Consider the following 288,358-nt stretch of genomic DNA (forward strand, 5'->3'; position numbering starts at 1 on the left):
AAATGTGAGTAAAAAAAAAAAACGTAGGGACTTACACAGAATGTAGCAAAAGACATGACAAGGACATATGAGGAAGATGGACAGTAGACAGACATGAGACAATAGGGAGAGAGGATCCTGCCCCTGAGAGCTTACATTCTAGAAGGAGCGGAGGTGAGAGACAGTAGGGGACAGTAGGGGCAGCTGGAATAAATTTGATATGGCGGATAAAGGAAGAGGAGGTTAGATAGGCAAAAATGAAGAGGTGAGTTTTGAGGGAGCAGTTTAAGGATTGTAGATTGAGGAAGAATGGGTGGGATGAGCTAAGGAGATCCAATGGTGGGGGACAGAATGGGAGAAGTCTAGGAGGTGGGAGTGTGAGGAAGTAATGAGAGTGGAGGACAGGCGTGGGATCAAGGCATAGTGTAGTAACCAGGTGTACCTAAAAACAAGGTCAGAGATGTATGGAGATGTGTTGGTGAGGATACTGTGTGGTAGAGGAGCTTGAACTTAATGCTGGAACAAATAGTGAGTCAGTGAAGGGATTCATAGAGAGAATCAGCAGAAGAGGAGCGACGAAAGGAGAAGATGATCCTACCCGCAGCATTCTGGATGGATCAACGGGGGGATGGGAGTCAGGAAGGCCATAGAATAAGAGATTGCAGTAGTAAACACAAAATATGATGAGTGAATGGACCAAGGTTTTGGATACTTCCTGAGAGAGGAAGGGATGGATTTTAGTATTGTTACGGAGGAGGAGGCGGCAGGCTATAGTAAAGGACTGCAAATGAGAAGAGCTGACTGCAAGGCAGTAGGCATGAAGGTCGGGATGTTATCAACTGGGAGGGATAAGAATGTTGTCAGGGGGAAAGATAATGAGCTCGGATTTGGAGATGTTGAGTATCGGCAGGGCTGCCAAGAAGAATTCAGGGCCCGGGTACAACAAATTCATGGGGCCCCCCTCATAGTGAAGTAAGCCCCAAAATTTTTTTGCGCCGCCTTACGGCGGCGCAAAAAAAATTAGGTATATGGTCATATATTCAGGGGCGTGGCTAGCCAAACGGCAGTGCAAAATTTTTGGGAGGTGTGGTCATGCATTTGGGGGCGTGGCAAACGTGCCATTGGGGCGTGGCTAACATAAAAACCACTAGGCTCTCAATTCGCCGGAGCGTCACATATGTTCAAGCACTCCTGACTTTCAGGACATCTACCACCACAGGGTAGTATACAAACAATGCAGTGTGTACACAAACAGTTCAGTCTTGGCCTACACCTTACATTGGACACAACATTCACCAAAAATTGGTATTGTCCCTACTAGAATCACAACATTTCACACACTGTGCTGCTCTCTCCTACCTGTTCTTCTCACTTTCTCCACCTGTGGCTGCTGCTTTCTTTAGTTGTGGCTTGTCCGGATCCAGAAATGTTGAAGGACCTATTTTGAAAAAAAAATGGCTACATTTAGAAAATTACAGCCAGCCCCAGCGTTAAATCAATAGCACCCACGATTAATAATTAGCCCCAACATTAAAATAATACTATTCACATTTAATAAATAAACCTATATCCCTTCCTGCAAACAGCCCCAGCAATACCTATTTCCCGCAACCATCACTGCCATTAAATAATTCATAGTCACATTTAATAAATAGACCTCATTCTCCCTAAACTCACCCCAAGATTCAATAGCCCCCAAACCACCCCATCTTAAATTAATAGTCCCTACTATTAAATTGCCTCACCATCACCCTACAAACAAAATAGCGCCCATTAATTAGCTGCCACCTACCTCACACACACTACATTGCAACAAGCCCCCTGTGCCATTACACACACAATACTGTGCCCCTTCATCACAACTACACTGTACCCCCTTATGCTCACACTGCGACCTCCATGCTGCTTTTCCCCCTTCTTTTTTACTTTGTGCCTCTCTCCCACTTTTTTTCCTCCTCTGTTCCTTTCTCCCACTTTTTTTCCCCTCCTCTGTTCCTCTTTCCCCAATTTTTTTTTTATTCCCCTGTGGCTCTCTCCTTTTTTTCCCTCCTCTGTTCCTCTCTCCCACTTTTTTTCCCCTCCTCTGTTCCTCTTTCCCCAATTTTTTTTTTATTCCTCTGTGGCTCTCTCCTTTTTTTCCTCCTCTGTTCCTCTCTCCCACTTTTTTTTTTATTCCCCTGTGGCTCTCTCCTTTTTTTCCCTCCTCTGTTCCTCTCTCCCACTTTTTTTCCCCTCCTCTGTTCCTCTTTCCCCAATTTTTTTTTTATTCCTCTGTGGCTCTCTCCTTTTTTTCCTCCTCTGTTTCTCTGTCCCCTTTCTTTATAGTACTGTCCCTCCCTGTTTTCCTCCCCTTGCCTCTCCGTTTCTTTACTTACCTTTTGTCAACTTCTTTCTTTTCTTTTCTGCTCTTCTGTCTCCCCTTCTGTCTTCTTTCTTCCTGCTGGCTGCGGCGCTCCTCACTGACTGACAGGCGTGACTTGATGACGTCACGCCCGGCAGTCAGTGTGAATGGAGGAGAGGAGGGACACGGCGCCGCGCGATCACGTGAGTATTTATTTTATTTTATTTTTTTTAATTTATTCTTCCTCCCAGCTCCCAAGACCCCCCCCCCCCCCCCGCGGGAAAAAAAAAAAAAAAGTTTAAAAAAAAGCGCAAGACAGAAAAATTAAAAAAAAAAAAATTAATTAGCAGCGGGGGCCCGGCCCGGGCCCCCTGGCATGGCCGGGCCCGGGTAAACTGTACCCGCTCCCCCCCCCTCTCGGCGGCCCTGAGTATCGGATTGTCATTGTCTCAGCTATTCAACTACAGGTCATTGTAGTATGGATGCCACAGGGTCAAAGCTCAAAGCAAGTCATGTGAAAGCAAAGGAGGAGAAGTAGGAGGAAGATGTCACAGTGCACAGACAGACACAAAACACATTGGCTGCCAAACACAGATACAGTCAGTTTGCTACACAGGCTCAGACTGTCAACACATCATATGATAGCAGAGGGGGAGAAGATCTCACAGTGCATAGTTCAAATAGAGGTCAGAGTGGTATTCCAAAGCCTCTCTGCTCATTACATAATGTACCATTTGACTGTGGTTGTCTGGTAACCAATACACTACACAGAATTATGAATTATTACTAGCAGACTGAAGGAAAAATAGCAAACAAACATTGTAATTATCAACATTCTTCTTATAGCCTGCCCTGGTGATTTATGTTTTTTCAAGGGATTGCTGTTGCATTTTAACGAAAAAAATATCTTCTATGTGGGATTGCTGCTTTAATAAAGAAAATACTGGCTTTTCCTGTGAGCAAAAAATTGCCAAATGCGTGGTCCTGACATACTTAATTATTTAATAGGACTAGTATTGTTACCCCAAATATTTGAGTAGCAGAAATAAAATATTATCATATGCCAAGAGAGAATTTTAGGTCTGGTTCCTTTGAATAAATTGACCTAATAATAGAACCCCAACCACGTTTAGCCGTTATGTGAGAGTAACTGTAACCTGGAATGAATTACACACACACCATACTCTAAGACGCGATGGAACGCACAGGCTGGAAGTCATGTGGAACACAGACTAGGTAGCTCTGTGGAACGCACAGTTTGCAAAGTCGGGTGGAACACACAGCTAGGAAGTCGGATGGAACTCACGCCAGGTGGAACGCACAGTCAAATGGAACACAAGCCAGATGGGTGAAACGCACGACCCGGAAAGTCCAACGTTACTTTTAACCCGGATGTAAGTGCAATAATGAAGCATTAAGCTTAGTGGACCGCAAAACCAGGAACTAAATTGATTAAAATAGCTTCCTATTCCGGTGTGTAAGGATTTAGGTGATAGAAACAAGAGGTTTTCACGGTAAGTGTTAATTTAATATGCTGTTCATGTTAAATACACATTATACAGGACATAGGGAACTGTTTGCAGGCTATGTAAGAGAAATATTATTTGTTGTCCTATCATTCATATTAAATCCTTTATACAAAGAACAGAGTTAATCCCACACACATTATTGCACACCATATGCACATTATACTCCGTAGAGATAATGTTATCCCCACAGCAAAATGTCAGATACCTTATTTCACCCAGATTACTTATGTCCATACTAGGTTATAATTTAAGTAAAAAGGTTAAATATATTATTCTTTACTTATAAAGTGACAACATATATCATACAGTGCTTACAATCTATGATGAGTGGGGAACAATTGATACCTGAGGTAGCAGAATTATAATTGGAGGTGCTGGGGAAAGGTGTGTGGTTATTGTAAGGCAGAAGCATTGTCAGCCACCAATATGACAGCAGCCAGTGACGACTGACATTTCTGGGCAGAAATCAGTGGTGTGGTACTGCTGGAATGAGGAGATACAGAGGAAGGTGGAGACATGAAAGATGAACCAGTCACTGTAGAAATGTCAAGACACTCATGATTGCCCTTCACTGTTTATCTCTTCCTCTTTTGGGTCTAAAAGAAGGCACTTTCTGCCGGCTCTGAGTATCTGTGTGTAGCCCGGTGTGTTTTTCTTTCGCTTTATACTCATTGCCGGAAATACACGTGTTCCCTATGTATGGCGGTAAGTGCTAAAGTGCAGCCATCACTAACTGCCAGCTACTATGACTATCATCATTATCACCATTTATTTATGTAGCGCCACTGATTCCGCAGCGCTATGCACCTACAATACTCAATGACGTGGGGACACAGTGTGGCACACACTTGCACACTGGACCACACAGAATGTGCACAGCAAAATCATCATCATCGTTTATTTATATAGCGCCACTGATTCCGCAGCGCTGTACAGAGAACTCGCTCACATCAGTCCCTGCCCCATTGGGGCTTACAGTCTAAATTCCCTGACATAGACAGACACACACACATACACACACACACACACACACACACACACACTAGGACACTAGGGTCAATTTGTTAGCAGCCAATTAACCTACTAGTATGTTTTTGAAATGTGGGAGGAAACCCACGCAAACACGGGGAGAACATACAAACTCCTCACAGATAAGGCCATGGTCGGGAATTGAACTCATGACCCCAGTGCTGTGAGGCAGAAGTGCTAACCACTTGGCGTGCTGCCCTATACAGTATTTATTGTTTTTACATTTAGGCATGGCTATGTACGTTTTCCCATATACGTCTAATTCATAGGCTGCCAAATGCAGCCCCAGGAAAAACAAAACCACTGAATGAAAACAATTGTAGATCCTTTATATGTGGCCTGATGATCCCCACATTGCAAAGTATCAGAACTCACTGATTATACTGATATTATTTAGACGTGTATGCATATATTGCCATAACTTCTGTATTCTAAAAATACTCCCTTATTGTAATAGTGTGACAGGATATCTGTACACATTCAAGGTTCTTTTAAGGGTTTTTAGGACTTTTGGCTCCACAGCCAGTCAGACAGACAGAGATTTGTAGTTAACAGCTTGTTTATGATTATAAATAAAAGTTCAAATGTACAAGAAAAGAACTATGGTAGCAAAGTGGCTAGCATTGCACAGTCATATCACCACCGCCACTAACTCCCTCTGTGTAGTGTTTGTATGTTCTCCAAAAACATACTGGTAGATTAATGGGCTTCTGATAAAATGGACCTGTGTGTCTATGTGTTAGGGAATTTAGATTGTAAGCTCCAGTGGGGCAGGGTCTGACGTGGATGGTTATATATTTTCTGTACAGCGCTGTGTAATATGATCGGCGCTATATAAATAAATGATAGTAAAGTAATAAATATTACACAGCATATGAGGCATAGCAACACCCTTCACCTTCTGTTCCCCGGTTAGTCCGTATTCAGCGCACACAGCTGAGACATGATGAAACATTTGTTAAGGGATAGTTCTGACACAGATGTCCAATCTGCCAATGATAATGCTATACTGAGTTAAGGTCTAAATGGCATGGCAATACTTCCAATCCTTTAGATATAGTTAATAAATGCAAGTGTTATTCTATTGGTAACAATTCCTGAACATAACTCTATTGGTTTGTGCAAATACAAACACTGCATTATTACCATTTATTTATATAGCGCCACTAATTCTGCAGCGCTGTACAGAGAACTCGCTCACTTCAGTCGCTGCCACATTTGGGCTTACAGTCTAAATTCACTAACACAGACAGACAGATAGACACTCAGACTAGGGTCAATTTGTTAGCAGCCAATTAACCTACCAGTATGTTGTTGGAGTGTGGGAGGAAACCGGAGCACCCGAAGGAAACCCACAGAAACACAGGGAGAACATGCAAACTCCACACTGATGGCCATGATCGGGAATTGAACTCATGACCCCAGTGCTGTGAGGCAGAAGTGCTAACCACTGAGCCACCCTGCTGCCAGTGCATGTGTAATATGTCATATTTTATGTAGGTAGTATTTTGTGCAACTTGTAAACATATGTGACCACAAGTATACTAAAAATAACATTTCACGTTTCTACAGTCTCAGAGTCCCAAATGACTCAACATGCTATCCTCTCTCAGTGATGTGTGCACTGACCTTTACTATGTAGAAACTAGTCTGTGTGCAAGCTACTCAGACACTGGTCACTCCTCCCACACTCTACAAAGCAACTAGACCACACTCTTTGCTGGACCTATAGTGTAACTCTCAATTCTCATCTTATATTGACCTTCACAAGTATTCCTATGGAGGCTAAAGGAAAAAAGCCAGTGCACTACAAGGGATTAGAAGTGAGCCTCTTATATAGAGTTTAGCTATATAATCCCACTGATTGTGGTTATCATGGCATTCTTTGTTTTTTATTTAAATACATAATAAGAATTTTATTTAGAAAAATAGAAAGAATTGCATCCAGTAATCAGAATTAGGGGAATTGTACTGTTTATTTGATAAATACAAAACAATAAAGACATTTCCAGGACACAAATCATTACAATCTAGTAAATGTTGACACCAAGCTCTCTGTTTCGGAATCACCTTATTTTATATACGTGGGGCAGCACGGTGGCATAGTGGTTAGCACTTCTGCCTCACAGCACTGGGGTCATGAGTTCAATTCCCGACCATGGCCTTATCTGTGAGGAGTTTGTATGTTCTCCCCGTGTTTGCGTGGGTTTCCTCCGGGTGCTCCGGTTTCCTCCCACACTCCAAAAAACAAACTGGTAGGTTAATTGGCTGCTAACAAATTGACCCTAGTCTGTGTGTGCCTCTCTCTCTGTCTGTGTGTGTATGTTAGGGAATTTAGACTGTAAGCTCCAATGGGGCAGGGACTGATGTGATTGAGTTCTCTGTACAATTGTATCTCTATCATTTATTTATATAGCGCCACTAATTCCGCAGCGGAATTAGTGGCGCTATATAAATAAATGATGATGATGATGATGATGATATACAGTATATACACACCAACACACTGGGAACCCATCACCTCATTGGTGGCTTTAGGTTGTTGTCAAGGCCTAGTTCACAGCTCAGCTCACCAGTTTAGAAGGCAATGTATAGTATTTATACACTAACCAGTCACTTTTCACCACAATGTGGTGAACTATTCTTCCTGCACAGGCAGTGATAAGCTTTACCATAAAGCAAGACAGTAGTAGTTCTCTAGAGGACATACATACTTTAGAAACTTTATTTTTTACTTTTGGTACTGCTTATTAATCATAAAGATTCTCTCTTGAACAACACCACCTCTGACTGTTTACACATCCTTTTATGCAGGTGATCTCAGAAGCTGTTCATTCCACCAGGACCATAGCTCGGTCTCAAGATGGACAAGGACAGGAGTCACATGAGTAAGCAGATATTAAATATCACCCTGGAGATCATCTACCTGCTGACTGGAGAGGTGAGGGGTTCTGGGAATGTCGCAACAAAATTCATTGTACTTGTCATGTCTCTCGCTTTGTAGTGATATTCCTTAGTTTCTCTCTCATTACACAGGATTACACAGTAGTGGGGAAGAAGTCCGGTGAACATGTGACACCCAGCAGCCGTCCCCATGTATCAGGAGGATTGAGCAGGACCCAGAGCCCCATCACAGAACCTCCACCTCACTCACTGATTCATGAGAGAAACAATGACCAGAGGATTCTAGAACTCACCAACAAGATCATTCAGCTGCTGACTGGAGAGGTGACTGCTGGGAATGGGACATTATACAGTAACACCAGGGGATGTGTCTGGGTGATGACTGTATCATTGTGTGTGTCAGGTTCCTATAAGGTGTCAGGATGTCACTGTCTATTTCTCCATGGAGGAGTGGGAGTATGTAGAAGGACACAAGGATCTCTACAAGGATGTTGCAGTGGAGAAACAGCAACCTGTCATATCACTGGGTAAGAGTAAACATTAATCAGTTATAAAGGAGAGAGGGGTATTGAGGCCAGTTCGATACACACATGTTCTTATAAATTCTATATAAAAATGTATTAAGTGACCGTGTGTGCTTCCTACAGTTAGATCCAGTAAGCAAAATAAACCAGAGAGATGTCCCAGTCCTCTTTATTCAATGGATTTCACAGAGGAAGATCACAATATCCTACAAGATTGTAATGAGGAACATCACCAATCCTACAACAAGAAACATGCTGAGGTATTATGTATACATTGTGATTAGTGTTTAACCTCAGTTTTCATTAGTAATCTACCTTTTGACATTTTGGCCTCTTGAAATACTATTGCATACACCGTTGTCCCGCTATTTGCCTGCAGTGCTCATGATATTCTGACGAAACTCCGGACGATATATGTGTTTGTCAAGTTAACTTCTAGAAGGCAACTTTTATTTTAGATTTATTGGTCATTAAATGATTTCAAATATACAGAAGAATAAGGCTCTGAACAGTAACAGTAAAATAAACATAATTCTTTTCATACACATTTTCTCTCTAAGATATTGCATTCATACAGTTATACATGCATATGTGTGTATTGAATGACTGTGTCTAAGCATTCTAATGTAGAAGCAGATATGCTGTGTGTGATATATACACTTGTTATATTTTGCAGTAACTCAACCTTTAAATTAATTCTGTAAAGGTCAGGAGTTACTGATCCGTATTGTTATGTGTGACACTTAGGATGAAGAGTTAAATATTTGGCCATCTGATATTATGCCTCTAGTCAAAGGAGAAGGGACCTACGTGATGAGTAAACAGCAGTGTCTGGATATGGAAGCTCCAATAGATATAAGCACAGGTGAGTAATAATGACTAGATACATTGTCGTTGTTGAGGGACTGCACCAATCTCTTATCATACACCGTCTTCTGTCACTACAAAGTAATGCGGTAAAAGTATCTGCAAACAAATGCAACTGTTCACCAGTTGTAGGAGAGTAGTCACTGCCACCATCACACTTGCTTCTGGGTGGTGTGTAGCTGCTTTGGAATCTCTTTTCTGGTGACTGTGGCTGGTTCCTCCTGATCTCTTTCTTTGGATCAGGAATGCAGGGTAGCAGGCAGAAGGTTGACTCAGGTTGCTGCATTCGACACGGGAATGCTGGGGGACAAATCAGTGAAAACTCTTATCTGTAGGTCACAGGATTTCAGCAGTTATTATCAATCTTACAGAAATAGAGCAGGATCTGTAGTGTTTATTGTGCAACAGTAGCTCTTAAAAGAACTGTTACAGATCACTAATAGGTAGTGATGAAACACATACAGATAGATAGCTACTGATGGAAAAACATGTGTTTTTTTATATAGAGCCAAAAGCCGTTTCCGTCTTAGTCAAAAAAAAAAAGCACTATAAATACCCCAGGTGAAAATGGCTTTTAGTGGGCATGTTAGAGAATCTAGTGGTACCTAAAAAACCCACCTAGGAATATTTTAACAACAAGTAAAGCCACATATATAACAATACACCATCATCATACAATGATATATAGCCAACTTTACATTACTTTCTGAGAATGGATGTCAGGCGGTTTAAACTTTATTTCCCAGCTCTCCCCATAGTTCATAACTTAAATATCAATTTGTGGTTAAGTGATCATTTAACAGGCACTGGGATTAAAAACAAATGTTCATGAGACTGATCTAATTGGTCTGTATATTTTTAAAGACTTTTTTTTTTTGTTTTGTTCGGGAACAATTCTTCCATTATCACTATTTGGTCAAGCTCATAAATCTACTCTAAGGTGGAAATAGGTCTGATCTGCAAGTTTGTTGGTTAATAACTCAGGCAGCGGTGACAAGATGCTGATGTGCACTCTATAACATTTAGCTGTAGAGTACTTTCTTGTGTGTTCAGTCTGCTCGCAGCACCTGTTTCCCCAGTTTTGAACTGTATGGAGAACAGAACTACCTACAGCCCACCAGATTGTCACAACAATGAATTTGTTGAAGTCTAACTTCCCGATTTGTGTGTTTTTTTGTTAGTGAGAACACGTCTGTATGTCACACTATTGCATATGCACGTACATAGTAATTTAAGAATTAACTCCAGCTAATTTATTTTGGCCATCGTCTTTACATTTTAAAACATTGAGCCTGCATAGTGCTGTATTCAGTCACAGTGTGTGTTTTCTACAGATGAATCCAGTATCGATGGCACACCAGAGAAATGCCCCAGTCCTCTTTATGCAGATGCTTATACATTGAAGGAAAAATCCTACAAAAGACATAATGAGGTAATGTATCCTCACAACATCAGTCAGTAATGTATGTCCATTATTTTCTTGTATTTCCAAGTAAGGATTTTTGGTGTTTTGTGTCACTATTTACATATGTCATGAGCAAAATGGAATAGTTGTAGTGGTGCAATACTCAGCCATGGATAAAACCTTCTAGACCTCCAATCCTATCCCATGTTTGAATTGGTTTATGTGACTTTCAATCAATTGTTACCTAATTATTTATAATCCTAGTCAAAAACATCTCGAGTCATGTCTGAAAAGAGGCATTTCCATGTTTAGTGCTTCCGCCCAGTCAACTAAAGCAAATTAATAAAATGTAATACAAAATGCAATTTAGTAGATCTGCAGCAGCATCCAGTTGTTTACTGTAGACTGTTCTGTTTTTCACTGCTGCTGTCGATTCACAAGTGTATTTAGAGTGCAGCTTTCAGCTCCCTCTGGCCACTGGCCTACCTGTAGACCAAGACATTGGGCTCTACGGTGTCGAAGTCGTATAATTGGATGAACGAAAGTCAATTGATATTGTTTTATCGTGCGATTGCGATCAGTACACCACGTAACACGCGGCACGGCGCGATCACACGATAAAATACGCACGCATACACTCGCACTCTCACATTCAGTTATTTATATATTTCATATTTATAATGGTTCCATTCCACAGTGAGTGTGAGCAGATGGTATTTAGTTTATAGTTATATATATTGAGGTTATATGTACACTTTAGTGATATTTAAGGTTCATTCGCAGTTGTCCGGTTCATTCACCGAAGGGATCGCACATTGCATACTCTAGTTAGCGATGTTAGGGAATAAATGTTTAACATGTTACTGACTGTGTATTGTGAATAGATTAGCTTAAACTAGTTTCTGGGCGGGAGAATCATCTGGAATGTTGACCCTCACCCTTGGAGGGGGTTGTTTGAACTGGCCTATGACCTGTTTACACTGGACCCTCCTGAAGCCTGGACCTATAGAAGCCACGTCATCTGTATTGTTTTCTCTGTAGCACTGGGTGTATATATACAAGATCCCTGGGACCAGCTAGCCCAGTAATCTCTGACCACAGTCTTCTGGACTGAAGTACTGTAGCTGGTACCAGCTGAGCGCAGCGAATGCGCGGCGGTATGTATGTATCTTTGGTATCGGCTGTACTGTATTATAATTATGTATTGAATTGCTAAAACTTTTGCATCTGCTAAATAAATTGTTTGTGCTTTGGAAACACAAGAAATCTCTTAGACAATGCTTATTGGAAAACGATAAAATTACTTTAATAACAGGAAACCATTCAAGCCCTGCTCTACTCTGGCATAAGGTTCCTAGTTCCAGAAGGCCATATGGGTTTGGTATTTTACTGCTATCTTTTCTTGGTACAGAAGCCAGATGGGTTCTTCAGACCCATCCTCAACATGTTCCAATCTGGGAGGGACACCAGTGCCTCCTCAGATTTGTTATACAGTCCCAGCATTAGCAATTTCATGTCCAGAAGATGACCTAAACTTTGGAATCACACAGTTGTATAATCAGCTACAAAAATATCTAAGCTGGTACATCCCGTTCTCTTTTTGAGGATGTTTTTTCACACCAACCAAAAGAGAATATAATTTGGACACTGGGATAATTCAACCTATGGGGGACACTGGGGTATGGAGTGCAGTGACAGGGATTGGGCACTTTAAATTTATTGGCTAAAGCTCCTACCCCTCTATACTCTGTGTACTTTAGCTTTTTTTGTAGGGTCTACCTGAGCTGGGCACATTTCTGTTCTCTGGCAGCCAGATCTAAGACGTTCTCCAAAGGTGTGCCTTCGCTACTTCGGTAATTGATGGGTGGCATCTTCAACAGAGGTCACCCATTCGCCATTTGGGACTGACTATTGGTAACCACAGACACCAGCCTTCCAGGCTGGGGGCTGTCACACTTCAGTACCATTTTCAGGGCCTTTGGACTCTAGAGGAGTCGAAGCTCCCGATAAAAATGTGGAGACTGATGTCTGTGCACATCTGCAATGAGGTGTTAGGCAAGATGATCTCCACATTCAAAGCGGTACAGTCTGTAATTTTCCATTCCAGGGAGCAACGGATCGAACCTTTCGTAACTCCTGATAAATGTACTTAGCGTGAGCTCCAATTACCTTGGAAGATCTTGTCCTGTCCTGGAAGGAAGGACGGTAAATGTCACAGTAGGCAAAGGAAGGCCAAGGGGGCTTTCCTTTGGATAGCAGCCATCCCTAGGTGCTGGGTCCCTTGGGGTGAGGTGATATCGGCACCACCTCCCTGGTGTGACTTCCCAATTAGTCACAGTCACCAGAAAGGACACAGCGACCATCTAGGGAGCAACCAGATGCAGCATCTCCTCCACATCCATCTTATCACCTGAGTGGTGAATTTATTAAATTACTGGTTTTCTATGGGCTTTTCCTGTATCTTTTACAACTCCACATCCTCCTGGACTGTGTAACAGTCCTCTTTCTTTTTTTTTTAATACTCTGTCTGGGAAGGGGGGTACATCCAGGACCAAGCCTGAAGGGGGGGCAGTAGGGACAGATTTTTGACTGTAATTCAAAAGTGCGTTGCAACCATCTTGGGTGGATGCCCTGTGCGGGGCATGTCAGGTGGAGGACTAGTAGCCCATCCCATGCCGCCTGTGAGTGTGCCCACCATGGTGGTGGAGCCAGCCTGGGTTAAGTCTCTTTCCCAGACTATTTCAGTGCAGCTATAGCTCGCCGCACACCCTAGGGAGCAGACCAGAGATGTTCCCTCCTCTGCCCCTCCCACAACAGTCTCAGGGGCGTAATATCCTCACTTTAGCCACTCTCCCCAGACCTTTTGGGGTTTGCCCTTACAATGCCTGACTGAGCAGGCTTGGGCTTAGGGCATGGCAAGGTCAATGCTGGTCTCCGGACTTTGGAAGGGTCTGAGTCAAGGATTTCTTCCTAGGAGGCAGGAGAAGTGGTGGAAGGCTCTGATGCTGAGGTTTTCTTGTGTCCTAACAAGGTTACCTACCAAAAGCAGGAAGTGAATGATTTAGTGTGTGCCCTCAGGTAGACACTAGAGATTAAGGACAGCGAACAATTTGAGATTCTAGACCATTCACTGTACAAGATGAAAAATGTTGAGTTTCCTTTCCCTCATCTGCTCAGTTGGAGGACCTGCTTAGCAAAGTGTGAGCTAGACCTCACTGTAGATTTCAGGTTACATATCTTGCCATATCTCCCTAGCGAGGATACAGAAAAATGGCAATCCCCACCTAATGCTCTAAACTCACCACAATTCTGATTCCAGTCACTGCTACATTATGAGATAGCACAGATAGGCCACACTTAAATACATTTACATGGTGACAAGGGCTTCCCTTAGACATAGCTTAGCTTCTGCTTGGATTAAAACAGTGGAGAAGTGGTTGGAGCAATTGGAGGGGAGTCTGCAATCTGAAAGAACAAACACCAGATTTGCTGATATTGTGGAGATAACCATGAGGCTTTGGAATATCTAGGGGGAGTCACCATTGGCAGTCTCGCCAATCATGGGAGGCTGAGAACCCTGGAGTCATACTGTTGGATCCCAAACTAGATAATAATAATAATAATTTTCCAGGCCACAGGGGAAAACTGTTATTTTCTCCTGTTGATTATCTTGGGCCTAAGGACCCTTCGTTTCTCTCCTTTAGTCCCTGTGGGAAGGCAAGGGGTCAGTTTTCCACTCTTCATAGAGGGATGCAAAATTTGGGAAAAGATAAGCATGGGGCCCTAGACAATACAGCAACCCCTCCGGAATCTTAGTGGTTCATTCTTGTAAATGAATCTGTCGACAGTGTTACCAGACATGGTCAATTCCCACTCTCCCTTTAGAAAGCGATCCTATCACCTAGCTGTTGTTCCCTCACACCAGCTCTTCAATACTATAATGTTAATGAAATGAGCAGATCCAGGCACAGACTTTCATGTTATATGACATTTTGGAGTCATTTACATTTTTTTCAAGGTGATTTGGTGTTCTGGGCATCCTCTCTAGCTATATACCTTATACTGTATTTTCTTGACTGTAAAGGAATACCACTATTCCCTCTTCTAGATGTGTTATCCTTCAAGCAGCCTCTCAAAATTGTTTAAAGGTCTTTTAAAAAAAACAACCTTTTTTCCACCGCTGGTTCGGCGCTCAGGGCAGCCTTTGCAGCAGGCCCACTAAAAGAGCTACTGTCTCTTGGGTTCAATGTGGACCTAGCCGATCGCCGGCACTGTCTTTGCAGAACTTTCTCTAGTTACGGTTGGCCATATTTAGCAGAAGGTGACGGTCTGTTCAGAGCATGATTTTGTCCACAAAGATTGTAAGGAGTTAAATCAGGAGGTGGCTTTAGATACCCCAGTACCAAGATGACCGTGCTCCTTTGTTGGGACCTCATTGTTTGATGTTGGCATTCAGACTTCCCATAGCCAAGCACTGGGGTCACCCTGCATCTATATGAGGGTCAAGGGAGGACTGGAGACAGCCCCTCCAGTAAGTGATTGCTAATTCGGTGGATGTCTGTGTGTATGTTAGGGAATTTAGTCTGTAAGCTCCAATGGGTCAGAGACTGATATGAGTTCTCTGTACAGCACAATATAAATAGCTGCTACTGATTATCACAGGTATACTAGGTAACACAAATCATAAACGTACTAGCTATAAAAAGGGCCTGTACCCGTAAAAAAAAGTATCTTGCTCTGACTGCACAGGCTAAGAGTTATTGCTCCTGTTATGCTGGTTATGTTCGTTGGAAAGAACACTTGGATGTGACTTCAAAGCTCTCTTTGTCTCTCTTGTGTGCCTAACAAAAGTGGGGTGATATCACTCTTTGTCACTGCCTTGCTGGCAAAGGAGTGAAGGTGCCGAGGGTCAGCACTACAGTAGAAGTGGATATAGCTCTTTAGCGATAGGTATGCACTGGCCGGTGAACACCCCTAGCCTTGATCCATGAAAGTGCTAGTCTTTTACAGTGTGTTGTACTGTTGTGTTACAATAATTGTGTATTTACTGAAAACTTGCCTAGGAGACTGTGCTCAGTCACTTCTTACTAGTTGGTATAGTAAAAGAGTAAACATAAACCTGGTATCCTTACATGCTTTGTATTTAAAACCCGGTAGCCAGTCCTTGGGCATCGAAAGGGACTTGTTTAAAGGATACTTCTGCACTGTTGAGTTATTTTTCTGCGAGGGAAAGGCCAGTAATGTTAGTTTTGTTTTTTTTCTCTATCCCATGGGGACACTGCAGTATAGAATGTGAGGCAAGTGGGCTCTTTTGAAATCCCCCCCCCCCCCTAAAAACTCAACATCCTACCCCTTTATACCCGATTGACTGCTAGTGTTGCTTCAGATTTTCTAGAGTGCCTGCAGGAGCAGGGCGCTTCTACTTCCAACCGTTTGTTTATTTATTGCATTTTTTACTTTCAATAATCCAGTGAGGGCTATTCTCCAGCGCTGGCACACAGTTTGGGCAGAAGAGGTACCATGGACAGTAACTCTGACTGGAATTGCTGTAGGTCTAGAATGGGTCCCCCGTGCCAGAAAGTGCCATTGCGCCCTGGGAGCGAAACTACACCCTGCACCAGTGAGATAAGTGGTGCGGATCCCCAGCGATGGTCGGCCCAGCAGGGGCCTATATGGGAGCAGTGCCTTCCGAATGCCACAGGGGAAGCTGGGGATGGACAGAGGGAGAGAACTGATAGTGACTTCCGCCCATGGTAGCCCCACACTTAGCATAGGGATTCAGAGGGGAGTCTCTATAGACGGTAGCCTCCTCTGGAGAGGTGCCATCAGAGCACCTCCTCCTTTGTTGGCTTCCCACTCCAAAAATCAAGCAGCAGCTCCTGCTGTTTCTGCCTGTATTTTTCCCTTTTCCTGACCTGTGTCTTGCAGATCCACATCCCCCATTGGGTTGTACACTGCAGCTATTTCTCTCTGTTTCTTTCCTCATCCACACTATGTCTGGGAAGGGGGGAGCTGTGGCAAAAGTTTTTACTTGTTCCATATGCCAAGCCATCTTACCTTTTTGCCCAGTCTAGGGCAGATGCCCTATGCACTGCATGTGAAGCAGAGGACCAGAGGCCACACTCTTCTGTGGGGGCCCTAATGATATGGTAGAACCAGCCTGGGCAAAATCTTTGGCCCTGGCTATTTTCGAAGCTCTCACATCTTGTTGCAAGTTCCAGGGAGCGGAGCAGGGATCCTCACTCAGGAGCCATGGGGAGTGACCATCAGTCCCACTCTGGAACAGTCTAAACACCAGGGGAGTGGTTGGGACTTATCTCCTCCTGTTCAGCAACTCTTTTCTTTTGCCTTATGTGTCTGACCACTTATTACTCTCCTTCATCATTCAGGAGTATTTTATATCCAGTTTGGCCTTACCTCCAAACAGTTTATTTACTGATTATTAATGCAGATATCCAGAGTGCAGAAATGTTTTTGTTTTTTTTTTATTTGACCTTTCGAGGGCTACTGGATGCTATCTCCTGCCCTGTTCCGGGTTAATCAAAGGAGCCTGGATTCCTTACTGCAATCTCTGCATCTTGTCCAAGCTGAACGATTGCAACACATTCCTTCTGCGGAAATGATTCCTGAAACAGAGAACAATAGTGGGTTGAGAACCACTAGGGGGAGGGTGGTATCATGGATGCCAGTGTAATGATCAACCGTGTGGAAGAGAGATCCAGGAGGACAAAGAGGTCATTAGCAATTTCTTTTTAGCTCAGTTTCTGAGTTTCAATTAAAGGTGACACAATCAATTTTATGTAAACAAGATGCTGGATGGGATAGCAGATAGGAGTAGGTGGTGATGTTTGGAATGTTATGTGTAAACACCTGATTTTGAAGTCGTAGGCAACATTCCGTTTGGACTGGGGGAGAAAACTGGAGCACCTGGAAAAATCCCACATGTATAAAGGAAGAGCATTCAATCTCTATGCGGCTAGCAGCCTGGTTAGAATAGAACTTGAGACCAATGTGCCACTCATCATCATTCGCTTCTTCATTAATTTAGTAGTGACCAAATAAAAAAAACGCAACAGCAATCGTAGTATGCTCCTCAATATATAGATTTTGTATGTAGATTCCGTAATCCATCATACGGGCACTGGTCTATCGTTTCAAACATTATAGTCCAAGATAAGTATTCTAGAACATTTACCCCAATATGAACATAAAAGTGATCATTTTAACTTACCATTTACAAAAAGATATTTGTTAAATTGAACTAATTTGGCCACCCCACAAGTAAGCGGTATGTTTCTAAACCTACTTTCATGTCGGACGTATGTTTATTGTTTGTGGATTCCTTGCTTAAAGAAATATTGTTAAACCAATCCGTAGAAACACAATAGTTTTGGGAATTCCATTAATTATATTTAGGAAAGTGTATTGATCATCAGGGAATTATTAATAAACCAAGGCCACTTTGTCACTGACAATAGAACTGAAGGCTAGCATTTCACAGTTTGGTTCCTGCTCACATGAAATAAAAACAAACCATTTTCTCAAGTTTTTTCTTTTTTTTTCCTGTAAGACTGAGTTAGCCGTCATTGGGCTAGATGAGCAGCATCCTAAGTGTTTTCAGAATTGACGTATCTTAATATTTAGTCTATCGGTGTTTAAGATCTGGTTAGTTAAGTATACCCCAGTGAATTCAAGCTGATAGAATCCCAGTTACCTTGTCAAACATTTACACATACTTAGAAGACACGTTCTTGTACTTCAGGTATGTGAAACTAAAGTGGACAGAGTCTAAAATGGATCGATTAGGAATAAGATTTCTTCTACCTCCAAGTGTCAAAGATATGGTTGTCTGCACACCAGGAAGCAAGACAAGAAGAATGAACATTCCAAATATGTCTCTGTGTGAGGGTCCACAATTATAGACTGAAGAGTGCAAACGTCTCGTTCAGTTTATGGTAACAAGATGGTACAGCATTGGACTGGGTCATGTCCAATTGGATAGTGAATCTGTCGCTCAGACCTGGGAGTTTTTTGGTTCTGAGCATATGAGTGTGAGGATATCGGGTCAATGTTAAGCTCTTCTATCTTGCCATCTGGCTGGTTTGCCCGGTGGCAGCCATATGTCAGTCTGGCATACACAGTACCTTTATTGGGTTCTGAATCACTTTGACGCCTTAAAGCACAAACATGCTTTATTGTAAAGCACACACTCAGAAGTTACTGCTCCTCTATGAAACAATTACCAGGGGGTTCACTGCACAAAGTAACCTCTAAACAACTGTATTCTAGAAGGAACTATACTCCCTGTCAGTGCACACAGTGATGACCTGGGCGTTGAGAAAAACTTTCTGTTCCTCTACCAATGAGGTAGGGACCATCCAATTTTGTCCTGCCTTCTGCACATGCATAGAGACAAAGTCCAAAAAGGTTTATATCCAACGATCCAAGGGATGATCCACAACTGGTGTGACAGGACCCCTAACCCCTAGGCAGCACTGCCCCGAGTAGAAGACTCCTAATGGCAGGGCAATTCCGTATTTTAATCCCTGGTCTGGTTCCCACTGTGGTATGGTTTCAGCAGGGCATGGGTTTAGATAATGATCATTTACCAGATCACCTGCACATGCTCAGAGGGGCTGTCACCTGGCCTCCACCCGTTACCTATAGTTCCTATAAAGAACATGTTTGGGAATCTATCGGTGCTTAAAAAACCCACCTAAAGACATTTTAAGAACTGTGTAATCATCATGAGATTTTACATGCATTTTAATCACAATAAAATTTCCGCTGAACTACTGACGTGGGGGATGCCTGGCGGATCTGTATTTTTTCAAATAGCCTGGCTTCCTGGTTGGCTTTCCTTATCTAGAGCTTCACTGACACCAGACCCCAGTGAGGAGTTCTAGAAACCATGTTTCATATACTTTTAAGTAAAATATTTTAAAACTCCTTTTTGATGCTAAAGAAATTCTGATTTTATGTGTTATTTAGGAGGAAAATCTGAACATTGTCATAATTGATATTGAGGAGGAAGATGAAACCTACATGAGGAGTAGTCAGCAGTGTAAGGTGGAGGCAGTTCACAAAGCTATCCGCACAGGTGGGTAATAGACACTAAATATAGACGATTCATATGTTAGATTCCTCGTTTTGTACATTGATGGTGAAAAACTAGTTGTACTCTACAACTTTCCTTTCTGTAATCTTAGAGTTTGTTGCTTAGGATGTTTTCACAGTAGCATTATGCAGCATTTGCTGACAACAACAAAAACATGCTATGGGAGTATATAGTGAAGATGCTAACAGGGCAGTTTACATGTGAGTAAAGAAAGTGACTCGAATGTGATGGACTTTATCATAGACATGTGTGACGGTACCCGGGTTTAATGTAACCCACTGTGCCGCATTGCTGGCCTACCTGGTACCTATCCAAGGCTCAAAATCACCCAGGCAAATATCCAAAATATAATAAATAGGTTTATTTAACAAAATTGTAGCACCAAACAGCAATGAACATGTTTAAATAATAACCTGCAACACATAACACTACATTCTGGCTTGGACACCATATATGGTATAAAACACCTCCAGTATCCTAGTCACTCTCAGGGACTGCTGTCTATCCATCCTCCCTCTCCTTTGAGGCTGCCAGCAAGGCAGTGGTCCTGAGTCACTGTCGCTCCCTTTTGGAGGACACACAGCTCCCCAAGACCTGGAGAGGTAGATCAGGGCAAAGGCAGTACTCCAGGGACTGTTCCTTTCCTGTCAGGGGCAGAGATCTAGATCAACGCCAGCCTGACTTCAACTATCACTCGGTAGTGAAGGCCAATTTGCTGTTCTCTGGAGCTCCAGAGAACAGGCAGAAATGACCTCGGGATTTTCAGGACCTGCCTAATTGGTCCTTTTTCACAGATAGCAGATGATTTTCTCTTGATACAATTAGGGACAGGTATTGTTCTATGGCTACACAGCAGAGTGTTTAAACAGGAGAGATCACAATCCAAACACATTACATTTAACTACACAATGTAGTATTCTGTAATTAAACATAGAGCTCTATCTGTGGACTTTTTCCCTATCTTAACACACAAGATCCCCTGGTGTGATGTACTGAATTTATACAGAAGTGGTGGACAATAATCCTTTTGCCTATGATGAAACAATGGACTAGTCTGCAAGATAAGAAAACCATGCTGCCAGTCATTTTAACTACTTACGAATAGAATATACAGTGGGTGAAATAAGTATTGAACACATCAACATTTTTCTCAGTAAATATGTATTTAATGTGGCTATTACTATTTACACCAAATGTCAGCAACAACCCTCGCAATCCACACATGCAAAGAAATCTAACCGGAGATGTCCATAAATTAAGTTTTGTGTAATAATGTGAAATGACTCAGGGAAAACGTATTGAACACATGAAGAAAGGGAGGTGCAAAAAGGCATGGAAAGCCAAGACACCAGCTGAAATCTTTCAGTAATTAGAAAGCAATCCTGCCAGCTGGGTCAGCCAGAACTAATGGCCTATAAAAAGGTGTCTCATTACGAAGGTGTCACACAAGAAACATCTCATGATGGGTAAAAGCAAAGAGCTCTCTCAAGACCTTCGCTACCTTATTGTTGCAAAACATACTGATGCCATTGGTTACTGAAGGATCTCTAAAACGCTGAATGTTCCAGTGAGCACTGTTGGGGCCATAATCCCGAAGTGGAAAGAACATAATTCCACCATAATCCGGCCACGACCAGGTGCATCTTGCGAGATTTCTGACAGAAGAGTTAAAAAAATATTATCAGAAGAGTTGTCAATTCCAGATCTTTCTGAAGCTCTCAACAAGTGGTCCTTGGACAATTGTTTCAAAGAAAACAATAAGTAATGCACTCAACCGCCACGGCCTGTATACACGCTCACCACGCTAAACTCCTTTGCTGAAGAAAAAACATGTTGAAGCTCGTTTAAAGTTTGCTGCACAACATTTGGACAAGTCTGTGAAACACTGGGAGAATGTAGTGTGGTCAGATGAGAGCAAAATTAAACTCTTTGGATGCCATAACACACACCATGTTTGGAGGAGAAATGGCGCTGCACATCACCCCAAAAACATCATACCAACAGTGAAGTTTGGAGGTAGCAACATCATGGTGTGGGGCTGTTTTTTTGCACACGGTACTGGCAGACTGCATATGATTGAAGGAAGGATGAATGGAAAAATGTACAGAGATATTCTTGATAAAAATCTGCTGCCATCTACCAGGATGCTAAAGATGAAATGAGGGTGACATGTCCGCAAGACAATGATCCTAAACACACAGCCAAGGACACTCAGTTGGTTTCAGAGAAAGTAAATAAAGTTGTTCGAATAGCCCAGCCAATCACCTGGCTTGAATCCAATTGACAATCTATGGAAATAACTAAAGATCAGAGTTCATAGATGAAGCCCACAGAACCTTCAAGATTTGAAGACTATTTGCGTTGAAGAATGGGGCAAAATCACACCTGAGCAATGTATGCGACTAGTTTCTCCATACAGGAGGCATCTTGAAGCTGTTATTACCAACAAAGTCTTTTGTACAAAGTATTAAATAAATTTCAGGAAGCGTGTTCAATACTTTTTCCCTGTGTCATTTCACATTATTACACAAAACTTAAATTATGGACATCTATTAATTGATTTCTTTGCATGTGTGGATTGCAAGGGTTGTTGCTGGCATTTGGTGTAAATTTCATTACAATAGCCACATTAAATATATATTTACTGAGAAAAATGTTGCTGTATACAGCGGGTGAAATAAGTATTGAGCACACATTTAAATATGATTGATAAATATAGGAAACTAGAGGGCTAGAAAAAGTATATGTTTGTATAGTTCACAATTTGTGAGAAAAGAGGTGCAGACTGGTTGAGGGGATTTTCATATCTTGTTTCATCACAACATGACTATCTTTATTCCAGTAATAGATGTTCTTAGGTAATTTTCCCCTCAAGTCATAGTTATTTTAACATATGGAGTAATTTATTTCCACAGATGTTGAAAACAATGGACATTCATCTGGAATCCACCATTTTCCTACTTTATCTTCAGATTATCAAGTGAAACACAATGACATTTACCAGAGTTGTCATACAACTAGTAATTTTAACTCCGATGTGGACTCATTTGATCAAAACATCGATTTTAATAACTACCACATAAAATATGGGAAATATTTTAGAGACACAGGCCCCGGACCAAAAGTGCAGACGTACACGGAAGGTAAACGGCACATATGCACAGAATGTGGGAAGTGTTTTACGCGAAACTCTGATCTTGTTATACATAAGAGATCGCATCAAGGAAAGATTCCGTTTGTCTGCTCTATATGTGGGAAATGTTTTACCAGTAATTCCCATCTTTTAATACACCTGAGACTTCACGCGGGAGAGAAACCTTTTGCCTGCTTAGAATGTGGAAAAAGTTTCAAAAGTAATTCTCATCTTGTGACACATCAGAGAATCCACAGAGGGGAGAAGCCATTCATCTGTTCAGAGTGCGGGAAAAGCTTTAATGACAAGTCGAATTTTGGCAGGCACAAGCGAATTCATACCGGTGAAAAACCCTTTATGTGCAACGAGTGTGGGAAAGGTTTTAACCGCAAAGCGAATCTATTAATACATGAGAGAACTCACACTGGAGAAAAGCCTTTTTCGTGTACTGAATGCGGGAAGTGCTACACCAGCAAAGCGGAACTTGTCAGACATAAGGTTTTTCACACAGGAGGGAAGCAGTTTGCCTGTTCTGAGTGCGAGGAAAAATTTAATGACAAGTCGAGTCTCATTATACATCAGATGATCCACAAAGGTGAGAAACTATATTCATGTTCGGAGTGTGGGAAATGTTTTGCCAATAACTCCCTACTAGTGACGCATGAGCGGATTCACAAAGGAGAGAAACCATTTGTTTGTGCTGAATGCGGGAAAAGCTTCAACGACAAGTCGAATTTCATAAGACACAAGAGAATTCACACCGGAGAGAAACCCTTTGCCTGTTTTGAGTGTGGCAAAGTGTTTAATCGGAAGGCCAATCTTTTACTACATCAAAGAACTCACACAGGAGAGAAGCCATTTTCTTGCTTGTACTGTGGGAAATGTTTTAGCAGTAACTCGGGTCTTGTGGTACATCAGAGACTTCACACTGAATAACATTTAATTTTGCACGAAAAAAATTCTTTGTGAAATTCATAGCTCTCCATACTATCCAATAGAACAGAAGGCTTGTTACATCCTGGACCAGTGATTGAAGGAAGGCCATGGGGATCAAAGGTGAAGGCTTGGGGTGCCCATCGCTCTCTTGGACCGTCTACACAAGGGTTCACCTGCTCAGAGGGTACAAGTTAAGCCGGGCCATGTTGGTGCTTTTACTATATAGTGTGGAAACCTTTGTGTGCAACATCCGTTTTATTTTAAGAATACTAGAACCCAAACCCTTGAGATATGTATGACAGAACTCATCTCCAAATAAAAACTGAGGGCCTGATTCATTAAGGAACTTAAATTAAGAAGTTTCTTATTTCAGTCTCCTGGACAAAACCATGTTACAATGCAAGGGATGCAAATTAGTATTCTGTTTTGCACATAAGTTAAATACTGACTGTTTTTTCATGTAGCACACACATATCAACTTTCAATTTCAGTGTAGAAATAAGCTATCTAGTATTTGTGTGCTACATGAAAAAACAGTCAGTATTTAACTTATGTGCAAAACAGAATACTAATTTGACCCCTTACGTTGTAACATGGTTTTGCCCAGGAGACTGAAATAAGAAGTTTCTCAAGTTAAGATCCTTAATGAATCAGGCCCCAAATCTTTAAAGGGGAAATGGACCCCATATTTAAGCAGTGTTTACATTTTCTTTATTTTTCTACAACTTTATCCAAATGTATTGCCATAAACTACCCTGCATAGATGTATCTGTATATTTACCTTCCTTCAACAGAAATTTTTGCTACCGAATTTAACTACACAGGCGACAATGACGCAGGGCTTTTATTGGTAAAATACTTGCTTGACTTTGCCAAGTAATACCAGTATAATAACACATAACAGGGAAAGGAATATTACTGTTTTACTCAGCAAGAAGTATCAAATGATGTTACTCTAAATATTGTATAGGATTAGCTGGCTTGAAATACATTGATGAACATTGTTCTACAGGTAGCTATGTAGAAAAGAAGGCGTTGTCAATATCAACCAATCAGGTTCTTGCTGTAATTTTTCTAGTACAGTAAAGAACATTAAATCAAATGCTTATTTGCCATGTGTAACACCCCATTTTCTTTAGTTACCCATGTAACTATATTAAAGGGCCACTAGCCGCAAACATTCTTTCTTATTTGAGTTGCTCAGGACTGTAAATTTGAAAATCGTCTTTTTTTTTTTTATATATAGTCTTTTCAGTTCTGTGGGAGACCGTTTCTTTACAAACTAGGCAGCCGTAAGAAATCCCTTCCCTTCTCCCCTCTCATCCTCCTCCCCTCTAAACAATTGTCTAGTAAGAAAATTAATTACGTCTATCTGCAGGTGCAAAGGGTAGTGGTGGAATCCTTTGCACGTCAGAAGATCTTATCTGGACAGACAAGAACTACGGTGGTGCTTAGGCTTAACTACAGACACTGCCACATAGGGCTCGATTCATTAAGGAACGCAAAACGAACATATAGTGCTGTTTTTGTTTTTTCGTTTTTTTTTTTTAAATGCACGTAAACTGGCCATACGCATGTCTGTATTCAACAAGGAGCGGATGTACGGATACATCTGTGGAATACAGGTCTAGGTGTGCGCTGCTCTAACAGACAATACACTGCAGGATACGTCCAATACATATGTGGAATATAAAGTTCCAAAAGAACACACAAAGAAAAATAATAGTTATTAATGACAAAACCTAAAAATAATTTTTGGAGGATTGTTTTCCAAATTTTTTCCTCCATAATATACCATATGATGTTATGAATGTCTACTATACATAAAATGCATTTTTGCAGTTGCTCCTGATTGAAAGCGGATATCCTAGCATGTATATGTGACCAGCATCACTAGCTATCAGCACTTAAAGAAAAACACATACTTTTGAGATGCCCAAAGCTGGAATCGAACACTGCTGCGTGTGCTTGGCACGCCGTTATTGACTACCGCCCATGAAATCGTAGGCTATAGAACGGGTCCTTTGTGCTAGAAGATTAGTTGGATCTTGCTGCGGTTCTGGCGATGAACGGAGCGATTTTATAAAAAATACGGCACGTATATGCATTTACGTTCCTTAATGAATTTTAGGTGTATTTACTAAACTGCGGGTTTGAAAAAATGGAATGTTCCCATTAGCAACCAATCAGATACTAGCTGTCATTTTGTAGAATGCACTAATAAATGATAAGAGCAGGCGGCATGGTGGCTTAGTGGTTAGCACTTCTGCCTCATAGCACTGGGTTCATAAGTTCAATTCCTGACCATGGCCTTATCTGTGAGGAGTTTGTATGTTCTCCCCGTGTTTGCGTGGGTTTCCTCCGGGCGCTCCGGTTTCTTCCCACAATCCAAAAACAGCAGTCAAATAACCTACTAGTATAACAAATTTACGTGTGTGTGTGTGTGTTAGGGAATTTAGACTGTAAGCCCCAATGGGGCAGGGACTGATGCAAATTCTCTGTACAGTGCTGCGGAATTAGTGGCGCTTTATAAATAATGATGATTGGTTGCTATAGGCAACATCTCCACTTTTTCACACCCACAGTTTAGTAAATATACCCCTTAATGTCTTTACAGATGTATTTCTTTATAAATCCATTAGCTATATCATATGGAAACCATTTTAAAATGGGCTTAGTGTGCCTCTAATAAATGTCACAAAGTATATAGACAAATCTAAAAATTAAAAATAAATATGAGCTGTCCTTTTTTGGAGTTTAGTTATCCTCCTTGTTTAGCAAGTTTTTGCAATTCCTGCCTTGAATAGAGCCCCCTCTCGTGTGTTAAAGTGTTATTTTGTTCAATTCCTAGTAGTAGAACACAAATTAAACGTGCTGATTGATACTGCGGTCTGGCACAGAACCAGTGAGATGAAGGGCTCCCCATTACCATGGAAACCAGCAGTGTAACTGTGCTGGATATCAGCTTAGCCTTCAATATTTCATGAGTATTTACAGCAAAATAAGTTTGGTGTAAAGGACAGAACTCTGCTTATGCAAGTCAGACTTACAAGGCAGTTTACCAATAATTTCATTTCTACACCCTACAAATGCATAGAATAGAATATCAACCTATATCAGTTTAAGCATGATTCTTATAAGTATATTCCTTTAAAATACTAGACATGACATATATTAGGTTCAGTTTGCATTGCTGTGTTATTTAAGATAAATTTTGCATTACGTAATAATGTGACAAATAAAAGCTTTTTTTTTTTATGAAACTTGGTTAAATATAGTTTATTATTATACCTAATATGCTGTGATTTGTCCTGTCATAACGCATCGTTGTGCCTTTCACAATTCAATCATTATTACTTTAAAAAGAAGTGACTGTAGCTGGATCACTTATAAATTATTGTATAAATTTATTTAAATTAATGGCGCAGGGCGCCAATTTATGTAATTGCAAATGTACTGATTTTTTTTTTTAATATGGTGGTGTATTTTGGTATAAGAAATGTATTTATTTCTGAGACAGTGCCAGGGGACGAAATTGGATTTGTGTAACTTTTCTAAAGGAAGCCTCATGCTAATTTAATTATTTTCATGTAAAGTGGCCAACATGTCTTTTTTAGCCTGAAAGCACAGCAGGGAGTAGTTACCTGTTATTCTCCCTTTGTAAAGTGAGAGGAAATGTCTGAACAATGTGTTTTAGGATATCACAGATCAGTGTACATTTTGTTAAGTATAAATTGCATTTAAAATCCAAGTTTAAAGAACATTTCACATTCTGCTGTTGATCTTTGAAATAAACATTTGACTTTTTGAGCCGTGGTCGGAAACGGGGGCTGTTTTACCCCCTGTCAGGCTGAGTCCAAAACTTTATAAAAAGCCAGCACCGTTTGTCCATGTATCACTATACTATCTGTACTGCTGGAGAGCACTAGTACCTTAAACTAGTGTATGTAACGGTCCTTATTAGGACACTTAAGCTAATAACTATGCCTCCCTGTTCACTTGTCATACCCATACTCTCACCTTGCCCAACTTCACGCTCCTGTCCCCGCACTCCCCCGCGCACCGCTAACCTTGCCAACCTTATCCCCATCTCCCCTCCCTCCCTTTCTCCTGTGCCCTCTGGAATGCTAGATCCATCCGCAACAAACTCCCCTCTATCCATGACCTCTTCTTATCTAACTCTCTTAACCTTCTTGCCATTACCGAAACCTGGCTCACTGATTCCGACACGGACTCCCCTGCCGCTCTCTCCTATGGCGGCCTCTCCTTCACCCACTCCGCCAGACCTGGAGACCGCCCAGGTGGTGGAGTGGGCATTCTCCTATCCTCCACCTGTACTTTCAGATTCATTCCTCCTGAACCCTCCCTCTCCTTCTCCTCTTTTGAATTCCACTCTATCCGTCTCTTCTACCCCATCCATCTCCGCGTCTCTGTCATATACCGTCCCCCTGGGCCCTCCTCCCTTTTCCTTGACAACTTTGCTGCCTGGCTCCCACACCACCTCTCCTCTGACATCCCCTCCATTATCCTCGGCGACTTCAATATCCCTATTGACAACCCCACCGACCCTGCTTCCGTCAAACTCCTCGCCCTTTCTTCCTCACTTGGCCTCTCCCAATGGACCTCTTCTTCTACCCACTGCCTTGGTCACTCCCTTGACCTTGTCTTCTCCCACCATTGCAGTCTGTCCGACTTCTCTATCTCCCCCTTTCCACTCTCGGACCACCATCTCCTCTCATTCTCTCTCTCCTCTACTCCTGAACCCCTCCCCCCACCCAAATCTACCCAGTCCAGGCGCAATCTCGACACCCTTGATCCTGCTATTCTATCCTCTTCTCTCGAAACTCTCCTCTCTCCCCTTTCCACCCTGTCCTGCCCTAATCAGGTGGCCTCCCTCTATAACCAAACCCTCTCCTCCGCCCTTGATGCGGTCGCCCCTGCCCAGCCCATTCGCCTTCGCTGCTCCAATCCCCAACCCTGGCACTCCAAACTTACCCGCTTCCTCCAAAAATGCTCTCGTACTGCCGAACGCCACTGGAGAAAATCTCGCTCCCTGGCTGATTTCCTCCACTTCAAGTTTATCCTCTCCTAAAGCTCTGCCCTCTCGCTCGCTAAGAAATCCTTCTTTAAATCCCTCATCTCCTCCCAGTCCTCCAACCCCTGCCGCCTCTTCGCTACCTTTAACACTCTCCTGTCTCCCCCCCTCCCTTCCTCCTTATCTGCCACTGACTTCACCACCTTTTTCTCCTCTAAAATCGCGGCCATCAGACTTGAAATCTCCTCCTCCACCCACTCTTCCGCCACCCCCCCTCTCGCCCTTCCTCCCCCCTCCACTCTCCCCCCCTCTCCCCCCAGCCACCAACTCCTTACCCCCCACCTCGGGTGAGGAAGTCCACTCTCTCATTTCTTCTCCCCCCCCCCTCCTTCTACCTGCCCCCAGGACCCCTTCCCTTCTCACCTTCTTCGCTCCCTTTCCGCCTCCACCTGCTCCCACCTCGCTCACCTCTTTAATCTGTCCTTCTCCACCGGCATCTTCCCCTCCGCCTTTAAACATGCTCTCGTCTCACCCATTCTCAATAAACCCAACCTTGACCCCACCTCACTCTCTAATTATCGCCCCATTTCCCTTCTCCCATTTGCCTCCAAAATACACGAGAGACTTGTCTGCAACCGTCTCTCCACCTACCTCTCTGAACACTCCCTCCTTGACCCTCTCCAATCAGGCTTCCGCCCCCTCCATTCCACTGAAACTGCCCTGGCTCAAGTTATGAACAATCTCCTCTCGGCTAAAGCCCTGGGCCACTACTCCCTCCTGATTTTCCTCAACCTCTCAGGGGCCTTTGACACCGTTGACCACCCCCTCCTGCTTCACACCCTTCAGTCCATTGGCCTCTCCGGTACCGTCCTCTCCTGGTTCACCTCTTACCTTGCCGACCGTTCCTTCTTTGTTTCCACGTCTGGTTCTCTCTCCCCATCTCCAGTCGGGGTCCCTCAGGGCTCTGTCCTTGGACCCTTACTATTCTCACTATACACCTCTTCTCTGGGTGCACTCATCAGCTCCTTCGGCCTCAAGTACCACCTTTATGCTGATGACACTCAACTCTACCTTTCCTCTCCTGATCTCTCTCCCTCCCTTCTCTCCAGGGTATCCGCATGCCTCTCTGCCATCTCCTCCTGAATGTCCTCTAGATTTCTTAAACTCAATCTTGCTAAAACTGAACTCATTGTCTTTCCTCCCTCTCGTACCTCCTTCCCCTCTGACCTCTCTATCAATGTTGACAACTCATCTATCTCCCCAACTCCGCTGCCTAGGTGTCATCCTCGACTCCTCTCTCTCCTTTGCCCCTCACATTCACTCTCTCGCCAAATCCTGCCGTTTCCAGCTTCGCAACATTGCCCGCATTCGGCCCTTTCTCTCCCAGGATGCCACCAAATCTCTCGTCCACTCTCTGATCATCTCCCGCTTGGACTACTGCAACCTTCTCCTTATCGGCCTCCCCCTCTCTAATCTCGCTCCCCTTAGATCTGTACTTAACGCCGCTGCTAGGCTTATTTTCCTCTCTCGCAGTTCCACCTCTGTCTCCCCCCTCTACCAAGCCCTTCACTGGCTCCCCTTCCCCTACAGAATCCTTTTCAAGCTCCTCACTCTGACTTACAAGGCCCTCGCCAACTCCACTGCTTCCTACATCTCTAGCCTTATCTCTATTCACACTCCCTCCCGCCCACTGCGATCGTCCAATGATCGTCGCCTCTCTTCCCCTCTGATTACCTCCTCTCACGCACGTATCCAAGACTTCTCCTGCGCCGCTCCCCTCCATTGGAACAAGCTCCCCCGCTCCATCAGAACTTTCCCTAATCTGTCCTCTTTCAAACGAACATTAAAAACCCACCTTTTCCTTAATGCCTTCTAGTCTCATGCCTAAACTCCCACCGGTTGGCTACCTCTCTTTCTCATCCCTTCTTCCCTTCTCCCCCTTCCTCGACTCCTTCTCCGTTTCTCCCATCTCTCCGTCTCATCCATGTGTCTGTCTGTCTTCCCCTCCCTTTAGATTGTTCGCTCCTTTTAGCGGGGCTCTCCTACCTCCTGTTTCCATCACTTTTAACTGCGCTCTCCAGCTACTCTGCTCACCTCCTCTCGGTCCCTCTGCCCTCTGTCTCCTCTCGCTTCTCTCCGCTCCCCTCAGTGACTCTCAACCTGTCATCTGTGCCTACCCTCTTGGGCCATAGTTACCTGCCTATACTCACTTTTCCCCTCCCTCCCTCTCTTTCATGCTGTGCCTGAGCCCCCAGAGTTATAGTGCTTACTGTTACTTGTACTGTGCTGTTTCACCTTGTACTGTGCCATTGTTTGTCCCTGTACGGCGCTACGGATACTTTGTGGCGCCCTATAAATAAAAATGAATAATAATAATAATAATAAAACATCACTGCTTCAAGATCCTGTTTAGACGCCTACTTACCTGCGTCAATTCCTGTGACCTACAGATTAGCCCAATCTAACTCGTTATCCGTCTGTTCTAAGGTTGGGACCCAAAATTCCAGTACCAACGCTCTGCCTGCTGCCTTGCAGCTCAGGCAAGTGGGATAGGTCAGGGGGAACCATCCACAGCAACCCTCATCTGAAGCCAAGAGGTCAGGGGTGCTAGCCTAGGTGCCCAGCGTGGGGGGTACACTAGCAGCAAAAGTTACCCAGAAGGAACCGGTTCAAGGTGCCGACACAGACACCTAGTGGTGACAGCAGGCCCCTTCTACTGTGGTTGGAGGGGCGCAATTTGGGATAAAAAAAGGGGACGGTGGTAAGGCAAGCCCAAATGGTCCACAGCAACACAACAGCCAGGGTGGCATAGGAGTTCTATCCTGTCACAGTGACGTTATGCCAACAGGCTGGATTGCTTATTGATGTACTTGCACTCCGCCTCTTACAAAACACAGCCAAAATGCATTCAAATGAATTTCCACCTTCATATATTTAAAAGGGATTATCCAATAGGCAGAGATGGACCATGTGTGCGGTGAGCCACTCGCGTACACATGGGTGCAAAGCATTCTGGGAGTGTTAGGTTGGACTTTATAAGCCCAAGTCCAGCGCTCTGCTAACTCTTTCTGATTGGCCTTTGGGCGATGAAAGACCCCTGCTTTCTCTGTGTTTGCACTTGCACCTCTATGGAAATTTAAGATACTATCCTGGTATACTTGTTATATATTATCTGGATATTCTACCTTGCTGTACAATGAGATGAAAAGCTGATTAACATACATAGACAGAGAAGATAAAGAAGAAAGAGGAAAGGACATAACATAAAGTAAAACAAACACACAAGTAAGAGTAGAGTTAATGGGAAGGTGTTGTCTGTTGTGTTGGATGTTATATATATATATATATATATATATATATATATACACACACACAATCTGCATTGTGATTGTGGGTTATTTATAACCAGCATATGTGTGAGTACAGTATTGAGACAGGAGCTTTCAAAAAAAAACCACACACACCCTGGGGTATAGTTACTAAACTGCGGGTTTGAAAAAGTGGAGATGTTGCCTATAGCAACCAAGCAGATTCTAGCTGTCATTTTGTAGAATGCACTAAATAAATGATAACTAGAATCTGATTGGTTGCTATAGGCAAACATCTCCACTTTTTCAAACCCCCAGTTTAGTAAATATACCCCCTGAGTAAATTGAATTCTGCCACAATCAAGACAAGTGCAGCCTATTACATAGGTGTCCTAATAGCCAGCTTGTGCCCCAGCTGGAAGCCTGACTAGGCATCCACAAGACCATAACCTTGTTAATCTCATCTCCAGTGATTAGGTCTTCTCAGGAAATCCATTGTGTAATCTGGTATCTTCTGACAGCAGGGCGGGCTGCTTCAGGGGGTCTGAAAGAGACATGGGCAGTACCTTAGGTATGCTCTAGTGCCTGCAACATAAGAGCCAATAATAAGGTAACCTGGGGAAGGATGATTCACCCCTGACAGACCAGGTCTGAAAGAAGGAAACCAGAGACCAGGTAAAAAGTGGTTTCTGGAGAATGGAGACAGACTTGGTGATTATGAAGCCGGATGTCAGGACTAGTGAGGGGGTTACGGCTTCCACTAGACTGACTGTAGAATCGGAGGCTACAGTAAAGGACTGCAAGTGATAGGCTGAATGGAGCCTGGCTGATTTGGTTCAGGACTCTTTGCCGATAACCCCTGTTGAATCTATTTCAGATCGTTCACCTGTAAGTGTCAGTCTATCAGTTATGAGCTCATCAGCTGGAGAGAATGAAATAAACTGCATGGTTTGAGTGTACAATAAACTCTGCTTTATTAGTTGCAAGTCCCTATCTATATAGCAAAAATCACGTATTACAGAAAACTACGCCCCCAAAAGGTTTTAACCACTCATGCTCCCTTTACACAGATGTTAATACATTCTCTCATTATCACACAGGAAAACTCCCCAGCGGGGGTTGGCTTATCTCCTGTCGGCTATGTCCAAGGTTATAAGCATAGCCTTGCAAATAATGAATTACTCCTACAAAACAGGTGCATCTAATTGTCTTCAAGCTATAACAGAACAAAATGGCAATAAGGCAACAATATGGCGTCAGCTTAGCAAAATAACATTTCTCACCCCGAATACACTCTCCGACTGCTGGCCTGGGTAAATAGCCTGTGGGTGTGATTGGCAACTTCTCTCTCCAGAAACTGTACATATTGGCATTGGATATTGCTATATGATTGTAACAACGCTGGTTTTAAAGGTGTCTGAGTGGGTTGCTTAGACACTGCTAGAATCTGTCACTTGAGCTAATCCAACTGAGGGTCATTGGGGTACCCAGCCGAATAGAGGTACAGGTGGTGCGGACCACTGGTTTAAGACTATGCGGGTCTTCCTCCATTAGCAATTGGCCATTCCTGAGCATATAATCACCTGTAAAGTCTGTAGTGGGTTAAATAAACGCATGGCTCAAAATGACCAGATACCAAGGTGGTCATGCTCTTTTGTATGCGTAACTGGGTATTGTATTAACCTTGTGAGAAAGGGAGTGCTAGGCAGTCGTGACCTTTATTAACATTGTCTAGGTAACACCTTTTATCCCAGGGTTGGATATTATTGGAGCGATAAAAAAAATCTGGAAAGACGCAGTGTAACTAACATAAGAAAAAGTGCGGAAAGCATGAAAATAATACAGGTTAAGTATAGTAAACAGCAAGTATACTACATTAATTCCCTATGTTTAGTTGTATAAAATAACTCCATAGACAGGTAAATATAAGCATACATGTTTTCAAATACAAATGACCACAACACATATCTTAATCCACCCCCTCCCCTCCATACCATCAGCAATACAGATTGTTTGGAAGGAAAGCAGGATAAGGGGATTTGGTTCAAAATTAGGGGCAGTACCTCCAAAAACAAAAAGGATAGATCCTGTAGATGTAAATGGAGGTAGAAGACGAATGGATCCATAATTCCTATTCAAAATTATGAATAGCTTTCTGATGATCAACCACAATACTAATCCTATATTTGCACTATGACTATTTTAGATAATTTCAATAGAATTAAAATCTCCACAAGCTGGAGATTGTTAGTACATGTGATTTGGTAAGTAGAACATAATAAATACGATCCCACCCCCTAATTATAATCCGAATTACTGTGTCCCCAGTTGGTGTGAACGTCTCAGTAGCCAATGATCGGAGACGCCGGTGTAATAAGAAGTCACCTGCACTATGAGTCCCGATTTTGTTATCTTACACAGTAACAAGAAGCCGACCGATACCTGGGGGACAATACTGCACCAACCGTAAGTAACATGACACGGAACCTGAACCTAGTATGAGGAAACACAGCATGGAACGCAGGTCCCGGATGTGACACCGAATATAGAATGTGGACAATGGTTTCACTCCTCGATATCCGGTCTGTAGCTCTCCCGTTCTGTGCTGGGTATAGCCCTATGATCAACACTAATCCTTCCCCATGCAGGTGAGATATGAGATCACCCCCTCCCCCACAATATATAAGTATATTATACTTATTTGAAATATATTGCATTATTATTGCATCCCCTTCATTCTTATTGTTTACATATCCTATCCTCAACACTAACATTATACTGAGATTGTTGTATTCCAACACTCACATTATTCTCAGAGATTGTGGTCTCCCCATCATTAACATTATGCTCAGATTATTGTATCCCCATCACTCATTCAATGTTTGTTGTATCCCACTTACTCGCATTATACACAGAGATTACTGTATCCTAATAACTCACATTATAGAGAGGGTGGGTGATTTTATTCCCATCATTTATATAGCACCATCATATTATTTAATTATTCACATTAGTCGTTGTCTAATTGTATATTACAGTCTAAATTCGCAAATAAACATACACTCAAGTCCATAGATTGTCAGCAGTATGTTATTGGACTGTGGGAGGAAACCACACAAACACTGAATAACACAGGAACCCCATACAGATAGGCACAATATTTTATTTAACAATAACCCTCACCTATAAAACCCTTTTTAACGTCTCACCATCCTACATCTCTGAACTTGTCAAGAAATACTCCCCCCTACTCACCCACTATGTTCTGTGATGTAGCATCACATGACTATCCTGCCTTCAGGACATTTCCTGTGCTGCTCCCCACATTTGGAAGTCAATGCTCCATTCGACCAGTCTTGTCCACAACCTCGAAATTTTGCAAAGCTCCCTCAAAACTCACCTATTCCCACTTAGCTACCCCATCCCATCATAAGATAATTCCTTCCTCACACTCCACCTGCCCCTTCTTCTTCTTTCCCCCCACTCCCATTATCTCCATTTTTCTATCCCACCCCATTCTAAACAACTCCCTCTTTCTCCACCTACCCCTTCCTTCTCTCCGCCTCTATCCATTTACTTCTTTACTCTTGAATGTTAACTCTCACAAGTTTGGCCCTCTCCTCCCGTGATCTCCTCCTCCTCTTTGTAAGGTTTCCTGTGTTCTAGTTGTGTCTTCTTATGTAGTTTTATCTCTTATATTGCTTTTTACCGATTCTATTATTTCTCTTGCTCCTTACTTATCTGTATTTTGTGCTGTTTATTTTTTGTTAATTGCGCAGCGCTGCGAATTGTATGGTGCCATAAAATAATACGATTAGGAGGATGATATTGAATAGCCGTTACAATATAATCACCACGTTGGAACACTCTGCAGAACATAACGCTACTGCACAAAGTGACACACACATTACATACGATAAATCCACATTATACCATTCACATTAAGGATCTGATTTGTGTGTGTGTAGTAAAGTTTGGCATCAGGGCCATCTTAACACCTCCGTGTTGTGCTCGCAGTGAATGTCGGGCAACATTCAGTGCGAGCACAACACGGAAGAGGGGACCAGGGAGGGAGCCGGATCGTCACCAGGTGACCGCAAAAGGTAAGTTTTTTTTGTTTGTTTTTTTTTTTTCTACAGGATTTTTTTTTTTTTCATTGCCTTGGGCCCCCTTTTCCCCTGGGTCACCGGGCACCTGCCCATCGTGCCCAGTCGGAAAGACGGCCATGTAGGGCATGCACAAGTAAGTGCAGGACACCCACTTGAGATGCAGGCTAGTTATACTTCTCCAGATACATTTCTTAGGCGGTGTATCATTGGCTTCCTAAGCCTTTGACAACATCGGCACATGTACTTAACCCATCTCTTTTTTTAAATAGTTAAGATATTTAAAAAAAAAATAAAAAAAAAATACATTGGTCCTCCTCCACCACCAAAATACATTTTTCAGCGCCAAAGCTGGGATAGAACGAACATGGGTTGCCCCTGTAAAAGCGGCTTTGCCAGGCTGGGCGGGTCACACTATAGCGGGCAGACCCACAGTGTGTGGTTGTCCTGTCATAATATAAAACCCACTTCTACCTGGACAGCACAGGGCCAAATTCTGTAGAAGAATTGGTCGCACACCTACCCCCTGGCACTTCTTATTAAGTACTGTTGTGGAACTACAGACCCTAACAAGCCCTGGCAGCCACTGACTGCTCGGCCATGCTGGTATTTGTAGAATGGTCGTATTAAATCCATACTTGCCCACTCTCCTGGGATGTCTGAGAGACTCCCGTATTCTGGGTAGGTCTGCCGGACTACCGGAAGGGCAGGGCATTCTCTCACACCCTGCCCACTGCCTGTGAAGTGTGGGGAGGATAGGGGCCTCCATGATGTGAATCCTGTTATTTTGGGCCCATCCTGGCAGAAAATGACGATGGCCAGAATGACGCAATTGGTTTCGCTCCATCCTCACACTTCAACTCTCCCTCCTTGATCTACCGGAGGGGATGTGTAAAAAGTTGGCCAGTATGATTAAATCTACATTATACCCAGTATAAATTATTTGGGGCATATTCAATAACGTTTCCGGTCCGCGGGATCGCGCCGGAACGGGCCGCAAAATTAATCCACGGTACCGCAATAACGTGGATTTTTGTTCGCACCCCATAGGGATGTGTACGAAAATCCGCATTATTGCAGTACCGTATTACTGCCAATACTGCGCATGTTCCGCGGTAACGCGTGTTAACGCGGACCGGAAACGTTATTGAATATGCCCCTTTGATTCCTGTCGTTCAGTCAATATTGTGCAAAATAGAGATTCTTATTCATGTAATTCAAAATAAATCCATGTTCTACAGAGAAGAGATGGTTTTGTTCCCTTCACTCACATTAAATCCACAGTGTAGAGATTAATTTATCGTAGATCTAAAGCCACATTATACTGTGCAGAGCTGATTTTATTTGAATCCTTCAGATTAAACCATAATATATAGGTAAGAGGTTATTTTATTCTCATCAGAGTTTTTTTTCCTCATCATTCACAATATATGGAGCAGAGATTATTTCATTTTTGTCATTCACATTACATCCACATTATACCTGCAAGAAATTATTTACATTCATCTTGTTTTTATATATATTTTTTTCTTAGTTGGCTATTTTGGTAATGAGAGAAGTATTCCGTTCAGATGATTTTCATGGGAGTTACGTTATTAATATGTTAATTAACTTTATAACTACCTTCCCCCATCCAAAAGAAAAAATTGCAGTGGTAAGGGATTTTTTTTAATAAGTATATGCTAAAATAAATTCTGAATACCTCCCTTTGTTAAATTAGTGAAATAAAGCGAACTATTTAGCACGGTGGCTCAGTGGTTAGCACTTCTGCCTCACAGCACTGGGGTCATGAGTTCGATTCCCGACCATGGCCTTATCTGTGTGGAGTTTGTATGTTCTCCCCGTGCTTGCGTGGGTTTCCTCCGGGTGCTCCGGTTTCCTCCCACATTCCAAAAACATACTAGTAGGTTAATTGGCTGCTATCAAAGTCACCCTAGTGTGTGTGTGTGTGTTAGGGAATTTAGACTGTAAACTCCAATGGGGCAGGGACTGATGTGAATGAGTTCTCTGTACAGCGCTGCGGAATTAGTAGCGCTATATAAATAGCTGATGATGATAATTTATCAAAGTAAGTATGTTGGGGGTTAATGGCCTAAGCGGCATACACTTTGCTTTTGCTTGTCTTGTTAAGCTGTGAGTTTGTTTGTTTTTTTTCTCCTTACTGCTGAGGACTCAAAGTAATTGTTTAAGATGAGCAATAGAACGATTAAGTAGTTTAGCGATAGAATGTAGTGAGCCGCTCTGTTTCTTATTTATATAGAATATATCTACATTATGGTTCCATATTCCTCAGTACAATATATTTTTATCTGTAGGGTCCTTCTGTCATCCAGTCATCCCACAAGAATCGGAGTTCATTTGTAACATCTGTAGGATGGACAAGGACAGGAGTCTCATGGCTGAGAGGATATTAAATCTCACCCTGGAGATCATCTACCTGCTGACTGGAGAGGTGAGGGATTCTGGGAGTGTCTTATTTTACTTAACTCACTAGAGCAACAGCTCTTTACAGTATTGGCCTTCTCCATGCACAGAATTACACAATTGTGATAAAAGAGTCCAGGGAGCATGTGACACCCAGCTGCAGCCACCATGTGTCCGAAGGACGGAGCAGGACCCAGAGCCCCATCACAGAACCTCCACCCCACTCACTGGTACATGAGAGAAACAATGACCAGAGGATTCTAGAACTCACCAACAAGATCATTCAGCTGCTGACTGGAGAGGTGACTGCTGGGAATGGGACATTATACAGTAACACCAGGGGATGTGTCTGGGTGATGACTGTATCATTGTGTGTGTCAGGTTCCTATAAGGTGTCAGGATGTCACTGTCTATTTCTCCATGGAGGAGTGGGAGTATTTAGAGGGACACAAGGATCTGTACAAGGACGTCATGATGGAGAATCACCGGCCGTCCAGACCTCCTGGTAAGAGGAAGTTTGTATCACTTGTTTTCTATATTTATGTGATGGGATTGGCTTCAAAGGTGATGCCTTCAGCGATCGCACATCCCCTTCCCAAGTCGCAACCTCAAGGGGAGCTTCTCTTGGCCGAGGCTACCTATACTGAAGTCCCTCTTCCGTCTGGTGGTCTGGTCTTCCATCTTCCTTTCACTCCTTTACCTTTTGAAATTTTGTATGTCTGACTTTTCCTAGAGCCCTATTTGCTCATTTTCTCGCTCAGAATGAGTCGCTTTTCTCCAATCTGTTTTACAAAGGAGCCTTAATCACTCCCGATAGACGAGTCCCCTCCTTGATGGAACCGTTGGGTACTTTTGGAGCTGGTGACGTCCCCTGACTGGTCGTCATTTCTGGGAAGTGGTAACTGACCTCTAGTGTACAAGGGTCTGGTTATTGTAGGTTTAGCAGTTGGTGAAAAGCTGGACTAGAAGTAGTCATGTGTCCATAGTTCAGTTTGTGGTGGGTAGAGCTGAAACAGTTGATACTGGATTCTGGTATCTTACTACGGACATGGCCAAAAATATTGTCCTCCCATAATGCACCATTTCTTACAGAAAATTGTTGAAGGGAAAAAAAGTGTTTATCAGATAGATATAGATAGATATTCGTTTGTAGTAGAATAAGAGATTAAAATGCATAAAAATGTAACTTATTCCACACAGACTAAATTAAATGGGCTGAAGAAAAAGTATTAATAACTTTTAGAAATAGTTAGAAGTAATTAGAATTCAAGCAGGAGATTCTCCTTCACTTTGAAACTCAACTCTGTGGTGAGTAGCAGATAGATGCCTGCAATATATACATCAACCATTAAAGGAGCATGAATAGAGAAAAGAACTCCCATAGCGTCGCTGTGTGTACTGCAATGATCATGAAGACAGGATAGCCAGAGAACTGTCTGAGGAGATCAGACAGAAGGTTGTAGCCATACATGGACAACACCAAGGTTACAAATCAATCTCCAGCGTTCTTGATGTTCCTGTTTTCACCATATGTAATGTTCTTAGAAAGTTTCCACCTTATGTTTAGAGGACATTGGGAGTTAGGCTACTTGAGAAAAGTTCAGGGCTGCCAATTTTTTGTCCTCTTAATACTTGCTTTTATAATTTTTTTTCCTGCCTCAAATTTTTCCTCTTTTTGTAGCTCATCACTTAGGCCCTGTGGCTCCAATGATTGCGTTTTGCTGATTTGTAGATGGCTTTTTAGCTGTGATTTTATTTTTTATTTTTTTCCATTCAGCAACTTCATATTTACTCTTCTTTAGTTCCTCCTTTCCCAGTGTAATATTACACAGCTCCTCATCCAGTCTCATGTGCTGTTTAGTCAGTTTTCCTGTGATTGTCTGCAGTCTTTCCATCTTAATTTTACTCTTATTTTAAACCTTCATTTCTCTCTAATGATTTTCTACAAGTGCAGGTTTCCTTGTTCTACATGTAGCTGCTATCGAAGACTTTCATCCCCTCGACAAGTTTACTTAGAGTCTCAATATTTCCGACATTTTTCTTTTCTTGCTCCAGTCGCTAAAATTTTAAGTTACGGCTCTGATTAAAGAGGTTGAGTAATGTTAGCACCAGAGGAAACATTGTTTCCCCAAAAAAAACTTGGCTGCTATTTAGGGCAATGCCTCATTGTTTGGCCCCTCTGACTGGCTGAAGAGGGAACATCTGCGTTACAAGGAACATGTAGTGTGTATTCAGCCACTAATGAAGAAGGTGGTAAGTGACCTTCCTGCTCACTGGTCATTGTGATCACTCTGTCTCTCCAGGGACAGGACGCTCACCCGTCATTTATTCATCTGTCTCACAACTCCTGTAGGACAGACAACAGCCTCACACTGGGCCTTCTCCTTAGTGAGCTGCCTGACCCCCATTTCGAGCGGTTTCTGGGTGAGCTGACGCACAGGCTGAGGGATCAGTTGTAAACTCCGATAACTTAGCCTGTAACCATCACAAATATATATTGTAATATATTTTTCTTAGCAAATGTTTATGTTGGTTAGAACGAAGATCTGAGAATTAGGTGATGAGGTCACTTATGAGAACATTCTGTGCTAATACCAGCAGGTCACTAATAAAATCTTCTGATAAATCCTAAATAAACAAGGTATTCAGTCACTTTGTGTGTGTCTCCTATAGATGGATCCAGTGACAGAAATACACCAGAGAGATGTCCCAGTCCTCTTAATTCACAGCATTGTACAGAGGAAGATTTCAAACCAGACAAGCACATTAAGGTATATATGGAATAGATCACTTTTGTACCCCTAACTTTCTATATTTGATTTGGTTTTTATACATTTAAGGGTAAAGTGTGTTGAAGCAATTGGTAGTACAGATCCTTAAATCATAAATGGGATTGGAATTGGGGGAAGGGGGGATTAATGGGGTGAGAGAATCATATAAGCAAAAGGTGAAATGGGACACTGCATTATGACACCTGCCTGTGATACAACAATGTTCAATAGCAAGCTCCAATATTAAATCTGACACATGGTCATCTAATAAAATGATTGCCAGTATTTGGCCTGAGGATGTTTGGACAACCCACCAAAACACTGCTGTTGATTTTACAATAAATGATAGCATTTAAATATCTATAGTGCATAACCCTTTGATACTTCTGATAGCCAGGTAACAAACCCTATATTTATTTGCACCCGCTCTACTGCTCTGGGGTCTTTCAATGTTTGAGTGTCACCAATTTGTAAACCAATAGATCTGTCTGAGATTAAATTAGTGAGGAGTATAACCACTAATTACCCTTCATAGTCTGGTAGTATAGGGAGCATTATTCTATGTAGCTATGGTCCCACTCGCCCTAGCTTTAGCGCTTTTTAAGCCATAAAGAATGTCCCTAACTTCGCAGGGATGACCTTTCCCTGACTGATCTTTGGCCTACTGTCTGTCATTCCTACACTGCCTTCAAGAATGAGTTTGTTTGTTTTTTAGGAAGAAGGTTTGAATATTGTGATAGTTGATATCGATCCAGAGAGTGAGGAGGAAGAAGAGATGTATGTGAAGGTTAAGGAGGAGGAAGTTCCTGTAGATATCAACACCGGTGAGAAATAAACACGAAATACAGAAAATAACATTCACTTGTTCAGTTACAATGTCTTATTCTACACTCTCATCTGTGCGTGGAAAGTGCCCAGTGGGGAAGTCAGGAGCCATTAGACTCCTGTTCTCCTCCTCACATCATATCACTGTGTTACCAGACAAGAGATCTGACCAGTCTCCTCCACACACTCTCTGGTGTTTCTCATACATCAGGAGCCATCAGCCCCTATTAGACTCCTGTTCTCCTCCTCACATCATGTCACTGTGTGTTACCAGACAAGAGATCTGACCAGTCTCCTCCACACACTCTCTGGTGTTTCTCATACATCAGGAGCCATCAGCCCCTATTAGACTCCTGTTCTCCTCCTCACATCATATCACTGTGTTACCAGACAAGAGATCTGACCAGTCTCCTCCACACACTCTCTGGTGTTTCTCATACATCAGGAGCCATCAGCCCCTATTAGACTCCTGTTCTCCTCCTCACATCATGTCACTGTGTGTTACCAGACAAGAGATCTGACCAGTCTCCTCCACACACTCTGGTGTTTCTCATACATCAGGAGACATCAGCCCCTATTAGACTCCTGTTCTCCTCCTCACATCATATCACTGTGTTACCAGACAAGAGATCTGACCAGTCTTCTCCACACACTCTGGTGTTTCTCATACATCAGGAGACATCAGCCCCTATTAGACCCCTGTTCTCCTCCTCACATCATGTCACTGTGTGTAACCAGACAAGAGATCTGACCAGTCTTCTCCACACACTCTCTGGTGTTTCTCATACATCAGGAGACATCAGCTCCTATTAGACCCCTGTTCTCCTCCTCACATCATGTCACTGTGTGTTACCAGACAAGAGATCTGACCAGTCTCCTCCACACACTCTCTGGTGTATCTCATATATCAGGAGACATCAGCCCCTATTAGACTCCTGTTCTCCTCCTCACATCATGTCACTGTGTGTAACCAGACAAGAGATCTGATCAGTCTCCCCCACACACTCTCTGGTGTTTCTCATACATCAGGAGACATCAGCCCCTATTAGACTCCTGTTCTCCTCCTCACATCATATCACTGTGTGTTACCAGACAAGAGATCTGACCAGTCTCCTCCACACACTCTCTGGTGTTTCTCATACATCAGGAGACATCAGCCCCTATTAGACTCATGTTCTCCTCCTCACATCATATCACTGTGTGTTACCAGACAAGAGATCTGACCAGTCTCCTCCACACACTCTCTGGTGTATCTCATACATCAGGAGACATCAGCCCCTATTAGACCCCTGTTCTCCTCCTCACATCATGTCACTGTGTTACCAGACAAGAGATCTGACCAGTCTCCTCCACACACTCTCTGGTGTTTCTCATACATCAGGAGACATCAGCCCCTATTAGATTCCTGTTCTCCTCCTCACATCATGTCACTGTGTGTTACCAGACAAGAGATCTGACCAGTCTCCTCCACACACTCTCTGGTGTTTCTCCTACATCAGGAGACATCAGCCCCTATTAGACTCCTGTTCTCCTCCTCACATCATATCACTGTGTGTTACCAGACAAGAGATCTGACCAATCTAACAAATCGGGAGAAAACTTCTGTAGTGTGTACTCCGCCTAAGAGATATAAAGCAATGTATTTAAATGTTAAAAGGGTCAGAAGGACATATACTGTGTACATTGTCTGAGCCCCCAATAAGATTTGAAGAAACTATCTATATTTTACCTGTACATAGAAAAAACCTCTTCACTGACACATCTTATTTCTTCTTGCTTTCCAGGCTTTAAGGAAAATGTCCAAACAAATGTTTCCAAGGCAGATATGTCATCTGATCCTGGGGCTTATCAAAAAAATGACAAAGGTGAAAAACACTGGTTATGTTCTGAATGTGGAAGATGTTTTACCAAGAGCTCAGATCTTATTGCACATCAACAAGTCCACACAAAAGAGAAACTATTTTCATGTTCTGATTGTGGGAAATCTTTTACATGCAGATATAATCTTCAGATACATCAGACAATTCATACAGGAGAGAAACTGTTCTCATGTACCCAGTGTGATAAATGTTTTAGATTAAAAGCAGAGCTCATTGTACATGAGAGAATTCACACAGGAGAGAAACCATTTTCATGTTCTCACTGTGGGAAATGTTTTAGCCAGAAAGCAAATCTTCTTACACATGAGCGAGTCCACACCGGAGAAAAACAGTTTGCGTGTTCTGATTGTGGAAAAGGTTTTACACGGAAAACAAATCTTCTTCTACATCAGAGAATGCACACAGGAGAGAAACCATTTTCATGTGATAAATGTGGTAAAAGTTACAGAGTGAAAAAAGACTTTATTTTGCACCAAAGAAGTCACACAGGAGAAAAACCGTATTCTTGTCCTGACTGTGGGAAATGTTTTGTCCGTAAAGCAAATGTACTTGTACATCACAAAATTCATACAGGAGAAAAACCTTTTTCATGTGATGAATGTGGAAAATGTTTCAGAATGAAATCAGAATTTGATATACATCAGAGAATCCACACAGGTGAAAAGCCATTTTCCTGTTCTGAATGTGGGAAATGTTTTCGATTGAAATCCAATCTAGTTCTGCATCAAAGAACTCACACAGGTGAAAAACCATTTTCATGTACTGAATGTGGAAAATGTTTTACACAGAGAGCAAGTCTTATCGCACATAAGCGGATTCATTCAGGAGAGAGAGAGTTTGCATGTTCTGAATGTGGGAAATGTTTTACTATAAACGCACATCTCATTAGACACCAGAAAATTCACACAGGAGAAAAACCATTTTCATGCTCTGAATGTGGGAAATGTTTTATAATGAAATCAGACTTTGTGGCACATATGAGAATACACACAGGAGAGAAACCATTTTCATGTATTGATTGTGGGAAAAGCTTTAGAGTGAAATTAGACTTTGTTCGACATCAAAGAGTTCACACAGGTGAGAAACCGTATTCATGCAATGAATGCGGTAAAAGTTTTACTACTAACGCAAATCTTGCCAGACATCAGAGAACTCACACAGTCGAAAAGCCCTGTTGATGTTCTGAATATAAACAATTCTTTACGTCTGTTTTTCATATTCTGGGATGCGCTCAGATATTCTGCTGCCTAAGAGTGCTACAAAATGCTGCCATTATCAGTCAACATACAATTTGTATTAAAAGTACACTACAAATTAAAGCTATTGATACTGTTATGTGCGGTATGACTGTTATAACCTTTTGATTAGTTTCCTTTCAATTGATTTTGCATCGCCTGAAAAAAAAAATTGCCTCAGTTTGCCCTTGTTTGTATTCTCGTACTCATGAAATCTCATAATGTATCCTATGAAATGGACTTTTGCACAAAGAAAATAAATCGGGATACAGACTGAGATTGGTTTGTGATGTGTACCTGATCATACCTCTGCCTTTTTTATGTATTGTCACCTTTAATAAAAATTCCTGTAAGTTCTATTTATATAATTAAACAAATGTTTCTTAATAATAAACCTATATTGCATAATATATTCAAGCAAGAAACCTTTTTTTTCTATAGTAGAAATAAATACTTGATAGTGTGAAATCCCCTTTTTAGTTATTACCCTCCATTTGCAGATCGGATGATTCACAAATTATTTTCAAGTGCTGCTTTTTTGTTTCTGGGAAAAATTAAATATATTAAAGTTTGTTTGTAACCTGTGTTTGTGAGCTGGGGATTCAGCCGAGATTTCTCTAGTGAGTGAAAACTATAGTCGTCTCAGTAAGCCAATTGGAGGTCATGAATGGTAAAAATAAAAAAAACATGGACATCTCCATTCATGATTACTTAGTGTTGTCAATAAAGCTCTATAGATTCCCCGAGAAACATTTTGAAATTGTTTTTAATCTGCTGCTACATTACTGTATGGGCAATCTGATTAAGTGACCCTCTGTCTGAGCATTGGAGGCTGAAACTACCTCTTTTGACCATAGTGACAAGGGGCCTGATTCCTTAAGGATCTTAACTTGAGAAACTTCTTATTTCAGTCTCCTGGACAAAACCATGTTACAATGCAAGGGGTGCAAATTAGTATTCTGTTTTGCACATAAGTTAAATACTGACAGTTTTTTCATGTAGCACATAAATATCAACTTTCAATTTCATTGTACAAATAAGCTATCAAGTATTTGTGTGCTACATGAAAAAAGCAGTCAGTATTTAACTTATGTGCAAAACAGAATGCTAATTTGCACCCCTTGCATTGTAACATGGTTTTGTCCAGAAGACTGAAATAAGAAGTTTCTCAAGTTAAGATCTTTAATGAATCAGGCCCAAGGAAACTAAACGAAATAAGAAAACATAGATGGATTCATTGTACCAGTCCCATGCACTCTGGTCTGGAAGATTGGTTCAGAAGGCATCTGAATTTGGAGCATAGAATTACAAATAGTATTTTCCTTGCACTGCAGCATGTGGAATTCACGTGACTTCAATTCCCAGATTTCTCTCTGATGGGTAAGTGGTTGCTAGAGCTGAACACTAAAGGGGAACCTCACCTTGATATACAACTGTCTCCCAGGCAGCTATGTTTGTTTATGATAAAGTTATGTTTATGTTTTATGTTTCCTTTATGTTTGTGTTGATAAAGTTATTCATCTCTCCCATACACACATGGAAACACCTTTATTTGAACCTATTAAAATAATATTTGCAGTTCACTTATGTGCGAAATATAAAAAATATTGGAAAAGGTATTCAGTAGTGTCAAATAATGTCTGTGAAGATAGCTAATTGGATATAGGAAAGTGGAGCCATGTGATTCTTCATACAAGTACTTGGCTGAATAACCAGCATTAATGAATCAAAATTAATTAATACAATGTCACATGGATCAGGGAGAATATATGGTAAGGAAATTCAAAACTTCCAAGTATCTAAAAGAGAGCTTTTATTCTAGGTTAGGGAGAGTACTTAAAATAGGAATGACATGAAACCGTATGTGTATCAAAACTTAAATGGTCTGGCTGTTTATTTGTAGGAGCTGATAAATTGCTGGTTGTTGATACACAAAAATAAGTTTTCTGTTCAAAATATGCTGGTAAATGAAATTACAAAAAAAAGCAATATGGGTAAGTTATTTCATAATCATGGCTTATACCATGTACGTCCAGGGAATGTACTCAATGGATAGATTTAACAGTGCTGGTAGCATTCCACAATAGTTAATACAGTCTCATAGATATAAGTAAAGTAAAAATATAACGACTGTGTTGGTAGGTTTGCCACGGACCATTGATAATAAACACATTTGTAGCAATGGGGACTGTTGTTCATACTATTGTGAATGGAACAAATGGTGGCTGAATCTGTTCCTAAGAGATACATGAGTAAATCAGACCTTGTAGTTCCTGTATAAACTGCTGCCGGAGGAGTAATAATTACAGCATCTGGCAGAGACTTGTGTAGCCTTGAGACTACATTGGCAGGCTTCTTCCGAGAGAGGTATTTTCCTCTGAGATAATGCCTATGGCTATCAGTCTTCTCGATTTCTACACTCTACAACCCGATATGCCTGCTAGCAGTTGGCGCATCAGGTCATAGAGGCGTGGAGTCTAACACACGCCCAGTGTCCACCAGGGACCTCCACAAGGAGTTTTGGTCTTAGCTGTATGCGTTGTGCAGGTCGCGGCCCTCAGGAGTTGGTCGCTAGCGAGCTAGCTGGAATTACAGATAAAGCATAGTGGACTAGCCGGGTCGGTACCAGGTGATCCTAATGAAGCCAGAGACGTGAAGCAGAAGAATTGTCGGGGTAGCTGAGGTCAAGTCAGAAGTCCAAACAAAACTAGATTGTGAGACAAAGAATGGTCAGGAACAAGCAAGTCAGCAACAGGAATTCCAATATAAAGGAATCGGAGTTGCAGGCACCGTCAGGAAGGAGGAAAAGACCAAGGAGTGACCCAATACTCTGGCACTGGATCATTGCCTCAAATAGGCTGTACTAAGGTATTTCTGGTGGTCAGTGACATCACACTGACCACAATATATCCTTTAAAAGTTGCATCCCATTGCCTAGCAACGGGCCGTGCGCCACCAGGAGAAGTCGCCTGTTGGGCCGATTGGAGGGTCACGCTTGATATTCCACTTGTGGAAGTATCCGTGGACTTTGTCACGTTGTGGACCTGCCACATGTGCAGCTGTCCAGTACGACCAATAAACAGCGACTATAGCTCCTTTTAGATAGGGTTGTATGCTAGGTTTGGTGCAGTGACCCACTGTTATTTGTTCATGTAAATTGCTATAATCATGTCTTGTGTTTACCTAGGTAATTCCATTCCCACTTAGGGTGCCAGGCTGATTTTGGCAAAACAGCCGGCAATGCAAAAGACTTAAAATGGTGTGCAGGAGAAGAGTTTGACCAACAATTTTGAAAGCAGCAGAGAGATCCAGGAGGATGAGTATAAAGAAGTGATGATCAGACTTTGCTGTAAGTAGATCATTGATCACTATTGAGAAGGCAGTCTCATCATCATCATCATCATCATCATCATCTTCATTTATTTATATAGCGCCACTGATTCCGCAGCGCTGTACAGAGAACTCATTCACATCAGTCCCTGCCCCATTGGAGCTTACAGTCTAAATTCCCTAATATAGACACACACTCACACACAGACAGACAGACAGAGAGACTAGGGTCTATTTTGATAGCTGCCAATTAACCTACCAGTATGTTTTTGGAGTGTGGGAGGAAACCGGAGTACCCGGAGGAAACCCACGCAAACACGGGGAGAACATACAAACTCCACACAGATAAGGCCATGGTCAGGAATCGAACTCATGACCCCAGTGCTGTGAGGCAGAAGTGCTAACCACTAGGCCACTGTGCCCTCCTCAGTGGAATGTTGGGGGTGGAAGCCCAATTGCAGAGCTGAGAGGGGAGTGAGAGAGGCAGTTGTACACAGGTTGCTCAAATAGTTTGGAGGCAAAGGGTAGTGTCATGACGGGCACTCACCTGAAGCCTGCGTGACGTGTGTGTGACAAAGGTTTAATCAAAAACAAGCACCTGGTCTGTATAAAATTATTAAATCCTTCCCGATGTATGCTGCACACTAGCTTTGCCATACCAATTATGCCAACACCAAAGTTTTTTGTGAAGAGCTGACACTCTTACTCAGGAAACCTTTGGTCCTGCCTTAAAACAAATCTATCACAATTGACTTTAATCAGAGTTGCTATAACCCACAATGTTCTCCCCTTTTTCAACTATGTCGCGTTATGACCAAACTTGCATGAATTCATACGAACACAGACACTTGAACTTATTAAGTGTAATTTAATATGGAAAATACATCCACAATGCTTAAGATAAAACAATCAAATTACATAGAAAGGTATAATGCAATGGTTTCTTGTACAATAAAAAGGATAAACACAGAATTTATAAAACACATGTATGTTTGGGGATCAAGTTTTGACTCCCTAAAAGTGAACAATTTCTTAGTTGCACTACGGTTTTAAAAAGTGCTGGAGAGCTCACATATTTGCAGTTTTGTATGCCTAGAAATTAACTTGGACATGACAGGTAGGATAGAAACAGGGCTGTAGCTGGAGAAAGAGGCTGGGTCGAGAGATGGTTTCTTTTGGTGAGATAAGTGTGTGTTTAAAGGAGAATGGAAATGTGTCAGTGGAGATACCTCTCTCTCGTGTTCTCTCAGACTGAACACCAGAATGGGGAAGAAATTTGATATAAGTGACTGATGGTGGAGTGATTATTGGTGTCAGATGGGGTGGTTTAAGTACAGCACAGGCTCCACAGTCACCTGTTCTCAGTCCAATAGAGCACCTTTGGGATGTAGTGGAACAGGAGATTCACTGCTGGAATCAATCTGCATCAACTGTGTGATGCTATCATGCCAACATGGACCAGAATCTCTAAGGACTATTTCCAGTACCTTCTTGGATTCATGCCACAGAATTCAGGCTGTTTTGAAAGTGTACCTAATAAAGTGAGCATGGAGTCTATATATATGTGTGTAGTAGGTATTAAATTATCACTGGACGCTATTCTGCTGATATCACGTAGCTCATGCAATACTGCCGTGAGAGTTGGGTACCAGGAATTTCATAATAAATGTTAAGCCCGTCTGGGACCCTTTCTCATCAAAAAAAGCAAAAATTCCATATATTTCTTGAATTATTCCATGTGCCTGATGAATTATTATTATACCAGTATAAATACTGTATATATAGCCATAAGAGACTAATCCAATCTGTCCCATTCTACAATAACTACCTTGGGCGCACCTTTGTCTAAGATGCGCTAGTTACCAGTCCTTCCCTTTGAAAGTACAAGGGTGACACCTGAAGTGCCAGTCAACTCCCAGCCATTGAACAGGTGACATGACAACAACAGGTAAATCCAGGAAGGAGCCACAAATTGACAGAACTTCATGTGATTATGCCCCTTTATTACTCTTAGTTCAGAACCATTGTGTGCGCCCCTTATCTTCAAATTTGCTGAGCTACTACCAACTGGGAGTTCAGAGACAGGTGGGCAGAGACATGGAAATAGGGGCATCCAATTGGGATAGCTCACCACATGGGTACAGGAACTGGTATAACAGGAGCATGGGGTTCAACAGAGGGACTTGGAGGCAGGACTCGCTAGGGATTACTGTTTCTGCTGAATCTAGAAGCAAGAAAAAGAGACAAGTGTGTCAGGTAGCTCTAAGCTCTACTGCAAAAGCGCTATTAGTCCTTTAGCTGGTGTGTGCGCCCACCAAAAGTGAGATGACATCTGGGCAGGACCACTGCCTTGTTGGCAGTATATGTATGATAGACCTAGGATCCATCAGACTGCCCCTGACTCAGATACATACAATTAATTTATTATTCATTATAAGTGCTAACCATTAGGTGAATATATGAGTATGGGAGCTCAGGCTTATTTAGCAGCATTAGACTTAGGCAGAGGTTTTACAGAGCTTCAAAACAGGAACACTCTTTCCTTCTGATAGATCAATTTCAGACTGGACTATTATGCCTTATAAAGAACATAGCCCTGACCAGTTATGTGAGGAAGGAGTTAAGCCATCAGACTCCATGAGGACTTAGTCCTTACATGTGGCAGATATCCGGCCTGCCACATGGGTGACAACTCGCCAGAAAAGATTTAAAATAAAAATCTACAATTGTTTGTGTGATTTGGGATTTTCAGGTTTGGTCTGATAATAAACGTCCATAGGCTCGGGTGAGCTGTCCACGATGAACAGGGTCATGATGTGACCAGAGCATTTGTCGAATACATGCTGTTGACAGGTTCTGTATGGCATAGGACTAAATTAGTGAATCCTACTGTAGGAAATGTGATGCCGAGATAAATGGTTGCTCTTTCTTGTCAGGGTGGACAATGTGCAATTTGTCAATTACCTATAAGCTATGTGTGATGAAAAGAAGAGTTAGCACTGGCCTCTAATTAGGTGTCTTGTTTCACAAAGATAACGGATTATTGCCACTATACCTTGTACCCCTTTATGTTCCCCAGAACCCCAAGTTCACAGAGAAGTGGGTACTGACATGTTCAAAGAAAGATTAACTTGGGTTAACATTGGCATGATCTTGGAACAGTCTAACAGAAGTCGTAACCCCTAATCAGCCTTTCCCGTAGTAGAACACAAAACCCAACTGAACAACTGACCTTCTCTCTCTATCTCTTAAGCTGGGTACACACTACACTGTTTTCCTCCAATAATCGGCTCAATCAGCCGACATACGACCGCTCGTTCAAAAGTCGGGTCAGTGTGTACAGTTACACGATGGTCGAAAGTCTGCCCAAATGGACGATTGTCGCCTCATTTGGTTGGTCGTACCGTTTAATATTTTCGTTCCAATCTCGATTCCGCTGTGTAGTGTGTATAAACTTCTGACCGATCCACAACAGTGAGTACGAAATTACAGTCATTGCTCACGACAACATGGCTGTAAAAAGTCGCTAAAGGGACGTCCGCTCTTCCCTTTATCGTCCTAAACAAGGCTAGTGTGTATGCAGTCCATGGACCGAGCGATCGGAACATCGATCGCATGTAAAATCGCTCGGCATAAAAAGTTGGTCAAAATTTCTGTAGTGTGTACCCAGCTTTAGCCTGCACTGGTCCCCATTGTGGGGTGGCCTTGATGTGGTTGGTTTCAAATAAGGCTTTCCTGCTGGATTAGGTCACTGCATATAGGGAGTCCACTCTGCTTCCGCCTCGGGTTGCTGGTGGCACCCTGCGGACATGGTCTCCAGGTAGTCTAGCTTAATTCAGTGGAGAACAAAGGGCGCCTATTTGTCAGGCAAATATTAATATGAACTGGATAAGGTGTCTATCCCAACCCTCAGTTAACCGTTGAGTGTCTTCATGACCAAAAGTGGTCCAATAGCTGACCAGCACAACATGGCTGACAGCTCACTAATGTGCTCCAAGTGACCTGATAACATCAAGTGAAAATGGTTTTCTTAAGGGAAAAAGATAGGGAATCTAGCAGTAACTAAGGACAAGTAAAGACATTTAAGAACAAGTAGAACACCCTGCTTCCCAGCAACACACACACACACACACACACACACACAGTCCTACAATACATAGCAATTAATATATCTAATTATATACACCAATGAGGACCAACGAGTAATAAACTGCATGCTTGGCTTCCAGCCTTCAAGGGGGGTGCACATAGGAAAGGAGAGAGAGTACAGTACAAGGGAGGTCACATGACGTGGAAGTGGGCTGCCCCCGTTCTGATTAGATTGGGAGCAGCCAGCTGAGGGTCCACTGGATTCCCACTGCTGATATACATATTAATTAATGCAATACAGGTGAGAGAGCAGATGCCAAGCAGGATGAACCATTATTTATGATGTGTGACACACTGCTCTCACCACATTCCTCCCCCTCCTTAAACCCAGTCAGAGTCTAGTTGTCCTGCAGTTGGGCAAGCAGTGACGTCCTGGCCTGGTGGAGTGCGTGGAGGGAGATCTGTCTATTCCTGTAAAAGTTCATCAGCTTTCCCATGATCTCAGTCCACTTTGTGGAAGATGACAAAGTTGTAATCTTGTAAAGCCAGGCTCCACCTTATCAACCATATTGTCTCCTGTAGCCCTATGCAGTGAGCTGAGGGGGATTATGGTCGGTCACCACTGAAAAATCTCTTTTAGTGTCCATACTATGACAAGACACTCCTTCTTGATGAAGGCAAATGCCAGCTCTCAGTCCACCAATTTCTGAGAGACAAGCCACTGGGTGCTCCCGTCCATACTGCCCTACCTGACTCAGCACTGACCCTAACCCACAACCTGATGCATCAGTTTACACAATGAACTGCCAGCGGAGTGGCATGTGGGGAGGTTGATGGGCAGGTAAGGAGCATCTGGTGAGGTCTAATGGCATTTAAGGGGCACGTGGTGAGATTTGGTGGCATGTGGAAGGCTGATGATCATGTAAGGGACATGTGGGGACATCTGATGGCTTGCAAGGTGCATGTGGCGCGGTCTAATGGCATGTAATGGGCATATGTGTTGGTCTGATGGAATGTATGAAGAATGTTGGTAGATCTGATGGCATGTGGGGAGGCCGATAGGCATGTGGGAATATCTGATGGACGTTTCTGGGGCATGTTGAGAGGTCTGATGACATGAGGGAAGAAAGATGTGCATGTAAGGGGCATGTGGGGAGATCTGATGGGAATGTAAAGAGGTCAGAGGGGCATTTTAAGAGTTCTGAGTGATTGTGGATGCAATAGCAGCGTAAGTTACTATGAAGAGACTATTATTAGCCCTTTAAACCCTCCTCTGCTGGACACAGTAGCGAGGTAAGAGCAGTGCAGAGCTGTGCTGATATGATGATTATTCTGAACATTTTGGATATTTTATGTTTTGCTTAGCAAGATATTGTAAATGATGTTACATTTTCAATGTGTGTGTATAGTATGTATGTGCATGTTTATACTGGGTGTATATATATATATATATATATATATATATATATATATATATATATATATATGTACACACATATAAAAGGTAAAGTTGACTATTTTGTACCTATACATTTTGGCTCTTGGTCCATGACTGGTTGGCCACCCCTGGTGTAGTAGCTCATCAACATAGGTAGGGATAAGCATCTGTCATGGACAACTTGCTAAGCTGATGGTAGTCCATACAGAAATGGGTGGTGTGTTCCTTCTTGGACACCAGCACCATGCTCGCTGCCCAGGGGCTGCATGACGGCACAATTACCAACATTTCCAGTATCTAATCCCTCTGCTTCTTGACCATGATAAGGACCTCTGGGCTCATCTGATGTGCAGGTTTATAAATGGGCTGAGCCTCCCCTGTGTCAGCATGGTGGACCACTAGATAATTGCACCCAGGCTTGCTGGTAAATTGTGATGGTTAACCCTCCAAGACCTACACCATATCCATGCTCTGCTTCTCCTCAGGCTGTATCTCTTCCATGTCCGAATAGGATTAGTAAGGGCCCACTATATTCACAGCCATTCACTGGAAGGGCTCACCTAATCCCTGGGGTGAAAGTTTGCTCATAAAAACATCAATAATTATAAATCAATCCCTCCCTCATAATTAACTGCACAATAAAAAGGCTGCTACAGATTCACTGTGCTTACCCAGTGAGTCACTAAGTGCCCGACCTTCATTGAGCCTGGAGTACAGGTATTGGACCTTTATTATATAATGACATTTGTATTAAAAGTAAACAAAGATTAAGCTCATCCCTCTTGTCAAAAAGAACACTGGTTGCACTTCAACTTTGTTTCTTAAATTATGTAATGTTGATGCTTTGTTAATATTCTCAATTGTGGTTGCATTGTATATTTGTTCCCAAAACAGCCTAATCTAACCTGTGTGGTCCCATTCTGCAATAACTGTACTGGGCGCAAGTTTACATCAGACCCACTAGTAATCAGCCCACAAGTTTAAGCTGAGCGGTTAGTCTTAACCAGAAGCCAGAAAAAGATAGCAGTGAGTTGATTCCTGGAGGAAACCACAATCCGCCACTTTGCTCTTCTTGGTTAAGAACCACTGTTTGTGTCCATTTTGTCCCCACTTCACTGAGCCCCAACCAACATGGGGTCCAGTAAGAGAGACTCAGCCCTTAATCAAACACATGAAAACAAGGAAACCAATCTGGGTCGCTAGCCACCATCTATACCCAGAGCACACCAGCATGGGAACTGAAGGGACAGATCAAGAGGGAGCTGGATGCAGGACTGCTGGGGAGCAAGGTTCCTGCTGGATTGTCGAGGACATGAAAGCAAGAAGGAGCAAGTGTGTTGTGTTGCTCTCAGTTCTATTGCAAGAACTCTATAGGGCTTTACATTGATGTGCGCCCGTCTAAAGCAGAGTGACACCTAGGCTGGATCGCTGCCTTGCTGGCAGTATAAGGATGATCGAGCGGAGAACCATCAGACTACCAGATTCCAGTATGGCTGGGTTGGCTTGTTCAGCATGTAATTTGTTGTGATGTTTCACCCATTGTTATTAGATTCCAATATTATAGTTCAATTAATCTGTTAAAAGTGCTATAAATCTTGTCATAAATGTCAAATAAAAACAGTATTTTTTTACCAACATATTTGCCTGGGTATGAAATACTTCAATGGACTGAGCATTACTTGGTCCATAAACAACGATGAAGCACAGCCCATAATTGCAGATTTGGTGTGGGGTTGTCCCCAGGTACACAATCCATCTGTTAGCATCGATAATTAACCTACAGTCAAGCCCTGGTATACTGAAAAGCCTAATACTTTTGGGCTTTAATAAAAACTATGACCTTATCCAAGCACCAACCTCCTAGATAAATTCAGCAACCTCACCTATTTTCCCCATACACCCAAATTATCCGAAGAGGATGCAATATTGGGTAATGGCTCGGACAACACAAGTACATACCCACTGTATATAAAGAAAGAGGACGCACATTGCTAACTTTAAGCATTTATTCACAAATACACAGAATACATAAAACAAATGAAAAACAGAAATAAAATTACTATTAACCCCTTAATGACTGGGTGTATTTTGTCCTTCAATCTATTTCCATGCAGTTGACATGCGGTGGGTTCACAGGGAATAACATTTTCTCTATCCAAGAGCAAATTTCATGATTTTTGTTCAGGACACACTCTGTTTTAGTATCATATTGAAATCAATAGAATTTTTGTTTCACTGCAACGTACAAGTTCAGGAACATAGGCTGCAGATCAGCCACAACATTAAAACCACCTGCCTAATATCGTGTAGGCCTCCCTTGTGGTGCCAAAACAGCTCTCACCCATCGAGGTTCGGACCTCTGAAGGTGTCCTGTGGTATCAGACACCAAAATGTTAGCAGCAAATCCTTTAAGTCCTGTAAGTTGCGAGGTGGGGCCTCCATGGCTCAGACTTGTTTTTTCAGCATATCCGACAGATACTCAATTAGATTGAGATCTGGGGAATTTGGAGGACAAATCAACACCTTCAACTCTTTGTCATGTTCCTCAAACCATTCGTGAACAGTTTATGCCGTGTAGCATGACACATTATCTTACTGAAGGAGGCCACTGCCATCAGGGAATACCATTGCCATGAATGGGGAGTGCTTGGTCTGCAACAACGGTAGGCGAGTTCAATTCCCGACCATGGCCTTATCTGTGAGGAGTTTGTATGTTCTCCCCGTGTTTGCGTGGGTTTCCTCCGGGTGCTCCGGTTTCCTCCCATACTCCAAAAACATACTGATAGGTTAATTGGCTGCTAACAAAATTGACCCATCTCTGTCTGTGTGTTTGTGTGTTAAGGAATTTAGACCGTAAGCTCCAATGGGGGAGGGACTGATGTGAATGAGTTCTCTGTACAGCGCTGCGGAATTAGTGGCGATATATAAATAAATGGTGATGATGATGATAGGTGGCCTTCGGAGGTAGACAGGGGTCAGCATGGGCACTGTGTGTTTCCCCATATGCAGCAAGCTGGGATCACACTTTTCTATCATAGCCAGCACTGACTTTTTCAGCAGTTTGTGCTACAGAAGGACTTCTGTGAGATTGGAACAGAAGGGCTAGCCTTCACTCCCGCATCAATGACCCTTGGGCATCCATAACCCTGCTGCCGGTTCACCGGTTGTCCTTGTCCCTACATTTGGTAGGTACTAACCACTGCATACGGAACGCCCCATAATACCTGCCGTTTTGGAGATGCTCTGACTCAGTTGTCTAGCCATCACAATTTGGCCCTTGTCAAAGTTAGTCTGATCCTTTGTAAAGCGTTACGGAATTTGCTGGCGCTATATAAATAAATGATGATGATCCTTACGCTTGCCCATTTTTCCTGCTTCCAACACATCAACTTCTAGAACTGACTCTTCCCTTGCTGCCTAATAAATCCCACCCCACCCCTTGACAGGTTCCATTGTAACAAGATAATCAATGTTATTTACTTCACTTGTCATTGGTTTTAGTGGTGTGGCTGATTGGTGTGTGTGTATATATTTAGATCCAATGTAAACTGTATCCAATAGTAATTGGCAAGCAAGCTCCTATTAGATCCAGTGTGGCTGTATCTATTGATACCAGCTGGCAGGGAAGACCTGATTGAGCTCTCTATTGCATTTTTATAACCTGCAAAACACTAGTAAGATGTCCTAATGACATCACAATGTGACGTTACAGGATTCCTCTCTCTAATGCAGAAGTGTTGCGCACTCCACATTAGAAACATACAGAGCCCAATTCATGTTCGGACGCAAGTTTGTTTGCGAGCTGTATCGTGCATGAAATAAATACCTTACGGCACTGCATGCAATTCATATCCGAATGCAAATGACACTTCTGTCCGACTTTCAAGTCATAGGCTAAGTACAGTAAGGGCGTGCGGAGGGATTGTCAACGCAGCCCGGCCGATTCAAGTCCTGGGTGTCTCTTAAGTACGCTTGGTTTCAGACATATCATTTGCACCAGCTACAGGGCAGATGTAAGTGCTGAGCGATAGCGATGACTTCCAAACAAAGAGTATGCCGTGACAAAGTTTGCAAAAGTACATGTACGTGTGCCACTAAAAGCACAGGACATGTGTATGCAAGTAAGATAAACTAGAAACAGGCATGTATGTATAGTACACACTGGGCCTGATTCATTAAGGAAAGAAGAGAAAAAAAAAAAATGAGAAACTTTTAACTTTATAATCCAGATTCATACCTGAACGTATCTGGAGATCCGCTTGGATTTGAATATGGTCATAACTACGCGCATGTTCTGTGGTCTCTTTTACACCGCAAAATGCGTGCAAGTAGTGTTATGATTTGAAATCAGGCCCACAGTGTTTCAGTATGCAGCACTCTAGCAGGTGAGGAGGAATCTTGCTCTCCATAAACAACATAATATACCGACCATGCCCCCAGACTGTCATTTTATAATTTATTATTGTTTATATAGCACCGATCATATTACACAGCACTGTACAGAGGATATGTAATCATTCGCATCAGTCTCAATGGAGCATATAATCTAAATACATACACACACTGGGGTCCTTTTGTCAGAAGCCATGATCAGAATTGAACCCTTGACCCCAGCGCTGTGAAGCTGCAATGGTAACCCCTGTGGCATCATATTGTCTCTCAGTCATAGTACAACAAAAACAAAAAGCAATGGCGAACCTGTATCATTTTTGCTAAAAAGTACATTTTACACAAATGTATACATTATTTTAGGTATGAAAATTAGCACCGAGCTGCTACTCTATCAGTTTCACTTTACAGATGACACTTTAAAATGATAATTGTCTTTTCTATATACATCTAAAATAATAGTACCCAACTCTGTATTTATTTTCTAGTCAGAGGGAATTGTGGATGAACGTGCGTAATATACGAGACTCCCATAATCTGTTTTTGGGGTCCCCCGATTGTCAGACATACAATATTTCGTATTGTTAACTGCCACTTTTTAGGTCCCAGAACTATGGCACACGGACATAGCTAGGGCCCTAGCTTAAAATTATTTGTTCCAAAAAATAATTTTATAATGTGCTATATAAAAGGGATCATTTACTAAAATTCATAATAGTATATTTTATCTATTCAACCTATTAGAAGTGTCCTTTTCGGATATCAACAGTGATTGGTTAATACATTGTTTTGCTACAAAAAGGATATCTTTCTGAATGGCAATCTGTGAAAATTCAGGCAACAACTATATTAACATTTTCCCTTTTTCATGAATCCTTTCACGATGTTTATCAAGACTTCCTTTTCTGGTGAAGAACTTGCCACACTCCATACATAGAAACGGTTTCTCTTCTGTGTGAATTACTTTGTGTTTAGCGAGATTAGATTGGTTGGCAAAACCCTTCCCACATTCAGAGCATATGTAGGGTTTCTCTCCTGTGTGAATTATTTTATGCGATATAAGATTGGATTGGTTGGCAAATGATTTTCCACATTCGGCACACATAAACGGTTTCTCTCCTGTGTGAAGTATTAAATGTGCATTAAGACCAGACTTGCTAGAGAAAAACTTCCCGCAATCGGAACATGAAAAAGGCTTCTCTCCTGTATGGATTCTCAGATGCTTAACAAGAGCTGGATTATTGCTAAAACATTTCCCACAAGCTGGACATACGACTGGCTTATCTCCCGAGTGAATTTTCTCATGCGTTTTCAGATTGAATTTACTGGCAAACAGTTTCCCACATTCAGAGCAGGAAAAAGGCTTCTCACCTGTGTGAACCCTTTGATGACTAACAAGACTTGGTTTGTAGGTGAAACATTTCCCACATACTGTGCACGTATATGGTTTCTCCCCTGAGTGAGATCTCTGATGCTTTGTGAGATAGGAGTAGAGGCTAAAACTTTTTCCACATTCAGTACAGATAAACTCTTTTTCTCCTATAAGCTGATCATATTCTTCGGAGATCTTGTTGCAGTCTGTTCCATGGCTTATGGCTCTGGATGTCGTTGCCGAACGAACTTTTCTACCTCTATTAAAATTCACTTCATAACCTGGAGAAAGAAAAAAGTCAAATATTATCCTGCATGATTACCGTTAAAAACAAATATTAGACCGAAGCCATCATTTTAAATGGTCACTAATAAATCTAGCGAGTCACTGGCTTTATTTTGAGGTGAAATGGTTTCTTTGTGTAAGCTCCAGATATTCACCATACACCTTAATTGTTCTATTCCTGGTTTTAAAGGTCTCTATTTAGTGACCTTGTTTAAAGTAACAGGTACTCAAACTGGTCACGCTACATTGTATTAACATTAGTTGCTCTTTTCTATGTTCTTGGACCTTGATTGCCGCTACTAAAGTTGGGTACACACTACCGAAAGTTTCTCCCGATTCCATATCTTTAACGATTTTACCAATAACAAAGTCCCGATGAGCATGCGGATTCATGTGTACACACTTACATGATTTACCTTCAGATCGGTGCTCTTCATCTGTCATAACCATCTGCTGAGAAGATCGTGACTCTGTACACGCTGTGCAGAATTGGAACACCATTGTTCCATTGTTCATAGTGATTGTTAGTTGGTTTATCAAATCAAACGATACAATAAAACATGATGGTGGGAGCGTATACACTAATATCGGACCTAACAGTCGCTTATCGCGTGAAAAACCTGTAGTGTGTACCCAGCTCTAGATGGCTCAGTGTAGGAAAGCTACGGGCACTCTATAAAAACACCAATCTCATATACCAGCTGGTACCATCTTCCTCTGATGCCTACATTGACTAGGTCACATATTGAATATGGGGTAAAGAGTGTTCAGAGGTTGTGAACCTCATTTCTAAGGGGACTGGATAGGTCAAATTGTAAAGAGAGATTAGAACAACTAGGTTTGTTTATTTTGGGGAAAAAGTTGCCTTAGAGGTGACCTATTTAATATTTATATTACACTCCAAGAGGAAAGATACTGTCACACTTATTCTTGGTAATAAATACAGACCAGGAAACCATGTGGTGAACTCACCAATGTCGATTTCCTCCTCCTTTACCTCATGTTCAGCAGTCATATGCATGGTATCCTCACCCTCTGTCTGTGACGTAGTATCATCTGTCCCCACTATCAGACATTCCACCTAGATGTCACACAGAATAATAGCGTTACTATGTCCCAATAGTGTTTAACAACCATATTAGAGATTGCCTAGTAAGTCCATCCGTCTACCTGGTCATTGTGTCTGTAATCTTCTTCAGAACAATCTGAATAAAGGGGACTCTGACATCTCTCTGGTGAATGTCTGGAGCCATCTGTAGGAGACACACACTGACTGAATACACTGTTACACAGGATTTATATCAGTGAGCTGCCGGTATCCCCCTTTCACGAGTGTTCCCTGCTCCTGGTCCTCACTATTACCTTAGTATTTACACTGGGTGTGTACAGCGACTCTGAAAGGACAGTGACCGGCCTGGAAGTATATGGGACTCTCTTCTGTATTTAGTGTTTATTACTCACCTGTGCTGGTATCTGTAGGAATCTCCTCCGTACACTGTTGCTCACCCAACCTGCTCATCGCCTCTTTCTCCACATATTCAACTTTAATATCGATCAGGTTTCCAACCTTAACAGCCCAGAAACCAATTAATAAAACAAAACACTTTTTTAGTAGTTTGGACTTGGTGAACTACGTTCATATAGTGTAGCTGCACACTGGTATTTCAGGCTAAGACTCCATTCCATCTACCTGGTAATCTGGTGAGACATGGAGAACTTCCTCTGTACCATCCTGTGAATAACTATTACTGGGACATCTCTCTGGGGTATTTCTGTTACTGGATCCACCTGTAGGAAACACAACACACACACACAGGGTGACTGAATACATTATTTATATAGGACTAATCAGAGAATGTGTATAATGATGACCTGCACAGGTTTCTACATGGACTTTCTCTTATTCGGTGTCCTCATGGTCACTCACATTAAGCCCTGACAGTCTCTCACTCCTCCTGATCATCTCAGGATTTTCACTGTCACAGACTGGGCAGCACAGTGGCCTCGTGGTTAGCACTTCTGCCCCACAGCACTGGGGTCATGAGTGCCGAAATTGAACCTTCAGAGAAGAAGCCCCTTCTCCAAGCCTTCCAAAGAAAATTAAGTACTTGTGGCATGCTAGAGACTCGATTTACAGATTTATGTTTCCACCAAAGGATGAACTTTTTCCAAATTCTGTAATAATTATCTATAAATTTTCCTTTTTTTGGCTCAATTTCAATTCTATCAAGGAGAGGATTTGGGTGAAAAACTGCTCTCTGTTCCAGAAGCCTCTCCCACGCTAGTGCAAACCATGGGCAATGAAGCCAAGAAGGAAGAACGGCTATTAACTCTCCTGTTTCTCTCCTGGTTTTCCTCATAGTATGTGGGATCAGAGGAAAAGGAGGAAATATATACCCTAGACAAGTGTTTCTTAAACCTGGTCCTCAGTGCATGGTTTCCATATCTCCTTGCTTTAGCACATGTGTATTTTTTTGTAACCAAAGACTTCACCATCCAGTTCAATAATCATTTGAATTGTGCAGTAAGTTTAATAGGTTCCTCCCTGGTTTGAGGAATACAGTCCACACAAATACCCCTTCATATTCAACAGTTAGGTTCTTTATCACAAGCTCTACAAACCCGATTATGTGTTTTGTTGCCTCCTTTCTTTTACAGGTTCTGAAGTGTACTAAAGAGAAAAGAGGTAACTATTCTAGAAGGGGCTTACCTAGGACAGGTGCCCATTAGCTTTTTCAGGGCAGGCTCCAGATCCATAATTGAAGGCGAAAATGATTTTCACAGCGATGCACAAATGTAGAAGCTGCACTGAGTCACCAGCTGTATGGCTCCATGCCGACCCATGTTTAGAACTAACCCGGAAATGTTAGAACTAACCCGGAAATGATGGCAGACAGCAGTGTGCCATCTCCTCATGACGCAATGATCTCATCTCTCTCTATAATCCTCTGTCTCATAGAGAGGGAGTTGTATACCCCCACGTTTGCTGCATATGACAGCAACTAGAGGTCCAGGGAGCTAACCCTGTGCCAGTTACCATTCCTGCCAGTGTGACAGCAGGACCCACCCAGATCCATTCCAGGATCATCTAGGTAAGCCCACAAAATAAAATAACAAATATAATAACACAAATAAACCTCTCTACTTTCATCACTGCCTCCTGAGTTGAAGAGACAGACAAAAAAAGGATAGCTAAGGAAGGAGTTGTCAAGCTATATACATTCTGAAGGTGTTTCTTTTTTCAGTCTCTGCTCAGCTGATCAAAGAGTTAACCCTTTCATTTGGCTGCCAGGGAGTCCGAGGGAGAAACAATGTTTTACACAACAGTCTTATTCTTTTTAAAACTTCACCCATGTTGATTTGAGAATTGATCTGTGTTACAATGTCCATAACGTATTTTGGTTAATGATTCATTGCCATTTCCCGAAAAATAAAAGGCAACAGGTCCACTGTAATCCACCTGGTAAAATACAGGCTCATGGAGATCCAGCAGACTAAAGCTTATCTTCTGTATCCTCTGAATGTCCCTGTAACTAAATGGTGGACAGATCCCGGCGAATCCTGTTGCACAACTCAAAAGTCAAGTCCCAAGATACGGTTTAATTTGACAACACTCATACAGGTGGCACAATCAGACAAGATCTGCCCATTCATCTCTCTGGATAAGTAGCCAGACCCTCCGTCATCGGTCATTTCGGTCACATTCAGCGATCAACACCTCTCCTTTGTTTAAGCTAAAATGCTCAGGCTTCTCAAATAAACTCTGTACGGGGCTGGCCAGCTACTAAATGGTACAGTCAACAGTAAGGCATGGGCATAACACATTCCCAAAAGTAGAATGTTGGGCGGTATGAATAGGTGGTCGCATTTTAGGGAAAAGTGAGAGTAGTCAGTTATATTCCACATTCACTAAACAGGTGAGCAGCAAACTAAATATGAGCACACCTCACAACAGTACAGTTTTAGCACGACGGTCTCCACTTTTCAATCCCAAAAAAGGAATGTTGCCTACCGGCAAGGGGACATTTTTGGAGGGGGCAGGAATTACAGACGTGGCTTGGGCGGATCGGAGACATTTTATATGGTCACACTTGTCTTTTCACATGTTCTAAGACATGAAGCTGAAGCTTAATCAACAACAAACCACATTTGGTATAGAGGGTGGCAACAACTATTATAGGCCAGCAAAAAAGCTTAGAGTGTTAGATCATAGAACACTCAGACACAGAATATCCACAACATTCCACTGCTTATCAACCACCTATTGGGCAGATATCTCTCCCATAATAGTTTACGAGATTACTGACCTGTGTTAATATCCAATGTTCTTTCCTCCTCCTTATACTGCAGCTCTTCACTCTCACAAGCGTCTTCCTCCTGAAACTCTGATTTCACTTTAACCTTCACAAGTCTCAGATTGTCAACCTAAACATCATGCACAACAATGACATCAATGTATATTGCTAATCACTTCAATTGCTGCAATATTAGAAGCCACACAACAATGACATTATATTAATAGAGATATTCAATGGTGGCCATAACAAAACAAATGGTTTGATCACATCGCAATTTATTAAATGGACAATTAACAAGGCAATATTCTCATGGCGTTTGGAAGTAGATAAAACACATATAATGAGTCATTAAAATGAGCACATACCATATAATGTATAAGTATACGCTAAATAATAATGCTGATGAATAATAGATTAGTGATATCTACACGACAATGTCAATGGTCATTTAAACAGAAAACTCACTTAGTGGGATTGTAGTAATTAGCTGTACCGATAAATCACGCTCACTGCAGTGATGGCAAGGAGTGACAGTGGCTCACTGTCCAAGCAGTTAAATGGAGATCTCCCGCTACTGAGAGAAAAGTCTGGCCTCTGATGAAGGTCAGGACTGACTCCAGCCACACTATTTATCACTGAACCTATCAGAGCTGGGATTCAGTTGCGCCCTGCTGAAAGGAGGGATCATCTTGTATTCCAATAGTGGCTGAACCAGAGGTCATCTGCAGTCCCCTTGAGCAGATTACGTCTGTTAAACCGGCCACTTCTCAGTTGTCATAAGAGGCGCAGGAACCGCTGGTGAAGACCATGTCAAAGATAGGACTGGTGGAAAACATACCTACATATTTCCCCGTCATCTCAAACATCTCAAAAATTGTTCATACTGTTGTTAATAAATCCCCAGTTTTATTTTGGGATCACGATGGGATCATCTGCTACAGGAGCGTTCACTTTGGAGGACTATCTAGGCCTGTTCATTACTTTTAATTTATCTCCTTAAACAATCCCTTTGATGTATATTATGTACAATGACACATTATGTTATTACTGAAATATTTAAAACATTTGTGATAATGTTATGTCTTTCACATGTTATAAGAAAGCTTACTACAGATCTAACATTTGGTGCTGCTGCTCTGGATGGATGGTGCTACTTGATGGGTTGGAACTGGCTGAAGGCCACCAACTGCTCTAAACCAATTTCCACACCACAGCAGGCTCAGACTGGGCTGCCGGGGAGTCGGCGAAATAATCCTCATAAGACTCTGCTGAGGGGTGAGAGGAGCATGTGCTGAGCACTGATTGGAGGAGCCCATCACATGCTCCTCTGACCGTGGAGATCAGCAGCAGCCTCATGGGCTGTGCCTTTTCTTCTCTGCCTGGCCGGGTGACTGAGGCTTCTTGTGAGTACAGTGCTGCTCCCAGTCTGCTGGGTCTCTCCATCCCGGCACCTCTTCCTCCCTGCTCCCAGCACACATTCTCCCAGTCTGATACTCCACTGTAATTAAACACTCTGCTTTTTCAAATGTGACACAAATGGTCCAGGATCAGGTTTGGTTGGACTGAAATTAATGACCAATGGGCTTTTCTGCCCTAATTAAAGCCCACCTAAACCTAACCTGTCCTAGTAAAAGGTCTATTCAACACTATTGAAGTATCTTTCCACGTAGAGTATCTTTCCACATAAGGTTACACACTTGCGCAGAAGTGGGAGCAGGCGCTGTCTGTACAATTTCGTCCCCAAACACACCTGAAGAGGAACGTGCATTCCTCTAATGAAATGAACTGGGAAAAATATTGTTTTTTGGGATTTTCTCAGATGTGTAGTGTCTCAATATATACAATTTTCATGAGTCACTCAAAACTGTAAGCTCTTGTAGCAGATAATCCCAAAATTAAACTTTGGGGATCTATTAACAACAATATGATCAATTTTTTATATGTTTTTCAAAAAAAAATAAAAAAAAAATGGCTTTTTGAGAAAATCAAAATTTGGATTTTGAAAATGTCAGATTTTTAATTTTCATTGAAACATACCACTGTGTTATCTATCATATGAAAGCCCATAAAGAGAGGTTTAAAATGGGACCTTGCCCAACTCTATCTCTCTCAATCAGGTGAGCTACAAATGCAATTTTAAAAAACATTAAAAGCAAGTTTTTCGCTAAAAAAGTGCAACATTAAAAGGTGTATAGCTTAAAAACCAGTGCACATATCCGCTTTAGATTTGGGGGTTTTCTTTACACCCATGACAGCATTTACTATACCAAATTTAATTGAAACTAGAGAATGTAAGGTAGAATTTTTTCTAAAATTGTGTTGATTTGATGTGATATGACCCTGAACAGGAGAAAAACAAAATAAAACACACGCACACCTTATTGTATTTCTGATGCATTTTGTTATCATTTCGGAGACCATCCAGTGAGTAAAGAGGACGGGAACATCTCTCTGGTGTATTTCTGTTACAGGAGCCATCTGTAGGACACATACAATGTTGATATAGTATTTATTACATTGGGTGTATATTCATGACATGCGCTTATCTATTCTCCCTAGCGCCTTCATGATCCCTCACACTTCATTTTGACCTCCTCTAATTGCCCCTTATCGCAGGAGTTGCACCGTCAGTCTGTCCAGGACACTGTGTGTACAGAATGGTTCTCATTGACAGTAATCATTTGGGCTTCTGGATATAATAAAATCGTTTACTTAGGCTTTTATCAGAGGAACGTGCAGGTGTGCGCATGGGCTGTTCTCCCTATAGCTTGACCACCGAACAGGCCAATCTGTGGCCAACATGGGCAGATGCCATCCTTCGGTGGGTCCAGTAACTTTATGTTACCTACTGATCAACAACATCACCCAAAAACAACTTACACCATCAGGATTTCCTGTTCACACCCACCACATTCTAAACGGATTTTCTTAAAGAATCCAGAGCTATACAAGGGTCATTGTTTTGGGTTCACAAAGTAAAACGTAGCAAGCTTCACACCTTGCTCCATCTAGGGCAGCCTTATTGCATTTATATATGCAGAAATATTTACTGAAGAAATATCATTGCAATTATTAGTACTATAAGAGAGTACAACACTGTTCATAGGACATCTGCACCAATCTACATTAAATGAATAAACTGTACCTCTTTCATAAAGTAAAATTGAGTGACATGCTAAGAACAGCATGGAGAAAACACGGATTACCAATAGAAGGACATAAACACTGGGCAAAAGTCCATCAACATTCCGCAACTGGGACAGATTTATACTAGAGACCTCAGACCTCTTCAGAGAAGCTCTAATCCCCCTTGTTTAACTAGGAACTCAACCCCACTTATGTCCCTTCTTCCCATCTCTTGGGCATCACGGTGGCTAAGTGGTTAGCACTTCTGCCTCACAGCACTGGGGTCAGGAGTTCAATTCCTGACCATGGCCTTATCTGTGTGGAGTTTGTATGTTCTCCCTGTGTTTGTGCGGGTTTCCTCCGGGTGCTCCGGTTTCCTCCCACATTCCAAAAACATACTGGTAGGGTAATTGGCTGCTATCAAATTAACCCTAGTTTCTCTCTCTCTGTCTGTGTGTGTTAGGGAATTTAGACTGTAAGCTCCAATGGGGCAGGGACTGATGTGAGTGAGTTCTCTGTACAGCGCTGCGGAATTATTGGCGCTATATAAATAAATGGTGATGGTGATGATGATGATGATGATCTCTACCGCCATTTACACCTGTTCCTCACAGCACAGTTGGACCCATGAAGAACACATGATTATGTCTTTACCATCATTCCCCACATTTGACGTAGATTATAAAATGTTGCGCCAGAGCACCTCACCTTGTCTTTCTGTATTATATGTGGACTCCTTTATAGTTTCTTGGAAGGAGACGTTAGGAGTGTGTTCTACATATATCATGTGCCCAAATGTCATCCTTTGTATTACGTGCATGAGCTCAGAAGTAAACTGTTCAGCGGCTGCTGTTCCGAATCTATCCAAACGGTCACAATGTTTATCCAAAACTAAGTACCCCACAACTGGCACCGAGGATAAAACCGAACTCCACATTGTGTCATACAGGTCCAGAGCACAGCCAGGACACGAGAGTTAAAACAGCCATTACTTGTGAACTGTGAATACAGCATTAACATTAGACCATTCAGTGTCTAATGTAATTTCAATGGTGCCTCATAGTTACAACAAAAATGGCATAAAAGTAGGACACGCAAAACCTCTTTTAAAAAGAGAATATGTCGTTTTCAACGTGGGCAGACCTCACACGACGCCAGCCTCTGTTGCTTTAAAGATAAACATACAAATTACATCATCATCTTCACCATTTATTTATATAGCGCCACTAATTCCGCAGCGCTGTACAGAGAACTCATTCACGGGACCTGTCGGGACCCCGCAGGTTAAGTGTTTAAACACTTAACTCGACATTGCTGATTTAAATTAACCTTCACAGAGGTCGCAGTAACGTGAAAGTGTAGTGCCGGAGAGCTGTCCATTCGGAATAATTTGCTGACCGCATGCTGGTGCGATCGGAGATCTGTAGTGTCGGTTTTGCAGCAAGTCTGTTTATATTGAAATTGTCTTTCGGTCAATTCGAATTTTATTTTTAAGCCTCCAGTGTGTCAGAACTTTCAGCATTGTTAAAGCGACTAATTCAATTTTCCCCCATAGAATGAAACATTTAAGAAACTTTGGAAAATAAATGCATCCAAATTAGAATGACAAAACACTTGATATATACACATACATACAATCAATATTTACTCTCTCCCTCCTTCATCTTTCTTTCAAGGTCTGCATGCATATCTAAGAGAGGAAAATAAGCCTCATATAAAATAAACAGAACCATACAATTCTGCCTAAATTGAAGGAACTCTAATCCTATAGTGTTGTATTATTTCCCTTTGTATTTGCTCAAATAAATATTAAGAGAAGAGTGTATAACATATTCTTGTTATAGGACTTACAACGCTGCAGTGTTAATCTGTTACCTCTTCCCCATAAATCTTTTATCCCCTAATAATTACAGTACATTCAATGCAAAAGTAACGTGCGATACTGACGTATTGAAAGACAAATGATCAGTGTAATTCACTTTATTAGCACTAACATGAAACTGTGCAATACATTAGTGATAATTATATTGTGCGAAAATCATAAACCCAAAATTATACACCCATAAAAACACTATGGGGTTCATTCATTTAAGAGACGCATACTGAGCGCAACGTGCGCTTGCTTTAAAACGTGCGAAAGTCGGGTAAATGTACGCCCGAATTCAACAAGAAGCAGATGTGAGGCGCTCCCATTTCCTCCCACACTCCAAAAACATACTAGTAGGTTAATTGGTTGCTTTCAAATTGACCCTAGTCTCTGTCTATGTGTCTGTTAGGGAATTTAGGCTGTAAGCTCCAATGGGGCAGGGACTGATGTGAGCGAGTTCTCTGTACAGCGCTGCGGAATTAGTGGCGCCATATAAATAAATGATGATGATGTGTGGTGATGAATACGTGTGTAGGTCTGCTGTGCTCTACTAGGCAAGACACTGCAGAATATATCTACTATATAAATGCCTAGTGGCGTGTGTGAAAAAAAAAAAACCAAGCTGCAGTGCCACCTGCTGGGCAGAGTTATAAACTGACCTATATATTTCTTGAAGGAGAAGTGACAGTTGGGAGTGGTTGGTGGTTGCCGGGGGTGACAGTGGGGAGTTTTTAACACCTTAAGTAGCTTGATGAAGGATGTGGCGATGAAGATGAAGGATGAGGTGATGGAGAAAAATGATGAGGTGGTGACATGTGGACTAAACCACGTTAAAAAAGGGCGCTTGCGTCTGGAAGTAACGCTCTTCCCCTGAGGAGGCCTGGGCTAGGCCCAAATGCATGACAAGAACCTTTTTAACACCTTAAGTAGCTTGATTTGACTAGAATGCATGAGTATCATGCACGGGTTAACTTGTCCAATATATATGTGTACTAGAAACTCTCAAAAGAGTGCACAAAAAACTCAAAGAAAAATCTATTCAATTAATGTTCTATGTTAATGCCAAAATATTAAAATATAAAGAGAAGTTTTGTTTTTTCCATGAAATACATTTTTATGATGTTATGAATATCTACTGTATATAAAAAAATAAAATAAATTTTAGTATGCACACTGGGCCGGCATCACTAGTAACCGGCATTTAGACCTGGAGCTGGAGCAAGAGATACGGCTGAGAAACAAGTCATTATGAGATACCCAGAGCTTGAATCGGACTACGCTGTATGCGCTGCAGATAGCCACGCCTTTCTGTACTGACTACGACCACCAATCCCCACCTCGTTCCCTCCCTGAAACCATTGGCTGTAATAAATGTCCTTTGTGCGTGAAGGTGAATTAGACATTACGGCATTCTGTGGTGTAGGGCTCAGTTCTGCGCACGCGCAGATTGACTTTGGGGATTGTAAGCACAAAATCACTGTTTACGTCCCTTAATGATTCAGACCCTATTAGTGTAGCAATAGCACCTGAAGAGTAATGGCCTCTTGTGGATACATTATTTCTATCAATTTACAACTTAACCTGCTGTTCATAACCACTTTCTCTGGTTCAGTCTCTATGAGTTCATAACATTTATAAAATATACATGCCAACTCCCCCTGTCAAATGAGAAGCCCCGCCCCCACTATAAAATGCTGAAATTCAAGGCATTGTATAGCGGGGGCGGGGCTTAATGATGCGATAAAGCCCTGCCCACGCCATTCAATGCCGTGAATTTTGGCGAATCTGGAAGGTTTGCCTACTCTTTCGGGAGGACTCCCAGAAATTCGGGAGCCTTCCGGGGATTCTGGGAGAGTAGGCAAGTGTGATGTAAAGTGGTATATATTGTTAATTAAACAGACTCTCCAACCTAAATCAGTTTTGTTGTGTACTTTCTGTTTACGACAAAAGTAACAACAAGTCTCTCACTTGCTGCCATCTGGTGGTTTATAGGCCTTATTTCTGGCAGAGTCTCTCACATAACACAGTGGCTATGCTTGCTATACTGGAACTAGCATTGTACACTTACATTTCACATAGAAATCCAACCTAGGCTGGAAATAATACGTCATCTACAATGGTTTATTAGCAAGGACATTTATAAGGTGTTACTAATAATTCTCTACCCCAATGGTGTTTGTAAGGACCTAGAGTTTTCACACAAGATAAATATCAACAACTGAGTGAACAATTTCATGTTTCCAAATGACACGGATGTTTTACTTCTGTTATTCGTATGATTCACATTGGTACATTACCAACAACTGTGTGCTGAGGATACCCCCTTACCCAGTGATTCCTGGTGGTCTTCCATCATCGTTGTCTCAGTGCTGGAGGAATCTCTGCACATAGCAGAAGAAAATAATATATAGTGAGAAGCGTATCACCGTAATGTGAGAAAAAAAAGTAAAACTCAATAATGTGCATGAAACAGAAATGAAAAAACAGCAGCGTCCTATGTCTCTAGTAACACACAATGCTGCTAGGTGACAAAGATTCGAATGTGTTTCCCTAACTCTACAACGTATTGGTGATAAGCAGAGAAATACGATGTTCTGTGTAATAAATGTAGCTCATCGGTGTATGGTTTACAGTCCATATAAAGAAATAATAACGTGATCATTTTGTCCGTGAAGCAGAAAGAACACTTTGTAAAGAGTCCGTATACCACATAGGCGCCAGCTTTATATATCAGCCACTTGAAACACTGGAAGTCCAACCAGGGGGTAAATGTATCAAGCTGAGAGTTTTCCGGCAGGTTTGAAAAACCAATCAGATTCTAGCTATCATTTATTTAGTACATTCTACAAAATGACAGCTAGAATGTGATTGGTTGCTATAGGCAACATCTCCACTTTTCAAACCCGCCGGAAAACTCTCAGCTTGATACATTTACCCCCAGATGTAATAGGACCAAAAATCCGCTTAAGAACCAACAAGCAAGTTAAGTGATTAGGGGCCCACTAGTACTAATATTCTCTGTCCAATATCCAGTAGATATACACTGGACATAGAATAGGATATCTGAAACTCACAACTCATATTAACAGCCAGTGGCCACTACACTGTCTCACCCCTACTTCGCAGATTCCGAATAGCACAGTCATAGATGAAGCTTCCTGGTTAATAGATGTACATGAATCTACCCTAGAGGTCAGCAGAAGTGTCCATCAGTATAAAATCACCTGACCCGTTTCACTATAAATCTGACACACCTTCTGGGGTATGTATACTAATTACTTAATTATCAGCAACACGAAAAGCAAAACACAAACCGATTGTAACATTACATCAAAGTTTATTACCTCTATTTAGATTATGGACCAATTCAAAAATATATAAAAGGTAATAGACTTATATGCCAAATAACAAAATTGTCCCATATAAAGATCAATTGTCAGCTGACAATCAACTAAAAACATGCAAACCAATTGTAAACATTATAGCAAACCATAACATATTCACTTTCTCTATGGAAGAATAGCAATCTTTATTACCATATTCAATCTTTAGAGCAAATACAGATATGGACACTTTATAACGGATATCAGGGTACTTTATTATAATGATAAATCGCTAAGAGTAACCACAATAGTAAGTTACTATTACCTCACCATCAATCCAAGACAAAAACAGAGACACATTCTCCTTGTCCCAAGCAGACTAATGAAACATCATTCTGCATCGCTAACTAGGGAGACATGAACAGCTTGATTCAGCAATATAGCACTGTAATGTCTGCCCCTTTCAGATCTCTAAAACAGAGGAGGGTGGAAGATGCAGGGAGCAGGACTAGCGTCATTTGCATTGCACACTCACCTGTGCTAATGGTCACCTGCAGGTAACCATTAGCATCAGTCATCCTGCATGACAATGTCTACATAAAATGATCAAGAAAGTTGTACTTATATGTGTTAGAGACTTCCCTGTCTCCACTACTTCTTCCCTGGACTGACACCTGACTCCCCTCTGCCTGATCTCTCAGCACTGTCTCCACTACTTCTTCCCTGGACTGACACCTGACTCCCCTCTGACTGGTCTCTCAGCACTGTCATCACTACTCCTTCCCTGCACTCTCACCTGACTCCCCTCTGCCTGGTCTCCCAGCACTGTCACCACTACTCCTTCCCTGCACCCTCACCTGACTCCCCTCTGCCTGGTCTCCCAGCACTGTCACCACTACTCCTTCCCTGCACTCTCACCTGACTCCCCTCTACCTGGTCTCCCAGCACTGTCTCCACTACTCCTTCCCTGCACTCTCACCTGACTCCCCTCTGCCTGGTCTCCCAGCACTGTCACCACTACTCCTTCCCTGCACTCTCACCTGACTCCCCTCTGCCTGGTTTCCCAGCACTGTCACTACTACTCCTTCCCTGCACTCTCACCTGACTCCCCTCTGCCTGGTCTCCCAGCACTGTCACCACTACTCCTTCCCTGCACTCTCACCTGACTCCCCTCTGCCTGGTCTCCCAGCACTGTCACCACTACTCCTTCCCTGCACTCTCACCTGACTCCCCTCTACCTGGTCTCCCAGCACTGTCTCCACTACTCCTTCCCTGCACTCTCACCTGACTCCCCTCTGCCTGGTCTCCCAGCACTGTCACCACTACTCCTTCCCTGCACTCTCACCTGACTCCCCTCTGCCTGGTCTCCCAGCACTGTCTCCACTACTCCTTCCCTGCACTCCCACCATGTATCTGGGCCACCACTAGTACTGCACTGGTCCCCCCATGCACACACAGCTGATACAAGTGACATCTCACCCTCCTCTGCCAGGAGTGACCACTATCTCCGCTTACTCTGCTAAAGAGTCTGTCGGCTTCATTATGATGTCATCAATGGCTTACTATGAGTAAAGGATTATGGGAAACGTAGTTTGTTCTGTTTTATAGTTTCAACACTAGAGGAAAATGTAACAACAATTCCTTATACAGAGGTGTCTAAAGGCGACCGGCATTTTATTAAAGGAGAATGACAAGGACGCATAATATGGTTTCACAGATGTATGAACTGTATATATCCGTCCCCTGCATCCCTCTCCTCCCTCCATCCTCACTACCAGGGTACAGACACATGTCTATGGTGCTTCTAGAACTTCTACAACTAACATAAGACCGGGATTCAGGTCCAGAAAGCAAGTAACCTAAGGACCCCCTTCCATCTGATTTTTTTTCCTATTGCTACTTCTATATTTCCACTTCAACCACTGCATATATAATGATATGTATCCCATATACAGATCATCTTGATAGAATGTATAGAAGGGTTATATATTGCATAGTAATGTGCAGGGGCTTGAAAATAATGTTCCTACTGAAAAGTAGGAATCTGTTTCATGCCATGTGCGGAGGTGGTTTTGAAGGTTTGGTTGGATCAGGGGTGGGGGCAGCTAATCTGGATGCCTCAGTGGTGGGAGGTATGGTAAATACAATACCTGCCTAATGCCTACCAGGATGACTGCCCTCAGGGATGCGCCTTATCTTGCAGTGGTGCAGAGCCACTTGCAGCCCAGGATTATTTCTCCACAATGTAACAGAATATGTTCTGTTGCTATGTCCTGAGGAGCAGGACACATCCAGCTCTGTATTATACAAGGCAGCCTCAGAGAGCCATTCATTGCACTCAGTACCACTGGATCATTAATTCACATGAGCACAGACTTGCAGCCAGGTCTGTTTAGTCAGGCTGACAATGACAGTAAGTATGGGGGGTGGGATTCTCATATGACAATGTCACAGATACTCCGGGTATCCCAGGGTGTATGGTCCATTTTCTTCTTTTCAGCTATAATTAGTAATACAGCTCTGACAGTGTCTCCCTCCAAAAAGTCTGTGTTACTTGCTTCTGCTATATAAAAGAGCTGTATCTCTTATCCCCTAGAGGCTGGGGTGCTTTTCTGGCTGGTTTAATTATATATATATATATATATATATATATATATATATATTTACACTAATATTGATCACATGTAGTCCCAACAAACTCCTGACCACCACGTACAAGGCTCTCTCCCAGTCTACTGCCCGTTATATCTCTAACCTCCTCTCTACTCACACTCCTGCCTGCTCCCTGCGCTCGGCCAATGACCGCCGCCTCTCCTCCACTCTTATCACCTCTTCCCACTCCAGAATTAAAGACTTCTCCCGTGCAGCCCCCCCGCACTGGAATGACCTCCCTCCCTCCCTCGCTCTATCTATCTCTCTCCTAATCTGTGCACTTAAAACTCACCTGTTCCTCAAAACCTACCAACCTTCCACCTAACCCCCTCATCTTCTCTACTCATTCTCAACTCTCCCCCCCCCCCCCCCATGCCCATGCTACAACTGGCTTCCCTTGTGCTTGTTCTGTTTACCCTCCCTTAGGATGTAAGCTCGCATGAGCAGGGCCCTCTTGTCTCCATACCTGTTCTTCTGCTCCGTCTTTGTTGCATTAGCCTGCCTGGAGTTTCTGAAGTATTAGTATTTTTTGTTTATTGTTCTGTACTGTTTCACCCTGTATAGTCTACTGTTTGTACGGCGCCGCGGAAATCTTGTGGTGCCTAACAAATGTCAATAATAATAATCAGAGAAAGAAAGGGGGGGGGGGTGAACCAATCCGCTCCAAGGTAAGGACAAGATCAGGAAGTTATAATATTTTCTCCCTTGGTCATTTAATGTTTGTATGTTTGTATACTTTCAAAAATAACTGTATTTATGTTCTGCAATCATTACCACTCAATACCTAGATTCCTGGACCATGGCTGCGGTCTTATATCAGAGGATCACATAACATCTTGAGTCAGGCAAGTTCCTGCCCAAATGCTGGACGTAAAACATTTAGAATGCACTTGTCTTGCAATACTCTTACATTTATTCACAAATACACACATTGCATAATACAAATAAAAGCACAATAAAGAAAAACACATTTTCTAGGTATGATGGTTAGCATCAGACTTCAAACCCACCACAGCAGTCAACTACAAGTTCATGGATAAGACCACTTTCCTTTCAATCTTAATTAACATCAGATATGGACTATAAATATTGCTACATAACTAAAAGGTATTGCTTAACTTATAATTGTCTCAAATATATATTTATATATATACATATATTGTATATCGGAAATTGAACTCCCCACTAGATTTCATTGGGTACTGTAGGGTTTAGGTTATCATAAACTGATGAATATTGTTGCAAAAATCCTTTATGTTTGTAAAAATAATAGGCAGAAATGATGCTTTACTTAATTAATTTTTTTATAGTTACAAACATGCTTATATACCCTTCGATATGGAGGAACTCCATACCAAAACGTACATTAGTATAATTTCAGCTATTTCAAATGTTGATATGCAAAATCTAAAATCCCCCCAACTAATATTTGTAATTTTTTCCCCCACATGATCAGTGATGTATTAATAAGTTGTTTCCTAATGATCAGAGTGTTTCTCTGAATTTGATTCTGTAGTAAAACTTATAAGTAATAATATTTTCAAAATTCTAATTTTTTTTTATGAATTCTTTCATAATGTTTTGCAAGACCATCCTTTCTGGAGAAAACATTACCACATTCAATGCATACAAACGGTTTATATTCTGTGTGAGTTAATTTGTGTTTAGCAAGATTAGATTGGTTAGCAAAACCCTTCCCACATTCAGGGCATACGTAGGGCTTCTGTCCTGTGTGAATTATTCTGTGTGAAATAAGATTGGATTGATTAGCAAAGGATTTTCCACATTCAACACACATATATGGTCTCTCTCCCGTGTGAATTACCTGGTGCGCGTTAAGACAGGACCTACTAGCAAATACTTTCCCACAATCGGTACATGAAAAAGGTTTCTCTCCTGTGTGGATTCTCAGATGTTTAACAAGAGCTGGGTTATTGCTAAAACATCTCCCACATGCTGGACATTCTACTGGTTTCTCTCCGGTATGAACTTTCTCATGTGCTTTGAGATTAAATTTACTGACAAACAGTTTCCCACATTCAGAGCAGGAAAACGGTTTCTCCCCTGTGTGAACCCTGTGATGAGTAACAAGACTTGGTTTGTAGGCAAAACATTTCCCACATACTGTGCACGTATATGGTTTCTCCCCTGAGTGAGATCTCTGATGCTTTGTGAGAGAAGAGTAAAGGCTAAAACCTTTTCCACACTCGGTGCAGATAAATTGTTTTTCTGCCGTCACAATCTGCCCGTATTCGTCTATCTCGCAGCTGCGGACTGTGGACGTTGTTGCTGAAAGAAATACATTTTGGCTGAAATCGTTTACTTCATAACCTGGAGAGAGAAAGGGAAAACATTAGTGTGTTATTGTGTTACCACTGGTACAGTAATTGTTTATTTTGTGTTAGCACCATATATCTTGTACATGTAGATCTGTGTATGTACACGATAAAGCATGCTCCAGAAATAATTTTACGTACACAGACAGGAACCTTTTCAATCTTTAATGGACCACTGTGAACATTTCTAAACGCATATTCCAAATTAGGGATACAAGGCACAGATGCGGTATAGACGCAGCAGAACTTCTGATATTGTCCACTGTGCAGGTTTCAGAACCTAGGAGCATCTCAGCCCTTGGATTCCCCTAGGGGTAGACGCAAACTTTTTGCAGGCCGATGGCAGCCATGTCAGATAGGGGAGAGCTGGTCTGCTTACACTCATTAATAGATCAGACATACTAGTGATATATTGCTAGGTGGCATATCAAGTTTAATTCATGATCAATCGCTTCATAGATGAGGCTGGAGAGGGGTAAATGTGCACTCTGTGGCACACTTGATGTTGGAATCAAATTGAGATTTCCCTTCAGGGAGTGGGTTTTTATTTTTGCATAAAAAACATGCGGATCAGCACATAGCAAATAATTGACGTTAATGTCCTTCACCAACCCAGTAATGAAGCAGCTGTAGATTCAGTGGAATCTATGTATTAATGCAGATAAAGCCCCAGTGCTGGAGCTGAACACAAAATATAATATTGAGTTATGACATATACCTGGGCTGAGAATAGACAACTGGATTTTACCGTGCGCGCCATCGCTCTGTCTGTGCGCACCGCACGCTGGACGGCCTTTAATGCAGCCAAGAGGTAAAGAGTTGAAATGTGCTGCTCCTCCATATTTGCCTTAGTGTATAAACTCCAGTATTCTCTCAGTGTTATACACTTAGGTAGCAATTATATACATATGTAGTATCTTTTACGCAGAAAATGTAAAACAAACAATAAAAAAAGTAAAATATATCTTCACTAGGAGAAGAAAGGAGAAAATAAATATGTACTGTGCAATACATATGTCTTAAACCACAGACATTCCTCCCCAAACACATTCTTGGGTGTAGATTTATAACTAGTACATTTTAATACATTCTAGAACAGTGGTGGGCAACAAGAGAGCCTGCAAGTCTTCACGTCCCCAGCTGTTTTATTGTCAGACCGGTTTGTTAGATCTTGTACAACCGGTTTAAAATGCTTGAAAGGTGTCTCTTTCTTTGATTAAATGTTTGTACATTATTGCTGAGATTAAGGGTAAAGTGCGGACCTTGAAAGTCTGCCACACAGAAAAACAGGGGGGGAATGCTGTATAGTCCATAATTGTTCCTAATGAATATTTATATAAACTCACAGTTTATACAAGTAGAATTTAGTGGTGTTAATATGTTCACTCTGTGGCATAATATGATTTGGGGGCACTATTGTGGCATAATATGATCTAGGGGCACAACTGTATGGCATAATATGATTTGTGGGCTCTGCTGGCTTAATATCAATTGGGGGCACGTACTCAGGCACGAGGGAAGTGGGAGAGTGTTAATATAATGTGGGAGGTAGGCTATTAATTTAATGCTGGAGTTTAGGTGGGGGCTAATTATTTAATTAGTGCCATTTTATTTGTGGGGTGATGTGGGTCACTTTAATTTAATATGGGGGCCTAGCAATTTAAGAAGGGGTGATTGGACCTTTAATTTAACGCAGGGGTGGTTTGGGGGCTATTGATTGAAAGTTGGGCTGTTTGGTGAAAAAAATGTCTAAATAATTCATATTCACATTTAATAAATAATGGCAGTGATGGTTATGGGAAATAGCATTTATGTTTAAGAAATATACCTATTTAATTTATTGCTGGGGTTGTTTGGAGGCAGAGAAGTAGATTTATTTATTAAATGTGAATAGTAGTATTTTAATGTTGAGGCTGGAGGGAAGCCTAATTATAAAACATGGGTTGTACTGATTAAACACCAGGGCTGGTTGGAGTTTTATAAATTACATGTACCCATTTTTTTCTTCTAAATAGGGCCTCCAACATTCCAGGATCAAGACAAGCAGCAACTAAAGACACAAGCAGCCAAAGGTGGTGTAAATGACAAGGACAGGTAGGAGAGAGCAAGACTGTCTGCCAACTGTCCCGAATTTTGGTGACTGTCTCGTTTAATGAGATTTGGTCCGACTACAGAGACAGTTGGGAGGTATGTCCCACTTCACACTGTACTGCTTGTGAAGGCAGAGCTGTGTGCAACCAATGTATTGCACACAGTATTGCTTGTGTATTTGTCTAACATATGTCTAAAATGATAACCATGTTACATAATAGGGACCCCCTGTCTTAAATACCCCGGGCCCCCTGAGCGTTAATCCAGCTCTGGTTAGCAGGAGGGAGCTGCTCCCAGTGCCTGGATAGTACACAGCTTGCAGAGCAAGCCGAGGAGCTCTAGGTCTCACAAGATTTGGTAATCTCGTGAGACTAAGAGCTTCCCTGCTCACTCTACAGCAGTGTTTGTCAACTCCAGTCCTCAGGACCCCTAACAGTGCCTGCTTTCCAGGTAACAAGGGAAATAATTATACCACCTGTGGATCTGTTACAATGTGTCAGTCAGTAATGAATACACCTGTGCTTAAGCAAGGAGATATGGAAAACATGCACTGTTAGGGGTCCTGAGGAGTTGAGAAACACTGCTCTACAGGAAGTTCCCACCCTTATGGATGTCAGCAGCACCAGAAGCATAGATAAGTACAGTGGGCTGGGGGTGCCATAATGTGCCTGGGGGGATGGCGTGATGTGGCTGGGAGGGCGTGATAAATGTAATGTTTTGTTATAATGTATGTATCAATGCCCCATGTTGGCCACACCCACAACACAATGTGGTCACGCCCTTTACGGCGTCAGCGCTGCGCGGCGGCACATGGTTTCTTTCTTGCTGAAATTAAGGTGGGCCTGTGTACTTTAAATGCCAGGACTGATTTTAGTCCCAGTCCGGCCCTGCTTAATATTAAAAGGTGTAATCCCCTCTAGACTGAGCTGTTTCTTTAACATAAACATAGGGGGAGATTCAACTGCCAGCGATGTCCCACATGGACATTGCCATGTAGAAATTTCTGCTCCTTTTGGTGCAAGGAAAAATTAGCTGACATTTGTGTCAAATCTCCACCGCAAGGTGTCTCACAGACGTTCCAGAGGCACCTGGCAGCTTATTGGATTCAACCTATTAAGTGGTTCCATTGTCATTAGGGTTGTGATTTAAGCTACCAATATTGAATTAAAACTTGCCAAGTGTCACCTTGGCAACCACAGTCACATGACAGGTTAAACTCCCCTGGGACTAAACAGGAACCAAAAGTTTCCAGGAGGGAGACTTGTTTTCTTTGCAGTGTCAGCCAAGTAAATCACCCTCACAAAGTTATTTTGCAAAGAGAACACTGGAGTTATAGGATCATCCCGGCTCAATATTTCAGAATTGTGTATTACTAAACTGAATAATATACATGAAATAAGTAATCTGTGTAGATCATTAACCATGTCTACCAAGCTAGGTTTCACTCCCCCTGCAGCATGTTTCCATGTTAGGAAGGAGGTACTTCTCTAACTTAGGAGGCAGAGTTTGACTGACATGTTTTCAGACTTGCTGTGCAGAAATACACAGTGTGAATTGGCTGAATCATACATAGGAAAAAGGATTTCATAGCAATTCAGTGTCAGCTATTTGACCTATGTAGATCCGATCAGGACACTGTCCTAAAGATGTGCGGGGAGCTTCAGCTGTCTGTAATGGGGGTGCGGTGGTGACATTCCCCTGCAGCTCTGTTAAAAAAATGTTAGGTTAACACTGACCAATGTATTTTACATTCATGAAAATGTAGGGGTGTAAACTCCCTTTCCCCCAGCTAGCAGATGTTCATGGACCCTGCCTTAGGAGAAATCCTCAACACTACTTTTTTATGAAATTTCGCCTTAAGGAAGGTACACTCAAAGCGTCCATGGTGTGCCAAGTTTGAGCCATGCTCATTCCCTAGCTGAGCGCAACTCAGTTGAGAAGTCAAAAACAATGAATTGCCCATTACTGTACATTTTTCTATGGTCATCGCCAATTACAGGGTTCTCTGGACACATCTCTAGGCGACAAATCATCCTATTCGACTTCCAATCTGAATGCAGTTCAAAGTCAGAGATGCTTCTAGAAAATATTAATTCCTAGGATCTGGTTTGCAGCAGCCATGATTGGCTCTAGTGCACCAGAGCTCCAGGAGACATGACATTTGCTCATCTATATTTTTCAACACTCTAGTGGAGTTTTATATAGACACTATTCCAGCAGACAGTATTGTATACTGGTCCTTCCATGTAGCTTGAGAACTGGTTCATAACAACTAGCTATGATCTTCCTTACCCCTACGATGTCCCTAATTACGGCGGCGAATTCCTCTTATGGAACTGCATGGAGACTTATTTCTGAGGTAACCTCCTATTTCACTAAATGCTTTCAAATCCTTATTGATCCAGACATGGGCTGTACTGTACAATCTGAGGGGGCTCCCTGACTTCTGGCACTCCTCCACATCATTGTGGACATGTAATAGGTGCAGGAGCCAATGCCCTGCCAAAAACACTAGCGGTGGCCCTGGAAATCTGTCTGCAAAAAAGGGGGCATGGTAATGGTATTGCATAACTTCTGGTCGGTATATTTGTATATTTACTAGGAAGAATTGATGAACACTCACTCCTTTAACCATTCTTTAAAAGGGGTTTTAAGCCTTGATGTGAGTTTTTTGGCTTGTATCTCCCTAATTTACCATTATATTGAATAACCAGTAGAAGGACATACTAATCTTTCTATAGAAATAACACCTTAAAAATGATGATGAGTATTTTTACTCCAGAGCAAAAAAAAAAATGTAGTGCAACCAATGGTGACAGTATTAAAACTAGTAGTAATAATGGAGAATCATACTTCTCCATATACTGCTTCACCGCAGTTTTATCCTATGCACACGCCTTTAAAAGAAAACATTTTCCTGTGTTTGGGAACAAGAAAATATTCAGAAGATGGGAAGCAATGGAAGCAGGAGATGAATATGGTTTGGTAAGTCCTAATTCCCTTGATGGTTGATATTTAGTTTTTTCTTATTAGTTTGTACCCGGTGGTTTTTGTTTGTTCTTTTGAGAAGAGAAAATCATCAATGAGGTTGTAATCAGTAGCCCGAATGCACATATTTGGAGTGAAGTCACAAACGGTGTTCACAATGTATGTTTTTAACTCCATACTAACATATCTGGTTGTGTTAGGGTGTACAGGGCAGGGGGTGGGGATGTTTGTTAGCTTTATGTGCGTTAGTGCATCACATCTACTCGCATTGTTTCTATGCTGCTTTATCAGTAAGCTTCTTGGGTGCTTGTGGGTCCTTCTTATTCTAGGGCATATAGGGGGACTGCTCACTCTGCTCACACTTAATTAGTTAGACCACTCACAATGGTACCAGAACGATCTGTGACCTAAGACCTTCTTGTTGTATCATGGAATGTTAGAGGGTTCAATAATAAAATAAAGTGCTCACTGGTGTTTAGGTATGTTAGGCAAGAAGATCCTGATATTGTATGTTTTCTGGAGACACTTCTGGAGGTCAGATTCTCCCACCTATCCTATTTGCTTTGGTCATTCAGTCTCTTCCCTGTTTAATGCGCTGAAATTGACCTCCTGCTTTAAATATTTAGGTATATGGGTCTCTAATAATGTATGTGAACATGTGCCACTGAACATTCAATGCCAAATTGATTTTCACAAATCTAAAATTACATGTGGCAGAGACCACCTTTTTCAGTGCCATCGAGGATAAATCTTCTCTTACAACAGGCACCAGTTTTCCTACCCTCCTCTGTTTCATAAAAATGACCAGTTAATTTCTTCCTTGGTATGTGGCGGGGAATGGGAAAAAATAAAATTAAGTGGTTCACGTAAATCAAGTCATTCCGGTGGTTTTGCCTTGCCAAACCTTAAACTCTACTATTATGCATCCCAAATGGCTCATTTCAAATTTTGAGTGTCAGACCCAGCTTACAATGATCTGCATTGGAATTTATTGCAGCATCTGTCACACTTCCCTGCAGATCTTATTGTCTGGGGTTTGCCCCAGGCTTTGGCCCTCCTCCCCATACAAGCTGTACAAATTTGAGATGCTGTATGTGACCTGCTACATGGTGAAGGTGTGGATCCCTGTGCTCTTCTTTGGGGGCTTACTACATTTATGGAACTAAAATCACCGACTGGGAGTTCTGATAGACAATGGGGATAATTCTTAGTAGCGCCCATTGCTCGACCACCTCTGAAATTCCAGCAAATTCAGATATACATTCTACACAGGGTGCACCTTACGCCCTGTAGATTAGCTAAATTCAGACGTGACCCGACTACTCACTGTCCGAAATGTGGGGACCCCCCTGTGGCTCATTCTGGTATCTCCGATGGCACTGCCCTAGGATGTAGCGCTTTGATCTCGAGTCATTAACTGCATTAAAAAACCTGGTGTGACGGTAGTTATACTCCTCTGGCACATAACTTTCTGGCTTGCAGTTGGAGGATATGTTAAATAGATGGACAGGACAATATATAATAAATGAGTTTATGTTGGCCAACGTCTGCCTAGCCAGATTATGGATGGCTCCTGCTAGTCTTCAAGTACGCGATTGGATTCAATTACTTAATGATACGGAGGGTCATGAACAATTTGTCTAAACTAGTAGGAAATGACCCTTGAAGAATGAAAAGATTTGGGGGCACTGTCTAGACTCCCCTTCTGCCTTACATTCATGAGACCCTCTCATGAATGGGTCACCCCTTGATTTCCCTGACCTCAGTCTTCTCACTTCCTATATAATCATTATTATATGTAAATGTATCCCTGCATCATGCATATCGCTGTAGTCATGTTACCAATGGGTGCATGCTATTCTATAGTATGGCTATATCTTATATGTTACGTGACGCTTGTTAGTTAGCTGTTCTAACTACTTGTGTTGAAAAACATTTTGAAAAATAAAGATCACTGGATTTATAAAGATAAATTATCTATATATCATTATATAGTCATTTTTAAGATAGCAACAGTCAAAACTGGCACTCATGTTTCTGCAAATTCAACATGAAAACGTGTAATGTAGTGTTAAGCAGATCAGTCATTTTTGTGTTCACTTCATATAATACTACATTTTTTTTTTCTTCCTATAAATCTCTATCTAGCTTCGCAGAAGTAGTCTGCAGCGTTTGTGGATTTGGCTATAACACAAGGTCAAAACATGCTGTGAATTTGGCTGGAATCTAATAATGTACATATATCCATCTGACTTTGGTAAAACCACAAATTAAACCAATTTTGTTTTCTTTCTAAAATATTTCTATAGACATTATGGAAATATTCAAAATGTAAATGCAATCCAGGCTCTATTATCTGAGCCGCTAAATAGAGCATTTTAATTATACAAGAATTGGTTGCCAGACAAATCATCTGCATTTACGTTAGTTATTGCCTACCATATATAAATGCTATTTGTATTCTTGTGCACTCTGGTGTGGGAAAATACAGTTACGTTTTATAGTAGACATGGACTATGACAGAACGAATCTGTGTGTACACACCTGTGCCGATATCCACAGGAATCTCCTCCTCCTTTATCTGCAGGTCAGTGGCCTCATAGATCTCTTCCGTTCCGTCCGTCTGTGTTGTAGCATCGTCTGTCCCACATTCTGAAGATTCTGGCTAAATGTCACACCAAACACATTCATTTAACTCTACTGATTGAATGTTAATAAAAGTTTGAAAACAGAATTTTTGAATTTACTGTCAAATTATTTTGTCGTTCATTGGGGAGGACAATGGACAATGGTTTTAAATCCTGCCTCCAGGAGATTGGACACCAAGGGCCGTACTCCAAGGTATGGCCCCAAGAAGTCAGTTCAAACCAACGAATAGGTCGGAGGAACACACAGAGGACACCAACAAGTTAGAGAGCAACCTACTGACTAGAGAAGAAAGCATCCAACCCACACACAGTATATATGCGGGTGGGAAAAATTCCCATACATCCTCCAACAGGAAATGGAAATTTAATTGCAAGTACAAAAATCCAGGTTTCTCATGTGTTACACTATGGGACACAGGACACTATGATGCCCCAAAGCAGTCCACCTAAAAAATAATAATAAAAAAAGGAAAAAAAAAAGTGGGAAAAAGTTACAAAAAACAAAACCAGGACTGAAGTTGAGTGGACATTTGCTGATTCCACCAAATAATCTTTTAAAAGATGTGTGTGGAGGATCACATTGCTGCAAATGTTCAAAAGAGGCCAGATACTGGAAGGTCCAGTACATGCTCACTACTGTGGCAGAGAGGGACGTGACCCAGAGGGGGGGTCCTTGGCCATGAGAGAATACAACATGCTGGTGTATCGACTGAGAGATGACCTACACACCATGGAAATCAAGACGACAGGACAAAGTCTAGGATTGAAAAGAGTAAAAACTTCTGATCAAAGCTGTAGTGGGGACAAGACTTCAAATCATGTAATACATCCAAAGAATGAAAAGTCACCTCCTCCAGGAAGGGAGGGAAAGTGGTAAAAGGAAGACAGCACAATGTCCATGTTGAAGGAAGACACCGTGAACTGGAAACAAGCACCTTGCATGAAAGCGCTGCCAATTCGTAAACACTACAATGAAGATAAATTTCCACTTCAGAAGATCAATCAAAGTATCTATTAAGGGTCCTACAGAGCCATGAGGACTAGGTTTAAGCCTGTCTAAACCTGGAGCTTTAGGGAATGGAGACTCAGCCCTTAATCCAGCCCTGACTGCAGGAAGTCCAGGTCTCGTGGAATGGAAGAAGCTATAGGGAAATCACATTCCCTTATAGTTTTAGTTGTATACCCAGGCAGACATTTTTATCATCCAGAGCACAGGCTGGATGAGTTAAGTCACATGCAGTAAGTTGGGATGCAGGAGCTCTGAGGTCCATGCACTTTATCTCAGCCTGAAGCTACCACTATACCCTAAGACTGCCCACCTCTCGAGTATTCCTGGAAGCATGGCCACAAGAGAAGAGAAATACCAGTAATCCCAATAACAAGCTAAAACTCTGAGGTTGTCTGAAGACACCATCAACTCTATCTCAGGGGCTCCTTACTTGGATGTAAGCTGAACAAACATCTGCATGGAAAGCCTATTTATCCGGGACACCATCTTTGTAAAACATTCTGATACAACGACAGCTCCTGTGAGAACTTCACAAACCGACTGCGCAGGTCCTGGGCTGCAAACCGAAGGAGCGGCTGGTGTGAGACACAGGTGGGGATGAGGAAGTGAGTGTCCCAGGTATCTACAGTCAATGGTGGAGACAAGCGCCCCCTGTGTCATGAAAACCCCCATGTAGTCCCCAAGTGTAGCAAGGGGCTCTTATACCAGAGGGACCAAAAGAAGTGATGGAAAAAACCTGCCTAGTGGTAGAGACACAAATTCTATGCTGTAGCTTTGAAGATCCATCCTGGTCCAGATGTTGCTGGTGTATTTTATGAACATCTCGTGAGTCTGGTGTAAGGAACCGAGACGGGAGCGAGGAAAGAGTCATGTCGAGGAGACTGTTTCTCAGTAGACATCCATTCTCCTGTAGTGATATCCATGCTCGTTATTAGTGGAAAACCATAGCGGACTTCTTCTGTCATTTAATTGCCCAGACACTTATGGCACACAATCTGAGTCGGAGTAGGAGGCTGTTAGCCCTTTCTCTTACAGAAAAACTAAGAAAGAGGAGCTTCCGTCGAAGTGATTAACACAGAGTGAATTTCTTCCTTGTCGGAGTGGAGATGTATATCCCCCTCCCCAAGAACAGACTGGTAAGAATATTAATTTGAACATATTCTATTGTCTGTTATAAGGTATGACTAACTATATTGATACACATCTGTAATGACGTATAACACAAGGCACAGCCACAATGGGTCCTTTCTTCACATAACTAGGGAAGTGCAGCCAAAACCCAAATCCTACAAATCAGAGAGGGACGGTAATGCGCACATGGGTAAGGAATGCGCAGTGAAAAACGAAAATTATAGGCTGGGCCTAGTCATGTTCTAAGGATACAAAGGAGAAGAATGACACATGGAATCAGGCCTAGGGTACGGCCAGCAGGATGAGGAGTCCAACCCTCTTGAGGCAGGGTGTATACCCACCATGCTTTGTCATACTCCCAAAGTAACATAAGAGAAATTCCTAATTATGCCGTAACAGAATGTGATCTACCTGATCATCCTGTGAGATAAGCTGATCTTCCCCAATGCGGTCCTGTACATAATGGGGTGTGGGAGATAGTTCTGGTGTATTTCTGATGCTGGATCCATCTGTAGAAAAAACACAGAGAAGTTAACGGAATAGCTTTTCATTATTTGCAAACTCGCCTATTTGTCCGCCTTGTGGACCCAAATCCCGATTATGGGATTAAAAATGTGTAGAGTACAAGTCCTTTTCTGTGGGAGCAATACCAGTGTCCCCAAGGTCCCACTAAATAATCCTTCTTCAGCCCATGATCATATAAATCTGCAGTTTTTGCTTCCTGGTGCCTATCTAGGTACATTCATGCATCCAGCGAGGACCGCTCCGATCCATCCAACTCATCCCATCAAGACATACAAACTTCTGCAAGCGCCTGCATACACTGGGGAAATCGGTGTCTGTTGCTTAAAATTGACTGAATGACTCAAAAGGCGCAAATTGCACATGCACCGTAGTAGCAGCATATTCTACACTTTGGAAAACGATCCTTAGTAACGGAGTATGTTGTTTATATAAATATTTTAAGAGAGCCATAGGTCTTACCAGGGACCTGAACACAGGAAGGACGATTTTAAGAAAGGTTTCCTAAACACACCCCCTGCACCCCGCCAATACAATAACAGCCCATTGTAGTTAACTGTGACCATGCATCTCCATCCGTTCTTTAGCACAATGAGAAGTTCCCTGTGCGATTTATTTATTTTTTAAAATAATATTTCATTTGTAAGATAATCAGATCTGCAAAGTCAACTGCAGATTGGCTTCATGCACTTCAAGTGTCTTTAGTCACCAATTGCCAAGCGAATGGCTATAACTGATCTATAAACCTGCATCTGGGGTACACAATAAGCAATAGCATCTTTAAAAAATATAAATATTTTCTGTGTCAGTAATAAGTTCTCCTGGATAACTTATTTCTTCTACATATCCATTAACAACTTACCCTGCTGTTCATAATCACTTCCTTCTGTCCAGTTCCTCTTGGCTCTCCTTATCTGTCCATACAAAGTTTCTTATTGATATAGGTAGGACATGTGTGCCAAGTGGTGTATACAGCTGATTATATTGATGGGTATATAAGTGTGAGAGAGGTAATAGAGTTCTCAGTATGTCTAGTACAGGGATAAAATTGATTAGATCTAAGCATGTGTCCACCTTATAGTTAACAGACGAACAGGGCCTGAGGCAGAGTGGAAAAATGGCCATATATACTTCAAACAAAACGTGCACGCACAAATGGCGTATTAACGCCCTTATGTTGAGCGGCAAACATCTCGAGGTGCTTCTAGCCCCGCATCAGCCGCACATGTGCAGTCATCATCATCAGCATGTATTTGCACCTCCCCTGTAGCAGGTGCAAAAGATACACCCTGTAACTGGCGTATATAACTGTACTTGGCCTACGTTGGAGCATCCTGTCCCTCATCTCCATTCATAAAGCAGCCAAGTGCCAGATAAGTCTGCATTAACCCATGTGCATCCAATGTCTTTGTGGACCTGCAGAGTGTGAATTTACACTAGGCAACCTGGCCGGCGGTCAACTCTGCATCAGGCCCATTGGGTTTATTTTGCAAGCAAGACTCTACTTTTTGTTGATTATATAAGGTCTGTAGTAGAGTATCTTACAGGTACCTGACATAGGAACCTGTATGCATCCCCTCCTCATGATGATGGGTTGGTTTTCTTCATTTCAGGTACACGATGGATACATTCTCAAGTAGAGTGTATGTAACCAATGGTTTTAGGTAGGAAGATCATTTTAATTTTAAATTAGTTCGTGTGGGTCTATTTTACAAATATCCACAAAATGTGGCCATATCTTATCTGCCGACATTACAGTCCTGATGGTGGTCTTGCTGTTGGTACAGATACTATATATAAGTTGTGTACTATTTAGTGGCAGGCTGAGAGCATGTGCCTTACACCAAGCAGAGAAGCCCTGGAGCACTGTGCTTGGGCTGACACCCAGCTCCTGGTTGAATAACTAGGGGCTTGATTCATTAAGGATCTTAACTTAAGAAACTTATTATTTCAGTCTCCTGGACAAAACCATGTTACAATGACAGGGGTGCAAATTAGTATTCTGTTTTACACATAAGTTAAATACTGACTGTTTTTTCATGTAGCACACAAATATCAACTTTAAATTTCAGTGTACAAATAAGCTATCAAGTATTTGTGTGCTACATGAAAAAACAGTCAGTATTTAACCTATGTGCAAAACAGAATACTAATTTGCACCCCTGTCATTGTAACATGGTTTTGTCCAGGAGACTGAAATAATAAGTTTCTTAAGTTAAGATCCTTAATGAATCAGGCTCAGGAGAGGGGTGGGCATTTTAACGTGCTCTAGACAGACCTCCTCTTACTATGGGGTAACAGTATTTTCCCAGCAGGGCACAATGGCAGGCCAGGGGGACAGCAGTAGGTCATTTATGACAGTGGGTGATTACTGGTCCACTAATACATCTTATTGTGATTCCTCCTGCTCCGTTTTGTTTTCTTCTCAGGAGCCCACATTATACTTGTGCTATTGCTAACTGTGTACCCATAATATGCTTGTGTGCTGTATGTTTGCCAGCTTGAGCCGTGAAGCAGCAAAGTAATCCATACAATCAATGAGATCTACAGAAAACATTGAAGATGTGGCAGCTCATGGTTAGGTGACCTGGTGCCGAGATTGTTCACGTCACTTAAGAGTTCTGATGCTCCTATAATACAGCTCGGACTGTGACCTTTGTGACTTCTAGTAATGCTTATAATTCACACTAAAACATTACCCAATATCTGATGAAATCATCTCTTACCTGGTGAATCCTGGTGATCCTCTATCTTTATGTCCTTATGATCCAAGTATTTGATCTTAAGCGGTTTCTGCAGATAGCAAATGATAATACATTAAAGAATGTGTCACCATGAGAAAGAGAAGAAAAAATAATGAAAGAAAGATGGAATGAAAAGCAATAAAATACAGAGAAAAATTGACTCTACAGAAAAGGTCGGAAAAAAATGGGGCTTTTATATTCACGTTATATCCTTTTATTGGGAGTCCAATGGGGGACATTGGAACAACTGGGCATAGAGTGCAGTGATACGAACTTGGGCACTTTTAAAATTACCTTAAAAAACTCAAGCTCCTTCCCCTCTATACCCTCGAAGCCTTTTGGAAACTTCAGTATTTTTCAACAAACAAAGCACCTCCTTCCTTATGGCGGACAATGAAACAACTGAGGACATCCCAAAGCTGTCACTAAGGGAGGGTACGTTCAGAACCCGCAGAGCGCACTAACTTATGTCCAAAACTGGAAACTTTGGAGTAAAAAATGTTGAATCGGTAGAATTTACTGAAACTGTGTAATGAAGACCAGGTGGCCTCCCAACACAGCAGCAATGTAAGCCTGGTGAATTACCAAAGTAATCCATCTGGCAATGGTCTGCTTAGAGGCCGACCAGCCGCTCCTGTGGACCTCATAGAGGGCCAAGAAGCCATTAATCCTACGCACTTCATGGGTCTTATGGACAGAAGCCTTTGAGGCCCTCACTACATTCAAAGAGTGAAGAGAGTTCAAAAGGACAGCCATGTTTTTATGAAAGATGAGGAAAGGAGACTCACAAGACAGAGCCCATAGCCCTGAAAGACTGCTAGCTGGGAGAGGGAGATAGACAAGATTAACGTAGTCTTCCAGGTAAGGAACTTTAACTCCATAGAAGCCAATGGCTGAAAAGGAGGGTGTTGAAATGCTGTTAGCACAAAGTTAAGATGCCAAGGAGCTACTGGGGGGGGGGGGGGGGGGGGTTGGTGATGAATGGAGGCTGCACATGCAGTAAGAACGTCTGGAGTTCTGGCAAAAGTGCTCTGAAAGAAAACCAATAGGCACCTGTCCCTTCAAGGATCTGAGTCTCAAGCTTCCATATAGACCCTCCTGCTCGAAGAGAAGTAAACGGAACAAATGGAAAAAAAAAAGAAAAAAAGAAGTAGTAGGAAACCTTTAGAAGGTAGTTAAAGGGTTGTTGGTTCAATAACCACACTTATGTGATGGTTAATGTAATCTTCATTATTATATGCAACAGAACCATCTGAGGTGGAGATAAATCTGTTTTTGGCATTACAGCCCCTCCTTCAGATGTGTTAAATTACAAAGTGAATTATTTTCTCCTTATAGGGTCACTAGGTGAAAACAAGCAGAGGGGTATACATCTGTTGTACTGTGCTATCTTTGTTGATTGCACGCTATATGGCAATAAATTAACAATGCTTACTTGAAGTCTGGACATTCTATTTCTTTCTCAACCCCTTCCATATACATCAGGCGATGTACCTCTTCCAGGCCCTGCGATAATTGTTGGCAGAACTGGCTTTCTAGCCTTGAGTATGGTCCAATCATGCAGTCTGGGAAATCCTTGACCTTAAGAATCATAGCTTCAACAGCCATGCCGTTAAAGCCAACGGTGGTAAACTCTGGCGCAGAAAAGGACCCCGATGTAGAAAATCTGGTCTTAGAAGCAGATGCCAACTACACCTGTGGATCCCTTGTCCTGGAGCCATAGCGCTCCATCTTCTGGTTTAAATGAGCTGCCATCATGTCAATAGCTGGATGACAGCACCTGGCCACCAGCTGCTGCAAGGGTGAAGTAACCATTTGAAGGGCCTTTCTGCTGAGGAAGTCAGCTTCCCTGTCTCTAACACCGGAATTACCACCACTGTGATAGTCGAATGCTTTGCTCTGCCAAATGCATGATTCTGCTGATCTCTCTCTTGGTGTCTCCCTGATGATTGAGATATGCCTCCACCCAGGCATGGTCCGGATGTTTACGGCACTTCCTCACAGGAATGGGCTAGCTCTGCCCAGGGCACTTAAAACCGCTTTAAGCTCTAGCACATTTATCTGGAGCTTTGACTACTCCAAAGTCCCTGAAAATAGTACTAAACGGTGACTGTCCCACAGCCTTAAAGGCTGACATACATGGTCACTAGTCTCTAGTACCAAAATAGCGAATGAAGTCCTGTTATGTTTGTTGCTCCTCAACCAACAAAGGATCGATTGGCGCATCCTTGGAGACAGTTTAAGGCACTGACTAGAGTTGAAGATGAGACTTGTCAGATCAAACTCATTTTGAAATGGAACACTTCCTCAAGTGGAACCTTACAGACTGCGCCAAGTCGAAGTTGGAGACCGTCTTGCCAAGCACTTTCCTTAAGAAGTGAACAGACACCAGTCTGCGAGCCAAGAGGGACTTCACAAATACCTGTAGAGAGAGATTCTTGTCCTCCAGAAAGAACACTCTCCGAGTTGGGTGTCAAACGGCAGATCAAAGAAAACCATCCACTGGGAATAAATCAGATTGGATTTCTTGATCTGAGGTTATTCTTTTTAGAATAACACATTCCAAGAACTTGAATTGAATGAACATTGATTTGAACTTATTGAATTGTCTGTTGTAAGGTATAACTAACTACTACACAACCAACCATATACTGCTTAAGAGGCTGGAACCCCAACACTCCTATATGGCAACATTACGTCCTATTTACATAACCATGGAAGGGCAGCCAAACCCAAATACTACAAATCAGACAGGGAAGGTAACGTGCACAGGGCACCTGAGTGAGGAGTGTAAAATGCCATTTACAGGCTAGGCCTAGAGCCACCTTCCAAGGATACAAAGGAAAGAAATGACATCCTGGAATTGTGCCTAGGGTGTGCCCAGCAGGAGGAAGAGCTTGTCATTTTGTGTCTCCAACCTGCTTGAGGCATGGTTTTTACCCTCCGTCATTTGTTCCCCTCCAATGTAACACGTGAGAAATTCCTAGTTATGCCGCAACACTATTCCACCTACCTGACTATCGTGTGAGGTGCTCTGATCTTCCTCCTTACACTCCACTGAATAATGGGGACTGGGTGATCTCACTTGTGTATTTCTGTTGCTGGATCCATCTGTAGAAAACACACAGAGTACTTAATGAATAGCTTTCCATTATGCACAATCACTCATATTTATCTGCCTTAAGCGTACAGATGCACACCCACATCCCGAGTATGGGAACTGCCACCAGAGAATCAATCTGGGGCTATGTCTGCGGGATTGCTGGTAAAACTGTCGGTGTGTACGGTGGAACAAGCGTAAAGATGACTACAAGGTCTTCTGGTCCAGTCACATTCAAACATCAATATCAGCTTATATACACCGGGCACACAAATTATATCCCTTGTTTCACAGGACTCTGAATATTCAGAAAATACCATTTGCTTATATGTGTTGTTGTTTTTCTAACCACCAAGAAATACTTTAAAATTATATTTTTTTTGGTACGGTCTTGAATTAAATGCATAAAAGGTGTATTAATAATACAGCAAGCCCAACAAGGCATTTCATTTTTAACTATACAATATATTACATTAAATGAGGGCACCTTAGAGCTGATTGAAGCCAGGATGAGGGAGATCTCGGCATTATCATCAGACAATAACAAGGGGGCTCCTCTTGTCATTATATAATACAGCTCGCCCCGTGGCCTTTGAGGCCTCTAGTAAGCTTAGAATTCAGACTAGAACATTATCCGATATGTTCTAATGATCACTTACCTGGTGTTTCCTGGTCACCCTCCATCTTAATGTGCTGCATCTGCTCCAAGTATCTGACCGCAAGTGGCCTCTGCAGACAGAAAACCATAATAAATTATAGAATGTGTCACTGTAGTGAGCAAGATAAAAGAAAAAGTATTTCATAAATGAAAGAAGAAAGCAGAGAAATAAACAAAAGCCGTTACCTGCTAATTTTCTTTACTCCAAGGACTCCATGGCAGATACAACTAATGGGTTATCTCCTACTCAGCTGAGCACAGACAGGGGATTAGACACCTGAGCCTATATAATGTAGCTCTACGTGTTCCCCTGTATCTTTGAGCCATAGCCATAGCTAGCGATGTACCCAAGCAATACAACATTGGGTGGGTTGAAGAATAAGTGACACCATGCAAAAATTTAATTATTTATTATTCACAAGCCTGAAGGAACCGCCTTCCAAACTGAGCTTCGGTGACTGGTGTCACGTCCACCATACAATGTTTTGTAATGGTGTGGATTGTGCACTATCCAGTGCCTTCACTAGTGCCACATTATTATTATTATTAATTTTTATTTATAGGGCAAGGTGTCCGTGGCGCCGTACAGGGACAAAACGAATTACAATACAAGGCGAGACAGCACAGTACAGTAAACAGTAAGCACAGTAACTCAGTAGGCTCAATGCACAGCTAGAGAGGGCAGGGAAAGGGGGAGGGAGGATCGGCAAACAACGGAGCCCAAGAAGGAGGGCGCGGAAGACAGTGAGACCCCCAGAGGGGACGGGGGGGGGGAGGGTCCTCGAGGAGGAGGGCAAAGTAGCTGGAGAGCAGAGTTAGAAGTGGTGGAAACAGGAGGAGAGATGGCCCTGCTCAGAGGGGCGTACAATCTAAGGGGAGGGGTGGACAGACAGAGAGACGTAGGGGAGAGAGGGAGAATAGGGGGACAGGGGCGGGGAAGGGGAAAGAAGGAGGAGAGGCAGCAGAAAAGGTAGGGAGTTAAGTGGGAGACTGAAAGGCGATACATATGCCCCTCAAACTCAAGGACTTGTCACTGTTCTTGTTGAATGTATAATCTGAAGACCCTTCCCCTTCTATGCCCGTCTGATGATCTACTAGATCTATCCTGCAAGGGTATCTTGCTGGGACATCCCCCAGTCGTGTGTCAGGCGATAAAACAGGGAGCTGATCAGATTTCATAAGCTTCTTTGTTCTCTGCAGATATATGGATATGGCTCTCACTACATCTAATGTATGTAGATGTTTCTCCTCTTCATTATCAGCTTGTGAGCAAGATGCTTGTAATGTCATTTCATGATCTGTATGAAAATCAGACATTACATCAGGCATAAAAGATTTGTCTTTAACATTACTTTATTTGGAAACACAAGAAAATTGGGTCCTTACACCAATGGATGCATTTCTCCTAGCAGAAGTAATCGCCACCAGGAATAGTACTTCAAAAGTGACCAACATGAGAGGAGCTTCTTCCAAAGCTTCAGAGGGACTTGCTATAAGGTCCCAAGGTGCAATACACGGCTGAATTATTTTTGCTTGGAAGGAGCATATTATTAATCCTTCCAACGGTAACCTTGTATCCAAAAGAAAGCTTAGTGATGAAACCTGAACTTTTAGAGTTTTAAGAGCTAAACCCTTGTCCAGGTCGTCTTGTCAACAATCCAATACTTGGCGTCATTGGACAAACAGAGCTTGATGGAACTGGTTTTCTTTTCTCTCTTGAAAGAAGACTTCTATTACTTGCTTAGAGACCTTTGCTCCTGAGCAACGTCCGCTGAATTTCTATTTCATCAAAGAGTGGACTTAAGATGTAACACTGGTCACCGGGATAGGAGATCTGGACGTAATGGCAGAGACCACGGTGGCTCTAGAAGCATTTCCCAGGCAATTGCAAAACATGATCATTGAGGCCAGAAAGGGATAATTGACATCGCCTGTACTAATTCCTTCTTGATCTGTCTCATGATTCTTGGGATGAGACAAAACGGAGTTTGTAGCCTAGATGAAATTTCCAGGGTCTTGTTGGAGCATCTATCCCCTCTGCTCTGGGATCTTTGAGGCGAGTGGAAATAAAAAAATAAAATAAAAAATAAAATAGATTCAGTTTAATATTTTGACCAGGCACCATCAAATCTATTTGTGGTGGGCCAAACCTTTGTGTCTGTAGCTGAAAAACCTTCTTGTTCATTCTCCTGGGCAAATCGGATAACGGCTGAGATGTTGCCACTATGTTGTTTTGTCGGCTACATGAAGAAAGGGATCTTATGATGTCTTCTGCTCACATCATGATTGGTGCCATTTCATGATAACTGAACCTCTGGTACTGCCCTGTCTGTCCGGTTGTCTGAGAATACTTTGAGATGTGCATGGTAAAGAAGTTAAAAATGCATAATCGCTGCTCTGATTCTAGAATATTTATTCTGCAGGTTATTTATTCTCGACGCCATGTTCCATCTCCAAGATCAAATGCCCCCCCCCCCAGCCTTTGTGCTGAATACGGTGCTAGAATGAGAAATTCTGGGACTGATAAAGATGTCACTTGGATCCTCTTTATAGTATGAATCCACCGTCTGAGAAATTCTAAGACTGAATCTGTTCATTTGATTGCTTGATCTAGAGATTCTTGCCTGTATCCCAACGTTTGAGTAATTCTAGTTGTAGGATTCTCCTGTGCCACCTTGGTATAATTCTATTGTGGATGTAAACATCCTTAGAGGACAGAGATAATCTCTTACTGAAGGATCTTGTAGATTCAGAATGCAATAAATCAGATGTTCTATCTTGTCCATTCTCTCCTTTGAAATAGTCACTTTGTCTTCAGCTGTGTCTATATAAAGAAGTAGGAACTGTAATTGTTGTGATGGAATTAGATGACTTTGCTGATTATCCATCCATGATTCTGCAAAAAAAAAGTGATCACCTTGTTTGTTCTTCTTTGGGAAATATCTTCTGATCTTCCTACGACGAGATGTTGTCCAGGTAGGGCCAGACCAGTATCCCCTGCATTACTGAGAGTGATAACAGAGACCAAAACCTGAGACACTGATGGTGTTGGGGTGCTCGCTGGGATATGTAGATAGGCATCTTGTAAGTCTCTGGATGTTAGAAAATGTCTTACCTCTACTGCTTTTATAATGGTCTCCATTGAAAAGTACTTTACTTGAATATATTTGTCCAATACTGTCCTGATGTTTCTTGACTGCTTGTGTACCCGCAAAAGTCTTCTCCAACTGGCCACCACTAGTGAAGTCACATTTACCCACACGTGTCTGATTAATGGTTGTATTTGAAATCTGTCTGAATTCTATTATGTAACCAGTGACAACAATGTCTTTTACCCACTGATCCTGGGTAGTTGGGAGTCCACCTCTGTAAATACAGTCATTGGGATAAATCTTCTCTCTCTGCCCTCATAACAACAAAAGGACTGCTTAGGCACAGTAGTTCCCAGATGATACATTGTGACTTTTCTGAATTCTTGGCAAGATCACATCAGTCTTGTAGTAAATGGAGTAATTTACCTCCTGTCCCTTTTTTGATCATCGAAACTAATTTATCTCCAAACAACAAAGAACCTTCAAAGGGAAGCATGACCAATTTATTCTTTCAACATGGATCAGCCACCCCGGGTCACAACCAAAGAGCTCTTCTAGCCATAATTGATTAATCTTTATGTCACTCTATCTAAGGTAGTTTCCATACTTTAAACAAGGTTTCCATCCAAACTCTAAAGGCTCTAGAAAGAGAAGCTGCTAGTAACCCAGACATAATTGCAGTTTCTGGTGAAATATGCAATCTCTTAAAGCACTGATCAATCCTCCTCTCCAGAGTTCCTTAAGGGACCTCCATCCTCCAATGGAATGGTAGTTTTTGTTGGATCATAAATCTGCTCCATTATCTGAATAAGGATACATCCTTTCAAGGTTCAATGTCTTTCTGGATGTTCCCATTCCTTTTTAATAAGATCTGTAATAACCATATGTACAAAAAATACTCCATGTTTATGTGGACTCTCCTCCAGGAAACCATCCTGTAAAGTTGCTGTAGTTTGCACATCTTGAATTCCCACTATCTTATTAATTCTATTTAATGGTACTTCAATTGTCTAGATCATCCTTCTCTAATCCTTTATTTAACTTCGCTTTTCTACGCATACTACGTATACATATTCTTTAATATAAAAAATATTTTTTACACCCATACGGGTACTATAAAAATATATAAAAAACAGCCTTAAACTCTCGCTTACTACAAAGATTAATCTGCAAAGTCCACACTAATGGGACTTACCTAGGCTCCACGGTTTGCAGCTTCTTTGGGGCAGGCTTCTGATCCATCCTCCTTATGGTTACATTGAAATGGACTGCAGCCGCAGATTTGAAATTGATGCCTCTTTACTGTGGTGTCTAAACCAAAAATCGTTATCTGATGATTCTCATGGCGTGTCAATTGCTTCTAAACTGCAGCTTGGGCTTCATAGCTGGCATCACAAGCTCCCACTTCACCCCGGTCAATGGAGACTACAATAGTCCAAGATGAGCCACACCTTGCTCTGGGTAGCAACTGAATGCGGCGCAATCCTAAACCCTTCAGGTAAGTCCACACACTACAACATAATAAACACCATTCTTATACTGACACACTAACTCTGCAAGACTGAGAGGATAAAAAAAAGACAGATGAAGATGAAGAGTCACATTATATAGCATCAGGTGTTTACCTCCCTGTCTACGCTCAATTGAGTAGGTGGGTTTACCCATTAGTTATGGTTGCCAAGGAGTCCAAAGAGGAATAATACAGTTCTCTGTATGGGTTATACAGAAGAGGTAGAAAACAAACAGTGTGCTCTCTGAAGATCATTGCAGACATACACTTCATAATATTTTATAAACCTCTATTTTCAATACTCCTCTCCGTACAAAACCACCTGACACTACCTGGTCTCCCAGCACTGTCTCCACTACTCCTTCCCTGCACTCTCACCTGACTCCCCTCTGCCTGGTCTCCCAGGACTGTCACCACTACTCCTTCCCTGCACTCTCACCTGACTCCCCTCTGCCTGGTCTCCATTACTCCTTCCCTGCACCCTCACCTGACTCCCCTCTGCCTGGTCTCCCAGCACTGTCTCCACTACTCCTTCCCTGCACTCTCACCTGACTCCCCTCTGCCTGGTCTCCCAGGACTGTCACCACTACTCCTTCCCTGCACTCTCACCTGACTCCCCTCTGCCTGGTCTCCCAGGACTGTCACCACTACTCCTTCCCTGCACTCTCACCTGACTCCCCTCTGCCTGGTCTCCCAGCACTGTCACCACTACTCCTTCCCTGCACTCTCACCTGACTCCCCTCTGCCTGGTCTCCCAGCACTGTCACCACTACTCCTTCCCTGCACTCTCACCTGACTCCCCTCTGCCTGGTCTCCCAGCACGGTCACCACTACTCCTTCCCTGCTCTCTCACCTGACTCCCCTCTGCCTGGTCTCCCAGCACTGTCTCCACTACTCCTTCCCTGCACTCTCACCTGACTCCCCTCTGGCTGGTCTCCCAGCACTGTCACCACTACTCCTTCCCTGCACTCTCACCTGACTCCTCTCTGCCTGGTCTCCCAGCACTGTCACCACTACTCCTTCCCTGCACCCTCACCTGACTCCCCTCTGCCTGGTCTCCCAGCACTGTCACCACTACTCCATCCCTGCACTCTCACCTGACTCCCCTCTGCCTGGTCTCCTAGCAATGTCACCACTACTCCTTCCCTGCACTCTCACCTGACTCCCCTCTACCTGGTCTCCCCACACTGTCACCACTACTCCTTCCCTGCACTCTCACCTGACTCCCCTCTGCCTGGTCCTCCAGCACTGTCACCACTACTCCTTCCCTGCACTCTCACCTGACTCCCCTCTGCCTGGTCTCCCAGCACTGTCACCACTACTCCTTCCCTGCACTCTCACCTGACTCCCCTCTGCCTGGTCTCCCAGCACTGTCACCACTACTCCTTCCCTGCACCCTCACCTGACTCCTCTCTGCCTGGTCTCCCAGCACTGTCACCACTACTCCTTCCCTGCACCCTCACCTGACTCCCCTCTGCCTGGTCTCCACTACTCCTTCCCTGCACTCTCACCTGACTCCCCTCTGCCTGGTCTCCCAGCACTGTCACCACTACTCCTTCCCTGCACTCTCACCTGACTCCTCTCTGCCTGGTCTCCCAGCACTGTCTCCACTACTCCTTCCCTGCACTCTCACCTGACTCCCCTCTGCCTGGTCTCCCAGCACTGTCACCACTACTCCTTCCCTGCACTCTCACCTGACTCCCCTCTGCCTGGTCTCCCAGCACTGTCACCACTACTCCTTCCCTGCACTCTCACCTGACTCCCCTCTGTCTGGTCTCCGAGCACTGTCACCACTACTCCTTCCCTGCACTCTCACCTGACTCCCCTCTGCCTGGTCTCCCAGCACTGTCTCCACTACTCCTTCCCTGCACTCTCACCTGACTCCCCTCTGCCTGGTCTCCCAGCACTGTCACCACTACTCCTTCCCTGCACTCTCACCTGACTCCCCTCTGCCTGGTCTCCCAGCACTGTCACCACTACTCCTTCCCTGCACTCTCACCTGACTCCTCTCTGCCTGGTCTCCCAGCACTGTCTCCACTACTCCTTCCCTGCACTCTCACCTGACTCCCCTCTGCCTGGTCTCCCAGCACTGTCACCACTACTCCTTCCCTGCACTCTCACCTGACTCCCCTCTGCCTGGTCTCCCAGCACTGTCACCACTACTCCTTCCCTGCACTCTCACCTGACTCCCCTCTGCCTGGTCTCCCATCACGGTCTCCATCCAGCAGCGTCTCCTGTACCTGGGGTCCCAGCACACCCGGATGATCCCTCCGCAGCCGCTGGCAGTGAGTACAGAATACACCTCACCCCTCTCTGCCAGCAGTGCGTCAGGAAACCACGAAGGAAAGAGTCGGTTACATTAGGATGTCACTTCCTATAGGTGAATGATGACGGGAATTGTAGTTTTTACTGTTTTCGTCTGCACTTTGCGGTTTCAAACACTAGAGGGAAGTGCTTGTATTTGCTTTACAAAGGGTTAATGTGTTGGACATTTTCTTGAAGCCCAGGACTGAAGGAGACTACAAAGGACACATAAAATGGCTCTGGCAATGAAGACAATGGCTGCAGGTTCTCTGATTCAGTAACAACAACTAAAGTGTTTTCTTATAAGTTATCGATAAATGTAGGGAATAGAGTTAATGTTGTAGCCTTTATTGGCATATAGAGCAGATTTCAGTTGCAAGTTTAATTCATTCTACTCAAGCATGCACTAGTATACTAGCTGGCATGCCTGATGGTTATACACAGTATCATGATTAGTCTAACACAAATTGAAACTATTGACAGATCTGACATCTTTTCACAGTGTGACACCATAACATACCTGCTAAGTATCCTTCCTGTTTACTAAATCACCTGTTAGCTTTACATACAAATGATCCCTCTATTGCAGTGTTTCCCAAACTTTTGCAGTTCGCTGCACCCTTAGAGTCTCCATAATTTTTTCAAGGCACCCCTCCAAAATAATTACCGAGCAGTCCCATTTTATAAGTAGCTGGGTCAAAAAATGTTATAAGTATTTAGGTCAGGACAGAAGTACTTATTTAGTTGTATGCAAAAATACACATAAATCCAAGGGAAAATAATATTTTTATATATTTTTTTCAATTATATTTCTGTCAAAGAATAATTTACAGCTAACTCACTCTGTGCCCCCTCTGCATCTCCACACTCTGTGCCCCCTCTGCATCCACACTCTCTGTGCCCCCTCTGCATCCACACACTCTGTGCCCCCTCTGCATCCACACACTCTGTGCCCCCTCTGCATCCACACACTCTGTGCCCCCTCTGCATCCACACACTCTGTGCCCCCTCTGCATCCACACTCTCTGTGCCCCCTCTGCATCCACACCCTCTGTGCCCCCTCTGCATCCACACACTCTGTGCCCCCTCTGCATCCACACAATCTGTGCCCCCTCTGCATCCACACTCTCTGTGCCCCCCGCCGTATTGGTAATTTTTTTTTTGTCTCTTTTTATCCTCTTTCTGTCCACAGCACCCCTGTGACAGTGCCGCGGCACCTCTGGGAGCCGCGATGCATAGTTTGGGAACCTAGGCTCCATTGGCTTAATTTGCATTTGTAAGATTACATTTTTTCTGTCACCTTCAAACCGTTTGGGCTATGCTATCTGCAATATTAGGGAATATGGAGGTACCGTATTTCCCCATGTATAAGACGCACCTTTTTCCCCCAAATTTTGGGTCTAAAAAAAAAGGGTGCGTCTTATACACTGCAAGTCTTACTTACCTCAATGAAGAAGTCGGCACCTGGATGTGAGAGGAGAGAGGAGTCCCCGCTGGCTGTATGAACTGTGTGTCCCCGCCGGAAGTCCCGCCACGTAACCGGAAGTAGCGGGTCCGCCGGGCTGTTCCAACTCCAGCCCCTGGTCTCCACCGGAAACAGGCCACAATTGCCGTGATAGGTGCTCCGAGAGGTAGAGGTAAGGCACTCAGCTAGAAGCCACAAGGGCCAGGGGGGACTCTCAGAAGGCGGGGGCACCCTGGAATCTGGAAACCGCCAGGAGGGCAGCATGCTCAGAGCATGAGATGGCGCAGGGAAACCAGCCAGCAGTGGGAGACCCCAGTTGTCAGGAAGCTTTTTTTTTTTCATTTTGGGCCCCAAAATGAAGGTGCGTCTTATTCATGGGTGCGTCATATACTTGGGGAAATACGGTATCTAAAGAAGAAGTGGGCATGAATTGATGACGCCATTTGCATCATCAAGTGGGCAGGGCAGAGTGTATGATGATGCTAATAAGTGTTAACTGAGGTGAGCTGGACTTGGAACAGTGATGCGAGAGGGGAGGAAGAAGGTATGAAGTACTTCGGCCTGTCTGTGTAGTTGGAGGAGCCTCCAACTTTGGAATGGTCATGCCCCTTTGGCGGCTATGGAAGACGCCCTAAAAAGTTGTTGTACTGCGGTCCAAGATTCCTCTAGCAGTACTGGGCTTCAAGAACCTGTTTGCTTCATTTCTGCAAATTCCAGCCCAGCTTGCAGGTACTTCAGAGGCCTTGCAGGAGATTGCCTGCTATCTCAGGTTATCCATAAGGTCTCACCCTAATTCTGGAAGCTCCCAGGCATTCCGAAACAGTAGGAAACAATAGATTTAGTGGTATGATTGATTGTGTTGGAAGTAATCACATTGTAATACATGCCTGGTGTTACATCAATATTTAGGATCAAAAACTGTGACTATCAAGTTCATCATTTTATCCTCAAACACCCTAGCTCCAGGTGAAGGCAAATAATCCTTATAAAGTTTAGTACAATTTTTACTTATGAGGGGACAAATTGTTCTTTACCCTATTCTGGCAATTATACAATTCCCTGGATCAACATATTATAATGTGTTATTAATCATGCTTGCCAATTCTCCCGGAATGTCCGGGAGACTCCCGCATTTTGCAAGAGTCTCACGGACTCCCAGGAGAGTGTGGCAATCTCCCGGATCTGCCCACTTCACTAGAAAGTGCCCACTTCCTAGTGAAGTGGGCAGAATTAGGTCCCAAACGCTACGATTATATTTTTTTTAGTGTCTACTAGTACCAATGCTTCTGGGAGTGCATTCCAGAGTTTCATGGCTTTTACAGTAAAGAATCCTTTCTGTAGCTGGGAACTTTAAACTGAACGCGCTACCACAGTGTTTCTTTATGGGCCATTAAGTTATTTATACACAGTGACCAAATACTCTGCAATCTTCTCTAGTGTAAATAAATCAAAATCGGACAGTTTCTGCTCATAACTGAGACCAGACAGAGGGCAATGTTGTTGCCCATTTCTGCACCCTCACCAGGATATCCGTTTTGTGAATTGGTGCCCCAAATATAACTGCCTATTCAAAGTGAGAAGTCACCAGCGCCTTATACAGTGGAAACAGGATGCCAAAGCACATGGGTACGATGTCGGCATTTACACCAGCCTGGGATGAGTTGTGCTGAGCAAGGGAGATCCGACGTCTACATGTATTTAAACGCATTTCCAGGTCGTGGAGTGAGATTATTTCAATTAGATTACGTGATGGAGATTGCACAGTCTCAGCAAAAACACTTGGGGCTAGATTTACTAAACTGCGGGTTTGAAAAAGTGGAGATGTTGCCTATAGCAACCAATCAGATTCTAGTTATTTATTTAGTGCATTCTACAAAATTACAGCTAGAACCTGATTGGTTGCTATAGGCAACATCTCCACTTTGAAGTTTTTTTTGCCTTGCCCAGTTTTCATAATTCAATTGAATTGGTGCAAATAGCATGACAGAGTTTTCATACATCCCTAGTCACATGCAATTTATTTTGTAGTTCTTGCCTTTGGCTTCTAAATCTATAAAAACATCCATGTTGTGTACTGTATATTACCATATGTGTTTTTTTGTATTTGTATTTATAATTATCATTTTTATTAACCTTTATCTATATAGGGCCAACATATTACAGTGCTTTGCAGAGATTGTTTAATCAGTCACTGACCCAGTGGAGCTCACAGTCTAGATTCTCTATAACACAAACACACATTAGGGTCAATTCTGTCAAAAGCCAATGAATCTACCTGTATAATTTTGGGCTGTGAGATGAAACCCATGCAAACACATGTGGGCAGCACAGTGGCCTAGTGGTTAGCACTTCTGCCTCACAGCACTGGGGTCATGAGTTCGATTCCCAACCATGGGCTTATCTGTGTGGAGTTTGTATGTTCTCCCGGTGATTGCGTGGGTTTCCTCCGGGTGCTCCGGTTTCCTCCCACACTCCAAAAACATATTGGTAGGTTAATTGGCTGTTATCAAAATTGACCCTAGTCTCTCCCTCTCTGTCTCCTTGTCTGGCTGTCTCCCTCTATGTCTGTGTGAGTGTGTGCCTATATTAGGGAATTTAGACTGTAAGCTTCAATGGGGCAGGGACTGATGTGAATGAGTTCTCTGTACAGCACTGCGGAATTAGTGGCGCTATATAAATAAATGATGATGATGAAACACAAGGAGAACATACAAACTCCACACAGTGATGTGTTGTAAGCAGTACTTCACATTGTATCCAAAAGTCTCTGAATACATGAAGCAAGTAAATATTCTTATATCAAATTTTAAATACCTTTCTGCATGTATTGAAAATGTAGGGATATATCCAGACCCCTATGATCCAGACACTGCACGGTTGCTGTACTATTAGTTCACATACATTCTGCACATCAACATAGTAAAAATCTCCAGCCATTCATGATTGACTGCAGAATAGCCATGCAGTATGCTTATTCATATTTATTCAGAGTCACAAGTTAACACCGGTGGGTGTATAAAGCATAGCGTGCGAGTCTGCAAAAAAAACCTAAATATTTAATTCATATTAAATATTTATGGGGGAAAAAAGGTAAATATTGCACACCTAAATACACAAACAGTGTCCAGCGTATTACATAGCCCTCAGCCTGTATAAAATACCTCCCAAATATCACGGACGGAGCTGGACACTCATGGATTGCGAGCACTGTTCCCTGACAGTTTAATATGCTCTGGACCCAGTCTTCCTTCTCGATGATAATAATAACTATAGGTGGGCTACAGAAAACAGCAGACCAGGGAGAGTGGGGGGTGGAGATGTGACCAGCTGTTCAGAACGCAGAGTGAGGAGTGTATTGCTGGGGATACCCTGCTAGAGCTGGTGTATTAGATGTATCTGCCTACTGATAGCGTGTAAATAATAAGCCATCTACAAGTGGGATCATCAGTAAACGTTCATAATAAAGGCAAAAGTCTTTCCGTTAACATTTAGGAGTAACATATGTGATGTCTTTGTTTTTCTAGCTTCCTTTCTGCTCTTGCACCCCAGTCTGTATATGGAGAGTGCAGAGGATTGAAGTCTGTTTTTGTCTATACAATGTAAGTCCCATGACTCTTGCACCCCATTCTTTACATTAATTAATTCCAACTTGTGTCAGGTGAGTCCCAGGTGTCCCATGGCTGCTAGTGCTTGGGAAAGACTTGCCTTTAAAAGCTGTGTTCTGGTAAGCCTTAAGCCCAGATAAAATAGCATAGCATTTGATCATGTAAGGACTGACCAGATTGGGAAGACTTTGGCGTGAGTTGGTCAGTTTAACATATATTGCAATATGTGGAACTAACATTCCCTGTTTTTAATAGAGAACAGTATTTAGTACAGCATTAATTATGTGTTTGGAGAGTGCAGAGTATCCCTGTTTTTTTTGTCTATACAATATGAGCTACCCCCTCTTGCACCCCAGTCTGTACATGGTGAGTGCAGAGGATCTATGTCTGTTTGTGTTTATACCTTGCTGCTTTATGTCTGCTAGTTTTTGTGGGTTTTATGCTCTGACATATGCATACTATATCATGGTATGTTCATGCTAAATGTGATACTTTGGCATTTTCTGTGCATCAAAAAAGGTACTTGTGTGTTGAAAGCCCAAAGGAGAATTTCACCCTAGGGCCATATTTATTCACACCCTCTACCCCTCACTACAGGCCCGCGAGCATCTCATAGCTAGGACCGGTATTGACGCCTACTGTGGAGACAACCTCCCAATGACTGCACTTGACTTACCAGGTACTGGTGTGATTCTTGAAGCATATAGGCGCTAGGCATGGCACCCTTGCGGTACTTCTAGTGGCGGCGGGGGGGCTTTGAGGATTATTTGGGAAATATCACTGAATGGTGAGATTCTCCTTTAACAGTGTAACCCAGCACCATACATAAATATTTCATTTATCTACGCAGCCGTAGAACATCTATACAACCATGGGTGCAATGCAACAAGATGCCACTAGCTGCATGCCACACAGTACAATACAACATTCTTCCTACCTCAGTATATGTGCAAAAAAAATAATCCCTATAATAATAGTCATATGTAGAGCAAACATTATTTACACAATAGTTATTCCTATATTGTTGGTAGTTTAAATGGCAAACCATGCAACATCACTGCTACCTCCGGGTGCTGTCATGGTAACGAACAGGTAGCACTCAATGCTGTCATTGTTTAATACCCTTGCCCTCCGACCAATCACAGTACTGGGAACTTTCTATTGGTTACCCTGATAGTGCCATTGTTTTATGATGATGCCTTAGTCAACAACCACAGGTGGCATGTTGGTACTGTGTTGATGGCAAATCTATAGAAACGCTGCCCTGGCCTTAGTTCTGGAATCTCCCCTCCATCTTTCAATACACCCATAAAGTCAGCCAGACAGAAACTGGCTCATTTCTACAAATATGGCTTTGACCTAAGATCATCCCAGATCGTCCCCCTAACCTCGCTGTAACTATTGTGAGAATTACCTATTAACAGAGCACGTGTGCTGTTATCTGTGATAAGTATCAGCGACGTTGGTGCTGGACGTTAAGCCACAAAACACTTTTAACTTAACCAAGTCTGTTGGTTTACTTTAAATGGTTGTAACAGATCAGAATTTCAGGTACTTACAGATGTTAATGTCAGTCAGCAATTATGCAGACAGCTTAAAAACATTATGAGGTGCACTGTATATCCGTTCAGTTTTGTGGGCAGACTCTCTTTATAAATATTAGTAAAGTGTCTGGTAGCTTTTATATAGTGCCCCCGCGAGCACTTTTATATATGTAATAGGACACATCTTCAACAGTTCCCATATCTCCTCAATGGTCTCAGAACGGTGGGATAAGCTGAACTTCCGGCCAGAGCATGTGCAGTAGTGCGATGTCAACAGCCAAAGACTGCCTGACTTCCTGTCCTCACAAGACCACCGGTGATACCACCATCAAAGTGTGAGACGTAGCGTAGTGCTCCCTATTAACAATAACTACTTATTTGGGTCATGGTGCCACCTAGGCTTCATGTATTATTATTATTAGTACCATTTATAGCACCACTGAACTCGCTCACATCAGTCCCTGCCCCATTGGAGCTCACAGTCTAAATCATACTTGCCAACTCTCCCGGAATGTCCGGGAGACTCCCGCATTTTGTGAGAGTCTCCCGGACTCCCGGGCGAGTGTGGCAATCTCCCGAATTCTGCCCACTTCACTAGGAAGTGCCCCACTTCCTAGTGAAGTGGGCAGAATTAGATCCCAAACGCCGCGATTCCCGGTGAATCGCGGCGTTTGGCCCCGCCCCCGCTGTCAAATGACGCAATTTGCGTCATGACGTCACAGGGGGCGGGGCTGAAATGACGCGATTTCGGCCACCCCGCCCCTTCACGCCCCCCTCCACTGGCTGGCTCCCGGAAGGGAGCTGAAGAAAGTAGGTAAGTATGGTCTAAATTCCCTAACATACACACACTAGGGTCAATTTGTTAGCAGCCAATTAACCTACCATTATGTTTTTGGAGTGTGGGAGGAAACCGGAGCACCCCCACACAAACACAGGGAGAACATACAAACTCCACACAGATAAGGCCATGGTCGGGAATTGAACTCATGACCCCAGCGCTGTGAGGCAGAAGTGCTAACCACTGAGCCACCGTGCTGCCTATGTACCTGGGCTAGTACTCTTCTACATTGCCTGTTCTCACCCCCTGTAACTGTCTGCACTAAGGGCTATCCCTTCACCCACTGGTGTTTACTATGTGATGCTGGGATCCACAATATATTACCATGCAAACACCAGGACCTCCAGCCAGATAAAGCCGTAAAGAAAACACCTTCTACACTCATCTACACATACACACGAGGGTTAAGCCAGGATCACAATCGTCTAAACGACGGACAAAATATTTTTACAATCCTACATCACAATACTTTTTTCTTTGTAACATTCTAAATTACGATCTGTTTATGTTTTAACACACTTAACTTAGATGTTTGTTGGAGGAGCCATCCACCCGAAATATATTTCAATTTTTTTTTAGATATTTCCATTCTGTAAAACAGTATTGTCATTTACTGTGAGTTTACATACTGTTTATTCCTTTGTAATACTATTATGTATCACAGCAATTTCTCCTCCCTCACTAGTGACTGTCCTGTTGCTATGTCTCCTCTGTTGACAGCTGGTAAAGTACTAGCGTGAATGTACATTTGACTACATTTTATACCACTTATTACAAAATTAATCGCAAAGTATTTATTCTGTGTAAAAGAACTAAAGACCTGGTTACTGTGTAAAAGTCTTGCCAGGAATTTTACTAATGATATCTGAACTAAGTCATTGACTGGCAATATAGCCTTTTATGCCAGTGTAGATGGCAGTAACATTCAATTCATTAGATTTCAGTTTTTTATTATTATTATTATTTCAGAGGAATCGAGCAACCGGTAATGGACTAGAAGGTTAGTGAATGGCAGAGCAGTATACTTTACAAAGCAAGGCAGACAGGGCAAGCCGAGACAAGTGTAAGACTCACCACTCAGCAGCAGCAGAATCCTGGAGAGGACGCTCATGGAATTTAGGTTCCAGACAAGTAGAAACAGCTTCACTTAGCTCTGTGGTTATAAAGCTTAGTGAGCTGGTAATGGCAGGTGGGAGGGGCCCAGAGAGCTGACTGGGAACCTTTTAAAGTAAGCTGGAGATGAAGATCAAAAAAGAGTTAAAAAGTAGATAATTCAGTCTGGGCTCATAAGAGATTGTTAGGTCTAGAATTTCAGAAAAGGGGCTGCGGATTCCTGATAAACTATGGGTGCAATCTCAGGATTACCTCTTGCTATGATATTTGCTACAGCAATATATTTCACACCACATTGAAGTATCATTATATCTGTTGCTTATACAATGCTCTAAATCAGTGCTGGCTAACCTGTGGCACTCCAGGTGTTGTGAAACTACAAGTCCCAGCATACCCTTCCAGAAATAAGCTGCTATATATTGGCAAAACATGCTGGGACTTGTAGTTTCACAACACCTGGAGTGTCACTGGTTAGCCAACACTGCTTTAAATCCTCTACAACACACACACTAGTGTCCATTTGAGGCTGTGGGGGGTAAACCATGTGAACACAGGGAGAGCATACAAACTCCGCACAGATAGTGCCCTGGTGGGAATGGAACCCATGGCTCAAACAATGGTAAGCAGTGTGCCACTGTGTTATCTGTATATATATGTTTGAAATTAACATATTTTCACACCAAATTTAATAAGTAAGTTCCCATTAATGAAGAATGCTATCCAAAAATTAAAAATGTGGTTTAGGGTGGAGTTGAGGAAGGTAATATACAAAATTAAAGCATATTTCATACTTGCCAGCTATTATAAGTGTCCCTCCTGGAGATCCCAGAGGGGAGGTCAGGTGGTGAGTGCAGGAGGTGGTGTGGAGATGCCATTGCATCACCCCGCCATGTAATGTCATGCTTCACGGCATAGCAGGGGGTGGGGTCCAATGGCATGAAGTGTCATTAAGCCCCACCCCCACTGAGACCTGGGAGGGTGTCTACTCATCCAGGAGGATTCCCCAAAATTCTTGGGCCTCTCACAATCTCTTTGGGAGTAGGCAAGTATGGAATATTTACCTTGGATCTTCCAGGGATCCTGATGGCTGTAGGAGAACCATACCGCACCCATGCTGGAGGGATTCTATTCAGAGAAGAACTCACTCCTACGGTTTTATACACAGATGTCTGGGGGTAAATGTATCAAGCTGAGAGTTTTCCGGCGGGTTTGAAAATTGGAGATGTTGCCTATAGCAACCAATCAGATTCTAGCTGTCATTTTTGTAGAATGTTCTAAATAAATGATAGCTAGAAACTAATTGGTTTTTCAAACCCGCTGGAAAACTCTCAGCTTGACACATTTACCCCCTGGTCTTTGTTCTATGTGATCATTGCGCTATCTGGGGCTGTGAGTACCTGTACTCCAAGGATTTCCTATACATGTGATATGGGGTACTGTATGTGAATAGTTCTTTATGATGGCACGGTGTGCTAATGTATTTAAGCATTGTATATTAACATAGTGCCACCGCCGTGGGATAACTTGGCTGCAAACAGGCCAGTAACTTATGTGTTAGGGAGTAAAGTATCAGTTTACAAAGCTGTGCAGTTTATGTTATTTAGCTTTGCAACAAGTGAAAAGTCCATTTTAAGTTACTGTACATTATTGTTGTATTTGAAATAAATGTCCCTATGTGCTGGAGCTGAAGTGGTCATCTTTATGGCTTTTCTCCACCTCTCAGCAGCTTAACACTTTTCACTATGCTGTTAAAGAGCTGGTGGCTGCATTATTACAGATAAGGTGTTTGTGATGTCTGCAGCTGAGACTATCAGTCACCAGGTAAGATCTGACTACTGTGCGAGGGCCCGCGGACCTGCACATCCCATCAACCCAATTCAGTAAGCCAGCAAAACAATGACTGCTGGCAGCTCCTATATCCATGGCTTGATGTCTTGAAGGGGTTTGGAGATAAATGGATACACATAAACAAAATTAAAATTGATATCACTTTACGGTCCTCTGCAACCAGTTTTGGATCATCATCACTTTAACCTTGGGTGTGCTTATTCAAGAATCACACTAAAATGTATTTAACTTGCTATCGCCGGCCAAGGTCGCTATCGCTGGGACCTGGCTAGAGGGAGAACACCCTTGTTTTCATAATCAGGTGCCTTGGTTAACACCACAGTGAGTCACATTAGTCCAATAATAGGCATTGCAATGTTGGCAAGATGAGCTGGGTTGTCCAGCCCTAAGCAGGCTACATACAGTACAAGAAATTACTTCTGGCGTAAACCTCGGATTGGCATATCATTTGGTTACTTAAGTTTCTCCATAGCACTCTTACAAGTGGGTTTGTGTGTTCTCCCCGTGTTTGTGTGGGATTCCACTGGGTGCTCCGGTTTCCTCCCACTCCAAAAACATACTGGCTGCTATTAAATTGACCTTAGTCTCTCTTGATCTGTGTGTATATTAGGGAATTTAGACTGTAAGCTACAATGGGGCAGGGACTGATGTGAGTTCTCTGTACAGCGCTGCTGAATTAGTGGCGCTATATAAATAGATGATGATGATGACACTGTTCTTTCCAATATTCTGTGGTATAGCTGATTGTGTCAGCTTGGATGAGCCTTAGGCTGGGTACACACTACAGAATGTTCTGACCATTGTGTTATCTACGATTGTACCAACTACTGAAGAAAAGAAAAAAAGATGTCATGATCAGCAGCCGATTCATGGGTACATACTATTCATGTTTTAAAAGATTTACCCTCACATCTGTACTCTTCAGCTGTCATAACCAGCGGATGAAAAGATCACGACTCTGTAAACTGTATGGAAATCCTGATTGTGAGTGCATACACACTGCAGGATTGGAAGCACATTGTTGCATAGCTGAACAAGATTTATAAACATGCTGAACAATCAAACCAAACGATGATCTGTGCTTTGGAACGATCCTTGTTCATCGCTGGAGTGTATACTCTAATACATTATCAGACTGAACAGTGATTTATTGTTTCATTGACCTAATACCCAGCTGAAAACACTGTAGTGTCTACCCAGCCTTACTCTAAGATATCCATTGTTTTACTTTACAACACTGTAATTGTTTAGGAGCTCTGTGTTTTTATATTATGCTACCTCAGGTTTGTTTGTTGTTATTTGTTTATAAGTGTGTCTTTGTTTTTGTTGATTATAATAATAAAAATATTTTCAATAAATATACATGAAAAACAAAATGACTGACAGATCAAACCTGTATACTAGTACATCATGGGGACCAGCAGAATCAACTAGGACACATACCAAATGATCAAAGCTCATTGACAAGATCTCATTAACAAGTATTTAATTCTTTAAAAGGCCCATTGTTAACAAGTAAGCTCTAACTTCTGATTAGTTCATAGGAGCCAAATGAAAGAAAATGTTCACCTTCGGATGTCCCATCACTGCTACCGGCTCGCCCGATATGCAGAACTTTTAAGTGGTAAAACCTCCAGTAGGGCTTGAGCCAGGCAAAGGCCCAATGGGTGCAGGTGCACTGTGTCTGGAATGCGGACGTTCTCTTGTCATAAAAGAGTTGCTACTCCAGTCCAATCATCATTATGGCTTATTTATACGGCACCACAGATTAAGAAGTGCCGGACAAGCCTCTTGCAGATATAACAGACATGAGTATAATAAACACAGGTAATAACTGTGAAATGAATACAATCAAGTATAACAAAACCTCCATGGGTTGGTCATGGGCTCGCAGAGTATTCAGCTTAAGACAGGCCTGTCCAACCTCCGGCCCTCCAGATGTTGTGAAACTACAAGCCCCAGCATTCTTTGCCAGTAGACAACCTGTTGATAGCTGGAAGGGCATGCTGGGACTTGTAGTTTCACAACATCTGGAGGACCGCAGGTTGGACAGGCCTGGCTTAAGACATGTCTTCAAGATTATACAAGGGAGATATGACATTAGACATAAGGAGTAAAGGATGCTGCCAATGAGAGCTCACATTCTAGAGGGAGGGGGTAAAGAGATACAGTAGATGCAACTGGGTCAAGAGTAAATATGGTGAACAGATGAGGCAGAGCAAATAGATTTGAGGGGTTAGGGTAAGCAAGCAGGAAGAGGTGAGTTGTGAGGGATCATTTGAAGATTGGGGGAGAGTCTTGTCGAGTGAGGAAGGAATTCCATAGGTGGGGAGCAGCACAAGAGAAGTCTTTATGAGTGGGAAAAGGTGGTGAGAGAGAGTTGAATATCAGAGGCGGTACGGAGGGCCTTGTCCAATAAGCTGTTTTATAGCTTGACCCTTTACTATGGATCTTGTTTGAGAGGCGCCCAACAAGTGCTACATGGAGGGGTAAATGTTTAGAGTGAGGGAGTAGTTAAATATCAGATAAACATCAAAGTGTGCAGCTTAGTGGGATATCTCCCTTTTATGCCTTTACGTTTTCCTGTACTCATATTGCAGCACAAGAAATACACAGTGTTTTGTTAAATTAAAAATATTTTAGTTAGGTGACATCACAAGTCACAAATATCTTTACTCATGTCCCTGAAATTGAGGGAATATGTCATAATCCCTGGTGCATTCAATTCATCTTTCTTTTAGGCTTATCCCACTTTGACCAGCCTGTAATTTAATTCCAGGCCGATACAAAACACACAGCAGACTGTGCAAACTCTCCTCCTGTTGTGGAACAGAACAAGTCTTGGCACGCCCTGGTAGTTTCATGCTGGGAACAGTCGTCCCACACCAGTGTTGATCTCTGCCTTCTCTGTACAGGAAATCCAGACGCATTATCACTTGTTTAAACAACACTTTAATGTAACTAGGCTAAAATGTCTGTTTATTACTGGGTGGGAAAAAAAAAAAATCGAACAGCACAACCAGCAGAAAACTGCATTTATTAGAAGGTAGACACATTACACTCAAGGACACAATGCCAAATTCAACAACATGCATTTTAAACTAAATAAAGCGGACCTGTCACCAGTGTTAAAAGGTCAATACAGTTTTGTGACAAAGGTATTATATTAAAACAATCCTAGATCTATCCTATAAGACTTGAGTACTAATAATACTTGGTGGGGATTCTATTAGTGCTAGATGTAAATAGGTGAACTACAGGGCTAAAGTAATACACAATGTAAATTAGCGTTCAGTGTTTTAAGGCTTATTCCCCTCTCGCCAACCTCAGCTGCCCCATTCTGCTAACCCTTGCTCTGTCTCCCTCTAGCACTAAAGGAAATTTCAAATCCTTAACCTACAACACCAACTAAGGCTTCGCTTCATGCTCCATAGACGACCTCATCTCTAACACTCACTTCACTGATCCTGCGACCTCTTGCTCACTTGTTACTGCCTCATACATACATCTAAAGGACATTTTTATGGTAGCTTTTCTCAAGAGTGTGCTACCAGGCCCCCGCAGCCAGCCTCCCAGCTTCACAACCTTTAAGCAGTCATCTTTATGGAGAGCCTTACTCTGTCTACACTTCATTGACCATACTCCTCACCTGTTTCATTCAGCATAGTTTAAGCTCTTCTTGTCTGCACCATAATCTATTTATTTATATAGCGCCACTATGTGTTTTACGTCTTCCCTTAAGATTGTAAGCGGTAACCTGAAGTGTCAATAAAAAAAAGAAAGTAGTGACAACCAAGATATATACATAAAACACACACACACACACACATTTCATCCCATGGTGACCTCATCAGCTCCTTTGGCCTCTAGTACCATCAGTAAGCTGCTGGCTCCCAAGTCTACATTTCCACCCCAGATCAGAGGACGACCCTTCCCTCATGGCTCCTGCCATCCTTCAGTAATCTCATCCTGGATGTCCCAGCTCTTTCTGAAACTCAATGTTTCTAAGACTTAAATCATTGCCCCCCGCCCCCCCCCTCCATCACCCCCTCCTCTTTCTGTTGATAACACTACCCTCTCCTCTGTCCCTCATGTCCACTGACTAGGATTCTTCCTTCACTCCTCACCTTCAGACACTCTCCAAATCTTGCCCTTCCACCTCTGAAACATATCCAAGCAAATCTTACTCACCCCCTTGTAGTCTCTCGCCTTGATTTCTGTAACCTCCTCCTCTCTGGCCTAGCCAACTGCTGCCTTGCTGTTCCTCCATCTATCCTCAATATCACTGCCCACCTTATTTTTCTCTCACGACACTCTCCCTCTCTGCTACACTGATCCCCATGTCCTACCAAATTATATAACTCCTCACCCTCAAGCAATCTCCCCGCCTTACATCTCCAAATCTCTACCCCCATCCTTCCACCCTCCTCCGCCAATGACAACCTCCTCACACACCGATTACCTCTTCCACTCCTGCCTCCAGGACTTCACCTTGGCTGCTCCTCACCTGCAAATTGATCTCTCACCCCCTATCAGATTAGCCTCTACTCTTCAAGCATGCCCTTAAAATTATTTTTTTTTATTTAAATCTATCAGCCCTCTAACTCATTTGCCTCTGCTGCTATCTTCACTACCCCAATTGGTACCAACCTATTTGGGTCTTCCCCTTCATCTTAGGATGTAAGCTCTCACGAGCGTTGGGCCCTCTTTCTCCTTCTACCCTGTGTATCTCTAGACCTGCTTCCCTAACCCTCTTTTCCTAAGCTCAGGCCTACATCATGTTGAACATTAACATCACTCTCACTGTCCCATAAGTAGCTTGATCTGCATTACCAAGTTATCTGTGTGTAATCTATTACTAGATGTCTGGTCTTTGTATGATTATGTGTAGTTTAATAATGTATTATATGATGTCCATTGGTGTATGTGTATTTTATACTACTATAAATTCCATGTATGGCGCTGCGGAGAGTCTGTAGTGCTTTATGAATAAAAAAAAAATTATATAATTAGATTTTTTGGGCTTGTTTCAAAAGGTAAATACTTCATAAGACTATTATAAAACATGGAAATGTAAGAGAATAGCCTGTGCTATATATATATATATTACACACACCTTAGTTGTCAGTACACAATTTTGAGAAGTTTCTTTCTTTTCCTGTTGACTTTAATAAGGGGGGGCACTGTACAAATATCTTTAGATCCCTAAGCTTTGTTTAAAATAAATAATAAACGTGAGACAGGTCCTCTGTATGTACTGCAGTTAATACTTTACAATGTAATATTTCTCATTATTAATACTGAATAAAACATTCACAGCATTCAAAAAAGAAAAAAGACAAAAGTTATTTTAGAAGTAAAAAAATAAATAAATTTGGCAATACACATTTCATTTGTATGATAGAGGTCTAGAAAATTTAGAGAGGGTCATAGAAGATAACAACTTGTAAATATTTTTTTAAGCAAAAGCTCACCAGGGACTCTGGGAGGATATTTATAGAAGTTGCTGCACAGGAAAAAAATGGTGCTGTAACTCCGGGCATTATTCATCAGGGATTAATTTTGTTGAAAATTGCCGACGGAGATTTTATAAAACGATCCTTGATAAATAATGCCCTAAGTAATCTGCTTCTGTTTTCTTTGCGCAGTTTATAAAATCATCATCAGCTATTTATATAGCGCCACTAATTCCGCAGCGCTGTACAGAGAACTCACTCACATCAGTCCCTGCCCCATTGGAGCTTACAGTCTAAATTCCCAGACAGACAGACAAGAGTCAATTTGATAGCAGCCAATTAACCTACTAGTACTTTTTTGGAGTAAAATGAAAGCAAAAATCTGATTTCCCTGTGCACCAGCTTTGATAAATGGCCCCATCTATGTTTTGCTGGCTATGGATACAAGAGATCTTCAATAAATACATGGGATTTACTACATTTGTCAATTAAGCCAGCAATTCCACAACTATTTGTTCTACATACCATCACAGTTAAAATGGAATTACGTATGGAATACTGCTTCAGTGCATCCAATCACAACTCACAAAAGCTGTCATTGGTTGCTATGAGTAAAATAATTTATTTAACCAAGTTATTATATTTGGACTGGATATGGAGGCAACAAGCAGTACCAGTTTCCAATAGATTTTCTCTATTGGAAACTGGTACTGGTACTACTTCCACTTCTCGAGTTGCTGATCCAGCATATACCATGAAAATGAAAATCTTCCTCACCCCCTCCTTTCCAGTAAATGTTTCAAACATGTAGGTGCTCTCTGGATGCAAAGCAATATATTAAGTGCAGCTAATTTCAATCAAGTATGGGAACACTAGTCAGAAGCAAATAAAGTGTTATAATTGTATTGACTTTTTTTGCTACTAGGTCCAAGTTTATCATTAAAGTCAATGAAGCAGAGGATCTATGGCGAGAGATACACTATATACTTCCGGAGAACACAGCTGCCCAAGCACCACTACTTGCCATCTCTGCATTGCTTCTCATAACTGTAAACATGTAGGTGGACCCTTAATTCTGCTTCCACCGGCCAAAAGTTGTTATCCCTCCCCTGAATAAAAAACAAGATTTTTAATTTGTTTCTTATGTAGGGGATAGGATACCCATTTTTTAAACAGTTAAAGTGATTTAGCTCCTGTATGTGTTTTCTGATGCGCAACAAGAACTGATTTACTGATAAAACACTTGCCACATTCTGAGCAGACAAACGGTTTATCTCCTGTGTGAGTCTTTTGGTGCCGGAAGAGGTCAGAGCTGGTGATAAATCCTTTCTCACAATAGGAACAAGAAAAAGGTTTTTCTCCCGTATGGATTCTCTCGTGCGTAGCAAGGTTGGATCTACTGGCAAAACATCTCCCACATTCGAGACATGCAAACGGCTTCTCTCCAGTGTGAATTCTCTGATGTTTGACAAGGTTTGATTTCATGCCGAAACATTTCCCACAGTCTGCGCAAGAAAACGGCTTCTCTCCCGTGTGAATCCGTTGATGTTTAACAAGATTTGACTTCATGCCAAAACATTTCCCACATTCAAGGCATGAGAATGGCTTCTCACCTTTGTGAATTTTCAGATGTTTAACAAGATTTGCCTTCATGGCAAAACATTTCCCACATTCAGAGCATGAAAACGGCTTATCTCCTGTGTGGATGCTCTGATGTGTTTCAAGAATTGATTTATTGGAAAAAGACATCCCACACTCAAAGCATGAAAAGGATTTCTTTCCTGTGTGAATACGCTGATGTGCGATGAAAACGGTTTTACTGGCAAAACACTTTCCACATTTAGAACATGAAAACGGTTTGTCTTCTGTGTGCATTCCCTGTTGTACCACAAGTTGGGGTTTAGGCGTGAAATATTTGTCACAATCGGAACACAAATGTATATTTTCTCCTATGCGAGTCCCCTGATGTACAAGAAGATTGGAGTTGTAACTAAAACATTTTCCACACAAGGAACATACAAACATCTTTCCCTCTATTGTATCCTGTTGGTGTGCATCTACAGCCTTGTCAGAGAATGTTACATGGCTGGAGGGACCAGACAATATCTCTGGACTATGAATTACAGAGATTACATTTGGACCATTTTCTTCATAATCTGGAGAGAAAAAAGAAAATATGACGTTAGTCACATTTACCTGAGTAATCACCACTGACCCCGGGGGTTAAATGTGTACCAAAGTAGCCCCAATCCTTTGGAATGAAGTAAATATAACCAAAAAGATCAAATTTTAGATCATATATATACTGATTCTATAACACTCCAAAATAATTAAAGTAGCGGTTCACTGGAGGTGGAAAACAAACTTCATGCCTGCAGTTGTTGCTGTAAACTTAAAGCGTATTTCAGAGGCATCACTTTAACACCCACATTCTACAGCTGAAGGCCTAGCAATAAACAACAGGGAATTTTCTTGTAGAACACACTGTCCCAATGAGGAACTATGCAGTTATTTGGGAATTGCAGATCTCTAAAATTTAGATTTAATCACAATTTACAGACAACCCATTGTTCCCTGAGCTATGTGTCGATGACAAACATTAATATCAATCAATATTGCTATGTTGCAAGTTTCATGGTCTGCAAGAGGAAAGGTCTGTCCTCATGACCAACCAGAGGAGAAATTACATGCAGAGGAGCAGAAAATCATTGTCCAATGGGCACAGTCCAATCTAATCCTGATTTCAGACTCGGGATGAACAACGGGATCTTCTTTCCCTACTGAGCCATCTGCAAGGGCTTTCCACTCTATTTCATTGTATTTTTGTTATAAAAACATGAAAAGGACATAAACGGTACATGCCCTGTGACTAACACAAATGAGGAATGTGATGAAATGCTATATGGAGAATGTCCACGTCCACCAGATACCTCATCTGGCATAGGGCACAAGGATGTGCCTAGTTTCTTTATGTGCTCGGGGCACCCTCTAATCGGTAGCGGGAGATGTGATCTCCATGATGTGTCAAATGTCATTTTCATGTTTTATTGTCAAAATATACCTGAAAAAGGCTGTTAATCACTAATGTTAGCTATAATGTCACATACCTGTGGTTCTGAATGTACATGCTGCAAAATTAGTGGCGCTATGTAATATCTTCATCATCATCATCATCATGTTATTTATAATGTTATATATTCAGTTCTGAAAGACCATGGTCATCTAGTATTGTACTTAGCTGCGAGTTGTACTGCATTACACGGGCACAGGGACAGTAGTATGAAGTGCAGGACTTTGTGAACTAGCAGTCGGGTTCCCTGGGGCTGGTGATACTTGGCAGCTGACCAGCAGTTTTTGAAGAAAATTGTTCCTTCATGCGCCCGCCGAAAGCAAGGTGATGCTGGGGACTGACCGCTGGCATGTCTGACAAGGGGAAAGCAGTGTACCAACAGATAGGTGTGCAATAATCAAAGCATCCAATGACTTACACTTATTCATGTAATGTATAAACCTTATGTGTCTGGATTGTTTCATATTGTGTGTCATATTGCTAGTTAAATGTATATTAACCACTGGAGTGATTTAGCTCATCTAAATAAACTGCATAAATTTCAATGAGATATCTGCCCTACTGTAAAGTAACCCTATACGTAATGACGCAGGGGGCTGAGGTCAGCCCAAAAACATCCCGAATAACTGGCGCCACACTATACATAGGTATCATCCCGGTAGGCCCCGTTATAGCGACAGTAGTGTCTGCACATAGGACTGAGCAGATAATTACAGGGGAAGGACAGGTGAGGAGAACAGGAGTCTAATAGGTTCCTGACTCCACCACTGGTCAGATGTTTCCTCAGTAGTGTGCAGAGTACAGTGTATGATAAGAGGCTGTTGTAGTGGCTGGACAAGGAGAACATGCGACTCCTCTCTGTATTTAGTGATTATTACTCACCTGCGCTGATCTCTACCGGAGTTTCCTCTTCCTTAATATTCACATATATGTCGGCTTCTTCCTTAGTTTGTGGTACAACAATAACTTTCACATCCCCTAAGGTTTCAGCCTAAATGGTGCACAGGAAAAGAACATAAATACTCCCTTGTAGGCTAACTAATACCACCGCCTGATACCTAAGGATGGACGTTCCGCCAATCTTATCTATATGTACCTGAACGTTATGTGAGGTACTCTGATCTTCCTTTGGAGATTGCTGTGAATAACGAGGACGGGAACATCCCTCTGGTGTACTTCTGTTACTGGATCCGTCTGCAGGGAACACACAATGACTGAATATAATCTGGTTCATTAGAGTATGTGTATATTAGAGACAATTTTACAGTTATCGGTCTTGTCCTGACTTCTAAAACTATCCATCCATTTGGCAGTAAATTAGGGGTACAAAGCAACCGCCAATTGCAATCACAATCTGATGGGGTTGTGTTGTATATCAGACATTGTCCGGGTGCTCTAGTGGAGACCCACAGGTTGGGGACAAATGGCCGGATATTTCCTGTTATGTCAACAATACATGTAGCCAACTGAACCAAGACATTTAGTCACATGACCTTTACTCAGCCCAATCTTCAACAATGAGCCAATAGCCAATTATTGTTATCTGAATTGTTATGCCAGACATCTAATTATTGAAGGAAATATTTACTGTGGGCTGGTTTTATTTTATTTAATGTGCTAAAAGGGCCGCTCAAGGTTCATTTCCAAGCCATCATACAGAGATTCCTTCCTTCACACTCGATTGTAGCAAACAATACAGCTTTCGGATGGAGCAGTGTTCTTGTAGACATGTAGGATAACATGGTGCGGGACTAATTACCTTAACTGAGCACTGCACCGGCCCCGCCGACTCACAAATTCTTAATGGCGAGCAGCTAGACTGAGATGGCACATCATCGCGCTCAGTAATCGGTGTCGGACCAATGCTTGTCTAACATGACCCCCACTCTACCTGAATATATTTATTGTAGTGCTAAATTGCTCTTTATTCATTGATAAATTGACTGCATTTCTGCACAAAATATCATATAGTAGAAATGAATACCATGCTCTTACCTGGTTGTTCATTTTTGATCATCACATCTTTGCAAACACCTTTGTGGCCTACAAACTTCCAAACCTGCGAGAGAAATAGACATAGACATCCTGACACCTTATAGGAACCTGACACACACAATGATACAGTCATCACCCAGACACATCCCCTGGTGTTACTGTATAATGTGCCGCATGTGCTCACCTCTCCAGTCAGCAAGTGAATTACTTTATTGCTAAGCTTTAGAATCTTTTTGTCGTTGTTTTCATGCCTCAGGGAGTCAGACACTGCACTGCAGTCTTGGTTCCTTCTAGATCTTTCCGATACATTGGGACTGATCCTGTGAGCAACAGGTTCACCAGATTTCTTCACGACTATAAAGTCCTGTATTTCAAGAAACACATTTTGTTATGCTATATACAAATAAGTAATATGTTTCTTGACCAACACCCAATTGCTTACTGAAGCAATTAAAACCAGGGTGACCGTCAGTTTTTAAAACTCTAGACTCAACTTATACCTCACCATATCTACTATAACAATAACATATTCAATGAAGAAATAACATCACTAGCCTCTGTGTTATGCCCTCCCAACACTGCACCGCTCACATTGCATATATAAATAGTTAATGATCTATAGTTGGCTTTAAGATAATAGTGATTCTATGGTGACATTCCCAGAATCCTTCACCTCTCCAGTCAGGTTCCTGTTTTATTAATAGAAAAAACAGTGATGTCACTTTAACATTCCCAGAACACCAAACCTTTCCATTCAGGTCTCGGTCTAACAGAGATAAGCGTGATCTCACTGTGTTTTGTTAACAGACATAAGCGATGTAACAACGGAATTCCCAGAATCCCTCACCTCTCCAGTCAGCAGGTAGATAATCTCTAGGGTGAGACTGAATATCGTCTTAGTCATGTGACTCCTGGCCTTCTCCATCCTGACTGATGGCTGAGGTCCAAGCAGAAGGCACTGATCTTTAGGTAACCTCTGTAAGTAAACATATATATTATACTGATTCATGTACATTGGATGATTCTAAATCATGACATATGTTATCATAAGTATAACAAATGTCTAACATGCCTCTCAAACCCAGAAACAACAACTGCTTGAGGACCTTGGTAATGCCAGAGTCAGCTGGATAACCATCTAAGGCAGGGGTGGCCAGGCTTTTGGACTCAGTGATCTACTCTAAACAACAAAAATATTTTGCGTTCTACCATCGAGGATCACAAACATGGTCCAGTTACATATACTGCTCTAGCAACAGTCTTGCAGTGATCTACCAGCTAATTGGCTGAGATTTACTGGTAGATTGCGATCTACTGTTTGGCCACCTCTCATCTAAGGTTTTTCCTCTCTCCTGGTCAAAACAATTCAGATGTCTACACTCTCCTTCAGTGTCTTATACCATATGATTTTCTAACAAAGGAAGTAGTTTAAGCTGCCTGGAGACTAAGTTTCAGTGACAAAGGAAATTCTTACACTTCTTTGCCTCTCCTATTCCAGACAACTGGAAACCGTCCATTCCAAGTACTGACCCAGCATAGCTTGGTTCCCAGCAGGCCCAAATCCCAATCACATATGGTAAAGATGTGGTTGCTGCATACACTTTGTTCACTACACCTAACATCAGAGCATCTGTCCCTCCACCAGCAGATGCTGATGTCCAGGATTACTCAGAACCTGTGAATTATTCCTGCCATTCCAGACCTCAATACAGTACAGCCTTTATTCCCCATGTACCAGCTCCTTGGTAGCAGCTTCTGTTTCCCTAGACCAGTGATGGCTAACCTGTGACATTCCAGGTGTTGTGAAACTACAAGTCCCAGCATACCCTTCCAGCAATAAGCTGCTATATATTGGCAAAGCATGCTGGGACTTGTAGTTTCACAAATACCTGGAGTGTCACAGTGTAGTCAACACTGCCCTATACAATACCGGCCTGGTTCCTTGTCTTAAACCTGTGAGGAGAGCTGTGAGTACAGAGACAAAGAGCTGCCCACAGTGTGAGCAGCCTCTCTACAGCTGCTATGAGGGGCTTCCGGTTACATAAAGGAGATGTTCCTGTATGTTAGTTAGCACAAGGCACATTTTCTAATCCCCTTGGCGAGCTGTATTTGACCACAAAATGACAAGTATCAGCAGCATTTATTGGGTACATAGATTCTGAAAGACTCACTGTAATCTATTAGCTGCATTTGGCACATCACAGTTTGTCTTACTCTGCTTGGTTCTTCCTATGTGACTGTTAAGAATAATTCCTTAATGGCTATACCACATTAAAGTATTTAAATAGAGAGTTACCTCAGCAAATCATCTAATCAGTGCTAATTAATATAGTGTATTACCACTAAAAGGGTTACACATAGGTAGTATGCGCAGTCAGATCCCTATTTGCTGCAGAAGGGATTCAAATTGAAGGGGGTTGCCCAAAAGTAGGCAAACAAGTATGGTTTAGATGAAAATTTAAGCAAAATGTAAAAGATGCATTAACTACTGGATCAATTGTCCAAATAAAATTAGAACTACTCCAAACATGATAATGCTGAAAATTGTTCTGGATTGTTTTTCAGCAGAAAACAAAAACACAATAAAAAAATTTGTCTGCTGATCACAGAGAACACTACAGATATCCTGAATTTTCACATCCACCCTACATCCCTCTGCCTGGTCTCCCAGCACTGTCTCCACTACTCCTTCCATGCACTCTGACCTGACTCCCCTCTGCCTGGTCTCCCAGCACTGTCACCACTACTCCTTCCCTGCACTCTCACCTGACTCCCCTCTGCCTGGTCTCCCAGTACTGTCTCCACTACTCCTCCATGCACTCTCACCTGACTCCCCTCTGCCTGGTCTCCCAGCACTGTCACCACTACTCCTTCCCTGCACTCTCACCTGACTCCCCTCTGCCTGGTCTCCCAGCACTGTCACCACTACTCCTTCCCTGCACTCTCACCTGACTCCCCTCTGCCTGGTCTCCCAGCACTGTCACCACTACTCCTTCCCTGCACTCTTACCTGACTCCCCTCTGCCTGGTCTCCCAGCACTGTCACCACTACTCCTTCCCTGCTCTCTCACCTGACTCCCCTCTGCCTGGTCTCCCAGCACTGTCACCACTATTCCTTCCCTGCACTCTCACCTGACTCCCCTCTGCCTGGTCTCCCAGCACTGTCACCACTACTCCTTACCTGCACTCTCACCTGACTCCCCTCTGCCTGGTCTCCCAGCAATGTGACCACTACTCCTTCCCTGCCCTCTCACCTGACTCCCCTCTGCCTGGTCTCCCAGCACTGTCACCACTACTCCTTCGCTGCACGCTCACCTGAGTCCCCCCTGCCTGGTCTCCCAGCACTGTCACCACTACTCCTTCCCTGCACCCTCACCTGACTCCCCTCTGCCTGGTCTCCAAGCACTGTCACCACTACTCCTTCCCTGCACCCTCAGCTGACTCCCCTCTGCCTGGTCTCCAAGCACTGTCACCACTACTCCTTCCCTGCACCCTCAGCTGACTCCCCTCTGCCTGGTCTCCCAGCACTGTCACCACTACTCCTTCCCTGTACTCTCACCTGAGTCCCCCCTGCCTGGTCTCCCAGCACTGTCACCACTACTCCTTCCCTGCACTCTCAGCTGACTCCCCTCTGCCTGGTCTCCCAGCACTGTCACCACTACTCCTTCCCTGCACTCTCACCTGACTCCCCTCTGCCTGGTCTCCCAGCACTGTCACCGCTACTCCTTCCCTGCTCTCTCACCTGACTCCCCTCTGCCTGGTCTCCCAGCACTGTCACCGCTACTCCTTCCCTGCACTCTCACCTGACTCCCCTCTGCCTGGTCTCCCAGCACTGTCACCACTACTCCTTACCTGCACTCTCACCTGACTCCCCTCTGCCTGGTCTCCCAGCACTGTGACCACTACTCCTTCCCTGCCCTCTCACCTGACTCCCCTCTGCCTGGTCTCCCAGCACTGTCACCACTACTCCTTCCCTGCACTCTCACCTGAGTCCCCCCTGCCTGGTCTCCCAGCACTGTCACCACTACTCCTTCCCTGCACCCTCACCTGACTCCCCTCTGCCTGGTCTCCCAGCACTGTCACCACTACTCCTTCCCTGTACTCTCACCTGAGTCCCCCCTGCCTGGTCTCCCAGCACTGTCACCACTACTCCTTCCCTGCACTCTCACCTGACTCCCCTCTGCCTGGTCTCCCAGCACTGTCTCCACTACTCCTTCCCTGCACTCTCACCTGACTCCCCTCTGCCTGGTCCCCCAGCATTGTCTCCACTACTCCTTCCCTGCACTCTCACCTGACTCCCCTCTGCCTGGTCTCCCAGCACTGTCACCACTACTCCTCCCCTGCACTCTCACCTGACTCCCCTCTACCTGGTCTCCCAGCACTGTCACCTCTACTCCTTCCCTGCACTCTCACCTGACTCCCCTCTGCCTGGTCTCCCAGCACTGTCTCCACTACTCCTTCCCTGCACTCTCACCTGACTCCCCTCTGCCTGGTCTCCCAGCACTGTCACCTCTACTCCTTCCCTGCACTCTCACCTGACTCCCCTCTGCCTGGTCTCCCAGCACTGTCACCACTACTCCTTCCCTGCACTCTCACCTGACTCCCCTCTGCCTGGTCTCCCAGCACTGTCACCTCTACTCCTTCCCTGCACTCTCACCTGACTCCCCTCTACCTGGTCTCCCAGCACTGTCACCTCTACTCCTTCCCTGCACTCTCACCTGACTCCCCTCTGCCTGGTCTCCCAGCACTGTCACCACTACTCCTTCCCTGCACTCTCACCTGACTCCCCTCTACCTGGTCTCCCAGCACTGTCACCTCTACTCCTTCCCTGCACCCTCACCTGACTCCCCTCTGCCTGGTCTCCCAGCACTGTCACCACTACTCCTTCCCTGCACTCTCACCTGACTCCCCTCTGCCTGGTCTCCCAGCACTGTCACCACTACTCCTTCCCTGCACTCTCACCTGACTCCCCTCTGCCTGGTCTCCCAGCACTATCTCCACTACTCCTTCCCTGCACTCTCACCTGACTCCCCTCTGCCTGGTCTCCCAGCACTGTCACCACTACTCCTTCCCTGCACTCTCACCTGACTCCCCTCTGCCTGGTCTCCCAGCACTGTCACCACTACTCCTTCCCTGCACTCTCACCTGACTCCCCTCTGCCTGGTCTCCCAGCACTGTCACCACTACTCCTTCCCTGCACCCTCACCTGACTCCCCTCTGCCTGGTCTACCAGCACTGTCACTACTACTCCTTCCCTGCACTCTCACCTGACTCCCCTCTGCCTGGTCTCCCAGCACTGTCGCCACTACTCCTTCCCTGCACTCTCACCTGACTCCCCTCTGCCTGGTCTCCCAGCACTGTCTCCACTACTCCTTCCCTGCACTCTCACCTGACTCCCCTCTGCCTGGTCTCCCAACACTGTCTCCACTACTCCTTCCCTGCACTCTCACCTGACTCCCCTCTGCCTGGTCTCCCAGTACTGTCACCACTACTCCATGCACGCTACCTAAATCCTCCCTATCCAGCTTCCAAGCCATGACCCCAGTAACACTTCCTTCCGACTAGTCACTTTACAAAACACATATTAACTCATTAACGTTACATACCTCAATGTTTGCTATACAAAGCCAGCAGCAGGCTGAATAGTGACGTCACTAACAGTGGCCGAGAGACCGCAGAGAAACACGGGAAATGTAGTTCTCCCTTTAGCCAAACACTAGAGCTACAACTATAATCGCTGCTCGATGTCGTCAATAAATAAAAAGATAATAATAAAACCGACCGTGTTCTGAGGACTATAATTGATGTATACACAGTTGCTATAGAAAAGAACCTGAGAGAATATGTATTTGAAAGTTTGATTAATCCATCCAGTCACCCTTCAGATGTGTACTCAGCTACTATGTTAAAAGAGGAAGATCCCCTTTATCACTAAGGAAAAGTCGGTGCATACAGTAGACATGAGGTGAGTGTGGCTTTATATGCTTCACAACAGGACAACATTTGGAGAGTGTGGCCATGCAAATGAATGGCTGTACCTTTATGTCTGTTTTCCTTTCTTATATAGGGCTTTGTCTATTAAAGGGTGTAAATAACTCTACATTGAAACAGGGGGTTTTCGTCCTATCTATCAAGGGGTCAAGAAAGCTCCTGCCAGCGATAAGTTATGCTGGGTTTCAATGTAAATTATGGGTATGGCCATTTAACATGGACTGTCACAATCCTCCATCTCAGGATGGTGATTACAAAATTCATTATTATTTCAATAGTTATTAAAATAATTTTTTTTTTTACTATTTAATTTTGTTCTTATTAGTAGAATTGAAAGTCCAAGTGTACTTTCCTGAGCGGGCTAGCTGGGTCACACATGCGCATATACCCCTATACTGGCTCGGCAAAGCAGTACGTTAAGGCTCACCGCTCCTAGCAATGCTTTATTGATAAATTTGGTCAATAACAACTTTTCTGTCACCATAATAAGCAGTGATAGAAAATCAGCCTTATTGCTGCTTTTTAATAAATAGGCCTGATAATATTATATGTATAAGTAGCACAGTGTGACTGGATCACTCAACTAAAATAATAAAAGCTTTAAACAGCATGCCTTGGCATACATGGGTATGCTGGCACTTGTAGTTCTACAAGTGGATCATACCTATACACTTTAAGATTGGCATGGCTCTGTGGAATCACGAGTGTACCAGCAAAATATACAGATTTAATGATTTAGGCTTCATTATTCCATACGTAATGCCGCAGGGGAAGAGCCCTAGTGCTTTCAGTAAGGCTGGGTACACATTACATGGTTTTCAGGTGATTATCGGGCCAATCAAACGATAAACAACCATGTGGCCTAACATTGCATTAGTGTGTACGCTGCAGTGATGAACGAATACTGTTCCAAAGCACAAACGATAAAATCTTATCGTTTGATTTGATTTTTAAAGTGGACTAAAATGTCTTGCAACAATGGAATGATTTTGTTCCAATTGTGCAGTGTGTCTGCACTCACAACCGGAAGTGTCCATAGATCTATATGGAGTGGGCAGAGTCAGGATCTTTTCAGCCAATGATTATAACAGATGAAGAGCACAGATCTGAAGGCAAATCGTGTATAGTATGTACACATGAATCGCCATGCTGATCAGGACTTTTTTATTTTTTTTTAAAGTGCAGGTAAAATCGTTAAGGATACTGGATCGGGAGAAATTCTGTATATAGTGTGTACCCAGCCTTAGAGGCTGTTTTCTTCTAGGGAGGGCAATCTAATTTTTTTATTTGTTTTTGCAGGCCCGCTTCCCCTACGGATTTCAATCCCATGATTCAACACCAACAGGCTAGACCTGGATGACGTGATTGGGGGACCAAATGCTGTTGGTTTCCCTGTTCTAGTGTCACCAGCTCAGCCTCTTTTTATTTTAAAATTTAGCAGCCATGGCCCCTAATATAGACTGCATATAAAAAAAATTTTTAACCCTTCCTTGTCTTCCTACATGCATACAGTATGCACCACTTAATAAAAGTAGGTCTGTGCTACATTATATATACACAAAGGTCACTTCCAGGACAGTCACCCAGGAGATAGATTGTAATATTATTATTATAGTATAATATTGTTTTTATAGATATATTCTCTGATGACTACGATGGACAAGGACAGGAATCACATGACTGAGATGATATTAAATCTCACCCTGGAGATCATCTCTCTGCTGACTGGAGAGGTGAGGGATTCTGGGAGTGACACAGTGACCTCAATACTATCTTATTCACGAACCTGCATTATGTGGTTCAGATAATACCCAAGGGTAGTTGTTGCTAGAAATGGTACAGGCAGACATTCAAAATATTTGTATCCATATAGAAATTTACTGACGAGTAGCAACCTTTACACTAACATTATTATGTTATGCCAATAATTAACCTTACACAGTCTAACACTGGTGTGGTGTACATCTATTTGTAGTATAGTATCACAAATATTTTTACTGACCACTATTTTATTACTGATAGGTTTCCAAAATGTTTACTGACCATTAGTTAAGTAACTGACTGTTGTCCAGCCTCCATTCAGATAGAAGGAATGTATTTAGTTATATTAAGACGTAGTGGGAGGTAGATATGTTTGGTTTTATTGAAAACACAGACATTCATTCATTTATACAGTTAGTACAAAGTGATAAAAGCAAGGTTTTAGTGTCAGTAAATATATTTTTGCAGGATATATACTACATTTATCAAACCATCTAATGTCCGTTTATACCGACATGGAAAACAAAATGAGTTTAACATATTTTTTAATTGGACACAAAACACAGTGATTTTTCTCATGTCTCACATTACACAGGATTACACTGCAGTGAGAAAAAACGTCAGTGAGCGTGTGTCATCCAGCATCAGCTCCCATGTGTCAGGAGGACGGAGCAGGACCCAGAGCCCCATCATGGAACCTCCACCTCACTCACTGATTCATGAGAGAAACAATGACCAGAGGATTCTAGAACTCACCAACAAGATCATTCAGCTGCTGACTGGAGAGGTGACTGCTGGGAATGGGACATTATACAGTAACACCAGGGGATGTGTCTGGGTGATGACTGTATCATTGTGTGTGTCAGGTTCCTGTAAGGTGTGAGGATGTCACTGTCTATTTCTCCATGGAGGAGTGGGAGTATTTAGAGGGACACAAGGATCTGTACAAGGACGTCATGATGAAGAGTCACCGGCCCTCCAGACCTCCTGGTAAGAGGATGAATAATGAGAATAGAGTCTCTGCAGATGCCTTTGCAGGTCACTTATACACACATCCTCTGATAGAACCTGTGTATACAAATTATGATGTCACTGTGTGTGTTTCCTACAGATGGATCCAGTAAGATAAATACACCAGAGAGATGTCCCAGTCCTCTTTATACACAACATTGTACAGAGGAAGATCACCATGTCCCACAGGATTGTCAGGTAGAAGGATACTAATGAAGTCTGTGTAGTAGCTGGGTTGTTATGTTATAAACAGCGGTCACCATTTCACAGACAAGGATGAGAGCCACATTTGTACTTCAGGGGGCCACACCATTTATTTTTTTTGCTTTTTCTCTCTGTATCGCTTTCCTGGGGAAAAATTTTTTTTTTTTTATACACTAACCAAGCGACTTTTACATGTTGTTTTTATTGGAGTAGATAGGGCTTCTGTTGGTGCCATATTAAAGTAAATAGATTGTTAATTTATGGGCAGTATACAGAGAAAACCTTGCTTTTCCTTAATTCTTCTCTTAGATACTTGAAATTTAACCCATGGGATAACAAGATAACTCCTTGTTTTATTCTGGAGCTTCTAGCAGTTAGAGATAACATGCAATAACATAGATTTGGATGTCACACGTTTTTCTACCACTAGGAGCAGTATGACAGATATGATCTTGTTTTCTAGTTATGATGCATGGGGAGAGCAGCTATGAGATATATTCCCCATGTAAGAAGAAATCAGGGACTGCGCTAAATAATGTAAGATAAGCACCAACTCTCTTCAAAATTAGATTCGTAGCACAAATCCTTACAAAGTAAAATAATACATTTATTTATCGCAATATGATATATAATACATAAATAACACTATATATATATATATATATATATATATATATATATATATATATATATATATAAAAAAAACTGTAATATAATTGCAATTCACATATTGTGTCCGTCTCTGAATATAACTATAATAATTTCTGATCTTAATATATTGTAATGATCAGATTTTCAGTGTTCAATCTGGATCCTCATCACAAAGTATTGTTGCCGGGAATAAGATGTATAATGTCTCCTAATTACTTCATGTGCGGTTCCGTTTGAATATGGAAAGGGGAAAACATCACCCGCTATGTGATCCTCCACAGGCTCGATATCAATACAGGGGTTTTCTTAGTACAATGTAGAAGCGCTGCATCCGCACATTGATTCAGTTGTTCTACAGGTAATTGCTCCATGTTTTTTATAGATTACTGCTGTCCAGTCTGTGTGTAACCAGCCGCTAGCAGGCTCTAGCGCTTAAGCCTGATGAATTTCTGTGTTGTATTCATTCAGCCGCCCAAACAGTTGTTGCTTTCCAATATGAGTTCTGCCGTCAAGAGGCAGTTTGGTAGACTTTCATCCATTGTTTCATTAGTCTTTATTGAGACTATATAAATGGTTTCTAGTGCGTTATTTTAAGCATATTATGCACCACTTTGTAGTAGTTTTAAAACAGAGACTTTCGCAACACCTCGACGCGCGCAATACTGCACTTTTATCAACGGAAAAGTCTACGGCAGTGCTCCGTAAGCGGTGTGCCATGAGATGTTGCTAAGTGTGCCATGGTGACAGTGGCGGAACTACCGGCTCTGCGGCCGGTGCAATGCACAGGGCCACGTGGAGAAAAGGGCCCAGGGGTGGATTAGCCAATTCCTGCGGGATCAGCCCTGGGCTGATTCATCCCTGCCCTTCCCACTCCCCACCGCCTCTCTTTACCTCTTTCCCCTGCTCCCGGCAGTGTGCACTAAGTGGGATGCCTCCTTCCTCTGATTGCAGGATCAGTGTTACAAACTGTTCCTGAGACATTTTGAATCTGAAAGTCGCCCGTACCCCCTGTGTCCCGTAGAGTCCACACACAATCTACTTGTACGAGGTGTAACACGTGCAACATCAGATGGGGCTTTGGCTGCAGCCGAGCTTCCAACAGGATTTGATGTGTGTAGCAATCATACAGGAAAACCAATCGCATCCAATCTGTCAGGGGTTTCTTCCTGACCTATCAAGGTATGTCAAATGTTTAAATAAATTATCGTGCACACAGCACTTTTCAATGCCACGAAAAAAACGAGTATCACACTAAAGCTGGGTACACACTACAGAAATTTCAACAAACTTTTTATGCCGAGTGATTTTACATGCGATCGATGTTCCGATCGCTCGGTCCATGGACTGCATACACACTAGCCTTGTTTAGGATGATAAAGGGAAGAGCGGACGTCCCTTTAGCGACTTTTTACAGCCATGTTGTTGTGAGCAATGACTGTAATTTCATACTCACTGTTGTGGATCGGTCGGAAGTTTATACACACTACACAGCGGAAACGAGATTGGAACAAAAATATTAAACGGTACGACCAACCAATTGAGGCGACAATCGTCCATTTGGGCAGACTTTCCACCATCGTGTCACTGCACACACTGACCCGACTTTTGAACGAGCGATCGTATGTCGGCTGATTGAGCAGATTATTGGACGAAAACCGTGTAGTGTGTACCCAGCTTAAGGAATGTGTGACGTGACAATAGGAAGATATTTGAAAGGTCAATAAAAGAATGCTGCCTAGCCTGCTGGAGCATTAAGGAGTGTTTCAACATAATACTTGCTAAAATACATACACAATTTGCTACAGTACTCTCTTGATGTGCAGCCATGTTACCTATCTCTGTATGCACTTTGTAATTCCTGCTCTTTTTGTATAATTTTGCTTATGGTGTGCCCTGGAATTCTGGGAAGGGGTTTAGGTGTGCCGAGGATGAGAGAGGCTTGTGAAGCACTGGTATACAGTATAGACATCTATGTGTTTAAGTACGCATAGACCAGGCAGGTATTTCCTTAATGAGCACAAATGTGTTTCTCAAATCAAACATTAGATTACAAACAAAGTAAAAGGAGAAGCGACAGTATACAGAAAAACATTTTTTGTTGTATCTATCTATTAGCATCAATGTATTTACTTTTACTATAGCTAAAATAAAGTTCATATAAGGTGATCCCTATTGTTCAATTGATTTTACAATACCCATCTATAATACCATTTTGTTACATAAAATATTTAGAAGGATATTGACATTTATTTAATGCAATCTCTTATCTTAATGCAATCACATATTTTATAACAATAAATAAATATATATATTGTTTGTTATAAAATATGTGATTGCATTAAGATAAGAGATTGCATTAAATAAATGTCTATATATATATATATATATATATATATATATATATATATATATATATTCAAAACATACATATACTCATAAATCAATCCTATTCCAAGTAAACAATATAATAAAGCATATATATAATACAAAGATTGTAATCTAAAAAGTTATAATTTATATATCTCGGCATAATTTAATTTATTTCAGCCTTCTGTGTATAACATCTAGACAGATATTTTTGTTTTTTAATGAAATATTTTTATTGTTTTGTTGGGGGGTTTTTTCTCTTCAAAAAAGAGGAATAAACAAACATGCAAAATAAAAAAAACATACAAAGAAAGTATAACTCAGTCAAAATCAGTAGAATTATCCATATAACTAGAATACAAATTACATCATATGTGCTAAACTCGTTCAGGATTATGAATCAAACAAATGAATGACCACCCGGATATAAGATGAGGGCACACGTTTAACCCCATGAGCCATAGTGGCGTAGTTTGGGAGACCATGCATGTTACCATGTATGTGACAATTCACATTAAACGTTTAACATTTGACCTGGGGATCTGTAAACTTAGGTATTCCAGATCCACTGTCTCGGGGAATCAAGTGTGTATGAGGACCCAAGCCATCTATATCATATGGCCTCAAATTTATTTAGGGCCTGCCTGTTGGTATATACAAACTAGACAGAATCCAAGTCTAAGCATTCTTTTAAACCATCAGGTTATAATGTGTTAACATGATAAATCCAATAAGATTATCTAATTCTTAATCTGTTGTATCCATCAGCCCCTCTATTAGTGGGGGTGATTGTTTCAAGTCCTATCAATTTAATTCCCTTAGGGTCACTGTTGTGTTTCTCTACAGTTAGTCTTCTTACATTTAAATATCTTGTCCTCTATTCTAAAAAGCGAATCCTTAATTTCCTAGTGGTTCGTCCAATATATTGAAAGCCACAAGGACACTGTAGTATATAAATAATGTAATTTGTATTCCAGTTAATGAGGGATTGAATAGAAAAATGTCTCTTGTTAGTAAAAGACTCAAAATGATCCTGTTGTTTATAACTACATGTTATGCATTTCTTACCCCAACATTTATAGCATCCTATCAGGTTTGTTGGTTTTATAAACCAATTATGGATCTTATTACACTGAAGAGAAATAGCTTTTTCTTTGAAATTACTTGGGGCCAAGAAATTGCCAAGGTTTTTAGCTTTTTAAAAAAAAAAACACTTTTGTTCTTCGTCCCAAATCAGATTTCAACAAAGGATTTAAGTGTAGAATATCACAATTATGATTAATGATCCTTTTTATTTTGTTCGGACAGTTGTTAAATCTTAAAACATAAACAAGGGGTACTGTTAAAACCAGACTCTGTATCTTCATTATTAATTATTATGGCTTTTAATAGAATTTAATAGAATTTATTTATTGGGAAACATGTTTTAAGGTTTGTTGTTAAAGGAGTCAATCAAGTTTGATGCTTATTCCACAAACTTGTTATCAGTGGAACAATTTCTCTGTAGTCTTTTAAGTTGGTGGTATAACTTAAAGCCACTTTATTTGATGTTTGCTGTGAAAATGTATAAAGTTGCTCGTAGACACTTCTTTCTGACAAGTACAGGTTTGTATATAATTATTTTCAAATTGCAGTGTTATGTCTAAAAAAAATAAGCGGAAGCATCTGATATCCTTGTAAAAGTGACCTATATAGAGATTGGCGAAGCTCGGAGGCGAACCTGGTCCCCATCGCCGTGCCTTGTGTTTGTAAATAAAATTTACGGTCAAAAATAAAATAATTATGTGTCATAATAAACTATGGATAACACAAGAACATTCAAATGATCAATTGAGGTACTATTATATTGATCTAAGTAATATTTAACCGCCACTGTGCCTTTATCAGGTGGGATATTAGGGTAAAGTGACTGCATCACACATAAAAAAAACAAAAAATGTGAATGTATCGAATAAGTTGTAAGAATTGTGAGGTGTCTCTGATGCGAGTGGAAAGGAAGGTGGCTAAAGTTTGGAGAAATGAGTCGACATAAAAGGTGAGGTAACCAATGCCAGAGACGATGGGCCGTCCAGGGGGGTAAGTGAGGGAGTTATACAGTTTTGGGAGATGGTGGTAGGTTAAGGTAACTCAATATTTTGGATAAAGAAAACCTTTAACTTCTTTGTTAATAATTCCTTTATCTAATAAATCAGCAAGATCTTTTTGATATTGCTCAGTAGGGTCTGCAGGTATAGTTTTATAAAACTTTTATCTGTTAGCAGCCGTTTGGCTTCTAATAGGTAGTCATCCAAATTTTGGATGACCTTTCCACCACCCTTATCTGTCGCTGGCACAGAGATCCATTGGGCTTAAGCGCTAGAGCCTGTTAGTAGCTTATTACACAGACTGGACAGCAGTAATCTGTAAACCATGGACCAATTACCTGTGGCACAATTAAATCAATGTGCGGAATCAGCTCTTCTACATTGTACTAAGAACACCCACATATTGATATTGAGACTTTGGAGGATCACATAGCGGGTGAGATTGTATCCTTTCCTGTTTCCATATCCAAATGGAACCGCAAATGAGGTAATTAGGAGACGTTAGCCATCATATTCCCTGCAACAATACCTTGCTATGAGGATCCAGATTGGAGTTTTTATATATATATATATATATATATATATATATATATATATATATATATATATGTATGTTGGTGTTATTTATGTGTTATGTCCCTGATTCTTTATTATATTGTTATATCATTTTATATGTGACGTCTGCAAAAACCTCGGAGAATAGCATCTTATTCTGTGCTAAGTAGCCATATGGTATTTTATGTAGTAAAGATTAGCTCCCAAGATAATTATTCCACCCTGTGTTTGCTGGCCCAGCTGGTTTCATGCCAGTGTCCCAGCACATAAATAGGTGGGAAACTTTTCTGATAATTCCCATGTGTCTACTGAGTGATCCAGTGGGATGGCACACAATCTCCATTGACTTGTGAGCCAGGTGTCCCGTGGCTCTCAGAAGATCTAAGCTGCAGGAGTGGATGTGCCGGGGATCTTTTATGGATTATGGATCAATGTTACATTTATGACATTTTCTGACATTTAGGCAGATAAGCTGGATGATGTGAGACTTGTTATTGTCTCAGAGATTGACAGTGCAGAAGAGACATATTGGCAACAGTGTAAGGAGGAGGATGTTCCTGCATCTATCTGTACCGGTGAGTAATGATAACTAGTTACTGGAAAGGGCCAGTTCCGAAAATCAAAATTCTACAATACTGTTTCATGATGTTAAGCTCCTGCAAATGCCTATATGGGTTGTGTTCTAACTCACTGTTACATCTGATTATAGTCATAATTCTTTTTATAATACATAGTGTAGCTACAAAATAAAAGATTGTCAAATGCAGTACACGCATTAAAGGATAAGTCCACCTACTTTGTAAAAAGGGCTCCTGTATTATATATAATTGTTGGTAAGAAAGGGCCAAGTCCCAACGCTGTGAGTATAAATGTATTTATTTTCATATTCATGTATTGATTTCTGATGCAATAGTCATTTGTTGGAGGAAGCTTTTTTTTGTGTAACCTTTCTAGAGGAAATCCCAATTAGGCTAATAAGCCCTTTTTTCGTCTGTGAGTGACCAGCAATTGAATACACAGCAGAGGGTAGTTACCTGTGTCCTGTCTTGTTAGAAAGATATACAACCTATATAAATAATGTAAACTGCAAGTGAATTCGGAGACTACAGATTGATGTGAAATGTGTAAGTTAAATTGTGTTAAATGGAAGATTATAGAATATATTGCATCCTGATGCTAATTATTGAATTTTATATATCAAATGTTGCGGTGCTAGCTAGGACAGTGGCTAGGTTACCTCCTGCCAGGCTATGGCTGCAAAACTGTATATAAAGAGTTATGTTTTACCATGTAATTTATCATTCCATCTGTAACTTCTGGAGAATCACCAGTACCTCAAACTGGTGTGTAAAAGTCAGGACTCTTGAGCAATAAACCATCACTGCTTGAAGATTCTGCCTGTGACTATTACCTGCTGTATCCTGTGACCAACAGATAAAAAAGAGTTCTAATCCGTTCCCCGTGTCTCCTGTGTTGAACCTAGCGTCTCTGTGTCATCGCTCTGCCCACTACCCAGCAGTCCTGATCCATAGTACGTTGTCAGGTAGTACCAGTTAGTCCACGGCAAAAAGGCATTACAGCAGCTATAGCAGCTACCCCAGAAGTAAGCAGTTCTGGGTGATGCAAAGGAGCCCAGTGGTGGCAGCCAAATTCTCCTACAATTATTTCACGGTTGGCATTCACAGTCGGCAAGTGTCTGGTGGTAAGGTAACACCAGTGAGCGGTCAGTAACAGCTGGTTACTGACTGTGAGAAGGAAACCGCAATAAACTGCAGGAAGAACGTCCCTCTTTTCCTCTTCCTCCTACAGACTGGGTGGCAAAGAAAGAAAATCCTGCTACAATACGAATATGCTTTGCTATATATTACTATTTAGAAATATATATAAAAAAAAAATGTTCAAGCATATAATATATATATATATATATTTTGAACTGAGCGGTTAACTTATTTATTGAGTGGCCCATGTCTTTAAAACCATGGGACACGCTGTCAAAGAACCAGAGCTGCTTAGACCTTCAAGGGAAGGCAACGCTATACATCTTACCCTTCACAAAACATTTTGAAATCGGGTTTATCTTTTAATGTTCAGGGCAGAATGTCATTCAATTTACAGAGATGCTTTTTTTTTTACACTGTAAACATGTACTTTAATCTGATGTGTTGGGGACTCGTACAGTAAAATGTAATTCTCTACACATAAGGTATTAAAGAATAAACAAATGTGCAACCAAAAAATGAAGCAGATAATATTTGCATCTTTGGTGCCTGCAATTCCATGCATCTGAACCCGCCATAAACCGCTTTACCCTTCTAGTGTCTTATTACTGACTCCCAATTTCTGACTCTTCTAGCCTATGTTATTAAAGATTGGGGTGCTCATCTTCAGGTCGTTAGTCCACTTCTGTGATAATTACAACATCAATTATGCCAACAGGAAACCAAGGGAGAATGTCGGAATCCTGTACTGGAGGAGAAATGAAAGAGAACGATACTTCTGCGTCTCCTGTTTTGGGGTCAGGTAAGTGAGCTCCTCCTGTAGGTGGGTAGGAAACCATAAATATCAACTCCACATGGGCTGCATCCACCCAAATTGAGTCTCTTTAATTCCTAATGTTGTTCGTTAAATGATTACTGATATAAGTTGGGGTTTAAAAGGGGTATGTAGTGTGATGTTGGTATTGGATAAATGTTTAGTGAGACTATATGAAATATCATGATATTATTCAATTATTTTGTTAAATATATAATCCTCAATTTCTTGAGGTTGTGAGTAACGGAGGTTGTATGTAACCTTAAATGCTTTAATTGCAGCATCTTTTTGATTTGAATGTAACACATTGTATAGCCTGACTATCTTTTTGTCCTTGAGTGTTTTTTTTATTTGTTTTTGTAATCGATAGTACTGTTTTTTTACCAGGTGTAAAAAAATAAAACATTTAAAGCACTTCTCATATATCCTTTTTGTTTTCTTTTGCCCTACAGATTGTGAAATGAAAGACAAACCTAATAACACCCAAAATGTGATTCAGTTTAGTTCTGTATTGACGGATCACTCTCACGAGCACGGAGTGGATTTTTTAGAAAGCTCATTTATATGTTCAGAATGTGAGAAATCGTTTTTTAGTAACAAAGATCTTATTAAACATCAGCTCACACACAGAAAAGACAAAATGTTTACATGTGCTCAGTGTGGGGAGCAATTTAGTAGGAACACTGACCTCAACGCTCACTCCAAAATCCACGCAGGATCCACACCATTTACATGCTCTGAATGCGGGAAACATTTCCTGTTTAAATCACAGCTGACACACCATCGGAAAGTGCACACGTCCGACAAACCGTTTGAATGTTCTGACTGCGGCAAATGTTGTAAGAGAAAATCTGATCTTGCTGCACATCAGAAAAGTCACACTGGGGAGAAGCCATATCTGTGTTTTGAGTGTGGAAAAGGTTTTAGGCAGAAATCCAACCTGGTCCTACACCAGAGAATTCACACAGGAGAGAAGCCCTTTGACTGTCCTCATTGTGGAAAATGTTTCAGACAGAAATCAGACCTTGTTAAGCATCAGAGAACTCACACAGGGGAGAAACCATTTGAATGCTTGGACTGCAGGAAGTGTTTTAGCCATAAATCAGATCTTGTTGTACATCAGAGGATTCACACCGGGGAGAAACCTTTTGCTTGCTCTGAATGTGGGAGATGTTTTAGGCAGAAATCGGATGTTGCTAAGCATCTGCTCACTCACACAGGAGAGAAGCCGTTTGCCTGTTCCGAATGTGGTAAACGGTTTCGAAAAAAATCTTATCTTGGGATACACAAGCGAATCCACACAGGTGAAAAACCCTTTTCATGTAGTGAATGCAGAAAATGTTTTACGCGCAAGTCATATCTTGCTGTCCATTGTAAAACCCACGAAGATAAAAAAACATAAAGAGCATCTTTTGTATCCCTTGATTATCTTTATTTCTTACCTATGTCATTGCAAATGTTATTTTACCCTCTGTCACAATGATGTACTCCACCATGGGCACAGACTGTCTGTTATAAAGCTGCATGTTTAATGAGTACATATCTCACAGAAAACCGTATATGGAAACCTCAGTTAGTGTCACTCAGAATTAAAAGGGAAAAAAATGGAAAGCTATAAATTTGCTTTATTAATCATTTCATTTATTTAAAAATATTATGCTCAACATTGGTAAGTTGATGAGTTGAGCATCGGTGCCTTCTATGTTCGATCCTGACCAGGAACCTATGTTTGTGTAATTTGTATGCGCTCTAGAGATTCCCGTGGGCTTCATACAGGTATATCGATTTCCTTATAGAGTCCAGAGACATACATATGAGATATATATATATATTTTTATTTATTTAATTGTCAAATGATTTATTAATATTTTAGTGATTATGATGTAATCTTTCAAATATAAATAATGCCTTTTGGTAATTAAAATCACAATCGCACTATAACTTATTTATTGTTTCTAACTGAAATGTTGTTTTGAGTAAATGTTATGGTTTATGTATTTCGTTATGGAATCCAATGATTTCTAATGGTCTGATGTTTGACTATAAATGTACCTGTTTTGAGAACAAAATCTTCTGGTTCGGTCAGGAAAAGAACATTGAATGTATTTACTATTTTGTGAACAATGTATAATTTAGACCGGAATGCTAAAATAAAAATGTATTTTTATCATAATAAGCAAGTCATCCTAGTGAATTAATCAGTAAATTGAAAAAAAAAAATGTTTTTAGAGGTTTGTAAACGTTACTAAGGGCAGCAGACATCATATCCCCATATTAATGTTGAAAGAAGCACTTTTAAGTGAGAAAAAGTTTGATCACTTTCACTTCTAATGAGTACATTTGTAAACTGACTTGTTAGAAATAAAGTTGTACTTTGTATTTACTCAATGTTCTTTAATGCTAATTCTTAACATGATCATCAGTTTTTGTACAAGGTAAAGGTAAGTAGTGCTGTTAGATTTTCTGCTACAGCTGTCATTGTATGCTTTGGTGCGGACATTATATTTTATGGTTTGTGTTTGAGGGATATACCAGTTGCTGTTGACAGGCCCAGGTTTTTAGAAATGCCACCTTCGTCCAGACCTGGGGTAGCAGTCTTCCAGGGTTGGCATTTTGTGCCTGATTTAGACATGCACCTACTAGTGTGTGTGGGCAAGTCTGAAATATTCAGGCTCCTGGGTAGAACCGTTGGGACGTACATTAGCATGGTTGGAGGATGACGTCTGTCTGTATGTGTGTGTGTGTGTGTGTGTGTGTGTGTATTGGAGGCCGGTGACAGGTTGGTATTGGCAAATACCCTGTGGGTGCTCTGGTGTCGTGATAGACTGTTCTGGCATTTTATTGTCTCCAAGACATTAAAGATCCCAGAAGGGTCAAACTCTGCAGAAAAAGGGGCTGTCTTGGTTTTTTACAGCTCCCTGGAATTAAACGTGGAGACCAGATTTTCAGGTCCTGTCGTGAGTTCAATTCCCGACCATGGGCCTTATCTATGAGGAGTTTGTTTGTTCTCCCCGTGTTTGCCTGGGTTTCCACCGGGTGCTCCGGTTTCCTCCCACACTCCAAATACATACTGGTAGGTTAATTGGCTGCTAACAAATTGACCCTAGTCTGTCTGTGTGTGTGTCTGTGTATATTAGGGAATTTAGACTGTAAGCCCCAGTGGGGCAGGGACTGATGTGAGGGAGTTCTCTGTACAGCGCTGCGGAATTAGTGGCGCTATATATATAAATGGTAATAATAATAATCTCCCTTTACCAGAACTGTGACTAGAACCACAGAAATCCAAGGGCTAAACTGTTTGTTAAGCTGCACCCAAAATACAAGTCAACAAAGTCTCCACATAGCTGAAGTTCCTACATATTCCTGGAACCTCTATTCCACCATAGAAGCATAGAACCTCTGCTGGACCAGTGCTGCTCTCTGCTTTCTGAGACAGACCTTACTCAAACACACCGTGGTGTTGCCGATCCCCCCACCTCCATGAACTTTCCATTTGCCATTCTTTTGGATGCAAATTCATGGAGGGGCATCAATACCATTATTTGAATAGGACAAGCCGTAGTGGGAGATAGAGTAGACGTGGACTGTTGGAGCCCTGTGGGCACCTGGCAGGAATATTTAGAACTATTTTATCTTGCGCAAAGTGTTTGTACATTTTTATATTTGGACGGAATTATTCTTTAAAGTAATTTTGTGGACAATAAATTTCACGTAATGAATATTAGTTTAACGTCAATATTTTATATGTAAAAGTAAAAAAACATATGTAAAGTAAGTAAACTGTTTGCAATAGGTATACATAACCCTTCTCTTCCACATCTTTCCTTCATCTAAATGATCTAGGAAAATAGAATGGAAGTGAGTTCAGCTGGTGTACAAGTGTTTACTTGCTGTCTCCAATTAGTTTGCATTTTGGGTTACCACATCACAAAAGGTTTGGGACAGAGCAACACGACAGGTCCAACACATACTTGCCAACTTTTCCTCATTAGCTTCAGGGAGATCCCGGGGCAGGTGGGCGTGTGGGCTCGGGGCTTGACAAATCACATAATTTTGACCCCGTCTCTAAATGATTGTCACAATTTTGGCCAATTACAACAGGGGGCGAGGCTAAGATGGTGCGTCATTAAGCCCCACCCCTGTCACTTATCTATCGTGGGGGCGAGAACCGGAAGGTTGTCCTGCTCGCCCAGGAGGTCTCACAGAAATGTGGACTCTCCTGGGAGAGTAGGTAACTATGCATTAAAGAAAAGCAGCTAATGAATCTCTAGAGACTGAAGTGTCTTTTACATTTCTGTCTCCATTACTGAAGTCATGTTGTCAGTCTTTTGATTAAATCTTCATAGGCATCAATACATGGACATAGGACACAATTTCTGAACTGTGTCATCATGCCACAGATGGTGAAGCCAACCACGTCTTGTACTGGCTCAGCATCAGGGAGAATGCCAGACTCTTCAGGGAGTGAGGGAGATCACCCCTATTTCAGGGACTCTCCCTGACATTCAGGGAGAGTTGGCAAGTATGGTCAAACATAGATGTGAGCCACTTGAACGTGTGCATCGTTTTTAATCTATTTGTACCCAGTTTTGAAGATGGAACAACCTGCATTCAGTCAGGTAATTTGAATGTTCACAGCAGCACAGTATTTAAGGAGATGCGTGTGCTAATCTTGTGGGAGAGTGACCTATCCACTTGTGTGATTATGTTGGTGAGGACAGGGCTATGTATGTTATAGGTAGTGTCATGAAGTGGGGAAGGAAATAGGGACGAGTAGGAAGCCACAGACCGAGAGTTAGAAAGCAGAAGAAGCAGGGTTCACCAACAGCACATACTAATGCACTTCTATATGGAACAAGGTACATATATCAAACTTGTTTCCAACAGTGCTCAAGTACTTGTCATTGTAACTACTGTATTGTTTAAACTACAATGGTCAGAGCGAGCAACGGTCCTGAGTAATGTACCATTTCATACTAAAAATAACATTTTAAAGAATATATGTGGTTTATGGATCTGAATTCTTACATGTGAAAACAGATTTTATATTCACAGGTGAATTAAGGCTTTCCAGGATAAAATCAGTGTTATGACCCTTGGGGGTATATTTACTAAACTGCGGGTTTGAAAGAGTGGAGATATTGCCTACAGCAACCAATTGGATTCTAGCTTTCATTTATTTAGTACTTTCTACAAAATGACAGCTAGAATCTGATTGGTTGCTATAGGCAACATCTCTACTCTTTCAAACCCGCAGTTTAGTAAGTCTAGCCCTTGATGTTATGTTGTGATAATTTAAAGAGCAAAATAAGAAAAACATATTTGAAATGATGTAGAAGTGTGTACTAGATTGCCCTGCAGTTTTCTTCAATGCTACTACATCTAGATTTCATCAAAAACTCATTCAGAAGTTGTTCACTAAATGCTGCCATATTGCTGAGAATATCAGTGACTTCAATTAACCTTTCGCAACTATGTATATTTATACCTCTTAACATATAGAATCACGAAATGAGGATAAAAATGCCCCACACCCTGTTCTGCACACATTTTTTTTTATATATACTTAAAAAAAGACAATTGGACCAAATAATTTCCTTGAACATATAATTTATAGCATATACAGCACAGCATCTCCCACGGTGAGAAACATCATGACAGCTCCCAACCAGCAGAAGCTGAGCATGATGTCAGTATAAAATAACCATTTATCAGACGTGCAGAAATATAAGGGTTTTATAGTCTGGGTTGAAATGTGGCCTGGAAGTTTACTTGGGATAAGTCATAACAGTCTCATCACACCAAGCATAGCCATCGCTACGCCCTGTTTTTTCGGCTCCGAGTGGTCCATAAATAACTGCACCAGTAACTAATACAGAACACAGACAATTGCATTGTAAATAGAATCCTACTAAAGTTCTATGCAAATGATGTCTGTATAATAAAGCAGATTGCTCTACAAAACTGAGCTTCCCCCTTTACATGTGCTTTGTTTTGTTAAAATGTGCTGTCTTCCTGTGACAGCTACTTTTTTTTATGTTTCAATGACCACTACAGGCAAAATATGAACCATATAAAATACATTAAGTGCTTACATGGCATTCACCTACAGCAGGGGTGGGCAAACCTGTCCTCAAGGGCCATATCCAGTTCATGTTTTTAGGATTTCTGTCTGTAGAAACAGATGGGATAATTACTGACCCAGCCAAATAGATTAACTCCGCTGTACATGATTAAATAAATCCTAAAAACATGAACTGGATATGGCCCTTGAGGACAGGTTTGCCCACCCCTGATCCTACAGCCATAACTCTCCCACATCTCTAGAACAATGCCCTACTGCTTAAAAAGCTGAGAATATAGTGATTTTATTTGCTGTAACATCTCTATCCCCTGCCCAAGTAGGAATTCACAAACAGCATTTCTGAAACACATCTGTCAAGCTGTCAGTAACTCTGTGCCTGCTCTTAAAATGTCTACTGGCTGCAGGGGAGTGAAACAGAGATCTATTTACTATTAATAGTATTGGAAGGACCATTAAAGCAAAGGTATACCCATTTCTACAAGGCACTTTATCCAGAGGTTACAATTGGCAAAATATTTGTGTTGGCAACTAAAAGATTATGGTGTCGTTGACACAATGTAACTAGTCCTGTTTAAATTGTGCTGATTTTGTTAACCAATCAGCTCCCAGTAAAGGGAATGCTCTTTTGCCATTGAGGCAAACTCTCTTCTCTATAAATGCTTAAATAGAAATATACCGACTGTCATCCATGACAGTAGCGACCAAAGATCCTTATCTCATGAGTTTTATAATGCCATGGTTTCTGGGCCACAAAGAGTAACGTTGGAAAGAAGCTGACAATATATTTATACACCAAGGAAGCTTTATCCGGGGTACAACTCTTGTTTTTTCCGCTCCCCGGAAAACTTGCAAGATTCTCCAGTGATGTCTTCCGAGCATCAATGATGCTGGTGTGGCTTAGCCTGTGAGGAGGAAGAAGCATGGAAATATATTGTGCAACATTCAGACATTACAATTCGTTACTATTTCTGATTAGCATTTTGCAAAGCAGCCACTCATTCTGTTGGCTTTCTCTTGCTTGTGAGCATCTGCAGTGTGAGAGCCATGTCACCATCGTACTCCAAGAGACTGGACTCCTCATTCTGTCCTTGTCTTATGAAAGTGATATATAGCTCAGCCACCTCAGTGGTTAGCACTTCTGCCTCACAGCACTGAGGTCATGAGTTCAATTCCCGACCATGGCCTTATCTGTGTGGAGTTTGTATGTTCTCCCCGTGTTTGCGTGGGTTTCCTCCAGGTGCTCTGGTTTCCTCCCACATTCCAAATACATACTGGTAGGTTAATAGGTTGCTATCAAAATTGCCCCTAGTCTCTACCTGTCTGTGTGTGTGTTAGGGAATTTGACTGTAAGTTCCATTGGGAAGGTACTGATGTGTGTGAGTTCTCTATACAGCGCTGTGGAATTAGTGGCGCTATATAAATAAATAATGATGATGATATGAACCTTTGCCTTAATGCTCATTTAAAAGAACTGAGCTGTGAGCCTTGTAGTGAGGTGGGAGCAGTTACTGTTGATGAGGCTGGGTGTGGATATGAGTGGATAGCTGCCTGTCCAATGGGATATTACATTGACTCTGTTGGCTGACAGCTCTCCGCTCATAAACTCCAAAAGGGCAAGTTATGAAGATGACAAAAACGCAGAATGACAGTGACAATGCCACTTTGTGATGCCACGTGCCTATTTATGAGCACTGCACCCATGTTTAGCGGAAAGTGCATGGATTAGTGCAACAAGATGAGGGTGCCTGTGGCTTTGCCCCTTCTAACAGAGGGAGCCGGGAGGATCGGGGGTTTCTGAAAGCGCAGGAACATGGCCACATCCAACAAGATTTCTAGTTGTGCAATGAAATGACAGGGTGGAGATGGGGAGGCATGCCTGGTTTAGTAGGTCGCTGCTAAGTCTCGCAGATGGAGACTGGGCCTCCCCCAATACAGTAGTATTTTAGGGGGGGGGAAATTAAAAAGTTGTAAATAGCTAAGGGGGTAGTCCAAAAATATTTGAAGTACTGTTTTTTTTTTTATAAAAAACCTTTTTCTTTGCCATGTTAGTTCCAATCTCTGACACATGCACGTCTGAAAAGCAGAAACGTGAGTACACCTATGTATGCGTAAGGCATTCAAATATGCTAATTTGTGCAAAATTTAAATATGCAGGTAGTAGATGACCCTTTCATTCTCTTTTCATAAGACTAGGCTTAGTAGTGGGTGCAGTTTTATGATATATAAAAACTGGTGCTTAACCTCTAAGCAATACAATTTAAATAGCATTATTAAAACATGGTCAAAATGCACTCGTAGTAATCCTGTGTGTCTGTTACTCCGCATGAATCTTTTGGTGCATTACGAGATCATTGTATTGGGTGAAACATTTGCCACAGACAGAACATATAAAAGATTTCTCCCCCGTGTGTGTCTTATGGTGTGCGTCCAGATCCGACGTCTGGGCAAAACGTTTTCCGCACTCGGAGCAGACAAACGGTTTCTCTCCAATGTGGACTCTTTTGTGGGACACAAGGCAGGAGCTCTGTGTGAAACACTTGCCACACTCAGGACATGAAAATGGTTTCTCCCCAGTGTGAATCCTCTCGTGTGTCACAAGATCAGACTTCCGTGTGAAACATCTCCCACACACAGAACATGCAAATGGCTTCTCCCCTTTGTGGATTCGCTGATGGGCAACAAGGATAGTGTTACTGATAAAACATTTACCGCAGTCTCCGCATGCAAATGGCTTCTCCCCTGTGTGGATCCTTTGGTGTATAACTAAATGTGAGTTGCACACAAAACGTTTCTCACACATTGAACAAGCAAATGGTTTATCACCAGTGTGAATCCTCTGATGCAGAGCAAGATTTGAACTCTGGGTGAAACATTTCCCACATTCAGAGCAGGAAAATGGCTTTTCCCCTGTGTGAAGCCGCTGATGTCTGACAAGGTGGGAGTTACAGAAAAATCCTTTCCCACACACAGAACATATAAAAGGCTTATTGCCAGAGTGGTTCTTTTGATGTGACATTAAACGTGATTTGTTGATAAAACATTTCCCACATTCAGGACATCCAAAAGGCTTGTCCTGTACATGCCCAATTTTATAAGTGCCATTTTTAGAGTCTTTGGTAGAAGGGGAATCAGCACCTGGAACAACCACTAGTGCAACCTTGTTAAGTTTGGAAGCTCCTTGTAGACTTTGGTCAGTCTTTGGTTCTTTCACTTCATTAGCTGAAAAAAAAAGACAATTGTTTTTGGTTTTTTTTACGGTCAATCATTGAGTTAAAGAGGTTCACCCCACACACAAAAATCATCTCTGTGTGATTTTTACTATAGTGGTCACATGATTTTTCACAACCAAAACGAAGAGTAGGGATACATTTTAATCTGTAGTTTGCCCATACAGCTAGTGTTTTGTTTCTTTACCATAATTTCATTATTTTCTCCCACACCACTGTCATTTATTAATGTGTTTTGTTTTTTTAGAGGATTATCACAACATATTAGGTGCATCGTTTAATGCTTGCCTCACACTGCAGTGTATTTACAGTGATATTGGTCAATTGGCCCAATATCGGAGCGTGTGGTGCCAAAACTATCCCCACGCTTGATGATAATTGTGTGGAATCGTTATTGTACATATTGCATGCCTCAGTGACATCGAGGATCTGTCTGCTCGAAGCGAATGTTCAGATCTCTGCCACTTTGGCCCTTTAACTGTGTGGCCAAATTGGACTCTGATCATGTTGATCAATTCAATTCCCATGTTTTGCCAGAAATACGGCCAGTCTGATGTCACTGAGTGCATCGTATGACCTCATTTAAAGTGTTTAGCATAGACATTACCATGTTCTAAACACAATTCAGCTAAAAAAAAAAACTTACCTACAGACGTGCTGGTATTTCAGCTCTGGTCCAGACATTCTGTTTTGACCAATGCAGGCAAATACTGATCAAGGCTAGTTTTTGATATCTCAGGTTAGAACGAATAAATTGTGTTCTGTGTGACACTATCGGCTATACAAAGTAATGACTTTATGTAACATAGTAACATAGTAACATAGTTGATGAGGTTGAAAAAAGACACCAGTCCATCAAGTTCAACCTATTTTGGATCTCCTGCGATCCTGCACTTATATTTGTAATTAATCCAGAGTAGGCAACCGCCAATCTGTTTCAATTTTGAAAATCCCCCAGACTCAATATTGCAATCCAATTTTTACCCTATATCCACTACTATCCTTTATTTTAAATTAACGGTCGTATCCCTGGATACACCTTTCCGCTAAAAATTTGTCTAACCCTTTCTTAAACATATCTATTGAATCTGCCATCACAACCTTCCCTGGCAATGAATTCCATATCTTGACTGCCCTTACTGTAAAGAACCCCTTCCTTTGCTGGTTGTGACATTTCCTCTCCTCTAACCTTAGTGGATGACCACGTGTCCTGTGTATGGTCCTTGGGGTAAAAAGTTCCCATGAAAGCTCTCTGTATTGACCCCTAATGTATTTGTACATAGTAATCATATCTCCCCTTAGACGCCTCTTTTCTAAAGTAAACATGCCTAAACTGGCTAACCTTTCCTCATAACTTAATGAATCCATACCCTTTATCAATTTTGTCGCCCTTCTCTGAACCCTTTCTAGTTCCAAATTATCTTTTTTATAGAGTGGTGCCCAGAACTGTACTGCATATTCAAGATGAGGTCTTACCAACGATTTATACAGTGGCAAAATTACATGTCACATGCTCATCCTCTCTTCCAGAGATATAGCTGTATAAACACCAGATTTAGGTGCTGTCTTATGACATATGTGGCTCCACCTAGCCCAATTTCAGCTTGTGACCTAGACTGGCCAGTTTAATTACTGCTTCTCTGGCACTGTATTACTGTATTATAATATTATAAATTATTATTTATAATAATATTATTTTATATTATATAATGTATTATAAATTACTCACCCTTACCTACAAAGTCCTCAAAAACACTACCCCTGCATACATCTCTAATCTATTATCAAAATACTCTCCCTCCCGCCCACTTAGATCTACCTCTGACCTGCGCCTTGTCTGGTCTCTGATAACCACCTCTCACTCTCGCCTACAAGACTTCTCCAGTGCTGCGCCCCACTTATGGAATTCCCTACCACGCTCATTCAGACTTTTTTCATAGCCTTTAAATCTTTACACGGTCTTTGAAAACTCATCTTTTTTTTTAGAGGTGACCTTATCCCCGATAACACTAATGCACTCTCACAACTGTCCCCAATCTCCACTCTAAGCCAAGTTTGCTCCTCTCGTTTCAGCTGTGCCCTCTTCCACTTAGAATGTAAGCTCTCTAATGAGCAGGGTCCTTCATACCCTATGTTTTCATGTCTGCGTTTATTTTGTCTACCTTGTATGTCACTGTTTTATATATAGTATTTTCCCTACTGTACGGTGCTGCGGAGCACTGTGACGCCTTACAAATCTACGATAATAATATCTGTAACTTCATGTTGGTGATTATGGAGTAAATAAAGGATTACCCTTCAGGCCAAGATAATTATTTTAGGAAGAAGATCACAAAGATGTCAGATCTCTTTTACCAGTGGTGAATGGCAGTGTGTGACACTGATAACAAGAGAGTTTATTTTATGTGTTCAACTGGTCAGATACTTCACTAGTTTATAGTAAGAGGGAAGAGATTTCAAATAGGTCATTAACCCCGTGCTATTGTGCATACTCATTCCTCACCCGAGTGGATTTCTGTGGGAATTTCTTCCTCCTTGATTTTCACCAGAAATGGCTCTTCTTCCGAGTCATCGTTTGAAGTGAATTCAAGATTCACAATGTTTAGGTCCCTTCCCTCGATCACAAACAGAAAAGAATTAGTGAAGCTTTCTATCACAGTCAGCATTAACTGTTTCAGCAATTTGTGCACAGTAGCTCTTCTGTGGGATTGGACCAGACGGGCTAGGCTTAGTTCCCTACGTGCATCAATGAGCTTTGGGCGCCCACAACCCTGTTGCCGGTTGACCAGTTGTCATTCCTTGGACTACTGTTGTTAGGTACTAACCACTGCACACCGGGAACACTCCACAAGACCTTCCCTTTTGCAGATGCTCTGACCCAGTCCTCTAGCCATCACAATTTGTCCCTTGTCAAAGTTGCTCAAATCCTTACACTTGTCCATTTTTCCTGCTTCCAACACATCAACTTCAAGAACTGACTGTTCACTTGCTGCCTAATATATCCCACCCCTTGGCAGGTGCTATTGTAACAAGATAATCATTGTTATTAACTACACTTCTCAGTGGTTTTAATGTTGGAGCTGCTCGGTGTATATGTCCTTGACGCGACTTGACATACTATTTGCATATACTAAGCAGCTGAACACAAGCAACTGTTCTCTTACCAGACATATTTTGCAAGAGGGCTATCTGCAGTGTCCTGCCATTGAAACACTGACAAGGAAAAACACAGTAATCACAGCTTCAATTCAAATAAAGTATCTTTAGCCAGGATAAGCTCCTAAATAAATATATATTTACTACACTACTAGTAAATAAAAGTGAAGTAGCCAGTTTAAAAAGTGAACTTCCCCTTAAATACTGTGCTAGATCTTTTGAAAAATATATACATGTCCTACCGAGATATCTGTGTCCTGGTTTGGAAGTTTCTCATCTCTGGACAATATATTTGCTTCTGTAGACTTCTGGTTGGTGACCTTTAACTCGCTGTCTGGAAATCCAAAAGAAATGTAATAACTATTGGGAAGAATACTTTACTTTTGCACATGACAGATTCCCAGAGGTGAGAACAGGACATCTGGGAGGATCTCGTTCCTTAAGAACTTGAGCTCCACTTTGTAGTCTCACTATTTTCTGTGTGACCATAAGTGAGAATACAAGGTGGACCACGCTCGCGCTCACCGTTCACAAGAACACTGGCTGACATATTGATAATTCTCCTCCAAACTTTCCCACAATCTGAAGGTGATCATATGGTCACTGTATACAAGACTCTGTATTATTGTAGGAGTAGCTTGGATTATGCTTACATAATTCTCAACCACTTCATGATTTTCTTCTCATTAGTATGTACTAACAGAAGATGGTGTATAATAAGAGACTGTAGTAGTGACTGAACAAGAAGAATGGGACTCTTTCCTGTATTTAGTGATTATTACTCACCTGTGCCGACATCTATAGGTAAATCTTCCTCCTTAATCTTCGCTATCAATAGTTCCTCTTCTTGCTTAGTCTCTGACCTGCTTTGGTCTCTTTCCTGTGTAACATACAAAATGTAATTCTAGTGAACAAGGGACACACGTGGTTTAGGTTTGCAGTCCTATAGTAGCTCAGTAAACACCACTCTCAATGTGCTCGGAGACCCTCAATGTGAAATGATGGTTGTGCAAAATAGTGAAATATTAATTAATTGATCTCTGTGCCATGGCATCTCTGTTGTCTGCATGAACAGTGATAGACGCAGGGTCACGTGAGAAAATTATGCAGACACCTTTTTCTCACGGTACCCTCCAAGCTACAAATATGGGCAGCCGAAGGGCACAGAGATCAGGGAACTGTATGCCACCCGAAATCTAATTAAAATGCAATGATAGAAGACTCTTGTGTGGACAGGGTCATACTGTTGCTTTAACAACTGACCATTGGCAATCTCTAGATGTTCTACTGACTGATGCTGCAGTTTTCTACCTTGTACTCCAGTGAAATATTGTGATCTTCTTCTTTACAATCTTGTGAATAAATAGAACTGGAAAATGTTTCTGATGTGTTTTCGCCAGTAGATCCACCTGTAGGAAGACACAATAAAGTGTATGTAAGTGACTTGCACAGGTATCTGCAGGAGTTTTATTCTCCCGAGTGTCTCATGGTCACTTGCACTCAGCTCGGAACATCACTCATTTCTCAACATCAACTCAACTCACATTATCATGGTCTCTGTTTGGACATTACGCACCTGTAAAGGTACCTCTATGGTTTATCTTCTCCTTTGAGTCTTCATTAAGGCCAAAGGCCTGCTCTGAACCGCCCTTCTTTCTCAGTATCATCTCAAGAATAACATTTTCACCAGCTGTACAAAAAAAAGATTACACGAGTGATTCAAGGACATGAGGTTCTTCACCATAATTATTGGTTCTGCTCCTTAGCCTACACGCCAATGTACTACCCTGCTGGGGTATCTCCAAAGACTCATCTCCGGAGAATACTCGTAGTCAGTGGCAGACTGGCTTTGAAAATCGTTTATGCCTTAATTTAGTGTTCGGATTTACACCATCACCTCTTGGTCACAGTATTGTACAGTTTTCATTAGAATGACCACTGTAATTTCTACAGCGACCATGCTCAATGCTCTTGTCTGTCCAACATAGGTATCCCTTTAATTCTTCCTCCACATATTCCCCAATCAGTGCTTCTCACTTACCTTTTCCAATTTTCTCTATTCTTTCACCAAATAATCTCCAACCATCCCTTCTCTCTCATTATTATCTACAAAACCTCTTTCCACATGACACCTCCCTTTTTTGTCTGCCCACATATTCTGCCTCCATTCCATCTCCCTTTTACATCGAAACCTAGAATTTGACGTCGGATAAGAACCACTTGGCCCATCTAGTCTGCCTATTTTTTAACCTATGGTAACCTCCAACCCTATTGGATACTTAGTTATTTGTAAGGATATCCTTATATCTATCCCAAAAATGTTTAAATTGCTCTACTGTATTATCCGCTAACCCCTCTGATGGGAGACTATTCCACTCACCCACTACACTTTCTGTGAAGAAATATTTCCTCAAATGTCCTCTGAACCTACTTCCCTCCAGTGCCAGTGCATGTCCTCATGTTCTAATACTTCTCTTCCTTTGAAGAATGTTTCTCTCCTGTACTTTGTTAAAAATCTTTATATATTATTATTACCATTTATTTATATAGCGCCACTAATTCCGCAGCGCTGTACAGAGAACTCACTCACCTCAGTCCCTGCCCCATTGGGGCTTACAGCAGCCAATTAACCTACCAGTATGTTTTTGGAGTGTGGGAGGAAATTGGAGCACCCGGAGGAAACCCATGCAAACACGGGGAGAACATACAAACTCCTCACAGATAAAGCCATGGTCGGAAATTGAACTCATGACCCCAGTGCTGTGAGGCACAAGTGCTAACCACTAAGTCAACATGCTGCCCAATGTAGAAGCCTTTGTAAACTACATTGTACATGGGTGCATAGTTACATTACCCCCTTAACAACAGCGATAATCACGCTCTCATATATTTGAAAGTTTCTATCATGTCCCCCCTTTCCCTTCTCTGCTCCAAACTATACATATTAAGATCTTTTAGTCTTTCCGGGTAAGTTTTGTGCTGCACCATTTTAGTTGCCCTTCTTTGTACAGTCTCTAATGTATTTATATCCTTCTGGAGATTTGGCCTCCAGAAGTGGACACAGTATTCTAGATAATGAAATGAAAGACTTACCCAGTGACCCAAGATTGTGGTGTTTCTCCATCATGTCGTCTGTGTGAAATTTCTTAGATCCTTCTAAATTCTCCTAAATAGAGAAATAGACAGTGACATCCTGACACCTTATAGGAACCTGACACACACAATGATACAGTCATCACCCAGACACATCCCCTGGTGTTACTGTATAATGTCCCATTCCCAGCAGTCACCTCTCCAGTCAGCAGCTGAATGATCTTGTTGGTGAGTTCTAGAATCCTCTGGTCATTGTTTCGCTCATGTATCAGTGAGTGAGGTGGAGGTTCCATGATGGGGCTCTGGGTCCTTTTCAATCCTCTTTCAAACTTCTTTACAACTATATAATCCTACATTTTGTGACAAATACTGATAAATAGCAATATATACGGAACCAAAAAATTAATTAACGCTCATGTCCTCATTCATTACATGCAGAAGCCAACAAATAGGGACAACCCTCCACTATCCAACAGAACAGGAGACATGAAAAAGTTGATTCCTCACCAGGATCCTAAAGTTGTATGTTCTGCAGTTACCACTTATTCAGTTTGGTTTTCTCAAACAGTTCATGTCTGCTAAGATCTGTTAAAAAATTCTTATTGCAGTAACATTTTAGTAACATGTATTCGCTAAAATATCGTATTAGCTCAATTCTATTTATTTTTAAATTGGCCCAGTGTGCTCTTCTGTCTCAAATGTTAGTATGCATAGTTCAACATCAACATAGATTTGTGTATGGCATTTCCCAGATCCCCTCACCTCTCCAGTCAGCAGGTAGATAATCTCCAGGGTGAGATTTAATATCCTCTCCGTCACGTGACTCCAGTTTTTGTCCATCTTCACCCGGATCAGAGAGCCGTCTCTGCTTCCTTTGGTATAGAGCAATCTTGATGAAGTCTGGATTTTTTATCCACTGCAATGTGAATTTAAAATAAAGTTTTTTAAAAATATATATTTGTAAAAGGCCAGAATAATCAAAGAATGGATAAGTGGCTTTAGATTCCACCCTAACCAGTGTGCACTTCCCCATAAGAACTAGGGCAATCAGAAGGTGTTCCTAACATATTGCTACTAACCCTTTGGATCAGCATAGGTTGCACACAATACGGTCTTTGCAATATTTGGAGCACTACAACACTAATCATAATCACAGACCGTGATAATAGTATATATTTTTACATTTTAAATGCCAATCAATAAAAATTTACTTTGCAAGCCTAGAGGGGAAAAAAACCACACTGTAAGAAGAGTATTATTGTGCAGTGGGACAATACAGAAAAATAGGGACATTCACTGGGACACATCTTGAAAATTCTGGGCTGTCAATGGAATTTAGGGACAATTGGATATTGACAATTGCATCCAACACACAGAACAAGAGATGTGATACTGTGCATTTGCCCATTCATTCTGAATAAGAACATATACTAAGGCCCCAGAACAAGAGAAGTGATACTGTGCAGAGAAAGAACATACTGGGAATTGTGCCTGGTATTCAGAATGTGGAGTGGCAATGTACAGGTGTCCACATGTAAAGAATAATAAGAGTTGAGATTTGCACTGTGCACTTTTCCACTGATGCAAAATAACAATTACTAATTAATACTTTCACCATAAATAATCACATAAATGTGAAGATAAAAGTTTTCAGAAGCCAGATCTCTGCCAGGAAGTTAACATATTTGGCAAGGATGATATCTAAGTTAGTAGATCACGTTTATAGGCTGATAACCTCCTTCATACACAGTGACACATCTCTACATCCACCTCACGCACCTAGTAGTGCAGCATTGCAGCCACTACTCTGCATACCGGGCTGTGACGTCACACCCCACGGCCTGGCCGGCACAGGTGACCCGGGATAGCATTTTCCTACTCGGAAGAGCAGCACGCATGCACGCTACAGTGTCACATCGGCCCTGAGAAGCGCAAGCGTGTGAACGTTACCACGTGACTGAAAGGACGCGGAGGTTCTCGGCGGCCATGATTAATAAGGGAAACCAGAAGTTATATTTTTACTCTGAGATGTTTGTTTCAATACTGAGCCTTGATTATAAATTGTGTTATGCAGTATTTACCATTTACCTGAACCAGCAGAAGCCCAGCAATGTTCATATAATATGGTATGCGGATTATACAACAAAGCTCCCTCAAAATTTTAACATAGGGAGTCTATGTATATCTGCAGTCACTGTTACAACTGTCGTAAAAATATTGAATGGAATTGGAAATCTCTACTTTGAACAATGTATTCATCAGTCCTACCAATAGACATACAGTATATAACATTCAATGGGGCATAATCAATTGTTGGCGAAAACGCCAAAAATCTTGCGGCGCGTGCACTATTATCGTCATTACGGTAATAGTGCACATAAATACTGTTATTACAGTAGTTTTCTTGCTGGATTTCAGCTCGCGGCTCCCTGAGCTGCGAGCTGAAATCCAGCCTACTATTACCGTAATAATGGTAATAGTTTATCGCCGCGGGGATTTGGAACAATTGAATATGCCCCTATAAGCTCTTTACACGTTTGTTTTTGCCATACTGGTAATTTCTATGTACTGAGGTTAAAGCACCTATATTATTTAACAGTGGTAGTCAGTTCCATGGTACTGACTACCCCGACAGATGACAGCACGACGTGAGGAGTCCGACTGCAGAGTAGACCGACTTGCAAAAATAGTACTTACCGGAATGCAGATGTCTTCAGATGAGGACTCGCTGTGTTGCCGGCTCCCGAAAATGACGCCATCCAAGTGCGACTTGCCTTTAAGGCGGCGATGGACGGAGCCGCCTGTCATTTATGACATGTAAGTACTATTTTCGGGGTTAGGGGTGTTAGGGATATTAGGGTTAACCCTAATATCCCTAACACCCCTAAATAGGTACTACACCCTTATTGAAAGTGATGCTAACCTATTATATCGGTTAATTAAACAATTAAAATGTGACCCTATGAAGGATCATGTGAAATGAGCCAGCTCGCGAGTCAATATAAAAATACATCCATGCACAAAATGAATCATAGTATCTGTACTAATACACGCAGGTAAAGTACATGATCCAGCAAAAACACCATAGGGGGTGTATTCCCTACTCAGTCAGAGATCTAATTGCATAAAGTTAATGTCAGATCATTCTTGTTATACTACAGAAGATGGTGGTTGTCCTCGATAATATCTACAAGGCAAAGAGATAAATATACAAATATAAAATTATGCAAACCCAATATGTGTACTTGAAAATTTTAATTCGATTATATCCCGACCAAATGATTATGTTATAATTAATTGCCTATGTGTTAGGGTTAAGGGGTGAAGATTACTACCATATGATGACAGAGAGTCTGGTACATGAGAGAAGCTGGATTGGGAGGAGGGGCAATGGGAGGACCAAAGCAGCGGTTTGGGTAATAAACAAACTTGAGAGGGGGGGACCTTAATAGAAGTCAGTGGTTCATTAGGGGTGTGGGAAAGGTGTGTGTATTGTAACTTATAACTGCCAGATAACTATGCAGACTGCAGAATTTATGACTCTATACTGATTACGTATTCCCCAAATCAGTGTAAAACATTCCGTTAATAATAGCGGTAGGGATGCTCGGTTTTATGAAACCAAGCCCACCCAAACATCCCCGAACCGAGTCGACACAATACTTCCCTGCGTCCTCGGAACTGAAATCGAGCCAAAAGATCATTGGCAGGTTTTGGATTTCATAAGTACCTCCCTCCCCGGAGATCCGGCACCACTGCTAACACAGAAACAAGAGGGATGGCAGTGTTCTTGTCACTTTCCAGTGACATTTCTGAGTGGCACTGCTCACAAAGAAACAGGGGTAACAGTATTCTTGTCACTCTCCATTCTCCAGTGACATTGCACAGTGCCATTGCTCACACAGAAACAGAATGGGTAGCAGTGTTCTTGTTTCTGTGTGAGCAATGACACTGGAGAGTGACAAGGGTAGCAGACAGTGTTCTTATCACTCTCCAGTGACATTGCTCACATAGAAACAGGAGTAGCAGACAGTGTTCTTGTCGCTCTCCAGTCTCCAGTGACATTGCTCTGTGCCATTGCTCACACAGAAACAGGAGGGGTAGCAGTGTTCTCGTCACTCTCCAGTCTCCAGTGACATTGCTCTGTGCCATTGCTCACACAGAAACAGTAGGGGTAGCAGTGTTCTTGTCGCTCTCCAGTCTCCAGTGACATTGCTCTGTGCCATTGCTCACACGGAAACAGTAGGGGCAGCAGTGTTCTCGTCACTCTCCAGTCTCCAGTGACATTGCTCACATAGAAACAGTAGGGGTAGCAGTGTTCTTGTCGATCTCCAGTCTCCAGTGACATTGCTCTGTGCCATTGCTCACACAGAAACAGTAGAGGCAGCAGTGTTCTCGTCACTCTCCAGTCTCTAGTGACATTGCTGAGTGCCATTGCTCACACAGAAACAGGGACCGCAGACAGTATTCTTGTCAGTTTCCAGTGCCATTGATACGGATCCTGATCAATCCACAGAACAGCAAGAGCACCAAGCAAAGAATCAGACCTTCACCTTTCTGAATGAGTGTTAATTCTACAACTGTCAGTGAGGCATCTTCTTCTAAGATCTGTCATAGCAATGCAAGACCTTGTCATTCCGGGTTTAAAAAGAGGTGCCCATATTTGTGTAGCTGATGATGGATGATCCTGCACCAGTGGAAGCAGTTCTTTCCAGTGATAAGAAGAAGGCCATTGTCATGCCTGGGCATAAGACCAAAAAATACACCTCTTATGTGTGGAATTATTTTTACCCAAATCCTGACAACAGTTGTGTAGCCATTTGTAGCGTTTGTAAAACCACAGTCAGTAGAGGTAGAGACCTTAACCATCTAGGAACCTCACCCATGTTACGCCATTTGAAGAAAGTTCATGGGAAGCTTTTGGGAAAATCAGAAACTTATGCTAAAAAATGACAACAAGCAGCCCAGCATCATCTACCTCCCTTCTCTCATCTAGATCCCAGCACCTGCAGTCTACACCCACAACACTGCCCTCATCAATATCCTCAGTAGTGATCGGAGTTAGTCCTGCATCCAAGTTGCTAAGGATAGATGACTCCACTATATTTCTCAAAAGAACTCTCAAGCAGTAGTCCCGCTGCTACTGCTGGGAGCAGATCTTCATCACAGAAGCAGACCAAGAAGAAGACGACTAGTAGTTTACAATAATTGGTTGTTAAACAATCCTTTGAAAGAAGCAAGTATGAAAGCTGTCACCCAGTCACAAAGCGGATCACGGATGCCATGGTGACTATGCTACTGGTAGATCTGCATCGAAAAGTATCCACCATTAATGCAGCTGGTTTTAGACAGTTAATTGAGGTCCTGTGTCCCCATTACCAAATTCCATCTTGACACCATTAAACTAGAAAAGCTATTCCTCATCTCTACCAGAAGGTTCAAAAAAAGGAATTACTGGGCTACAAAATGCCATTCTACCCACTGTACACTTAACCACAGATATGTGGACAAGCGGAATTGGGCAAACTAAAATTTATATGACTGTGACAGCCTACTCTGGTGGTGCAGAGCTTTTTAATAAATGACAGGGACGTGCAGGAGATGCTGTCTGTGGCCTGAAAAATTTTGGGCCATTTGTGGCATTCTGCAAGATCATGTAAGAGATTGCAGCAGCTACAAGAACAATTTAATTTGCCTTTCCACCAACTAAAGCAAGATGTGGTAACAAAGTGGAATTCCATCCTTTATATGAGGATGGAGGAACTACGAAAAGCCATCCCCGCTTACTCCACAAGCCATGACATTGGTAAAAGAGGAGGAATGTACTTTAGTCCAGCGCAGTAGAGAATATTTTCCGTGTTGTGCAAGGTGCTGAAATGATTCGAAGTAGTCACCTGTGAATTGAATTAAGACACTGCTAGCTTTAGCCAAGTGATTCCCATAATTAGACTCTTGGAAAAGCAGCTTCATAAATTGAAGGAGGAGATGAAACAAAGCAATTACGCTAAGTATGTCGGACTTGTAAATCAAGTACTTTATTTGCTTCGCCAGGATCCAAGAGTTATCAATATCTTGAAATCGGATCACTACATTCTGGCGACTGTGCTTGATCCTAGGTTTAAGAGCTATGCCTTTTCTTTATTTCCAACTGATCCAGATCTCAAGAGATGCAATGAGCTCCTGGTGAGCAAGTTGACAGCTCAAATGGTGCGACGACTTATTCTCCTTCAGTTTCGCAGGCAACTGCTGCTAGGAAAAAATTAGCTTTTCCAAGAGAACCTAGTATGATGCAGATGAGTCAGCATAACATTTTGACATCTGGTCTAGTCTAAAAAAAATTGCCCAAAAATCATGACACCTCTGCCGTAACTCCACCTGATCCTACTATCAACATCCAAAGAATGGTGGAGGATTATTTTAACGACAGCATAGAAAAAAACACAGTCCCTTTACATACTGAGAGTAAAAAAAGGTAATTTGGAGACCCATGTACAAGCTCGTGTGCAATACCTAATCTGCCCACCCTCCAGTGTGCTCTGAAAGAGTTTACAGCCGGCAACCCTGTCGGAGATCAGCTAAGGAGGCTACTTCCTAAAAATGTGGAAAATATGTTGTGCATCAAAATGAGCTACAAATTTCACAAGGAAGGTCTTTACTGGCAGTTACATCAAAGTACAGAGGCTTCTGTAATGGTGGATTCCAGCTGGGATGAATTAATATTGTGTGAGGATGATGTACACACTGATGAGGGTGAGCATTAGGCTGAGGATGATGACAACATTATCTTGCCACTGTAGAGTTCAATAACAGCACTGTTAGCTTACCTGCCTTAAGCCTGTTGTGAGCTTATTTTGTGGGGGCCCAAACAAACTAAGCACTTCAGCCACAAAAGTCGCTGAAATGCTTAGTTTGTAAAACTGTACATGTCCTTTATAACATATTTCCAAGTGCAATTCCATCTTGTACTGTTTGACATTTAGACCTTGGTCTATCAGCTTGTGTAACAGTTGACAACTCAAGTGTCAACAGTATTATTAGGTTGCCAATTCACATGGTGGACAGTATGATTAGGTAGGCTATTCAAATGTGGACAGTATTATTATAGGGTTAGGGACAGGGACAAGTCTAGGGATAGGGTTAGAGTTAGGGATAATACTGACTACATTTGAATTGTCAACCGAATAAATACTGTCTACATTTCATGTATCCTAATAATACTGTCAGTCATTATATTGTCGACTTTATAACCTTGTCTAGTCTGCTGCCCATCATTCATATTCATATTATGTAAATCCAGTTGGGCAGCACAGTGCTTAAGTGGTTAGCACTTCTGCCTCACAGCACTGGGGTCATGAGTTCAATTCCCAACCATGGCCTTATCTGTGAGGAGTTTGTATGTTCTACCTGTGTTTGCGTGAGTTTCCTCAGGGTGCTCCGGTTTCCTCCCACAATCCAAAAACATACTAGTAGGTTAATTGGCTGCTAACTAAATTACCCTAGTGTGTGTGTCTGTGTGTGTGGGAATTTAGACTGTAAGCTCCAATGGTGCAGGGACTGATGTGAGTGAGTTCTCTGTACAGTGCTGCGGAATTAGTAGCGCTATATAAATAAATGGTGATAATGATGATAAGGGTGGGTGGTAGTTCCCAAGGACAATTCCATCTTCCACCAGTTTTCTTTCCTGCCATTGCTGTGTGGCAGTATAACCTAGATGTGATATAAACTGCTGTGTGTTTGTGCCGTTGCTCTAACCAGCCAGTTTGCTGCAGTCTTACAGTTCCTTGACAGCCCCGTTAGCTTAGCTGTCTTAAGCCCATATTAAGCTTGTTTTGTGGGGGTCCAAACAAACCAAGCACTTTTGTGGAGGGACAGAAGACGCTGGAGCCGGTGCCCGTGAAGAGGGCGAAGATATCCGGCAGCGCTGTGCCCCTGGAGGGGCTGAAGAGGTCCCCGATGGTGCCCAGCTACAAGAAAGAAGAGGAGAAGTACTCACCCGTCCATCGATCCAGCGGCGGTGAGTATAACTTCTTTTTTGCAGGTCCTGTGCGCGGGAGAAGGATGAGCCAATCAGGGCTCATCTTTCCCCGCTGGCCAATCAGCGGCCGGATGCGCGAGCCAATCGCGGCTCGCGCCCGGCCATTCAAAAGATTGGCGCCGACGCGAGCCAATCAGCGCTCGCGCCGGCGGATGACGTCACGCCGGCGACTATATAAGTCGCCGGGTGGCGCCATTTTGCCAGAAGTCCGTCGGCGGAGAAGAGAGAGGACGTCTCTTCAAGACGTCCATCAAGAGAGCCAGCAGCAGCGGCGGCAGGGGGCCCTTGTAAGGGCCGTGAGCTACCCTGCCGCCCGAAGACTTCAATCAAGCCGCCGGAGCGGAGATCGTCGGCGGGGAGCCCTTGTCAGGGCTGAGAGCGCCCCCGCCCCAGCTGCAAGTGGAGACCCAGCGCCGAAGCGGAGAAGAGGCGCCGCCGGCTGGAGGGTCTGGAAGACCCGCAGAAGAAAACAGAAGACGGCGTGTCAAGTTGAGTATCCTGCGCAGAGCAGGTAAGTATACTCAACGTAAATTCGGGCACTAGGCCCGTGGGCACAGTCGGGCACAAGGCCCGTGGCACTCTATAGTAGGGGCACAAGGCCCAGGGACCTGGGCACTAGGCCCCAACGTGGTAGTGGGCCAGTAGGCCATTAGTATATCTATATAAAGGGGACAAGCCCCTGTTAGATTAGAGAGGGGGACTCTGAGCCCCGGGTACAAGGGCACAAGGCCCTTAGGTAGTTAGTGGCCTAGAGGCCATAGGAAGGCCATAGGGCCTAGTTAGGGGCTGGTAGCCCATCTCCTATTAAGGGCACAAGGCCCTCAGTTAGTAAGGAAGGCCACAGGCCTCAGGCAGGGGCTAGGACCCCTAGGTAGTAGGGCACAAGGCCCTAGTGAGTGGGCTCAGAGCCCTGGGTTAGAGAGGGGGCTGAGGCCCATTAGTCAGAGCAGAAGGCTCTGTGTGTAGCTGGGCAGAGACCCATGGTGTGTAGGGCCTAAGGCCCTGGTGGTGTGAGGTAGAGGCGTGGGAGCCTCGTGAGAGTAGGCGCGGTCCTGTGTGAGGTGAGCACACGTGGTTAGGAGGTACGGTCGAGCGTAGGCTCCCGTGGTGCTGTAGCAACCTGCTGGTTGGCTAGCAGCGGTGTGTTCGGGTAAGTAGCGGCAAAGTACTGTAGACTGTATCTATTTATTCTGTCTGTGTGGCGAGTGTAGTTTACATTACAGTATTTTGGTGTGCTTTCTAACTGTGTCCAGGGGCAAGACGTCAGGCCCCCATTAAAGGTAGGCTCTTGTTTCCTGTGGTTTTCCTGTGCTAACCCGTGCTGTGTGGGGACAAGTGTAAGTAACAGCATACACATAGTCAGGGGAGAACACATGTAGTTTCCCTGTCCCTTAGGTCCCCGGGGTCACACTGGTACCCAGAGGGGGGTGGCTGAGTGAGTTGGTGGCAGTACAGCACACCTTGAGGCAGTTCCAGGGGCGGCCGTGGTTCTGATCAAGGGTCCTCAAGGCCGGTTCCGTGCAGGTGGACCTGTGGTTCCGGACGAAGGGACACGTGTGAGATACCCGAGTACAGGCAGTCGGGCGGTTCAGTTCGATCGGCTGTTCCGTGCGGCAGTCGGCCCGCGGGTTAGTGTGCTGTTTTACTGAGCCTCAGCCGGGCTTAAAGAACCCGTACTTAGGGCCTGTGTGTGACTCCATAGCAAGAAGGCAGCTTCTTGGTAAGACCTGGGTGAGGGGGTTAGGAACCGCCCTCCGGTTTAGGCTGTGAACACCGGCTGGTGTTCCCCGTAGCGTGTAACTATTAGTTCTGTTAGTGCACCACATTTAGTAGTCCTAGTGTTTGACGTAGTTGCGTTGCCGACCATTAGAACCTTGTTAGGGTCGGGTCGCCGTTTGTAGTTAGTCCAGTTTGTGGGTGCCATCTTAGTTCACGGAGAGCGTAGAGGGAGGCTGTGTGTCTTGTCATCCGCAGGAGTCGGGAAGGTGCAGGAGAACCGGATCGGAAGTGGGAGTGTCCCGGTGAGTATCACGCTCGATTCCTCCTTTCGGTTAGGCCCTCACCGGCAGGTGTGTGAGGCACTTGAGGCGGGATTAGTCCTCGGATTAGTCTTGGCCTTCAGTGCCTGTAGTCCCCCGCGTCTTGGCAAGAATAAACTGAGGAGGCGGCAAGGAGTTTGGACTGACCGTGTCCTTGTGCTTTGCCGTAGTCTCGGACAGCCCTTACCTGGTAGGCACGGCCGTAATCTCTGTCTCTATCTCAGAGGGACGTGATTGGAGGTGACTGCGGCTGCGGATCTGCTGGGATAGGATCGCAGCTGGGAAAGTGGAAGCGGACTGGAGGTGACCATCGTTTACAAGGTAAATTCTTTTGTGTGCGTCTGTCCCTGTCTTTTCCCCGCAGGGGGCGTTACATTTTGGCGTAGTCGGCAGGATCAACGATGGCTCATCGGGGGATCATTCCGCTGTACGAGGGATACAGCTGTGTCATCTCTCGTGACGAAGTGGCAGCGTTCACGAAGCAAATCCTGGAACGTTGTGAGACAAGGAAGAAGAAGAGCAAAGGTACTAAACGGCAACCGGTGGAAGAAATGCTGTGCTGGAAGTGTGGGTTGCCTGGACACTTCGCATACCAGTGCCCAGTTGCCGAGGAGCTCTTTGATGAATGGGAGGACGAAGAAGTCTCCGATGAATGGGAAGACGTAGAAGTCTTCGAGTGGAAGGACGAGGGAGCCGTCCATCCATGGTCTCAAGAGAAGTCGGAATCTGGAGGGAAGGATCGGCAGAGCCTGCTGACTGTTGGATCGCAGGTGATCGTCCCGTCCAAGCAAGATTCGCGACAGGAATACCCGCGTCAGCCGGATGCTGGAGCTGGGGTATTGGAGACGTCGGATACGTCAGACGACTTGTCCGTGGCTGTGGAAGAGTTGGTCCCTGAAGACGAAGGGAGAACTGAGCAGACCCTCCACGGGGCAACGCTGTGTCCGGAGACATGTGAAGATGTCTGCCCGGTGGTACCTGAGAGGATGGAAGCCATCAGTACCCCGGAAGAGAGAGCTGCTGAAGAAGTACTGCCTGACGAAGACTGTACTTTAGAGAGCGCAGCTGGAGAGTGGTGGATGTTATCACCTTCTGAAGAAGCTTCCCGCACAACCGAGGAGGTATCGGACGGATGGGAGGTTCCGGCAGGTGCTGAGGAAGAGACTCCCTGGATACCGACTTCGGGCGAGGAAGTTGCCAGGATGGTGTGGATCCTGCGCGAGAGGGCTTTACCGCGAAGGACCCGGTGGACGCAAGTCAGGGATGCCGGTAAGCGACCCTTGGAGGTGGACGTAGAGGAGAAGACGTTGATTGTGGGGACCACAATGGAAAAAGGCGGCGGAAATGTGGAGGGACAGAAGACGCTGGAGCCGGTGCCCGTGAAGAGGGCGAAGATATCCGGCAGCGCTGTGCCCCTGGAGGGGCTGAAGAGGTCCCCGATGGTGCCCAGCTACAAGAAAGAAGAGGAGAAGTACTCACCCGTCCATCGATCCAGCGGCGGTGAGTATAACTTCTTTTTTGCAGGTCCTGTGCGCGGGAGAAGGATGAGCCAATCAGGGCTCATCTTTCCCCGCTGGCCAATCAGCGGCCGGATGCGCGAGCCAATCGCGGCTCGCGCCCGGCCATTCAAAAGATTGGCGCCGACGCGAGCCAATCAGCGCTCGCGCCGGCGGATGACGTCACGCCGGCGACTATATAAGTCGCCGGGTGGCGCCATTTTGCCAGAAGTCCGTCGGCGGAGAAGAGAGAGGACGTCTCTTCAAGACGTCCATCAAGAGAGCCAGCAGCAGCGGCGGCAGGGGGCCCTTGTAAGGGCCGTGAGCTACCCTGCCGCCCGAAGACTTCAATCAAGCCGCCGGAGCGGAGATCGTCGGCGGGGAGCCCTTGTCAGGGCTGAGAGCGCCCCCGCCCCAGCTGCAAGTGGAGACCCAGCGCCGAAGCGGAGAAGAGGCGCCGCCGGCTGGAGGGTCTGGAAGACCCGCAGAAGAAAACAGAAGACGGCGTGTCAAGTTGAGTATCCTGCGCAGAGCAGGTAAGTATACTCAACGTAAATTCGGGCACTAGGCCCGTGGGCACAGTCGGGCACAAGGCCCGTGGCACTCTATAGTAGGGGCACAAGGCCCAGGGACCTGGGCACTAGGCCCCAACGTGGTAGTGGGCCAGTAGGCCATTAGTATATCTATATAAAGGGGACAAGCCCCTGTTAGATTAGAGAGGGGGACTCTGAGCCCCGGGTACAAGGGCACAAGGCCCTTAGGTAGTTAGTGGCCTAGAGGCCATAGGAAGGCCATAGGGCCTAGTTAGGGGCTGGTAGCCCATCTCCTATTAAGGGCACAAGGCCCTCAGTTAGTAAGGAAGGCCACAGGCCTCAGGCAGGGGCTAGGACCCCTAGGTAGTAGGGCACAAGGCCCTAGTGAGTGGGCTCAGAGCCCTGGGTTAGAGAGGGGGCTGAGGCCCATTAGTCAGAGCAGAAGGCTCTGTGTGTAGCTGGGCAGAGACCCATGGTGTGTAGGGCCTAAGGCCCTGGTGGTGTGAGGTAGAGGCGTGGGAGCCTCGTGAGAGTAGGCGCGGTCCTGTGTGAGGTGAGCACACGTGGTTAGGAGGTACGGTCGAGCGTAGGCTCCCGTGGTGCTGTAGCAACCTGCTGGTTGGCTAGCAGCGGTGTGTTCGGGTAAGTAGCGGCAAAGTACTGTAGACTGTATCTATTTATTCTGTCTGTGTGGCGAGTGTAGTTTACATTACAGTATTTTGGTGTGCTTTCTAACTGTGTCCAGGGGCAAGACGTCAGGCCCCCATTAAAGGTAGGCTCTTGTTTCCTGTGGTTTTCCTGTGCTAACCCGTGCTGTGTGGGGACAAGTGTAAGTAACAGCATACACATAGTCAGGGGAGAACACATGTAGTTTCCCTGTCCCTTAGGTCCCCGGGGTCACACTGGTACCCAGAGGGGGGTGGCTGAGTGAGTTGGTGGCAGTACAGCACACCTTGAGGCAGTTCCAGGGGCGGCCGTGGTTCTGATCAAGGGTCCTCAAGGCCGGTTCCGTGCAGGTGGACCTGTGGTTCCGGACGAAGGGACACGTGTGAGATACCCGAGTACAGGCAGTCGGGCGGTTCAGTTCGATCGGCTGTTCCGTGCGGCAGTCGGCCCGCGGGTTAGTGTGCTGTTTTACTGAGCCTCAGCCGGGCTTAAAGAACCCGTACTTAGGGCCTGTGTGTGACTCCATAGCAAGAAGGCAGCTTCTTGGTAAGACCTGGGTGAGGGGGTTAGGAACCGCCCTCCGGTTTAGGCTGTGAACACCGGCTGGTGTTCCCCGTAGCGTGTAACTATTAGTTCTGTTAGTGCACCACATTTAGTAGTCCTAGTGTTTGACGTAGTTGCGTTGCCGACCATTAGAACCTTGTTAGGGTCGGGTCGCCGTTTGTAGTTAGTCCAGTTTGTGGGTGCCATCTTAGTTCACGGAGAGCGTAGAGGGAGGCTGTGTGTCTTGTCATCCGCAGGAGTCGGGAAGGTGCAGGAGAACCGGATCGGAAGTGGGAGTGTCCCGGTGAGTATCACGCTCGATTCCTCCTTTCGGTTAGGCCCTCACCGGCAGGTGTGTGAGGCACTTGAGGCGGGATTAGTCCTCGGATTAGTCTTGGCCTTCAGTGCCTGTAGTCCCCCGCGTCTTGGCAAGAATAAACTGAGGAGGCGGCAAGGAGTTTGGACTGACCGTGTCCTTGTGCTTTGCCGTAGTCTCGGACAGCCCTTACCTGGTAGGCACGGCCGTAATCTCTGTCTCTATCTCAGAGGGACGTGATTGGAGGTGACTGCGGCTGCGGATCTGCTGGGATAGGATCGCAGCTGGGAAAGTGGAAGCGGACTGGAGGTGACCATCGTTTACAAGGTAAATTCTTTTGTGTGCGTCTGTCCCTGTCTTTCCCCGCAGGGGGCGTTACACTTTAGCCACAGAAGTGGCACTCCTCGTCGCTTAAGTGCGTGGCTTGTTAAACTGTTTCTGTGTGAGTTTGTTAAACCCGGTCATTCCCGTTGACATTTTTGGTGGATAAACATAATACCTGTCTGAAAGAAAACCGAGTTGGCAGGATTGAGGAGTGCCCCACATTGTCTACCACACACTCCTCATTCCTGCCAACTCAGTCAGTTTTGCCAGGTAGGGATAGTGATTAGGGTGGGAATGGGATTGGACTTGCAGATATAACTTATGACCGCTAAAGAGCGAGACTCCCGTCTTCTGTGGTGCTACACTACAGCAAATAGAAAAACCAAAACATAGGGGACGCTCTAAAATGACATTGATCTCCCACATACTGGCCCCTATGGGCACAGTGTGACAGAGGGAAATCTACACTCATACTTGCAATTATGTTTTTTGTTTTTTTTTAAATGTGATACCATTTATTACAGAAGACTTTCAACTATATCGTAAGGATTCTCTATTATGTAAACATTGTCCAAACCTGTATTTGGTAGAGGTTTGAAAAAACACTATTGATAGATTTTTATATTTTGCTACTACACCACCTCCTGAAAACATCTGTGTATTCCATAGTTGGCTTAGAAAGGTAACTGACTAAGCACGTTCATTATTTCATATTGAGGCAAATCACTCCAGGATACCTGATGACATTTGTTTGCTCTGAGTAGTTAGATACAGAGTTATTTGAATGTTACTTATAGATTTTTCTATAATATTGGATTGCTTATTGGAATCCTTAGCTATGTTTAAAGATTATATACACATTCTAAAGCCTGGCTGTTTTATTTTTATCGTAGATATTGGATGACACCCTCCTTTTATGTTTTCTTTGAATCTTTTTCAAATTTGAGCAACTTCAGAGTTGCAATTTAAACTGGTTATTTAACAATCTGGGTTTTATATATCTAGTGACTTCTAGAAGTGACCAATGATATATTGGTGCGCTGCAGCTTGTCGTGTAGTCTGTAATTGGCCTTAGAATTTCAAAACAATTTCCGAGAATGGTCTAGAGATGTGCTACAGGTGAAATAACTGGGCAGGGTTAAGGGTTTACTTTTATACACCATAAGGCAGGGGCAAACGCAGGATTTGTAGAAGGAGGTTTCCACACCACACCACCAGTGGGCGTGGCCAGCATGTATGGGGGCGTGGTTATAATTCTAAACAGTGCTTGGCTGCTCTCCAACTCTTCCTATCTCCATAATATACACGGGCAATGCTGCTTGCGCTACTGTTAGGTGCACACAGCTCTCCCTTTTCAAGCAGAGCTGTGTAAAGTGGGAGCAGGGTCCAGCCACCTCAATTATACAGTGCCCCAGGCTTGGAGGGGGGTTTCCAGACACTAGGAACCCCCCCCCCCCTTGGTTTGCCTATGTAAGGATAGGTTAAAGTTGTGTTTAAAAGGTAGAGATTTGATCATGTAATTTAAAGCTTTCCCATGATCACATTGTAGTAATATAACTTTTTGTTATCTGAATTCACTTGAAACAGGTGTGTCCGTTGACAGAAGAACCTTATATCAATGGGAACTATGTAGCCATATTTTCGGAAGAGAGGCATCCTCACGGCTGTGGAGAAACCTGTGACTATACACACTGATGTGTCAAACATGAGCGCAGAAAGTAATCTACAAGACTTCCAACTGCCTCAATACAAGATAAGTGGAACGGAAGAAGGATCTGCTGGTATTAAATAAGATGTTCCCAGCAGTTCATCAGTACATACAGATGCCAATGATGCAAGCGATGAGAATGGCAATAGGAAATCCATTTGTAAATTAACCTCACACTGGCATGTATGTGCCTACTGTAAAACTTTGTTTTCTTCTCAAGCAAGGCTATACCACCATCAGAGAGTTCACACAGGAGAGAAACAATACGCATGCTCTGAATGTGGGAAATGTTTTACTACTAATCATTCTCTACTTATACATCAGAGAATACACACAGGAGAGAAACAATACGCATGCTCTGAATGTGGGAAATGTTTTAGACGTAGATCAAATCTTCTTAGACATAAGATAGTTCACACAGGAGAGAGATTATTTTCATGCTCTGTATGTGGGAAATGTTTTACTACTAATCATTCTCTACTTATACATCAGAGAATACACACAGGAGAGAAACCGTATACATGCTCCGAATGTGGGGGAAATTTTAGATCCAACTCTGATCTTCTTAAACATCAGAGAATTCACAACGGAGAGAAACCACATACATGCTCAATGTGGGGGGAGTTTTAGATTCAAATCAGCTTTCCTTACGCATCAGAAAATTCACTAGGGCGAGAAACCATACATATGCTCGGAATGCGGGGGGGAGTTTTAGAAGCAGATCACACTTCTTACCCATCACAGAATTCACACAGGAGAGAAACCCTATAGATGTTCTGAATGTGGTTGGAATTTTAAAGACAAATCAAATCTTCAAAGACATCAGAGAATTCACACAGGAAAGAAACTGTTTTCATGTTCTCTATGTGCGAAACGTTTTACTACTAACGCATCTCTTCTTATACATCAGCAAATTCACGCAGGAGAAAAGTAATGTTCATGTTCTGAATGTGGGAAGTGTTTTATTACTAGTAATTCTCTGATAATACATTGGCGAATTCACATAGGAGACCAACCCTATATATGCTCTGAATGTGGAGGGCGTTTTAGATGCAAATCATATCTTCTTGCGCCTCGGAGAGTTCACAAAGGAGCAAAAGCATATAAGTGCTCTGAAAGTGGAAAATCAACTCCTTCAACATCAGTGAAGTCACACAGAAGAGAAACTGTTTTCATAATCTGAATATGGAAAATGTTTTATTACTAATCATTCTCTTTTTACACATTGGATAATTCACATAGGAGAACATTGATTATCATGCCCTGAATGTTGGAATGCTTTAATAGCAAACAAAGTTTTAATTTACATTTGCATATTCACACAGGAGAACAACCACCAGGCACTGAATGTGGGAAATGTTTCAGACTAATAGTTTAGCAACACATCACACAAGAATCTATTGCTTTGATCTGAATGTGGGCACTGCTTTACTAGCAAAGTCTTAATATACATCAGTGGACTCAGGCAAGACAGGAACCATTTTCATGATTTGAATGTGGGAATTGTGTTCATAACCACCAGCTTTTAAAGTTCTACTACTAGTGCAAAGGCAAAAGCGGAGGTGTGGCCCATCGTGACAAGTTGGTCTAACTGGAAGTAGAAAGGGTTAGGGCATTTAAGTTTTCGAGAGGAAATTTCCATTGGGAATTGCTCCTTTTGCAGTTGGTCATTTACAAATGAGCTGCAAGCAGTAAATGATCTGGAGCAATTATGTCATTAGTCCTAGACTTACTAGCACAGACTTGGCTAACCTGTGGCACTCCAGGTGTTGTGAGTATAGTCCCAGTATACCCTTCCAGCAATAAGCTGCTATATATTGGCAAAGCATGCTGGAGCTTGTAGTTTCACAACACCTGGGGGTAAATGTATTAACCTCCGGTTTCTTCAACTCCCGCGAGTTCGGCGTCTACGGCGCTTAAATTTAAAGCGGCGCTGCCTTGTAAAGGAAAGTTTCCCTTTACAAGGCAGCGCCGCTTTAAATTTAAGCGCCGAAGACGCCGAACTCGCGGGAGTTGAAGAAACCGGAAGTTAATACATTTACCCCCTGGAGTGCCACAGGTCAGCCGAGCCTGTACTAGCACGTTCCAGTGCAGACTTTAGTAAGCAGCCCAGCCTTTACAGTATTTATTACACAATAATACAGCAATCCCAATGTAATTGATGCAAAGGCAGATATCCTTCATCTGTGCTGGCAACCGATGAGTCAAGTTAAAACAGGAAAATATATGTATGGGCAGCACAGTGGCCTAGTGGTTAGCACTTCTGCCTCACAGCACTGGGGTCATGAGTTCGATTCCCGTCCATGGTCTTATCTGTGTGGAGTTTGTATGTTCTCCCTGTGTTTGCGTGGGTTTCCTCCGGGTGCTCCAGTTTCCTCCCACACTTCAAAAACATACTGGTAGGTTAATTGGCTGCTATCAAAAATTTACCCGTCTCTGTCTGTGTGTGGGTGTGTGTCTATATTAGGGAATTTAGACTGTAAGCTCCAATGGGGCATAGACTGATGTGAATGAGCCTTCCCCACCTACAGATCTAGGATAGCACTCAGCTCCTCCTGAAATTAACCCCTTACAATCTGTTTGAGCCATACCTTGCTTCCAGCAGTTCAGGTCTTTCTATTGAGAAAGGAGGGGGAGAATGGTTTAAGCTACAACCCCCTCACTGGTATCCTGGACCTAACCTGATCCTTACCCATAACCCTCCTGACTTCACTTTAAGAGCAATATATAACAGCATCACTACAATATACAATAAACAATATACATTTTTTACAATGAGTAACATATAGTGATAAAGTCTCCTATATAAGCCTGGCTACAATATCCCCTTATCCACATGTAATTAGAGACTGCATTTGTACTCTGGTGAGCAGGGGAACATTAAAAGTAAATGTTGTTATGCTCAACATTTTGTGAGAAATGAAGGACAGGCTGGTTAAGGGGATATCAAATTGGTTTCATTACAGTCATTAATCACCTCCTGAGGGAATCCTAACTGGCTATCTATAAATGGCAGTTATAGCCTTCGGGTTACCAGGTGACATAATCTACCAGGGTTAGAATGAACGTCTTCCCTGTATGATTTGGAGCTGCATTCTATACTTTCGGGGGAAATAAGCTGCCTAGCGCTGTCCAGGGTTCATGCAGTGGCCATGTGTTGGTTATGTGATACTGCAGGTTATTCTCCCACATCAACCGATCCAAACTGATCAGACCATCTGGTTGATCTTCGGAGGCTAGCTAGGGATTGGGTCATCTGTTGGTCACTGTTCCCTCATTCAACCAATGGTAGTCCACGTAAACTCAGCACCCAGGGGCTCCATGAAGGTACATCACATGCACCTTTTTCTTTACCATGCTCAAGACATTGGAACTCCCAAAATGCAGATTGTATCACAGGCCGAGCCTCTCTGGTGTCAACATGGTAGTACTACATATGTGTGCTCAGGCTTATTGTTGAAGTGGGAATCTTGTCCCTCCCCGTCTCCCCACTCTGCTTCTTGGTTAGCTGTGCCCCCTATATGTACTACCTCTACCTCTCACTTAGAGGACTGTCCATGGGCGAACAACGCAATGTACCAGGATGGCTAGGGCCAGAATGATGAGTTGCGGTACCCATCCTGGAGAGAATTCCAATTTCAAATTTAAAGTTGATATTTGTGTGCTACATGAAAAAACAGTCAGTATTTAACTTATGTGCAAAAATAGAAAACGAATTTGCAGCCCTTGCATTGGAACATGGTTTTGTCAACGTACTCAATTTTTTACTTAACTTTCTTTAATGAATCATTAAGGAAAGGCTCTTTGTCCTTCTTCTGCATCAGGCATGCAGTACCTCTGTGTCACCAGAGGTGCTGCTGTTATGACTTTGAACATTTTCTCCTCACCTGCAGGAGTTATTCCTCTGTTGAATAACCTGCACTTGCTTCCCTGACTGTTTATTCATGCCCCTCCCCATGCACCTTGCTGGTCATTGATTGTTGTTTGTCTTATCCTGTGCCCTGGACATTGTGCTCCTGTGTAACTCTGACCCTACCTTCTACCATCATTCCGTACAATTTACCTGAATCCCTTCAGCATCTGATTTGCAGCATTTGCCTTGTAATCTATTGCATTGTATGTTTCCTTCCTTGTTCTTGCAAATTACCTGTTATCTCGTTTGTGTTCAGAGACCATTTAATTATATCCAGTCACACCTGGATTCTGTTGTACCTGGACTGTGTTCTGATCATTACCTGCTGTTCCTGGATTATGTTTGTTGATTGCATTTCTCTGTTCATGTTCTGCAACAGTGCTTGTGCTTCAATAAACTGATATATCCTTGGCCTATTCTGGACTACATTGCTACCATTACAAACACCCAGTTAATCATAACAACTATGTTCATGTTTCTTTTATTTTTGAATTGATTGGATCCTGTGGAATACTGCACGTGTTAAAGATTCACTCCAAGAACAACTGGAATTGAGGGTGATTTGTGATTCACTTTTGAAACTGATTGTTGACAGAACTGTGTTGGTTTAACCATTCCCCATCTATATATTGTGTTTTTGCCATCACATGTACTTTTTGTAGTGAGTTGATTGTTTGGTGTGGTGACGCTGTTTGTACAAGTAAGAGAGCACACATTCTAGTGTGTCTGGGATTGTTATTTTCTATATTTAATATATGGAGTGTACCAGCTGGACACACTTCATACCCCTGTTTGTGGCAAACAGGTGTAAAAAGCAAAAACGTTGTTTTTTTTTTTAAATACACACTCCAGATTACAGCTCTTTAAGGAACAAGTACCAGGGGGTTCACCACACTAACAGCCTATTAAACAACCATATCATAAGGAGTTTTAAGTCACCATTCTCTTGGAGCCAGGATACAGCTGTTGAGCCTCACTCTATCAGCAAGGTAAGGACCAAGCCTGATTGTAAGAACACCAGGCTCTTCTGCCCACTCAGCGCTACCTAGTCAGCCTGAAGCTACCTTCTGTGCTAGCTCAGGGTACCCCCATAGGCTAACCGAGGGGAGGTTTCCTAGTGCCTGGAAACCCCCCTCCCAGCCTGGGGTACTGTATGCTTGAGGTGGCTGGAACCTGCCCCGGGACCAGCCACTTTGCAGCTTTTGTGCAGATCGTTTCTGTCTGCACTGTTCACAGCCATCTCTACCCGACAAGTATTGAAAGCAGCAATAACAGGTAGGAGGGAGCAGGACAGTCTGTCAACTGTTCTGACACTGTCAGGACAAAGATTGTAGGTATGTCTAGCTTCACACAGCTCTGCTCAAGCGCCCCTAACAGTAGTGCAGGCAGCATTGCCCATGTATATTATGGGGATAATATACCACACTGGCGGTGTGGCATGGAAACCCCTCTCTACAAATCCTGCGTTTGCCCCTGTACCCATTGCCTTCATGAGTTTGGAATCACTTAGGAAAACACTGGAGGGGTACAAATATACCTTTATTTTATACAGAGTACAGTTAATAACAACCAGGTGATTCACCGCACAGACAGCCACCTAGATTACCTTACCCTAAAGGGGCTATATACAGTAGTCATGCTCCTCTGTAGCCCTGTCCCGGCCAACCAGCCACTGCGTTCACTCCTCTGCTGCATCATGGCAGGAACAAATGTCCTCTTGCTTACTGCAGGTCCACAAAGTAAGGTCTTAGCACAGAGACTTAGTAGATGTTAATCTCAGCATGATGCTGAACTAATACCTAATCAGAATGCCCAAAGCAGAGGTTAGAGCAAGTACTGCCTAGCTGGGCTCCCTCTTTTAAACCCACTCCAGGTGTCACCTGGGTGTGGCTGGTTAAATTTAACAATTCCCTGCTGGATTGGTTATCTGAGTAGTGGGGGTTTCCACTGTGCCTACCCCAAGTCATGGGACCGCAGCCGGCTCCCTGCAGGGAAAGGCTCCGGGAAGCCTGGCTAAAGATGAAATACAGTGACCGCCAATTTGTTAAGCCATAAGCCACAAGCTATCTTACTTAAGCCCAAGCCCCCGATTTAACCCACGAGTGTTTTTGGGCAGAAGTGGCTGTCCAGCTAATTGGTACTTTTGGCTCCACATGAACAACCACTAGCAGAGGAAGTCCTGCAAAGTCTTTAGCCAGCAGTCTGCACAACTTCTGTGATTGCCAGCGGGTGAACGGGTGCCCTAATAAGGCCAGATAACAGTAACTCTCTTTGGTTATATATTACATAATCTAGGGGCACCTACTGAACCCATCTGGGGACATTAAAGAATATCAGAACACCGCACTTTTAAATGACATGTAACATATAATACACCTCCCTACAGATGGAGTTATGAATAGAATTAAGAAAACATGTGGAGAAGACATAATAAAATGAAGAAATTCTGAACAATCAGCAATCATTTATTCAAAGAAAAAAAGGATTTATAAGGAAGAACTAGGAGTATAGTATTTGTAGTGGAGGTCATATCTTCACAGCAGGAGTGGATGGACTTTGTGGACTTTTGAATTTAAGTATTAAAAATATACTGTATATGTCATTTCTAAAAGGTTGCCTCCTGTAGACTGCTTCACTTATTCTGCTCATTGAAGATCAGTAATTATCCCCTAATTCCCCTAAGAGTTTGCCACTCTTTTGGGAGAGGAGGGCAGTATTATTAATCTGAGTATATGTATGTATACTTATATATAAGAAAATTCCCACAAATACACTTTATATAAGAGAAATGATGACTGTGTAAGGAAAGCAGATGGCAGCTTTGAAATGGTGACATGTGTGGAGAGATATTTGGCTGAACCGGGAACGATCACACAACCTGGGATATGGATGGTATACAGTATATACAGGGAATAATGCAAATTAATAATGACATTGCCTGACCAATGTGCCATACCGATGGTCCAGTAAAAAACACACTTTCCTACCATCACTGTGTATCGTGATAAATGACTCCCACGCGATGTATAGCGCACCGATTGCGCTCGCCCGCGCAGTGAGAATCATTTCTGACGCTAAACCACAACATTGTCTCCTCCATGATTCTCTATTTCAAACTCATGATCCCGCTCTGATCTCCTCCGCTGGGAGAGAGAACTCGAATAAACCCGCGCTGAGATCACTCGGCCCCTCGGCTGCCATTGGCTGAGGTGAGCGATCTGCGCGCAGATTGGACGATCAGGCGGGCATGTAAGTACCGCCCGGGGAGCAGAGGGCGCATTACAGCACTGTACAGCGGGCAACGATGGAGTCTCCGCCGAAGAGGATGTGCTACAGCCCGGTTTTTGACGACAGTTTTGAGAAGAGATCGAAGAAGCTGTCTATTGAGGGAAATATCGGTGAGCGTGATAGCTTTATGTATAGAGCGTAATATCACGTGTTGTCTCTGCAGGATGGAATGGAACGTTCAGGATTCTAATTAGAATGTTGGGGCTGATGCTACATTATGTGCAGCGATCCTGTGATTGTGACTTACTCTATTTACCATAGCTGCCATGTGTATGCTAAAATATATATATATATATATATATATTTATTGCGCCCCGTTGTACTTGTGTTCTATATTAGATGATGCTACTAGATTAGTGACCTTTATTTGTAATAACTACATAAGCGCTAAATGAGATGCTCTATAGAGAACCTGCTGCAACATATTCAGCGATCCCTCTCGTGTGTATATGTCTTTTTTTAAGTGCATTGTAGTTGTTGTTACAATTTGACATGTTGATTTCAGGCGCAAAAAAGTCCCGCTACTTTTCCTTTAATTTGATAGGAGCTTTTAGGATGGCGTAACCTGGTGGGCGTATGTCACTGCTAATATGCATAACGGACGGCGCCACCTGGTGGTTTATTTTTATATGGCAGCCTATATTCTTTGATGCTTCTAACTTGTCCAAATAAAATTTGCAGCACAAATGTACAGTTCGTTAATAGTTTAGCCTGTCTAACAATTATTTAACACTTAAATTAAAACCTGTGTCTTGCTGTCGTATAACTATATATTTCCCATTTTTGCGATTGTTATTTCTTTAAATAATTCTCTCGACATTTTTAGAGTAAAGCAACAATGCAACTTCACTAGTGATTCATGTTTGGGGGCATATTTATTAACAAGGCTTTGCCCCATTATTTAACATTTGTCATTGTAACAATGACAGATGATATTTGTATCTGCTTTTGGTATGCTGTTATTAAAAAAATAATTCTGGGACAGAGTATCTGATAGGAGGCTGTCCTGGTGATTATTTAACTCACATGGTCTGTCTCTTCTCTCTGGTCACTATGACAACAGTGAGCCGAGGGGAGCAGGTAATCTGCAGGGAGGGATCTAAATCTACCAAAGTGCTCTCCCTACAATGATTTTTGTAACTTGTTGAATCCCATAAAATAGCAGTCCCCATAGGAACATATCAGGACTGCATTTGTGTATGATAATAGTGGGACTGCAGCAGATGTCTCTATTGGCTGTAGTCCTATAGTTATAAACAGCTTCCATATGTAAAAAAAAAAAAAGTTTCCCCCTGAAAAATGTCATTTTCAGGGGTACATGAGGCTAAAGGGACCTTTAACTAAATAGATTAAGGAATGCATTTATTAATCAAAAAAAAATCCTTTAATGCATGTTCTAACATTTGTTTTTATACAGCTGCTGGGAAATCCACATTTGTTCGACTTTTGGAAAAGGCCAGTAACGAGTGGGAGGTCGTTCCTGAACCAATTGCCAAATGGTGTAATATTCAGACTTCTGAAGATGAACATGAGGTAAATATTTTGTCTTGTTGTAAAATCTGTATTGTGCAAGATCTGTTTGATCGTATAAATGTGATGAGCTAAACTGCCAACATATTTATATTTTATTTTGTTTTCTGTCTCCCCGTAGGAACTATCCACATCACAGAAGAGTGGGGGAAACCTGCTTCAAATGCTGTATGACAACCCTAAGAGATGGGCGTACACGTTCCAGACTTACGCCTGCTTGAGCCGTGTAAAAGCCCAACTGAAGTCAGTCTCTCCTAAACTAAGAGAAGCTGAACACCCCGTACAGTTTTTTGAGCGATCCGTGTACAGCGATAGGTAGAGACTCCTAAATATACTTATGTCTGACACAATCCAGCCAAGGGTCTTTCCCAACGTAAAGCTGACTTTATATTTGCCTGTCCTAGGTACGTGTTTGCCTCAAGCTTGTTTGAATCTGAGAGCATCAATGAGACTGAGTGGGCGATTTATCAGGACTGGCACACCTGGCTCCTGCACCAGTTTGAGACTGATATAGAGCTGGATGGGATTATTTATCTCCGGGCAACACCAGAGGTAAGGATTGGCCGCTATTGTCTACAACCGAAAACTACATCTCAGGTTAAATCTATATGATCAAACTAAAGTTCCAGGTTAAGGAGATCAGTCAGCAGTTTCTTGTCACTGTATTGGTTCATTATAAAATACCAGGGTGACTTGGACAAGAGGGCACTTACTCCAGTTATTTACTCAGGCTGGTTCCCATCAGCCCTCACAGCACAAACGATGAGGTGCAGAGGAAGTAGGTTTAGGAGCGTATACCGGTATGAAGTAGCGGAGGTTAATACCTGTATACCATATTTCAGTAGATAAAAATGTTTCACCTTAGTAAATCTAGCCCTAAGTCAGGAACCATTTCTGCTTTGAGTCTAAGCTGCGGGTTTGAAAAAGTGGGGATGTTGCCTATAGCAACCAATCAGATTCTAGCTTTTATTTTGTACATTTTACAAAATGACAGCTAGCATCTGATTGGTTGCTATAGGCAACATCCCCACTTTTTCAAACCCGCAGCTTAGTAAAGCTAGCCCTTTAATTCTCAGTTGACAGCCTGATGAAAGGACTAACTGTTCCATCTCTGTGTTTATGCAGAAGTGTATGGGGAGGTTACATACCCGCGGCAGAGAAGAAGAACAAGGAATTGAGCTGGAGTACTTGGAGAGTTTGCATTTCAAACATGAGCAATGGCTGTATGACCGAACAATGAAGTAAGTTGTGTTTGCGCTAGTAAGGGGTGTTTATCCCTAATACAAGGCACATTAGGTTTTTGGCTTAGCTGCAGTCGCTGTTTATATAGTACCACCAATGCCGCAGCGCTGTACAGAGAATATTTGTCCTACACGTCAGTCCCTGCCCCATTGGAGGTTGCAGTCTAAATTCCCTAACACACAGGCTGGGGTCAATTGTGTCAGCTGCTAATTATTTTACTGGAAGTGTGGGAGGAAAACACGGGAGAACATACAAACTCCACACAAGGTCATGGTCAGGAATCAAACTTGTGGCAGAGCTGTGAGGCAGAAGTGCTGACCACTGAGCCGCCGTGCTGCCCAACAGACATCTGTAGAACCCACTAGGTGCAGATTTGTCCTGGCTCCTAGGTTTGTTGGGCTGGCCTGATTGAATTTTACTTTTAGATGCTTTTTATGCCAAATCCAGAGTATGGGGGGAGTGCATTGTTAGGCTCTTTATTGGAATTTACAAAACACTTAATGTGCTAAAGTGTTTCCTGAACATTTGATGGAAATCGCTGAGGCACTAGGTCTTAGGAGGCAGCTATTTTAGGAGACAAAACTAATATTTTTGACTGTACTGTTCTGTGTAAGGTGAATGTTGCCTTTTTAAACACTTCATCTATTTTGTTTGTTCCCCCCCTCCAAACAGACTGGATTTTGAATCACTCCGACAAACCCCAATTCTCGTTTTGGATGTAAATGAAGACTTCAAAAATGACAAAATCAAACAGGAAGCTTTGATTGACAAAGTAAGAGCTGCTGGTTATTGTCTGTGCCAGGCTGTATTGAGGAATGTGTGCGAAAGATCAAAGATTGGTACAATCCACAGACATCACTGATACTATTACAGCTGGGGGCAGGGATACATTATTACTGTACATCTAATCTGAGCTAGGAGTCAGCCCTGCATACAGTGTAAATGATTGAATCACATGGGTATTTAGGAACTGAATCATGGTGCATGAGGGGATCCCAGGCAGATGTGACCTTTACTGAAGATTCTCAGTGCTCCTGTCCTACATTTAATGGGTAAAGTTATCCTTAATGTAGACAACTTCTGATGTCTGTGCTGTAGTGCCTCCAGGAACAATGATGGGGGCACACCCAGACAGTCCTTATTCCTCTGTCACTGAGTCTTCCCGTTCCTCTCTCTTAGGCTGGATACATGAAGCTGCAATAAACTGCACCAGTCTGACAAGATGTACTAATGTCGTGCTCATAATACTGGTGACACCTGTCACTCTGCTTTATACATGTGGTTATATCACTGTTTGTCCTCTGTACCACAATAATATGTTCTAAGAGGAGGTGTCTGGTACTTGGAAATAGATTAGGATTTGCTGGATTGTTTTATTTAATCTCCCAGCAATACCTGATTTTAATATTCAAGGGATACTAGCAATTAACCTAACTTCATGGTGGACATTTGGTAATGTTGGTTTTTTTTTTTTGTAAGAAAAGACCAAGGGCTAGATTTACTAAGCTGCGGGTTTGAAAAAGTGGGGATGTTGCCCATAGCAACCAATCAGATTCTAGCTGTCATTTTGTAGAAAGCACTAAATAAATGAAAGCTAGAATCTGATTGGTTGCTATAGGCAACATCCCCACTTTTTCAAACCCGCAGCTTAGTAAATCTAGCCCCAAGTGTCTGGTGCACAAACAAATTTTCTTTTCTAATGGATCTGAATGATTTAGCAACACAACTCTTATTTAGAATTACTTAAAATATATCACTCTAAATAGAAATTAAGTTTCGGCAACTTGTTTAAATGTGTAGTGTAAAGAGCTAAAATCATACGCTGGGAGTTGTCTTGATATTGTTACATTAGTCTATATATGTTCTCAAAATATGGGATTCATCGTTATTAAAGTGATTGTAACTGTAGCATAATTATTCCTATTAGTTTAATAGCTCTTTAATCTGTAATTACTACTAGTTTCCAATTTCAAGAGCAAATCTTGTACTGCTAATAAGGACCCGAGTTACCTGATATTTAGATCACTGTTGTAAGTTTAGGTCGTCTCCTTGCAAGTATCTTGTATAATATTCAGAGTTGCTCCAGACTGCTATAGCCTTTTGCCTTGATAAAGCACTTAACAGTGACATGCGAGCCAGCGTTAACATATAAAGGTTAGGACATAAAAGACTCCCAGTGAAAAGTGAATTAAGGAACACTAATGACAGATGTAGAATTACAATGCTGCATATGTCTGCAATGGATAGTTAGTCCACAGCTATCTGGAGCAACTATAGAAGATACTTGCAAGTTTAGGGTGTCTCCGTGCAACTGTGATCTAATAATCGGGTAACTCACGGTGCCAAATTCCTTAATATTAAAAGTACTATATTTGCTCTTAACTAATGAGTAATTACCCAATGTCATTTAACTATTGGTATAATCATGCTGCTCTTGTACATCGCTTTAATAACTATTAACCACATAATGTTAAACTAGTATTAATAGAGTATTATAAGATATGGGGGGGGGGGGGGAGGAACTGCACACTGGGAGTTGTCTTGAACTCCCTACAGTCCACAGTGTAAATAGAAATGAAGTTTCAGTGCATGGTTAGATTTGGATAAGATTTAATTCTAAATAAAGTTGTGTTTTTAAATCCTCCAGCTCTACACTATATTTTTTGGGGAAACTTATTTGTTAGCATGACAAAATGCTAAGGGGGTATATTTACTAAACTGCGAGTTTGAAAAAGTGGTTGTTAGAATCTGATTAGAGATGCTGTCTATGTCTGTAGAATGTACTAAAGAAATGATAACTAGAATCTGGTTGCTATAGGCAACATCTCCACTTTTTCAAACCGGCAGTTTTAGTAAATATACCCCCTAGTCTTCACTTAAATTTATGCTGGTTAAGTGATAACACCTTCCCTGTTACTACATACTAACTTGTGTATAGTAAATTAAAACAATATCCGCCAATAAAATTGAGGCCTGGGAGATAAACACTTTAATCTGTGACTGTTATCTAGTGCTGTGGTACTACCTTCTGTCTAATGTTTGCTAAGCAGTTAGGACCGGCTTCGACTGCACAATCTAATGCTTGACAGATTGTTTGCTACCATCCTATCCGCCTTAGTATAGAATGTAAATCCCAGGGGGTTCAACATTTTCTAGAAGGTTGAATGTAGCTTCAGGATCACACTGGTGATTACTAGAATTCTATGCTCTGAATGGCCTGTGACTAAATCCAGTGGCCTCCAATTTCTAGAACTACTGCAATTATAAAAACATCTTGTGGGTTCACTGCCTTAATCTTCACCAATGAGCACAGCTCTGACAAACCACCTGCAAGTGTGCGTCCTATACAGTTTCCAGTTCATACTTGTGTTATAGGCTGCTGGAGAGGAGGGTTCCATCATGCTGACTGAAATAAAAGCCAGCTCCTGATTGGATGAGTGGCGGAACCCTCTGCTCCGTAGATGCCCGCCCCTTCAGTTAGTGCATCGTACCTCTCCTCCTAAGCTAAAGTATTTCCCATTCTAAGTGAGCTTGGGTAACCCTTATATTGCACAATACATGGGTGCCCTAGAACCATGCTTGCAGATGACAAATAGCGAGTGATATATCGCTATAAGCGTTTAAGATTTGCTCATATCTCCATGTAGAGGGATGAAATACTAAGCACTATTTTAACACTTTTCTCTTTTGCATTAGGTCAAGGACTTTCTCATGTCGCTGTAGCCCCTGGTCTACCTGGAACGATTTTTACTACTTTGACGACCTGTGCCTTGCTGGGACACAAACTACAAACCTACGCCATCAAAACGTCAAATAATGATTGTTTTAATGGTGTCGTGCTCCTCAAGTGTGTGTATATAAACCAGTATATCCCCAGTGCTGCATTCTACTAATGGTGCTCTTGGTGCTCCTTTTTGATTTGTTGTATTGATTTTTATTTATAATGCCTCTTGCATGCTTTTATCTTTGTATATATTTGAGCTTATGTATTTTTACACAGGTGTCATGTGCACCATAAAATGAAAGTATATTGTATTTTTATAACCTGTTTTTTTTATTGTCCAGAATACATCAATAAGGCTTATTTTGTATAACGTTTACATATTGAGTGGTACAGTATGCAATTCACAGCAGGGATCTGCAATAAAGCGGTCCTCATCACACAATACAACTGTGTGGTTTAATGTATTGTATCCATGCTTCTCTGCATAATACTATTCTATGTAATACTTGTCTATCTTCTAAGAAGGTGGGAACACGCCACTGCTTACTGTTATGTGAAATAAAATGTCATTCTGCAAGAATTTTATGCATCTTCATCTAAAGCAATGAGCAATCTGTTACTCATTAAGAGCCCAGTCCTGAAGACTTGCAGATCACCAAATTGTAGGCTATTCTACCATGGCTATACTATAGGGATTTGGTTGTGGCCCTTATTTACCAGGGTAATATTCAATGTGGTGCATATATGGACACCTAGGCAAGTATATTTAAGTCATTAACATTACAAATTCTCATAAAAGGCTATACTTTAATAATTACTGCATAATCTAACAATCCATAAACAGAGATATACAATGTTGCAAGTTCCTTAGACTGACCTTCCAGAAGCATTTTGCTGCTCCTTATGCTAGATATCCCACTGCCACACAGACAGCGACTAAACCCAATGGCACCCTGCTTGTGGTGGGCACACATGTTATTGGGGTTGGAGTACACTTTCCTCCTGACTCTGTAGGACCCACACTGTGGATTTCAAGAACTATTACATAATATTGAATGACATCCTAATCCCCTTATCCTAAGTATCAAAATGTTTCATTTAGAAAACTTTGTTTAAGAAGTACTGCAGCTGAACTTTTCTTACGGGAACTTTAAAATAAAAACAAAAAAAAGCCATGTAGGTGTTCTATAACTAAAGTCAAGGTGTTCCAAATATGAGTTAGGAAATCTGGTTTTCCCATCGGTAATCCTATAGGTTGTGTTTTAATCTTTATGACAAACAACGGATTCATGTGCCAAACCTGTGATTGGCTGATAGTGGTCAGTCAGAGCATTATTGCAAATTGGAAGTATTAATATCCCCTTATCAAGATAGACTAAACAACTAATTGTGTGGCTGTTAAACTTTATTTGTTTAAGAAATAGTGAGTTAAAAAAAACAAACATCCAATTAATTGATGGGAAAGCCAATGTCCTGTTGTAATGGTCTTCCTTGATATAACTGGAGAAGTAATGACCTTTATAAAGTAAGAATGTGCCTGAAACTGAACAACACTAATTGTTTAGAAAAGCACATTAAATTGGGTTTATGATATCAGAAGTACAAGGAACCTGTATGAGTCTTGGAGAAAATAGGCCAGAAAATATGTGCAAACATCATAAAGCTATCACAAGTACCATATGAAGTGCATTTCTGCACTGTTACATGTCCGAAGAAGTAGTAATAGTACGGCCTCATCTAGAATACTGTGTCCAGTTCTGGAGGCCATATCTCCAGAAAGATATAAATACATTAGAGACTACAAAGAAGGACAACTAAAATAGTGCATGGCCTACAGCACAAAACTTACCCGGAAAGACTAAAAGATCTTAGTATGTATAGTTTGGAGCAGAGAATGGACAGTGGGGACATGAAAGAAACTTTCAAATATATGAAGGGTTATAACAAGATGCAGGAGGGAAACATTCATCAAAGGAAGAGAAGTATTAGGACATGCACTGACACTGGGGGAAGTAGGTTCAGAGGAAAAATTCCTTCACAGAAAGAGTAGTGGATAAGTGGAATAGCCTCCCATCAGAGGTGGTAGAGGATAATACAGTAGAGCAGTTTAAACATGCTTGGGATAGACATAATGATAACCTCAAACCCTATTTTAGCCTTCTCTCTTTGTAAGGATATCATAGGTTAAAATATGGGCAGACTCGATGGGCCAAGCGGTTCTTATCTGCTGCCAAATCCTATGTTTATGCTAGAACAACACACGGGAAACACCAGCGCTCATGCAGCCTAATTGGTATAAGGGAAACTTTTAGTGGTATAAAAGTTGTGATTGGGCAGTTTGTCATCAGCTGACTGATTACTATATAGTGTGTTTAGGGTGATTTATAAAGCTGCATACATAGATCCATGACACAAGTAATGTTTTGAGGGCATGTGCATATAATGGGTCTGTACATAAAGCACGTGGCTAGTGTAACACGATGGCAATAACTGGGGGCCCAATGTTTACTACTCCTCATGGGAGAATAGTGGTGTTTCTGGCTAAACGTGAGCTAGGAGAGGTAGCACTGTGCCGCACGGTGCACCATGTGCAAACACAAGGTTACGACTTAAATGGCCTTCACAGGGTGGAAAATGTGTTTTAATTAAAGAACCCTTCCTAAAAAATGACCGTGAGATGTTGGTAATTTGGCATTGGCTTGTACTCTCCATGGGACACCCCTTGTACTATCCCTTTGTAGAGGAAAGCATTCTGGGCAGCTATTCTACCAATGCAATAAATCAATAAAACATATAAATTGGAAACATGAAAACAAAAGCAGCCCGATGGTCCTGCACTAGAATGATTTATTTAGCACACAAATGAGATTCAGAAGACCAGTATTTTAGCAGGAAAGGGGGAAAAGTTTAAATTTAGGGGGTGCTCCAAAACAGACGGGAGGGTGAAGTTACTTTTTATTATTTCTTGGAGCATTCTGGGACCAGGAGCCAACAAAGGGGCCCATGAAGAGTTGGATATACATTTTGTATTTTTGTTTTGCATAAAATATACGGTACATTTTCATACTGTGCCTGCACACACATCAAAGTTCATGATTATATCTGCATGTAGACTCTTGCATTTTACATTTACTACACTTATGCTTGAAGAGGCAGAACGGTGTAAGGAAGAGGCATGCAAGCATATGGCAAATCTAAAGGTATGTTCACGTAATGGCAGCACAGTCAATATCTGAGGGTACCCAGTACCTCTGTGAGTTCGGAATCACTTAGACAAAACAAGTTTATACATAAATCAACACACAGGAGTGATAATGGCAGCTAGCATAAGCCAGGGGGATCACTGCACAGAGAACTTACCACCCCTACCATAAGGCTGGTTATAATCATTATTTCCAATGGAGTATTGCCCAAGTCACTGGGCCACAATATTCAGTCTTCATTCAGCCGGCAGGAATCAAGTCCAATGTCATCCTGCTTTTTTCAGATCCATAAAATAACAGACATTTCCACGATTAGACCAGCAGGCATGATCCTAGATCGGTCTCATAGGAGTCACACTGTACTGAAGAAAGAGAGAGAGAGAGAGCTGCAGCTATTCTATTCTTTATATAGACCTAAAACCAGTATCCACCCCTACCAAAAATGAATGCAATACAACTCCTTAATCCATGCAATTACTCCCATTACTGGTGCAGAAACCCTGATCTTGCCCAGAGTGCTTCATGCCTACCATAGAGGGATGTGTAACAGTCCTTGTAAGGCCTTTTTAAGACCAATTAAAAATCTGCTTTCACGATCTTGCATTTCTCTTATGGCCTGCTGTATTCTTGTGACTTGAAAAACATGGATTATCTTGTTACAAATGCACCTGTCATGGGGTGGGATATATTAGGCAGCACGTGAACAGTCAGTTCTTGAATTTCATGTGTTGGAAGCAGGAAAAATGGGCAAGCGTAAGGATCTGAGCGACTTTGACAAAGGTCAAATTGTCATGGCTAGAGGACTGGGTCAGAGCATCTCCAAAACAACAGGTCTTGTGGGGCGTTCCCGATATGCAGTGGTTGGCACCTACCAAAAATGGTTCAAGGAAGGACAACTGGTGAACCAGCAACAGGGTCATGGGCGCTCAAGGCTCATTGATGTGCATTGGGGATGAAGACTAGCCCATCTGGTCTAATCCCACAGAAGAGCTACTGTAGCACACATTGCTGAAAAAGTTAATGCTGGCTATGATATAAAGATGTCAGAACACACAGTGCATTGCAGCTTGCTGTGTATGGGGCTGCATAGCCGCAGACCAATCAGAGTGCGCATGCTGACCCCTGTCCACCGCTGAAAGCGCCTATAAAGGGCACGTGAGCTCCAGAACTGGACCATGGAACAATGGAAGGTGGCCTGGTCTGATGAATCACGTTTTCTTTTACATCAGGTGAACGGCCAGGTGCATGTTCATCATTTTTCCTGGGGAAGAGATGGTACCAGGATGCATTATGGGAAGAAAACAAGCTGGTAGAGGCAGTGTGATTCTCTGGACAATGTTCTGCTGGGAAACCTTGGGTCCTGGCATTCATGTGGATGTTCCATGGACACGTACCACCTACCTAGACATTGTTGCAGACTAAGTTCACCCCTTCATGACATTGGTATTCCCTGATGGTAGTGGCCTCTTTCAGCAGGATAATACATCCTGCCACACTGCAAACATTGTTCAGGAATGGTTTGAGGAACATGACAAAGAGTTCAAGGGGTTGACTTGGGCTCCATATTCCTCAGATCTCAATCCGATCGAGCATCTGTGGAGTGTGCTGGAAAAATATGCTCAAGCTGTGGAGGCCCCACCTCACAACTTACAGGACTTAAAGGATCTGCTGCATGGCTTGATGAATCAATATTAGGCAGATGGTTTTAATGTTGTGGCTGATACACCAATACAAACATACATATACTCACACTTTTTCTACTATTGGTTAGTACCCCCTTTTGGCCCAAGAACAGACTGAATTCCTTATGACTGGAAATATTAATTAAAGATTCTGGTCCATATTACTATGATAGCACCTTGCAGATATTTCAGCTCCACATTTGCTCCCGTTCCACCACAACCAGAGAACAGGGCGATTGAAAGGTAAGTGAAGGGGGGATTTGATTTTTTTAGTTGCTGTACTTCAAGGGTCACTGAGCGAGTACGTTTAAAAAAAAAGAGATTATATATAATGTAGATAGGGGCCCCGGTGCACTGCTTTGCCCAGGGGCCCGTAATGCTGTTAAGATGGCCCTGCTTACATGCACCAGCTTTGAGCACCTATGTAACGTGACCTAAACACCAGATCAGCTCTCAGAGGCCTCCCACACTTGCCTACTATTTTATTACTGCACACTAATTTAACTATAATGTCCGTAGAAAACTGTACAATCTATGTTCAATGAGATTACTTTCAATTTATAACACAATAGCCCCATCTAGTGGCTGAAAATCAGAACTTTATACACAGAATACAACAGCTTCTACACTTTTCCAAATCACTATCTTTTTTTGCTATATTTTTCAATTTCAGTTTGCAATTTCTCACGTTTAAACGGCACTATTCAGTGTGCCTTCCTGTGAATCTACTACACACCCCAGAAGCCACCAACTCTCTTCTCCCTTGGAACAGATCTTGCCGTACAATACCTTTGATGTCTCTCCATAATGAGTAATCTTCACACAAATGGAGCAGGATGCCATTGTTTCATCTTTTCAGAAAATACACCCAGCTCAGCATACTACTGTCTATTTTGCTGAACTCTACTATCTAATCTCTCAATTACTCCAAGATGTCTCATGAGAAGAAACTGTCTCTGCCACAGATTTTGCATTTTTAATAAAAGAAGAAAAGAAAACTATGTATTTATGTGCTCATTATCTTACTGCAGTGATTGAGATAAAGGTTATTATAATTTAACTGTCTCTGCTTGAGAAAGGGAAACTACTTTAGTTCACTTATATAAACATCTATAGGCAAATTACACACACTTGTTACCGGACTGTGGCTTGACACACTTATCTCTCACATCTGACGCATTCCCAGCACACAGATTCTCATACTTATGGTCTGAGGTTTCTCTTTAGCTTATTCTCATTTTGTATCAATCGCTATCATCTTAGTCTGTCACAATACTCTCATTTCATATACTTTATTGCTCATTGTTCCTGTTCCTTGCCACTCCTATGTCCTCCCCCTTACCTATTGTTCTCCTTCACTCAACTGTTTCAACACTCTTGCTTCCTGTCCCTTATCTTTTCTTTGCTGCTAATCATACTCTTTAGCTCAACATATTCCTCAAGCACACTAATTTCTAATGTCAACATTGTTTTTGTATATTAATGTTAATATTATGTAAACAATTTCAGTAACACTGATAACATAAATATACATCCCCATTAACACAGGTTACATATATCAAATCCAAATACTGATGTTCTTTGAATTGTCTTCTGCTTAACAAGATTAGTATTATAGGAGTGATACCTTTATTGGCTAACAAAAAAAAATATTACATTTGCTACCTTTCAGAGCACAGAGGCCCCTTCATCAGGCGGGTTTACAAATGAATGACTGAGAAAAAGGCACAACATTTAAGAGCTGTTACATCAAGAAATTTATACAGGGGGGGGGGATATATCATCAAGATAAGCTAAAGTAATAAAAAGGAGGTTTTCGTTATGGATGGAAGAGTAAAAGTCCTCCGAGTTCAGAGGTCTGCACTCTTCTGTGAGGTGTGAAGTGTGTCCATGTAGTGGATCTTAAATCTAGGTGTTAGATTGAGTCCTTTAGTCAATGAGTGGAATGTTCTTATCAGCTTAAATTCCCATATTTTTCTCTCCCTGTGGGTAAACACTTCTCTGGACCACTACACAGTATGACAGATTTAATAGTCCTAATACTAAAAGGTCTTTTTAAAAATGACAGGGAGAGAAAAATGTTTTTTGTTTTGTGCACCTTCTCTGCAAACTCTAGAGAAAATCCCAGGAGACCAGCAGTTTCCGTGATACTCAAGCAACTCCATCTGGCACCAACCATAATTTCACAGTCAAAGTCACTAAGATCATATTTCTTCCCCATTCTGGTGTTTGGTCTGAACAACAACTGAACCTCTTGGCCATGACTGCATGGATTGAGTTGCTGCCTCATGATATCATATTTCTTCTCATGGAAGGTTATTTTCTGCCTGTTTCTATAGAACTATGACCTAAAGTGCTAAAGAGTGTTGATAATGGGCAACTGGACTAAGTAATTCATTCTAAAAGTTTATTGCTTGTACAAGTACTATAAAATTTAAGGTTTTAAATTTTGAATTGCTAACAATTACTAAAGCGAGCACCATAAAAAAATGTATTAATATCTGAATGTACAGGACTCACATCATAATTTTGTTGCATTACTGTCTCTTTGCCCACATTGGCGCCACTACCCCATACCCTCCACTACCTGCTCTATTCCAAGCAGGGACTCGGAACAAGGTTCCGTCCAAGGTCATACCTTCTTTTGTATGTGTAGGTCCAGCCTCCATGTGTAACACATCGATTCTACCTCCTTTAAGAGAAATGTCACCAGGGCCAAAGGTATTTAGGGTGAAGTGGGGAATGGTGCAGTCGCTCTCAGTGGCCTCCATTGCCACTCTGCATGGGTAAATAGCCATGGATCCCCTCCATTATTATGACACCTAAAGGACATTTTCTATAGTACCTGGAAGGGCTGCCGTTCCCTAGTCCTTGTGAGTTTCTGTTCATTGTCCAGATATTTATATTCTTCTTCCCTACACCTTTTCCATCTAATTCTTCTACACTTTCTGTTTTGTACTAAGTTTTCCTTCCCATCATTATCTGTTCCTGTTATGACATTTAAAAAACAAAACAGATAACCCAATTTAACTTGTAACCTGGACACACCATTGTTTATTAACAGACCTATAAAAATTATCTTTAGTCCCAAACTGTGCTGAATCTTCCTAACTAGGAGATGAATATTTCACTTCACACCGTCACATACAAGTTTTCTGACCAAATGTAAATGAAAAACCTGACAGGCAAACACCACCGTACCACAATATTTCCATCTCTACTTCTCCATCCCATTTTTTTTTTTTAAACAACTGGATATTAGACATAAGTAACTTGAAATTTGCTCAACCAATAAACAGCATCCAATGATTTCTTTAAAGAGGCCCAAATGCAGGAAAACTAATATTAGACCCTATACATAATAAGACTGTAAATCCTAGTCTGCCAGGAATAGAACTTATAGGAACTGAATGCCTAGGAAAATTAGAAGACACAGAAGCCCTATATTTCCGTATTTACAATCCATGTTTTGTGCATTAGCTAATGTTTACGTAAAAAAGAATTTACACATTAAATAAAAACATATTTATTTTAGGGCAGTCATGATTGCAGAGAAACGTTTATTTTAAAAGGATACATGACATTATATAGTCAAATTGCTCATCAAAAATGATATAGCTAAATCCTCCAAGCTATAGTATGTCACATCAGATTGATTGTCTGTTCTCCTGATAAACATCAATCTGGCCTTTGTCAGATCACATTGGTTGCTCTGTAAATTGTGAAAACGGGAGACCTGCTTAGTTTGTCAATGATATGTTGCTTTCTTTAAAAACACTCAGATCTGGTTGTTCAGGCCGATAGTTGAAAAGATGGACGTATGTCCAATTCTGCCACACATGTAGGTGGGCAGTCCACTCGATAGTCAGGCCAAACAAACAGATCTCTGGGGTGTTATATTGTGCAGTCAACCCATAGATGCTTGGAAATAAGCTGCCCAAAATCACAAGATAAAAAAATGATCAATTCAAATCAGAATTTACATCTGATTGTTCTGTGAAATGACCGATTATGGTAATCGGTGCAATTTGCCACGTGTTTCCAAATGATATGTTGTCCTGTCATAAATGTGTCTGGCGGTGTATTTTAGATATTTCAATCTTTATAGATGCTCAACTGGTCATTGTTCTTTCCAAACTCCAAAAATACTTACAGAATTGTTCCTCATCTCTCAGATATGGAAAATAAAAAGCAGTTTAGTATGTCTGCAACAGCAGGATGAGAGTTACAAAAGCATTCAGGTCCTACTTGAGTACATTATTATGAATAAAAGGTAAATATTTTAATTATTCAGAAATAAACTGTTTCTGTACTATGTGTATTCTCTAATGCATGACAAGATCCAAGTCCTGATAATATATTTCCCACATCATTATAGTTTGTCTTCTGTGTGAATTCTTTGATGTTTAACAAGATCTGAATTACTAATAAAACATTTCCCACAGTCAGAGCAAGAATATGGTTTCTCTCCAGTGTGGATTCTCTGATGTACAACAAGATGTGACTTACTGCTAAAACATTTCCCACATTCAGAACAAGAATATAGTTTCTCCCCTGTGTGAATTTTCTTATGAATCAAAAGGTTTGATTTTAGAGTAAACGATTTCCCACAAACAGAGCAAGAATGTGGTTTGTCTCCTGTGTGACTTCTCTCGTGATTTAAAAGCTTTGGTTTTAGAGAAAAGGATTGACCACATTCAGAACAAGAATATGGTTTCTTTCCAGTGTGAATTCTCTGATGTTTAATACGATCTGAGCTACAGCTAAATGATTTGTCACACTCAGAGCAAGAATACGGTTTCTTCCCTGTATGAATTCCACTATGTTTTACAAGATCTGAGTTAGTGATAAAACCTTTTTCACATACAGAACAAGAATATGGTTTCTCTCCTGTATGAATTTTCCTATGTCTAATAAGATCAGAATTAGTAATAAAACATTTCCCACATTCAGCGCATGAATAGGGTTTCTCTCCAGTGTGAATTTTTTCATGTTTAATAAGATGTGAGTGGTTTCTAAAACATTTATTACATTCAGAACAAGAATATGGTTTCTCTCCAGTGTGAATTCTTTGGTGGCTCAATAGATTTCGTTTTAAGGAAAAAAGCTTACCACATTCAGAGCAAGAAAATGGTTTCTCTCCTGTGTGAGTTCGCTGGTGGTTTGAAAGACTTGCTTTCTGACTGAAAGATTTGCTGCATTCAGAGCATGAATATGGTTTCTCTCCAGTGTGAATTCTCTGATGTATGACAAGACATGACATGCTAACAAAACACTTCTCACAATCAGCACAAGAAAATGGCTTCTTGCCTATGTGAATTCTATGATGGTTTACAAGACTTGATTTCAGTGTAAAACATTTCCCACATTCAGAGCAAGAATATGGCTTCTCTCCAGTATGAGTCCTCTGATGAGCAGCAAGTTCTGAGCTCCATTTAAAACATTTCCCACATTCAGAACACAAGCATGGTTTGGCTCTTGATTGTAGTTTTTTGTTATTTTTGCTGTGCTCTTTACTAAAGGTAGAAGTATACTGTATATGAACCAAAGGTGTATAAATATCAGTTTCTGCATGATTTATTCCTTCATATGAAATGGATGTTTCTTTAATATAAGCAGATGTATATTGTGTATTATCCGTGGCTGTATAAATGTCAGTGGCTGGAAGATCTCCTTCTTCACATGAGACTGATTCACCCTTAATATAAGTAGATTTATATTGTGTATCATCTGTTGGTGTATAAAAGTCAGCATCCGTGATATTTCTTTCTTCATATGAGACTGATTCCTCCTTAATATAAGTAGATGTATATTGTGTATTATCTGAGGCTGTATAAATGTCAGTATCTTGGAGATCTCCTTCCTCACATGAGACTGATTCCCCCTTAATATAAGTAGATGTATTTTCTGTATCATCTGTGGGTGGATAAGAGCCAGTGTCTGTGAGATTTCCTTCTTCACATGAGTCCGATTCCCCCTTGACATAAGTAAATTTATACCTTGTATGATCTGTGGGTGTATAACTGTCAGTGTCCATGATATTTCCTTCTTTACAAGAGACTGATTCTTCCTTAATAGTAGATGTATCATGTGTATGATCTTGCAGGGTATACATGTTGGTGTCCATAATATTTCCTTCTTCGTATGACACAGATTCCGCCTTAATATGAGTAGATGTACAATGTGTTTGATCTGTGTCTGTATTAATGTGGATATTAGTCAAGTTTCCTTTTTCACAGGAAGTTGGTTTCTCAGTAACATTCTCCAGACAGTTGATTGTATTCTGGTCATCGGTTGATGAGTATTTTGCATTCGGGATATTTCTAAGACTACTTTGATGTTTATTCACAGTATTTGGTGCAGATATTGGGGGGTGGGATCCTCCACACATTGTTGAACCTGTTAGAAAAAAAAGGCATTTTCTTTAGGTTCTCAAACTTCCAGAACACATGTGCGCAGTCTATTGTTAGTGAGACTGCTACATAAATATATAGTAAGTCATAATTTCACTTGTCGCAATGGTTGACACTAAAGGAAGGAGGCAAAGTCATATATAATAATGTTAATTGTTCTGTCAGCCAGCTCGACTAGGGGTAAAGATAGCACACTGATATGATGGTTCAGGTTCAAATCAACTTGAAATGTAGCTACAAAAAGCTATATAATGTCACTTCTACGTAGCACCTAAAGGGCCTCACTTATGTCCACATGTGCTGAAAAGAAAAGGTGGAATTTTCAGTCCCACCCAACTGTTATAACATGCTTAATCCTTAGGGATCTTCTTCTATCTTTCTTCTCTTAATTCAGTGGTTAAAAGTTGAAAAACAAAAGTGATTAAAGGCGCACAACTTTACCCTGGAGGAGCCACGAAATAAATTACAGGCTTCTCGCTGATTGGCTTCTTGGCTATAGACCACATGTAGAGTATGAGTGAATTTCACTGTATTAATGAGGATCAGTCATAACTTAAGGGAGGATAGGTATTATGTGCAGTTCTCATAGGGAATTCAGTCCCAGGCCGGGCCTAAGGCTCATGATGACAGAGAGACATCTTGCCCTGAATGTGAATCTCTCAAAGGTTTGTGACCCATGCCTGATTGCCAGTACCGTGTAGAAACTAGCCCTAATAGTGTAGGTGATCTGATGCTGGAACAGGGCCGGAGATATAACAGCAGTGGCACATTGGTAGAACATCCATGATCTACGCCAAAAGAAAACCTAATATATATCTAGATAATATCTACAAAAAATAGAAATATCATATAGCTAGTGTATGCTGTAATAATAAAATATAATCCAGAACTTGTCACTGTAGAGGTGCTGGGTGGCTTCTTGGCTGCTCCAGGCTCCATACATGCAGAGCAGTGAGTGCACAAAGAAGGTGGGAGAGGAAGCAGCTGAGATATTTTAATCTTTCACCTCGGTTCTCCCGATAAGAATATTGGGGGATGTGTCCAAGTCTACACGGATATGACCATGTTGTCATGAAAATGGGGAACTGTTCTTCCCCAACATTGCTGCGCCTCATTTCTCACAAAAAATGGACTTTAGTCAGGGGTAGTTTTCATTCCTTTCTTTTTCCCCGGATGCCAAATTTGTATTAAACCTATGCATTTATTATGTATACGTATTAACCCTGGTTTGTTATGGATGTATACGTTGTGTTTACTGTCATTCATGTTTGCACTCACACCAGATCTGCAAAAGTGTGTGTAGTATATTGTGTAACAGACAACAGGAAATCCTGTGTTATTAAGCATTTGGTCTGAGGCCAGGCAAGGAGATGACGGTAGCTTGATCAACAGAATCCTTTGCACACAGGGGAATCCCTGTGTATTAAATACTATAGAGAATGATGAAGCAGCAAGTAATTTGGGGAAATAACTGATTGCATCCCAATTTTAGATGGTCCTGTTGGGCCCTACCCTTAGCTACCCCCCTCCCCCCTACCCTTTGTCATGTAAACCCTCTGCTCTCTTTGAAAGACAAAGGAGAAATGACCTGGTCATGCTCATAAAGTCTTAGTCCATTGACCCAGTCAGCTCTAGTCCCGATTGGTTGACTTGCAGAAGTCTACTCCCTCTACTAGATGATAATCCGCTCAAACATCTGCTAGGATAATTACAGCATTTCATGGTTTATTTGAATTTATTGCATGGGTGGTTTTAGATGTATATAAAAACATGTTGCTGTGTTGTGTTCCCTCAGCTGCAAGTCAGGACTGGCGAGGTGCTATGGGTCCTGCTGGACTGACAAATAAATCAAGGGCTGTGAGGATCAGCAAGTCTTCTTCCTTCATCTGGAATCCATGATGGTCTGGTTGATCTGTGTGCCTGCCAAAAGCAGGGCGACATGGAACCTGGACCGCAGCTTTGCCAGCAGTAGCAATAGAAAAGTCTCTGCAATCTAGAATCAAGCCTGCATTGAATACCCAAGATGTGGCGAGATCAGGGTTACTGCGCCAGCAATGGAGTAATTGCATGTATTAATTACTTTTATTACATGTGTTTTTGATGTGTGGTGTTTTACATATTCTTAAATGCTGGCAGGTGGGGGCCACAGACATAAAAGGTACCTGTATTATTATTATTATTATTGCCATTTTTAAGATGCAGTATGAACACATAGAGCAGCACTGGGTAATCAGCCTTTTGTCTTCGCTAGCCACAGGGAAGCTTCAAATTCCAATGGTGGGGACTCTGAGCCACCAATGTGTGCAGCACAAGCTTACTATGGAGTTCTACACAGTAAAGGGAGCAACTGAAACACCACATGCAGTAAAAATAGTTATGTTATTATGTATACTGAAGGAATCTTAATATAAGATAAGACACTACCTCCTGAGGTCGGATTTGCCCTGTTGGTACATATTAGTTAGGTAATAATGCTTTATTATACATTCTCATATGTCTCGAGCAAGAGGAATATGTCATCCCTGAACCCTAGGAAAGTAAGGAGCTGCACCTGTTCACCTGCGATGTTTTCGTTGGCCCAGTCATATCCTGTCTGGATTGGTTATCTATCACAGACAAACACCACAAACAATTGGCTAGAGTCAGGATTGGTGCACATTTCAGGAACTTATTTGAATTTATGGTAGGTGTGGAAGAGGTTCAGTACAGTACTGACTAGGGATCACATCTCCTGTTGGACTGGTCTAGGACTCTGCCTGCTGCATTGCTCGTGGAAGTCTCCATGGACCTTGTTGATTTGTGTATCTGCCAAAAGCAGGAAGACAAAGGACTCTGGAGCAGTAGTCTTTGCCATTTAACACACAGGGTACACTCTCCAACAGTTGGCCAGGGTAAAAAGTCTATGGGTGCCCCAGTATTGTGACAAACCCCCTTACTGCACTCATCTTACGCGTGTCTGCCCAATTGCCATCTCTTCAAATGTACGGAGCTGCAAGTCCAAGATACACTTAAATCTAGAGCATTTTGGTAAGCATGCGTAGTACAGAAATACTTATATTTAAGTCACAAAGACTGGCGTACTTCCAACTCTGAATGAGGCCCATAGTGATGATATAAGCTGTATACACAGAAACTGTCATTAAATATCCTCTTACCCAGTTGTGTGAGGGGCCGGTGATCCTCCATCATGACGTCCATATACAGATCCTTGTGTCCCTCTAAATACTCCCACTCCTCCATGGAGAAATAGACAGTGACATCCTGACACCTTATAGGAACCTGACACACACAATGATACAGTCATCACCCAGACACATCCCCTGGTGTTACTGTATAATGTCCCATTCCCAGCAGTCACCTCTCCAGTCAGCAGCTGAATGATCTTGTTGGTGAGTTCTAGAATCCTCCGGTCATTGTTTCTCTCATATATCAGTGAGTGAGGTGGAGGTTCCGTGATGGGGCTCTGGGCCATACTCAGTCCTCCTGACACAGGAGGGGCAACGCTGGGTGTAACATGCTCACCAGATGTCTTCTTCACAAATGTGCAATCCTGAGTATGGAGAGAGTCTAATAAATATCAATGAAAAGAAACAAAACTAAACTATCTACCTGGGATTATGTTCAGACTTTTCGTATGTTGCCTAATTAAACAAACATGCTCCATATACCTAAACACTTCTCTTATCGGAAGTTAATATCTTTGTAACTACAGAAATTGTTATACAATTGTAACTTTTATAATAATTCATGTTTCCGTGATTATTATTATCATAGTAAGGCACCACAGTGCTCTGCAGTGCTGTACAGTAGGGAAAACAGGACATACAAATTAGACAAAATAATTACAGATATGAAAACAAAGGATACAGAGGACCCTGCTCATTAGAGAGCTTACATATTAAGTGGAAGAGGGCACAGCTGAAACAAGAGGTGTGAGTGTGGCTTAGAGTGTAGCTTGGGGCAGCTGTTGTGGTGCATTAGTGTGAATAGTATTATCAGGGATACGGTAACTTCTAATAAAGAGATTAGTTTTCAGAGAGCATCTTAAGATTTCCATAAATGGGGTGCAGCATGGGGGAAGTCTTGTAGACGGAAGTGAGATATGGTTATCAGGGACGGGACAAGCCGCATGTCAGAGGTAGATCTAAGAGGGCGGGAGGGAGAGTATTTTGATATGAGATTTGAAATGTATGAAGGGGTGATGTTGTTGAGGACTTTGTAGGTAACGGCGAGTAATTTGAATTGGATTTGGATGACAAAGGGAGGCAGTGAACAGATTTGCAAAGTGGTGCAGCAGATGTAGAGTGGTGAGAGAGGAAGGATGGATTGAACTGTAGATATATGGGTGTCAGGAATGCCAAATAGCAGAGGGTTGAAATAGTCAGGACGGGAGATGATGAGAGAACAGATAAGAGTTTTTGTGACATTTTGGGTAAGAAAAGGGTTTATCCTGGTAATGTTTTTAAGGTGGAGTCGACAGAACTGGAAGAGTCTGGATTTGAGGAATAAAGCAGAGGGTGGAGTCAAGTGTGACACCAAGGCAAGCAGGCTTGGGAGACTGAGGAAATTGTGGTGTTATTGACAGTGAGGGAGATATGAGGGGAAAGTGGTGACTCTGGGAGGGGGGAAAATAATAAGGTCTGTTGTGGATATGTTGAGCTTCACGTAGCGTTGGGACATCCATGTAGAGATAGCAGAGAGACAGTTGGTTACACACAATAGTACAGAAGGGAAGAGGTCATGATGATTATGATAATTGATGACATTCCCAGAACCCTTCATCCTTCTATTCAGGTCCCTGATTTATTAATGATACCTCTCCAGTCAGAAGGTAGATGATCTCCAGGGTCAGATTTAATATCCTCCCAGTCATGTGATTCCTGTCCTTGTCCATATTCAATAATCAGATGAGATGTCCTCTGTAGAACGGTTTCACCTTGATGCAGGGTGACAGCTCATGCTAATTAGTAAGATACATTCCAAAAATACAGTTTTAATTTGCTGATATTAATTTAAAGATTAACACATTTCCACCCACTAAAACATTGTTCCTATTTTTGTGCAAATTCAGGGAAGCACCTAGATGAGTCGACTGTATGAACAAAAAAAAGAGCAAAACAATATTATATTACATCAGCAGAGCAGGCAGCATAGGGAGGTTCAAGTAGAACAAGAACCAGGGATAGTGATTTTTTTACAGTGGCAACCAAATAATTAACACATACCTAGTAGAGACATAAAATGTAAAACACTGTTCCCCTTCTATGGGGGGGATAAAATTAGAACAGAAAATTGTGACACTTCGACAGGATACCAATTTGCTCCATATGCCTAATGTGGAGGAAATAATAAAACGCAGACATATAAAACATAGTTCCTATTAAATTGAATTACCTGTTTTTTTTCGGTAGCAGCTAAATCCCCTTCGGTTTAGGTACCCTGGCACGTCTATATGACGTCACAGGGTCATGTGATCGCAGCGGTCACATGGTACAAAGTGTTAGGCGGGCTGCTGGAAGGCTGTATTATCCGTGCAGGAGCGCCATCGTTTCTTTCGGATCTTGGCTGCTATCGTGTACAAAAAGGTAAGTAGAAGGGAAGCTAGTGTGTGGTGGATGCAGGGCTGGCACAGGGGGCATGTGTGGTGGAAGCAGGGCTGGCACAGGGGGCATGTGTGGTGGAAGCAGGGCTGGCACAGGGGGCATGTGTGGTGGAAGCAGGGCTGGCACAGGGGGCATGTGTGGGTGGTGGAAGCAGGGCTGGCACAGGGGGCATGTGTGGTGGAAGCAGGGCTGGAACAGGGGGCATGTGTGGTGGAAGCAGGGCTGGTACAGGGGGCATGTGTGGTGGATGCAGGGCTGACACAGGGGGCATGTGTGGTGGAAGCAGGGCTGGCACAGGGGGCATGTGTGGTGGAAGCAGGGCTGGCACAGGGGGCATGTGTGGTGGAAGCAGGGCTGGCACAGGGGGCATGTGTGGTGGAAGCAGGGCTGGCACAGGGGGCATGTGTGGTGGAAGCAGGGCTGGCACAGGGGGCATGTGTGGTGGAAGCAGGGCTGGCATAGGGGGCATGTGTGGTGGAAGCAGGGCTGGCACAGGGGGCATGTGTGGTGGAAGCAGGGCTGGCACAGGGGGCATGTGTGGTGGAAGCAGGGCTGGCATAGGGGGCATGTGTGGTGGAAGCAGGGCTGGCACAGGGGGCATGTGTGGTGGAAGCAGGGCTGGCATAGAAGGCATGTGTGGTGGAAGCAGGGCTGGCACAGGGGGCATGTGTGGTGGAAGCAGGGCTGGCACAGGGGGCATGTGTGGTGGAAGCAGGGCTGGCACAGGGGGCATGTGTGGTGGAAGCAGGGCTGGCACAGGGGGCATGTGTGGTGGAAGCAGGGCTGGCACAGGGGGCATGTGTGGTGGAAGCAGGGCTGGCATAGGGGGCATGTGTGGTGGAAGCAGGGCTGGCACAGGGGGCATGTGTGGTGGAAGCAGGGCTGGCACAGGGGGCATGTGTGGTGGAAGCAGGGCTGGCATAGGGGGCATGTGTGGTGGAAGCAGGGCTGGCACAGGGGGCATGTGTGGTGGAAGCAGGGCTGGCATAGAAGGCATGTGTGGTGGAAGCAGGGCTGGCACAGGGGGCATGTGTGGTGGAAGCAGGGCTGGCACAGGGGCCATGTGTGGTGAATGCAGGGCTGGCACAGGGGGCATGTGTGGTGGAAGCTGTTTGACATAGGGGTCACATGGTAGTGTGTGTGTGTCTTTCTCTCTTGGCATAGCGGGGCATGTGTGGTGGAAGCAGGGCTGGCACAGGGGGCATGTGTGGTGGAAGCAGGGCTGGCACAGGGGGCATGTGTGGTGGAAGCAGGGCTGGCACAGGGGGCATGTGTGGTGGAAGCAGGGCTGGCACAGGGGGCATGTGTGGTGGAAGCAGGGCTGGCACAGGGGGCATGTGTGGTGGAAGCAGGGCTGGCACAGGGGGCATGTGTGGTGGAAGCAGGGCTGGCACAGGGGGCATGTGTGGTGGAAGCAGGGCTGGCAAAGGGGGCATGTGTGGTGGAAGCAGGGCTGGCACAGGGGGCATGTGTGGTGGATGCAGGGCTGGCACAGGGGGCATGTGTGGTGGAAGCAGGGCTGGAACAGGGGGCATGTGTGGTGGATGCAGGGCTGACACAGGGGGCATGTGTGGAGGAAGCAGGGCTGGCACAGGGGGCATGTGTGGTGGAAGCAGGGCTGGCACAGGGGGCATGTGTGGTGGAAGCAGGGCTGGCACAGGGGGCATGTGTGGTGGAAGCAGCAAGGCACAGAGGGGGGGGGGCATGTGGGCAGAAGGGGCATGTGAGGGAGAAGCCTCTTCCCCACACAGCCCCTCCTCAACCAACAATACCCTGACAACACTCACCATCTTTTATCTGCTATTCCCCATGACATGTGCTCATTCTCTTTTCCCTCACAGGCCTGCTGCCCACAATCGTGTCTCACTGCCGCCCACCAGCTTTTCCCTCGCATGCCCCGCTGCCTCAAACCTGACACCTCTTACTTCAGAATGAAACAAGGTACTTTTTATTTGAAAGAGGAGTAGAGCCTTACCGGCAAGTGAGATAATAATACAGAGACCGTTCTTGCCATAGATGTTGTGACTAGATGCAGTAATCTTTAATAAACAAAACCACATTTTACTCAGATGATATTTTCATTACAGGCCATGAGTATAATTGCTTTTGTCACAACACTGTACATAAGACTTTTCTCAATTCTCTCACAAAAATAACAATACATCCAGTTTTCTACACACTTTTTTGGGTGGCATACTAAAGCTTTCTCACTTATCCATAACTTTTAAATTTGGCTATTTTTCAGGCATTCATTGCGGGACACCAGGAACCATTGGAGGATACGGTAGGGACCAGGCGAAAGGGCAATATAAAACATTCTGGAAGTTCACTGACACTACTCCTGCTGTATACCACTCTTCTGTTAGGCCTTTAGTTTAGAATTTTATTACTGGGGTGGTCTCCAAAGTCTACGACTTTAATGTCACAGCTTGGATGATTGTCTAACGCTCTGAGCGTAAGAATGGAGGTAACGAGGTGGTGTTTACTCTAATGCCCCCACTCACAATGCTGGATTCCTCCACAGGACCCGGCCAAAGTCAGTACTGGGGTTCACAGGCAGTCTAAGAAGACTCTTGAGTCACTTGCGTTTTCTGTGGGTGTCCTGTTTGGGCCGTAGCTCGACAATATTATTAGTTGGGTGACAGGAGGAAAAAGTGCTTTTCTTCCTGTTAATGTACCAAAAGCTAAGGTGCCCAGGTTTCTCTCCTGTTTTTTCCTCTTGTCTGCTAGGTGCCCAGTCGCCAAGTCTGCTAATAAGAAATTGGCATGATGGTGTTCTGCCCACCCATGATCGCTAATGTTTGAGCCTGTCTACTCCTCTTCAGGGTTAAACATAAATTGAAGGCCTATAGCAGTGGTTCCCAAACTTTTGCAGTTCGCGGCACCCTTAGAGTCTCCAAATTTTTTCAAGGGACCCCTCCAAAATAATTATTGAGCAGTCCTGTTTTAGAAGTAGTTGGGTCAAAAAATTGTAATAAGTATTTAGGTCAGGACAGAAATACTTATTTAGTTGTATGCAAAAATGCCCCCTCTGCATCCAGACACTCTGCCCTCAGGCACTCTGCCCCCTCTGCATCCAGACACACTGCCCCCTCTGCATCAAGACACACTGCCCTCTCTCACACTGACCCCTCTGCCCTCTGTCACGCTGTCCCCCCTCCTCTGCTCTGTCACCCCTCCTCTGCCCTCTCTCACAATGTCCCCCTCCTCTGCCCTCTGTCACACTGTGTCGCACTCCTCTGTCCGCTGTTACCCTCCTCTGCCCTGTTGTGCCCCTCTGTCACCCTCCTCTGCCCTGTTGTGCCCCGCTGTCTGTCCTGCTGTGCCCCGGTGTCACGCTCCCTCTCACTCCTCTGCCGCGCGCCAGCCATAGAATAAAAAGAAAGAACACAGAAAGTTACCAATCTGTCGGGCGCCGGGACCCAGCAGACTCCTCTCTCCCGCAGCAGCTTGTTACTGACGTCGATATTCAGTGACAGCTGCGGGAGAGATGAGTCTGCTGGGTCCCGGCGCCCGACAGATTGGTAAGTTTCTGTGTTCTTTCTTTTTTTCAATGCTTGGCCCGCGGCACCCCAGTGACAGCACCGCGGCGCACAGTTTGGGAACCGCCGGCTTATGGGGAGAGTAGTATAGAGGGGGTAGAGCTACGGTGAACTTCTAGGATGTCTTAAAGTGTCTGGGAAACATTGGGGTATAGTGTAAGGACCAGTCATGCAGTGTCTCCCAGGGGACTATATATAAAAATCCTATTATTTATTCTGTGTTTTATTTCCCTGATTACTCTTTCAGAAATAAAACATTTTTTCTTATACTACAAAGCAATTTTTGTTACATACTGTCCAGACTACTGTAATGATATCTTTGTCTCCTACAATCCATTCAAATAGTCGCTGCAGAAATAACCTCTATACTCTCCGTCATTAATTACTGTTGTCTTACTGAAATCATCTTGTCACTACAAAAGTATTTAGTGCTGTCCTATCCATTTCCACTTATATCTATTATCACAATCTCTGTACATACCAACCCTCTGCTTACGCTGACGCTTTTTTTATTTGCTTCTCCCAGGTTACCTCCGCTCTCAGGACTATGACCCTTCTTGAATGCTGCCCGTGGAAATGTTCAACAGAATATCTCTGTCAAGTATCGTCTCTAACTGCAGGATCCTGCTGAAAACTCATCTGTTTAAGGAAGAGTTCAAATAGTGCTTGTGACTCCCAGAGGGTAAAAGGACACGTTCTGGAGCGGACTGTTATGGGATTCCCATTTTAAAGTGTCCGTCCATCAAGCGATATTAACGAAGGAGAAAGCAAGAAACCTAATAGAGACAGTTTATTATTTTATTTCTACTCTCGAACTTCATGTTATTATCCACCTGATAATGCCTGATGAAATTACCGCGAAGAGTGATAGTTATGTTGTAGCTTGTTACGATGAGGGCCAGCAAGTGGGATATATTACCTGATATTGTAAATGGACGTTATCAGACATTTGTGTGTGCTGTTACATATTACAGACAGCTGAACGTTGTAATATACTGTATATTTGAATACTTAGTAAGAAGTACATAATGTGATGTAAACAAAACATACTGAAAGCAGCTTTTTTTGTATATTTCAGAGGTAAGGTTGTAATAAACTAGTTATTTATTTCACCATTAAAATTACTACATCTTTATTGTTGCTTTGGTTGCTTAACTTTCTCAAAAACATCTCAATGTTTAGTATATCAAGTCTGTACTTTACCTGTAATTGCTATGCCGACCAAGGTTCTCCCCCAGCAATGGAGGACCCAGGAGGGGGTGACTGATCCAGGCAGCCGGCCGGACCAGCACACTCATGGGGGTATATTTATTAAACTGCGGCTTTGTAAGAGTGGAGATGTTGTCTATAGCAACCAATCATTTTCTAGCTGTCATTATGTAGAATGCACAAAAAAAATGATAACTAGAATCTAATTGGTTGCTATAGACATCATTTATTTAGTGCATTCTACAAAATAACAGCTAGAAAATGATTGGTTGCTATAGGCAACATCTCCACTTTATCAAACCTGCAGTTTAGTAAATATACCCCATTGTCTTGCACTGTTTGTGATCTAATTTTTATAATAACCTATTTAGTGCTGATACCATGCGCCTCTCTGTGAAAATGGTGCACAATAATTCATAATGTCCAGTAACTTACACACGTAGGAACACTGGCCACAACTTGGACATACACACTGCTGTATATGTAGCACATTTTCTTTTGTTTACAAGCCACCAGACCTGGAAGATAAGTTTTGACCCAAACCCCTCTACCATTTTATGTTAGATATTTTTTACATGTCTATATGTGACCCGTGTGGAAGAGACCTTCACGCTTTCCTCGTGTGTCCTACAAGCATGTCAAAATATTAGATAAATGCATAAAGTATACCTGCTGAACCAAGGATTGTAAAACAAATAATATACTATCTATTCTCTTAATTATCTTTTTGAAAAAAGTAATGACATAATTTACCAATATATTATGAGAACCATCTTCCACATATTAGGATTTTTTTATTGAATGCCTACATTACTTTTAGCCTGACAATTATTACATTATTATTGTTATATTCAAATATGTCCAAATTTTTTTAAAAAGATGCATCTAGCACGAAGTCTATTACACCACATCTGATTATAAGAAGGGTCCCCGCATAATAAACTTAATTTTCCACCTACAGCAGCAAGAAGTAACTTGTAATGCAATTTGCAACTGATCCATCGTAATCACACAGGTGTTTAATTGTATAGTGTGCCTACATCTTTATTCAGTCCAGGTAATTTTAAGTTAGGTTTGTGTCTGAATCTAAATTTGAGGTGCACAAATGTAGTGCACTCTAATTTTCAGTGCACGCTGTACCCACCACAATAAGTGCTGAGAGACAAAAGCTGTGGCATTGAAAGAAAGGCAATTATGCAAATATTCTTAAGAATAAAGATCCTTTTTTATTAATTACTAGCTGAAGTACCTGCCGTTGCCTGGGTTTAAATCTTCAAGCTATTAAGTTATCAATGAGTTGGATGTAACTGTCAACCTTTTCAAAATAATTAGAAGCTTAGCAGGTCTTCCAACACACCCATTAGGTGGCTGCCCAGTGTGATTTTTGTTTTTAGATTAAATGTCATTGAAATCCATCTAGTGGAAGGACCAGGACAGGCTCGCCAGGTCAAAGTTCTGCCTAGCGTACACCAACGGGAGGTTCTACTGGGACCCTAATCTCACTAACACCTGGACAGGATTCAACTGGACCATCTCGTGTTGGTTTCATCCCAATCGGTGCAGGGGTGTCTGAATGCATAACTGGACAGACAAGCAGACCAATGATTTATATATATATATATATATATATAAAGATTTTACTGTGATAGGGCATCCTCAGAATGATTCCTCCTCTTGTCTGCCTTACTTGCATTGATCAACATTCTGCGCTCTTGTTATAATTGCCATACCTACTCCCAGTGCCCTTCTTGAGTATGGTTCCAGTAGGATTAGGATAGGGAAGAGATATCCTAGTACATGGACTGGAGCCAATGACTGGGGAGTCACCAGACCCATTGTGCTAAATAATGCCACATAAGTACCCCTTGAGTAAAATATACACCATGGGTATATCCAAGTACTTATTTAACTAAAAATGTTAACACTAAAATCTGAACATTTCTTGGAGGGGAGGGGATCGTGTAATGTAAGTACCGCTCTTAACTATACATTTATGCATCCGTGTTAATATGACCCAGGTGGCAAAGCCTACATTACGCAGCTTGCTGTGACTCACGTCATGGAGGACCCCATCCTGACCACTTAACTGGGAAGTGGCAGGATGCGGGAAAACCAACCAGGTACTGCAGGAGATCTATGCAGAATTAGGGAGTCTCCCGGACAATACGGGAGAGTGGGCAAGTATGATTAAAACAACCTAAATTATCCACTACAAAGCATACAAGTATAATAGTCAATTTCTGAAAGCAAATCTACATGCTCCAGACTGAATTGAATATTCCCCAGAGCAGGGCCATCTTAACAACATTACGGGCCCCCGGGAAAAGCAGTGCATCGGGGGCCCTATATATATATATATATATATATATATATATATATATATATATATATATATATATATGGGCCTCGATGCACTGCTTTTTTTAAATGTACTCGCTCAGTGACCCTTGAAGTTTTTCTTTTGCAGGATTATTTATTTTATTAAGAGACTTGCCTATGGGGCCCCCTTGCCCCTGGGGCCCCCGGGCACCTGCCCATGGTGCCCAATGGAAAAGATGGCCCTGCCCCAGAGAATACTAAGTAACACCATAGAAATGAACTGACAACTATAATTTTCTGCTGATGAAAACAAGTTCTGTGAATAGAGAGGGAGAGGGGGCTCTTCATATATATCTAATGCATGCTACTGTGCATTAAGGTTCTAGCATAAAATAATAATTGCAAATAACTTTTCTCATGGGCTAATATCTACACATTATCCTTTACTTTGAGTTGACCTTTCAGTTTGCATTTCTTGCTGTTGCTTCCAATTTATGACCCTGTATCTTCAGTTTCTCTATTTCTCACTCTAAAATGATCTTGTTTTTAGATATCTACAGATCAATATGGATCATTTATGAGTAACCACAAGAGAAATTAACTCTTAAAAGGTTGGCCCAATAAGTACATTTTATCTTTAAAAAATAAATGGCTAAATAAATATTATTATTTTTTTAGGTGACCTGGAAACAAATTCAAGACAAAATGCACATATTATACTATCCATTTTCTTGTTATTTAGTACTGATACTACCATCACCAAAAACAACCTCAGTAATATAAGACAGTATAAGTGTGGCTAAGAGCTGGCTAAATCCTATTTCCCATACAGTCATTGTACCAGGTACCTACACTGAAGGGGATTTAGACACTTCACTGTGAGCTGGCTAAATCCCCTTCCAATTCATGACCCGGCCAGCAGGGGGCCAAAAGGTACCTTCAGTGAAGGGGATTTAGCTGGCTCACACTGAGTGTGCTATTTCCCATGCAGTGTATGTACCAGGTACCTTCGGTGAAGGGGATTTAGCTGGCTCACACTGAGCTGGCTAAATCCCCTTCGAGTTCATGACCCGGCCAGCAGGGGGCCAAAAGGTACCTTCGGTGAAGGGGATTTAGCTGGCTCACACTGAGTGTGCTATTTCCCATGCAGTGTAGGTACCGGGTACCTACGCTGAAGGGGATTTAGTCGCAACCGTTTTTTTTCTCCCATTAGCAACAACGTTTCCTACAACTTCTGAATCGGAAGTCTATAAAACAAAGCATTTCCTCTCTGAGCGTCCCACTCGACTCTCTGCTTGCGTGACATATTGAATGTGCGTTTCACTTTCACAGGACCTGACTTCCTGGTTGTGAGTTCCACTTGACTCCTGGGTTGTGCGTTCCACCCAACTTCCTGATTATGCGTTCCAACTAACTTTCTGGTTGTGCGTTCCACACTACTTCTTAATTGTGCGTTCACCAAACTTCCTGGTTGTGCGTTCCACCAAACTTCCTGGTTGTGCGGTCCACCTGACTTCCTGGTTGTGCGTTCCACACTACTTCCTAATTGTGCGTTCCACCTGACTTCCTGGTTGTGCGTTCCACCTGACTTCTGAGTTGTGCGATCCACGTGTGTCTAACTTTGTTATTTTCAGATTCCTTGTTTGTCTTCTTTCCTTCCATGAGTTATAGGATAATCTAATGTAATATGGTCTGCGTCGTTTTATTAGGGTTAATAATGGGTCTATTCCATGCTGTTTAGTAGTCAGTTATACATCTCCCTGTAAACACTTGTTACCATCAATCCTATACCATACACACAAATCATTGACCATTAATTCCCCCTAATTTTAAATTCTATATTAGATTATTATGTACTATACATTCACATTATATATATGTAATAGTGAACAGTACCTCTGCATTACAAATACAGTGTTTGGAAGACATTTGAGGGTATATTTAATAAACTGCGGGTTTGAAAAAGTGGAGCATTTGCCTATAGCAACCAATCAGATTCTAGTTATCATTTATTTAGTACATTCTACAAAATGACAGCTAGCATCTGGTTGCTATAGGCAACATCTCCACTTTTTCAACCTCGCAGTTTAAATATACCCCTTGGTATGGCAGTGTACATCTGTACACATTGAAATGAGTGCAATGCCTGCTGCTAAATAGATCAGCATTAGAAATGTAAATACAGTAGCTACTCCTCTATATAACTACCTGTGTATTTTGTCAGAATTTGTTTGCCAGGTCTTATACATTATTCCTTTATATTATCTACTATTTAAGTTGAGGTTAATGTTGATGATTATAATAATATATACACTCAGTGGCCACTTTATTAGGTATACCTGTGCAACTACTAGTTAGTGCAAATATCTAATCAGTCAGTCAATCATGGTAGTGGTGGTGTAATGATGTGGGGAATGTGTTCTTGGCACACATTAGACCCCTTAATACTAGTCGAGAGTTATTTAAATGCCAGAGCCTACCAGAGTATTGTTGCTGACCATGTGCATCACTTTATGGCCACAGTCTACCCATCTCCTAATGGCTACTTCCAGCAGGAAAACTCTCCATCTCAAGCTGGTTCCACAAACATGACAATGAGTTCAGTGTACCCCAATGGCCTCCACAAACACCAGATCTCAATCCACTAGATCAAGGGTGGGGCCAACAAATGTGCAGCAACTGTGTGATACTAACAAGTCATCATGTCAACGTAGACTAGAATTTCTAAGGGATGTTTCCAGCACCCTGTTGAATCCATTCCATGACAAATTCAGGTTATTCTGTGTGCAAAGGAAGGTCCTACCCTGCACTTAATATAGTGTCCACTGAGTGTATGTATTATGTTAGTCAAAGAGTCTTAGAGATAATAATTGCATATGCCTCTGTACTAGTACATTCAATGTGTCAATGATACACAAAGCCACATATGCAATATCAACTGTACCTGTTAATACAGATTTTGGGCCTGCTTCATTAAGGAGTGTAAATGCTGATACGTGCTGTATTTTGTGTAACATCGCATAGTGTATGCTCGGAAGCGGAGCATATGTCAGAGAACGCAGCAACTTCCAACATCCAATTCATCTTCGAGCGCAAAGGACCCTTACTACAGCCTATGATTTCATGGGCAGAATGGGGAGGGGACTGGGCGTATGCACATAGTCACTGTACAGGGAGGGTGTGCTAACCTCCAGCGCACGTAGCAACGTCCAATTCAAGCTTTGGCCATCTCAAAGGTACGTGATTTTCAGTCGTATGACTTACACCAGCATTTCATGTACAGGAGATATTAAGAACATCCTAATAAATGTATTTTATAGGAAAAATGGGAAAAAAAATATTTTATTGTTATATTATTAGCAGGGGACAGTAATTGAATAGGTTTTTTTTCTGTGCGTTCTTTTGGGACGTTATAATACACATATGTATTGGGTAAATCCTACAGTGTATTGGCCGTTCGAGCAGAGCGGACCTAGACTCATATTCAACAACATCCTTGTTGAATACGGATGTACACAGGCCCGATATACGTGCATATTTTTCAAAAATTAAATTAAATTAATTTAAAACATTATGTTTGTTTTCTGTTTGTTAATAAACCAGACCTTTTAACCATAAGTCAAACAGGATAAGTGTTCTGCGTATACTTTAAAAAAAAAAAAAAAAAGTAAATTTAAACATTGACAAATATAACAAAGAAAACTAATATATATAGATATTTTCTTCTTTATATTCACTTTCAGAAACCAGTCATGACATGTGTAGGGCTAGTGCCCAGGGGAGTTATCCCAGCTCACACGAATGCTGGTCTGACAAGGGCAAATATTAAAAACTAGACTACAAAAAATGTGACAGTATATAGACTAAAACAGCTTTCCAATAGCTGCATACGTCTAATCATAAAAAAAAACAACATTTTATACCGTGACTTCAGGCTTGGTTCAATAACTAATGTTGAATAGAACCACCTTCTTACAAGCACACATGTCTAATCCCCTTGTGCCTGTTCTGTCCAACCTCCCTTAGTATGTAAGCTCACATGAGCAGGGCCGTCTTCCCTCCTGTCTCCTCACCTGTTCTTCTACTCCATGCTTATTGTATTAGCCTGTGTGGAGCTTCTGAAGTATTGGTATTTTTGTTTATTGTTCTGTACTGTTTCACCCTTTATAGTCCACTGTTTGTACTGTGTACGGCGCTACGGATACCTTGTGGCGCCTAACAAATAAAAGATAATAATAATAATAATAATAATAATAATCATGAACAACTGTATTTGCCTGCCCGGAGTTTCTGAAGTATTGGTATTTTATGTTTAATGTTCTGTACTGTTTTACCCTATATGGTCTACTGTTTGTACTGTGTACGGCGCTGCGGAAACCATGTGGCGCCTTACAAATAAACGATAATAATAAAAATAATAACTGGTGTGGTTCTCTGTGGCATAAATAATATTATGCCCCTTGCGACTTGTGTGGAACACTGTGGAGAGTGTTTTAAATGTTTGCAGGAACCAGAGTGCTTAAATCAGATGGATCCCGAGCAAGCTGCAGAGTTACGAGCTGTAAGTCTTTGGTTTTGAGTTTGAGTTTCAAGTGAAAGCAACAACTTCTAGTCTTGTACCCTTTGAACCGTCCCAGCGATGCTAAGTAAACTCGGCTGCCGAGATGAGTACTCGGGAGTCCCCAAGTGTGGCAGAGTTCCGAGAGGGAACCTCTGGAACACAGAGAGAAGTCAGTGAGGCTGCAGAGAAGCAGGAATGGAAACTCGAGAGTAAAATTAGGGCAGACGTCTGTTAACCTGTCATGTCTGTGAGTTGAGTACCTAGAGCCTGTATGTACCTTGTGAAAGTGGCCCATTAGGTCTGAGACTACAGTTGCTGATGTCCCAAGTGTAGCTGAGGATAGAAGGTGGTGAACTAGTAACCACTGCAAGTAAGCCAGCATGACCACCACTGAACATGGGAGGAGAAATGAGAGACTGACAGTCCAACTATGCGAAGATGTCTGCTCTTGTACAACAAAACTGTACTGCCTATAGTAACTTAGTGCTGGAGTGACAAGATAGAAGATGTAAATGAAATCTACCTAACTAATTTTCATCAACAGAGATCATTTGTCACTTATCTGTTACAACATTGGTAACTGTACACTGCTATGCCTGGTGAATCTGCACTTTGTGTACTTTGCTGTTATTAAACATTGATGTGCAGGGACATCTGATTGATGTTCACCCATAAAAGCTCAATGTGAAAGTGACAGACCTAGAGCCAGGTGGCTCAAGGTAGGTGTAATATAAGAATACCACACACTTTATGTTAGACATAACAGACTTAAATGGCCTTGAAATAAAGATTTTTTTTTTTATTATTATATTTTATGGAGGGAACTGTCTCAGCTTTCCCCTATTGCAAAGTTAACTGAAGTTAAACTGGATTTATAATGGCTGTAAGAAAATGGATTTGTCACATTAAAGGAAATCCCTGATATCATTATTGTGATGTAATTCACTTTTTCACATTTGCCTACTCAGCCCCATCCTAAAACAATTCCTTCCTCTTGCACCACCCCTATCATCCACCCCTATCATCTACACTAATCCACTTGAATTTTAACTCACACAAGCTTAATCCTCTCTACTTCCTCATCCTCTTTGTATTGTTTCCTTTGATCTAGTTGTGTCTTCATGTGTACTTGCTTTCTCTAGTCTCTTGTATTGATTTTTACAGATTCTTTTGTTTCACTTGTTCTTTACTTACATGTATTTTTTTCTATTTTTTTGTTGATTATGGAGTGTTGAAGATTCTGTGGCGGCATAACTAAAATAAAATGATGATGTCACAGGATTCCCTTTGTATTGGCTGTAGGCCTCATCACTACAGCCCAAAGGGTATATTTACTAAACTCTGGGTTTGAAAAAGTGGAGATGTTGCCTATAGCAACCAATCAGATTCTAGCTGTCATTTTGTAGAATGTACTAAATAAATGATAACTAGAATCTGAACGGTTGCTATAGGCAACATATCTACTTTTTTAAATCCGCAGTTTAGTAAATCTAGCCCCAAGACTTTCATTGATGGCTGGGTTTCTGAGATATATATATATATATATATATATATATATATATATATATATATATATATGATGCCACATTCTGGAGCACATGTCCATCATAATTAGTGGAAGTCAATTAACGTCAGCTAGTTATAAATCCCAGCCACTGCTGACTTTAGTTTTCTGCCACTGCTGACTTTAGTTTTCTTCAAAAACTGCAATGACAACACCTATTTTTCTTTTTTAAACTAGTACGTGTTTCATATTTATCTTTCTCTCATTTACATAAAGTGCCACTGACATTAGGGAACAGCTGTCATTAGAAATTTGTAATACAAAAAGGTGGAAACTTGAAAGCAATGATATTGAGGTGACATAGTACAGAACAGTCAGGACAATGAGAATATTTCTAGATTTTATTCACCGACTCCGAACAACATGATGAGGGTCCTCAGAGTAACATAACAGGATGTTGTTCTGCTCCCCTGAGAGAGCAGATGGACGAAAAAGAAAATCCCAAATATAATCAACTTGTAGTGAATATGAACTATAAGAAAACTATAAGATGCACAGAGGATTCTAGAACTGCTGCCACCTCTAATTCCAACCGCTTGGCAGTGATAATCCTTCTATTCTGCTTGGAATTTTCCTGCCAAACTTCTGAGGTGAAATAAAGACTGTGTTCTGTGACCATTTTAAGGCTGCACACATCGTTATGTGGAAAAGATACCAAAGACAACACTGAGATAGAAAAAATACACAAATCTTCATATTAAGTCACAATTAATTGGGTAAAACTGACAATATAACTGATGGTTATTTACTAAAATTTCTTATTGGTGCATATTTGCACTACACCGTAGCAACCAATCAGACATTTGCTTAAATTGTCTACTTTTCTCTAGATCTATAAACACTAATTGTTGACTGGTTTCTAGAGATCTAGTTAAATGTGCACCACTGAACAATGTTACTGAGTAACCCTGTCTGCTTTCCAGGAAAATCATGACAGAATATAATTCAGGTGCTGGTACAGATTTTTTAGATAAGGAACTTTCAAAATGTCCTGTTTAAAAAAAAACAACAAAAAAAAAAACCTTGAAAAATTCAGCTTAATACATAACATAAAAAAAAGAGAGCATGTTTGTTAAAAGTTTAAAATACTTCTAATAGTGCAATAATATAAAATCTCACATGTGAATTTCTTGAAGACTTATAATCATAAAACCCCCACTCACCATAACTAGTCTAATAGAATGTGTTCCTATAACAAAACACCCGTCATTACCGATCTAGACCCCAAACTTTTCCAAGGATTGGTGTCCATGTACGTTTTAAAGACAGCAATACAGTGTAAGCTTATTGCAAATCTAACTCAGTAATGAGCAACAGGCGGTCCTCCAAGCCGTCCCCTGCAGCCAACAACTCATTCCTGCTTTATTATCAGATTTGTTATAGCTTGACATTTGATTAAAATGCCTGTTGATATGTTATTACAAACAAGTGTCTCTTTGAATAAATTATTCATTTTAAGATACTACTTAGATTACTGGTAACGTGCAACCCAAATGAATAAGGTTGCCTATTACACATCTAACTAATCAGATGTGTTAACTTGCGCAGCTGACACATCTTAACTCTTTTTACATTTCCCAGGCATTTTCTTTATTCAGTACAAGGATATAGCTTCTCTACTGTGTGAATTCTCTATGGTGTATAACTTCTTCTGCGTTTGTCCCACATTCAGTGAAAGAATATGGTTTCCCTCCTATGTGAATTTTCTGATGTATAAGAAGTTGAGATTTGCTGAGAAAACATTTCCCACATTCCGAGCAAGAATATGGTTTCTCTCCTGTATGAACTCTCTTATGAACTAAAAGATTTGATTTGAGTGTAAATGATTTTCCACACTCAGAGCAAGAATACGGTTTTTCTCCTGTGTGAATCCTTTGATGTCTAATAAGATCAGAGTTACGTTTAAAACATTTTCCACATTCGGAACAAGAATATGGTCTCTCTCCTGTGTGAATTTTCTGATGTCTGATTAGATCTGATCTAGTGATGAAACACTTCCCACATTCACCACAAGAATATGGTTTCTCCCCAGTGTGGATTCTCTGATGTTTGATAAGATGTGAGTTACTGATAAAACATTTTCCACATTCAGAACAAGAGTATGGTTTGTCTCCAGTGTGAATCCTTTTATGGCTTAAAAGATTTCGCTTTAGAGAAAAGGATTTACCACATAGAAAGCAAGAATATGGTTTCTCTCCTGTGTGACTTCTCTGATGTGAAACAAGTTCTGAAAAACATCTAAAACACTTCCCACATCCAGAGCACAAGAATGGTTTCTCTTTTGATTGATGCTTCTGGTTAGGTTTGCCATGCTCTTCAGAATAATTAGTTGTATTTTTGAGATTTCCTTCTTCACATGAGACGGATTCCTCTTTAAGATAACTAGAAGTATTTTGTGTATGCTCATTGGGTATAAAAATATCAGTGACCGTGAGATTACCTCCCTTCCATGAGAGTGATTCTTCCTTAAGATAATTAGATGTATATTGTGTGTGATCTGTAGGTTTATATATGTCAGAATTTGTGAGAGTTCCTTCTTCCCACGAGACGGATTCCTCTTTAATATTAGATTTATATGGTGCATGATCTGCAAGGGTATAAATATCAATATCTGGGTGATTCTCTCCTACAAATGAGATTACTCCCTCCCTAATATAAGGAGATGTATGCTGTATATTATCTGTTTGTGCAGAAATGTCAGTGTCTGTGAGATTTCCTTCTTCATATGAAACGGATTCTTTCTTAATATGGGTAGATGTATTTTGTGAATGATCTGTGGGTGTAAAACTGTCAGTGTCGGTGAGATCTCCTGTTTCACATGAGACTGATTCCTCCTTAATATGTGTAGATTTATATTGTGTATGATCTGTGGGTGTATAAATATCAGTGGCTATGAGATCTCCTTCTTCACATGAGACTGATTCTTTCTTAATATTGGTAGATGTATATTGTGGATGATCTGTAAGTGTATAAGTTTCAGTATGTGGGAAATATCCTTCCTGGCATAAAGTTGGTTTCTCAATAACTTTTTCCTGACAGTTGCCTGTGTTTTGGTCATCTGCCGATGAGTGCTTTGTACTCTGCGTATTCATAACATTACTGTGGTCTTCGTCCACACACTCTGGTGAAAAATTTGGGGCGTGGGATCCTCCAGATATTTTCGACGCTAAACCTGTCAGAAATAAACACATTAGATTATAAGAATAATAGTACAAATGCACATTAGTGCTCCATAAAATATGATCCATTCATATAGCAATTAAAAGAGGTTTTTCCCAATCAGCGCCCAACATTATATAAAACAGTTCAGGGTTGTACTCATTTTCCTGACAATTACGCTGCAGGCAGAACTAACACTTTACAAGCTGTCTGAAGATCTTCCCTAGAGCTTTATTAAAGATTTATGGGTGACAGCTCCGAGAAGCACACAGCAGAATGAACCCTCCTATTTGCTGTACTCGGCTGTCATTTTTGTTATCTCACCATAAAAGAGAAAATGCATATTCACATTAATGATAAATATTGTAACAATCATCATGAACATTTATTTATATAGCGCCAGTGATTCCGCAGCGCTGTACAGAGAACGTATTGGAGCTTACAGTCTAAATTCCCTAATGTACACAGACAGACAGAGAGAGAGAGACTAGGGTAAATTTTTTATAGCAGCCAATTAACCTACCAGTATGTTTTTGGAGTGTGGGAGGAAACCGGAGCACCCGGAGGAAACCCACACAAAAAACGGGGAGAACATACAAACTCCACACAGATAAGGCCATGGTCAGGAATTGAACTCATGACCCCAGTGCTGTAAGGCAGAAGTGCTAACCACTGAGCCACCGTGCTGCCCGTATTATATGGCCGTATGTATTATAATTATATTATCATTTAATCTATTTGTTATAGCGAATGTTATATGGTTTACAAATGATATTTACGAAAGCATTGGGGCTTATTTGCAAACTGTGAATCTGTAGTAGTCCATGGTAACCAGCTTTGATCCATCTAGTGAAATTTACACATTGAAAGCTAAAGTCTGATTGGTGTTTATGTCTTGCTGCACAATTGCACCACCATTTAACTACTTCCTGACCAGACTGTTTCTCCCTTCATGGTAAAGAATTTTAGGATTTTGACAATTTTTAGGTTTTGGTGCATCTGTTTCACTTAGTTTACAATGTAAATTAAATTTAGTTTCAAGCAGGAGAGATAGGGCTTACTTAATTTAAGTCGATAACATTGGGACAAATAGAAGAATTTAGTGAAAAATAAACTTTTTCAACCTTTTGATTATTTTTCCCTGCACCCTTTCTGGATCCTCTGGTTTTCATCAACAGCCGGGATCTACTGTTTGTCATTTCAAAATGGTGGCCAAGTATAACCAGGCTACAGTGCTGCCTGTTTTGGCATTATAACTCATACTGACTATGTAGATATCTAAAATGTACCACATCTGATTCTTGTGGACTATATTAAAGCATATATGCAACCCTATATATATATATATATATATATATATATATATATATGTATATGTATATTTTATATTAATCCCCAACCCAAACATCAGAACCGCAGAGGTCCAATATCTGGGACACTTTCCATGACTAATACTTCCAGCATATACGGCAGAATCATTTTAAATTCAGAAATATTGGCACATACAGGTTTGTCGTGTGTCAAAGCACTAACTGAATGGTACCCTAATGCTTATTCACAAGTGTATTTGTAAAAGTATGAAGGAGAGGATATTAATATTGAAGTTGCATTAATATTCTTCATTGATTATATGCTTGACATTTATTCTAAAATACTGTTCCCACACCAGATCATTGTAGATAGCACCAGACGACAAAATACTAAATAATAAGTAATCACTAGTCATGGAATCATCAGCATCCTCTCCCATGAAACAGTTGACAAAACTTGACCCTGCCTCTTAATTTAAACAGGGAGGAGAGAATGAGATGGGTTGTACACACACTAGTTTGTATGATACCTTAGTTGAGCCTATCACCTTTCATAAATATCTTGATATTTGGAAATTATTCCTGTCCTGGCAGAGAAACACCCCCAATGCATGATGCTGCTAGCACCATGCTTCACAGTAGGTATGGTGTTCTTTGGGTGATGAGCTGTGTTTCAATCTTGGGGGTAAATTTATCAAGCTGCGGGTTTGAAAAAGTGTAGATGTTGCCTATAGCAACCAATCAGATTCCAGCTGTCATTTTGTAGAATGTACTAAATAAATAACTAGAATCTGATTGGTTGCTGTAGGCAACATCTCCACTTTTTCAAACCCGCAGCTTGATAAATTTACCCCTTGGTCTTATTAGGCCCATGTCATTTTCCTACATGTTTTGGGCAATTTAATATATTATTTTGCTAAATTTAGATTCACTTTTTGTGAGAAATGGCTTACGTCTTGCCCCTATACCTCCTCAGCAGATGTGCAGAATATGGGAGATGTTGCCATAGGGCTCCTGGTAGCCACCCTGATGAGTTTTCTCCCTGTCCTGTCATCAACTTTGGAGAGACGTTCTAATCTTGGCAATTTCCTTGTTGTGCGACATTTTCTCCACTTATTGATCGTAGACTTCATAGTGTTCCAAGGTACACAAGAATTCCACCTGCAACACGCCTACGGGTTTGCCATACTTCAACCTTTCTGGGGAATGGCACAGACTTGCAAGAAAGATTCATTTTGTTTTCTTATTCTGATGGTGAAAGGATTACTTACCTAGAAGCTGCTTTACATAGGTGGCCATCACAACAAGGCACTGTATTAATTAAGCATCTGCCTAATATGGATCACACATAGGTCTGACAGTGCTGGTGATTTCAATACCAGCTAAATACTCCACAGTTTGAATCCTCTATTGCAGTGGTTCCCAAACTTTTGCAGTTCGCGGCACCCTTAGAGTCTCGATAATTTTTTCAAGGCACCCCTCCAAAATAATTACTGAGCAGTCCTGTTTTAGAAGTAGTTGGGTCAATATATTGTAATAAGTATTTAGGTCAGGACAGAAATACTTATTTAGTTGTATGCAAAAATGCCCCCTCTGCATCCAGACACTCTGCCCTCTCACGCTGTCCCCTCTGCCCTCTCACGCTGTCGCCCTCCTCTGCCCTCTCTCACGTTGTCCCCCTCCTCTGCCCTCTCTCACGCTCCCTCTCACTCTGCCCCGCGCCAACCATAAAAAAAACAAAGAACACAAAAACTTACCAATCCGCGTGGCGCCAGGACCCAGCATCCTCCTCTCTCACGCAGCTTGTCAATATTCAGTGACAAGCTGCATGAGAGTGGAGGATGCTGGGTCCTGGCGCCACGCGGATTGGTAAGTTTTTGTGTTCTTTGTTTTTTTTTTATGGCTGGTCCGCGGCGCACACTTTGGGAACCGCCGCCCTAGTGGCATGACATGATTACTTAGCAGCTTTTTTCGTATGGAAGTCTAACTTTGAAACAAATTATTCATTTAAAAAGCCTTTGGAAATTGTCTTTCCGCACATTACTTCTCCTATCAAGTGGAGATCGCTTTCACTCACTTAGTGTGTTGAAATGAGAGGGTTGTGTAGTGCAATTCATTTGATTTAGTGTATGCTTCACATATATGTTTTATTAATATTAATAGTGCCAGTACCTTCTAGTTGTTGTTTTTTCTGCCATATCTATTGTTATATTACTCAGCACAGGGTTTATGTTTATAATGGTACATTTAATGCCTTTCAAAATTCCTTTCTACCCCTCTCCTGATTGGAACCTTTCAACAATGAGACCCATAGATGCTGTGAAGGCTCCTTGCGGATCGCAGCTATCTCAGTACGACTCAACCAAGAAAACTGCAAGGAAATCCTCCAGCAACATCTTTAATCTTTATTCGTTTTATTTATGGTTTACCACAACCACTTTCATTGCTGATAAGTGTATTCTAGTTACTTTGAATATGAATTTAAATGTGATTGGTTAACTCTGAACACAGCTAGAGCCCCATTATGGAAGGGTGTGTGCACTTCTGCAAAAAGTGTATTATAGGTTTTTTTATTTCCACTTATTTTTTCCCCCCAAATAAATCTATTTGTTTGCACTTATATTTTGTTGGGTGCAAGGTCACACTAAAGGTGGAAAAAGTTTTGACATGGTTTATTTTGATTTCAGGCTTTACATCAAACACCTACAATTTCATTAAAGATGTTTAGACTTACTAAATACACTGTAGGTACTGTTCCTTTACCTAGTACAAGACTGTTACTAGGACCAGTATGAAATGCTTTCAAAAAATCCAAATACATGACATGAACTACTCTACCTAAAAACTATATTTATTAAGTATGATCGGTCCTTTCTGAAGCCATACTTACACTGTGTTATCACTTTTTCCTATATTATATTTCAGAATTGCATTCATCAGAATACTTTACCTACGGCAAAAGTCAGACTCACACGTCTATAACTTCCTGGATCCGATTTTGTTCTACTTTTAAAGATTAGTACCACAATTGCGCTCTGTAAGTCTTGTGGCACTAACCCAGTTTTGAAGGAGTCTATAAATGGTGGTCCAAATATTGAACTTTTAGCACATATGGATGGATGTCGTCTGGGCCCGCTGCTTTATCTGTGTTAATGAAGTAAAAACAGGACGATGCTTCTTCCTGTGTTATGCAAGGGGCATTTAACAGTGTTCATAGGCTGTTGCTCCCCAATCGATTTTTTGGTATTTTCCCTCCTTTGTAAAATATTTTCTACAATTCTTTTTCTTATTATATCATTTAGTGTCCCAATGTTATAGGATTTTATTTTCTTGCTGCTTATATACTTGTAACACACTTTGAGATTAGACTTGCTATCTTTTGCAATACATTTTTCAGCTTTACTCTTTGCTAACTTGATTATCTTTTTACATATTTTACTACACTCCTTGTATTTACATTCTAGTTTTAACAATGTAAATGTTCTCTTTTCCCATTTATAACTTCCAATACTTTCTTATTTAACTATAATGGCTACCTTTGAGTACCAGGCTCAGCTTCCCTGACAAATGATTGCTATTGGCTGACGTTACTAGGAGGTGATGGTTCTGGAACCAACTGACCACATTGTTCCCACCTTGGATTCCCCACTGACTTGGCTCCACTAAACCAGACTGTTGGTCCAAGGATACAATAACTTGTACACCTTGGCTGGATGGAATGGGTTGGCCCTTGAGTAGACAATAGCCCTTTTCATCTCCTTAAACACTAATTCTCAGCCCATCAAGCATTGCACTTAGCTACTGTTACTACTACTACTACTGAGGCGATATGAACAGGAAATAACCATTTTTTAACACATTAAGGGAAATGAAAACAAAACTTTGCAGTACCCACATGACAATTAATAACCCAAATGGGCCATAGATCTTTATTACTACCGAAGAGAACAGAGATTCCGGAGTGGGCACCTACTTTTCATTACACTCACTGACACTCTTCTCTCTTCCTCTTCTTATGTACCCCTCTTACCTAATAATTAGGAACTATCCTGAGGATCCTGCTCTCCAATGTCTCTTTTACACTGGACCCAACCAGTGCATGTTCAGTGAGCAGCAAACTCCGCTCCATGTTGTCAATGTACCTTTACGTTGCCAAAGCTTTTTAGAGCCAGAGACTGGTGTTTCAGATAAGCAGCTCACTTAACACTTGCACAGCAGTATTTACCCTCAAACAGATGTTCCAGAAGGGTATAAATATCACAAAAGTGAATAGTGGGTGACATTACCAATCATGCAACACATAATGACTGCAATTACCTTAACTGCACATTAGCTATAACTAATTAATGAAATGTGTGTGTAGTACAAGTGAGTCTTAATACTACTTACAGCTACAAATGAATATTTACAAAAGGTAAAAAACAGTAAGTGGAAAAAAAAAATCAAAAAAAAAATCACAACCTTTTCCAGAAACTTAAGAAAGAAAGCGGGAAAACAAATGTAATATTATACCTCGCTATCCCACTTACTTGTGTTGAGCTTTGACCCTGCATTACACCAGGCAATTATACACCAGTAAAATAAAAGCAGGAGATTGTATTTTACGTTACAATCTTTACAGGAATACTCTGGCTTCCTTCCACTCTGCTAGATTTCTACTTACCACTCTTGAGTGCCCTAGAACAGAACAGGTGACGTGTAGGATGCTTTTGTTGACGGACAATGAATCATGGTGTTGTGAAATGATTGTGTCCTGTTCTAATTTTATCTCCATTTGCTATCAGATGGCCGTAGTTCGTTACAATACTCATCAAGCAACGGGAGCCCTGTCAGCCCTACCGTGATGTTTGATGTGCCTTGTCCCTTATCTACCGTCTTTGGAGAGCTCTTGGCAGCTAGGGGTCCCTAAACGATCCCCAAAAGATAAGGGCCACCAATCCTGAGGTTCCCCAGTTACCCCTGGACTGTCGAGGATTAGAGGCTATGAAAAGGGCTTGAAAGGAACGCACATCTTCAACCTAACCACACTCTGTGGGTCTTGTAAGGGTGTGTACTCACTGACAGCAGAGTGACACTGAAACGGAACATTTGCCATACTGGCAATAAGAGACAAGCAGCTGAGGACTATTGGATTAAGGCCAACCACGTGCCTCAGGGATTGATTCTATGGTACATACATTTGTGTTGTTCCATGTTACTACAGAAGTATAGAGGAATTGTTATAGTTGCTAGTAAATGTTCCTTGTACTTTTCTATATCCAAGTTATTGGTGCAGGCGATAAGCTTAGAGGTGTCCAGGTAAATGATGACTTGGTGCAGAAGTTGGTGTCTGTGTATAGCCAATTGGTGCCCCGGTACTGTGACAGAATGTTTTATTACTTTGCTTAGAGTGCAATTATAACAGCACTAACCTGCAGAAGTGCAGCTGGAAGGTGTAAAATGTGTCCCATGAAAATATAACGACAAGAGTGTGTTTTAATTCCTTTTCTGCCATCTTGACCCTTTAATTCATGCACTTACCTGTAAAATCAGGTACTTTTGGCCAATGTTATAGGAAAAAATGTCACTTTTTTTTTTCACTTTTGCTTTTCATAAATTAGCCTTTGCATTTGTCTAGATGTTGGGATGGTCACCATGGGAAGACACTGGAGGGTAAATGGATCAAGCTGTAAGTTTCTGGCGGGCTTCAAAAGTGGAGATGTTGCCAATAGCAACCAATCAGATTCTAGCTATTATTTGTTTAGTACATTCTACAAAATTGACAGCTAGAATCTGATTAGTTACTATAGGCAACATCTCCACTTTTCAAACCCACCAGAAACTCACAGCTTGATCCATTAACCCCTAGGAGCAAGTCAGCATCAATAAATAATTTTTCAAATCTAATGATATTAGCAGAACGGGCTACCATGGAACCTATCTGGCTAGGTAAGTTATAACCATAAATATAAGATAGACCCAATGGACTGTGGATTTAAGGTTTAGTCATAATGGTAACTATATTTCCTGGTCTACACAAATGTCATGCTGGTGTATGTACAGTATGGGAGGAGTAAAGGATGCAGGAATATAGTGTCATTTTCACTGCTTCAATGTGATTAAACTAGGACAAGTCAAACAAACTCCACCTGTTCAGGTCATTTCAATTTGCTCATAAACGACCATTTATAAAATTAACTCTAGAGATTAGCATAGTCCTTTGCCAGTCTAAACATGAAGCAATGTACTCCCCTCTCTGAGATTAATGATCTGTTCAACTTCAGGAACAAGTGAAAGTATGGATAGTCCTTGCTACATGTACTTTCCCTAGCGTCACTAAGAAAGCTCAGTGTTGCATAGAACAAAACAGTTCACTAACAGAAATGGCCATGAACATGACAACTATGTTGGAGGAGCGCTTACTGTTACAGCAAATCATATCTGAATGAAGTTAATCAAATATACATTTAATAGAGCGTAGAATAAATATAATTATCTTTCTTTTTAAAATGTTTCATGTATGTGATTTATTAGAGGACACAAGATGTTCATGTTTTTTTTTTTTAATATTATACCTCGCTATCCCACTTACTTGTGTTAAACTTTGACCCTGCATTACACCAGGCAATTGGGGGCAGCACGGTGGCTAAGTGGTTAGCTTCTGTCTCACAGCACTGGGGTCACGAGCTCAATTCCCGACCATGGCCTTATCTGTGAGGAGTTTGTATGTTCTCACTGTGTTTGCATGGGTTTCCTCTGGGTGCTCCGGTTTCCTCGCACACTCCAACAACATACTGGTAGGTTAATTGGCTCCTATCAAAATTGACCCTAGTCTCTCCCGCTCTGTCTGTATGTATGTTACGGAATTTAGACTGCAAGCTCAAATGGGGCAGGGACTGATGTGAATGGGTTCTCTGTACAGCGCTACGGAATTAGTGGCTCTATATAAATAAATGATGATGGTTTTGGACAGTTCTCAAACTGTTGGACAAAGGAATTATATTTTTAGAGGAATCTCCCAGAGTGCTGAGCAGTAAGCCATACCCACAGGACAAGCCCAGATGTTAACCTAGGAGGTGAATGAGCATTGAAGATGTTGAAATGTTGGGATTGTCCTTATTTTAAACCACTCCTTTCTCTTGACTCTAACAAAAGAATCTGCTGATAGGAAAACTATTATTATAAGATAAATTATATTAAGATATCACATGTGTTATATATGCACACTATTATTTTTTGTCATTAAAACCTTTATAGCTTTTAAATTCTCTTGGTATGAATCTTCAATTATTGCTTTAATACTTATGAAGCCGGGTTCTTCAGAGTGCAAGCGTCATAACATCCCTAAGTTTGGTAAAGTCATCATCGTTCATTAGATTGCTAAGAGTGTACAGTGCAAACCCAGGTGATCACAAATTGTGACTATGAACTACCAAGGGAAGCCTCATCTGTTCTGTACTGCTCCAAAGCTTCTCTCCGTAAGTGGATGTAGGTGGCTTGAGATCAGGTCTCATTTGTAGTGTGTCTGATGCTAAGTCTACAGAAAGTTTCGAGGAGATGCCATCCAACAATACTTGTTATCTCTGGCTGCCATGAGCAGTGTTTCTTTAATGTGGAAATAGTGCACATGTAATACAACTACAGATTACATCTGGGCCCTAGTGTCCTATGAGCTTGATCCATTAGAAAGTCATCATCTTAGGTGTTCAATAAGAGCAGCTGGAAACAAGGCGTCAAGAGAATTCCAAGTTGAGTTCCCGCAGGAATTTCTTGGATTCTCAAGGTATTTTCTCCTAGTACAATACTACAGATGTTTATGAGCGTCTTGGAGACCTTTACGCTGGAGGTCTTGTACTTGTCCATCCACTGTTGCAGTTGCCTCATTGCAGGTTGTCTGTGGTGCAACAAGGGGTTAACCTTGCCCTATCACTGCTGCACCTACCTAATTTCCAACACTGAAAAGGCTGCTTAAGAGGGTTGGGTACGATATAACTATACTGAGAATTCCGACACGCAGAATTCCTGCAAAAAAACCCCCGAAAGACTGCAAAAAAAACGAAAGAAAATTAAACAGACTTACCTTCAATCTGACGCTGGAGATGACCGGCAATGTGGGGACCCCTAAGGTGTTTAAGCACTTAACCCCACATTGCCGGTTTAAATTTGGATTGACAGACGTTGCGATGACGTCAAATTGCATTGCCGCACAGTTCTTTCATCGGAATACCTTGCTGTCACCATGCTGTTTCCATCGGTCATCTCCAGCGTCGGATTGAAGGTAAGTCTGTTTCATTTCCTTTCGTTTTTTGTCTTTCGGGGTTTTTTTGCAGGAATTCTGCGTGTCGGAATGGTGGTAATCGGAAAAATGATTACCACCGGCTTAAGAGACAATTTTTTTTGCCAAATTGTGTTCCCTAGTTATGCCCATGATCAAGGAAAAAGTTGGTACTGCCCATGTTCTAATAATGTTTAAGCCCGCTGTGACCCCCAATATTTATATATTTATGATGTTATATACATTGAGATTCTACATCTGTAATGTGTAATATGTCTCTAAGAGCTGTAGCCATCTTTGGAAGACCTATCTCACAAAGATTGGACCTACCTGATCTAAAGGTGTGCTAAGTGCTGATTGTTGGCGCTGCATGTATTCAGAGTGCCGGTCGGACTCCAGCAGAACTGCAGGTCACCTAAAGAAAGCACCACAGGGAGGATGTGATCTCTAATTACATCTGCAGTAATTAGCCTCTTTAGCTGAGATCCATTGGGAGATTCCATTATCTGCAGACATCGTGAAGCCACCGCCGACAGGGGTCTTGGAGTGAGATGGACAGTGACTAGGTCCCTGTCTAGCCCCTGGAAATAAAATCCATCAATTAAGAAGCCAGAAGAGGGAGCAACAGCACTCTACCTGAGCATGGGAACTATGGTAAAAACGAAAAGATGTAACCAGAGAACAGAATACTTTGAAGATTGCGGAAGCTTGGTGATAGGACTGACACCCTTGGACCAATCAAGAAGCGGAGGCTACAGCAAAGGACTGTGAGGACCTGAGATTTTCTTCCTTCGTCCTCATTTCCTGGGGGTTTTGTGAAAAGGGTGTGTGCCCGCCAAAAGTAGAGTGATATACTGAAGCATGACCGCTGTCTTGCCAGCAGATGACAGAGAGGAGTCTTATGACTGTGACTGAGGAGGATGCCCCAGGAGATGGCTACACAGAGACTAGTATCACAACATACTGTTTAACTGTATATTTTACTGCAATGTTATAGTGTGATTGTTAATCCATTCATAAAAGCACTATATCTTTGTTGGTGATTTCTGTTAAAACCTGACTAGGGGAGAAATGTCTCTCCAGACACAACCTGGGGTGAGTCGGTGATGTATATGTTCCAGAGATAGCATCAGATTTTGATTTAGGAGATGCAGATTTGTAAGAAATGTGCGCTAGAAACAATTTAGAAATAAACTCCATCTGGCTTGTCAAGGTTAAGGTCTTCAAGGAGACTCTACTCTAAATTTCAGTGGTTAGTCAGCACAATTATTAGGTGCACAGCCCCCTCCTAAAGGAGGTACCACTCTATAAACAGAACTCTCTGCGACACTATTGCCAAAGTGTTTGCTTCATTGACAAAAGGGAGTTCTGTGTTGGGAAATATCAAGATGGTAGCGGTTGTAAAGCTTATCTTTTGCAAAGAAAAAGCTTTCTCAGATTTTAAGGACCAAATAAACAGTGATCCATTCTTAGTTAACAGGGTGATTGGAGCAGCAATTTTAGAAAAGTCTTTAGAGAAGAATTTCTAGAAATTGGGAAATTCTATAAGAACTTCTTCGATATTTCTAGTAGTCGGCTAATCTATTACAGCCGGGACCCTGCTGGGATCAATTAGCAGATGACCTTGAGGAGAGATGATATATCCCAGGAACTGATCCTGTTGTTGATGGAACTCAAACACTTTTCAAATGTAATGTCTAAATGATGTCTACAAAGGCATCCATGACAGTTTGAACCTGTTTTTTTTAGCTGTTCTAACGAGAAAACATTAGTATATCATCAAGACAAACAAGTTTGTCATGTAAATAACTAAAAATGTAATTTATAAAATATATTAAAAAAATTGACAGGGACAATTATGCGGATTAAATTGTACGCACACCGTAAATCTAGTTTAACTAAAATTTTAGCAGAGCAAAGCTTCTACAGCAATTCCGAGACACGTGGTAGAGGATAATGGTTCATGATTGTAATCTTATTCAATTCTCTATAGGCAATGCAAGGTTGTAATGAGAATTTTTTTTCTTCACATATAAGATAGATTCACCTGCTTGGGACACAGAAGCATGGATAAAACCCTTTAATAATTTTTCTTCCAGGTACTCCTTAAACACCTTTTATTTGGGTTCCACTAATAGATCCATCTAAAGGATATGGAAACTCCAGATAATAAATTCAGCGGTCAAGCACACGGCCAACGAGGTGGTAATTTATCTGCATTTCTCTCATCACAAACGTCAGAGAATTATTTACATCATGCAGGTAACTGTTCCAGCACATTGAACAATGTCTATTAGTTTCATTGACTTCCATTAACAAAGATTCAGATTTGACCTTGGAAGCACCAATCTCGCGTGGGAAAGAAATGGCTTTAGATTTCCAGTTAAGAGATGGGTTGTGTACAGTCAACCAAGGAATCGCCAAAATAATAGGCAGTAGGATAAGATTAGCAAAAAGTTAAGAGTATCCTAGTTATCCGGTTCAATGACCATATTCAGAGGCTCAGTTTCATGAGACTTGATCTGCGGTCAATGGTGAATTGCCCACACTTTCCATTAACACTGCTGTTGCTGTTTTTTCAAATACAATTTCATTATTCCGAGCCCATGTAATGCCCACCTGGAATCCACCATGGATGAAGTGAGAATTCAATGAGAACCGATCTGAAATTGTATTGGAGCAGGGATGTGTGAGCTATTATTTCCCTTATTCTAGTTTGTTGCTGGCAATGAAGAAAGATGAGAGATTAATGCACTTAACTGCTGAGGCATATCAGAAACACAGACCGGTGATCAGCAAAGTCGACCTCTGCCAAGGTGGCCACTGTCGTATGAGGTCTTCTGACACAATTAGTCACTGTGAAGCAATTTTAGTAAATTATTGCTAGCGTTGTATTTGAATTTGTCATGTGTCTCTATAATAGTTATATCATATGAGCATAATTTGATAATACTATTTGTGTTCATTTTGTCATAAATGACTATTATGCTCAGCCGTGTTATTTATCTGCTTTTACGCATAAAATCTATCTATACACTAAAGTAATGATGTTTATTGCTACCTCTGGCATCTTCATGAGCAACTGAAATGTACTTGGTATTATTCGGTATTAGTGGCTGGTGTAGATCAAACAGACTCTGTGGTTTAGTCGATAAACTTTGGTCAATGTCCTTGTAATACTTCTCACAAGAAAATAATAATTGCAGCCAACTGTACACAGATTTTAAATTACGGAGCAACAGGATATGTATTGTGTAATATTAATAATATTCTGACAACGTTGGTCCCAGTAATTGTAAATTTATACTTTTGATTTTCTTCTTTAATATAGAGGTAATATCACTACCCAGCAAATACTGAAGCAACTGAGCATGCCCTGCATTTCATATGGGCTAAGATAACATTGTAGTCCTTACTGTAATGGCGTAAATTAAAAAGATCCACCTCACATAAGGGAAATCCAAGTTCTAGAATGGATCCTATGATTCCAAAAAGCAAAAGTAGTAACAAAATTTTAGTAATCAAGGCTCAGCTGATACCAGGGGCTTTTGTTCATTGGAAACTCCTTTGTGTCATCACAGTCCTTATTTACTTTTATAGTGGTCAGATCCTTCAAGTCCTGTAAGTTTCGAGATGAGGCCTCCATGGCTCGGACATGTTTTTCCAGCACATCCCACAGAAGTTCGATTGGATTGAGATCTGGGGAATATGGAGGCCAAGAATGCTTTGTCATGTTCCTCAAACCATTCCTGAACAATTTTTGCTGCAAGAGCCACTGCCATCAGAGAATACCGCTGCCTTCAGGGGGTGTAATTGGTCTGCAACAATGTTTAGGTAGGTGGTACTTGTCAAATTAACATCCATATGAATGCCAGGACCCAAGGTCCTTCTTCCCATACTGCATTCTGATGTCCTCTCTTCCTCAGGTAAACAACACACACACGCACCCGGTTGTCCACATGAGAAGTAGAGATTTATCAGACCAGGCCACCTTCTTCTATTGCTTCATGGTCCACTTCTGGGGCCCACATGCCCATTGTAAGCGCTTTCGGCGATGGACAGGGGTCAGCATGAGCCCTCTGACCAGTCTGCGGCTATGCAGCCCCATACAGAGCAAGCTGTGATGCACTGTGTGTTCTGACACCTTTCCATCATAGTCAGCATTAACTTTTTTTTAGCAATTTGTGCTACAGCAGCTCTGTGGGATTGGACCGGAGGGGCTACACGTCACTCCCCATGCACATTAAATGAACCTTGGGTGCCCATGACCCTGTTGCTGGTTGTTCTACCTTTGGAAGGTACTAACCATTGCATACCAAGGACACCCCACAAAACCTGCAATTTTGGAGATGCTCTGACCCAGTCATCTAGCCCTCACAATTTGGCCCTTGTTAAAGTCGATCAGATCTTTAGGCTTGCCACTGTACACATATAACAATGTGTATATACACACACACATAGTGACTACAACTGCTATATAAACAGACAGGACTGGGATCAAACCTTCTCTTACCTGGTGATGTGAGAGGCTGGTGATTCTCCATCATCACGTCTTTGTACAGATCCTTGTGTCCCTCTAAATACTCCCACTCCTCCATGGAGAAATAGACAGTGACATCCTGACACCTTATAGGAACCTGACACACACAATGATACAGTCATCACCCAGACACATCCCCTGGTGTTACTGTATAATGTCCCATTCCCAGCAGTCACCTCTCCAGTCAGCAGCTGAATGATCTTGTTGGTGAGTTCTAGAATCCTCAGGTCATTGTTTCTCTGATGCCTCCATAACTGAGGCAACGTGATGGGCCTTTGGGTCCTGCTCAATACTGCTGATGGATGGGGGCTTACGCAGGGCGTCATACGGTCATCAGATGCTTTCTTCACTAATGCGTAATCCTGTGTAATGAGAGAGGCTAATAAACATCACAGGGATAAAACTACCTACACCTGCCACAATTATCATGTTTAACCTTCAACCTTGTCCCTAAAGGTGTATGATCAGGTCCTTAAGTAGCACCTGGTGACTATCAGCGCCCACAACACTCTCAATATTGATGTTCTTGTTGCGATATTATAGTCGTTACTGTGATATTCGCAGAATCTCTCACTTACCCAGTCAGGTCACTTTTTTATCACTTGGGAAAACAGCAATGCCACGTTCATATTCCCTTCATTTCTATTCTCTAGTCAGGTCCCTGTTTTATTAATATAGATAATAATAACATCACTGACATTCCCAGACTTCCACATATCTTCACTCAGGAAACTGTGATGTCAACCTGACATTCCCAGAATACCCTGACCTTATTCTGAGATATATACCATCGAGTTGAAGATGGCAGTGTCAACTGCCTTCCACACTGTTCTGATTTCAAAGACATTTACATGAAGTCTTTTCTTGTTTTGTGGCCATGTCCTTTGTGCTACCTGTCCATGAAGGTAGGCTCCCCAACTGGGAGACTGGAGTAAGTGGCGTTACCCTCTCCTGCCCTAAAAGTGACACTACATTTGCTATTAATTTTGGACTTTTCCACTGACTGAAAGACTTCCTGGTGGTTCTTGACAGGATGAAGGCACGATCAGAGAAATCCGATTGTAATCCCACCGTGTGAGAAGTTCTAACTGAAGACTCCACATGTGCCACCATGCCCAGTGTATGATCCTTATGGTAGAGGAAAACACTGCCAACACTCCTACATCACTTGAGCTATCCTGTAGGTTACAAACTGCTCTAAATTCCCCACCACAACAATGTTGTTGAGATAGGCCCATATCACGACTCCTCGCTTTCTTCATTCCTCCACCTCCGAGACGTCGCCAGTCCGTACGTCAAGCAGGTGAACTGCAAGTGATGACCCATGATCCAGAACAGTGGTGGGCAATAGGCGGGCCGCCAACCCTTCACTTGAGAACAGTGCAGACCAGACCAGGGGCAGATGACTAGCAGTCTCTTCTGCACAATGCAGAGGTCTCACTGCATAACGGAGGAGGGAGTTGCTCACCCTCCTTCCTCTGTGCAGCTCCTTTAAAGGTTGCAACTGCTGCCCATCATTGACCCAGAATCTGAGGAATTTCCTGTGATGAACTGCAACAGGGATTTGAACATTGAAAAAATATCCTGAAGGTTTATGGATGTGAGAAAATCCCCTAAGCTGATGGCCCCGAGGATAGAATTGAATGATACCATGCTAAAGTGCCTGGTATGGACAAATCTGTTGAGCCTCTACAAATCCAGAAGGCTGCTGATGATTTTCTGACAAGGAAGAATCTGAATAGAAATCTGTGCCTTGTTGTCCTGCAGTAACAAGAGACGTTGCATGGGCTTCTCTTAAGGTTTGCAGACTGTTTTGTGAGGCTGCCAACTCTAGCCATAGGTGCATCTACTTATGGAACCAAGTTCTACTTCTGAACCTCTTCATCACTGAATGGATACATACGTTCTAATCTCTTAGAGTTACACTGATCTCTTTCACTTGCGCCCTTTCCTTATATATGTTCCTGGGCAACAGGGTGGCGTAGTGGTTAGCACTTCTGCCTCACAGCACTGGGGTCATGAGTTCAATTCCCGACCATGGCCATATCTGTGTGGAGTTTGTATGTTCTCCCCGTGTTTGCGTGGGTTTCCTCCGGGTGCTCCGGTTTCCTCCCACACTCCAAAAACATACTGGTAGGTTAATTGGCTGCTAACAAAATTGACCCTAGTCTCTCTGTGTGTCTATCTTTGTGTGTGTGTACGTTAGGGAATTTAGACTGTAAGCCCCAATGGGGCAGGGACTGATGCGAGTGTGTTCTCTGTACAGCGCTGCGGAATTAGTGGCGCTATATAAATAAATGGTGATGATGATGATGATAAATAAATTCTTTCACCACTTGATGTACTGGAAAAAAAAGTCTACCTTTGTTACTGTGATCTTCCAAAAAAGTATTTCTAAGCCTCTGTGCCAGTTGCTTCCTCGTCCATGACCATACTCTTTTATATATGTTTGAGCTAAATCCCCACATTGTCTAGATTAAACATCTTAGGTGTTTTGTTAATCTCTAGATGATTCCTCTAGCAACGAATCCGTAAACTCCCTGGAGAATCCCATTCTGACGGAGAATCTCTCTCTTCCAAATCCATACTTGTCCGTGACTTTGCTGTCTTTATCCCCTGCATAGTACAGAAGTCCTCGTTGGTCACAAAGACTTCTTCATCCATGCTAGAAGTTCCTTAAACTGCTCACTGGGCTGAGTTTTTCCTTTAGCTTGAGAACTACATATTGTACAAAAGAACCCTTCAGATTTGGTTGTTAAAGACTTATCACAGGCTCTACAAACTCTATGGTGTTGTAGTTTGCGCTCCTTCTTTCCTTCAACAGACTGTTGGAAGAAATGGTATTACAGACAGATACCCAACTAAAGTGAAAAGAATGAAGAACAAGGCACCCCTAACTTAGGGGGTTATCTAGAGCAGGTGTCGTCTTGGGATTTGACTCAGGCCCCATTCTGTTGCAGATCTTCAGCTGCTGCACTGCCAAACAAAGTAGTAATCCTTCCCCAGGACATGGCTCACATCATACCGGTTCCAAGTACTGCTTTAGCCTGGTTCTCCATTTTGGTGCCCTGTGATCTATGGCACAGCGCACAAGCAGACCGCAGAGATACGTAAATCTGTGTGTAATTTGACTCCTTACCCCAAATCTGTTACTAGAGATAGCGGACTGTTGTTACCTGGGTAGCTGGTCCAGTGCTCAAGCTTACACCACTGCCTCACTGGGATCACAATAGGGAAAAACAACAAAACACTTACTGACCTCCCTATACTAGTGACCTATCCTAGTGACAGGAAAAGTCATAGGGGAAGAGGAGGAGCTGACTTGTATAATGTCTGGGGGCGTTTTTAAACCTGTCCTGTCTTTAAGTGGAAAGAGAACCTACCCATTGTAATGGCTGCCATGGAAGATTGAAGAGTAAAATGTATTTATATTTACACAAGTATGTGTCTAGGTGTGAATCTGTACCCATTTAATATCTGGGAAGGCCAACACTATGAACGGTGAAGCATCAAGTGTGGAGTTGTTCCTGGTAGGCGCTTATAAGGGCAACATATATTGTGACACAGACACTCCCAGAATCTCTCACCTCTCCAGTCAGCAGGTAGATGATCTCCAGGGTGAGATTTACTATCCTCTCAGTCATGTGACTCCGGTCCTTGTCCATCCTCCGTGAGGCAGTGATGATCTACACTGGACTCTTCTCTCCCACGGGTGGGTTTCACCTTCACGGTACCTTTACAAATACAGAATAAACACTGAATGAAGAATAACATTTTAATTTGAAAATAAACCTTTTCACACTCACCAATACTTAGATCTATGACCTTGACAATCAACAGATGGTGTCTACATGATCATGTCCACAAGAAACGGTGGTTCCTAGCTGGTTATAAAGCTAGTTAGATGGGGCTAGTTAGTCTGTTTTCAGAGTTAACCAATTCAGTACAGTACCTATAAGAATGAAGTGTAAAACCTGCACTGTTTACAGACACTAACTACTAGCTATTAAAAAAGAGAATTATAAGTAGTGCTGATAAACATACAAAACCAATAATGTCCCCATCTAAATGGCTTTGATCAGCCAACCAATCATAGATGTGGGAAATGGTTTGGAGAACGCCCACATTTTTAACTGTTCAGCTGGTCCAGCCTTTAAGACCGAGAGACCATGTGAATACCCATGTGATTTATTTGAAGTTGGCCTGGGCAAATGTTTAGGAGGAGGGAGTGTTTTTGTGGTGTGTTTTTTTCCTTGGGCTTCAGTGGATTAAAATCAAAGTCAGTGCGAGATTATGAACCGGAAGCCAGAAGATTTTTTTTTTTTTATTTATCAGACTTACTTATTTAATAAGGATGTATTTATAACAATGATATGCATGTGTTTTGTTTGTAATTTCATTTCGTATATATTACAGACAATTCTCTTATAGTACCCTTGACCATTATATGGAGAACACAGGTGTCTCGACAATGAATGTATGGGACCCCTAACCCTAGCTTTTTACGCTGCATAGCCGACAAGGGGTCCATAAGACAACAGTCTATTATATCTATAAAATGTAGAAATAATAACCACACTCGCACAAACACACTTTAATCGTACATTGTACACACATTTCCCATTTGCTTACTACAAAAAAAAAAAAGTTTTTCTTAATGTTAAAAATATCTTCTGTTCTTGATCTGACATAGGCCAGCACCGACTGTACTTCTCAAAGGACCTGGAACAACATTAACAGAAAACTGCACAACATGCTTGACATATGAAATTGGTGCCTGGCAGAAAGAGCTGAGAGGGTGCTATGGAACTGCCCCACGAAAGGAAAAGTACATGGGATTTTTTTTTTTTTTTGTTAAATAGAATTCTATACATTTTTAAGATAACATTTAAACAAAGTAAAAAGAAAAAAAATGATGATGAAAGAAAACCCTTGCCTTCTCTTTAGGCGAGAACAACATGGCTTGGTTAGGTTTGGTTAGGCAAGTGGTAGCAGGAAAAGATCAAACTAGTGGGTTCAGTTAGATCAGGACAGGTTACTGTTAGAGGGGGGCGCGTCTTAGCTCAACCGTAGATTGTAAGCTCCTCTGAGCAGGGTCCTCTCTTCTCTTGTTTCCACCACTTTTAACTCTGCTCTACAGCTACAGAGCCCAGCTCCTTCTTTAGCCTCCTGCCCACCGACTCCGCTCCTGCTTTTCACTGCACCTTTTCTATAGCTCCTAACCTGTTGCTGTGCCCCACTTTTAGGCACAGCAGGCGTCCAGCTGTGCTGACTTTTCATCACACTCATCCTCTCTCATTGGCTGTGCTCTGAGCCACCTGAGTTATTGTGCTGCTTGTTTATTGCACCGAAACTTTGTACCTTGTACTGTCCTATTGTATGTTCCTGTACGGCGATGCGGACACTTTGTGGTGCCTTACAAATTAAAAATAATAATTAATAACAATAACCTTAAACGTAAAAATAAAGATACACAGTATTTATGTGCTAAATGCAAGAATAGTCTGGAGTTTCCCAACATGCAAAGATAAAACTTGCATTTGCACTTGTTGTATCGTAGCATGGTTTGTCTAGATGCAAATTTGAACCCTACCACTGGATTTGCTTCCAACCCTAAATTAGACCCTATATGTTCAATATTAAAGCTTCAACACATAGACAGCCATGGTATCTGCTATTCAGACAGTTCCGACAACCAGAAATAATTACAGATTCTTTGCGATGGCGTCATACACAACGTTCCACAGACCCTGTTAGTAGACCTACTAAGCAATTTAATGATGGGATAATGTCAAAAGCAGTGTGAGGAAAATTAGGTAATTTTTATAAGTAATGTAGTATACTTTAGGCAAGGTGCTACAAATTAAGGAAAAACACTTAATCCAGGAAACTACAACCCAAGCATCCAGACACCACAGGCTGGAACAAAATCCTCTAACAGTTAGTGATGTGTGACAGGGAGTTTAGCCTGTAAGTTCAATGGGTCAGGGACTGATGTGAATGACAAAAATTCTTTGTACCGCGCTGCGTAATACTGTGGCGCTATATAAATAAACAATAATAATAATTTTTTAAAAAAGCTAACTAACTACTATACTGACATAACAACATCACTAATGCCCCCAGAGTGTATCAGTCAGTGTCACCCTATAGAATAGCATTACTGTCCTCCACCATTGTATAGAACTGTGTCCCTACCAAAGACAACATAGCAGTCAGAGCCTACCTCACAGTACACAAGCATAACAGCCAGGTAATAATACAATATATCTACAGGACAGGACTAGTAGATGACATGGATGGTGATACAGGATGATACAGGATGTGGAATAAAGTTACAGGTAATAATACAATATATCTATAGGACAGGACTAGTAGGTGACATGGATGGTGATACAGGATGACACAGGGTGTAGAATAAAGTTACAGGTAATAATACAATGTATCTACAGGACAGGACTAGTAGGTGACATGGATGGTGATACAGGATGACACAGGGTGTAGAATAAAGTTACAGGTAATAATACAATATATCTATAGGACAGGACTAGTAGGTGACATGGATGGTGATACAGGATGATACAGGATGTGGAATAAAGTTACAGGTAATAATACAATATACCTATAGGACAGGACTAGTAGGTGACATGGATGGTGATACAGGATGTGGAATAAAGTTACAGGTAATAATACAATATATCTATAGGACAGGACTAGTAGGTGACATGGATGGTGATACAGGATAATACTGATTCCTCCTGATATTTGTGTGGGAGAAGTAAAATAGATGATAAATAAAATGGTACCACTTCCCCAGAACACAAGAAGCTGTTCCTATATTAAGTGTAATAAATAACAAGACACTGACATATAATAACACGCTATAATAAATGTAATTACCCGGTTTTATCCCAACTGCAATGTCTCCTCTCTGCTGCCTACTACATGCGTCCGAACCGGACGTTCATTTCAAAAACATAAATCACTTCCCGTTCTGCGTTCCATCTGAGAATCGGGACGGTAGAGCTAATCCCCTCCAGCTAAGGTGCTTTCAGATGTCACTGTGACATCACCAGGTCATGTGACTGCTGCAGTCACATGACCTACAGTGCAGGCTGCTGGAAATCTTCCTGTTCCTGTGCTGTGCAGGGGGGAAAAAGGTAAGAAGCAGGGGAGATGGAGAGGGGGCATGTGTGACTAAAGGTGCTCTGCAGAGAGAGGACATGTGTGACTAAAGGTGCTCTGCAGAGGGGGCATATGTGACTAAAGGTGCTCTGCAGAGAGGACATGTGTGACTAAAGGTGCTCTGCAGAGAGGGGGCATGTGTGACTAAAGCTGCTGGGCAGAGAGGGGGCATGTGTGACTAAAGGTGCTCTGCAGAGAGGGGGCATGTGTGACTAAAGGTGCTCTGCAGAGAGGGGGCATGTGTGACTAAAGGTGCTCTGCAGAGGGGGCATGTGTGACTAAAGGTGCTCTGCAGAGGGGGCATGTGTGACTAAAGGTGCTCTGCAGAGGGGGCATGTGTGACTAAAGGTGCTCTGCAGAGGGGGCATGTGTGACTAAAGGTGCTCTGCAGAGGGGGCATGTGTGACTAAAGGTGCTCTGCAGAGGGGGCATGTGTGACTAAAGGTGCTCTGCAGAGGGGGCATGTGTGACTAAAGGTGCTCTGCAGAGGGGGCATGTGTGACTAAAGGTGCTCTGCAGAGGGGGCATGTGTGACTAAAGGTGCTCTGCAGAGGGGGCATGTGTGACTAAAGGTGCTCTGCAGAGGGGGCATATGTGACTAAAGGTGCTCTGCAGAGGGGGCATATGTGACTAAAGGTGCTCTGCAGAGAGGACATGTGTGACTAAAGGTGCTCTGCAGAGAGGGGGGCATGTGTGACTAAAGGTGCTCTGCAGAGAGGGGGCATGTGTGACTAAAGGTGCTCTGGCGAGAGGGGGGCATATGTGACTAAAGGTGCTCTGCAGAGAGGGGGCATGTGTGACTAAAGGTGCTCTGCAGAGAGGGGGCATGTGTGACTAAAGGTGCTCTGCAGAGGGGGCATATGTGACTAAAGGTGCTCTGCAGAGAGGGGGCATGTGTGACTAAAGGTGCTCTGCAGAGAGGGGGCATGTGTGACTAAAGGTGCTCTGCAGAGAGGGGGCATGTGTGACTAAAGGTGCTCTGCAGAGAGGACATGTGTGACTAAAGGTGCTCTGCAGAGAGGGGGCATGTGTGACTAAAGGTGCTCTGCAGAGAGGACATGTGTGACTAAAGGTGCTCTGCAGAGAGGACATGTGTGACTAAAGGTGCTCTGCAGAGAGGGGGCATGTGTGACTAAAGGTGCTCTGCAGAGAGGGGGCATGTGTGACTAAAGGTGCTCTGCAGAGAGGGGGGCATGTGTGACTAAAGGTGCTCTGCAGAGAGGGGGCATGTGTGACTAAAGGTGCTCTGCAGAGAGGGGGCATGTGTGACTAAAGGTGCTCTGCAGAGGGGGCATGTGTGACTAAAGGTGCTCTGCAGAGAGGGGGGCATGTGTGACTAAAGGTGCTCTGCAGAGAGGGGGCATGTGTGACTAAAGGTGCTCTGCAGAGAGGGGGCATGTGTGACTAAAGGTGCTCTGCAGAGAGGGGGCATGTGTGACTAAAGGTGCTCTGCAGAGAGGGGGCATGTGTGACTAAAGGTGCTCTGCAGAGAGGGGGCATGTGTGACTAAAGGTGCTCTGCAGAGAGGGGGCATGTGTGACTAAAGGTGCTCTGCAGAGGGGGCATATGTGACTAAAGGTGCTCTGCAGAGGGGGCATGTGTGACTAAAGGTGCTCTGCAGAGGGGGCATGTGTGACTAAAGGTGCTCTGCAGAGGGGACATGTGTGACTAAAGGTGCTCTGCAGAGAGGGCATATGTGACTAAAGGTGCTCTGCAGAGGAGGCATATGTGACTAAAGGTGCTCTGCAGAGGGGGCATATGTGACTAAAGGTGCTCTGCAGAGGGGGCATATGTGACTAAAGGTGCTCTGCAGAGGGGGCATATGTGACTAAAGGTGCTCTGCAGAGAGGGGGCATGTGTGACTAAAGGTGCTCTGCAGAGAGGACATGTGTGACTAAAGGTGCTCTGCAGAGGGGGCATACGTGACTAAAGGTGCTCTGCAGAGAGGACATGTGTGACTAAAGGTGCTCTGCAGAGAGGGGGCATGTGTGACTAAAGGTGCTCTGCAGAGAGGGGGCATGTGTGACTAAAGGTGCTCTGCAGAGAGGGGGCATGTGTGACTAAAGGTGCTCTGCAGAGGGGGCATATGTGACTAAAGGTGCTCTGCAGAGAGGGGGCATGTGTGACTAAAGGTGCTCTGCAGAGAGGGGGCATGTGTGACTAAAGGTGCTCTGCAGAGAGGGGGCATGTGTGACTAAAGGTGCTCTGCAGAGAGGACATGTGTGACTAAAGGTGCTCTGCAGAGAGGGGGCATGTGTGACTAAAGGTGCTCTGCAGAGAGGACATGTGTGACTAAAGGTGCTCTGCAGAGAGGACATGTGTGACTAAAGGTGCTCTGCAGAGAGGGGGCATGTGTGACTAAAGGTGCTCTGCAGAGAGGGGGCATGTGTGACTAAAGGTGCTCTGCAGAGAGGGGGGCATGTGTGACTAAAGGTGCTCTGCAGAGAGGGGGCATGTGTGACTAAAGGTGCTCTGCAGAGAGGGGGCATGTGTGACTAAAGGTGCTCTGCAGAGGGGGCATGTGTGACTAAAGGTGCTCTGCAGAGAGGGGGGCATGTGTGACTAAAGGTGCTCTGCAGAGAGGGGGCATGTGTGACTAAAGGTGCTCTGCAGAGAGGGGGCATGTGTGACTAAAGGTGCTCTGCAGAGAGGGGGCATGTGTGACTAAAGGTGCTCTGCAGAGAGGGGGCATGTGTGACTAAAGGTGCTCTGCAGAGAGGGGGCATGTGTGACTAAAGGTGCTCTGCAGAGAGGGGGCATGTGTGACTAAAGGTGCTCTGCAGAGGGGGCATATGTGACTAAAGGTGCTCTGCAGAGGGGGCATGTGTGACTAAAGGTGCTCTGCAGAGGGGGCATGTGTGACTAAAGGTGCTCTGCAGAGGGGACATGTGTGACTAAAGGTGCTCTGCAGAGAGGGCATATGTGACTAAAGGTGCTCTGCAGAGGAGGCATATGTGACTAAAGGTGCTCTGCAGAGGGGGCATATGTGACTAAAGGTGCTCTGCAGAGGGGGCATATGTGACTAAAGGTGCTCTGCAGAGGGGGCATATGTGACTAAAGGTGCTCTGCAGAGAGGGGGCATGTGTGACTAAAGGTGCTCTGCAGAGAGGACATGTGTGACTAAAGGTGCTCTGCAGAGGGGGCATACGTGACTAAAGGTGCTCTGCAGAGAGGACATGTGTGACTAAAGGTGCTCTGCAGAGAGGGGGCATGTGTGACTAAAGGTGCTCTGCAGAGAGGGGGCATGTGTGACTAAAGGTGCTCTGCAGAGAGGGGGGCATGTGTGACTAAAGGTGCTCTGCAGAGAGGGGGCATGTGTGACTAAAGGTGCTCTGCAGAGAGGGGGCATGTGTGACTAAAGGTGCTCTGCAGAGAGGGGGCATGTGTGACTAAAGGTGCTCTGCAGAGAGGGGGGCATGTGTGACTAAAGGTGCTCTGCAGAGAGGGGGCATGTGTGACTAAAGGTGCTCTGCAGAGAGGGGGCATGTGTGACTAAAGGTGCTCTGCATAGGGGGCATATGTGACTAAAGGTGCTCTGCAGAGAGGACATGTGTGACTAAAGGTGCTCTGCAGAGAGGGGGCATGTGTGACTAAAGGTGCTCTGCAGAGAGGGGGGCATGTGTGACTAAAGGTGCTCTGCAGAGAGGGGGCATGTGTGACTAAAGGTGCTCTGCAGAGAGGGGGCATGTGTGACTAAAGGTGCTCGGCAGAGAGGGGGCATGTGTGACTAAAGGTGCTCTGCAGAGAGGGGGCATATGTGACTAAAGGTGCTCTGCAGAGAGGACATGTGTGACTAAAGGTGCTCTGCAGAGAGGACATGTGTGACTAAAGGTGCTCTGCAGAGAGGGGGCATGTGTGACTAAAGGTGCTCTGCAGAGAGGGGGCATGTGTGACTAAAGGTGCTCTGCATAGGGGGCATATGTGACTAAAGGTGCTCTGCAGAGAGGACATGTGTGACTAAAGGTGCTCTGCAGAGAGGGGGCATGTGTGACTAAAGGTGCTCTGCAGAGAGGGGGGCATGTGTGACTAAAGGTGCTCTGCAGAGAGGGGGCATGTGTGACTAAAGGTGCTCTGCAGAGAGGGGGCATGTGTGACTAAAGGTGCTCTGCAGAGGGGGCATGTGTGACTAAAGGTGCTCTGCAGAGAGGGGGGCATGTGTGACTAAAGGTGCTCTGCAGAGAGGGGGGCATGTGTGACTAAAGGTGCTCTGCAGAGAGGGGGCATGTGTGACTAAAGGTGCTCTGCAGAGAGGGGGCATGTGTGACTAAAGGTGCTCTGCAGAGAGGGGGCATGTGTGACTAAAGGTGCTCTGCAGAGAGGGGGCATGTGTGACTAAAGGTGCTCTGCAGAGAGGGGGCATGTGTGACTAAAGGTGCTCTGCAGAGGGGGCATATGTGACTAAAGGTGCTCTGCAGAGGGGGCATGTGTGACTAAAGATGCTCTGCAGAGGGGGCATGTGTGACTAAAGGTGCTCTGCAGAGGGGGCATATGTGACTAAAGGTGCTCTGCAGAGGGGGCATATGTGACTAAAGGTGCTCTGCAGAGGGGGCATATGTGACTAAAGGTGCTCTGCGGAGGGGGCATGTGTGACTAAAGGTGCTCTGCAGAGAGGACATGTGTGACTAAAGGTGCTCTGCAGAGAGGGGGGCATGTGTGACTAAAGGTGCTCTGCAGAGAGGGGGCATGTGTGACTAAAGGTGCTCTGCAGAGAGGGGGGCATGTGTGACTAAAGGTGCTCTGCAGAGAGGGGGCATGTGTGACTAAAGGTGCTCTGCAGAGAGGGGGGCATGTGTGACTAAAGGTGCTCTGCAGAGAGGGGGCATGTGTGACTAAAGGTGCTCTGCAGAGAGGGGGCATGTGTGACAAAGCTGCTGGGCAGAGAGGGGGCATGTGTGACAGCTGCTAGGCAGAGAGGGAGCATGTGTGACAAAGCTGCTGGGCAGAGAGGGGGCATGTGTGACAGCTGCTAGGCAGAGAGGGAGCATGTGTGACAAAGCTGCTGGGCAGAGAGGGGGCATGTGTGACAAAGCTGCTGGGCAGAGAGGGGGCATGTGTGACAGCTGCTAGGCAGAGAGGGAGCATGTGTGACAAAGCTGCTAGGCAGAGAGGGAGCATGTGTGACAAAGCTGCTGGGCAGAGGGGGGGCATGTGTGAGTAATGCATGTGGGCAGAGAGGGACATGTGAGGGATGAGCCTTTTCCCCACATGGGCACCCCCTGAACCAACAATACCCTGATAACACTCATCAGCTTTTTTTGTGGTCTGCTACATGACACATACTCATTATCTTTTCCCTCACAGGCCCCCTGCCCATAATCCTGTCTCGAATGCCACTGCTGCCCACCAGCTTTTCCCTCCCACGCCCTCGCTGCCTCAATCCCGACACCTCTCTTAATGTTAGACATCCCAGAGATAGCAGTCCCTGAGGCTGCAAAGCCTTCTCTGTTTAAGTTGAAAAGTGCGGGTTTTTGTCCTTTTTCTTTCGTTGGATGATTTGTTGGGTGAGGTTTGTAACTCGCCGGACTGGAAGTTCCAGGTTTTCCCGTAGGTTACAGTTCTGTTACCTTCTTCCGTCTGTGGATATTGGTAAAAGGGAAACACCTCCTAAGGTGGGCGCACCGTTAGCGCTGTTGTCCAAGACAACTACCATCCCAAGTCCTAATGTAGACATGCTTAAGGATGGTTCAAACCGTAAGGTCAAGGGCAACCTTAAGTCCCTTTTTGGAACAGCAGGAGCCTCCTTAAGGTCCACTTTGGCCTCTGCTTGGGTGACCAAGCCTGTGGAATGTTGGTCCGAGCAGCTTACTGAGGGCTTCTTATCTGGCAATCCGTGATCTGAATTGCTCCTGTTGGTGGAGCTGATTCAGATAGCTACGGAGTATCTGGGAGAAGTGGTCCTGGACAATGGATTAATTCGGGCATGGATATCTGCCTCTGTGATTTTGGCTTCTTGGACTCTGGCTTAAGTCTTGGGAGGCTGATATGGAGTCTAAGAAGACTCTTGAGTCACTTTCTTTATCTGCGGGTGTCCTGTTTGGGTCGTAGCTAGACAATATTATTACTTCGGTGACAGGAGGAAAAAGTGCTTTCCTTCCTGTTAATGTACCAAAAGCTATGGTGCCCAGGTTTCTGTTCTTTTGTTTCTCTCATCTGCATCCAGTCGTGGTTTGCAGCCTGGACTGCAAGCCTGATCTGCTAGGTGCCCAGTCGCCAAGTCTCCTGATAAGAAATCGTCATGATGGTGTTCTGCCCACCCACTGACATTTGAGCCTGTCTACTCGTTTTCAGGGTTAAACATAAGTTGAAGGCCTATCAGGAGAGTGGTATAGAGGGGCTAGAGCTACGGTGACCTTCTAGGATGTCTTAAAGTGCCCGCATGACTGAGATAAAAGGTATAAAAATCCTATCATTTCTTTTCTTTCCCTGATTACTCTTTCAAAAATAAAACATTTTTTCTTGTATTTTAAAGCAATTTTTGTTACATACTGTCCAGACTGCTGCAATCTTCATCTTGCTGTAATGATATCTTGGTCCCCTACAATCCATTCAAATAGTCGCTGCAGGAATAATCTCTCTACTCTCCATCATTAATTACTGTTCTCCCACTGAAATCATCTTGTCTTCCATTTTAATTATCTTTTCACTACAAACGTATTTAGTGCTGTCCTATCCACTTCCACTTGTTATATCTATTATCACAATCTCTGTACATACCAGCCCTCTGCTCACGCTGATGCTTTTTTTTTTTGTTTGTTTTTTCAGGTTACCTCCGCTCTCAGGACTACGACCCTTCTTGAATACTGCCCCTGGAAATCTTCAACATATTGTCTGTCTGCCTAGTATCGTCTCTAACTGCAGAATCATGCTGAAAGCTCACCGGTTTAAGGAAGAGTTCAAATAGTGCTTGTGACTTACTTCTCCCAGAGCTGCGCTCCAGAGGGTAAAAGGACACGTTCTGGAGCGGACTGTTATGTTCTTTAAAGTGTCCGTTCATCAAGTGATATTAACGAAGGAGAAAGCAAGAAACATAATAATACTGACAGTTTGTTAATTATTTTATTTCTACTCCCGAATTTCATGTTATTACCGCACCTGATAATGCCTGATTATTTTAACGCGAAGAGTGATAGTTATGTCGTTGCTAGTTATGATGAGGACCAGCAAGTGGAATATATTACCTGATATTGTAAATGAACATTATCAGACATTTGTATGAGCTGTTACATACTACAAACAGCTGAACTTTGTAATATATATTTGAATATTTTGTAACAAGTACATAATTTAATGTGGTGTAAACAAAACCTACTGAAAGCAGCTTTTTTTGTATATCAGAGGTAAGGGTTGTTATATAAAGTAGTTATTTCTTTCACCATTAAAATTGCTACATCTTTATTGTTTCTTTACCTGCTATACTTTTTCAAAAACATTTACATTTTTAGTATATCAAATCTGTACTTTACCTGTAATTGTTATGCCACCCAAGGCTCACACAGCAGTGACTGATCCAGGCAACTGGCTGGACCAGCACACTCATGGGGGTATATTTACTAAACTGCAGGTTTGAAAAAGTGGAGATGTTGCCTATAGCAACCAATCAGATTCTAGTTATCATTTATTTAGTACATTCTACAAAATGACAGGTAGAATCTGATTGGTTGCTATAGGCCACATCTCTTTTCAAACTCGCAGTTTAGTAAATATACCCCATTGTCTTGCACTGTGAGTGATGTAATTATTTCAATAATCCTTTTAGTGCTGATACCACGCCATAAGCCTCTGAAAATGTTGCACAATAATTCACAATGTACAGTAACTTACATATGTAGGACCACTGGCCACAACTTGGACATACACACTGGTTTTTATGTAGCACATTTACTTCTGTTTACAAGCCACTAGACCTGGAAGATACGTTTCAACTCAACCCCCTCCCCATGTATGTTACATATTTGTTACATTTCTATATGTGACCCGTATGAAAGAGACCTTCACTCTTTCCTCTTGTGTCCTAAAAGTATGTAAAAATATTAATAAATGCATAAAGTATACCTGCTGAACCAAGCATTGTAAAACAAAAATATACTTCTATCTATTCTCTTAATTATCTTTTAAAAAAGTAATGACATAATTTGCCAATATATTATAAGAACAATAGGCCACATATTAGGATTGTTTTATTTAATGCCTACATTTCTTTTAGCCTGACAATCATTACACATTCACAGTTGTTATGATTAAAATTTTTCCAAATTTGGGGGGTGGGAATGCATCTAGCACCACGTCTATTACACCACAACTGATTATAAGAAGGGTCCCTGCAAAATAAACGTTCATTTTGCACCTATATCAGGAAGAAGTGACTGGTACTGAATTTTACAATTGATCCATAATTATCCTGTTATTATTATTATCCTTTATTTGTTAGGCGCCACAAGAGTTCCGCAGCGCCGTACAATGCACAGACAATAGACAGTACAGGGTAAAACATTACTGAGCAGTAAACAAAAATACCAACAGTTCTGAAGCTCCAAGCAGGCTAATGCAGAAAGGACGGAGCAGAAGAGTAGGTAAGGACACAGGAGGGAAGAGGGCCCTGCTCAAATGAGCTTACATCCTAAGGGAGGGTGAACAAAACTCAGGTACAAGAGGGGCCAGTTGATGTAAAGGAGGGAGGGGAGAGCGGGTTAGGAGGAAGGATGGTAGGCTTTGAGGAACAGGTGGGTTTTTAGTGCCCGTTTGAAGGAGCTTAGAGTGGGAGAGAGACAGACGGAGCGAGGGAGGTCATTCCAGTGAAGGGGGGATGCCCGGGAGAAGTCTTGGATTCTGGAGTGGGAAGAGGTAATCAGAGTTGCCCACAGGTGCTTAATTGTACAGTGTGCCACTAACTACATCTTTCAGTGCAGGTAATTTTAAGTTGGGTGTGTGTCTGATTCTAAATTTGCTGTGCACAAATGTGATGCACTCTATAATTTTCATTCTTTGTTGTGCCCACCACAGTAAGTCCTGAGAGGCAAAAGTTGTGGCATTGAAAAATAATTTTGCAAATAATCTTAAGAATAAAAATTCTAAAAAATGGTGTAAGTGATATCTGTTTTATTAATTACTAGCTGAAGTACCCGGCGTTGCCTGGGTTTAAATCTTCCAAGTTATGAAGTTATCAATGAGCTGGATGTAATTGTCAACCTTTTAAAAATAATTAACAGCTTAGTAGGTCTCCCAACACGCCCACGAGGTGGCTGCCCAGTGTTGTCTTTTTTCTGTTATATTAAATGTCATTGAAATCCATGTAGTGGAAGGCCCAGAACAGGCTCCCCGGGTCAAAGATCTGCCCAACGTACACCAACAGGAGGTCCGACTGGGACCCTAACCCCCCTAAAACCTGGCCAAACAGGTACTGGAGAGGGGATTAATGCTGCATTACCACCTATTACTAATATTCTCATCCTCAAACCTCCCGACGCTGCTCCATGCAGTCTTTTTTCCTGGACTCTGTGGTACATCTCACAGCCCTGTCCAAAAATTGGGGCTGTGTGACACTGCAAAGTGGACAAAGTGTGAGCAGGAGGACTAAGTTTGATCTACAATCATAGAGAATGCAGCTTCTGATTAGTGCTACTGCTCATTCACCCCTTCTAGAGGGATGGAACATCTTTGAGGTTGCTGGTCAAAACAGCAGGGGCTCTGTTAAGGGTAATGTATATGTGATCCTCAACTACTAGAACTGCTTCTCGAGATGTACACCTGTAGCAGCCCCCTCTCCAAGGAACCTGGAGAGTTCCACAGTATTCAGTTGCCTCCAGGACTTAAGTTTGGGTAGTAGTAGTTTTTGATTAACAATTGCCCGATGGAATGGACAGAACACGGTAGAAGGTAGTGAGCAACCAGATCGTGTAGCGTTGCAAACTGAGAATCAGACAGGCCAGGGTTAATGCAAATAACAGACAAGCCAAGGTCAGGAGTAGAGAAGACAGAAGTTCCGTTAAACAAGCCAGGGGTCAGGGCAAGTAGAGAGATATATGCAGATCTGTTTAACAAACCAATGGTCAGGAGTGGAGAAGTCAGCAAAATCCTTTAAACAAACTGGGTCAAACACTGATAACAGGTCAGGATACAAGGCACACTAAATCAAGCAGCAACTATCACCAGCATTGGTTTGAAGCCAGACAAAGGGTTTATAAAGGCGGCAGCACCAATCAGAAACTGCAGGATGATTAGCTGCATGAATTTGGTAAGTGATTGAGCAACTGAAGCTGCCAGACTGAGAGCTGAAAGAACGCTTGTAACTATTTACCAGCAACCAGCTGAATTAGTGAAGTGCTGGCTGCATAGGAGGAGAGGACACTAATGGGGCAGTTAGGCAACGGTCATCCTGCAGACATACACAACTTAGTGTCTGTTAATGCTTAGTAAGGAGAATGATCAAAAGCTTCCTGGGCACAAGTATCAATCGGATATGCAGTGCTGATTACATAACACATCAAGATGCAGCCTGATGCTGTCTGACAGGGAGAGGATGCCAGTCAACGTTGTGAGGCAACTGATCCGGCATGTTAGAGTGATCACCATGTTCCCTAACAGGCTCTTCCTGTGTAGAAATCACCAGTGAAAAGTATTATCACACTAGTGAACTCTTCCTATGTAAACATACAAACTCCTCACAGATAAGGCCATGGTCGGGAATTGAACTCATGACCCCAGCCAGGGCTGGACTGGGACTAAAAATCAGCCCTGGCATTTAAATCGCACAGGCCCACCTGTGTTCATGAGCAGGGGAAAAAACGTGCGCTGCAGCGCAGTGGCTGCGCCGCCAAGGGCGTGGCTACATTATGTTGGGGGCGTGGTCAAAATGGTGTGTTGATACATACATTATAATAAAACATTACATATATCAGGCCCTCCCCATTCACATCACGCCACCCCCTCAGACACATTATGACACCCCCAGTCCACTGTACCTATCTATGCTTCTGATCCGTCAGGGTGGGAACTTTCTTTTAGTCTCACGAGATTAATAAATCTCATGAGATTTAGAGCTCCTCAGCTTGCTCTGCAGTCTGTGCCCTGTCCGGGACTGGGAGCACAGATCCCTCCTGCTGACCAGAACTGGATAAGGCTCGGGGGGCCAGGACACTTAAGGCAGGGGGGCTCCTATGATGCAATTTGGCTATTAGACACATTTTCGACAAATACACAGGCAATACTGTGTGCACTACTGTTAGGTGCACGCAGTTCTACCTTCACAAGCAGCACAGTGTGAAGCAGGACATATCTCCCAGGTGTTCTTGTAGTCAGACCAAATCCTGACTAAGCGGGACAGTCACCCACCAAATTCAGGACAGTTGGCAGACAGTCCTGGTCTCTCCTACCTGTCTTGTCATTGTCACCACTTGTGGCTGCTGGTGTCTTTAGATCAGTTGCTGCTTGTCTGGATCCTGGGATGTTGGATGGCCTATTTGGAAAAAAAATGAGTACATTAAATTTCGAAAACTTCAACCAGCACCGCTGTTAAATCAATATAGCACCCACATTTGAAAATTAGGCCTCCCTCCAGCCTCAACATTAAAATACTAGTACTTACATTTGATAAATTCATCTATTTCCCTCCAACTAACCCTGACATTAAATTAATAATATTCCCATTTAATAAATAAACCTATTTCCCTCCCTCCAAACGACCCAAGCTAGAAATTGACATTTAATTAATAGCTCCCAAACCACGCCAGCATTAAATTAAAAATCCAATCAATTTAAAATCAACTCCAATTCATCTTAAATTGATAGGCCCCACTATTAAATTAAATTGCCCCACCATCACCCCACAAATAAAATAGCACCCAATAATTAGCCTCCCACCTGCAATTCACCATTAGATTAATAGCCTACCTCCCACATTATATTAAGACCCCCCCTGACAGTCACACATTATAGTCATACACCGGCCTTCACACACACATTATAGTCATACACCAGGCCCCCACACACACATTATAGTCATACACCGGCCCCCACACACACATTATAGTCATACACCGGCCCCCACACACACATTATAGTCATACACCGACCCCCACACACACATTATAGTCATACACCGGCCCCCACACACACATTATAGTCTAACACCGGCCCACACACACACATTATAGTCATACACCGGACCCCACACACACATTATAGTCATACACCGGCCCCCACACACACATTATAGTCATACACCGGCCCCCACACACACATTATAGTCATACACCGGCCCCCACACACACATTATAGTCATACACCGGCCCCCACACACACATTATAGTCATACACTGGCCCCCACACACACATTATAGTCATACACTGGCCCCCACACACACATTATAGTCATACACTGGCCCCCACACACACATTATAGTCATACACCGGCTCCCACACACACATTATAGTCATACACCGGTCCCCACACACACAATATAGTCACACCGCCCCCCCCCCCCCCCACACACACACATACTATAGTTACACTGTCACACACAAAACATACTATAATCATACCCTGTCACAAACAAAACATACTATAGTTACACTATCACACATAAAACATACTTTAGATGCACTGTCCCACATAAAACACTCTTTAGATGCACTGTCCCACATAAAACACTCTTTAGATGCACTGTCCCACATAAAACACTCTTTAGATGCACTGTCCCACATAAAACACTCTTTAGATGCACTGTCCCACATAAAACACTCTTTAGATGCACTGTCCCACATAAAACACTCTTTAGATGCACTGTCCCACATAAAACACTCTTTAGATGCACTGTCCCACATAAAACACTCTTTAGATGCACTGTCCCACATAAAACACTCTTTAGATGCACTGTTCCACATAAAACACTCTTTAGATGCACTGTCACACAAACTACCTTCCCTCACCTTGTTTGCTCTGCTCCGCGGCGCGCTCTGTAGTCTCCTTTAACACATGGGACGGCACCGATCACATGGTGCGTGTCCCATGTGATACTGATCGCCGAGAGCTTCATAGGGGAGGAGGGGAGGAGGGGAGGCGCAGCCACAAGGAAGTTAGTGTAGGGCCGGCCCCATTGCTCAGCGCACAGGCTGTCATGCTGGAATTCGGCATGACAGTCTGTGTGCTGAGCAGTGGGGTCGGCCAGCTAGTAACCGGCCCATCTGGTCATCGGCCCTTCTGGCATTTGCCAGAACTGCCAGATGGCCAGTCCGGCCCTGACCCCAGCGCTGTGAGGAAGAAGTGCTAACCACTTAGCCATAATGCGGTAAACCATTTATAAACCTCATCTATAAGCAGCCAGCTGTTCCTTGTGTTCAGATAGAAACTGTACGTATGATACATCTAGAAGTTTAAACCTTTTCCTACTTACAAGGGGAGACTTTATCCTCATGTCTTACTAGAGGAGAAATGAACTGCATATGTGCAGAAAGTCCCTACCCAGTGGCCAAGCCCTGATTTGGTGTATAGTAAGTCTACCCTCTTTCTCAGACTGGCCACCCTGCTCTCATCAACCCTTAAGATTGATCCAGTTGTTCAATTGCATATTTAAATTTATTAGAGTAATGGAAACCACTTCTTGCCTCTATATAATGATAGTAAGCAGCCCATAGTGTGTTCATTTTTTCAGGGAAGCTTTAGCTGGTTTGTGTTGGGTAGCAGTCCTGGGACATGAGGTCCTAGGCTGAAGGTTTTTGCACAGATATGTATCCTCCAAAAGCAGGGCAAAGCCTGAACTGGACTGCTGTCTCAATGACACTAAGCTACAAGCAAGCAAACTAGTACTGAGATAGGTGCCATACCTCTAGGGCAGTGTTTCCCAACACCAGTCCTCAGGGACCCCTAACAGTGCATGTTTGCCATAGCTCTTTGCTGGAGCACAGGTGTATTCATTACTAACTGACACATTTTGAAAGATCCACAGGTGGTATAATTATTTCACCTGTGACCTGGAAAACCTGCACTGTTAGGGGTCCCTGAGGACTGGAGTTGGAAACACTGCTCTAGGGACTGTATTTTGTAGTGATGCATATGAACCCTTGATATGTTAACAGTGAGCTCAGTACAATTGTATTGTTAAATTATATATGATATGAATTGAAACAACTGGGTAAATGGTGAAAGCAACAGCATCCACACAGATGTAGCTCATGCATTAAGCCAGGCCTGTCCAACCTGCGGCCCTCCAGATGTTGTGAAACTACAAGCCCCAGCATGCTTTGCCAGTAGACAACCTGTTGATAACTGGAAGGGCATGCTGGGACTTGTAGTTTCACAACATCTGGAGGGCCGCAGGTTGGACAGGCCTGCATTAAGCAGATAACATTCCAGAATGGGAATGTCATCACAAGCATGTTCTACAATCAGTCCAACAGCTGGCAACAATGTTAGACAATGGGTACCAACTTAACCAGACAAAGGCGCATGATCTCCCTAATTTCTGGACATTTCAGGCTGCCCCTGGAACTAACATATTTGCGTCTTTTTAGGTGCATCCGTTCTCTGGACCAACAGACGTTTCCGTTTGGCGACCGCTAGCAGAAGTATTGTGCCAACAGTCACCGCAAATAGTCTGGGCGCCGTTTGTCAGCTGGGTATCCCACTGACTCCAAAGGGCGTATTCAATTGTTAGCGTTAACGCTGAAAAACGAGCGCTCGAAAAATATTACCGTTTATACGGTAATATTGCGCGCGAAAAGCGTTAATACGGTAGTTTACTCGCGGAATTTCAGGGAGCAGCGAGCTGACATTCCGCGAGTAATTACCGTATTAACACTAAGATTTTTCGAGTGCTCGTTTGTTAGTGTTAACGCTAACAATTGAATACGCCCCCAAGTGTAAGTAGCTCCTTTAGGGGACATTGTAAAGAGTCTCTTGATGCATAGAGAACCCACCTGGTAACATTTAAGAACTATATTACATTAAAATGCATATACTACAATTCATTCCATTTAACAGATACTGTTAAGAGGGGATGCCAGGCAGGTTTAACCTTTATTTTTCTCCTAGCCTTTCAGTTAGGGCACTGATTACACCACAAATTACGGGAACCTACTTCTGTATTTTCTTTCTATTTATTTAATTTTTTAAACATCTATTTATTGCAAATTTGTGCATTAGAAGAATAGAATAGTTCAAAACGTGTGTTATTACGCCAATAGGCAAAATTGAATAGGAGAATGGGGGATGTCACACAAGAGTCATTTGCAAGAAGGAAAAACGAGGGAGATCACATTCCTGGGAGAGGAATTGTGATCATACAAAGTTGGCTACTGCCATTTCTTATTATCAGGGAAATAAGGTGGGAGACCCAGGGTGATTTAACAGTGTGCTCCCCTTGGGGAACTCTAAATAAAAGGTGATTTGGTGTTGTAGGAGGCCCAAGATCCCCAGACTTTTCCAAATGACGTCTTAAATAATGCAAGTCATATACTGCATATTGTACACATACCAAATTCATATCTCGCAACATTTCGGTAGGTGACCTTGGATCAGGAGGTGTCGCCTGTCACAAGAAGATCATCTACAATGCTCCTTTCATAATATAGAACAGAGCTGCAACTAGGCCTGAGCTATAGAATCACAATGCATCTAGAATAACTTGAAACTTTCCAAGAAGCAGAAATATATAGATATGGAAATACACAGCTCATGTTCTTGATAAGCAGCAGATAATCCAAAGAACATCAGTATTTGGTTTCCGTGTAAGTAGTGGCACATAAGAAAGACATGCTGGTCAATATAATAAGTTCATGTTAGTACTGAATCTTTAGTCCCAATGCAGATGGAAGCTGACGGAAGGTACAACAATATTACTTGCGTTAGAACATATCCATAATCCGAATAAGAAATTACTGGCCATAAAATGGACAAGCTGCAAATTTTTTCAGCACCATTGCTTCAGGGAAGATGCACTCAACATCTGATGAGTAACTACCAGCAACAAAGTAGACAACTTAGAGGAAGTTCAGCATTGACACCAATTTTTTGGGGTACTTCAAGCCATTCACATTAGTTTATATTATTATATGTAAAGCAAATGCTAACCGCTTTAATCTGAAAATTCATTGTAACAGCACTTAAGAATGTGAGAACATTATGAATCTGATGGGGAGGGAGGGAGAAGAGAGGAGGAGGGGTAGTTGTGCCAGAAATTCCCAGCAGTTAAAGAACCCGTGCAGACCTGGAAAAGCAGGTGCAACTTGTTAACCCACCTAATGTTTTATCACTTAAGTATATCTATTGTGGTTATGTTCATGGCACACAGCTCAACTACCCGCTAGTTAGAGAGGTGTCTGCCTTTGTGTGAAGAAAGTAGACAAGATAAGCAAACAATTGTAATGTTAAACTATGACTGTAAGTGTAACAGGACAACCATCCTAAAGGAAGACTAGGTTGAAGCATGGTGTATAGCCCACAGTCCAGGGAGTATGAGAACACTGATTTCACAATACCCTGGGGTAGGAGTTGTTATGTGCGTATTGTCGCTAACCAATAACGATTGTCGAACCTCGATTTGTGTTTCCAACGCACAAAGATTTATTCGCAATAAGTGGAAATAATATGCTCAAGCGAAGTAATAGTAAATACAGCCGTTACTTATCGCAGGCGCTCTGGATCCAGTGCAGTCATTCAATCCTGAAGTCTGGGGACAAGATGTCTGCACTCTGGATCACAAGCTGCTGCTTATATACACAATCAAGTACAGTAATACAATGAAGATGGTATGGCTTGCATCTATTGGTCCGGGTCTCAGGAATGTCCAAGGGGTTGTCAATCATTGGCTGGTTCATCCTAAGGAATCCAAAGGAGGGGGTCATCTCTGCAGGGGGTATGCTCTGCTCTTCCCGCCAGAATTCCTTAGTCTTAAGTAGTTCATAATTCCCTATCATTCATAACTTGTGCATGCACTCTGCGATTCCCTCGCAGAGCGCACCAAACAATAGGATATGTAACAAGGTTCATTATGATACCACTCATGATGTTATTCCTTTAACCCGTTCTGTGTATTTCACTAATATGCATGTAGCTTTGATATAACATATAAATACTACTATATTTCGACATAACAGACTATGTGTTGCTACTACCAATAATGTGTACTATTTTATAAGTATGCGTGTTTGTGCGAATGTATGGTAAAAGACCAATTACTGTTGCTGCCACGTGTAGTGGATGCGTACGCCCTTTCACGCCGTAGCGTGCCCTTGTACGTCGATGCGTACCGTACGCATCTTTTCAGACAAAGACAACCAAGTTTGCTAGACTTTAATTGAAATGACTTTATCCAATTTGCTGACTTCGACAGTTCCACCCTTTGATAGTGTAATAAACTATCACCCAATCACCGTTTCAAGTTCAGGATTATACAATACTTCTTCACAGACCATGATCTCGGTATCTGGTACCACCCTTTCAGTCTCTTTCTCAGTGTTACTCCCATGAGACCGTTTTCCACACTTCAACACAGTAGGAACACATTTGACAACTAAACCAATTGCTAAGATGACACCCAGTATAAGGAGAAGGAGCTTACCTACACTAGCAATCATTTCCTGTACCCACTCCCCCAGACCGGAGAACCATTTTGCTGGGTTCAACCATGAGAACCAACCCGCCACCTTTTCCCCAACCTCATATAACGAAGAATTATGGCTCTTTCGAAATTCCCATTTCAGCTGCAAAATTTCATCCATCTTCCGGTCTATAACCTCTTTAGGGTCTTCCGTATTATTAGTAATGTACGTGCAACATTTGACACCGAACTGGGTGGCCAGTGTCACACAGTACCCACCAGTAATAGAGGTGAGATAATTTAGTACCAGTCTATGTTGCACCAACTCCTTCTTGTACGCTTGTAGCTCCCTTCCAGTATACCTGAAAGTGTCATCATACATCTCGGTGATATTATCTATTAATTTAGCTAGGTCTTGGATATATTTAAAGTTTAATGTTCCCCGAGCGGTCCTGGTGAGATCTAGAGCAACCATAACTTGGAAACCAGCAGTTTCACTAATCAATTTTGTAGCTATGGGTTCCTCACCAGGAATCATATTTCTCTTGCCACGGTGTTCATACTGTGTGTGTATGTATGGTGGTGATGTAGTCTTGTGAATATCTACCATTTCTTCATGAGTAATAGTCATGATTTCAGGAACCAGTTTAGCTAAGAAACACAAGCCCTTGGAACTCGGAGTCACCCAGGAATAAGCTTTTCTCCCACAAACAAAATACACATCATCAGGGAGAACATAAGGAACAGTATGCCCATGAATTATATCACACAGAGTTTTGATAAAACTACCCATGCCTAGTGTCTCCATCTGCTCTAGACACGTGTCGGCATTAATGATATTTTCACATTTACCTGTAGAGACTTTTCCAATAGATACCTTCTTATGTTTGGTTATACGCCCTAACTTGTGACTTCCATCAGCATTCCTGCCTAGTAGTGACCTTGTGAGTCTCTCTCTAAAATGAGTGTGGCGAGCCATTGTCTGATCTGATAGGTCAGCCTCCCAATTCTCCAGGCGCTTTGCATGAGATATGTTTAGGCACAGCAACGATCTGCCTATGGAGTATTGTCGAAGCGTCAGACTAGGGGACCTAGTGTTATTGTACCTCCCTTCTATGGGCCTCCCACCCCTTAATTCGAGTACTTCGGATATGTTTAGCGGGAATGGCACTAGTCCTATGTTATGCTGCCCTTGAGGCACTTGAGAGCACACCCAACACTCAGTTTGGTTTAGCACCTTACCCACCAGGGAGTGATAATCCTCCAAAGGATGCCCGCCTATATTCAGAGTACTGGGGGACTGGCATCGTTGGATGCATCTCTCGTCAACTAGGGAGTTGCAGAACTTGCAGATACAATACTCATCAGACAATAGCCCCTCACACTGCCTCCGAGTTCCTGAGCTAGCAGACCTTTTCATAACCCCTGGACCAAGTTTGATAATGGGCTGCTCAGGATATCCTATTAACTTTTCTTCGGCCTCTATTTCATCCGTATCACTCCCAGAACTCTCCTCCGTCCTCCATCCTCCTTCACAAAAATAGAATGTCCTAGAAAAAGTAAAAACAAGGAAAATCCTGGAACAAAAGAAAAACAAAAACCGCCACTCCATCGCTGGAAAGATAGTTCTGAGGCAACGTCTCTGGTTCAGGTGTCTCAACTGCAGGCTTTAGGTCTCCCGGAACAGGCTCACAAGTGACAGCTCTATGTCGTCGGTCTGAGTCTTGTCTTGCACTTTCTCCGGATTATGGACTCTCCTGCAGTGGGTGGAATGGACCCAAGTGTCTCTCTCTGCAACCTTCAGTGATGTAGTACTGGTCAGCAGCACTTGGTACGGGCCTTCCCAACGGTCTGTTAAACAACCTGAACGTAAGAAATTGCGGATCATAACATAGTCTCCAGGTTCAACATCATGACAGTTCGTCTCTGGCATACCAGGTGACAGCATTTTTAGTTTTTGTTGTTGTTGTTTCAGCTGTCTACTCATTCTTATAAGATATTGTACAGTCACTTCATTATTACACTTTAAGTCGTCTTGTGGACTCACGATCAAATGAGGTTGTCGTCCGAACAGTATCTCAAAGGGGGACAGATTAAGAGGAGGTCTAGGAGTGGTTCGAATGCTGTGGAGGACCAACGGCAAAGCCTCAGGCCATGCCAACCCAGTTTCAGCCATTATCTTACCTAGTTTGTTCTTGATAGTACCGTTTACTCTCTCCACCTTACCACTGGCTTGTGGTCGGTAAGGGGTGTGAAGTCTGCTACTGATTCCCATGAGTTTACACATATTTTGGAAGACATCACCAGTAAAATGGGTACCCCTATCACTTTCAATGATTCTAGGGATACCGAACCTACACACAAAGTCTTGTACAATTTTCTTTGCAGTGAACACAGCAGTATTAGTGGCTGCCGGATATGCTTCTACCCAACCGGAAAAAACATCAATACACACTAACACATACTTTAGATTCCTGCACGGTGGTAGTTGGATATAGTCAATTTGTATTACCTGAAAAGGTCCGTCTGTAGGAGGTATGTGGGATGGCTCAGTTGGAATAGTTTTCCCAACATTTTTCCTCAAACAAGTAAGACATGACATTGCTTTCTTACCAGCTTGAGAGGAAAATCCGGGAGCACACCAGTATGCTCTCACCAGTTTGCACATACCTTCTTTACCCAGGTGAGTCAGGCCGTGTGCTGCTTCAGCCAGGCTTGGATAGTATGTTCGGGGAGCTACAGGCTTACCTTGTCCATCCCTCCAGAGTCCTGAGGACTCTTGACCACATCCCTTCGCCTTCCAGACCGCCTTCTCCTGCAGGGAACACAAATCTTGCATTTCAATTAATTTCTGCGTGTCTAATGTCTGAAAAACCATCATAGTCTCGGTCGATACAGTCATAGGTTGCCCTGCTGCCCATTTAGCAGCTTCGTCTGCCCTGTTGTTGCCCAATGACACTGGGTCTTCTTCAAAGGTATGGGCTTTGCACTTTATGACGGCTACTGTTCTGGGTAACTGTATCGCTGTCAGAAGTCCTTTTATGTGTTGTGAGTGTGCCACTGGTGTACCTGCTGCTGTCGTAAAGTTTCTAAGACGCCAAAGGGCCCCAAAATCATGCACTACCCCGAAGGCGTACCTAGAGTCAGTATATATGTTGGCTGATTTACCCTCTGCCAATTCACACGCTCTCCTTAGTGCTACTAGTTCCGCCACCTGGGCTGAGTGAGGTGGACCAAGGGGTTCAGCTTCTACCACATCCTGATCGTCTACAACAGCGTAACCAGTACATAGCTCTCCTGTCTCTGTCTGTCTATGGCAACTTCCGTCTGTATAAAACGTAAAATCTACATTTTCTAAGGGGGTGTCACGTATGTCGGGCCTTGCAGTAAAGGTCTGATTCAGGTGTTCCATACAGTCATGCGTGTCAGTATTCTTGCCTAACTCATCATCAACCAGGGTCTCCTCACCTCCCACCCTTTGTGTCTCTTGAGACACATACGGAAGGTATGTAGCTGGATTTAGGGTGCTACATCGTTTGATGGTGATGTTTGAGGGTGCCATCAGGGCTAGTTCCCACTTTGTGAATCTAGCTGAAGAAACATGTCTGGTTTGGGCTGAATTTAACAGAGCTGATACAGCATGGGGTGTATAGATGGTTGAATTATGTCCTAATACTACATCCTCGCTCTTACTTACTAGAAGGGCCGTTGCTGCTACACTTCTGAGACATGTTGGGAGTGACCTTGCCACATTGTCTAATTGTGCACTGTAGTATGCTACCGGTCTGCTAGCGTCACCATGTTTCTGTGTGAGGACACCTGCTGCACAGCCATCAGCTTCTGTACAAAATAGCTCAAAAGGCTTTTCATAATCAGGTATTCCCAATGCAGGTGCTCTTGTCAGACTATCTTTAAGATTAAAGAACGCTTGCTCTGACTCTTCTGTGTGTACGACACGTTCTGGTTTTGAGGAAGAGACTAGCTCCTGCAATGGTAATGCTAGAATAGAAAAACCTGGGATCCAGGACCTACAGTATCCACACATCCCCAAGAAAGTACGAATCTGCTTCTGGCTCTGCGGCAGGGTCATGTGTTGTATGGCCTCAATTCTGTCGGTTGTCAGGTGTCTTAGCCCCTTAGTGAGGCAGTGTCCTAAGTATTTGACCTTAGTCTGACATGGCTGTAATTTATCCTTTGCCACCTTGTGCCCTGTTTGTGAAAGATGAAGCAACAACAATTTAGTATCATGTAAACATGACATAAAAGAATCAGAGCACAACAACAAATCGTCCACATATTGAATTAGAACAGACCCATTGTGGGGTTGAAAGGATTGCAAACAGTCATGTAAGGCTTGGGAGAAAATACTGGGGCTGTCAATGAACCCCTGGGGTAGTCTGGTCCATGTGTATTGCACTCCCCTGTAGGAGAATGCAAAAAGGTATTGGCAGTCAGGGTGAAGAGGGACTGAAAAGAAAGCAGAACATAGATCAATGACAGTAAAATGACTGGCAGACGGTGGAATCTGCATGAGGATGACAGCTGGATTCGGCACTACGGGGAATTGGCTCTCAACAACTTTGTTAATTCCCCTTAAGTCCTGGACTAATCTATAGCCCCTCCCCCCACTCTTCTTCACAGGGAAAATGGGACTATTTGCTGTACTGGCTGTACGAATTAAAATCCCTTGTTGTAACAGCCTCTCAATAACAGGATATACCCCTAGTTCCACCTCCGGTTTTAATGGATACTGTGGGATTTTTGGAGCTATCCTACCACTTTTTAGATTGACCATGACAGGGGCTACGTTTGCCATCAGTCCAGTGTCCTGTCCATCTCTGGTCCATAGGGAACCTGGTATTTCCAGCAACATCCCCTTTACTTGAGATGGACTTTGTTCTATACCAGGAGAGTGTAACATTAACCTTGGAGGGGTGTCCAATATGTCCTGTACCTCATGTGCAACCTTCTCGGGTATATCTAGGAACACACCATCTGAAGTACAGTATATGACACATCCCATTTTACATAACAAGTCTCTCCCTAGCAAGTTAGTAGGAGCCGCTGCAGCCAAGAGAAACGAATGCTTAGTATGCAGAGGCCCGATAGTAACTTCGGCGGGTTTAGTTAGAGGATAATGTAACACTTTTCCCGTCACCCCCATAGCTGGAATAGTTTTGCTGGTCACCTGTAGATTGAAAGGAGAGGTTATCACAGATCGGGCCGCCCCTGTATCTACAAGAAAAGTTTGTTTCCTGCCAGCTATGTCAACTATCATTGTTGGTTCTTCACTCTGACTCTCAGTTAACCTCACTGGCTGTAGACTACAGGTATGACCTGACCCCTAGCGCTGACTATTGATTTCCCGCGCAGCATTTGCTGCCGTAATATGCGCGGGTAGATGTGAGTCTTCTAGTCTATGTGAATCCTTTCTTGGAGGATATCTATGTGACCCACCCTTATGTGTATTGGGTCTTTCTTTATTACAATCTCTTCTGTAATGTCCTTCCTCGTTACAGTTGAAACACTTGATCACTTTAGGTTTCCTGTTATATGGGTTGTATGCTGGTGGTCGTGTATGCACCCCTTCTAGAGCCTGTATACTTACCGTCATTAACCTATCACTTTTCTCTTCCCTTTTTCTAAAAAGGTTCTTGTCATGCTCCACAGCAGACTCCCTAAGGAAGTCTACCGTGACGCCTCTCCAATTAGGTAATGTGGTTTGTACTCTCATCTTTAAATTTTCCCTAAGGCCATCCATCAGTACCCCTACAGCTACCTCTCTGTGATGTGGGTCCTCACTTATGTTGGATATCCCAGTAAATCGTGCAATCGCTGTTATAGCTCTAGCAAAGTAATCTGAGGCAGTTTCACTATCTTTTTGTTTAATGGTGAAAATCTTACTCCAATTTACTACTACTGGAAAACAGATGGCTAAGTGTTTGACAATTTGTTCTATATTCCGTTGGTTAATCTCATCAGTCAGGGTGTCATCTTCCTCCAACAAACAATCTCCAATAAATTTTTGTATGTTAGTATTGGGAGGAAGACACGCCCTCAACACTACCCGCCAATCCTTACTGGTTGGTTCATGAGCATTCCCTAAGTCTTTAACAAATTTCTGACATTTAGCTAACTCTTTTCTAGGGTCTGGGAATTCAGTCATAATGGAACGTAATTCTAATCTAGTCCAGGGACAATGCATTGTAACATTTCTTAAAGGAACTACACCATCCTTATCCGGTTTCCCATTGGGAACTGATATTGTGCGGACCGGGAACACACCCTCTGGTACACTAACTTCAGGGGACGCTACAGGATTTACAGGCCCTAGATTTAGAACACTTTCACTCCTAGTGATCACGCTACTCTCACCTATCTCAGCCATTTTCTCATACTTGCGCTGAGCCTCTAGTACATTAACAGCATGGGCAATGGCCGAAATCACAGTGGGTTCATCTTCGTTTTCAGATACACTTGATTGAAACTGATTTAAAACAGGGTACAACTTAGTAATTTTTCTATTTTCAGTTTTAACAACGGCTGTACTTACCCCTCCCGCCACATAAGGTGGCGGGGGCGCGCTTGCGCTGAGTTCGCCACGCTTCTCAATGGTTACATCCGCCTTGCGCGCGCTTTTCGCCACGCCTATTTCCGGTTTGCATTCGCTGCTCTGCCACGTGTTACCTTCCATTTGCCACAATTTTAAACAATCATTATGTCTATTTCTCTTTTTCGTTGACTTGATCAACCATATTTTATCTTTTACAGTATTCAGTACCTCTGCATTAAAACTCCCTATTGTTGGGAAAGGCCTATCACAAGCTTTGGTCATCCCGACCCACGTGTCACAATACACAGTTGCATATGCACCATACTTCTTACACATGAGAAACCTCGCTGAACCAATAGGGCCTTCCTTAGGCAGTACACTGACCATCTCTAGCGTATGCTTAGCACCCATGTTGAACAATATACCTTTTACCCGGAACACAGACACACCGCAATGCTCTGTTCCTTCCGGCCAAATGTGAAATACAGACACACCGCAATGCTCTGTTCTTTCCACCTAATAATTTCAACTCTGTTGCTATACTCACCGCTAGAGATCTATAATCCTCGGTGAACGTATTTCCTTTAGCCGCGCTCACTCGCTTTTCCCTAATACAGAAATATCACTGTGGGCCCCAAGGGCTATCAGCTCCTCGATACCCTGGCTAAACCACAAAATCTGCTGAGTTTATTATCGCTGGGAGCACAAAGTCGATACAATCAACCTGCCTTTCCAGTATAATTCCTCCTAGCTGCTTCACCAATTCGCACTAACAGTGCGACCGGATCGCACTGCCTACCAATACTAATTATTAGCAAACCTTGCGATCTATTGGTAGCGCTTTTGCGAAAACTTCGTTTTCGCATTCGGTATACCTGCCCTGTATACCGTCCTTCAGTTGGGCAATCCGCCTCGTCAGACAGCAACTGAGCACCTCAACAATAAAACAGTGTATCTACGTTACAACATCACACACTATACACCTTTTCTGCGCAGAAAATCAAAAGTTCCCAACAATAGTAATAATGTCTCAGAGGCTTTCACAAGTAATTATACTATGCATGTATAATAACTATCAAAACGATTGTTTAACCACGTGGCAAGTTTACCGGAAGTTCGCGTACGCACAGCAGGAAGTACACATACGCTAAACAATGCAATACAGTTAAAACGCACAATGACAGAAAAAAAGAAACAGTTTTCTCTTTTGTCCCTAGGTTCTAGTTAGCGTGCCCTAGATAATGCAAAACGGACATTCGGTTTCACAACACAGAGTAAAATTCAGGTTTTGAACACCATGCGTTCTTACCCGTTTATGACGCGTCTCCACCCTTTGTTGAGGAACCGAAATCCGTTGGTCTTGCGTATCATCGGCAACGAAACCTCCAAAGCTCACGAGCCCCCAATTGTTATGTGCGTATTGTCGCTAACCAATAACGATTGTCGAACCTCGATTTGTGTTTCCAACGCACAAAGATTTATTCGCAATAAGTGGAAATAATATGCTCAAGCGAAGTAATAGTAAATACAGCCGTTACTTATCGCAGGCGCTCTGGATCCAGTGCAGTCATTCAATCCTGAAGTCTGGGGACAAGATGTCTGCACTCTGGATCACAAGCTGCTGCTTATATACACAATCAAGTACAGTAATACAATGAAGATGGTATGGCTTGCATCTATTGGTCCGGGTCTCAGGAATGTCCAAGGGGTTGTCAATCATTGGCTGGTTCATCCTAAGGAATCCAAAGGAGGGGGTCATCTCTGCAGGGGGTATGCTCTGCTCTTCCCGCCAGAATTCCTTAGTCTTAAGTAGTTCATAATTCCCTATCATTCATAACTTGTGCATGCACTCTGCGATTCCCTCGCAGAGCGCACCAAACAATAGGATATGTAACAAGGTTCATTATGATACCACTCATGATGTTATTCCTTTAACCCGTTCTGTGTATTTCACTAATATGCATGTAGCTTTGATATAACATATAAATACTACTATATTTCGACATAACAGACTATGTGTTGCTACTACCAATAATGTGTACTATTTTATAAGTATGCGTGTTTGTGCGAATGTATGGTAAAAGACCAATTACTGTTGCTGCCACGTGTAGTGGATGCGTACGCCCTTTCACGCCGTAGCGTGCCCTTGTACGTCGATGCGTACCGTACGCATCTTTTCAGACAAAGACAACCAAGTTTGCTAGACTTTAATTGAAATGACTTTATCCAATTTGCTGACTTCGACAGAGTGTATAACCTCTCTATCTGTACCAGGATGAGACCACACATCCTCCTCCTGACACATATGGGGACATCTGAAGATCATTGGGCTAAAAGTAAGCATTGCCCACACATCCTCTGGCCTGCTGTAGCCCAGCCCACAAGTAATCCCGCATTTGATGAGCACACACTGATGCAAAGAGTTGTGCACTAGTAGCGACTGTACATTTCACAGATCTCCAGATAGTTCATGTCAGCGGGAAACATAATCCCCAACTACAACAGCTGCAGCAACCAAATTCCAACTCAGAACTGCATTCCCTCCACTTGGATGAGCCTTTTAAACTCTCCCTTTTTCCCCATGCCCTTCGAGAGTGGATGTGAGCGTGCCTTAACTCTCGGTCCCATTGGACTGCTGGGAGGGTATATCCACTCTGTGCAGGAGAGGAAGATGGAATGAGACACAGCGATGTCCCGCACCATTTTTAGGGGACACCACTGATTGCTTCCTGATTTGGAGAATGAAAAAGTTGAAAGGTATGCTGCAGGACATATTTTTTTATTACCGTGGGACATAAGTTTTCCCCCATAGGGTACGCTTGTTGCCCGCCCTAAGTGCTAGTGTGTAGGGGAGCGAAGCTCAGGATTCACACACGCTCCCACCTATTGTGACTTTCTCCCTGTCATATGAAATCACATTTTACAATGTTCTTTGTGTTCTTATGGATTCACGGATCACAGTTGATAAGTGAGGGAGTTACTGAAGACTTCCTAATAGTACGCCATACGTACTCATTTGCACAGAATGCAAATAGTTAGAAGAAATGGGCCTGAAAGGGAAAAGGCAGCTAAAAAAGTAAATATATATATATATATATATATATATATGTATATCTATAATATAAATGTCTAGTGGCGTGTGTTAGTCTGTCTGTCTGTGTGTGTGTGTAAAAAATAAAACCAAGCTGCAGCGCCACCTGCTGGGCGGAGTTATACACTGACCTACTAAATTCTTAGTGTGTGTGGAAAAAAAAAATTCAGAAAGGGCTGAAATTTGGTATACTAAGATGTTTTTAATTTGTTAATTGTTAAAAGTGTTTATAAAGATTTTAAAAAAATATATATATATTTCTTGAAGGAGAAGTGACAGTTGGGAGTGGTTGGTGGTTGCCGGGGGTGACAGTGGGGAGTGGTTGGTGGTTGCCGGGGGTGACAGTGGGGAGTGGTTGGTGGTTGCCGGGGGTGACAGTGGGGAGTGGTTGGTGGTTGAGCCTGGGCTATGGCCCAAATGCATGACAAGAACCTTTTTAACACCTTAAGTAGCTTGATTTGACTAGAATGCATGAGTATCATGCACGGGTTAACTTGTGTGTGTGTGTATATATATATATATATATATATATATATATATATATATATATATATAAAATTATTACAAAAAAGGTTACGATAAACCCAAATTGTAATCTAATCCTGGCTTGTAGACTTAAAATGTCTATTTCCAATACTCCCATATGGTTTACTCAAATCATACCAAATTTCTTCTCTCACGATTCATAATAGTGGACCTTTTATGGTATATTCATTATATATTATCATATCCAGTGGTTTTGTCCTTCAATGTACTGCACATATATACTCAATGATCTGCACTGCTATGATCTTTATAATGATCTGCTGGCTACAGTTTGTTCTACTCTGCCCATTTAAAAACTGGGGACATACAAACAAGAGGAGAAGGTGAATATAGTCAAACCCTAGTAAAATGCACCTTAAAAAAACAGATCAAACAAACAAGGGAACATTTCAAGCTTTTATTTAACAAACTACACAATATTAGTCTCCTCAGAGAAGCACAAAAAACATACTGTAAAGTGTCCCTCCCTGGGTTGCTTCTCAGGACTTGAAGCAGAGAAGAAAATAAATATTGGTTATATTCCAACTCAGATAAGGTTAAAGACATACTTATTTTGTTCTCCCAGTACCTGGGTGGATACAAAACCAACAATCGTTCCAACCCATCTTAAATGAATTTTACAGATATATTGGCACATGAACAAACATAAGGTCACCAGCTGCTAATGAAATGATTACAATCCATGGGATGGACACAATTTGTCAAATTAGGTGCTTGTTAAATATACTACATTGAAAAAATAAATATGAATTATTTTCTACAGCAATATGTAATAACTAGGTATTCTATATAACAAAGTTGTGCTAGTCTAAAACATTTCTCACTGTGCAAAAATATGTTGTTTCATCTGTTAATTTCACAATACATTGAATATGGATTAATCTTCATTCAGAGCAAGGAACATTCTCTCCTGTGTGAATTATTTGGTGATGAAAAAGAAGTGACTTTTCTACAAAACATTTCCCACACTCAGCACAAGAATATGGTTTATCTCCCATGTGAATTCTATGATGTTCAACAAGATCTGAGTTACTAGTAAAACATTCACCACATTCAGAGCAAGAATATGGCTTCTTCTCCAAGTGTGTTTTTTGATGTTCAGCAAGATCAGCGATACTAGCAAAAGAATGACCACATTCAGAACAGAGAAAAGGTTGCTCTCCTGTGTGAATCCTCTGATGCACAACAAGATCGGAATTACTGTTAAAACATTTCCCACATTCTGAGCAAGAATGTGTTTTTTCTGTGTGAATTTTTTGATGCCTAATAAGAGGTGCATTACTAATAAAACATTTTCCACACTCTGCACAGCAATACGGTTTCTCTCCTTTGTGAATTCTCTGATGCATTACGAGCCCTGACTTACGAATATAACTTTTTCCACATTCAGAGCATGAATACGGTTTATCTTCAGAGTGAACTCTCTGATGTATAACAAGATCTGAGTTACTCATAAAGCATTTCCCACACTCTGCACAAGAATATGGTTTCTCTCCTGTGTGAATCTTGAGATGTCTAAGATGATCTGAGTTACTAATAAAACACTTTCCACATTCAGCACAAGAATATGGTTTTTCTCCTGTATGTATTTTCTGATGTCTAATAAGAGGTGAGTTACTAATAAAACGTTTCCCACATTCAGCACACGAATATGGTTTCTCTCCTGTGTGACTTCTCTGATGTACAATAAGATCTGATTTACTGATATAACATTTTCCACATTCAGCACAAGAATATGGTTTCTCTCCTGTATGAATTCTCTGATGTTTAATAAGATGCGAGTTACTGATGAAACATTTTCCACATTCTGGACAAGAATATCTTTTTTCCCCTGTGTGTATTCTCTTATGTTTAATAAGATTTGAACTACTGGTAAAACATTTCCCACATTCAGAGCAATTATATGGTTTCTCTCCAGTGTGAATCCTGTGATGTATAACAAGTTCTGAGTTGCATTTAAAACATTTCCCGCACTCAGAACACATGAATGATTTCTCTTTTGATAGATGTTTTTGGTCAATTTTGTTGTGTTCCTCAGTATGGTCAGCGACATACTGTGAAGTTTGTATGGATGTATAAATGTCAGTGTCTGTTAAATCTTCCTCATCGCATGAGTCTGATTCCTCCTTAATGAGAATAGATAAATATTGTGACTGATCTCCAGACATTTCAGTGTCTGTGAAATCTTCTTCACATGAGACAGATTCCTCCTTAATATGAATAGATGTATATTCTATATGATCGGTAGGAGTATAAATGTCAGTGTCTGTGAGGGTCCCTTCTTCATAGGAGCCAGATTCCTCTTTAACGTGAGTAGACATAGTTTGTGTATGAGTTGTGGGTGTATAATTGCCAGTGTCAGTTAAATTTCCATCTTTACATGAAGTTAATTTCTCAGTAACATTCTCCAGGCAGTTTATGGAGATTTGTTCATCTGTTGATGATTTTTTTGCAGTCTGGATTTTCATATCAATACTGTGACCTTCAGCCATGCAGTCAAATGAAGAAATGGGGCTGTGGGCTGCTCCAGCTATTTTTGGTTCTTCAGTGAAATCTGTTGGGGGGAAACACACTGTGGTTAGATAATATACAGACTGGGATAATGAAGTGGAGAAAAGGCTCTTGGGAGTGACATTCCTGCACGGAATGGCTTGTAGTCTGAGGCTACAATGGCTGTTGCTGCTATTAGCTGAGGGAGGAGGGGGTGTAGAATGTGACAAGACAAGGACAACCTTCATCTCTACGACTGTGACCATTTTCACACATTTGCAAATGTATGTTTAAGCCATCCGCCACGCCAAGGCGCTTTTGCTAATAGGATGGTCCTACTCTAAACAATGAGAGTCCCATATATTTGGGCCATACATATGTGTTTTTAAATTGAGAGATAACTTACCAAAGAGGTACCCCAGAAGCCTCCAAACAGCAATTCAGTGCCAGTACCCCCTGTCAGCTACTGACACCAACATGCCTCTCAGACAAATACAGAAGTGGAAGCTGCTCAAATCAATTTATAGGCCATAACAGGTGCTTGAAAGGGTGGGGTTATCCTGCAAGGAACATACACACAACATTTTTTCCCCCAGCACACTGCTATAGCCAGCAACAGATCTGCCATTTCTACTGTAGATAAAAATGCAAAAGTCTTTGTTGCACACATTTGCAAATGTATGTTTAAGCCATCCGCCACCCAAATATATGGGACTCTCATTGTTTAGAGTAGGACCATCCTATTAGCAAAAGCGCCTTGGCGTGGCAGGATGGCTTAAACATACATTTGCAAATGTGGTGCAACAAAGACTTTTGCATTTTTATCTACAGTAGAAATGGCAGATCTGTTGCTGGCTATAGCAGTGTGCTGGGGGAAAAAATGTGTGTATGTTCCTTGCAGGATAACCCCACCCTTTCAAGCACCTGTTATGGCCTATAAATTGATTTGAACAGCTTCCACTTCTGTATGTGACCATTTTCACACAGGAATCTTCTACTCACACAGCTCCCCACATCTGACACAACCCATCTTACATAAAGGACCAGTAAATCGAAATGTACCAATGTATTATTTGAATGCCCCCTAGTTCTCAGGATATGCAGATCCTCATTTATTCCAGAGAAAATGTCTCCACTCACAACCATGCTCACTGTTCGGCTGCTCTGCCTTATAAACCTGACACTTGCATAGCAGATGATCTTCACTGCCCATTCCTCTTCCGGTCTATAGACCAAAGGGGAGTGGTAGGTGAGACACTGGCGCTACAGGACCCCTGTCACGGAAACCTGCAACTATATAGTAGCAACCACACCTCATCCTAAATTTCATGCTTGCAATCTCCTGAATTTCGACTCCTACTCAAGAGAAGTTCTAGATATCTAGGTTCCAGAGCCCAATCATTAGCAGAATTAATTGAGCAAAAGAGTGACTGACAATATAAAGTAATATATTGTATATGTTCATTACAAATACTTAAAGGGGTTCAAAAGATAACACCACCAGGAACACCCGCTGTTACCTGAACCCGTAGCCCACCGATTGCTGCTCATTTAATGCTGCAAGGAAAAGTAGAGTATTGCAGGCTGGACACAGCTCTACAATAGAGCACTGTGGAACAATTTCCATAGAACCCTATTGTAGAGCAATGGACAAACTTAGTCCAGCAGCAGTAAGAGCTACAGCGCCAGCTGGATCTCAGCTTATGGTAACGATGGGACTTCCCACTGTCCACAAAGCAGCTGATGTTTTTGTGACTCCATGTGTTAATTTTTGTGCACTTTTCAGTCTATACATGTAAGAGCACAGGCAAGTCAAGAGCACAGGCAAGTCAAGAGCACAGGCAAGTCAAGAGCACAGGCAAGTCAAGAGCACAGGCAAGTCAAGAGCACAGGCAAGTCAAGAGCACAGGCAAGTCAAGAGCACAGGCAAGTCAAGAGCACAGGCAAGTCAAGAGCACAGGCAAGTCAAGAGCACAGGCAAGTCAAGGTGGTAATGGTGTGTGTCTGGAAATTTTTGGTCCTGATGGACGAGCCGGATGGGCCCAGGCATTCTTGTGGAACATGAGCTAAGGGCACTGAAAGAATAGAATACTGTTGTGCAGAAGGCGATCTGTAAATGAGATTCAGTAGAGGACATATTCACATGTCAACAAGTAACCACAAAGCCCTCCTCCCCCCCCCCCCCCAAGCAAAGCAACAAGTTTCTATACGCCCTTGAAGATGGCAGAGATTGGGGGTTAGCTTATACTACTTCTTTAAAGAGATGCCTTCTACACAAATTTTTGTACTTTCTACAGGAAAGTGAATCTAAAAGGCACAAATAACAATGTAACAAGACATTAAAATGTACGAATGCGACACAGGTAGTAAAGGCAGTTCCAATATCCCTTGTGATTTATTTATGGGATTATTCAGGCTGGAACTAGCAGTATTTTAGAAGAGAAATGAAAATTGATTATTGAAATGAGTGGTCCAAAGGTGATAACAGGCAGAACGTTGAAGTGACGTATTTGCTCTTTACCAAATGCACATTCCCAGCAGACAATTGGTTCCCCACAGCATTTTGCACAGGGACAATTTCCAAACAGGAACCAATAGAGTACTATGTGTATCTGTGGAGTTTTGTTATGTAACCCCCTGTCCCGGTGCGTAGTGTGAGGTGCACAGGTCAGCCTGTGCTCCTCCCTCTCCAGCCATGGCTAGCTCATGGGCATGGGTGTAAATTACCAGGGGGTGCCCGCACATGCAGGTTGTTTTATTACATAGTCTCTTTGAAGACGATGGGACACAGGTCATGTACCGTTGTGGTGAGGTCCAATCAGATGTTTCAATAATTTAGGCGCCAGACCATCTGTATATAGCAAAACATAACATATTTATTTACACGACTCTTCACTCCAGGACATTAATCTGTTGCAGTGATAAGTAAATATATACAGCGCCCGTTCTCCTCCTGCATGGATCTTCTCACCTGCCTCTGACCACCTGTCACACTTCCCCTCTGTTGGTTTCAGTGGGGTGCCCCCTGGTGGTGGGGATCCTCCTATGGACATGTCCCTAAGGACTGACATAAATAACTGTGTCCTGGAGGCATGAGCTGCACATCCCCTTCACTATCCAAGGACCCAGGACCACCCTCCTACCTCCTGGGTCCTGGCTTACTGCCACCAACTCCCAACTGTCACACCGGTTCTTATACTCCCATACTAGCCTTGTTGCTAAGCAACCCTCCTGGTGTGTCTCTTCTGGGTCCTAGCGCCAAGCCACACCTTCAGCCACCAATAACAACACCAGAGGGGGTGGTACATTATAAAGCAGAGTATAAGACAGAACTGGAGCAGCTGACCTCCCCACCATGTGACCTCCCCTGTACAACTCAGGGATGTCACACTAGAGGAGGATGTAGTGCAGTGTGCTCTCCCTCCATCCTCTGCAGGCTCTGTGTCACATGGCAGAAAGTCACAGAGCCACAAAGAAGTCAAGAAAAGAGAAGAGAGGAGCATAGAGAATAGTAAAAGTCACAGTAGTATATAGTAGAAGGAAGTATTAATCAAGAAGTGGATAATGTTACAGAGAAGGCATAATAACGAGAAGAAAAAGGGGGCTAAGCACTGAAGATAATCAGATATGGACAGGAGGGTGGTGAGAAGGGGATAAGAGGCATACAGGTAGAAGTATTTTCAGTAACTTTGCTAGGGAGTGGGAGAGCTGTGAGAGGCACGTGGTGGAGTTTTGGAGTACAGGTGGGATCTGAAGGCTTGTGTGGGCTTGTTGGGCTATTTTGTAGCAAATGGGAGGTCTAAGTGAGATGTGCTGGAAGATGATGCAAATTGGGGCATTTTGGGAGGAGTGATGAGCGATGTGGGCGTGTCAAGTTCATTTTTGGGGCTGTTTTTTTCATTCTTGAAACTAAGGGTAATCTGCCGCTTGTTTGAAGGCGTGAGGGTGGCACGTGTGGCCCCTGAAGTACATCAGGTTGCCCATCACTAAAGTGTGCCAAAAGTGGACAAACAAAGCGCAACTGCCTCCACATATTCTGTGATTAGTAAATATACCTTCCTATTTCCCGGGTGCTCCATCGGCCTGTTTTTACTTGTCACCCGGCTCTTGGAGCCCAACCACTGTTTCTCCTATTATAACAGGCACTACAGCCAACAGTGTGCATTAGACCACTGACCACCAGTCTGACCAGTCCTGGTAGTGTGTGGGCAATAACCTCCAACATTTTTTCCATTATTATTGCAAAGTATTACACCTGCCCTCACCCGGCTACTTCTTAATGCCACCCAGCTGGCAACATTATCTGGGGAGATCACTGTATTCTGTAGTCATGTTACCCAATGAACTTTTACCTGGAGTATATACATATATACTCCTGTATATGTACAATAATAGCACATAAATGATGGCTATACAGCCAGCAAAGCCCTTTCTGCGTCAGTGTATGTCACTTCTAGATGCATCATCCTCACACTGTACACATGTAACAATATCTTTGTACTCAGTGATGACTTCTATTGTATACACAATCAGGACTGTGATTAACCTCTTCTTACCCAGTAACGTGAGTAACCGGTGATTCTCCATCATGACGTCAGTATGCAGATCTTTGTGTCCCTCTAAATACTCCCACTCCTCCATGGAGAAATAGACAGTGACATCCTGACACCTTATAGGAACCTGACACACACAATGATACAGTCATCACCCAGACACATCCCCTGGTGTTACTGTATAATGTCCCATTCCCAGCAGTCACCTCTCCAGTCAGCAACTGAATGATCTTGTTGGCGAGTTCTAGAATCCTCTGGTCATTGTTGTCATCTACCAATGAGTGAGGTTCCGTGATGGGGCTTTGTGTTCTGATCCATCGTCCTAACACCCGGGGGCGGCTGCTGCTGGCTTTTACACGCTCACCAGAGGTCTTCCTCACTACAGTGCAGTCCTATGTTTTGAAAAGAAGATGAATCAGTGCAAGGAAATATATTTCACTAGTTCATGAATCCCACTGATTAACATGATTATATAGACACAAATTAACCCGTGCATGATACTCATGCATTCTAGTCAAATCAAGCTACTTAAGGTGTTAAAAAGGTTCTTGTCATCTTCTTCGCCACACACACACACCGCTAGGCTTTTATATATTAGATAATGCTAAGAATTTAGTAGGTCAGTGTAGTATATAACTCCGCCCAGCAGGTGGCGCTGCAGCTTGAGCACTCTGTCACCCGGTAGTTTTTTACACACACACACACACACACACACCGCTAGGCTTTTATATATTAGATACCATATAAAACGCCTGGCACGGGTGAGTGGGATCTGTGCATGTATTATCTAGTAATAAAGAAAGTGAGCCACATATCACAGTACCTGAGAATTACAATGTAGCAGGTGTAAAAACAGCACACAACTAATCACACACCTCTACCAATACAAACATCAACAGTTTGTTCACTCCAATCAAACTGGCGACCTTACTGCCACACAACATATATCTCAAAGAAGAGACTTCAGTTATACCCAGCCCCGTGTTTTGTGATGCTGTGGAAAAGGTTTAATTTGATTTTAACACAATATGCTATGGAAGAAGGGTCTGCAGAATGTGGCACTAAATGGTCAGTGATCCCAATCATATTGCCATGAAATAAAAAGTATAAAATATTGATATTTCTAGAAACTCTCACTTTTACTTATAAATTCAATAACATAGCGACACATCCTGCTAGGATTGAAGCTTATGGCCCTTTGCATTCTGGCTGCCTCTATTTATTGTGCTATAGCTGCTGGTTGCAGGGTTGGAGATGTGTGCCATTATCTCACACTACTCATGTCCAACTGTAAAGGACTTAAGTAATAAGCAGTTTCGAACTACACATGAATACTTGTGTGCATTTAGATTTCACCATATGTTATGCTTGGGAGGCAGAATGGGGAAGGCAAGTCTAAGTTGGGCATGTACATGCAAGTATAACATGTCACCTATGGAGACTTCACCCTTCTGATAGTACCTCATTCATTAGTGTCGCAATAAAATTATGTCAATTTACGGCTGACAATGTGGATTTTTGTTATTTCCATTTGGGCTACCGAGATTCCCATTGGATTTATAAAGTGGTAAACAACCGAAGCAAAATACACATGTAAGACTATATTTTTTGCACCCATCTTTTTACATATACATTCGGGGGTGCAAAACGTGACAAACTCTAAACTAGGTCCCCTATGTTTTTCTGTGGTTTACTACATTGTCTGTTGTGTGGCTTAAGATTTGGAACCCTATGATTATACTCATCTACTAGAATACAATTTCTTCATTGTACCCTGTGGACTATCAACTATTTCAGTTTTGTATTGGATATACATTTTTACATTAGATTATCGACATTGTGACTGGATCCTCCTATCCCACACAAAAATGGGAAAAAGTGACTTATTCCATACATTTTTTTCTATTATCGGCACAGCCTTGAGTATATCATTGTATTTGCAGAAAGTGTGTTAAGGTACGGACAGTTCTGAGGTTTGTGTAACGCTGTGACTCAGGGTATCGACATATATGGTGTGAGACCAGGTAGGGGAAAGGCATCACCTGGACGTGTATGTTAGAGCTAGTAGTGGACACTACCCCGGTAAAGAACCAGTTATTTTGGAATCAGACTTCTGGAGTTTAAATCCCAATTGTAGACAGCACATTGTTCCCTGTGTCCAGATCTATTCCCTGATGCTAACCATTAATATGTAATATTGATATGTTGAAAGAGGTCATATTTACAAGGAAAGAGTTCTGCCCACATGACTTACCAGGAGATAAATTAACACACAATCAAATCTAGTCATGATTGGTTGACCAAGTGCAATCTACCCCACCTGCCAGATTGGACACAGTGCTCAAATCAACTAGGTTTGCTCTGCAAGTATTTCAAGTGCTTATTTGGATTTACAGCAGAGGTAAAAACTGCTTTTGGCTCTATATAAAGAGCAAATGTTAATATATTCTGAGTGTACTTTGTGTATTCCATCTCTGTGTGTATCCTTGCAACCTCTCAGTGATGTTTAACGGTTAATTTAAGAGTTACTCTTGGGCAAAATACACTTCTAAAGGATACGGCTCCATTCTTGTCTATTATCTTCTGAAATCATGTGACCTACAAATAAAAGCTACCACCTGAACCCTCCGCCAGTTGTCCTGTGTTAACGCTCTGTCTGCTACCCTGCAGCCCAGTCACCAGCAAAGAGTTGCTTCAGCAGATACAGATACCACCCAGAAGAGGATCCAGGAGCCGGTGACTATACCGCTATAAACACTGGAAGCATTACATGTGACTGGCATCTACAGACCATGCTGCCAAAGTAGATACTTTCTAGTCAGATATCTATATGCACTGTGATAAGCATGTTTGTGTTATATTTCACGAAATAAAATGACGTACTTCATCAATCTACAGGTCTGCTCACTGCTAACCAAGTGCGATCTCTGTGTTTCGCGACATCTGCTGGATTCTGTGCGGTTTATCAAGTTCAGTACTTGTGGCTTTTGCCTCCTGCCTTTGGTGTCTGTTCTTTGTCCTGTTTATGTAATACCTCCATGCGCCCTTTCCTGTTTCTGCTAGACCTCCATCAGTACTCTTGTCTTTCCTCTACCTGCCATATTTCCTTTCTTTCCACTTACCTATTCCATTTGTTCTTCAGTTGGGACTCACTCTATGGGCTAGATTTACTAAGCTGCGGGTTTGAAAAAGTGGGGATGTTGTCTATAGCAACCAATCAGATTCTAGCTATCATTTTGTAGAAGGTACTAAATAAATGAAAGCTTAAATCTGATTGGTTGCTATAGGCAACATCCCCACTTTTTCAAACCCGCAGCTTAGTAAATCTAACCCTATGTCTCTTTCAACTATGCTTGTACACTGCCTTATGGTCTTTTTTGTGTATATATTCCATGTATCAAAACCAATCTCAAAAGAGCACAAAAAAATATCCTCTAGACGGTGCTAAAATGTATCTAAAAATAATAAAAGTTTTAGACTGAACAAAGGAAAAAAGATATCACTGATTCACCTAAAATAAAAGACATCTTAACATCTTTTAAATACTACTTTAAAGCGCCAATCCTGTGTAAATATGGTAATTATCAATTTTCTTGGTTTGTTTCTTCAGGCTGCTATTAATGTTTTATAATTCTGCACAGTTTCCACAGCGTCATGTGACTACCAGGGCAACCACAATCACGTGGCCCAGATGTCGTGAGCAGAGACATGATTACGCCTTCACATGACATGATGAGAGTCTGAGTCTGTGTAAGTGACTGGTAGCCATACCGGTCTGCCCTCCAGAGAGATTTTTTGAAAAGGAGATGATAATTTAGGAGGGTATTTAGAGAAAAGAAAACTGCGTGCTTGAAGATAATTTAAAGCCCCAGGATGAAGGCTCATCAGGCCTTTATCTGGAGAAGTTGACAATGGGGTAGAACTTCTGCCTATTCCCTCTTGGGTAGTTTCTGAGACTTGGTGGCTCCATTTACATGATACAATGCTATAACAATTGATATAAAGGACAATGGCCAGTGATTATTTGATTGTGGGGAGGGTTTTGTCCCCCAGCCCAGTTTAACCCATTACAGGAACAACCTAGCATCTTGTCTTTGTTCACCAGAAGGACCTTTTTGCAGACTTGATCCCTGACTGTCTGGTTCGGCAGCCATGGAGTTGAAATCGATTTTAGCTCCTTTAAGGACATGGGGTATACATGTTTTAGTATAGCAACAACTGAACACATGGGTATTTAAAAACTCTGGATATATTTATCCCCTGCTACAGACAAGAGGGGACCCAGACGTGTTAATCTCTATTAGCAGTGCCTGTTAAACACCTCCCATCACAGTTGCAGAATGTGCTGGCGCTATATAAATAAATATTAATAAGGTATAATGTCAAGTTAATATTTTTTATTATGGTTTAACTAATCAGGAATCACTGCACTACCTCTACGTTGAAACAGGACCAGCTAAGCTCATTTGCATAACTACATTAAGGTATCCATTTTATTAAAAGGGATAATATTGACATCAATGTGACTGCCACAATTCTTTACATCTCCAGTCCGATTCCTGTTTTATTAATAGAAGTAAGACTGACTAGATATCACTGTAACATTCCCAGATCCCTCACCTCTCCAATCAGCAGACAGATAATCTCCAGGGTGAGATTTAATATTCTCTCAGTCATGTGACTGTCCTTGTTCATCTTCTATAAGTCAGATTATATATACAGGACTCTCCCCTATAGATGACTTTCACATTCCCTCAAAGATTAATCTAGAAATAGAGAAAAACAACTATAAGACTTAAATATACTGAAGATTCCATCTTATCCATTACCTCCCCTTTCTTCACCTGCCAATTCATTTTTTCCCAGTTAGTTCTACTGTCTCTCACCACCCCTCCCTCTAGAATGTAAGGTGTTACGGCAGGATCCTCTCTACCTACTGTCCCATGTCTGTCCACTGCCTGACTCACTTGTACGTCTGGTCACGTATTTTGCTGCATTCCGTTTGAGTCCTCATACCATTACCCACACTCATCTGTATTACTTATGTGTAAAACCTCATCTATTTGTTACTTGCTTCTGCATCCGGTGCTATGGAACATGTGATGCCTTATAAATAAATAATAATAAATTATCAAACTGTAGATTAACTGTAATTATCTAGTCTTACTCAAGCAATGTGAACAGTTTCAACCATATTCAAGACAGTTTGAACTCCGTAATTATGGCTCAAAACCACAAAATAAAAATAAAATAAAAAAAGGGAGCTAAATCCAACTGGTCCAAAAATCTCGACTGTACGGCTAAAATGTTTGAAGCCCTCAAACTGGCCAAATTCAATAAAAATTTGAAACCATTTAAAGAACTCCAACACCCCCTAATATAGGCTCTAGATAATAACACTAGATTATGTCATTGCCATATGGTAATGTGTGTTTGGTTTGATCATGACATAGTACTAGTGATTTCCTCTGCACTAGTCCCTCCATACAAAACTTGCCACTAATATTTGATCGAGTCGCTGATGAGACAGACAACTTTAGGGTGCTGATTTATAAACTGACCTTACTGCTTTCAACCTACCAATGCAGATGATGGCTGGGCCTGGATATACCACAAAACACCCATTAAGGCTCACTTATGAAAATTATATAAAGAGAAACAAATCCTTGAAACTTGATGCAGATTGAAAGTCAATATAATGGCTAACTAAGTAAAGTAAAACAAAAAGGTCATTCATCTGGTATTATCACTTGAAAGCAAGAAGCCCTAAGGATTGAGGTCTATAAACTGTATGGCAAGGCCAAACAAATCTGACACGTTATTGGCTTCCCAACTAAAAGCAATAATGCTTGTAACAGCCTCTTCCACATTAGCACCAGATGGTAAGATCAGGTCTATCTCAGGTAAATTGAAACAATTACTCAAGATTTACCAAGTATCACAAGTATCCTTAGCTGGATATAGGAAAAGCATTTGACAGCCTAAAATTACATTTTGCATGTTCAGTCCTAGATTTAATAAGGCTTTCAATCATACATCAGTGTTCTCCCCAACACCTATTTCCTGGGTGCTCTACTCGGCTGTTTTTACTTGCCATCCGGCTCTTGGAGTCTAAAGAGTCCTATTATAATACAATATAGAATAAACTATTGTATCTCCTATTATGAAAGGCACTATGAGGGCACTACAACCAGCAGTTTGTGTTAGACCACTGACCAGTCCTGGCAGGTGTGTGCAATAACCTCCAACATTTTTCAATATTATTGCAAAGTATTACACTGCCCCCACCTGGCTGCTTCTTAATGCCATCCAGCAGCCCATCACATGCTCCTCTGACCCGTGGAGACCAGCAGCAGCCTCATGGGCTTGTGCCTTCTCTTCTCTGCCTGGCAGGGTGACTGAGGCTTCTTGTGAGTACAGTGTTGCTCCCAGTCTGCAGGATCTCTCCCTCCCAGCACCTCTTCTCCAGGTTACTGTTCCTCCCTGCTTCCAGCACACATTCTCCCAGTCTGATACTACACTGTAATTAAACACTCCGCTTTTTCAAATGTGACACAAATGGTCCAGGGTCAGGTAAGGTTTGGGTGGGCTTCAGTTAGTGACCAAGGGGCTTTTTCTGCACTAATTAAAGCCCAGCTAAACCTAACCTGTCTCAGTAAAAGGCCTATTCAACACAACCGAAGTATCTTTCCACATAAGTTTACACACCTGTGCAGAAGTGGGAGCAGGCGCTGTCTGTAAAATCTTTTCCCCAAACACACCTGAAGAGGAACGTGCATTCCTCTAATGAAATGAACTGGAAGAAATATTGTTTTGCTGATTTTCTCAGATTTGTAGTAAATACAATTTTCATGAATCACTCAAAACTGAAAGCTCTTGTAGCAGATGATCCCATCATGATCCCAAAATAAGTTATTAACAGTATAAACAATTTTGAGATGTTTTTTAAAAATGTAAAGATATGGCTTTTTGAGAAAATAAAAATTTTGAAAATATTACATTTTTAATTTTTATTAAAACATAATGCTGTGTTATATATCATGTGAAAGCCCATAAAAAGAGGTTTAAAATTAGATGACCTTGCCCAACTCTCTAGCTCAATCAGATGAGCTACAAAAGCAATTAAAAAAAACAACAAACATTAAAAGCAAATTTTATCAGCATTTATTATCCCAAATTTAATTACAATCTAAAACAGTCAGTTTGAAACCCGCTGTTGATTTGATGTGGAATGACCCAACTATGTGATTATTATTATATTTTATTTATCAAGCGCTGACATACTACGAAGCGATGTACAGTGAGGGATCATGGCACACAAATTACATCAAATAATATGAAACAAAAGAGAAAGATGGTCAATGGAACAATGTGTAAGGGAGAGCACTTTCTGGAGTTAAATGAATTGTTCCAGAACCAACAGCATGAAAGATATGCTGTGCACGGTGTTGGAAGTTAGAACTCAAAATTAATGATTACAAATTAAAATTATATATTCATTAATGAACATTTTGTATCCTACCTATCCACCACACAAGGCTTATGTGATCACATATGGGAACACTCGCCAGTAATATGCTTGAACTCCATCCTGCTTCCAATACATATAATCATGTGTCCTGGGTCACATAGACACAGTGACAAGCTGAATAACACTGTGTGTCAGAGAGACACCATTACAGTGCCAGCATTAGGCTGGACATACACATATGATGAATGGTTTGCTGGCCTCAGATATAAGAACAGAATGTAAAACACTGATCCCTCCTGTTATATGGGGGGAGGATTAAATAGATGTAATATATACAATGGTGACATTTCCCCCAGGACATCACAGTCTGCTCACCTATATTATGTGGGGTAAATAACAAAATCCAGACGCAACAGCTGATAACAAATGTAATTACCTGGTTTTATCCCAATTGCATTAGGGTTGTGGCTACATCCCTTCACCGAAAGGACCTTCTGACGTCACCGGGTCATGTGACTGCTGTAGTCACGTGGTACACAGGGAGGCTGCAGTGTCCCTGTGTATCTATGACAGTAATGGTGACATCACCAGGTCATGTGACTGCTGTAGTCACGTGGTACACAGGGAGGCTTACAGGCATTAATCCCATAGGTCAGTCTTACACACAGGACACATTGTAGTGTATCAGCTGGTTACATGGCAGCAAATTGTATATTATAACAGTGTGACTGAGTATTCCCCAAGCTGCAGTGTATGTGCTGTGTGGTTTAGTGTTAACACTAAATAAGATATAATTAATAATGGACAGTGATTGATCCTAATTGTGCTGTGGCTGTGCTGTAGTTCTCTTATGACTCCCATAGTGAATTCCACAGTGGGTCCTGTCACAAGGGGGGTTTTTATGAAACAGTCATATGTGAGTACTGCTTATTTTTCATGATGACCAAATAGTATACATAGTCCTTGTATAGTTCTCTGTGGTAAGAGAACCTTTATATTTATATTTATTTACATGACAGATAAATCAAAAAGCAAAACAAATAGGTATTGTGGAAAGATAACTGCTATGAGGTAAATTCACATTTTAAAAATGTATGAATGAATAGAGGATTCAAATGTAAATGGTGTTAAAGTCAATACATACATTACTGTTATTGATGAGTAACGTTAGATATCCACAGAAAGAATGTCTGCCATGCCAGGGTGCAAGTTGAGGGGGCCACGGCCACCTGTAATTACTCAAATCACAGCTGCAGGTATACATGGGGATGCTGCTGAATCAGGACCTGCTTATTGCAGTATGAGAGGCGCCAGAAGTGCTCCGGTCACTACTGATGTTGCCATCATATAAGGAAAGTGGACCAAGGAGCTCCTGTGCAGTGCTCCGCTCTGCCCACCTTCCAACATTGTGCTGTTAGGCCAGCTGGACAAGGCGCTCTTCCCCCTTAAGCAGCCCACCAGCTTGTCCAGCCCATTAAGTTGCTGTATGATTATGCAGAGCGCTCAGCAGAGAGCGTTCGATCCCCTGGACAGCCCACCAGTTGCTGCCTGGACTCCAACTATCTGTTAGTAATACTCAGCATGTGAGTTTCGTCGTCTGTTTCCCTCTGTGAATCTCTCTCTCCATTTCTCTGTCTCTCCCTTAACATATGAATGTCTCCCCTTCCCTCCCTCTCAACGTGTGAATCTCTGTCTCTCCCTCCTTCTCTTCCTTTTGTCTCCCCCTCAGCCAGTGAGTCTCTGCCCCTCTCCCCTTCTGTCTACTCCTCTCTCCACTCTGTCTCCTCCTCTCCTTCCATCCTCGCTGGCTATTAATTTAATGGGAGAAGGGGGTATTGATGTATTGGTAAGGGCTTCTTATGGGTTATTTATCAGTGGAGCTATTAATTTAATGGGGGTATGGCTATTCATGTAATAGTAGTGGAGGTTATTCATTTATTGGTGGGGCTGTTAACTTAATGCTGATAAGGGCTTTTAATTTATTATTCTTTTACTCGTGGGATGATTCTGGTAGTGGCAATTAATTTAATATAGGGGAGTTTTGGGTGCTTTTAATATAGGGCCAAGTTGGTGTAGAAAAGGGCTTATTGAAATGTGAATGATATTAATTTGTCGGGCAGGTATGGGTATAATTTACATGTGAATAATATTTATTTAATATTGGGAAGTATACCTGATTATTAAACATGGGTAATTTGCTTTCCTTGTGGTGAATAATTACTCTCTTTTTCCAAACAGGGCCCTAACAGGGTCTAGCTAAGCAGCATGTGAGCTTAAGACACCAGCAGCAGTGCCAGGTATTTAAACTACAGGAACAAGTAGGAGAGAATTGTACAGGATTGGAGAACTGTCTAGCACATGTAAAAGGCTAGGCACCCCCCTACTCCTCTTCCAGCAGTGCGCGCCTTGATAGGCAGCATCCACTCGCAACAAAATGGGTGGGGGAGCGGAGCACCAGTGGTCTCTCTCGTCCAGGGCACTAAAATCTCTAGTTACGGCTCTGTGTTGATGAACTGCCTGGACTGATAAAGTACAACTTAAGGATTCCTGACCCTGACGTACACATCTGTATTTCTGCTTTACACAGGGATTGCCTATGATCTGTGTAATGTTTGGCTTACCCAGTTGCAGGAGGCCCTACGTTGAAAGAACAGTCACCCCATTAAGGATATGAAGATCCAAGCATTAGGGTAACCCCTATACCTTGCATGGAGGCTCAGGATAACAATAGGGAAATAAGAACATACCACATATATAACCCCATCTTATAAGAACATACCACATATATATTGCCCATCTTATAATACACAGGATGAAAGTGACCTGCTGTAGTTACATGGTACACAAGGGAGGCTGCTGCTGTACATGGGCTTGTTCCTGTGTAGCTACTAAAAGAGAATCGGGTAAGAAGATGTGGTAATGTGGAGCACACTGGTGGAAGGGGGGCATGTGGGGAATGGTCTGATGATTAAGGGGCATGTGAGAGAAAATCTGTGTCTCTGTGTCAACGCTCTACCCAGCAGTCCTGAACCATAGTAAGTGGTCAGGAGGTACCAGCCAGTCCACAGCAAAGATGTTCTGCAGCAGCTATACCAGCTACCCAGAAGTAAAACAGTTCACGGTGGCTTAGTGGTTAGCACTTCTGCTTCACAGCACTGGGGTCATGAGTTCAATTCCCGACCATGGCCTTATCTGTGAGGAGTTTGTATGTTCTCCCCATGTTTGCGTGGGTTTCCTCCGGGTGCTCCGGTTTCTTCCCACACTCCAAAAACATACTGGTAGGCTAATTGACTGCTATCAAATTGACCCTAGTCTCTCTCTCTATCTGTCTGTGTGTGTGTGTGTGTGTGTGTGTGTGTGTGTGTGTATGTTAGGGAATTTATACTAAGCTCCAATGGGGCAGGGACTGATGTGAATGAGTTCTCTGTACAGCGCTGCAGAATTAGTGGCGCTATATAGATGGTGATGGTAAAGGAGCCTGGTGGTGGCAGCAACTATCCTACAACTATTATGCAGTAGGAGTGGTCAATAACGGTGAGTTACTGATGGAAAGAAATTCAGATAAACTGAAAGAGGACTTTCAAAAGGAACCTGGGTAGCAGAGTAAGCCCAGCCAGTTAGTGGCCTTTTCTCCTGAGAGTTTGAAAAGACTTCGTTGAAATTCCTGAAATCTCCTGGACGTTCCATGAGAGTAGGGGTATGGGTTACGCTTGTCAAGACTCCCTTCCCTCTAGATAGTCCAACTAATGTTTTCCTTGTATGTAGAGATATTGTTATATATTGTTTCTTCTATGTATAGTGTGCCCCATGTATTATGCCCCTATCAAAATGGCCACTGAGCTCCATGTTGTTGTTTTCATACTTTTCTGTGTGTATTGTAAAATGCTTATCTGATCAAAGGCTGGGCCGGGACATCTCCACATATTATGCCATGGCGGTGTTTCAGATGCTTTCTGCACATGAGCAAAGAATGTATCTTTCTTCTCAGTAGTGTACCAATAGTAGTAGTGTACCAATAGTAGTAGTGTACCAATAGTAGTAGTGTACGAATAGTAGTAGTGTACCAATAGTAGTAGTGTACCAATAATAGTAGTGTACCAATAGTAGTAGTGTACCAATAGTAGTAGTGTACCAATAGTAGTAGTGTACCAATAATAGTAGTGTACCAATAGTAGTAGTGTACCAATAGTAGTAGTGTACCAATAATAGTAGTGTACCAATAGAGAATCTGAAATCATGTTCACACCAATAAATGTAGGTTGATTCCAGGAACCTTTGTTCTCTTCAGTATAACCGCTGGAATGCAGCCCGAGAGGCCTTTGCCTCAGACTGGACCTGTATGCAGAAAGGTGCCTGATATTTTTACAGCTTTCTTTGAAAGATGAGGCCCTGGAGATTGACTGTTAATTGAACATATGAGATTCAAATATTGGAAGCTAAGTATTCATTTACTTTTACATTATGTTCATTGTAAAAAATAAATATGAACTTTTTAAAAACTCTTGCAGTCCTGAGTCATTAACTCATTGAAACCAAAATAACCTCGTTCAACCTGGAACAGTCTCTGAAACACCTGTAGCTACCTTGGAACTTTGCATCACCAGAAGTGGCAGTCAACCTGAAGCTTGATAACCTGCCGAAAGCATGGATTAGTTCAGGGAGGAGGCTTATTCTAATTACATCTGCAGCGATTAGGTTCCTGTTGAAACCCGTTGTGACAAGATAGGGGGTACCAAGACCTTGAAAACAGGTTTTTAGCCCATTTTATATCTATTTGATATTCTTAAATTATGCCAGGTGGGTCCATAACTATAAGATTATCCTTATTATTGGTCTCTTGTAATACAGAAAGTGTATTGAGATATTGGCATTTTGTAAGAGATAATCTACATACAGAAATCCCATGTTAATTAGCTTTTGTGCAGGCAGCAGAGAAAACATTATCAAGCACATTCCAAAGGTGGGGGTTCCTGCAGTGAGCTGAGGACTGCGGGGAGGTTCAGGCAGCCATGTTAAGAAAGAACAGGAAAAGGTATTAAAGGATGAGCTTCTACAGGACAGGGCTGATGACCCACTACTGTTGAACTGGTTCAGGATCATTCCTGTGTGGATATTGTGATGTCTCCGCGTGGACTTCCTCCTGCTACTTTGTGCACCCGCAAAAAGCTGGAAGACATGGAGCTGTCCATACCACATGGGTAGAGGATCGAGCAGCTTGGCTCAGTAGCCAGTAGCAAATCGAAGTGACTGAGTCAAAAATGCTGCTGAGGTATAGGACTGTGTAGCTTGCATTGTGGGGAGCCCTCTGGTATTGTCACATTTTTGCTATTGTGTACATTGTGTGTTCATATAGAATAAAAGGATGTGCCTTTCAACCACTATTTGCCTAGGTGATATATTTAACCATAATACGAGGTACCATTACCTCAATATCCTCACACATTTTCTGTAAGCATGGTGGAGCCACTGTCCCCAGAGTGTCCCAAAGTAAAATGGACAATGGCTGAGCGATAAGAGACACCAAATGGGCAGCCTGAAACCTGGTAACCAGAGACTGGATAAAAGCCTGTGCCTGGAGACCAGAGGAGAAATTCCAAAGTAAAGATTGCTGCAGTTTAAAGTCAGGACTGGCTAAGATTTACGGCTCTGCTTGCCACAGAGAAGGAAGGTAAAGAATGGAGCCCTTCATCCTTCCCAATTCCCTGCGGGTGTGACACTGGAGCAGGACAGCAGAATTGCTGGCAGCAAGAGGGAGAGGGTCCTCACTGCCATCAGACTAACCGATGCTGATACACCAGGGATTGGATATAGAGACCTGTAATGTATGTTATTTTTACAAAGTGTGACTCCATGATCTGCCAACCAAGTCTCTCCTCTGGGCACAGCTTTTTATCGTGGCTCTAAATCACATGCTTGTGGCTTCTGGGTGTAGGCAGGTTTTCTAGCTACCCAATTGGAAGCCATTATCTGCTTGAGCTGCCACCTGTGAGGGTAAATGGGTTTGTATGAACCAGAGACACTCGGACAATATGCATTGGAAGGAGCAAGGTCTCCGCAGCCCCCCAATTCCACTAAAATCATGTAACGGGTTAAAAACAGAGAGCTTCTCCAATCAACATGAATCCACACCGTCGGGAACAACGAGCCACCACTGGTGCTCAAACCTTATCTCCTAGTCTAGCTGGAGCCGCCCATCGCAGGGGCTGGAACACCTTCTAAGGACTGCTTTACCCAGATAATTGCATCCTATCCCAATGACTCGGTAGTCAATGGGATAGGGTGCAATTATCTGGGTAAAGCAGTAGTAACTGTGTGGCACGTTTCGTCAATGATCTGAGAGGACTGGCCAGGATTAGTTCTAGCTGGACTGCTCAAGGGGAGCCAGTAATGCATCCAGTTGAGCGTGTGATTCTAAAAGGGAATCAAAATAGATCCTACCCTTTTGTATGGCTGCCAAAGGCAGGGTGACATTGAAGCACAGTCCCTGCCCTGCTGGTAATGGGGGGGTCGAATGGAGAGTGACAGAGGACTGGAGACTGTTCCGTGGACAGTTAGAGCTGTGAATTATTAGACAACAGCCATCCACGTGTTTCTGTGATCATAGGCTGTATTATGGTGTGCAGTATTGTATATATTGTAACATAATGAGCTATAATTCATAGTTATTTCATGAGATTGTATTTCGTTAAAATAAACATCAGCTTTCTGATCAGATGATGCTTGCCTAGTTGTCTATATATATATATATATATATGCCAACAGTGTGGCCCTGGTGTAAAAAGTTAAGTAAGGGTCCAACCCATGCGACTCAGTCATGGAAGATAGGGGTATAGAAAGAACCGAATAACTTGACAGTCCAAACCCTGTAGAATACTTTATCAATAACCTTGTACGTGATCCTTACAGCGTTGGAAACAATGC

The 288,358-nt window shown here is 42.4% G+C and overlaps 8 protein-coding genes, 2 long non-coding RNA genes and 1 pseudogene across 12 annotated transcripts in view; 6 read left to right on the forward strand and 5 right to left on the reverse strand.

Moving 5' to 3' along the window:
* The first annotated feature begins 3,750 nt into the window (after positions 1-3,750).
* On the forward strand, positions 3,751-45,759 carry LOC142095447 (uncharacterized). Its single transcript, XM_075178392.1, is given in 15 exon segments — positions 3,751-3,834; positions 7,693-7,819; positions 7,915-8,106; positions 8,186-8,309; positions 8,430-8,566; positions 9,054-9,171; positions 10,508-10,605; positions 19,570-19,678; positions 22,612-23,763; positions 38,530-38,666; positions 38,749-38,940; positions 39,020-39,143; positions 41,312-41,409; positions 42,125-42,233; positions 44,019-45,759. Coding segments are annotated over 14 exon segments (4,128 nt in total). The 5' UTR covers positions 3,751-3,834; positions 7,693-7,741; the 3' UTR covers positions 45,479-45,759.
* Positions 45,760-58,263: 12,504 nt separating this feature from the next.
* Positions 58,264-102,102, reverse strand: LOC142095448 (uncharacterized). The gene is made up of 16 exons (XM_075178394.1): positions 101,530-102,102; positions 94,747-94,816; positions 94,001-94,098; positions 90,970-91,036; positions 88,133-88,230; positions 85,478-85,598; positions 77,061-77,849; positions 74,382-74,424; positions 71,872-71,924; positions 66,928-67,028; positions 64,560-64,677; positions 61,943-62,040; positions 61,714-61,819; positions 61,423-61,505; positions 61,225-61,333; positions 58,264-60,248 (listed from the first exon to the last, which is right to left on the reverse strand). The coding sequence occupies exons 1-16, from the start codon at positions 101,566-101,568 to the stop codon at positions 59,440-59,442; spliced, it is 2,802 nt and encodes a 933-aa protein (XP_075034495.1). The 5' UTR covers positions 101,569-102,102; the 3' UTR covers positions 58,264-59,439.
* A 14,008-nt stretch (positions 102,103-116,110) lies between these two features.
* Positions 116,111-128,256, reverse strand: LOC142159898 (uncharacterized). Its single transcript, XM_075214757.1, has 7 exons — positions 128,191-128,256; positions 123,433-123,561; positions 122,770-122,949; positions 122,586-122,649; positions 121,687-121,784; positions 121,473-121,581; positions 116,111-119,676 (listed from the first exon to the last, which is right to left on the reverse strand). Exons 2-7 carry the CDS (start codon positions 123,508-123,510, stop codon positions 118,697-118,699), a joined length of 1,509 nt encoding a protein of 502 aa, XP_075070858.1. The 5' UTR covers positions 123,511-123,561; positions 128,191-128,256; the 3' UTR covers positions 116,111-118,696.
* Positions 128,257-128,300: 44 nt separating this feature from the next.
* Positions 128,301-142,123, forward strand: LOC142159927 (uncharacterized). The gene is made up of 7 exons (XM_075214811.1): positions 128,301-128,549; positions 130,210-130,308; positions 130,932-131,326; positions 131,448-131,545; positions 137,672-137,783; positions 139,645-139,728; positions 140,193-142,123. The coding sequence occupies exons 3-7, from the start codon at positions 131,242-131,244 to the stop codon at positions 141,140-141,142; spliced, it is 1,329 nt and encodes a 442-aa protein (XP_075070912.1). The 5' UTR covers positions 128,301-128,549; positions 130,210-130,308; positions 130,932-131,241; the 3' UTR covers positions 141,143-142,123.
* Positions 142,124-145,333: 3,210 nt separating this feature from the next.
* LOC142159856 (uncharacterized) lies at positions 145,334-157,200 on the reverse strand. 2 transcript variants are annotated; one of them, XM_075214674.1, is made up of 10 exons: positions 157,117-157,200; positions 156,064-156,217; positions 155,499-155,651; positions 155,302-155,374; positions 153,785-153,898; positions 153,520-153,617; positions 152,995-153,088; positions 152,451-152,542; positions 151,556-151,667; positions 145,334-149,044 (listed from the first exon to the last, which is right to left on the reverse strand). In XM_075214674.1, the coding sequence occupies exons 2-10, from the start codon at positions 156,139-156,141 to the stop codon at positions 148,140-148,142; spliced, it is 1,719 nt and encodes a 572-aa protein (XP_075070775.1). In that variant the 5' UTR covers positions 156,142-156,217; positions 157,117-157,200; the 3' UTR covers positions 145,334-148,139. The 2 variants fall into 2 exon arrangements, with proteins under 2 accessions (XP_075070775.1, XP_075070774.1); XM_075214673.1 differs by having other exon boundaries at positions 157,081-157,200.
* Positions 157,201-170,958: 13,758 nt separating this feature from the next.
* Positions 170,959-172,144, forward strand: LOC142095449 (uncharacterized; annotated as a pseudogene).
* Positions 172,145-178,137: 5,993 nt separating this feature from the next.
* LOC142159964 (deoxycytidine kinase 2) lies at positions 178,138-185,238 on the forward strand. Its single transcript, XM_075214875.1, has 7 exons — positions 178,138-178,272; positions 179,580-179,695; positions 179,814-180,007; positions 180,097-180,244; positions 180,818-180,933; positions 181,607-181,706; positions 184,631-185,238. Exons 1-7 carry the CDS (start codon positions 178,179-178,181, stop codon positions 184,655-184,657), a joined length of 795 nt encoding a protein of 264 aa, XP_075070976.1. The 5' UTR covers positions 178,138-178,178; the 3' UTR covers positions 184,658-185,238.
* A 7,815-nt stretch (positions 185,239-193,053) lies between these two features.
* LOC142160027 (uncharacterized) overlaps positions 193,054-288,358 on the reverse strand; it is a 334,423-nt gene continuing 239,118 nt past the window's right edge. The window contains exons 3-5 of the mRNA XM_075214947.1: positions 231,991-232,379; positions 216,421-217,926; positions 193,054-195,018 (exon numbers count right to left, since the gene is read on the reverse strand). Of these exons, the coding sequence (XP_075071048.1) occupies positions 193,916-195,018; positions 216,421-217,926; positions 231,991-232,075 (2,694 nt within the window). The 5' untranslated portion in view covers positions 232,076-232,379 and the 3' untranslated portion in view covers positions 193,054-193,915. The remainder of the gene's footprint in view (positions 195,019-216,420; positions 217,927-231,990; positions 232,380-288,358) is intronic.
* Positions 203,282-206,222, forward strand: LOC142160035 (uncharacterized). Its single transcript, XR_012693013.1, has 2 exons — positions 203,282-203,500; positions 205,628-206,222. It is a non-coding gene; the product is annotated as an uncharacterized LOC142160035 (long non-coding RNA).
* Positions 239,023-246,595, forward strand: LOC142160037 (uncharacterized). 2 transcript variants are annotated; one of them, XR_012693016.1, is made up of 3 exons: positions 239,023-239,177; positions 245,491-245,594; positions 245,965-246,595. It is a non-coding gene; the product is annotated as an uncharacterized LOC142160037 (long non-coding RNA). The 2 variants fall into 2 exon arrangements; XR_012693015.1 differs by lacking the exon at positions 239,023-239,177 and having other exon boundaries at positions 243,786-245,594.
* The window catches only part of LOC142095450 (uncharacterized), a 45,258-nt gene continuing 24,206 nt past the window's right edge, over positions 267,307-288,358 (reverse strand). The window contains exons 9-10 of the mRNA XM_075178395.1: positions 272,385-272,510; positions 267,307-269,477 (exon numbers count right to left, since the gene is read on the reverse strand). Coding sequence (XP_075034496.1) covers positions 267,808-269,477; positions 272,385-272,510 — 1,796 coding nt within the window. The 3' untranslated portion in view covers positions 267,307-267,807. The remainder of the gene's footprint in view (positions 269,478-272,384; positions 272,511-288,358) is intronic.

The sequence above is a fragment of the Mixophyes fleayi genome, chromosome 6 (assembly GCF_038048845.1).
Source record: "Mixophyes fleayi isolate aMixFle1 chromosome 6, aMixFle1.hap1, whole genome shotgun sequence".
NCBI classification, from domain to species: Eukaryota; Metazoa; Chordata; class Amphibia; order Anura; family Limnodynastidae; genus Mixophyes; species Mixophyes fleayi.

What these genes read in the sequence shown, in the direction of transcription:
- LOC142095448 (XM_075178394.1), bottom strand. Translation starts at nt 101,568, where the DNA reads ATGGAGACCGTGATGGGAGACCAGGCAGAGGGGAGTCAG. An exon ending in TGCATCAGAAATACAATAAG is followed by an intron (nt 64,678 to 66,927) that starts GTGTGCGTGTGT and finishes CATGATGTTTAG; the next exon opens with GTTGACAATCTGAGACTTGT. An exon ending in ATGTCTCACCAGATTACCAG is followed by an intron (nt 61,820 to 61,942) that starts GTAGATGGAATG and finishes TGGGCTGTTAAG; the next exon opens with GTTGGAAACCTGATCGATAT.
- LOC142159898 (XM_075214757.1), bottom strand. Translation starts at nt 123,510, where the DNA reads ATGGAGAAGGCCAGGAGTCACATGACTAAGACGATATTCAGTCTCACC. An exon ending in TTCACTTGCTGACTGGAGAG is followed by an intron (nt 122,650 to 122,769) that starts GTGAGCACATGC and finishes TTTCTCTCGCAG; the next exon opens with GTTTGGAAGTTTGTAGGCCA. An exon ending in GTACCTCACATAACGTTCAG is followed by an intron (nt 121,582 to 121,686) that starts GTACATATAGAT and finishes TGCACCATTTAG; the next exon opens with GCTGAAACCTTAGGGGATGT.
- LOC142159927 (XM_075214811.1), top strand. Translation starts at nt 131,242, where the DNA reads ATGGAGGAGTGGGAGTATTTAGAGGGACACAAGGATCTGTACAAGGAC. An exon ending in ATGTCCCACAGGATTGTCAG is followed by an intron (nt 131,546 to 137,671) that starts GTAGAAGGATAC and finishes TCTGACATTTAG; the next exon opens with GCAGATAAGCTGGATGATGT. An exon ending in GTCTCCTGTTTTGGGGTCAG is followed by an intron (nt 139,729 to 140,192) that starts GTAAGTGAGCTC and finishes TTTGCCCTACAG; the next exon opens with ATTGTGAAATGAAAGACAAA.
- LOC142159856 (XM_075214674.1), bottom strand. Translation starts at nt 156,141, where the DNA reads ATGGACAAAAACTGGAGTCACGTGACGGAGAGGATATTAAATCTCACC. An exon ending in ATATTTCACTGGAGTACAAG is followed by an intron (nt 153,089 to 153,519) that starts GTAGAAAACTGC and finishes TATGTTACACAG; the next exon opens with GAAAGAGACCAAAGCAGGTC. An exon ending in TCCCACAGAAATCCACTCGG is followed by an intron (nt 149,045 to 151,555) that starts GTGAGGAATGAG and finishes TTTTTTTTTCAG; the next exon opens with CTAATGAAGTGAAAGAACCA.
- LOC142159964 (XM_075214875.1), top strand. Translation starts at nt 178,179, where the DNA reads ATGGAGTCTCCGCCGAAGAGGATGTGCTACAGCCCGGTTTTTGACGAC. An exon ending in CTTCTGAAGATGAACATGAG is followed by an intron (nt 179,696 to 179,813) that starts GTAAATATTTTG and finishes GTCTCCCCGTAG; the next exon opens with GAACTATCCACATCACAGAA. An exon ending in CGATCCGTGTACAGCGATAG is followed by an intron (nt 180,008 to 180,096) that starts GTAGAGACTCCT and finishes TGCCTGTCCTAG; the next exon opens with GTACGTGTTTGCCTCAAGCT.